The 288,358-nt window shown below is 41.1% G+C and overlaps 2 protein-coding genes across 4 annotated transcripts; one reads left to right on the top strand and one right to left on the bottom strand.

Moving 5' to 3' along the window:
• Positions 1–68,304: 68,304 nt before the first annotated feature.
• Positions 68,305–152,346, bottom strand: NPY1R (neuropeptide Y receptor Y1). Of its 2 annotated transcripts, none has more exons than XM_088450279.1 (3): positions 152,261–152,346; positions 69,513–70,345; positions 68,305–68,958 (listed from the first exon to the last, which is right to left on the bottom strand). In XM_088450279.1, exons 2-3 carry the CDS (start codon positions 70,191–70,193, stop codon positions 68,542–68,544), a joined length of 1,098 nt encoding a protein of 365 aa, XP_088306405.1. In that variant the 5' UTR covers positions 70,194–70,345; positions 152,261–152,346; the 3' UTR covers positions 68,305–68,541. The 2 variants fall into 2 exon arrangements, with proteins under 2 accessions (XP_088306405.1, XP_088306406.1); XM_088450280.1 differs by lacking the exon at positions 152,261–152,346 and adding an exon at positions 129,917–129,953.
• Positions 152,347–155,783: 3,437 nt separating this feature from the next.
• NPY5R (neuropeptide Y receptor Y5) lies at positions 155,784–229,181 on the top strand. Of its 2 annotated transcripts, none has more exons than XM_088450278.1 (2): positions 155,784–155,814; positions 226,790–229,181. In XM_088450278.1, exon 2 carries the CDS (start codon positions 226,799–226,801, stop codon positions 228,164–228,166), a length of 1,368 nt encoding a protein of 455 aa, XP_088306404.1. In that variant the 5' UTR covers positions 155,784–155,814; positions 226,790–226,798; the 3' UTR covers positions 228,167–229,181. The 2 variants fall into 2 exon arrangements, with proteins under 2 accessions (XP_088306404.1, XP_088306403.1); XM_088450277.1 differs by lacking the exon at positions 155,784–155,814 and adding an exon at positions 155,944–156,059.
• The last annotated feature ends 59,177 nt before the right edge of the window (positions 229,182–288,358 follow it).

Below are 288,358 nucleotides of genomic sequence, written 5' to 3'. Positions count from 1 at the left end.
ACCTAGTCTCCTCCAGAGGGCATCTGAGTTGAATAAAGCTAACCCTACCCTAGCCCTGGAACACAGTCTAAAGAAACTGCATCTGTGACAATGCAAGCAGGATGGAATTTGCAGTGCTGCTGGATTTGTCTATCAGGAAGTGGAGTGGTCTCACATGATAAAGCTTGAAGCAAGTAGTCCAGCTAGACAGTATTTGAAAATGAAGACCTCTGTCGAGAGTGAACTTCAACCTGTGCTGGTGGAACATGTTGAAACTGTTCATCAGATTTTCAAGGCTCAAAAATCGGGAGCACAAGGAAGTCCAAGAGATCTATGCCTTAATGAAGTGGCCATCAAAGCTGTGAGATAAATTCTGTGGATCAATGGAGTAAATACTCAATTATCTTATGTGGACATGAGAGTCTGGAATCTGAGGGTGGCAGTGCCAGTACATGGTCGGTTGACATAAAGCCAAGGTCCAGAAGTTTTGCTGCTGCTGACTCTTGGGATACTGCTGACCCCTTGAAAGAAGAGGAGGCATCGCTGAAATATGCCAGTAGCCAATACAGGGCTTTTAGGCTGAAGGTTAAAGATATGACGAGCAGAAGTTGGCCAAAAAGTGTGCCTTTTAAAGGTTTGAGCAACAGGAACCTTTGTTCTATGAAAAATAAACAAAGAATAAGCTGTTCTTTGTCTGAATCAGAAGATTCTGAGGAAAACAACTTGCTTGATTTTGATGTAGGTGGCAAAAGTAAAGATGAAGTATGTCCCTTTGGGAAAAGTAACTTTGAGTTCTTGATGCCTGATGTGGTACCCAGAGATGACACTCAAGTACTGCATAAAGAAAGCAAGAAGTACCATTGCTACCATAAAGTGAGGAAAAAAGTTTGGAGGAAAATAAATTCTGGAATCTGGAGGATGAGACCCCCAGAGAGTCTGTATAACCGTAGATACAGGACATAGTCATGAGAATACCTCGTCCCATGTCATTTATTCCAGGGGTTTCAAGCTGGGGAAGGGGATATGTGGCAGTATCACCAGAGATGGCACTGGTGAGCAGCAGATTCTGTGTGGGGCAGGGGAGATCTGCCCACACAGAGAAGAAAAGGATTCTGGGAAGATGCCTAAGGGCTGCCTTGTGGAGAGAGCTCATGGGTGGGCTGATAAGAAGGCAGACCAGTCAGGCTGCTGTGGGAGACAGTCTATGTGAGACTGTGACAGCCAGAGAGCCCAATGAAGCTGAACGAGCCGTTGGGGGCCAGGAGGCCTGGGTACATATCTGCAGGAGGCAGGGGGGCCACAAAACTCTCAGACTGTGTGACCATAAAGCAGTGAAGCTGCAGACCAGGAGGCCAGTGTCCAGTCCTGCATGTGGCAGGAAGGACCACCAATCACAGAGACTGTGTTGGGAGACTAGCTGCACTCTTATAGAGAGGGTTCAAGAAGTGAGTTAGATGCCCTAAATAGGGGCTAGTTTGTTTATTATTTTCTGTTTGTTTCCTGACTTTCCATGCTGGAAAGTAAAGCATCATTTATTTACTTGAAAGCTGTTTGTGGACCCTCATTAAGCACCTAAACACTGCACCAATCCACCCTCTGCTGAGCTAATTACCCCCAAGATATCACACACTCAATAGCAAAGGTTAATGTCTGGCGCAAAGTCATAAAATGGCTGCATGCCAAACAATGTGTAACTTTTTTAACACTTGTGTTTTGTTGGGTCTTTTTTCATTACAGTGATTTTTCTTCTCATATCTCTGAAGAAAAAGAAAAAAATAATATGGTCTCTGCTAAGTAATGCAAAACCTTCTATTTGCTGTTAGTAATACATTTATTTGAATAATTAACACATAACAGGTGGCAATCTATCAAGTAAGCATAATCTAATTGCATACATTTGCATAAAACAGTTTCATGTAGAAAATGTGCTCATCTATTTATAAATGTGATACACAAATGACAGGCCCTGCAACTGTTTAGGAAATGATGCACGGCTCTAGCTTGCAGACACTTGAAAAAAAAAATTGGTCTCAATATTTAATTTAATGTACATATAGCCTTAGTGGAACCATATGTTAGACCCTGTAAGTAATGAGACAGTGTACAGATTTTTAGTATTATTATTTTATTTATTTATTTATTAGTTACCAGCTTCATGCATGATGAAATTGCTTCTGCCATCATGTTTTTTTACTTTGAGGTGTTCTGGTTGTATTACTTTGCATAGGGGCCCAGTTGCGGGAGTGGCCCACGTAACCAGCAGCAATATACAAACTGGTGGCAGCAGTGCCTTCACCCACCACTCACACCAATGTCACTGTGTGCTCTGTGCACAGACTGCTATGTAGCCTATCCTATTCACCCACCACTCACACCAATGTCACTGTGTGCTCTGTGCACAGACTGCTATGTAGCCTATCCTATTCACCCACCACTCACACCAATGTCACTGTGTGCTCTGTGCACAGACTGCTATGTAGCCTATCCTATTCACCCACCACTCACACCAATGTCACTGTGTGCTCTGTGCACAGACTGCTATGTAGCGTATCCTTTTCAATCTATTCTCCCCCTCACTGGCCGTGCACATGGTGCCACACCTACAGTATTTCTTGCATTGATGTCAATAAACATTGTTTTTGTTACTGATCAGCTTTGATTTAATATATCAAGATGAAACAAAGTACAGTATATTTCTAGTAGTTTCCACTACAAAATTATGGAGTTTTCATGAAAATCGGTTCAGTCGTTTTTGCACCAATTTGAAACAAACAATCAGGCACAACGTTCTTATAATATTAGTATAGATTAGTAAGATGCAGCATATACATTATTTTGTTTTTCATCACATACTGTAGCATCAGTCCACCATATCCCTCTTCAGTGCCTATTTGTTCTATTTGTACAGTTGCATAATTTACCAGTATTAGCACTACTTTATATAGCAGAGATTATCTTATGGTGGTGTATGACCTCACTTGCCTCCAGATAATTAGTTTTCATCAGATGGAGGTTACAGGGAGAACTATTGCACTTCCATTGCAGAGCACATGCTTTCTGTCAGGTGGTAGAGAGAGACACTGGGGAGAACAAAGTAACAATAGGAGTCTAGCAGTGGTCACCTAGACTTCCATTATTTCGGCTACAGTCCCATATATTGTCAGAACCTAATATGGTAATAGATATCAGTGGTGTGCGATGGAGGTTAGTCCACATGATAGATAACATCCATTATAGAGACACTCAGGGGCACATCCTCTGCTATAAAGGATGGAGGACAGAAGATGCATGGAGAAAAAACACATGCGCAGTAGCACATTCAGTCAGAGGACGCATCTTTGGCGCACCTTCGTCTCTAGGATAAGGAGTACCCGGAGGAGGAGGGACACCGTAATCTCCATTGCAAAGCACCCTGTTCAACTCCTATTACTTTGTTTTCTTTAAGGAAAGTTGCAAATGGTAACCTAGAAGTTGCGTTGTTAGGCCCATTTCACCAACATCTACTTATTTACTGCAAGGTAATACCAGCATTTGACATAGTAAGGAAGACCATGGTTATCAGTGGTTTTCCTAGAGCTGCAGGACTACAACCCAACCCACCCAATGAAATCCACCACCCACTTGGACTGCTGAGAAGTGGCCGTGGCTTTCCATTGGAAGCATTTCCTGCTAATCGCATGCGGACAGGCAGTCCCAGGGGTGGTGTTTTCTTCTCCTGGGACTGCCAGTCCAGGCTGTGATAGCAGAGTGCACTTCCCATGGCTAGCCACTTCCCTGCTATTATGGCAGTCCTACTCAGCTTCTATGGGCTGCAGCCAATGCAGTCCCTCGAAGATTGGGCTGATTGTCAATTTGTGTGCATGTGCGGGATCTCGATCCTACACATGTGCACAAGCCAGGTGTACATTTCAGACTGACAGAGAGCAGAGCAGCAGATCCTTCCATTTGGCAGGCCATCAAGATGCCACTGTCCATTCTATTAATAGTATAGAAGGACTTCCACCATGAAGATTAGTAAGACTCGATCATAAAACATTCACTGCATGTAGAACAAGCATTAACCTATAGCTGATAAAGAGAGTGAATAGTAAGTGGCCGCGTCATAAAGTGCAAAACAGGCAAAATGGACACCAGCATCTATAGTACAAAAGGTGTCGCTTTTTTTCTGGAGTTTTGCTAGAAGACATCTATTGGGAATGTACAGGTTATGGAGAACAGAGTCTTGGAGAAGGCAGGATCATCACTAAGCAATGGAGAAGACAAATTAGAAATTTAGATGATGGGATTTGAAATAAGAAATGTCCAAATCGTTTCTTCATTCGTTCCTTCCATTGTGTTTTTCTTCAGGAGTTTTATTTCTATGGCCTAGTATTTGTCCAATATATGGTATGTAAATTAGTAATATTATTATTCTTCAAAATGTAAGATATTCAATAACACACAGATGACAAGAGCTCTGCTTTGTAATTTGTGATTTCTGATAGTTTGACAGAAATTATAGAGTTAGTCTCATCACACATCTGACACATTACACAAACACCTTTATTTTGTATTTATCATTGATTTGGTGACATAGCTGTGTACTGTAGGAAGCACATTCCTGTCTTCCTGGAATTCACAAGCATATTTGAATATGCAATGTCTAAATGGTAAATGCTGTGCAAAAAATTCTTCACTACTCTGACTTGTGTGTGCAAATGGTTCTACACTTTCAAAACTTCTTTTGGATTATTCTCTTGAGTATGGAGTTTTGCTGCTAATAGAGTAGACCATTTTGTTTTAGTTTTCTTTTAATTTGTGGTTTGCAATATCAAAAATAATTCTAATTAAGTGCATCAAATTCATCTCTGTGTATTTTTCTTTATTCATTACACAACAATTAACATGACACCACTCTTTTTGAATATGTGTTCCATTTACCTATTGTTGTTTATGAAAATGTACCGTATTTACAATGAATTTTAATGGTAGTTCAGTCATTTACCATTGAGATGATGGCCCTTACTTCATTTTTCTGAGGGTTTCAGTATGTTTTGTTGACAATCACAATATCAGCAGTCATTATATAGACACCTTAATGTCAATAGGTACAAAGAGGCAACTGATAAAAAGTTGACATGTTCAGCAAGTTGATAGCCACAATGTCGATACTGACAAAATGTTGACAAGTTAAAAATATTGACAGGTACTGTACATAATGTGGACTCCCAATTTAAAGCCTAACCCTAACCCCTAACTCTAACCCTAAAATTTCTATTGTCAACATTTTGACTATGTTGACATTTCATGGGCTGACATTTTAAAGATGTCAACATTTTAAACATGTCAACATTATGACATTCAACATTTTGGTGTCGACCTTTACATCACATGAGCAATCATGTAATTTTTTATTTTTTTTCTTCAGTAAAAAAAATGTATTGGTGAACTCATTTCGTCCAGAAAGTATAAAGGACCTCATTCAGACATGCTTGCTAGATGCGTTCGCTTTGACGATGCGTATGCAAATTTGGGAAGGCAGGCGATTGCATGGCAATGTGCACTATGTCTTTGCGTGCGATTGCTCTGTGTATACAGACGCCCACCAGCCTGTCTTAAGATGCCCACTTGTGCATGTCATCTCCAGGAAGTGTGTGCAACCATCGGTACCATCGGATGTGATCGCAGCACTTTTGGTTGACCATACCCTACTGCAAGCACTGCGAGCACTTCAGTGTAAAAACCAGCCAGGTGATGTGTACTATGACGCTGTCTCTAAATTATGCTCACCTCTGAAATGGCATTGAGACGCTCAGGCACGCCTGCGTTCGCACCTCCACTCCCCCGTTTTTAATGGCCAGCCCCTGTCACCACCCACAAATGGCTTCTCCTGTCACTCTCTCTGCTGGGCTGTCTATGCACAGCGAGCGAATGCTTCCCGATCTCTCGCACTGGTTCGCGCACGCACACTGCAATGTGTACGCAAGCGCACAATGCCAAAATTGGCTACGAGCGAACGCATCCTAGCGAGAGGGGTCTGAATCAGGTCCAAAGATCACTATTTCTGGTTTGTGGGAAGAAGTATTAAATACTTAGTGACCCCAATGTTGATATCTATGTAGCCTATACAGTATATAATAAAGAGTAGTGGGTGCTCTCACAGACAGCCAAAGAATACAACCAAATTTACAAAAAAGATTGTCTCATGGTGATGCAGAAAAGATAAAACTTAGATTTTATTACATAATATATTAAAAAATAAAGAAACAAACCAGCAAAATAATTGTTTAAAATATATTTATAGGATAAGTGTACAGAAAATTAAAGTCATATTAAAAATAGGAGTGCTGTGCACCTGCTCAGTGGCAATTTAAGGAGATGAAGTTGACATCCCGGCCATGAGGATGCTGGTGCTCAGAATGTCGGCACCGTAATCCCAACACTAGTAAGAATCAGTGATGTGCGGTGAGGTGAGGCACGTGAGGCAGAGCCTTTCCTGTCATACTTGGGTATATTCCCACAGCTTTTACGATAAAAATAAGAAAAATTTAAAGAAAATATTATAAATATATTTTATATTATTCTAATCATTTTTATAATCAAAATGCTGGAGTAAAAAGTGTATGGCAGGTGAGGCACTGCCTCCCTTGTCTACCTTTTTGCAACATCTCGGATAAAAACACACCAAAATTCTAGCACCATATACTGCAGCACCTTTATATAATGCCCACACGAACCCTCGGGTTCATAAACATATCTGGAAAATCTGATACTAGCCAGTGCCTCCCCGCCATTTATCTCACTGCAAGTCACTGGTCAGAATCCTGTCACCGGCATCCTGTTAGCTCACTGTCAGAGTTCAGCCGGGGATCGGCCATCCCTTACCGTCCCGCTGGCTTCCTCTGACTTCCCGGGCAGTTGGGAGGCTGGTGCGGCAATGTGGGAGGTACTGAGCATTCTTCCTGATGCTGGTGTGTCGGGCGGCCTGGTGCGTGGGGATCAGAGTCTCCGTCATGGGCGCCGCCATGACACTTCCTCTTCTGACTTGCCTTCCTTCCCTGACAGTCTGGCTGGTCAGCTGACACTGTGGACCAATCAGCGGGCTTCCAGGGGTATACATCTGGCTCCTGTGTATCAGGTAGTTGTCTGAACAACCATTGTTGCTGCTAGTGTTACTAGTGGTCTCTCGTTCCAGGTTCCCTTGCTTTCAGTGAATTATCCAAGCGTGTGCAGCTACATCTACCATCTCACCAGTGCTTTACCACCTCAGCCTGTGTGCAGCTATATCGTCCATCTCACCAGGGGCCCCCACACATAAGGGGCCCCCACACACTGTCCCCGACCACGTCAACTTTTTTTGCTTAACGTAGCCACCAAGACCCCGGGCCAGTCCCCGCTGGGCATGCGCCTTTGGTGGCCAGAGTCCACACAGCCTGCCTTTCATTTACTGACCCCCCCTCCCCGGGCTTCTGCTGCCGCGATCGGAGATTAAGCTCCGATCGGGCAGCTAGTTAAAAAAAAAACATGGCCGACGGGGGAGCTGCTGCGCATGCCCAGCCGCAGCAGCTCCTCCCATAAGCCTTTGCGGAGCACAGAGCAGTCAGTCACACTGATGGCTCCGTCTCCAGATCCTCGTCTGCCCACCTCCAGCCTGATGGCGCAGCCTTCACCCGGCCATAGAAAATTCACACACAGAAAGGGTTCTATCTCATTCCCTCACACTACAACAGGGATCCCTGCACCACCTGCCCAGCTGCTTCAATGCCAGCCCCAGAGCACCTGCACTTCCTGGGTCACAACGCAAGGTCTCTGGTTGCAGAACCATTATGAGGTCAGTACTCCAAAGCTGTAAACAAACAGGGTCTACACATCTCCTAGGCACCATGCTGGGGAACAACAACAAGTCTCAGAATGCCCAAGACTTATTTTGAGGTTGGCTATGACAATGAACAGGCTTCTGTTCTGTAAAAGCACAAAGGCATCTGCTGGCATCACACAGCGCCAGAGACTATGTTGGCATTGATGAAGGCACAAACAGGGGAGCGGGTACTGGAAGCAGCAGATGCCAGGGCTGCTCTGTACTTGCATTACCCGCAATATGCCACTCAGTGCAGCTTTAACCTGGGCACCGCAGCCTCCTCTGACGTAAGAGTCACACTGGGCAGCAGATGCAGCATAGATAGTGCAAGGCTGCCAGCGTCCACCGGTGAGATGAGATATATATATATATTAGATAGATATAATTTTTTTTATTTTTTCTATACACACACACTCTGATATACTCGGATATCTCATACATATTATATATTATATAGCATATATAATATGTATTACTTTTCATATATATATATATATATTTTTATATATATATATATATATACACACACGTATGTACATACATACACACACACACTATATATAATTATTTAAAAAAAACAACTTTTATTGATAGGGGCCCCCACACGTTTGTTGCCCAGGGGCCCCCACAGACCTTAATCCGGCCCTGGTACAGTATACCATCCATCTCACCAGTGCTTTACCACCGCAGCCTGTGTGCAGTATACTATCTATCTCACCAGTGCTTTACCATCACAGCCTGAGTGTAGTTAAACGTATCCACCTCTCCAGTATTTACCATCTCTGGCCGGGTCTAATACCACTACCCACCTCGTTACTAGACTCCGTGGTCCCTACCTACTTCTTACAGTATTACACCATGGTGCACTCCTTCTGACCGGCAACCCGGTAGAGTGTGTCCGCAGTGAACACTCTCATGTACCTCAAGTACAGTATCCTGAACTAGGGGTTCCACCCCAGTCCCTTCGAGCCTCTTACTGGCACCTACCCATTGGGCCACAAGTGTTCATTTCTCCTTTTCTCGCGGGCTTTGGTCACCTAGTCAAAGGACCGCGACCTGCTTACTGGGTGCAGCTCAAGCCCGCATCCCGCTTGGAGGGGTCACTGGTGAACACCACCTCGTGGGTTAGATTCCGCACCTTTTACTAGGTTTCGCCAATGACCAAGACCAGTGAATGCAGAGATCGTACATCCAGGCCCCTCGCCTTCATTTCCTCCCACAGCCTCAGGCCTCAGCTTTCAAAGACCCGCCTTCCAGCGTGACAGTTTGTTCAGGCCCAATGGAAGCTGCAGGTTCCCCAGGTACTGGGACTCTTCAGGAGCTAACGACTCACATGGATAATCAAGAGGTAGCACAGCAACATGTGGCCCAGTACCTACAAGAATTATCCGGTCAGCTCATGGCCATCCAGAACACCCTGGCAACTATGTCTCCTGCTCCGCCTTCTGTCGCTCCTGCGGTTTCCCCAGCATTACCTTCTGGGGTCGTTCCACAAAAGTCCTGTTTGCACTTGGCTACTCCCGAAAGGTTCGATGGTAGTCCTCAACGGAGTTGTGGTTTCATAAACCAGTGTGAGATCCAGTTCGAATGCCTTCCCCAGAACTTCCGTACCTCCTGGTCTAAAGTGGCATATGTAATCTCACTACTGACTTGAGCAGCTCTGGATTGGGTCTCCCCATTGTGGGAACTAGCGGATCCGGTGGTATCTAGATACGAAGATTTCGTAGCAGCTTTCAAAAGGAACTTCGATGAACCCGGAAGATCTGTCTATGCTTCTTCGGATTTGCTTCATGTCCATCAGGGTACCCGGTCAATCGGGCAATATGTAGTACAATTTCAAACCCTGGCATCCAAACTGAAGTGGAACGAGGAAGCACTTAAGGCAGCCTTCCTACATGGCTTATCTGAGAGGATGAAGGACGAATTGGCATCAAGGGACTTACCTCCCACTTTCTCGGATATTATATCCCTCTGTTTATAAATTGATCTTCGCCATAGAGAGTGGTGGGGAAATAGGGGGCGTGGAGATCGTTCTCGGGATCACCCATCCTTGGGAAGTCATTCCTTTCCTTCCCCCTCTAGCGGCGAAGAGCCGATGCAAATAAACAGGTCCTGGTTAAGTACAGCCGAACGTAACCGGCGTTTTCAGAATAGACTGTGCTTGTATTGGGCTGCTCCGGAGCACATATTAAGGAATTGACCTTTACTGGCAGGAAACGCGAAACCCTAATTTATGTTGCGAGCATTCAATTAGGGGTTGTTACTGACTCCTCCCAGACAACTGACAATTTATTGCCCGTGTCACTCTCCTACCATTCCAGGACAAGGACGATTAAAGCCCTTGCAGATTCCGGGGCTACCGGCAATTTCATTTCCAAACTACTGGTTCAGACCCTAGGTATTCTGTTGGTTCCGTTGCCGAACAGATTACTGCTCTCTGGTGTGGATGGCAAGACCGTGCTAGGGAAATCTATTTCCTCAAAAACGCTGCCTGTGTTCCTCCAGGTTGGATGTCTGCACCAGGAAACAATTGAATTTTTCATACTCCCTAACTCGGCTTATGAGTTAGTTTTACGCCTCCCCTGGCTAAGAAAGCACAATCCTATGTTTGAGCGGTCTAGTATGCAAATTATATCTTGGGGTCCAAGCTGTTTCCATGGATGTCTCATCCAAGTACTCCTTGTCCGCACTAACGCTGTTCTCTCCAGTGGAAATGTAAGCTCCTCCTCGTCTGACAAGCCAAAGAATTCCTCTGTTTCCGGTCTAACAGCAGCTTATCAAGACTTTGCCAATGTATTCTGCAAACAGGCTGTAGATAAACTCCCACCTCATCGTTCCTGGGACTGTGGTATTGAGCTCCTGCCAGGGAAGAACCCTCCTCGGGGTCGGACCTATCCCTTGTCAGTTCCTGAAACAGCTGCCATGGCGGCGTATATAAAAGAAGATTTAGCTAAGGAATTTATCCGGCCCTCTACCTCCCCAGCAGGGACAGGTTTATTCTTAGTTAGCAAGAAGGATGGCGGGCTCCGGCCCTGTATTGACTACCATGGTCTCAACCGGATTACGGTAAAAAATCGATACCCTCTGCCTTTGATTCCAGAGTTTTTTGACAAGGTTCGCGCGGCTCATTTGTTCACCAAACTAGATCTACGGGGGGCATATAACCTAATACATATTAAAGCTGGAGATGAGTGGAAGACCGTTTTTAATACCAGAGACGGCCACTTAGAATATCTTGTAATGCCCTTTGGACTCTGCAATGCCCCGGTGATATTCCAGGGTTATGTGAACTAAATCTTCCGGGATGTCCTCTACATTCTAATTTTTTCAAAGAATCTTCAAGTCCACCACCAGCATGTTCGTGAAGTCTTGTCATGTCTATGCAAAAATATCCAAGTGCCTCTTCGAACAAACCTTGGTACCTTTCCTAGGACATATAATTTCTGGGAAGACCCTCCGGATGGATCCGGAGAAGTTGAAAGCCATTTCAGACTGGTCGCTACCCAAATCCTTGAAAGCTACTCAACGTTTCTTATGATTTTCAAACTATTACAGATTATTTATACCAAATTTCTCCACACTGGTGTCACCTATTACTAGTCTCACAAGGAAGGGTGCCAACCCCACCCGTTGGCCAGATACTGCCATACAAGCCTTCCAAACATTAACAGAAGCTTTCTCCTCTGCACCTATTATGTGCAAACCTCAGTTGGACAAACCATTTATAGTTAAGGTAGATGCCTCTTCAGTAGGGGTAGGGGCAGTTCTGTCTCAAATCTCAAGTGACGGAAAGAACCACCCCTGTGGGTAATTCTCTCGTAAACTTTCCGCTGCTGAAAAAAACGATGGAATTGGTGATCAAGAGTTACTAGCAATGCGGTTGGCTTTAATGGAATGGTGGTCTTTGTTGGAAGGAGCCAACTTTCCAGTTACCATTGTTACGGATCATAAAATTTTAATCTATCTCCAAACAGCTCACTGTTTAAATGCTAGACAGGCCCGTTGGTCCTTGTTCTTTTCAAGATTCAATTTTAAAACTTCAATTTTGTCCGGGCAGTCTAAACAAAAGGCTGATGCCCTCTCACGGTTTTTTTGTTCAACACTCAAGAAGAGAATCATCATCAACATTCTCGACCAATTCTAGATCCTATGGTCTCAAATTTTGACTCCTCCTCCAGGGAAAATTTTTGTGACCCCAGAACTATGGAAGAAATTGCTAACTTGGTATCCTCAAAACTTACAAATTCCTTCAGCATTCCTATTGGTGGCCCACAATGAAAGGGGACATTCGAGAATTTATTCTATCATGTGTGAAATGCTCTCAGCATAAGGTTCCCCGTAAGAAGGCAGCAGGTCTCCTGTGACCCGTATCTATTCCTGATACTCCTTGGACCCATATATCCATGGACTTCATCTCTGAACTCCCATGCTCCAAAGGATACAATACCATATAAGTAGTGGTGGATCGCTTTCAAAGATGGCACACTTTATTCCATTGATGGGCCTCCCTTTTGCTCCTCAGTTGGCAAAAGTTTTTGTTAAGGAGATATTCAGGTTACATGGGCTTCCTAAACAGATCATTTCCTACCGAGTCAAATTCGTAGCTAAATTTTGGAGAGCCTTATGTAGCACTTGCGGAACTAAGTTAAAAGTTTCATCTGCCTATCATCCACAAACTAATGGGCAAACCGAAAGAGTTAACGAAGAGCTGGAGACCTTTATAAGACTCTTCGTTTCTTCCTCACAAGACAACTGGCTGGATCTACTACCTTGGGCAGTATCACACTTCCTCCAAAGCCACTCCTTTTTTCACGGTGTTCGGGAGACATCCTCAAGTCCCAGACTTTCAAAATTTACCCGCAGTAGAGGTTCCTGCAGTTTCTAACTTGGTGGAGTCTTTTGCAACCATTTGGAAGAGGGTTAATTCTTCTCTGAAGCAATCATCTAAGAACTACAAAAAATTTGGAGATAGACGACGTGTCGCTGTTCCACTGCTGAGAGTTGGAGATAAAGTCTGGGTGTCCTCCAGGAACATTCGATTAAAAGTACCCAGTATGAAGCTAGCCCCACGCTTCATTGGTCCTTACCGTGTTCATCAACCCAGTTGTGTATAAATTGGAACTCCCTCCTCAACTAAGAATATCTAATACCTTTCATATTTCTCTGCTGTGTCCTCTGGTGTTGAATTGTTTTCAGACTTCTGCTCCCAAGTTACCTCAAGTGCAAACCTCTCAAGGTACAGAGTTCGAGGTGGGGAAGATTCTAGACTCTCAGTTTACCAAGTCTAACAACCTCCAATATCTCAGTGACTGGAAGGGATATGGTCCTGAGGAAAGGGCATGGATCAGAGCCACAGACGTTCATGCACATCAAACGGTTCGAGCCTTCCATATTAAATTTCCCGGTAAGCTTGGTGGGTGTCCGTTGTCCACCCTGAAAGGGGGGTACTGTCAGAGTTCAGCCAGGGATCGGCCGTCCCTTACCATCCCGCCGGTTTCCTCTGACTTCTCGGGCAGTTGGGCGGCTGGTGCGGTGACATGGGAGGTACTGAGCATTCTCCCTGATGCTGGTGTGTCAGGCAGCCTGGTGCGCAGGGATCGGAGTCTCTGTCATGGGCTCCGCCATGACACTTCCTCTTCTGACTTGCCTTCCTTCCCTGACAGTCTGGCCGGTCAGCTGATGCTGTGGACCAATCAGCTGGCTTCCAGGGGTATACATCCGGCTCCTGTGTATCAGGTAGTTGCCTGACCAACCATTGTTGCTGCTAGTGTTACTAGTGGTCTCTTTTCCAGGTTCCCTTGCTTTCAGTGAGCTATCCCATGGTGTGCAGCTATATCTTCCATCTCACCAGTGCTTTACCACCTCGCCTGTGTGCAGCTATATCTTCCATTTCACCAGTGCGTTACCACCGTCTCCTGTGTACAGTATACCATCCATCTCACCAGTGCTTTACCACCGCAGCCTGTGTGCAGTATACCATCTATCTCACCAGTGCTTTACCATCACAGCCTGAGTGTAGTTAAACGTATCCACCTCTCCGGTATTTACCATCTCTGGCCGGGTCTAATACCAGTACCCACCTTGTTACTGGACTCCGTGGTCCCTACCTACTTCTTACAGTATTACACCGTGGTGCACTCCTTCTGACCGGCAACCCGGTAGAGTGTGTCCGCAGTGCACACTCTCTTGTACTTCAAGTACAGTATCCCGAACTAGGGGTTCCACCCCAGTCCCTACATGCCTCTTACTGGCACCTACCCATTGGGCCACGAGTGTTCGTTTCTCCTTTTCCCGTGGGCTTTGGTCACCTAGTCAAAGAACCGCGACCTGCTTACAGGGTGCAGCTCAAGCTCACATCCTGCTTGGAGGGGTCACTGGCGAACACCACCTCGTGGGTTAGATTCCGCACCTTTGACTAGGTCTCGCCAATGACCAAGACCCGTGGATGCGGAGATCGAACATCCAGGCCCCTCGCCTTCGTTTCCTCCCGCAGCATCAGGCCTCAGCTTTCAAAGACCCACCTCCCAGTGTGACACTCACATCCCAATGGTAAGTATTGGGGTTAGGGGAAGGGTTAGGGTTAGGCTGTGGGGTGGGAGTGTTAGGCTACGGGGAGAGTTTAGGTTTAGACTGCGTGGGAAGGGTTAGCTTTAGGTTGTGGGGCGAAGGGTTAGGTTAAGGCTGTGGGTAGGGAGGGTTAGGTTTAATGGTAAGGGTAGGGTTAGTTTACTTACCGGTGGTAGTGTCGGTATTCTAACCCAGTCAGGATGCCGGCATTAGGATTGTCACTGCCCAGATCCTGTGTGCTGGCATACTGTACCAAACCCAATTTAAGGTTGCTCTTTTAATTTAGCTGTGTAGCATAATATTATTTCAGTTTATGAGGTGGTTTCTAACCTACTAAAGGGTTGTTTGTAACAGTATATTTATTTGTCACTCTGTTACAACTGTTATAGAAAGGTATCTAATTATATCCCTTGTACATATATTATGGGCCAAATGTAATAGAGTGAGAGTTTAGAAAATGTAAGAATTTAGCAGTAAAACTCTCACACTATTACATTTTTCCAGTTGTATCTTCAAAATGGCAAAACATCTGGATGAGAGTTTAAATCGGGAGAGTTTTTATGTGAGTGTGCATGTTCTCAGACTCAATTACATTGGCCAAGTTTAAATAGTGTGAGAGTGTATTGCTAAACTCTCTCATTTTCTAAACTCTCACCCTATTACATTTGGCCCTATATATTTTGAAGTTGATTGCTCTGTGGTTTAGACAGATTTAGTCAATTTATCAAAGGGAGTTCCTAATAATACCTCAAAACATGATTTATTATGATGTGATATGAGTAGGTACCTACTGAGAAAAAATACCTTCTTATAATAGAATAACATTATTTGTCACCAATATACACTAGTAAGTATTACAAATGTCTGATATTCTCCCAATAAATAAATGGGTAGGTCTTTTGTAAATAGAGGAAATATTTTGTCCAGGATTTGTCCAAAATGTATCTAATTATATCCCCAAAAAGAAATGATTGTTTGTTAAAAAATGCAAAAAAAAAAACATTATTACATGTGGCATAGATTTATAGTCCCTCAGACATTATATATGTGAGAGGTGTGTAGTCACCATGTGTATTGGTACACACTAAAGTAAATCAGCAATAAAGATAATGTTATAAGCACACATCATATTTAGAATGTAAGTGAGGTACGCCATCGACACCTCTATATAAGATCTACATCCCCCAGATTATACAGTAATTGTCATTCCCGGGGATTATACCGGGCAAAAGATACCTTTTATAGGAGTTTTTCCATGCTCTGTTGAGTGAGTAGGGGTATGCTCTAAACACTGTTCGATATTAATTGTATTTGGCACCAATTCAACCATATCCCACTACAGTCTGGCTCATACATTGTTATTATCTTCCTTTATTTATTTATGTAAAACTACCTAAAAACAGAGGATCTGATTCAGAGCCGGACGCTCTTTCAGAGCGCTCGCTCTGAATCAGTGCCCGCCTACTGTATTTATAGAGCGGCCTCATGGCCGCTCGTATAGCTGTGGGTGACCACCCACAGCTAGTGCGAGCGGCCAGGATGATGGTCGCGATGGTCAAGACCATCGCGACCATCGGACTTGCAACGAGACCCTTGTGGTAGGGTCTCGTTGCCGCAAGTCCCAGTGGACTTCTTGCTCTTACAGTGCAAGAAGTCCACCCACTGACATCACTTGTGATGTCAGTGGGGCCGGCCCCAGATGGTAGGTGTTCCCATGGGAACGCCTCCATCTGGGCAGCCATGCCCCCGGCCCGCCCACCAAAGGGGGAGTGCTGTCACTCAACATCGACAGCACGCCCCCTTTGTAGCGAGACCCGGAGCGATGGCTTGCCTGTCGCTATCCGGGTCTCGCACATGCGCACGACGGAGCCGCCTCCGTCGTGTGCATGCGCACTGGGCCAACATCGACCTGTTTGCGAGCGCTCAGTGCTCGCAAGCGGGTCTGAATCAGGCCCAGAGTCAGTAAGGACATCAACTACACCATTAAATAAAGGAACCAAAGCCCCTTCTTTTTATTTAAGCTGAGTATTTATTTTTTTTAGACTCGCAACAAATAACTTCCACTCAAGGTGACATTGATAGTAGCGCCATTCTCAGCACCATATCTCTAAATTGTCTAAGTTAGAAGAGCAACCTTAAATTGGCACTGAGCAGGTGCACAGCACCCTTATTGTTAATATCACTCTTATTGTCTGTAGACTTTCTTTATACCTTTATTGTGTATAGATCTGCACATTCTGCACCTGCAATAGAAGTTTGGAACTCTGGGCCTGATTCAGACCCGCTCGCGAGCGCTGAGCACTCGCAACCGGGTCATTGGAAAGTGCGCATGTGCACGACGGAGCCGGCTCTGTAATAATTTAACCTCAGTATGTGTCTTGCTTTGTTCAAACAGGTGAACTTGATTAGCCAGCATAAACACTAGCTGGTGAACACACTAATCAGCATCTGAAGCACCTCAGAAGTCTTAGTTTGTAATAATTACAGCGTGTTTTCTTCCCTGCGGGGACGCACTACCTTGGTGGAACATGACATAAATATACCTGGAGGAGTGGACATAGAGCATCAGCCGTATTGCATTCCTGAGGTATGGTGACAAGCTATCCGGCAAGAAGAAAGTCCGGTCCTTGTACTTCTCGCTAGACCGCTTGGATGTCACGCTGGCTCTTTGAGGTATACTTTGTCTGCAGGGCAGCAGAAAAGAGAAGAACCCGGTGTCCGCAAGAAAAGAAGGTTGGTTGCTCCTCTGCCAGAATGCACCATGTTCAGAGGGTATGAAGAAGACACGTCTGAAAAAGTGGTTAGGAAGGCTGTTGCAAAAGGAAAAGTGTGCTTCCCCAAGCTTGGAAAAGGTAAAAGGGGGGATGTGTGTTGAGAGGGGTGGTCTTTCACCTAAATTGCCCACATTCTGGTGGGGTCAGCTCTCTCCAAGGGAGAGAAAAAGAAGACCTGCACATTCTGCACCTGCAATAGAAGTTTGGAACTCCGGGTATTATGGGCTGCACAGCTCAAACTGGAAATATAGAATTCTGGGTTTTCCAGGTCGCCCAGAGTCAGCAGGAAGTCAGCAGTTCAGGAAGGGTTTAAAACTCTCACACACCTGTTGCTCATTGCTCCTGATGCCAGACAAACTGGCCAGGCGATAGGCTGGGGGTGGTGGTTAGCATTAGGGTTCCAGAATTTGGAGGGTCCACAGATTTTGTAACTGCTGACTGCTAAGCAAGCACAAGTAGTGCTAAAACATTTACTTTTATGTTTGTTTGCTTATTTTCTGTTATGTGCCTGTGTGTATCCAGGCCTAACCTCATGTATGCTAAGATGCAGTGTCTGCTACCATTAAAAGACACTGCTTTACCAATTACCTGCCTGTCTGGAGTCTTCATTTCTATACCCTGTATTACAGTTGTTAAACAATTAGTTTTCTGGTTTCTTCCTTTATATTTTTAATATATTATGTAATAAAGGCTAAGGTTTATCTTTTGTGCTTCACCATGAGACCTTTTTTCTTTTTTGTAAATATGGCTAAACTAACAGAGAAAAGTAGTACTTACAGGGCATCTTAAAAGAATATAGCTTAATCCATTGGTTCCCAAACTGTGCGCCCTGGCACCCTGGGGTGCCTCAGGACACTTGCAGGGGAGCCTCAGGTTGGTGGTCCAGCACCAAATGAAATTAATTATGGTCAATATAATGTAAGTATGTGCTCAAACAGAAGCTCAAACCTGTCCAACACCACATAACTGAACCTAAGGATGACAGGTGAGCACAATTTACTACACTTTACTACTTTACTAAAAAAAACAAATAACAAATAACAATAACAAACATTTGGCTTAGGGTTACCATGAAAACAATGCTGTTACTCTAGGGCACCGTGATTCAAAAAGTTTGGGAACCTCTGGCTTAATCTATGAAAAACAGTGGCACAGCAATGGCAGACATGATGTCAGTTTAATAATGTATACAACTCTATAGAATGTTTACATTAATCAATAACTTAAAGCCTAAAACTAAAAGCCTAGTAGAAATATAATGTATTACCAACACACTTCTCCAACCAACAAATCACTGGCCAGTACATACTAATACATGAAAGAGCAGTAACAGGACCACAACTCATAAATAAAGACCATTCCTTGCCACTGTGTGTGGCATGTTGGAAAGTTTGTTTTTTGGCAGTTATTTTTCCCTTCATAGTTACAGGTGATGTTTTTTTTAATGATTACCAAACATAGTTTAGATTTGGAGTTCTTTCTTACATCTTCTTCTTATCCCTTGACCTTTTTTAGAAATTAGATGTTGAAGAAGTACTATGACTGCCAGCACTTCTACTGGGATGCTTCTGTTCTTCTATAGACTGATTTATGATTGATTTACACCAGAACAGCAGTAAAGTTACTGTACTTACAATTGTACCTGCCACCACACCAAGTGACAGTACAATGAGATAGGGCAATGAGGGACTGTTACCTTTACCATGTTTTATTAATTATTTTATATATAAAATTAATTGGTCCGTTTGTCTGACCAGTTATGCATTCAGACACCCCTGCACCGATTGGAATTAAACTAATGTGAGGTGGTCCAGTTGGATCCTGGCCAGGTTTTAGGGGGGTTAGCGTCCCATTCGGACCTCCCATTGGAGTACGCTGGGCAGAATTTTGACTCGGGGAGCCTGTTCTGAGCCTTCCACTGGTTGGATTTGGATGAAAACTTCACAGAGTGGTAACATTGGATCTCAGTAGACATACTGAGATCCTGGGTGGCTCTAATTATTTTGGGGTGCAGCTGAAGGAGTCACAACATTCAGAACAGTATTTGACCACTTGATGGCAGATATCCACTGCCCCTCAAACACACACAATCTTCCCTGGAAATATAAATTTAATTAAGACACTTGAGAAATGTATTTAGAACTTGAATTAAAAAACCTGAGATTTTTTTTTAAGTCAGAAAAAGATTACTTCTTTTAGCTCTTATTACAGATGTGCCCAGCTAGTTTGTTGCTCATAACACACCATTCAGGCCTCTGTGTCGCGCCATGGAATGTTACGTGACGGCTGGACTTTGGCGTACCGTGGTATTCTTCAACAATGGATATGTATGGCATGTAATACAGCACTTAACCGCTAGGTGGTGAGTGCTCCACTGTTGTAATTTGTACTGAATAACATACTGTTAAACTTAAATTGCATGGATATCACATTCACAGCATTTGCATGTTCGCGCAACCAATATTTTTAATATCACATAAGCTCTTGGAAAGGGCTGCAAATCAGTACACATACTGTACATAACTGTACAGTAGTGTAGTTGCCCAAGTTGTTATGATGGTATAACTGATACTATAGATTAATGAGATGCACACACAGCTTTCAATGAGATGGGATGAATTATTCTCTAATGGTGGGATACTGTGTATATACTGTGTGTACTAGTATAATGTTTTGAAAGGAATACACATATTTTTATTAATAAAAACAGCAGCAAGTGGGTGGAGTGCAAAGGGTTGAGCCCACTATGTGTGGTTCTTAATATAGCTGGCTTGTGGGTTAGAGGTTAGGTGATCGCTTCGCAACAGTGCTTGTCCTGGGTTTGAGCCCTGGAAAAGAATAATTTTTTTTTGGCACTGTCGGCTCTGGACACTAAGGTGAAACTAGTAGTGGGCTGTTTAATAGTGAGGCATTACAAACTTATTGTACGTTTAAAACTGCAAACTTGCGGCAATGTCGGTACATCGGCGCTGTGGTGGCTGTCAGATCAGGGGGTTGCAATGAGATCTCTGGCGCATGCCCAGTGGAGCCGCTCCATACGCTAGTGGCGTATGGAGGATCATAGTACTACGCATGCCCAGTGGGTCAGGAGTCACACACAATGGGATCTCTGGTGCATGCCCAGTGGAGGGTTTGCAATGGGATCTGTGGCACATGCCCAGTGGAGCCTCTCCATATGCCAGTTTACGCTATGCCATGGCATATGGAAGATCATAGCACTGCGCATACCCAGTGGGTCGAGAGTCACACACAGCGAAAGTGCGATGTGTCTATTACATACTGACTGTGCGGTTGAAGTTGGCACAATCACAGTACTGTCTCTGCCCCTAATGCACAAGATATATATACCCTTCAAATGTGTACACAGTAAAGGCGCATATACCCAATTAAACAGAGCGATTGAACGATAGCAACATCGTTATCGTTTCATTGCTTGTTAATCTGGCACAAATCAGGCAGTTTAATGTAAAAAACAACCAGTGATGCGTGCTCCCGCTGGTCGTTTTTGACATCTATCATCGCCCGAACATGCTGGTCAATCTGCCGAAAATGACAGATTGGCCATGTACGGGGATGAGGGAGGGTGCCCACACTGAACAACTGATCGTTCAGTGTAGGCACAGCACAGATTGTGAAACAACTTCATGATTACAATGTCGTAATCATGCAGTCGTTTCACACTCTGCTAGTGGATACTCACCTTAAGTGCTACTCAGACTCAAACACAAACAAGAGGAACCTGTGCAGATTGCTAGCTATAGTGTCTGTCCCTTTATCTCCCCTTCATATGTACAGTTTAAAACACTGTGCTTTTTTGCCCACAAATCACAACACTGAGATAACTAGATCTTTGTTCAGCTAAGCTTGAAATCACAGGGGGCCTGTTTTAGACCCGGTCGTAAGCGCTGAGCGCTCGCAACTGGGTCGATGGTGGCCCAGAGCGCATGCGCACGATGGAGCCGGCTCCGTTGTGAACATGCGCGAGACCCGGATAGCGACAGGCACTCCGTCGGTCCGGGTCTCGCACCAAAGGGGGCGAGCTGATGATGTTGAGTGACAGCTCGCCCCATTTGGTGGGCGGGCCGGGGGTGTGGCTGCCCAAACGGAGGTGTTCCCATGAGAACACCTGTCATTTGGGGGCGGCCTCACTGACATCACGAGTGATGTCAATGGAGAGATTCCTGCTCTGTAGCTGTGGGTGGTCACCCACAGCTATGCGAGCGTCCCGGAGGTCGTTCTAAAAAAAAAAGCGTCAGGCTCTGAATCAGGGCCAGTATTACCTCTGCCCTCATACACAATATACACTGTAGATCATACTTACCTACTTTGCTGGGCAGCTTTCCGGGAGCAGCAGGAGGGGACCTGCTGCTCTCCTCTTTGGGGGGCGGGGCCAGACGATAGACGACATTAGGCCCCGCCCCCTTTACAGAAAACCCCCATGATTCGCGGGTCCGTGAGGAGGGGGCGGGGCTAAATGACACGATTTGCCTAATTTAGCCCCGCCCCTTCCCGACGGACCCGATAATTTCAGGTAAAATCTCCCCATCCTGCCCACTTCACTAGGAAGTGGGCGGGATGCGGGAGATATGCCTACTCTTCCGGGATCGCGGGGGGTTACCCGAAAAATCGGGAGCCTCCCGTGATTCCCGGGAGAGTAGGCATGTATGCTGTAGATTGATACCTTTGTGAAAACAAATGTAAGTGAAGCTCACTTTCAAACATACTGTATATGGGAGGAGCCTGAATAGCAGATTGCTTGCTATAGTGTCTGAGCCTCACATAGAATAATAATGCCTTCTTTTCCACCCTCTCTATCCACCTACAACTCTCTCCACTGGCCACTATTACAGCACAGCTACAGTCAAAACCCCCCTCCATGCACCCTCATATAAAATTACACCTAAAGTCACAAGGAAGGGATTTATATGCAATTTAAAATCTGACATTTCTGGGGAAATTATGTTTTAGCCTCGTTTTGAGAGCCACATGGTCTGTGTACTAAACCTTGTACAGAGATAGAGTGGACGGAGAGAAAGTACCAACCAATCAAGTCCTGATACTTTACTGGCTGTGTTTAAAAAATTACAGTAAGGAGCTGATTGGTTGGTACTTTATCTCCATCCAATTTATCTCTCTCCAAAGGCTTAGATCCCAACATTTGGTGGGAGGAACCGAACAATGCCTAGGTTTAACTCGATACCCCAAAATTTTGTTCTGTCGGATAATGCAAACAACAACCTCTTGAGGAAAAGCACAAATAAATCAGACAACTGGGTGGCACTCATGGCACAGATACACGGATTCAAACTCCTTGATTAATAAGATGGCTACTTTCCCGCCAACTACTCACAAAGCTGACAAAGCTACATATCAAAAAGGGTAGGGAGGGAAATTCAGGGAATAAAAATATTAAGAGATAACCACCCATTCACCTACAATAAATCTAAAGAGAAACCAAATCTATGCCTTCGCACAACTATTGGCTGATCAATCTGATGCTACACCACAATTCCAAAATGGCGACAACAATGTAATTTTACATACAACCTGAGACTTGGGGTATATAGGATGTCGTGCTTACTTTAGCACTGCATTATCTTAAGCCACATCTCTATCCTATGCCCATACTTTCTCTACGCTATAATAAGGAGTAAGTATAAACACTTCAGTTTCTCCTGACATAACTTGGTGCATATTTAATTCCTTTGCAGATTATGGATAACATATAATTTTACCTAATTCATGAGAAATTACATTAATAAAATTAATTAATCATTAAGTGTTTGACAATGGTTACCTTGAGCAGCAAGAGCAATGCAGAGAGATGGGAAAGCTGTTATGAGATAATTATAGGGCTCTATTTATTAACATTATTTTTACTAAAATAAAGTGAAAAAGGGTGTTTTCACACCCTTTTCACATTATTTTAGTATCACCTACAGTTACTAAAGGGCAATTGGAGTAGAATTCGTAAAATTCTACTCCAACCCCTAATTATAACTTATTTTTAGTAAGCAGAATGCATTTGCCATAATTGTAATGGGAAATGTGATCTGGCCAAAGCTACTAAAAATATATTGTGAAAAAATACCGGGGAAAGCCCTGTGACAATAACGCCACCTGGAAGTGGTGTTATCCAGGGTCTTCCCCGATTACCGGACTCCTCCTCTGCTATTACGGGCAGAGCAGAGTCCAGAGCAGGCCCCAGTGATCAGCTGTGTGGTCTAAACAGACCACAAGCTGATTACAGCTAAAAAAAAAAATAATAATTAGTCAAAAAAAAAAATTACCTGAGTCCAGGGACCGGTGATCAGGGCTCCCGTTATATCCTCCCTCCAGTCAGCTGGTCTCCCATACTGCACTGGGGCTCGGTCATCACCTGACCGAGTCCCAGTGCAGGATGAGATGTCAGCTGACCGGAGCCACGGAGGACATCACCAGAGCACCGATGACTGCAGGTAAGTGTAATTAAGGGAGGGGGGTTATGAGGGGTCTGAAATAATGGGGCGGGGCTTAGCATAGCAGAGGCGGGGCTTAGCGACAGTCGGTTGGCACTTGTCATGGTATTACTTGCAAAAATACTGTGATAAGTGTGTGGAGGGGATTCGCAGGAACAGAGCTTTATCGCAAGCACTGTCCTTGCAAGGGATTTTTAGTAAATCCCTGTGATATTGCCTGAATTTGCAATGAGAATTAAGTCGGCAATATCACTCTACAATCTGCATTCAAAATGCAGATTGTAGTGAATAGAGCCCTATGAGATAAATTACAAAGGACACTACTTAGATATATAAAGCATCCTTAGTATAATAACCAAAGATAAACATTTATGTTAACATATACTGTAATAGCAGTGTCCATCCATACATTACAAAAAGAGGCAGAGAGAAAAACTTCTAGCATGTACAAGGGAAACAGAATTTAAAAAAATAAAATGTCCAACCATCCAAAAGTGTAAATTTGCATTGGCAATGCTCTGCTTGTATCATTTACTTACACATGTGTGCCTCATTTATCTGGATGGATATTTATTCCAATATGATGCTGTCTAACCCATCTGTGCCACGCCTGTTTGTCTGCCCCTCCCCAATTATAATGTAAGCTCTTATGAGCAGGATCCTCTACCTTCTTGTTCTTCTCTTTACTTATACTTTCATCTACTCCTTACTCCCCACTAGGGCACTTAACACTTTGTTGCTTATGCCCTGTTGCTTATTTGAGTGTTATGATCGCTAATGCAGAAATGTATATAAACCATGTGCTTGTCCTGTATTGTATTGTACTGTAAATCACTAACTTATTGTTCACTTGAAATATTCAAATGCTTGAATAAGATTGAGAAAATATGAGGCCCCTGTTTTTTATTTGGAGCAGTACTAGTTAGAGCTGTTTTTTTGTTGATAATTTAAAATTGGTAGTAGTCAGTTGTCAGTCATTAACTGTTGCCTATTAGCTGCCCCATTGAGGCAGGGTTTAGCAGTGGTATATTAGGGCTGGAGGAGGAGTCAACGTCCTGGCTGGCTCGGAGTGCGGTGGGTTTTGCCAGTTCTCACCACCAGCCCAGCGTGGCAGTGCACCAGATGAACCCGGCTGCTAGCCCTGCCCACAATACAACATCCTCCATTTTAGATGCAGAAGAAGTTTTAACCTCCTCAGATAACCCCCTCTCGGTCCTAGGGACCGGAGTGTCGGGTAATGCTTCAGCCCCCATTGTGCAATCCTCCCCCAGGAGCCAAGTTGATAGGTATAAGACTACAACACATTCCCCCCCCCCTCTTATGACTATTCCTAGGCCATTTTGGAAGCAGGTTGGAGCGTCCCCTAGTAGGAGGCCCTTGGCCTAGGATGCTTGCCTCTTTATTACTTCCCCTGCTGTGGCAAGCATGCTTGGGGGGGTGCAGGCTTGGAGTTTTGGGTCTAGCGCTGTGCCCGTACATGCTCACTGTGTCATTCCTTATTTTAATCAAGGTTTGTGCCCACAGCCATTCCCAAACTCATTCCCAGGTTTGAGCAATCAATTTTACCCCCCCCCCTTCCCACAGGCGACAGGGCATTTTACCCAGCAACATGCTCCTGTCTCTGCACTTTTTCACCCTTTTGCAGAGCAGGTGCAGTTTGTACCCAGTCAGCATCCAGGCTTACAGCAGGTAGGACCCCCTTCCACAGGCCCCGTCCCCACCTTTTCCACCTTCTACAGTGCAGTCATCACCAGAACAGCCCTTTTTATCCCCACGCTACAAGAGCCTGCTACCTGGGCCAGTTAATGTGAGTGTACCTGCAGTTTCTGTGCCTAATACAGTGGTTTCAAGTTTGCAGGCCCCTTTGTTTCAGCCGTTGGTGTCGGCATCAACTTCCACAACCATTGTCGCAGATGATCATATGTCGTTGTGTCAAAGCACAGTGGGCGCACCGCACATCGAGGAACAAGCTTCTACTGCAATGGATATGCCTGCGGTCCCGTCAACATCTGGATCAGGTGAGAAGAGTTTGATAGCACCTTTAATTGCTCCGCCATCACATTCTGATGACTCTTCTGATTCATCTAGTTCAGGGGAAAACCAGCGTAAGCTCATTAAGTATTTTGTACAAAAATTGAAGGTCCTAAAAGTCCTAAAATAGCGGGTAGTGTAGCTGCCAGTTCAGTTCCAGATGCTTCAGGGGATGCTGTCCACTGCTCCAACACGGCTATGTTGAGGGGGGTTAGATCTAAGATTAAGGAGCGAATAAGAAAAGGTCAGTATGTCGACATGTTAGCAATCACACATGATATTAAGAAGGCATTAGATTCTGCAAAGGCTGGGGGACCGGCAGCAGAGGAAGCTAGGAGGAGTTATCCAAATTGGCTTTGAGGAACGTCTGTGTTTGCAGCATGCTACATTAAGACATACCCATCTGAATGTTTTAAAGTACTTACACTTAGTGCAAGGCATGCAGGTTACTGCTAGGCATAATGTTTGAAGGCAGTACGACAAGCTTTTTAGAAAAAAGCAAGATGAACAGAAAGTTTTTAATTTTGGGTTTAAGGAAGTTGAGGTGTGGCTGGAAGTCACGCAGCAGGCTCGGCCAACTTCCGAGTCTGCCGTGTGGGGAATAAACAGCACTTTTTAACACACCTAGAATTTAATACAGCAGGAAAACGAAAGTGCTATGCATTTAATAACACACAGTGTAGCAGAGGGGCAAGCTTCCGCTACCGGCACGTCTGTATGCTTTGCAGGGGAGGTCACCCAGCAAATAACTGCAGTCGTCCTGGGGGTCACGCAGCTAGAATGGGAAGCAGCGATCTGGTTCTAAGTAAAGCCAGGTCTCCAATTAAGGTTGAGGTATTAGAGTGTTGGTTGAGGTGCTACCCTCTTCGGGAGGAAGTGCCATTTCTGTAACAGGGTTTCAAAGAAATTCAAAGTCAGCTAGGGATTTTCCAGAGGTTGTGGTGGAAAAAATAGATGCAGAACTGAAATTGTGCCATACGTGTGGCCCTTTTACCTCACCTCCAGTAAGATCCAGAGGATTGTAGTGTCACTTACCAGTCATTTGAGGATGCCCTTGGTATAGTGCAGTATTTTGGAAAAGGGGCCTTGTTAGCAAAAATACATATCAAGTCTGCTTTTAGGTTGCTTCCATTACATCCTGGGTCATTTAGATACATGGGTTTTAAGGTAGGTAGTTTATATTACGTAGACAACTGTCTACCTATGGGCTGTTCTATTTCTTGTTCCTTTTTTGAGTGTTCTAGCTCCTTTTTGCAGTGGTGTATTCAAGCAGGTACTAGCCAAGCAGGTGTCGCTCATTACCTAGACGTTTTTCTTTTAATAGGGCCGGACGATAGTGGGATTTGTAGTGAGCTACTGTTTTCGGTTCAAGCATTTTTCTCAGTAATGGGAGTTCCTATTGCGCAGAAAAAGACTGAGGGGCCAGTCACTAAATTGCCTTATCTGTACATTGAAATTGACACTGATTTGGGGCTGTGTAGATTCCCCTGTGAGAAGGTGCAGAAGCTTAGTTAGTGATTGTTAAGTTTATTGTTTCAACTAAAAAAATCTCTTTGAAACAGCTGCAGTCATTGCTAGGTTTGCTCAATTTCGCTTGTTGGAAACAGCCTCCACAGTTTGGTTGAGATTCTTGCAGGAATTTAATGGGGTTCGCATTTGGCTCCCTTTTTTAGTATCAAATTGTGAATTTCAGTTATATACGGATGCATCAGGGGTATTGGGTTTTTGCGCATGTTTTGATGGTGAGTGGTGTGCGGAGGATTGGCCTGAATCATGGCAACTTGCTTCTTTTGGAACTATTTCCAATTGTGGTAGCCGTTGAACTTTGTGCTTCGAGGTTTAGCAATCAGAAAATCGTATTTTGGTGTGACAACTTGGGGGTGGTTCAGGCTATTAATAATCAGAGGTCGGTCTGTCCCCAGGTGCTAAGGTTACTTAGGCATTTCTTTTTTGTCTGTCTACTCAGGAATATTGATTTCATGGCCAAGCATGTCCCGGGCATTGAGAACGAGATTGCAGATGCGTTATCTCGTTTTCAATAGGAAAAGTTTAAGTTATTGGCTCCATCAGCCAGGATTCATGGTTTGTCCTGTCCTGATTATGTCTGGCAGACCATAAGTCCAGCATTGAGGGACTCGTGTCGAGGGCACTTGCTCCAGTTACTGTACATTGAGGTCCTATTTAACTGCTTGGAATGAATGGCAGGTTTTTATGATGAAGACAGAGGCAGTTAAGGATCAACAGGATAGTATGTTGGAGTTTGTATGGCAAGGATATGGGACTGGGTGTTCAACGGCATCTATGTCATGTGCCTTTCCATTTATATGGTTTAGTTGATCCTACCAAATCATTTATAATTTGTAAAGCGCTAAAAGGTTGGGCGAGGGAGCAGGCAAATTCACATGACTCATGTAGGCCCTTAGATGCGGGTATGTTAAAGAATTTGTTAGTGGCAGTCTCAGGCATAGATAAAGGTGAATTTGAATCTGTCTTGTTCAGTCTGTCTCTTGAGCTGGCATTTCTTTTTGGCACTTTAAGGATTGTGGAATTAGCAGTGGTTAATAAGAAATCAGTCAACACAGGCTTGCTATTTGATAACGTTGTAGTTCAGGCTAATTTAACCTTGTTAAAAGTACAAAAATCTAAAACAGATCAGCTGGGTAGGGGGCATTAGATCTCTGTGCCTTCGCATCCGGAGCCAATTATCTGCCCAGTAACTCTAGCTAACTTGTATAACCAACAGCGTCCTAGGGGGGGGCACAATGGCTTATTCATGAAGATATTTCCCCTTTCTCTAAGTTACAGTTTACAGGTGTGTTCAATAGATGCCTGATAGCTCTGGACATGCCAATTTGACCAGTACAGCACCCACTAGTTTAGGATTGGGGCAGCAACATGCGCAGCGGCATCAGGTTTTTCCATGGAGACAATCAAGAACTGGGGTAGATGGAAGTCTTCAGCTTACAAGGGTTATATAAGGGGTGATAAATTGCAGAAATAGTGGTACTCCTTGTGAGTTTGTTCTTTGGGAAACCCAGTGCCTTATGCTACCTGCCACTAGGGGGATTGGAGTTCTTTTCACTTTTGCCCTCAAAAGTCATAGAGGTTTTGTGTCGTTCACCTCCATCTGAGTCACCCAAACCCCTTTCCTTAGCTTAGAGTTTTTATTATTATAATTTACTAATGCTTGTGTTATACAATTTTTACCCATTACAGGTTTTTTGAGGAAAGATTGTCAGGTGTGGATTGTTGGGCATTCTTTTGTTTATTGGGCTAGTAGGCATCAATGCACTAGATTAGACCCTTTTCAGGTCCGCTGGATTGGGTTGAGAGGGTATAGGTGGAGCGGCCCTTTGGAACTTCTTTGGCAATCAGAGAACAATTGGGGACCCCAAACTGTCTAGTCGTGCGCTTAGGTGGTAATGACCTTGACACGTGTAAAGTAGGGATGTGCAGGCTCGGTTCTACTCGGTTCCGTTCGTTTTTTTTTACCGAATCTTATTGGCTATCCAAAACTCGTGACAGCTGAAACCCAATAAGATTCGGGAAAAAAAACCGAACGGAACCAAGCAGAACCGAGCCTGCACATCCCTAGTGTAAAGGAGTCGAGCCAATTAAGTGGGTTTTGAAGTTAATAGCAGAGTGCTGGCCGCAGATTAAGCTTTGTTGGTCAGAGGTCATTCCGCTGAGGTTTTGGCAGGGTACGCAAGGTGAAGCAGCCCTGGATAGAGTTTGGAGAAAGCTGAACACTGCAGTGTCTAGGTTTGTGATTGGTTTGGATGGGCGTGTTATCAGGCACCCTCATCTTTGGTATAAAGAGGCGCACTTATATAGGCCGGATGGGGTGCACCTCAAGGAAGAAGGTTTGGAGATTTTTATCACGGCCATTTTAGAGTAGATCAGGGGGTGTTAGGTTTTGTTTGTGGCATTACGTGGCCAGTTGTCCACGTTGCTTGGTGAAAAGCAGTGCTCCTTGGCAGCTCAATATAGTGCAGTTGAGCTTGGCTAGCATTCCCCCTTTGAGAGAGGCGAGTCGGTTACTACTTTAGGGGAGGACCAGGTCTCCATCCTAGGGAGGGACCAGCACTGTGCTAGTTAAAGGGAGGTGGTACTACCCAGGACGGTTTGCATACAGGGTGGAAACTCCACCCCATTTTGGTAAATAACAATTATTATGAGCTGTTAACCAAGGTAGCACTGCTCTTTCGCCACCAGGATTAATTCAAATTCTTATTCAATCTTAATAAATTTGGCTGTGACCTCTTTTTTCTAGAGATGTGCGCTGACCCTCGTATTTTGGTTTTGGTTTTGGATCTGGATCTTTGCATCTGAATCTGGTTTTGGATTTTTTTCCTTGGTGTTTTGTTTTCGTGTTTTGGTTTGGGATGATGATTTTTTTCTTAAAAAACCATAAAAACAGCTAAAATAACATAAAATGGACCTATTTTTGTTCCTACAGTATAATTAACCTCAATAACATTTATTTCCAGTAATTTCCAATTTTGACCACCTCACAATATTATTTGCTTCATCTAGTTAAGGCCAAAAGGTTGCACCCAGGTAGCTGGCTGACTAAGCTAAGTGACACAGTGGGCGGCACTAACATGTGGCAGTTCAGCTTCAAATTTCCAACATGGATACAGTGTGTTATACAGTGTGGGGTGGATACACCAACAGTGAACTTACTGTGACACCATTGTCAGCAGAGTGGAGTTGCTGACGGTGTCCTCAGTACATGGAATGGCAGTGCTGCGGTGCTGGCAGTGTCCTCAGTGAAGGGTACCAGTGATTTCAGCAGTGCGGGGGTGCCAGCGGTGTCTTTAGTGCAGGTTTGCTGGCTGTGTTGGCAGTGCGGGGGTGCCAGGGGTGTCTTTAGTGCAGGTTTGCTGGCTGTGTCAGCAGTGCGGGGGTGCCAGCGGTGTCTTTAGTGCAGGTTTGCTGGCTGTGTTGGCAGTGCGTGGGTGCAGTGGGGTCTTAGTGCAGGTTTGCTGGCTGTGTCGGCAGTGCGGGGGTGCCAGCGGTGTCTTTAGTGCAGGTTTGCTGGCTGTGTTGGCAGTGCGGGGGTGCCAGTGGTGTCTTTAGTGCAGGTTTGCTGGCTGTGTCGGCAGTGCGGGGGTGCCAGCGGTGTCTTTAGTGCAGGTTTGCTGGCTGTGTTGGCAGTGCGTGGGTGCAGTGGGGTCTTAGTGCAGGTTTGCTGGCTGTGTCGGCAGTGCGGGGGTGCCAGTGGTGTCTTTAGTGCAGGTTTTCTGGCTGTGTCAGCAGTGCGGGGGTGCCAGTGGTGTCCTCATTGCAGGTTTGCTGACTGTGTCGGCAGTGCGGGGTTTGCTGGCGATGTCCTCAGTACATGGAATGGCAGTGCTGCAGTGCTGGCAGTGTTCTCAGTGAAGGGTACCAGTGACGTCGGCAGTGTGGGGGTGCCAGTGGTGTCTTTAGTGCAGGTTTGCTGGCTGTGTCGGCGGTGATGGGGTGCAGCGGTGTCTTTGTGCAGGTTTGCTGGCTGTGTCGGCTGTGCAGGGGTGATCTCAATGCCATGCCAGTGGTGTCGGCAGAGCGGGGGTGCCAGCGTTATCCTCAGAGCAGGTTTGCTGACTGTATCGGCAGTGCAGGGGTGCTGGTGGTGTCCTCAGTGTGGGAGTGTCGGCAGTGTGGGGGTCGCTGACGGTGTCCTCAGTACGTTGGGCAGGAGAGCAGGAGTGTTGGCAGCGGTGGTGTCGGCAGCGGGGAATGCTGCCAGTGGGGGTGCCGGCGGAGTCGGCAGCGGGGGGTGCCGGCGATGTAGGGCAGCGGGGGATGGCGGGCGCCGTCTTCTTTTTATCGTTTGTGCTGTTTTCAATGGGCTTAGCGCTGATTGGCTGAGAGCCGTGACAGACTGCTTTCTTAGCCAATCAGCGTTAAGCCCGCTCAAAACAAAACCTCGCGACTCAACAGAGGGGTTGCGAGGTTTTGCCTTGGGTCAGGGATCCGGGGCAGGCAGGGAGATCCAAGCTGCGCTCGGATTGCCCCAGATCCCCGAAATTCGGGTGGGTTCGGACCTCTGAGATCCGAACCCGATCATCTTTTTTCCAATCTATACAGTTGTCATTAAAGTTAAGCTTAAGAGTGGTGTGTAAAATAATAAAACTATGGGTGACTGATTTGTCTATGTACTTTGTAAGGCACTGTGGAACTTTTGATGCGCCATATAAATACATAATAATAATAATAGTAGTAAGGGTGCAAATGTTTGCATCTGCCAAAGAGGGTTGTTGGACCTATTAGAGTGTACATTGCTAGATTTTCACCGTGGCGGAAAAATTTAATTTAGGAGTTTTTATCTGGGATGGTATTTAAATTAGCTTATAATATTATAATTATAATTAGCTTGGGTCGATGTTGCCCAAGTGTGCATGTGCACAACGGAGGTGGCTCCGTCGTGCGCATGCGCGAGACCCGAATAACGACGGCTAAGCCGTCATTATGGGTCTCGCACCAAAGGGGGCGTGCTGTCGATGGTGATTGACAGCACTCCCCCTTTGGTGGGCGTGCCGGGGGCATGGCTGCCCAGATGGAGGCGTTCCCATGGGAACGCCTACAGTCTGGGACCGGCCCCACTGACATCACAAGTGATGTCAGTGGGTGGACTTCTTGCTCTGTAAGAGCAAGAAGTCCACTGGGACTTGCGGCAATGAGACCCTACCACAGGGGTCTCGTTGCAGGTCCGATGGTCGCGATGGTCTTGACCATCGCGACCATCATTTTGGCCGCTTGCTATAGCTGTGGGTGGTAACCCACAGCTATGCGAGCGGCCAGGAGGCCGCTCCAAAATGTAGGAGGGGCGGCCCTGATTCAGAGCAAGCACTCTGTCAGAGCGTCCGGCTCTGAATCAGGGAAAAAGTCTGATAGAGCCAAAAGCACTCCAGGGCTTGCGGCAGCGAGACCCTACTGCAAGGGTCTCATCGCAAGCCCGATGGTCTCGATGGTCTTGACCATCGCTACCATCATTTTGGCCGCTTGGTATAGCTGCGAGTGGTCAGGAGGCCGCTCCAAAAAGTAGGAGGGATGGTCCTGATTCAGAGCAAGCACTCTGTCAGAGCGTCCAGCTCTGAATCAGGGCCAAAGTCTCAACCTAATATACAGAGATGCGGTCAGAATCTTGATCGCTAGAATTCCTGCGGTCAGAATGTCGATGCCGGCAGGTTAGGTTTAGGCTGCGGGGAGTGTTAGGGATAGGGGTTAGGTTAGGAGTACTTACCATTAGGCATCGGCATTGTGACCTGGTCGGGATGCCAGGATAAAGATTATGACCGCCAGGATCCCGAGCTCCGGCATCCAGTACCCATCCCAATATATAATAATCTGAAATTATCTACGGCATTTCAATGTAGAGGGCAACTATGGCATCTTGGCACAATTCAATACAGTAATAACAAGTTTCAAACATAAACAATTACAAGACAGCCCTGGTGTGAAAACCATAAATGTTTAAATTAATGAATGGGTTCTCCTAAAGTAAAAGTAGCCTGGTCTTTGATTTAGCTTTTTGTTTTCTCCATGTGCATTTGTAACTATTTTAAAACTACATTCTTATCTTTTGCTTATATGGTGCCACAGGGGTGCTCCATATATAGGGTAGGGTTTAAAACATACAGCAACATTACAAAAATTGGAAGGTGTCCAAATAGGACAGTTAAAAATGTGTACATACTGTATATATATATATATATATATATATATATATATACGAGGGCTGATTGAAAAGTAAGTTAACACAAAATTCAATCACACATCTGTGACGTAATCTCACAGACGTGTTTCCCCAATCTGACATGACGAAACGTACGAAGATCTTCCACTCGCTGTGACCAAACAAAGTAGACTATGGAAGTCCAACTGCAGGTTCAGGCACATATGAATGTATGAGCTTCACAATAACCAGCATAGCATTGCCACATCTACCTATGGGACAGAAAAACAGAGGCAGTCTCATTACTTTTCAATCAGCCCTCATGTATATATATATATACATATATATATATATATATATATATATATATATATACTGTATGTATGTATGTATGTATACTATATATTGTGGTGAGAGGGGTGGTCTCTCACCTGAATTGCCCACATTCTTGTGGGATCAGCTCCCTCCGAGGAGGCTGTAGTAAAGCCTGTGCATTCGGCATCAGCAGTGGGTGTGGAATTCCAGGTTTTCACAATTGCAAAGACCTAGCTGGAATAATCATTGAAGCACAGGAGGGGTTTAAAACTCTCACACACCTGATGCTCTTTTCCCTGATGATGACTAGAGGCAAGGTAGTAGCTGTAGTGTTGTAGTGCCAGGCAATGTCAGACTGGGGCATGAAGGGACCACCGAGGAATGCAGTGGTAGGGGCCCATGCTTAAGGGGCGTGTTTATCCATCAGAGGAGGTGTGGCCAGTCACTCAAAATGCTTTGCTAATCAATAGGTGTAGATTCTATAGAAGGAAACCAATCACCCATATTGATCAGTGGTACTGCTCCACCAGATAACTGACCATCTAATAGAGTAACAAAGTATAATTTGAGGTCTGGAACCTGACATCTTGAAGAGACGGTGGGCCCTTAGGCAGTGGGGCCCACCGGGGATTTCCCCTGTACCCCTGTGGGCCAGTCCAACCCTGGTGCCAGGGTCCAAGGGCTATGCTGGGAGAGCATGGGCAATTGTGGTTGCAAGCCACTGCTGACTGCTAAGCACAAGGAGTGCCAGAACCTTTTATGTTTCTTTGCTTATTTTCTGCTATGTGCCTGTGTGTGTCCAGGCCTATGCTCACGTATGCTAAGGTGCAGTGTTTGCTTCCATTAAAAGCCACTGCTTTACCAAGTACCTGCCTGTCTGGAGTCCTCATTTCAACCCCCCTGTGTTGCAGTATATACTATATATATATATATATATATATATATACAGACTACATATTTGCAGCTCGCATATTTCATACTTACCTAGAGACTAAGAGATGGCCTTGCAAGCAAGAGCTTATGATTTAGAGGAACTATGAGTGGCTACATAAAGATAATGGAGAGAAAAGTTAGGTAGTGCAGATGCTGCGGATTTAGGAGGAGTGGTGCTGAGCTTAAATAAAGATATTTGTTTTAAGGGCATGTTTAAAGGCTGGGAAACTTGATAAAAGTGTGATTGAGCTTAAGATGGCATTTTGGAGGTGGGGACCAGTTCAGGGGTAGGTGGAAGCAGAGGTAGAGACAGATAATGAAATGTTGGAGACATCTGAGATATTCCATGAGAGTGTTGTGTCACAGAGGCTGATAAACTGATTTACAGGAGGAGCCAGCAGTTGAGAGTGTTGAATGCTCCCTGAGGAGCAAGGAGAATAAGTGAGATAAGATAAATGACCCTTTGATTTTCAATGAGGATATCGCTGGTAATCATGGTGATTGTAGTTTCAGTAGAATGGAGAGATAAAAAATATTTTGAGTTGAGTTTGGGAGGTAGTTGGAAGAGGAGAAGGATGTAAGGCAGCTGTAGACAACTCACTCAAGGAACAAAGTAGAGAGGGATAGGAGAGGTTGAAGGAGAAGAGGAGGGTGTTGAAGGTGGCAAAGAGGTGGTGAGGGTTGGGCAGTTGGATGGAAATGAGAGACTTGAAATAGGACTGTTTAGCAAGTAAAAGAGCAGAGATATAAATTGAGAGAATTAACTTTTATTGGCGGACGGCAGCTAGAGAGCACAATTTCCTCCAGAGGTGCTCAGCAGAGCAAGAGCATGTTTGGAGGAAGTGGGTCAGAGTATAGTGCCAAGGTTGAGGAGAAGACCACCTTCTACTATTTCTGTATTGTGGGTGCTGTTGTCTTTGATCAAATGATCACCAGCCAAACACCACTACATGGTCAAATCATTTGAAAGAGGGATCTCACCAATGTGGGTAACTCTGAGTTTATTGAAGCCAGGTTGGTGTAGATACTCCCCTATTCCTTTACTTTTTAATGTTTCTGTATAGTGCGGGTTATTGTCTGATGATTACTCTGATCACCAGACACTAACCATAACATTGGGGTATCTAGAGGTTTTCTAGAGGGCACCCTTGAGGTAAGTATAATTCCTTTTACTTTGAACTTCTGCAGTTCAGATGACGAGTAAGTCTTTTCAATAGTGTTTGGAAATATATGTTGAGGGCAATTTACACTCCTTAGCACGGAAGGAGTTAAAACACCTCTGTACCTTACATGTATCACAGTGGAATTTTCTGTCTGTCAATTTAACCTTTGATGAAACTGCACATTTTAAATGCCAGGCTATGAGCATAAAAGCAGCACAACTGGGTGTGAGTTTTGTAAACAACAGCTCTATGCTGTGGAACCTTCCTGTTCCTGCTATTTGAGGAAAGTGAGGGTGATCTCTGCAAATAAGTGTGAATGTCCATGGACATCTCACATTTTAGCAAAATAAACACACTATTTCTTTTTACATTTTCACAAATCAATAAATATGTATTTTACTCATGTATATTTAACCACAGTCCCACAAATTGTGCACACACATAATTATCATCCGAAGTTATTCGTTTTCAAGCATACATACACCTTAAATCTTGGCATAGGTTTACAATATTTTTCTCTGTTCTACCTCTTATACAACAGGATGGGTTCAAAAGGATTTTAGATTTTTTTAATTAATACTTCCACAACTGCTACAGTAATAACAAAATGTACAATAACAGTTTGGAAAATAACTTATCTATTCTGCCTGAAGACTAAACTATGAATCCCACAGTTCTTAAAATTAATCCTGATAGTGTTATATAGTGAATAAAATGTTTCTGAGTCAACGATTCAAGGTTGTTGCTTAGCAACCATGAAATTTTGCTGTTGTCAGTTGTTACAGCCAGAAATTTCTATGTGTGATTTTAATGTATTTAAATTAGAGGCTGCAAATTAAATATATATTTTATAGCAGGCTGAACATTTTAATGAAAATATATTTCAGAGGGACTCTAGGCATTAATTAGAAGTCACTGACTTGGGTACACACAGACCTACGTACAAACTAAAAGAGGCCTTGCGTTCTTTTATATTGTTCTAAAGGGCAAGATTAGAGGAAATGAAATATATAGTTATTCTGTAATATTTATGTATTACCAGATATTTATGTATTGTCTACACATACACATTTAGTAATTCACATCAGTCCTTGCCCAGTGGAACACACACACTTACTCACATACAGTAGTCCCACATACAATCACTAGGATTAATTCAGAAGCCAATTAACCTGTCAATATATCTTTGGCGTGTGGGAGGAACAGAGTCCCAAAACTGTCCCCAGGAGATAAAAGGTCACCGCTTCATGCCAAAACCCCAACACTGTGGGCGCCAGAGAGGTCATAAAAATATTTTGCTCTGGTGTTAGCAAGAGACTTCATTTGACAAAACTGGCTGGGTATTACAGTACCCGCTCCCTGTACATAACAGACAATTAAAGGCCCCTCTTCTCTTGTTCCTGAAAAAGCAGGACTTGATCACTGCTTTTCTGGCACAAGGAGTGTCATACTGTTGCAGATCAGCCTGTGTTGTACATTGAATAACCAGGATGGCATATTGAGTATTGCTTGATGCATTGTGTTTTCTATATTATCTTCTAAGTTTATAATGTGCAGAAAAATGTCAACTATTATTAAAAAAGTGCTATAGCTGATTTTGTGATTAATTTAAATTAAACACTAGGGGGTAAATTTACTTAGATTCATGTTTGGTCGAGTTTTGCCGTTTTTAATCTCGATTTGACTCGCTCAAATTTGGGTGAGATTAGGCTTCTGAAACACTCAAATTTACCAAGTAGCATGTTTTGCTGAGTGTTTTCCGATAGTGTATCTGATCGAGTTTTTCCCCCGAGTTGCAAGTTTAGATGAGATTACTCACCCGAGATTGCAGTGTCTTCTCTCTGCCAAACTCTCCCAGACAAGCAGCCTACACATGTCAGTGAGATATGTGTAGGCTGCTTGTGTGTTATATTGTATCTTTTAAAAAATTGTTTAATGTTTAAAAAAATTATGTAGGGCCACCCCCCCAAAAAACATAAACAGCCTTAGGCTGCTCACCTAGTCATGGTTCCTAAAAATATGGGGGGAAAATGTGTAGGTTTACCCCTTAATTTAAGAACCAGTACTGGGCTGCTGAGCCTGTCCTGGTTTTAAAAATAGGGGGTGGGGATTGTGTGGGGGGCCCCCCCTATCTTTAAAACCATCACCAGGCTCCAATTCGGCCGGGGTGTAATGCCACACCCTATCACCATGTCTCCACGGCCAAAGCATTATCACCCCAAGCCATTCAGCCCAAGCTGGGGATCTCAGGGGAGGTGGGGACCCCACCAATAAAGGGGACCCCCCTCTCCCGAGCACCCCAGGCTTGGTCTGAAGCCTAGGGCTCTTCCCCACACCCCTGGAGCAGTGGGTGTATGGGTAATAGTAGTGTAAATTGTAAGAAACTATTGTTTTTTACCGTGGAACTATTGGTGCCAGCGTGCCTGCCGTTTGTCACTTGTGAACCTAGTAAATTTACCCCTAGGGGAAGGGAATTCAATTAGTCACGATAATTTATCAGGGGTGAAAAAAGGTGGTAGCCTAGGGATTTAACACCGAGGGCTATTCAATTACGGCCCTTTTTTGTAGTCCAATAAATTATCCGTTATCGAGCGTTAACACATAGGGGTAAATTTACTAAGAATTGTGTTTGGTCGAGATTGCAATCTCGGGTGAGTTTAGCCATTTTTTACAACCTGCAAATTTACTAAAGACAAACTTGGGTGAGTTTGGGAGTGATTTCTCATTTTTCACTGAAACACTTAGTGAGATTGCAAGCGCTATTAAGTACACTATCGACCAAACTCGCAAGTGCTTTCACTGGAAAATATACAACTCTGAAATTTACCAAGCATCATGATTATAATCACGGGTGTAATTGTAGCAAACTCGCAGCTAAATAGAAGTTTCAAATAGACCACCTCCTGAGCTGCAAGTTTGGCAGAAACATACACAGCTCAGTGTGATTTGTGTATGTTTCTTCATGTGTAATACCCAAAGCATACATTTTTTTTTAAAAAAAGGTTGTAGGCCCCCCCACAAAAAGCATAACCAACTCTGGCTGCTCACCCAGTCCTAGCGCTTAAAAATACATGAAACAAAATATGTAGGGTTCCCCTGTATTTTAGGAACCAGCACTGGGCTGCTGAGCCTATTCTGGTTTTAAAAATAGGGGGGAATTGTGTAGGGGTCCCCCAATTTTTAAGACCAGCACCAGGCTCCAATCCGGCAGGGGTGTAATGCCACAGCCAGGGGACCCTATCACTGGGCCTCCCCAGCCAAGCCGGTCAGCCCAAGCTGGGGATCTCAGGGGAGGTGGGGACTCCATCAATTAAGGGGCCCCCCTCTCCCAAGCACCCCAGGCTTAGTCTGAAGCCCAGGGCTCTACCCTGCACCCCTGGAGCAGTGGGTGTGGGGGTAATAGTAGTGTTAATAGTAAGAAACTATTCTTTTTTACCATGGAACTACAGGTGCAAGCATGCCTGCCCTTTCGCACTTGTGGAACTACAAGTGCCAGCAGGTGGCCAGCACCCATCCCCGCTGTAAAAAAAAAAGGTTTTTAAAAACCCCAAAACACACCCACACCATAGATTGTACAACTCTATTACATATGGCCACCTCACTCACACACACTTACTTGCTGCCCGACGATCAGTCCACTTCTCCAAGTAGAAATCCAATGAGAGTACCTGAAAAAAATACAATACTCACCCCCATACTTGCGCTGATCTCTGTAGCATCCCTGGGTCTTGGCAAGAAAACCAACCTGGCACCCGGACTGTACACTTACAGCAGCAATTTATACACATGACTGCCCACGTGTGAACTGTCAGGAGCCGGCAGCCAATCAGTGGCCGCTAACTGTAGAGCGCCCGCTGATTGGCTCTGGCTCCTGACAGTTCTCTCGTGACTTGGTCAGTCAGTCAGGATCCGGTTAGCGGTGTATGTGGTCACACGCATACATCGCTAATGTAAGTGTATGGTCTGGGTGCCGGTTTGTTTTTTTGCCAAAACCTGGTGATGCTATAGGGACCAGCGCAAGGACAGAGTTGCTGCTAGCCAGTTAGGGACTACAGCCTTGAGAAAGCAACTGCGAAAAATGCGTTGGATTAATGTTGATGCACTGCTGTCCTTCATGTGAAATTAAATGGTTTTACATATAGTAGCTTTATGATATGATGTCCTATAGGGGCATTAGAAAATGATCTGAGACTTCCTATCTTCAACTATAATTCAAGAGTGGCTGAATGTATGCGCTCTTAAATCATATCGTATAATGAATGTAATAATATTTATTCATTGGATAATGTGGCTTAACTTATGTGCTTTCCCTAACAACTATGTTAACTTATGAGCATCTGTTTTAAATATACGAGGAGTGCTTTGATATAAATTAACTGAATGAACTTGCTCCATGTATGCTCTCTTTTAGCTAACTTTATCTAAATCCCTAGCATCTACTATATATGAGAAAGTGTATGTGCTTTCCCAATTAACTTTGGTCATTTATGAGCGTTTGTGTATACACGAGGAGTGCCATAATATAAATCAACTTAATGCACTTGCCTCCGGTATGCGCTCCTGAAGTTGACCTTACTATATCCACCAGCGTTTAATATACATGAGGAGTACTGTGCTATAATTCAGCTATGCACACTAGCCGTGTGTGTGCACTCCTGAAACTAACCCTGCTAAACTTACAAGTGTTTGCTATATATAATGAACACTGTGTTATAAATAAATTGAATGCACTTGCTTTGTTGTATGAGCGCTGGAATGTAGCAAGTAAAGGTGCCCATACATCTGCGACGGATCATCGCGATGTAGCGATGCGATCGGAAATGCCAATCCGCCGGTCAGAAATGCAGACCGGCAACCATCGTTCAGCGATCCATAGCAGGATCGCTGAAATTTTACATGTTAAATGACCCCGATTTGACGATCACGATAATTTTTTGATTGCGATCGTCATATCGGAGAAATCCAACATGTTGGATTTTTGCGATCCTGTGATGCCGGGTTGCAGCATCACAGAATCGCGGCAATCAATCGCTGACACAGATCTTAAGAGATGCAAAGAGCTCCTGGCAAGCAAGTTATCAGCCCAAGTGGCACATGAGATCTCCTGCTTCAGCATCTCCTGCAAATGCTACTGTCAGGAAAAAAACTGATCTTTTCCTAGAGATCCACTGATGATGAGTCAACTCAGCGGACCAGAATGAAACATCTGGTTAGGCTTAAAAGAATTGCAGACATATATTGACACCTCTGCTGTGACTCAATCTGATACAGTAAGCATCACTGGTGGAATGGTGAAGGATTACTTTAAGGACAATGTCCAAATTAACATCTCACAAAGTCCCTCACAAATATAAAGGTGAGTAGGAGAGCTCAAGGACAATTGCATTGTGTACCACTTTTCATTTATTATGGACTTTGAGAAAATTGTGTGTGTTTGACAAGCAGCATACATTATATTACTGTATTATACTGGGGGATTTGGCCCCAAATCAAAATTATATTAATACAAAGCAAAATTATTAACACATGAAAGCATGGTTACTTCAGTCTCCATGAGATTATTGCCACTGTGCCATACAATGACTATGAATAGTTATGGTGACAGTATGAATACTTGTAAACTATTATGAAAAACAAGGAAGTCAGCTGTTTATCTTCACCAAACCAAATTTATGGAAATACTAATAGGTGCCCTACGGTAATATGACTCTCTTTTATGTTCCCCCTAATTGATTAATTAATCCCCTCCACCTCCTATTTTGACCTGAGGCCTGTGATTTTCTGATTGGAGTAGTTATTTTTTATTAATTAATTAATTAACTTATTAATATATAATTTTGTTACAAGGCTGTTATTTTGGCCTGAATTACCTGTATTGGCCTGACGCCTGTTATATTCTTTTAAACTGCCATGTGTTTGTGAGTCTGTTCTGTCGGTTAGTTATACCAGCCAGCTTGCTGCAGCCTTTGGCCAGTATTGGTGAAAACAATATTGTGATCTGGTCACAATTCACTGTTAATTATGTTATTGATGTTAATAATACTGTAGGAACAAAAACAGTGTTTTTATAAATTTTTAAGGAAATCCAAACCCCAAACAATTGAGAATGTTTTTCCAAAACCAAAACTCAATGATGATTTAGAGCCAAAACCAAAACACAGTGGTCTGTGCACATCTCTAGTTGATATGGAATATTACAAGAGTGGGCGAGTGCCAAATGTTCTGTAATATTCTTCACTGTAAATATTTAAAATATATTTCTTGCTGTATATGTAATTACCAAATGTTATTAATCTGTAAATTTAGAAACATTTTTTGTAAATAACAAATGCTTGTAGGCATAATCTTTATACTATTAAATAGTCATAAATAGTTATATTTTCTTTAGTAAACTTTGGTATAATTCAGCATTTCATACATCAAGGGTTTATATGCATTATGAAACACAGGGCCTGATTCAGAGCCGCTCGTAAGCGGCCGCTCGTTCGCTCCGAGCGATGTTCGCACATCTGTGCATACGTCGTAATGCGCATGCGCCAACCAGTCAGTGCGATCGGAAATTGAGCACTCGCCAAATAGCGAGTGCCTGCTAATTTGAGCGACAGGATGAGGCGTTTCTGGGTAGTAACAGGGGAAGGTGCTTGAAAACGGGGAGTGGAGATCCGAACGCAGGCGTGCCAAATGGTCAAAACGGGCGTTTTAAGGGTGTGCATAATTAACAAAGCAGCGTCATCGACCACGTCACTTGGTTGTCTCTTAGCCTGAACTGTTCGCATGATTGCGTTAGGATAAACCTACCACAAGCACTGCGAGCAGTTCAGGCGCCTTTCGATGTACTCGATTAATCAAATAAATAGCGGAGATGACGTAGGATGCGAGCAGCCAGGGGGAGTCTTTACAAAATAGCGAGCGCATGTTTTGTTCACTCGCTCAGACATAGAGGCATCAACAGACCGCAAAGAGCGAGCGCTCAATTTAAATAGCCGGTCCCTTTTTCTGACTGAGCGAGCACAAATAGCGTCCGGCTCTGAATCAGGCCCACAGTTCCCCAGTTCACTTTATGTCTCACTGTAGTGCCTCCAGTTCAGATTATGCTACAGTTGCCACTATTTAATTTATGCCACTGTGCCCTCAGTTCATAATGTGCCACAGATTGTTCCCCCTGTTCACAGTATTCCAAAGTACCCCAATTCAGATTAAGCCATACAGTGTCCTAGTTCGCATTATGCCACATTCCCCCCCAGGTCACATTATTCCTGACAGTGTGCCCAGTTCTCATAATGCCACACAGTGCTGCAAGTTCACATTATGCATTTTTTACCTGCTGTATGTAAAGCATTATATTAAAAGGCTACCAAGTAAATTGTATTGTTTTAAGTGACAGCTCATGTATTGGACATTCATTTGCTAATGTTATACCCTAACTAACCAGACTTTTAAGGTTTCCCTATTCTTATTCTTCTCTTCAAAACTCAAAAACATTTTTTGTAAGGTCCACATAAGACAGAGGTTGCTCTTCAATGTATTTTGTTGTTATGTATCTGTATGAAATTGCTCTTTCATATAGTGGTGTGTGAAAATGCTAACACCAACACCTTATGAAAGAGCACTTACCCACCCCTCTTTATGAAAGAGTACTTAGCCACCCCTCTGTATGAAAGAGCACTTCCCCACCCCTCTGTATGATAGAGCACTTACCCACCCCTCTGTATTAAAGAGCACTTACCCACCCCTCTGTATGAAAGAGCGCTTACCCACCCTTCTGTATGAAAGAGCACTTACCCTCCCCTCTGTATAAAAGAACACTTACCCACTCCTCTGTATGATAGAGCACTTACCCACTCCTCTGTATGAAAGAGCACTTACCCTCCCCTCTGTATGAAAGAGCACTTACCATCCCCTCTGTATAAAAGAGCACTTACCCACCCCTCTGTATGATAGAGCACTTACCCACTCCTCTGTATGAAAGAGCACTTACCCTCCCCTCTGTATGAAAGAGCACTTACCATCCCCTCTATATGAAGGAGTACTCCTCCATCTCACACTACATTTACTAACCTCCCACCTGACACTACAGTACTCATGCAATTTCATTGATGCCAAGCTTCAGGGAGTGTAACTGCATGGCATGGGCCCTGCCTTATTATGATAGAGGATGGTCCCTCAGGCAGCATCAGAAAGGCACAGAAAGAGGAGCCAGATGTTCAGTCAGTGCCTCACACCCCCCCCCTGTACTGCCCATGTCCCATGGTTAGGATTATGATCCTGATCCATCCAGCAATCTTAAATTGGTGAGGGCTTCTCATGTTGTTAGTGTCTCATTTGGCTGCTAACTGCCTAAGCTGGCTAAGCAGTTCCCCCACCTCCGTTGGCACCTGGAGCTCCACCACCAGGTTTTATGTCCATGCTTTGCCACTGTGCGTTACCTTACAGCATAAAAAGAGTACAGTATGTCAGTATTTTGCCAATTTTCTTGTTGACCTAGTATATTCAGTCTAGGAAAGAAGTGTTTTACATTGAGCAGTTTCTAATAACCTTCTAATGTCACAGTATTTTCTACACGTTCAGTTAAATGGGTTTATCCAAAAAATATGATTTGCAAGCTAATTGAAAGGATTTGCTTGATTCAGCCAGCTGCTTGCTCATTTGTCTTAAGTAGCTTTTTAAGAAGGCAATAATAGTCCCTCTGCTATCACAGCACTGCATCCTATCAATATTGAGTATTATATCATTTCCTATTATTCCAAACCTGAGCATCTCTTAAATGGAATCAATTAGATTATGCCAGGGAGTCTGTTAATCTCTAAACTATTTTTCTGAAATGTAAGAAAATATTGATAACAGAAATGTGAACATGCTCAAAATGATTAGATAATGATTACTTGGAATATAAGAGGTGGATTATCTGGATGACAGTAAAAATAATGTCTAATTGACTGGGGCGCTGGACCTTACAAATGATTACATTTAAAAGTATATTATTTCTTTGTTTGTGATGCAAGGTTTGTATTTTCGAGCAGTTGGGCAAATTTTTACTGACACAAGTCTTTTAATAAATAATATTAATTGCGAGGTTCTTGTGATGGTCTGGGCAAGTTGATTTGCCCTCCACAAATCAGAAATTAGATAAGGCTGTCTTCCACCTATACAGTGTTTGAAGATAAAAAAAAGTAACATCCAGCAGAAGCCACACACCACTTCAGCCAGTGTTGTACACCCTGACTAGAGGCATACACATTACTCCTTTAGGTATTTACTACCCTTACTGTATATACTGTATTTATGTATATACTTACGATTATACTGTATATACAGTTGAAACATGGACTAAGGGCATGAGTCAGAGATGGATGTTATGCTGATGTTTTCACAAATAGCCAACGGTTTTTCTACTGTACATGCGCAGTCGCACTGCACATGTCTGCGATTGTCTTGCTACATTGCAGAGAGAGGATTTATTTGCACAGTGATTCATAGGCAGGGACCATTTGGGGGAGATAATGGGGTGCTGGTGACTAAATCAGGAGGATGTCACAGCTTGCAACTGCTATCCCGTACAAAGTCATTAAGGCTCCAGTGACTGTGGGCCTGATTCAGAGCCGCTCGCTAGATGCAATCGCTCACACAATGTGTATGCAAATTGCACAGGCAGTGCTATCGCACAACAATGCATTAGCACGCCCAGTATTTCTTAGAGAGCGATCACATAGTATATGCAGACACCCACCAGCCTGTTTTAAGATGCCCACTTGTGCACGTCATGTCCAGGAAGTGTATACAACCATCGGTACATCTGGTAACATTGGATGCTATCGCGAGCGCTTCAGTATAAAAACAAGTCAGGTGACGTGTACTATGATGCTGTCTTTTAATTATGCACACCTCTAAAACGCCATTGAGATGCTCAAGCACGCCTGCGTTTGCACCTCCACTCTCCCATTTTTAATGACCAGCCCCTGTTACCACCTACAAACAGCTTCCACTGCTGGGCTGTCTATGTGCAGCGAGTGAATGCATTGTGAACTTTCGCTAAGGTATGCACATGCGCACAATGCATACACACTGCATACCATCAACAGCAGCGAGAGCATGCAGCTTAGCAAGCGGGTCTGAATCAGGCCCTTAGTTCCACTGGCTATTCTGTATGACCATAGGGCTACTCAGAAGTCCAATAATTGACCGATGTGTATCCGATGGTTGCATCTTTGTATGCAAGCGTTGTATCTGTGATGCTGCTGGTGGGTGTCTCAATATACATCCTGGCAGCTGCGACATTTGCATAGATTCGTACAGTCGTTGTGTACAAAGATGCAGTAGTGAAGGGACTTGCATCCATCTCTGAATCAGGCATTAAGACCCACTTTGGTTAATGTGTGTATGAAGATATTTGGTAGATAAAATTCAAAGAGTAAAGGACATTTAAAAAATGCATTATTCATATTTCTGCAACGGTTCTAAACAAAAGATGGCTGCTGATTGGAGGAAATCATATTTCATTTTTTTCAGTGTTAAGGCATTTTTTACATATGTTGTGTATCTATTTTGGTACTATTTTGTAAACAGTTGAAACCTCACTGAATATCTGTAGATTGCCAATTACGAGTTGGGTACAGGATGCCTGTGCTCGAGATCACCGTACATATCGATAGGTTGGGTTGGGTACGGGATGCCGACACTCGGGATCATGGCGGTCAGAATCCCGACGCCGGCATTCCAACAGGGTTAGTATAGCAGCACTTGTTGGTCAGAATGCTGACCCTCCCACTCTCCCTACCCTAACTCTACTTCCATAGTGTCTGATCCTATCCCCCCCTAGTGCCTAAACCTAACCTCCCACTCACCGCACCCTAAACCTAACTCTCCCTCCTTAGTGCCTAACCCTAACCCCTGAACCTAACCCTCCCCCCAACCCTGCTACTTACCTTTGGTATCCAGGCGGTCAGGATGCTGGCGCCGGGAGTGCGATTGGCATTGGGATTCTGACGCCGGTAATGTAACGACTGCTGAGATGCCGAAAGTATCCCAATAAGTTGGCAATGAATTTCAGCTGCTGATGTACCCTTTAGATGCAGAAATCTGATCACACTACGCTTCTCAATGTTTAACCATGGCTCTGCCAGCCCCGCTATCTGACAGCTGATGTTGGCACAGTATGACTGATATGATTGATATGAGGCACAGTCTAATGACCGTGATGGGGAAGCAGTGGTCTACCTGCTCTAGCCTTGCAGAAAATTAGAATGAATTAGAGAACATTGCACACATGAGAGGTCTTGTTGCCTTACTTACTGAACCTCGTTCGTATATTCATACAGGTATTTTTCTGTCACTATTTCAAAAAGTAAGAAAACCCTTAGGGGTATATTAACTAAAGTGCGGGTTTTTAGAAGTGGAGATGTTGCCCATAGCAACCAATCAGATTCTAGGTATTATCTTCTATAAGGTTCTAGATAAATGTTAAGTAGAATCTGATTGGTTGCTATGGGCAACATCTCCACTTCTAAAAATCTGCACTTTAGTATATATACCCCTTACTATAGCTTACATTCTTCCTGTATTTATTTAATTTTCTTGTGTTTTCATGATTACAGTATATTGCATATAGGTCCTGATTCAGCAAGGAACGCATGGATGCAGACGTACGCACGGCAGCTGTGAGAACATGCTAATAAATGCATAAACACGGCAATCGCAGCACAAAGATGCAGACGCCCAGTACTACATAATGCCGCCCCCTTTACCGTCCGCTAATGTTCGTATTGATATGCAAGGCTGATAAAACATCGGGAACATCGATTAACATCGGAGTAGAATGCAGATTAAAGGTAGACCTGACCCTGCCGCAGGAGTTGAGAGAATTCCTGAACTCAGAGGGACACCAGGCTGCATCTATCATCTCAGTAGCTAATTTATGCATGCCCCTGTAACTGGGTGCGAACGCACTGGCACGTCTACGTTTGGCCAATCACTCCCCGTATCCACCCACAAACGGCACTTCCTGTCAATCACTTTTCCCTGGGTCTGCGTATTCAATGCGCTCGCTTTTGCGGATGCAGTGAGCAGTTCAGCGCATGTTCGGGTGGTAAACTCGGCGCTTTAACATGAAAGTATCTATCAAATACACCATCAGACAACAACATGGGAGCTTGGTAATTCCTGTTTTTTTGTGTGAAAAAAAAATCAGTTTTTAATCGATCCTATCCATGTTTAAAAATAGATCAAATCGGGACCAACACAAATCTTAGTAAATTTAACTCTGAGTGCAGTATAGTGTTTATTATTTTTACTTTTACACAAATCTTAAACATTTTCAGGTGAAATAAATAATTCAAGATACATTCAGATAAGAAAATACAGTAGCCACACCATGGGTCTTACTTAATAGAAAGGCTTTAAGTGAGCAATCATTAATTTTGTTTCCTATATTATTTTTCAGACAGAAAAACACACATTGGGGAGGATTCAATTAAGCATGAGTTATGTGTGATGTGTTTCTGGGCACATATCCAGATATTATTTTTGCTTGGACCTCTATAAAACCCTGAACCAGTATGATCCCACAGAGACACATCACAGATCTTAATAGAATCTCCCACTATAAATGTTCTATTTACTCTCACATTACACCAGTTACATCTATGTAAAACACATCCAGTGCGTGTGCACACACATGCAGACAGCAGAGTTATTGTAATGGTTAGCATTACTGCCTCACAGCACTGAAGTCTTAAGTTTCATTCCCTCCATGGCCCCAACTGTGTGGAGTTTGTATATTCTCCATTTTCTTGTACGAGTTTCCTCAGGGCACTCTGGTTTCTTCCCACAATCCAAAAATAAACTGGTAGGTTAATTGGCTTCCAACAAAAATGAACCCTAGTATGTATGTGTGTGTGGAATGTACTGTATATGTAATAGTGAATATAGATTATATATTATAATACCAGCATATTTCATTAATAGATTTTATCAGCCAAGATAAATGGTTAAAGATGCAATATGTTTTATTTGGGACATATGGCATGAAGTATGCATCTGATCAAGTCACATGCTGCACTACACATTTATTGTTAACATCAATTGATCCTTTGTTTAACAAAGCAATATGGGGTTAAATTTCAATGTCATGACAGACATGATAAGTGACAGGTGCTTAATTGTGCCATTTGACTAACAGAAATCTACACCATTTGTCAGGGGCGGATTGGGGACTAAAAGTAGCCCTGGAAAAATTCCTGAAAGTGGCCTCACATGGGCGGTACCAAATCAACTGTAGGAGGAGCCAACACCAAAGTAGGCAGATCTGTTATGCCGCTGCAGTTGGTGAAGTACCTAGTTAGTGATAAGACCCTGGGCCTAATTCATTAAGGATCGCAATTGCAACAGCGCACGCAGTTGGCTGATTGTTGCGTAGTCCGTATGGGTATGCATTGCATTGCACGTAGGCTACACTGCAATCGCATTGCAATTATGCACAGCACGGCAAGCCATTGCAGAGTGAGTGACAGGTAGTCAAAGTTTGGGGTTGGTGACGTGGCAGTGGTTGGAGAAACGCAGGCGTGTCTGTCCGTTTACTTTGAAGCAGTTACATGGTCATGCATAAATTAGCCATTGCGACGGCATACGCAGCTTGAGTGCTTACAGCGTGCCACGAGGTTAGCAATTTCTAAGTAAGGTCAGAGCTGCTGTAATTCTGCATGGGAGGCTGATGGTACTCGATGTTACCGATGTATACGCAGGACTGCAAGGTATTACGGATGTGAGATAGTGGTAGTGAGAGGCAGTGGGCATCTCTATGCTGGCAGTGTGATGGCGTTGCAATAGCATTAGCATATTTTCACAGCAGACCTGTGTGCGATAAACCGAGCTGCAAATGCAATAGCGATCCTTAATGAATCAGATCCCAAGTGCACAGTTCCTTGGCAGCTCCATACATTCACCCTAACTGCAGCCAAACCATAACCATACCTCCCAACATGACCTTCTCCAGGAGGGACACAATGCTCTGGTCCTGGACTTCCCTGGTAAGAGGTGGGGCTGCAGAACAGTTCAAAAGTCAAATAGGGGAGCCACACCAACTGTCATTTCAACCGCTGCCAAACATCACTGAATTTTGGACTGTACTGCAGCCCCACCCCTGGAGCTGCCACCAATCATAAATTACCAGGGAAGTCCAGAACCAGAGCATTGTGTCCCTCCTGGAGACGGTCATGTTGGGAGGTATGCCATAACCACAACCTAATCCTAACTTCACCCTAACTGCAGCCTAACATTAACCGCAGCCTACGGTAATCCTAACTCTACTCTAACTGCAGCCTAACACTAACTACAGCCTAATCCTAACTCTACCCTGACTGAAGTGGAGGTGCCATAGCAACAACTGCTGACAGTAAGCAGCAGAGGTTCAGGCCTGTCCTATGGGAGAATTAACCCTCCAATAGCCCTATCTGTCACCGAGCTCCTCATCTACCCACAAAAGGGCAGTCTAGCACCAGGCTCAGTGGGAGTTTTTCAGACGGTACTAATGCTGAAAGGATAGTAATGTAATTATGAGTACTGACAGTGTCAGGCACATCTAACATCATTTTGATTAAAGAAGGGGCAAATAATATATAAAAGCTGCCCAACCCTAACCGCAACAAGGCTAATTGTAACCACAGCCTAATCCTAACCTCACCCTAACTGCAGCCTAACCACAGCCTAATCCTAACTCTACCCTAACTACAGCCTAAACCTAACCGCAGCCTATTTCTTGACCTCACCCTAACTGCAAACTAACCTGGCTGCAGCCTAACCCTAACCGCAGCCTATGATAATCCTAACTCTACCCTAGCTGCAGCCTAATCCTAACTCTACTCTAACTGCAGCCTAACCCTAACCTCAGCCTAATCTTAACCCTAATTTATGTATCGACATTCTGGCTGTTGACATGCACAATGACAGAATGTCAATGTCGACATTACAAATGTCAACATGTTGAATGTCGACATTATTAACATGTTTAAATCGTGAATGGCAGCTTTATGGCACCTCCAGTGCTCATCATTTCTAATATATAGCTGCTACACATTACTAATAAATCATAAATGTAACATGTACAGTAAGTGACTTACCTTCAATGTAGAGGAACAGGATTCACTGGTACTGTAGCTCTCACCAAGGATGATGTCGGTGTCTAGAAGGTCATGATGGTGCTTGGCTCTTCCCTCTTTAAGAGTTCATTTACTGCTGGGTTTGAACTGTGAGGAGATAGAGATCAGGAGAGGGGCACCTGTGTGGGGGAGGGGGATCAGAGTACCATGGATGTCAGGGAGTTTAGAGCTATGGGAGGAGAAAGAGAGCAGGAGAGGGGAACCTCTGTGGGAGGGGGGTGCTGTGGATTGCTCCTAATATGGCATGTTTAATGTTATAATGTCCGCACGGTTAAAAGGCTGTAAGCAGTATTTTAAACATGTAAGGATCCCGGCACCAGCTTTCTTGTGTCTACGGAGTCTCAGTTGACATAGTGACTGTAGACAACCAGACTGCATCCCCTGTTATCACTGCAATTTTATTAAAGGAAATTTCTCTTAGACACCTGAGCTATAGTCTGCTGCACTGGTGATACTGTGGACTATAGAGATGGTTTTTGTTCATATGCACATAAACTAGTGGACATTCAATTCCACTAATTAAAACAAAAGTAAAAAATAAATAAAGATATAGAAGTTATCGTCTATTCAAAGAAAAAAGCAATTATGCATTGATTTTCTTTTCTCCTGTAACTGCCATCCTGACATACACCAAATCTTACAATTGTCTTCGGTGTATATGGCAACATGAGAAAAACTCCTATTTCGGTCAAAAATGGGCTTATCACCTTGTAATACATCTGCTCCATAAAGTGAAAAGGAAATACCATGGGCAGCATGGAGAAATGTATTTAAATTTAGAATATTTTAGACAAATTGCTCCAAATTATGAAAATGTCTAAATCAGAAACCATAAATACTAAACATTACTCTATACTATACATGGATCATCATTAAAATCTAAACCAAAACCAGGTATTACCAGGTAATGACAGTCCAAAAATTAAATTGTGTAACATTGGCTAAATATTTCAATTTATTTAATATAGTGTAAAGATTAAATGTATATATTTCTTCTTAACAAAACATACATTTTTAGTTATATACAGTAACTTAATATTTCTGGTCATACAACACTTTCCCAGCTGACAACAATTATATTTTACATTATTGCTTTGTAATGGATTGCTTGTGTTTCATGCTGTCAACTGTATACAATTTTAACAAAAATAACAACATAACAACAAATGACAATGAAAAGCATTAAAAATAGTGCATAATAAAAAAAATCAATATACATTCTGAGATTGTATTTACATACTGTATTTTTACAGAAAATGCTTTATTTTAGCAAAGTACTTTCACATTATGTACAGCATAAAAAAAAATCAGAGTACAGTATATAAAGTATCACTAAAAGACTGTATACTTTGGGGTTCAGGTGATCACAGATTTCTATTACTGTGTGAACTGACTTTTACTGGATTTATGGTGGTGATGTAGAGATCGATAAAAAACTTGTACCTTTAAAACTATTCTAGAAGTACAATAACAAACAGTAGTTCTAAATAGGTGACTTATTGTAGAGGCATAGGAACATTCATATATGTTCTGCATGAGAAAACTCACATAGAAGACTAGGAATAGATCTATTAATTTGCAATTGTGTCCAGAAGTTAAAATCACCAAAATATATTTTTTTGTCTTTGTATTATTTAAATATTTAATTATTTATTTGGAGCATTTTCCCATTCCTTTTTGCCATGCTTTGTGTGCACATTGAAAAATTGTCCATTGACATGATTGGGAAATATCTCTGTTTTTTCAGGCATCTGAAGTTCCAGAAATATGTGAGGTTACTTTTGGAAATTTTCTTGCAGATAACTATATCAGATTTCCCCTGTTTTCCACTTTGCAATAAATAAATAAATGATTGTGATTGTAATATTATTAGTTTTCCTCTAGGTTTGGAAAACTGTAATATTACATGGCAGTTCGCCCTTAGTAAATTAGGTTATTCACATATTGGCATGTAAATTACTATAAAAAAATAGGAGATTTGATCAAAATACATGTCCATAACCTACACAGCAGAACAAATCTATTAAATATGCTAACATTCTTTCTACATTTTTGTAGTTCAGTACTCATTTAGTATTTCATTATTAAACTTTTGAATGAACAACCTACCAATCTTGAAAAGCAGAAAAAAAAGCTTAAATATTGTTTTAACTCATTCATATAGCCCAATATTCAATCCTTGCAAATTACTTCTCTGATATGTAGATATTAACCATTCATATATGTTGTCATTTACAAAATACTGTCAACTGCACATTTTAGTGTTCTACGAGCAGATGCTTTTCATGCAGTATTGATGGCTGAGTGGCTCTGGACAACAAAAAGGTCACTAAAACACTCAAACATTTACAGTCAGGTTTAATAAGTAATGGGTTGTAAATGGCATGGTACCTAGTAGATCACAATTTGAGCCCTGGGCAGCATGCTGGTTATGTAGTATGAATACTGAATTAATGCTAATTAATGTGAGTAATAGGGAGTGAAGTTATGTACAGAAATATGCAGGCTACTTTGAGTTGGACCATTACTTACAAATGAGAAAATTACATCATCACAATACAATTCTATGTAACTAGTTGCTCATTTTAATTTTTAATATATTTAGAGTGTAAGGAATGCAATGCAAACAGCCAGCTCTTTCATATTGTTATAGTGAAGTTGTCTTAAAATAGTATATAGTTGTCAAATTTGTCAGAAAATGCTCATACATATGAATAAAAAACAAACATCTTCCGCCTACTTCCATGGGCACTATAAATAAAAAAAAAATATATATATATATCTTTCCATTGTTTTCTATTACACCCCTTTCACATATTATTATTTCATTTAGAGGGCGCCACAAGTGTTCTGTAGCACTGTAGAGAGAGCAAAATAATAAGACAATACAGGGTAAAATAGTACAGTACAAATAGCACAAAAAATCTCGACACAGCCACTGATGCAATGTGCGCAACTGAAAAGTACAGCATCAGCTAAAACCTGTAGCTGTCACCGTGGGCACAAATGACAGCTCTAGTTCTCCTGAAAAAAACAAAACAAATGATTGGGGTCCAGGGGCGAAAAGTGCACAAGGGGGATGTGTAGCAGGTAAGCAAGAAAAGTAGGTGATGAGAACATGAGGGAGGAAGGCCCTGCTCATGGAGCTTACATTCTAAGGGGAAGGGGGAGACAAATGGAAGACATAAGGAGTGTGCCAGTGTAAGGGGAGTTAAGAGGTAGACTATGTGGTGACATGGTTAAGTGGAGGATTGATATGCTTAGCACATAAACCCCGGCTTTAACCTAGCTGGGACCTTGGACACTCAACACGGGTTGAAGCTGGGGTTTCAGTACTTAACCCCTTTCCCAGCTGGGTGATGGACCTGGGTAATTTCTGGGTTGTCACCCTTTACACGGGACCCGGGTCTTCCAGCGAGCCGGGTCTTCCATCTAATAGTGAATGCTTGAAGATTATGTCATCTCCAAGCACTACTGTGCCCACCAATAAACTCCCGTTAGGCATGACCTGGGTCTTTGAGACCCTGTTCTCACCATTCACACTACAGGTGACCTGCATCAGCCCCGGGAATACCCCTGGTTGCGGGCATCTAACCTGGACACAAGCCCGGACAAAAAAACAAGTAAAAGTGTGTGAACAGGGCATTACTCAGCCAATAGATGCAGCATAACAGAAATAAAAAACTAATACAATTTGATTAGCTTTGGTAAATACTAATTTAGAGGGGAAAAAAACATCATTGTACAGTATATACACGTAGAATTTGATTAGCACAGACCACAAAATTATAGAGCTTTAAAATTATTCCAGTCAGAATATATTAAACAGTTAAAGTATGTAATGTTTATCATTTGGCTCTATGTATACATTCATTTATCTCTGCAAGTTCTTTACAATAGTAAAGTAGTAGCATAAAACTTAATTTCAATGAATATTTCTACCAATATGTATATATATTAAATAGCGACTCGCCCCGGCTTTACACGGCAGCAATTTCATCTTGCCACAACCCCCTGCATCTCATAACAACCTACGCCATGTCACCACAGTCCTCAATTTTCACCACAACCCCCTGCTTCTCACTTCGGCCTCCTGCATCTAACCAGTGTCACCACAACCACGCACTGTAGCTGGCTGGGGCCATGTTCTGGGAAGGGCAAGAGGATCATGAATGAGAGATTTTTGTGTTGCAGCTACCGTAAGCATTATCCTCAGCATTTTCCTGGGGCTGGGGCACCTGTGCATATTTCCGCAGCTCCATGCGCAACTCTCTCCAGCTGCTGAACATGGTGATGAGCAATGTCTTCTATGCACAATGTACCCTGTATTTCCAGGGCTTCCTTTTGAGTTTGCTTGCCGTGCTGCCCCTATCCAAAAACAGTGCTGACATCCATGGGAGGTGGCATGTGGCTGAGCGGGAACATCATGCCGGAGAGGGAGCACTTCACAGTGGAGGAGTGGTGACTGGAGTCCACCTGCAGGTTCAATGTAGGGATGGACATTGGAATCCGATGGTTAATAACCATCGATGTTTTTGTTCTGATGGTAGTATTTTTACAATTTGATGCGGTGGTCTGATATCTGCCACCTAATGGAAATCATTTGATGGTGTTCTGATGTTTTTTTGTAGTTTCAGGAAGATACACTTCCCCTGGCTCCTTTCTTGCTACTGTGTCTGCATCAAGGCAGCTTCATGAATTCATTGCAGGCTGTATCTCATTTTCTGTTTGCCTCAGACGTGACCCAGCTCAGTCCCTGACTCCCTGCCTTCTCTAGGCTGCTGCTAAACTAAATATTGATATTTATTGAGCTATTATACCCTCACACTTGCTAACCTAAACAGTCAGGTCTTTTTTTCAGGAAGACATTTTCAAATTATGAGAATTGTTAGTTAAAAACTAGTATTGTATAATTATGTAACAGATTAAAGAGCTGTCTACTTTAGTGTTAAGGGCCAGATAGTAAGTGATGGAATGATCCGGGATTCCGGTATCGGCATTCTGGGCACCAGAATCCCCACCTATCGGAATTATGACCGCCTCCCCAACTAAGAGTATGTAGTGCAATAATTGTTGTTAGCGGTAAATTAAATTTTGATCAGTTACAGTATACTGATTGGTTAAATTGATTTAAATTGTTTTGAATGAAAATGATACTTTACTAAGGTTGCCATTGTTTAAATAGGGACAATAAGAAACATCAGGCTGGATAGGTCAGTCATCATTTGATCTGAAAATTAAATATATATTGTGACAGGAATAACCAGTTACCTTAGTCTAAGTAAGTATCACACACCTAAAAGTATGATTTAGAAATAAACAGCAATATGGTGAACTAATAAGGTTAAGGATGTTTATAACAGGTGCCTTTTAAAGGAAATACTAATTGCCATCCTGATTGAGGATTTAAGTTTAGTCTGGAAGTTTGCACATATTGAATTATGTAAGTTATTCCAAGTTTTATAGTTGACTGACACTAATGATTTTCAACAATGTTATTACGTTGTTATTATGTGGTCCCATTTTGGTTTAATGATACCAGTAATATATGCGGATATACCTACTTAAATTGTGAAATGCATTATGATATTATTCTGGTCTATGACTATACCAGGGATATATGCATAATGTCAAATGCTTAATGACCCTATTTTGGTCTGTGACGATACTAGTGAAATATATTTATGCCTTTCAACACTCGTTAATTATATATATTTTGAAATTAATTTTATATTGTATATGGAGACACCCATTTTATTTTAAAGACACCCCTGAAGAAGTTGTTATTGACAAAACGCATTGGATGTTTTGTTTACATGACCAAAAAGTGGTCTCAATGAGCTGTCAATGACCACTCCCCATTAAGGGGTGACAGCGAGCTATTAACAACATCTAAACGAAAATGGCCACAATATATGTGTGATGTAAGATTTTTATTCATTTAATTTTGTTTTAAATAAACCAAATGATCAAGCAGACAGAAACTGATTGATTGTCATTGGGTGTACTCTGCTTTAGGGTCTCATGGTAGACACTGAAAGTGGATCCTTTCTTTGTCTTTATCCCCTTGAAAGGACATTAAAACAGAAAATCTAAGGGAAAGTTTGAACATATATTTGTATATTGATATTTATCAAGCTACTCTGGGATGATGAAATTTCACAAGTTCATATTATGAGTATTGTTAGTTAAAAACTAGTATTGTATAATTAAGTCACAGATTGACAGAACTATCAGGCTATTTATTTTAAGATAGAATAATATTTTTTAACAAAACTGACCACTTACTGAGACAAGGCTTGCAGGAATAAGGTATTTTTTGGTGAAAGTGATTAGGCAGCCAACCTGCATCTCACAAGCCATTTACAGCTACTTGTCATTTTAAATGTGGCTACTGGACAGGAGCTGGGTCATTGTGTTCGGGGCTCCAACACCGAGAGAGGGGAATTTGGGAGCTTGTCCTGGCAATGGCTGATTGGTCCACATGTGGCTACTCCTGATCTCACTCTCTTCTTTATAATAGAGTAGAAAATAAGACTGATAAAGAGCAGACACCTTCCACATCATATGACCTTCTCTGTACAATGTAGGGATGTCACACAGTGTACCAAAGGAAGCGAAAGGAAAGTAGTTTGCTTGTACCATTATCTCTGTGGCTCCAGCAGAGGCGTATCTACCGCTAGGCAATCCAGGCACACGCTTAGGGCTCGGTGGGTCGACGGGAATGTATAATGGCAGGGCAGCCACGTTTTGCTTGCTGCCTGGCTCCATCAGGCAGGCTGTAAATGTCTTAACGCACATTGGATTGCATGCACCACTCTGTCTGCTCCTCTCCTGCACTGTGTCACTGTGTGCACGTGACATGCACAGTGACAGGGAGTGAGGAGCCGAGAACACAGGAAGACAGTGAAGCACACTGCTGAATAAAAGGTGAGCTTACTGCCTGCCACACTCCTGCCTTACCTTTACTATCTTGTGCAATAAAACTCACCATCAACAACATCCACCTTCGCAAATGCATAGGGGGGGTCATCGCAGGGGTGGTGATGTGCAGGCTCTGGATTTGCATAGGGGAGGTGAGGTGTTTGCCAGCACCTCTACTGTTTACAGCAAGAGAGGGGGCTAGGGGACGTGAGGTGCCTGACAGTGCAATTACTGTTTGCAGAAGGGGGGGGTACTAGGGGAGGTGAGGTGCCTGACAGAGCCATTGCTGTTTGCAGCAAGGGGGGCGGGGTCTAGGGGAGGGGAGGTGCCTGACAGAGCCATTACTGTTTGCAGCAAGGGGGGGGAATCTAGGGGAGGGGAGGTGCCTGACAGAGCCATTACTGTTTGCAGCAAGAGGGGGGGCAGGCCTGGCACAGGGGCATCAGTGTCCAGTTGTAGAAGATGTCCACTCTCCACCCACCTGTTGCCGTTATTATTTTAGGCTCGGGGGGGGGCACAGTGAGGGAAGGGGCGTAGGGGGAGCACAGGAAGTAGCTGGGTGCCGAGACACCTAGCACTGGTGTTCAAAGTTTTAATAAAATATTTAGTATTTTTATTTGCACTGCAGTTTTACATTCCTTTTTAATGTTTTTGATGTCAGTAATGTTTAAAGTTATAAAAAGTTGAATATAAGGAGGAAAAAATACAAATAATGTAAGGGAATAAATCAGGAATGAAAATAGTGTTATGGATCATTTGAGGAAGGGGGACCCCAAATCGGAATCTTGCTAAGGGCCTCATGTCATCTAAATCCGCCTTTGGGCTCCAGCTGTAAAGGTAAGTAGGGAAAGTGTAAAAAGGCATATGGGGGGAGTAAACCTACGTATGTTAGAATATGTCTGATGGCATGTGGAAGGGCTGCTGGCGTGTAGGGAAGTCTGATGTGGATGTGGAAGAGGTCTGATGTGAATGTGTTTATCATGTATGGACAGTGATTTTTCCACTGTGTCATTATGTGAAAGGTCATGAAATTAGGAAGGGAAAGGAGATAGGTAAGATGTATATTGCAGAAATTGTTGCAGACAACACCTGTGACACTCTAGATAATGGACAGATTGTTATCACTGTGTTTTTGTGTATTAGAAAGACTGCTGCTCCACATGCTTTATTTCAGTTTTTGTGCAAATAGTTTTTGTAGCTATATTCCTATTATTCTCTCTCAGATCTTGCTGCTGTTTATGGTAACTGATTTACTGTAAGTCCTCAAATTCCACTTTTTGAATCATGCTGTAGTTTCTTAAGGCCCCCATACATCAGCAATAGATTGCAGCAATCGTGCAATTTGCAAACGATTGTGTATAAAAATCTTTCCCTTTTTCAATCGATTGTGGCAATTCTGCAATCTGCAATCGATTGAAAAAGGGAAAGCTTTTTATACACAATCGATTGCAAATTGCACAATTGCTGCAATCAATTGCTGATGTATGGGGGCCTATAGATAAAGAGTATAGGCTGAAACAAGAAGGAGGTGTTTTATTTACCAGGTGCCAGATGCAGACTTGGGACAACCACAGGTGAATAATACAACCTTGTGTGTTTAGCTAATTGTTCGTGTTAAACATCCCACTTTTGTTTTGTATTTCTGTTCATTCCTCCCTGCTGAAGAGAGGCTACAGTTATATTGTTGATTTGAAAGTTTTGCCATTTTATGTTCTGGCTGTAGACTGCAAGGAAATAAACTTCAATTTATTGCAGCAAGTATTCAGGATCTCAGAGCCTTTCTATTACAGAAACATTAAGGATTCTGTAGAAATTGTGAGAAATCACCATTATCAGAGTGTCTAGTAAACCTATTTCAAGATCTTTGTGAGAACAACCAGAGTAATACAATGGCCTCTTAGAACTATGGGCCTGATTCATCATGGATCGCAATTTTAACCGTGTACGCAGATCGGTCGAAGGTGCGTACTGCGCATGCGGAGGCACCGCAGTATGTGTGCTTGATATACATTGCGATCAACTACGCAGATACATAGCCATCGCAGAGTGAGTGACTACAGATCAGCGTTTGGGAGTGGTGACGGGGGAGTGGTCGGAGAAAAGCAGACGTGCCTGTCCGTTTGAACGCCAGTACTTGGGCGTGTATAAATTAGCCTCTGCGACGGCATACGTAGCTTGTGTACTCACTGTGTGCGATGAGGTTAGCAATTTCTGAGTAAGTTCAGACCTGTTGTAATTCTGCATGAGGGGCTGATGTTACTCGATGTTCCAGATGTATACGCAGGATTGCAAGGTTTTACAGATGTGCAAAAGCGATAGTGGGAGGTAGTGGGCGTCTCTATACTAACTTTGTGATTGAAGTCATTAGCATATTTTTGCAGCATACCTGCGCAATAGCGATCTGCAGTGAATCAGGCCCTCAATCATTCTTATGCTCTCATCCAGGCAAAACTCCCTTCCTTTCCCTGCAGGAATTAAACAACAGTCCTAAATAAATAGCATAGAATTCCAACCTATATGTTTCAAAGAGGAAGAACATTTTATTGATGTCTGGTGGACCCTTCATAGACTGCACTCTTTTTAGGACAGGGTGCACACAATTGCTGAAGAGCATGCTGGCCTCACGCCTCACGCTACAGCATAAACCTGAGACCTACGTGTTACACATTGACTATTTCATGATACAAGCAAAAAAAACAATTATTAAATTATGGGGGGAAAAGTCTAAAAATACCAATACCACAACTGATAACCTACTATTACAATTCCCAGGCTTAACTGCCTATAGGATTAACTATTTAATAATATAGTTCAGTTGCCTGATATAAGAAGTTACATTCATGCTTTACCCACACAAAAATCTTTCCAGTAACTTAGTATTGTCAGTTACTTTACATTTCTATTTTACAGTTCCTGTAAAGATCACCTATTTATAGTGTGTCTTAATTATTTATTCACTTGCACTTTATGTACTGAATGAAATCTAAGTATTTATCAGTTGATATTACACTGTGTGCTTACTTATTAGAAATTTGACAGTCGCTGAATGGTACACGCATCTATATACTAACTTGTAGCACGTATCCCTTACCTATTATACTGTTCAGCTGACACTCTGATATTTAAAGGGAGGGCAGTTTCTACATATAGACATTTACTCATTTACTAGTGTTTCTGTGCCACATCTATTCTATTTAATTATTCACTCAGCTTGTTTTGTATTGAGGGGGGTACAATCGGCTATTGGCGCCATTCTATCTTCACCTGCACCTACACACATATATAATTAATTACTTAAAGTACTTTATTGGGCCTTTTCCATGTTTGTTCTTCTAAATACATACAATACTGTGCAAAAGTTTAATCCTGCCCATTCACTACACGATGCAGGGACGATGTCACGATTACGACGCTGTCGTCTCCCGCAGGGTGAAGTTCATACAATGAATGTTCAGACATTCAGTGTATGCAGATCAATCATCCCCGAACATGGCAACCTGACGGCGGTCGTCAAGTTGACCGTCATGTTTGGGCGATGATTGATGTTAAAAATGACCAGCAGGCGCGCGCATTGCTGGTCGTTTTTAACATTTTACTGCCCGATTTGAGGGCGATTGCCAAGCGATGGAGCTTCATCGCTAGGTTTAATCACCTAGTGGATGGGCAGCATTAGGCAGGTGTGGAAGAAATGCTGCAAAGTAAGAATGTTTTCAAAAATAGAAGTGTTAATAGTTTATTTTTATTAATTAACAAAATGCAAAGTGAATATACAGAAGAGAAATCTAAATCAAATAAATATTTGGTGTGACCGTCCAGCATCAGTTCTTCTAAGTACACTTGCAAAACGGATTTTAGTCAGGTGTTTGATTAACCAATCATAACAAACAGGTGATAATGATCATCATTTTCATAACTAGGTTGAAAAACAGTCATTAACTGAAACTGAAAAAGCTGTGTAGGAGGCTTAAACAGGGTGAGGAACAGCCAAAGTTTGCTACAAAGGTGAGGTTGTGGAAGACAGTTTCATGTCACAGGTCATACACCATGGCAAGACAGAGCACAGCAACAAGACACAAGGTAGTTATACTGCATCAGCAAGGTCTCCCTCAGGCAAAGATTTCAAAGCAGACTGGGGACCATAGATGCAGTGGTCAGCCAAGGAAACTTAGTGCATCAGATGAAAGACACATCTTTCTTACGTCCCTTCAAAATATGAAGATGTCCAGCAGTGCCAGCAGCTGAGAACTGGCAGAAACCAGTATGACCCAGGTACACCCATCTACTCATCGGAGAAGTCTGGCCAGAAGTGGTCTTCGTGGAAGAATTGCCTTCGATGTGGAAAGTTTTAAAATTGTTTAAAAAGGTATAAGAAGTTTCTTGGAAGTTCATATAATGCTTATCTGTATCAGTTCATTCAGGCAAGAGGCAGTGTTTCGTCCACTTAGGGAAGTTCTTATAGCTTTTAAACAATTTTAAAACTTTTTAGAATTACTTTCTATAGTTTTAATTGTTTATACATGTTGATTCATCTGTTTTTAGATATATGTAAATTTTATGAATTCGATCCAAATTAATCCAAGGCTACTTTTTATTTTTCTATGTATTATTTCATATTTATTAGTACTTTTTGCACTTTGTGAAACTTCACTTATTGCACCCACTGTGCCTATTCGGTTATACTGCTAGAGCCTCCTGGTCACAGGACTAAGACTTGGCTGATTTAGAATATATGTATGTATGTATCATTTATTTATTTGTCATAATTATTAAATTGTTACAATTAATTTTTATCAACATGTGTTTCATGTAGCACATCTGTAACACATTCGCACACCTCACATTGACTTGCACTTCTATACATCAGTCACTTAAAACCTGGCACATTTACATAATAAATATATATATATATATATATATATATATACACACACACACACATACTAGGTATATACAGTATATATACAAAAAACTAAAGGAAGTGGTACTCCTCAATCCACATAATAAAGTGCAAATACATTACATGAGCTGGTGCCCTACATAAGCTAACTCCTTGAGCCAAACTGTATGCAAAATGTCCATAATGGCGGCACTCAGAATGAATACACAGGCAGGCAGGATTACCAATGTTTCAATGCTTTATGTAATGCATTTTTGTCATGGTGCTGCATCACATAAGGCATCCTGCCTGCCTGTGTATTCATTCTGAGTGCTGCCGCTATGGAGATATATATATATATATATATATATATATATACATACATACACACACACACACATACGTGTATATATATATATATATATATATATACGTATCTATATCCAAAGGGTGGCACTCCCGTCTGGATAACTGTAGATGCCAGGGTGCTCAGCAACTGTAACAACAGTGACACATATCCCCAAATCCGCGACACTCATCTGGACTGCAAAATACACAACTCCATGAAAGCTGGTTCCTCCATGAAAGGAGGAACCAGCTTTCATGGAGTTGTGTATTTTGTAGTCCAGACGAGTGTCGCGGATTTGGGGATATATATATCTCAGAAATCCACTGCACTTGCCACACCCAGATTTGGATTGCAAACCTGCACTCGCCATTCCCAGGACTGGGGTGCAAGTGGTCTGTGACCACATTGCTTAAAGAAATAAAAACAGAAAACTCAGCACTCACCAATGTTAAATATATAAAATAATGGTATGAGAGCTTTATATTTATGGGATTGTCAAGTAATATAACGCAGACAGTAAATGCCTTGTCTATGTAGAAGGATTTATTGAGGGTGTGTCATATGTACCTTGAGTGGATGGGACGTGATAGATAGATAGAGATAGATTTTTTTTTAAAATGCTATTTGAATATGTGCATGGCTAGATATATAAAAATAGAATAATAATATTTAACTTCATTTATTATCAATAAATAACGTACATACCCAGCATGGGCATACTAACTGTTGGTTCATAATCCGTTTGTCTTCATTTGAATCCATTTGTTTTTATTTATATCCGCCCCAATACAGCTCGTCAATCATTTTATTTCTTAACTATTTATTTTCCTGCTTATGCATTTTTAAGTAAGCTTTGTCATGAAGGCAATTGCCACCTTTCTTGCTCCTTATGTTGCTGGCTGTCCTTAAACACTAAAGGAAAAATGTGGTAAAAACCCTATTTTCTGGGTTTTTTACTGCATTTCCATATGTACTAAGCCCTGGCTGCCCTTTTATTGGTGCAAAGGGTAATGCCAGAAAATACTTTGGGCCTATGGGCTTCTTACCGCACCCCGCTCCCGACGCTTTGCCACCACCCGCCGCCCCACCATTGCCCAGCACTGGCCCCCACTCACCTGCTCTCCATGGGTGCCAGCCCGTGCTCCTCCTGGGTCCTCCGCCTCCTCAACCTCCTCATCTTCCAGGTGCAGGGAGGAGGAGGAGGAGCCTGGGCCTTCCTGAACAGGTGACCAGCAGGAAGCTCCCAGGGCTCGGAGGGGGTGGGGTCCCACTGAGATCCCGTCACCAAGCGTTGTATGCTTAGGGCTTAGAGCTGTGTTTTGCAATAATAATCGCATATGCGATTAGTAAGGTTGCAGTGACTGGCGGAATGGGCAACACAACCTTAGTACATCCCAGCCTAAGTAAAAATGCATGTACCATCACTTAATGGAAAATGTCCTACAGTGTAAATGCCTAACATTGAGTGAAGAAATGTAGATATCAAGATCTTGTATGAATAACTTGTTCCAATTAGACTCTCCAATTGGGTATGTAATAAAGAGATCAGAATTTGCCCTCACCTACAATGAAAGGTAAAGTGGGCCACCATACAGTGGTTTAATATGCCTCCATTTGTACTGTTTCCATGGTAATACTATCAAATTCCATTCATTAACATTTTTCATACTGCTACTTTTAAATTTCCACTTTAATCACTGCCTACAAATAAATCTAGCCTTAAATATATGTATAGTTTTCAAAATTTGTTAGAAATAAAATTATTTTACCAAGTCATGGTACAATTTTCAATAAAAATAATATAATATTTTTAATATGTATGACAAATGAAGGGTTGATAAAGAATATGTTTAATATAATTGGTTGTTCATAAGTGTGGTTATAAAAATACCTTGAGTACTTGGCTAACTAAAAGTCTGATATATATGATTACTGTTATATAATCAATAAATATTTAATACATAATTTTGTGTAATATGTTTTATGCCCATATACTGCAACATTAAAAATTCTTAATTGCCTCTAAGCTATCACCAGACAGTTAAACAATATGTATTTAAACTAAAAGTGTAATGTATGTCTATATCCATCTCTCCCCCTATTTTCCCCATTTTTCATGGAAGATTGCTGATGTCCACAACCGAAGGGAAATGGTCTTACAATTTCAGGCATGGCCTGTATAGATCACAGGCTGTGGATTAAAATAACCCCATTTCAAAAATTATGTGTGAGATATCTTCACACTATTGTATGCATTCAGTAGTGTACTTGAGGCATGTGCATAAGGGGTGCCAATTCCTGGAGGCCCCCCTGTATCAAAATCCCATTAGGATGCTGGCTTGATGGGGCCAGCCAAAGGCTTGATGATTCCTTTTTTCTTGTCATTCCGACTAATTTTTTTCAGCATGCATCTGGCAGGGGTCATGGGCAGTGAATTGTACTGTGAGTTTTGGGGAGGAGGGGGAGTTTGGGGCTGTCTTGGATGTCCAGAGGATACTGGACTCGCCCCCACACAAAGGCAGTGGGCCAGCAGTGATATGATGTAGGAAGTGGCGTTCAATAATTTTGTGCCTAGGGGTGGGCTGACCCATAAATTTGCCCCTGCATGTATTATAGTAAAGTTGTTACTCCTTAAAGTACATTTTATGTCATGATATTTTTAACTATATTAATACATTTTAGAATGTTTAAAGAGGACTTAGATTCACAGACAGAACACTGTGATATTTAAAGTTGCAGGGAAACTATATTGAATAAATGATGTCTACATGTCACGCCATTCCTGGACCCTTACCTTTTTTATTTAAATATGAAAGTATGGTGCAAATTTGAAATCTTACAAACAATTTTGGATTTAGCACTAAAAACTATTTAAATATAAAAAATAACTTCAATACTAAGAAAATATTTAGGTGCATATATCTGCCTAAAGAGAAAGCCTATATCACCTTTACTATAACAATATGCAGTCATTTCATAATGTAAGGGACCTTTTGATTTGCTGTAACTATTCAACAGTTACATCATCGTCTATTTCTTGCCGATTTACTCATATTGTCTTTATTCATTATGTCTTATTGCTAGGGATAACATTTCCCAGCAAACTCAGCAGATGAACTGAGTTTGGCTCCTGCACCAGTTTGAATGTTGATTGACAGTCCTAGCTTCTTAGGTGGTATAGCTGGATTAGTCAATCAGTCAAGGACATGATCATGTAGGGGAAAAACCATTCAAACTATGGAGAATGCAGTCTCGGGCTGTGTCTTACAACAAGTAAAAGTAGAGAATATTGTGGATATAGAGCCTGATTCTGAGTTGTATGCAAATCCAATGGTTTATGTACATCTCTATTGTTCAGTGATCTGTGCATGTCGTGCAATAACGATAGTCACAGTGCCCCCTAAGCTGCAGCATGTCAATGCGTTTGGGGGCTAAGAAGAAGCAGTCAACAATTGCGGATCCAGGGGGGGGCGATTGGTGCGATCTCCCCCCTAGCACAGTTTGTCAGACCTTTATCATCTCTCCCCGCTGCATCATTAAGTTCAGAGGAGAGAGATGATAATGGCTGCTGGGCTGTGCTGTGATCGGAGCTCCTGTCTCCCAGTTAGGGGGATGTGTCAGTGACAGGCTGTAACCTGACCCAGAAGCTGGGGAGGAAGCGATCACAGCCGGCTCCTCACTGCTAAAAAAAACAAAACAAAAAAAAAAAAAAACTTACCTCTGTCCAGGGACCGAAGATCGGGCTCCGGTGATCTCCTCCCTCCAGTCAGCTGGTCTACCAGCTCCTGCACTATGACCCTGGTCAGCTGCTGCATTAAACAGCTGACTGGGTCACAGTGCAGGATTGGAGAGCAGCTGACCGAAGCATGGAGGGAGAACATCACCGGAGCAGTGGAGGTAAGTGAAAGTAAAGGGGGGGATGTCGCAAGGCAGGGTCGCGGGAAGGAGGGTTGCCGTGAGGGGGGTCACGGGGGGAAGGGGGTTGCCACGAGGGGGGGTCACGGGGGTGGGGCGTCCAGTGTTACTAAAACAAGAGTGTGTAGTCCCCATTTTCTGGGTGTGGCAAGGTCAGTGGCTGCATCCTTGGACACAGCATCACTGGCCTAGGCAGCATGAAATACATGGCCATCCTGAATAACCTGAGGGTTACTCAAATGACTGATGTTCATGCAGATGATCTCATGCTGCATCTTCTACTACAGATGCCTCCAGCTGCTTTACCAAAGATGCAGTTGTTGTGTGAATTACGTACAACTCTGAACCAGGCCCATAGTTAGAGACAATCCTATATCTTTTCAGTGGTTAAAGCAATGTAAACAATAATATGAAATTATTACTATATTAGTTCATTACTATTTTTTAAAACTAAAAGGGCATGGATCCGAAAGATGTAACAACCCATATAATTATCACATCCCATGTTAAACCTTGCAATCATATACAGGTTGCGTCTCCCATATCCAAAATGCTTGGGACCAGGGGCATTTTGGATAACGGAATATTCCGTATTGTTGAATATTTGCATATCATAAAGAAATATATTGGGAATGGGACCCCAATATACACACAGAATGCATTTATGTGTTATATACACCTTATACACACAGCCTGCAGGTAATTTTATACAATATTTTCAATAATTTTGTGGCTCAAGCAAAGTTTGTGTACAGAAATGAAATTAATTTTTTTATATACACCTTATACACAGAGCCTGAAGGTAACTTTATAAAATATTTTTAATAATTTGTGCCTTAGACAAAGTTTGTGTACATTGAACCAACAAAAATCAAAGGTTTCATTATCTCAGTCATGCCAAAATTATTCCGTATTTCAGAATATTTGGATATGGGAGACTCAACCTGTAATACATTTGTGTCTCAAATCGAGAAAAAACTAAATACTTAATAATTATCTCATAATATAAATTTTAAGGCACGATTCCTTAAAATATTGTTTACCTCACTATTACAGTTGCAGCATTACACACTAAAAGCAAATAACTTGAATCACCAATATGAATAAGAGTGCCTTAATAATGCAATGCAGAATACACTTGTGTAGGTTACTGTTCATATCTATGAAATCTAATAAAACAAGTAAAAAAGTAATAAAAAGCACTGATACACTGTGATTATACTTAAGTGTTCAGGCTGAAGTGTAAAGTACAAAATATTGTAACATTCACAGTTTTGTGTGAGCAATGATTTTATGTTGTTCTAGGTGCCATAAGCCACACCAATTCATATGAACAAAATAAAATCACATTGTCGCAGAAGGCTGATATATAAACATATGGCAGTAAGTGTCATAATACAAAAACAGATACTGAAATGTGTGGGAATTATTAGCATAGAAATTCCCAAAACACCAAAGTCCAGATACAATGCAAGTGTTAAAAGGTTTTGAAAATACAAAATTCTGAAATAGTGATTGGTGACAATAAAGTCTTATGCAATAGAGTTGTGCTTATTGGAGGCATACACTTCCAATACACTTACTGCCATTATGCAGGCATTATCCATTTTATGCTATTGGGCTTGCTTGCTTTAGAGATGTTTTTGAAACATCAGTGTGCATGGTAGACATAGCTATAGTCTCATAATCATCTTCTCTAGATCTAAAATCACAAAAATTAAAGAAGAATTGGAGATCTCTCTGAAAGTTTTTGTTGAGGAAACCATAAAAAATTGGATTAACACAAGTGGAGATCATTGCTGTAAGATGGCAAATCAAAAACACTAAGTTATGGTTGCAAAATGCAATTGCCTCATGGTTCCAATCAAACACCAAGTTAAAGATGAAAAATGGCAGCCAACATAGAGCAAATACCACCACAATGGATAAAAGCATAATGTTGATTCTTTTTGTTTCACTGGATCTGTACTTATTGTCTCTCATTTTGTCCATCATATTGTTTCGTCTTCGTAATCTCAGGAATATCTGAAAGGTAAAAAATTTTTTTACAATTCTTAATGATACATATCTATCTATCTGTTATATTTGATTTTTACCTATTAAGCTTGTTAAGATTCATCACTGTAATATGTCTAATATTTAACATCTATACTATTGTACTCTTTACTATTGTTATTATCATTTTTGTTTTTGTTATTCTGTTTACTTAACATCTTTTGCTCTGTTATGAGATAAGCCACTCCTTGAAGGACTTTGTACAGAGGGAAAGCAGGATGGAACATATCATAAATTCAGAAGATTTAGGAATCCAGGAACTACCCATAAGTAATTACTATACAATATAAAAGCAGTAGTCTATAGGCAGTGAGAGTAGTTTAAAGAATTTAAAAGTGTTTACAGATGGATTTAAAGCTTTTTGTATTATGTATCACATTTCAGATCTTTTGATAGATTACAAAAAAGCCAGTGTTGGAATTTGCGCAAAAACGTGGTGTCATAAATTAGAGATAATGGACTATTGTGTCTACAATAACAATTATAACCAAGCTACAGTACAGTAGGGTATGTTAGAACTTTACCTTCGTATAGCACACAAAAATAAAGCAAAGTGGTCCAAGATACTGTACAACAAATAACAAAGTTGTATATGAAAGTCTGTATTCTTCCTTTGGGAATTCTGGCACACACACATATTTTCCAATGTAAGCATCAATGCTAATATTCCGGAAGGGTTCGTCAGTTAATGAACTGTACATCATAAAAGGCAAAGAACCAGCCATGGCTACAATCCATATTGCTGTGATTCCAGCACAAGCATGTCTATTGTTTGGTCTCCACCCTCGAGGGTTTATGATTAATTGATGGCGCTCAACAGCGATGAGGACCAATGAGAAAATGGATACTGTAACTGAGACACACTGAATATATTCATTCAGTTTACACATTGCCTTTCCAAAAATCCAATGATCCATCAGGGTGTAAACCAATGTAAAAGGGAGACACATTATTGTTGCCAGCAGATCAGAAAATGAGAGATTTACAATGAGAATATTAGTGACATTGCGCATTTCCTTCTGCTTCAAAATGATAATAATAAGAGCCAAATTTCCAGAGAGTCCAAGTATGATAACAACTCCATAAGCCAGTGATAAGGTAAAAATTATTGCCAGTGGCAAACCACAGTCTTCCGCCATTGGTGGTTTAGTGGAGATATTATCTGAATAATTGGACTGATTATTGAAATATGTTGAGAAATTCATTTTGCAAACTTTGTCCACAGAATCTTCAATAAAATAAAACTACAGATGAAGATGCTTTAATGCAGCAAATAAGATGAATTTGAAACTTCCATTGTGCAGGATAAATCCAACAGACCATCTATGTGTTCACATTGGGACCAATTGTGGAAAATCTGTGGAGACAAGAAAACAAGAGCACACATTCATTTTACATGTTCCCCATCCATATGATAATAATGCAACTTTAGGTACCCATATACACAAATCTTCATTTGGCTTCCAAATCTCTATCAGACCTGATTGGCTGCAAATTGCAAAATGAATAACTACAAAAATTATACCAATCCAAATTGTATCCGATGGAAACCCATCAGATGTTTGGGGATGGAAGACAATGACTATACATGACAGTGTACCACAATAAATTCAGACCTGTATGTTTTTTCCCTGACTAATACACTTACCTATGGATAACTGAGAAGCCATAAAGAGCCTAACTAATAATATCTAGTTATATATAAATAGTCACTGTGTTCCAAAATTGCTATAATTGTTGTGCTGAGATTATCCAACAATTTTAAGTTTTAGAAACATTTGTTTATATATTTTTCTATAATTACTACATTTTCAAAAATCACTGACATTTTCTAAATATAAAAAAAAGAATTATGACCATTTCTCAATAATGATGAACCTTTGCCACTATTAAACCATTAATAAATGACTGAACATATATTAACTTGAAAAGAAAGCTAATGCATTCATTATGGGATATGCTGAAGGAATATTTACAGTTACTACTACATCAATGCAACAATGATCCGGCACTCACTGTATGAAAATACACAGTACTTACTCTGGTGCCTTCCTTACAGGGAACAGCATCCCCACCATATATAAGCACAAAGAGGCGGCACTCAGAGACCTTTTAACGAAGTTGAAAAAATTGCAGTGATTTATTGCAAGATCATTGAAGGAATATTTACAGCTACTACTACATGTATAACACCTGGGTGCAAACAAGTGTGAGTCAGGGGCAGAAGTATGGGAGACAATGGAGGCACCTGCTGCCGGGCACCTCCTCCATCACCCACAATATATTCATCCCACCTAGGGCTGTAAATGATAACTTGCCTCCAGGCACCTGGGATGAACTTACGCCACTGGTGTGAGTCAGCATCTCCCTCTTGAAAGGAAATGTGGCTGCCTATTGCAAAGCCTGCATTTAGCCTGGTTCTATGGGTTCATTTCCGGAATTTTGAAATATGGCCTCACAGAGATGTGGTGAGTCCCTGATGAAAATGTTGATTATCTTGCGTAACTTGTGATTGCATGTAATAGACATTATCCTCATTGTAATTAACCCATTAAATAATTTAGTTGCACTGTTAATATTGTTCTAAACATTGCTTCAAATGGAGAGTTGATGTTTATCAGTTCACATTTGCACCAGGCAGGGGCGTATCTTCCTATTGGCCTGGATGGCTCTTGCCAGGGGCACAGGCCGAGGGGGGGTGCTGTTTCAGCCTGACATCAATAGCACATGATCTCCTGTCTCCTCTGCTCTTAGCAGTGTGCCCCAGTCAGCTGCAGCAAAGATCTCTGGTCGCATTCTGTCTCCTCTGCTCTTACCAGTGTCCTCCACTGAATGTTACAATGTAGCCTTCTTATATGTCCCTTTATATCAGAAACATTTAAAATTAGGGAGAGTACATTTTTTTTATTTTTATCCCTAATATATCTCTTCCCCCACAATACCCAACACATACCAATCACCACTCACTAATTCCAATATGTCAACTGTGCAGGAAAAGAGTGCAAGCACCACATCAATCACAAGGCTCTATTCGCAAGATAATTTGCATATATGCAAATTATCTTTCCCACAATGCATCTTGTTTGTTATTGATGCCCTCTTTTCCTGTGTTGTTGACATATAGAAATTAATAAACAGTGCTTTGCATGTAGTAAGTGTTATAACTGAAAAAAAAAAAATTATATATATATATATATATATATATATATATTCTGCAGTCTGCCGGCACTCTCAACAGCACCACACCTGCCTCCGGTGCACAATCAAAACGATCCACAGAAGTATACAAGGAAGATCGGCACTCAGAGTAATCACAAAAAGCAAGAAGTGTATTGTAAACGACCGTTTACAATACACTTCTTGCTTTTTGTGATTACTCTGAGTGCCGATCTTCCTTGTATACATATATATATATATATATATATATATATATATATAAATAGTCTCCAAGTTGGTCCACACTCACATCTACAATACACAATGTGCTGGGGTGTCTACCCAAATAGGGCAAAAAAATTTCCTTTTAAAATAGCAAATAAATCCAGGGGTGCACTCACCAGTCTTCATACAGAAAAATATTTATTGCTATGTGTTTTTGTGGATGCAATAAATATTTTTCTGTATGAAGACTGGTGAGTGCACCCCTGGATTTATTTGCTATATATATATATATATATATATATATATTGTCTCCCTATTTCTACAGGCATGTAAATTGAACTACCCCCAGTGTAAGTGTAATATACTTTTTTTTTCCTCAGTTTGGGGGACTGGCTATGATCTTTATGGGTTGTGGTTAACCTTGTGTTGGGAAGAAGACATGATCCATATGGACTGTCTTCATTTTTATGTTGGAAAATATAAAAGATCTATCATCCCAGTAAATTAAAGGTGGCGTGTAGGTATCAGTTGTTAAAAAGCGTAATGCAGTATAGATAGCCCAATTTGAATATATGTAAATTATGTTACCCATAATGCATTTTGTTTGTTTTTGATTCAATGTTTTTAAGCTTTTCCTGTGCTTTTTTGCATAAATAAATTTATATATAGTGGTTTGCAATATAGTAAATTCTATAAAAGATATATATATATATATATATATATATATATATATATATATTACAAAGAGAAATAAAAATTATACTCTCCCTATTTCTTCACATGTGTGAATTAAACTACTCCCAGTGTGTGTTATTTTTTGTTTATTTTTTATTTTTAGTAGAAGCAGTCATTGGAGGGGGGCGCCAATCCCTTAGTTTGCCAGGGGCGCTCGGACCCCTAGATACACCCCTGGCACCAGGGTTCTAGAACACACAACTGATCAACCTTATAACACATATGCATTCTTCTTTCTGCCAGCTTGGCTTGCATTATGTGCAAATATGTCCTTACTGTGTTTTGCCACTTACATTTCCCCTCCAGCCCACGTTCTGTCCCTTTATTCACAAGGAGCCAGAAGTGCAGAATACACCCTGAATGCCATAGGGATGGATGTGTGTGAATATTTGGTGCGTACACAGTGGAAAAAAATATACTTGTCACTTGGGTTCTAATGTTTTTATTTTTCCAATTATATTTAATGCTTTGTAATGTATTATACAGTACTAAAGAGATTGCTGTAGAGGAGGTGATATACGATCTGAGTTTTTACAGCTGTAAGCTATAGTTTATTAGGATGTGGGTTAACCCTAAGGTTAGTGTGAAAGAAAATAGAAAATGAATAAGACTGTACTGTAAATCCTATACTGACTAGGGTACCAGCTACATGGCAATATTTCCTTCTCTGTTTCGTCTCTAATTGTTGCCTGAGGCTATTGAAGCTGTTGTCCATGGAGCCTATTAAGGGCCAATTAGGTGTGGTTTATAATGTCAGAAATGTTTAACACTCAATCTCAGTAGAACTTCTAATAATGAGGAGCCTTGACAAGGTTTTTTAGCTTATGAGTTCCCATTTATTTATTTTTGGGTTTCAGTCCCAGTAATTAGAATTTTTGTTACCCTGGGTAAGGGTTAAAGTGAGGTATAAAGGAGAGAATATAACTATGAGAATGGGTTACTACTGCCATTAACATAAATATGGCATGGTATGGGGAAATGAGTGTTATACAGTAACCTACATTAATTGTTATAGCAGTAAAAAAAATATCAAATTCATATATGACATGTGTTGACTGTATATAAAAATATAGCTATATAATTCATAAATGTACACTTTCCTGTGGTATAATATATTTAGTTCTATATTAATAAAATATAGTGAGGTCATTTATGTATACAAATATATATAATTCATGTATTTACACCAAAATGTCATTTATGAGGTAAATGTTAAATATACTGTAGGGATATATGTGATGTCATGTAAATGTAAGTAAATGTATTGTTAATGTATGGAAATGTATGTACCCTGTGCATGTCACATATATTTTATGGTAGTGGAGTGTAGTGTTGCACATATACATGTCACAGACATTGGTTACAGTTGCAGAAGGGGGCAGAGTGATACAGCTGGGTGTGATTTGGTTAAGGAGGGCCAGGTTTAGAATGGTCTATAAGAGCTGTCTGCATTACTGACCATCAGACTGCTGTTTTCTCCCTCCAGAGCTCACACCCCCCTGTGTCCTGAGTAGCTGCCAAGCTGCAAACATCAAGCTATGAACAGGCTGCCAGGCACAGAGAGGGTGAAACCAGAGAGGGTGTGGCTGCACAGGTCAGGCTGCTGTTTCCCATACCCTCCAACATGACCCGTTCCACCAGGTACAAAATGCTCTGGTCCTGGACTTCCCACTTGATTTATAATTGCCTTCACCTGTGTTTAAACATAACTCTAATCAATGAACTAGTTTAACACAGATTACTGCAATCATAAATTGATGCTGCTTCCACTGTGAACAAGCCTCTGGCGAAACACGCATTGGCGGGAGGCGGGAGGGTGTCTGCGCTGGCGCCACGCAGGACACCCCATCCACCAATCAGTATACTTTGATGTTTATGTTTGCTGTTGCTCCCTCTAGGTGACCCGCTCCGTTTAGGTATGGGGGATGTTAGTGCACACCATAGGTGGAGTATTTATTGGTAATTACTTGGACTATAGATATACCAACTGGCATTATGTCTTTGTACAGTTTAAAGTGTGACATTACACGGGTAGTGGGTTAGGATTGGGACACTGCTCCACATAGGATTTCACCACCTTCTACAGGTTGTAGGTGTGTCACACTGTGTACACGCACATATTTATACTGGAATAATGATATTCTCTCGATTTTTCTGCTGTAATTGATGCAATATTGGTTTAGTACGTTGGCTACACTATTTAGTTGATTACTATGTGTCAGGGCACCCAATCACTGGGAAACTGCCCTATGTAAGGCATTTTCTTTTCACATTTTGCATTTCATGTGCATCATTATTTATTTTAATACTTGATTGTCCTCATGAAGGTCAAATGTTGTTACTAACCATGTCCTCAATTAGAAGGCAGTAAATGCTATTCCATTGTAGCATTGTATGTGTGAATATTATATGATTAACATCTACATATGATGAAATCTTTGTACCTTTTTTATGAGTCCAAGTGTACTAAAAACAGATAATTTTGTTTATCTGAATGTCAGCATTTTCTCGGTATCAACTACCCTTATGTATAGATTATCAGTCCGGGTGTATAATCAACAACAAGGCTTGTCATTTTTGTACCCATACCTCCAATATATTCTGCTTGTGTAAGGCCTTGTTATTAAAGGATGCAATATACCAATTCATTATCCTTTTAACTACTCAAGACCATACTATACTAGTTAATACAGGACGAGACCTTTTTATGTTATTTTGTTTAAACAACTGAGGTTATGTTCCAATAGTATTCAACTATGATAGGTTACTCACCTTTTTGACTATCTACTCTATTAACTGATGACAATCTCATTTAGAGTAACTCTCTCATTAAGGGTCCTATGCATCATGTAAGACCCTTAACAGCAGAAGCGAAATAGTGAGTAATGTTGCGGTTACGCTGTTGTTTCCAGGGGTAACATTGCCACCAGATGATCTCTCACCCCTCATTGATGGCCTCTGCTAAGTGAGGGGAAGTAGAATTATAGGTGGATTAATCTTGACCCTGACCGTCCTGATACTTCATCTTCTTTAGGTAGTATGTTATACATACTGGTGTGATTCCATAAATATCATTGTAGTATTGTGTTTATTATGTTGCTTTAAATGTTCGCCGCTTGTTCGATGAACAATATTTTTGAAGTTTATGACTACACTTTCTATTTTTCCACCCATTGTATTAAATGTCGATTAGAGGGGTCATTTATGAGACAGGATGCTTTACTAAATTAGCAAATACCTTCAGACCTCCCTACTGACCTAATTTTCTGGGTGCTTTCATGTTAAATGTTGTTTGTCTAATCTTTCGTCCTTGTCATAGATATATTAGTTTGTATTATTAAAGGTTATGTTTTAATTAATTCATATTTCATAAGAGTGCTCACAAAATAGAGTTTCTTTTCTTCTTTTTCTTTCAACCTAGTTTTTACTCCAGTGAGCACCTCCACTACCTGATATGTTACATTTTCAATTTGAATAGGGAATAGTGGTTATATGTCTGATTAGTCATACCTACACTACTACTGGTCAGTGTATCGATTCTCCCTTTCCCCTTTCCCTTTCACTTGACAAATCTGGGGGAGCGAGCTATAATTAATTAAGTGAAAGGAATGTTTCAGTGAGGACATTGAGCAGCAGACTATTAGCAAAGCTTAATACTTCAGCCTTTCACATATTCTAGTAATGGCTGTGGCAGCTGCAGATGTCATAATTTATCTGTCAGACATATACTCTCAGGGGGGTTTAGTTAGACTGGCGGACAGCAAGCCGCCAGTCTGAATCCTGACACTGGATGTCCAACACGGGACTTAAGATAGGCATTGAAATACTGATGCCTATCTTAATCCCGATGCCGGAACACAGACAGACGCCAGCCCGAACCAGGTAAGTCTAGCTCCGGGGGTGGGTGGGTTAGGTTTTGGTACCATAGCGGGGTTAGAGTTAGGTTTTGGGGGGGTTAGGGTTAGGCACCCCTAGGGGGGTTAGCGTTAGGCACCATTGAGGGGTTAGGGTTAGGCACTAAGGGGAGAGGGTTAGGTTTAGGCACGAAGGGGGGAGACAGGTTTAGGCACTAATGGGGAGGGTTAGGGTGCAGGGTGGTGAGGATTAAGGTTAGGCTACAAGAAGGTAGGGTTAGGGAGAGAAGGGGGAGGGTAAGTATACTTACCCAACCCCTATTGGGATGCCGCTGTCAGTATTTTTACAGGAGGCATCCCGATAGCCGGCATTACATACTGATTACACTCTCAGTTAAAGACTGGCCATTATTTTGGGTATTACTGACATTATAAAATGGCATTGCCCTTTATATAAATAAATTTGTAAACAGAGCATTAATCCTCTGCAATATAGAGATAAGTGCTAATTGGACTCATTGTGTGGCGATCTCTAAGTAAAAGTCAAGCATGTAAGGATACACATAATTACAGAAGTAGCCTATTTGAGTTGTTGAGATAAACTAAATGACATACAGTTACTGGAGTTCAATTAAAAGTCCCCAATATGGGCACCGCCGAAAGATAACTAGTCAGATAAAAGACTAAATATTTATACTACAGTATAATTTAGAATGTTTCAAAGTTACTTAAAGACATGAAACATAACCTCTAGTTATAGTATTAAATATAAGGCTATATAGGGGTTAAAATTAACTGTGTAGAAAATAGCCACATGCAAGAGGAATCTATAGATATTTTAGGAATAACATTTGTGAACTATATTCAGAACTTGATTGTATATACTTTTATTGCCTTAGTGTTATAGTTATTGATAATCCATGTGGTGTGATGGTAAATCTATGTTCAAGTGTAAGTGGGTGTATATGCAATATTAATGTCTTTTACTTACAACATAGTTACAAAAACTTACCCATGGGTTTTCCCAAGTAGACCGATTACCACATACCCATACCTGATATTATTATTATAATAATAATGTTATTTATATAGTACTTTTCTCCTAAGAGGACTCAGAGTGCTTTATATTTGGCTTTACAGCACAAACAAACTTTACAAGGGACATTAGTGAAATGCTTTGGTGAACAAGTCTTGAATCTATTTTTGAAGGATTCTAGAGTGGAGGCTTCTTGAACTGTGAGGGGAAGTGAGTTATAAAAAGGTACACCACATAACGGGAGGTTAAGGGTGGGTACATTTGAGGCACAAAGGAACTTAGTAACCTAAGGGCAGTGGAAGGATTGGTGGGTTACATTGTTATTGACACTATTTGCGGCATTAAAAAATGTTGTGCCGCTCAGAGATAATATAAAACACATGGAACAGGGGTTATGATAGGAGCCTGTCCCTGCAATGTGTAAAGTAAAATGATAGCAGGAGCACGGGCTGTCTATGAGGGATGTTATTGCGATCGAAAATGGGGGAACCACAGCAGATACTGTATCTCTGATATCTGCTGTGGAACCACTGACGTCACTAGTGGGTACAAGTTGCATGGTATGACACTGAGGGGGTGACACCAAAATATCAGAGCTACTCTGCTATTTTGATGTTAACAAGTAGAGCTACAGCTCTGATGGAGAATGTTCCCAAACCCCCATCGTGATGAGGATGTGGGGTATTACACATGGTCACACCCCCAAAATGGCACAAATCAGGGGCACACCGGGTGTCCTCACCCATTGTGATGTCTTTGTGTGGAACCCAAGTAATACATTCTAGGGACACACATTTTGCGTGTATCCCCCAGAATACTTTCATATTGCAAAATATTTGCAGTTTGCAGAAGTGCAGTAAGCACTAAAAACTGTATTTTGTTTGGAAACATATAGGGAATTTATTGCCTTGCAGTCAGTACCATTGACAGTATATGATTTACCGAGCATGGGATTATTTATTTTCTATTTTGTCTCTTGAATAATCAAAACGATTAATAAACCAATTAGTACAGTAGGAGACTTCTGTTTATGCTTACTGCATTATTTTTCCACCCTAATACAGATTCTTTGGCCTGACATCTAGGAACCAAAGGTGGTGTCTTATTCCAAGGGAAATTCAAAATAATTTTTTGTCTGATATCATAATCTTGCACATTTTATGAAACAGGGTTTATCATTTACTGTGTACTGGCCATAGTAGGAGATGATTTGTGCACCTTGGGTCTCATAGTATGTTTTTGGCACTACAGAACATCTCTTTGAACAGATGGTCATCAACATTTATTGTCACTGATTCCACTGTGCCATATAGAATAGCCAATACACAGAAAGGAATCATTTTGCATGGAAACTTACCATTTACATTATACAGATACATAATGGAACACTATAACAAATAATTGCATCTGCAAAAAACCAATGTAAGATGAGACATAAGAAAATAGCAACATATAATATAAAGCAAAGAGGAAGAGAAGAATTTTAAGGAATTATTTGAAATATCTGAGTTAGAGAGTTTTGTGAGACAGAGCAGAGAATTTCAAAGGGCAAAGTCCTGCTGATGACAATGTTAGGTGGTGATAGGAGGGGTAAAGATGAAGGGCATTTTCGGAATGAAGTGAGTAGGGGAGTATTTTTTTTACAAATATCAGAGATGTAGGGGGAGGCAATGTAGAGGGCTTCAAAGGTGATGGTAGGCAGTATGAATTATATTTTAGAGAATAGAGAGATAGATAAAACAGAAAAGGAATGGCTGGAATGAAGATTATTTGTAGTGCATTCAGAACAAACTAAATAAGATCAGATTGCAGTAATTAAGGCAAGAGTTGATGAGAACCTTCATGAAATTCAGGGAGAGAAAAGGGTGAACTGTGCCAATGTTCTGAAGCTGGAAGTGACAGGACTGTTGAAAGGACTTCATGAGGGCAGAGTCAATGATAACCACATCGCAGTGTGGATGAGGAACAAAGGAGAGAAAGTCTACTTATACTTTAACTATTATTATGATTTGTACTTTAAGTACATCTTACAGTTAATGTAAGAGGGATCACATTATCCAAGTGAAAATGTACTTTTGTAAATTTTTTGATCAACTGTGTGAGAAAGGGGATGTATTTCTTTATAGTATACAGCAAGAGAAATTAGATTGTATATTTTGAGAATTAATTTATTGAGCAGACTTCTCAGTGGTAGATATCTGCTGTGGACCCACAGCACAGCAAGCCCGATAGATGTGATGTGTCCATATGCATCAAGCTGCAGAAAGCATAACTTTCCGGAGCTTGAGCCCTCATAGGCAATGCAATCTATTGATGACATTTCCTGAGGAAGTCTATGAGCTTGTTTTCTAAAGGATCCCTCTCTGCCCCCCACGGCTTGTGAGTGCAGTGGCCTATGGTCGTGCATGTGCATTAGGACTCACAGGTTATAAACTGGGAAGACAGTACTTCATAAGGACAGCTATACTGTCCCAGCAGATATACAGTAATTATGCATTCTGGCATTAAAAAAATGCCAATATGCATGCAAATAGGGGCAGGATGTATTGCAATCTAATTGTGATACATGATACATCACGCCTTGTGGAAAAAGACAAATTTATAACTTAGAAAGTCATACTTATTTGTTGGTGGTCAGGGGCAAGTGCAAATAGCCAATGATGATGACATTGCTTGGGCTATGAAAATTTTTGTTTTTTGCTGTATTACAGAGATTTTGAAAGAAAATTTATTTTTTGCACATAAAATATGGGTTAAAACATGGGTGCAAGTGGGATGTAAGTGTTGGTGATGCACAACTGGTGAAAACCAAGCACATATGCTACTGTTGCCAACTGGCATGCATCTAAAAAACAGCTTATGCTTTGCAAATGGTTGCAATAATAGTTTTTTTTAGTAAGTACAATTTGCACCTGAGATTTGGGTAGCAATTACAGACAACTTTGTGACAGGCTATACGTCTGATTCCCTCTGTTTTTTAGTGCTGCTAACCCGGATTTCAAAGTATTCAAAAAATAAACTTCTGATACCACATCTTGTGCATGTCTTTAACTGAGAGAAAGTCTACTTATTCTTTAACTATTAGATGATTTGTACTTTTAGTACATCCCACAGTTAATGTAAGAGGGATCACATTATCCAAGTGAGAATGTACTTTTATACATTTTTTGATTCATTTTATCTGCACCATTTATACCCACAGATAACTCTCCAGCTTTATGCAAATTCGGTGGCAGCTAAAGATATGGTCTAGATGTAACTTTCACCACTATCCTTCATGAAAAGAGCAACAGTAAATGGCACAAGGAAATGGTTTATAAATGAAATCAATATTATAGTTTAAAATAAGCACATAAAAAACCTGATTAAATTGATAGTTGATGTGTAACAGGCTCATACTGCAATATCACAGAAACCCAAGAATTTGTCATTTATTCAATTAAAATTTTATTTGCAGTTAATCTTAATGACATTCTAAAATAATTCATTTTGTAAAATCAGTCAATATAATAAATTTTAAAATGCTGCAGAGCTAATTAATAAGTAAATAAGTAAGGTCCCTCTCCAGCTGTTATATGGCATGCTCTAAAGCATCTAAGAATTTGTCATTTATTCCATTAAAAAATAATTTGCAGTAAATCTTACTGACATTATAAAATGATTAATTTTTTAAAATCAGTCAATATAATATTTTAAAATGCTACAGAGCTAATCAATAAGTAAATAAGTAAGGCCCCTCTCCAGCTGTTATACGGTGTGCTTTAAAAGCACTTAAAGTGGAACTTTCATGATGCTTTAAATTAAATATGTTATGGGTATACTCCTTTCCAAAACATTTACAATTACCTATATTTTGTAATCCTTGTTTTGAGGATCCACTGCATTTGCAAATACAGATGACAGGTGGCAGCGTACTGCTAAACTAACAATTACAACCAGTGGGGATTCACCACAATACCAGCTACAGATGAAAGATGGCAGTACACCATCAACAGTGAAAACTGCACATTCCTTTTCACTTACTGCAGTTAGCACTTTGCTAAAGATTATGGGGCATATTCATTATGTTAATTATTAGAGGCTGGGCGGCCCCCAATTTTTAACATTCTGATTTGCCACGAGAGTCGGGGCAATTTATCATTGCTCTTGTGCGGAGACAGCTGATCCAAAAACCAGCTGTCTCCGTGAATCCTTTCACTGCTACTTCCGTAGCAGTGAAAATTATCACTGCCAAGTCTGACTCAGCAGTGCTAGTGCGCTTGCGTAAATTAGCATTCAGGCAGGCGCTCAAACCCCCGGCATCCAGTGGAAGTAGGCGGGCAGGGGCAGAGGGATCCAAATGGATACCTCTTTGCATCCAGAGACTCATTCCCATAGGGAAGGAGCATTATGCTGGAACAAACGCAGCTGAAGATTGCGAATGTTCCCGCAGTCAAACTCAGAAAATATAGTATTTTCGGAGCTTGATGACTTTAGGTCCTCATACCATTGCATGGGGGCAGCGGGACAGATCGGGAGAGCAAGGTAAGCAGGAGATATCAGTAATATCTCCTGCACTGCTTTTATGATAAATAGCCCCAATACTTAACTTATACAAAAGTAGGTAAAAATTTTAATTTTCACCTGCTTTTGTATAAATTAAGTAATGATGAATAGACCCCTAAGGACCATATTTATCACAGCCCATATTTTTAATGCAGATCGGATGAGATATTCTAATTTGTAATGTGAAAATGAAAATTTTTGCTCAACATTAGCAATATATTCTTTCAATAAGAGCCCATCCCGGGCTCGCATTCCAGAGCTTGGTTAAATCCGACCATTTAGCAGCCGCTATAGAAACCTATGGGCATGATGCTTTTGGCATCAGAAATGGAAGGACCACAGCAGATATTGAAGATATCTGCTGCTGTTCCTCATTGTTACATCCTAGGATGCTTTCACAAGCAAAGTTGGAAGTTTGTTTCTCTCCTGGTGTTTCAATAGTCCTTTTTTTTTCTTATATATCAACATCGATTTTGTCCCTCATGATTCTACCTTCTCCAACTATTGATCTGGCTGTCAACCCATTCTCTCAGGACTACACTGCCAAGTAGGTTTCTCCTGGGAGAAACCAGCTCAGTGACACACTCCTATTCATTTAGAAGCAAATACATCTTATAATGGTTGCTTATTTGAGCATGACTATTCCTTCAGTCATTAAATGATAGTTGGTCAAATGTACTGTATATATTTGATTGGTTTTCAGTTTCCTAACTACTGTTATGGAAATATTCTTCAATGATAAAATATTAAAGGAATAATTTGAAAGAGCACTGCAGATCTTAAAATGTGTAACTCAGCATGCTTCCTGTTAGATTTCTGAGCAAGTTCATTACTGCATTTGTCAGGATCAGGGGTCCTTGAAGTAGTCTAAAATATAGACCCCCCAGTTGATAAGATAATCCATGAGTTTGATAAGCCCCAGAAGGTCCCAACTTTTCAGTGGAATCCTGCCAAATTCGATGGAAAGGTTGAAAAGAATAAAGGTTTCAGGACTCCATGTCTATACATTAGCTGTATTTTTTGTAATTATTTTGTTTACAGTTTAAAATTACTTTACAGCAAATACTCTGTCACACTACTTTCTCTAGACAATCCACTTTATCTCTCTCCAAGGCTTCATATATATTCCCCGTGAGAACTATCTCCAACATATAAACAACATAATCTAAGCAACTGACTCCCATAAAATATTGGAGCATTTTTAATGACAAAAATGTGCAGATACATATATTTAAAAAGCCCATACTATAAAAGTATATTGTATTAGACAAAGTCAGTTTTGAAAGAGGCTAAATTTAATCGCTGTACTTTACAAGTTGTAATAAGTAAACAAATATATGATAAACATTTGGAAATTAACCCAGTGATCTTTTGTGTAGCTGGAGTCTTGGCAAGTGAAACATAAGTTGTAAAATTATGTGCAGAGCAATATATTTTTATCATGTTGCTTTCTTATCTATACCGTTTTGTCTCAACTTACAGTTCATTTTTTCTGTGAACATTTTCTCAGATTAATAGTATTGAAAAATGTTACAAAGTTATGTCAGAGGAAGAAAAAATATAATAAAAAAAGAAATATCTGGATGCTTAAATTATGGGTATGGGCCATGGGGGTCATAGACTAGAGTTACAAAAAGAGGAAAAAAAAGTATGTATTCTGGTTGCAAGTATAAAATGTACTATACTCTATACCAATGATGTGTACCAGGTGACCCTTCAAATCCTCACCTGCAGGCCCTATTTATTTTCCTTTTTTTCTGCAATCAAATTTTTATTGAGTACCAATACAGACAAAAAAGAAAAACACACCATAAAAGTGTTAGCATATACGATAGCTTAAAGAATAGGTACAAATGTAACAGTTACACAAGCATAGCCACTAAAACACCACAGGAAATAATCAGCAACTAACAAGAACAAAATAAAAGGTAACAAGGAAGTAAAAAGAAGGGAAAAGGAAGAGATACAAAAAAACAACAGAAGGGGGTATATTTACTAAAGTGAGAGTTTTTAGAATTAGAGATGTTGCCCATAGCAACCAATCAAATTCTAGGTATTATCTTCTAGAAGGTGCTAGATAAATGTTAAGTAGAATCTGATTGGTTGCTATGGGCAACATCTGCACTTCAAAAAACTCTCACTTTAGTAAATATAACCCTAGGTGTCTATTGTATTGTTTTAACTTGTTATTAAGATTAAGGGTGATTTAAAAGTTAGAGACTGCCCATGTGTACGCAGTAGAGTAACAGTTGTCCTATAACTTCTGAAGGGTTCGATACTGGATCCCGGCGGTTGGGATGCTGGCGGTCAGAATACAGACAGGGGCATCCCAACAGTCAGAATCCCAATGCCCCAAAGGTAAGTAGCCTAACCCTCCTTTCCCACAGCCTAACTCTCCTCCCACAGCCTAACCCTAATCTTCCCCCCCACGCTGACCATACCCTAAATCTCCCATCTTCAGCCTACCCTAACCCTCCCCCTAGTGCCCAACCCTAAACCTAACCCTTCCCCTAACCCTAATACTTAGTGTTGGGATGCTGGCAGTCAGGATTATAGCACCGGGATTCCGACTGCTGTCAGGATTCCGGTGCCGGTATTCTGAGCGCCAGCATCCTGACCGCTGGAATGTCAACTACATCCCCTTCTGAACAGTATGTGATAATATAAAAAAAAAGTACTTAAAGAAAGGAATTTGATGGATCTGAGATTCTAAGGGTTTAGTGTCTACATTCAATATAACAAAATACAATGTAGACATTAAGCGCCTGATTCAAAGGTGCATCTTTTTACGAAAGCTGCAGCGGCAATAATATGCAAATGCTTCAGTCACACCACCATCGAGCCATTAACACGTTCACCTGCTATATGGCAGATGAGGTGTCTGCATCTTAACAATGCTTCTGGCTGTAGCACTGCATCTGAGAATGCAGCCGTTTTCACTGACAAGCCTGCAACACTCCCATAACACACCCATGAGATGGATTTTTTGGCGTACATTTCAGGTCACATCCCAGTCACATCCCAGGAACACTCATGGTTTTCTCTTGCCAGTTCTGTTACCAGCAATCCCATATGCAACAATGCAGCTATACGTACACAGGGTAACGCATGAGCCGTAGGGGTTTCCAGAGTATTTTGCGCATGCGCATTATCAAGTAATCACTTAACTACGTGAACATTGGACTGCATGCCCTTAGCGTGGACCTCTGAACCAGGCCCTGAAACCTTAGGGGTAAATTTACTAAAGTGAGAGTTTTTAGAAGTGAAGATGTTGCCCATAGCAACCAATCATATTCAACCTATTATCTTCTAGAATGTGCTAGTAAAATAAGTAGAATCTGATTGCTTGCTATGGGCAATATCGATGTGACACCCATGAAACGGACACCCCTAGGACTGTGAGGGCTTAATACCACCTTGGGCAAGAAAGGAGTTAATACATATCTCCCCAGCACGTGTGAAGCAAGGGGACAGCAGGTGCTGATTGGATGAGCCTGTCCTGTCTCTCAAGTGGTGGGTGTGGACAGGTGCCCGCGAAGAAGAGGGTAAATTATAGAGGGCGTGCCAGGAGCTCAGGAGAAGTGTGGCGTGCAGTGCGAGGACAGCGGGCAGAGACCGCCAAGCTGCAAAGCTCTAGTGTAGTGTGGAGCAGCCGAGCCAGGAGCGTGGACGCCGGGGATCCGCGGAAGATAGACCAGGTCAGGTGAGCCACAGCAGTGGGAAGTTGGGACCAAGAGCAGCACACCATTAAGGCATCCAGCGCAGCAGCAAGAGACGCTCGTGGAGGTACACAGCCACAGTGGCAACACGCAGTACAGGGTAATCATCCTCCCTGCCCCATACCACAGCAGCAGCCATAATAGGGTAACTTCAAAGCACCCTCATTTCAGTTATACTACTTATAAGAGAAGGCGCTGTCCTGTTGCGATTTATAACTTTTTCTGCCAACCACAAGATGGCTGCAGGCCAACAGCAACACTTGCTTTGAGTTGCCATGCTTCCAACCACAAGATGGCCACCGATTAACTGCAGTATAGACATACAGCTCCAGCTGTGGAAAAGTTACATAGCCTTGCACCAGAGGTAACTACAGGAGTGGTGAGTGGAAGACTGATTGCACCACAGGCAGAGCTGCACTGACACTCAGTATTAGTGGACTTTCTCATACCTTGTTGCAAATAGAACCTCAGTGTTACTTTCACTTTCATTATATAGGAGTTATCTGCTTCACTGACCAAGCTTACCACTATTTACCCTGCATGTTTTCCGGATCACACCAAGACTGTCCTATTTCACAGCACAGTGATTCTCTGATACTTGAAAGCTGGAATACACTACTTAAAGGAGATAATATAGCCCATCAACCTGGGATAGAACTGCGGGACACTTTACAGTAACAGTTGTCTAGAAATATTGAATAACCTTCTGATTGGCTGAGAATTGAATGTGCCTATAGAGAGAAAAGTGGAATTAACATTCAGTGACTGAATTGCTGTACTGCGTACAGGACTTCCATATACACATTGGCGATTCTTCTCTCCCAGATTTAATACTAACAAACGTTACACTAAGTGGAACTAGTACCATGGTCAACTTAAACTGTTCTATAAGAGCTCCACCAGCTGCAGCAGCGAAGATGGGTAGGAATACAGTGTTTTGTGCTTAAGGTCATCTGGACATTGAAATTGTTAGTCAGTTTAGTACTGTCATCATTACTGAATTGTTTTCTTGTAGTGTGCAACCGTTTGAGATAAGAATGTATGCTCAATACTGAATTTAACTGTGAATAGTAATGTAAAAGTTGTCTTACATTGCATGGTCATACTGCCGAAGTATTATTACACCAATCCGTATGGTGCCGTGCAAATGCCATTGTTTTTATGTGTAATCTCATTATTGATGTCTTTCCCACTGATGCAATACAAAGGCTGCCTCATTGAATGTGGAGTGTTATTTATGCAAGTGCCCTGCCGACTCTGTAATAAACCTGTGTTCACAAAATAAAAACCACAAGCTGCCTCGTCACCCCTTCATGTGCTTCCATTACTCTCACCTCTCCGTAAGTCGAGTGAAGATTGAACCACAACACACAAGGTAAACTCTTTACTTACCACATAAAGTCAAGGTTACCACATCTCTACTTCTAAAAACGCACTGTAGTAAATTTACCCCTTAGAATTCACACATTTCCTGTCTCTGCATAGATTTTTTTTTTATAGTGTTAAAACTTTTAATAGATAAGGTTTCTATGAATATTAATTTTATGGAGAAACAAATTGCTTTTATAAACCAAAAGTGTTTGAAAATAAAATTGTATTTTAAGTTGTTCCCTTTGAACAACAAAATCTTTGAATCCAACAAAGGAACATAATAAACATATTCCAGTGAAATGTCCTTTAATGTTAATTAAATTTTTCCAATATTAGAAGCATTTTCAGAACAATTTGTTCTTGTTACACTCTGTTTACACCTTTTTATCTGTTTACTATAGCAAAATGGTTACATGTTTTGTTTCCATTATTCATTATTTTTGATGTTCTATAAACAAAAACAATAAAGCAGGTGATGGGTACAGAAGCAAAAGACAAGGATTATGTTTATTCAAGGGGACAAAAAATATAAACATTCTTTAAACAACCACAGTAATAAAAAAAGGCATAAGATGAAGCCAGCCATGTGAAAAAACATGGCTGAGATCAGTCAATATAATAAGTAAACACAGAGAACTAAGATAATTATGGTAAAGAGATTTCATTTAAATTAAAGGGCATATAATCTTAAAGTGGATTAGACTGAATAATTGAAGTTCTTTACCCATCAGTGGTGTAATCATGTCAGGTAAACCATTTCACCAAAGGGGATTCAGAGAAAAGAACTGTGTATAACCAGTGTCATGATTTTAAAAGATTTTAAAATGGAACCATGGCTACAACGTTAGCAATGGTGGGATATGACAATTTTTCCAGGTTCAGGCTTGGCAGCTTAGTAGCTATAAACATATGGCCCATAATATACCTTAAGAACTACAGGACCAATGAGGGATAATCAAGTAAAAGAGAAAGGCCTGGGTCTAGCTTTGCAGTCACATCTAGATCCAAAGAAAGGCATTTAAATACGTCCCATTATAAAGGGGAGAGACCAGGACAATCCCAAACAATGGTACACTGTACCCACTGTGCCATACCTGAGCCAACAAAGCTTGGAGCTTGTTGGCCAAATTATTTGGAGCTATGGTACATGATATAGAATATAACTATTTAGCAATTTCATTTGCATCTCTATATGATTGAGACATTTCAACAAACTGTAGGCAGTGAGATAAATATACTGTAGGCTGCCATTGTTACATCAAACTTGTACTACTGAGATTTGATTACCAGTGTAACCATTGCCGAGACTTCAGGACAAGGTCAGTAGGTGAGAGATACTGATACCAATGATAAATAGCACCTCTAGGCCCCCTTGGCTTAGTCTGGCCCTTAAGTGAAAGGGATGTGATTGAACGGAATGCAATATTTTATGAACATCTAGTACCCAATGTCTAATTTACAAAAATTTTAAGATGTTAGACTGTGGTAGATCAAACTGGTCTTTTAAAAATGAAAAGGGAAAATGGATGCTGGAAAAAGGAGTTGAGCTAGGGACATCACACCTCTCCAAGATCAGGCAACAGAGTGAATTGGGGATCAAATTATCTAAGATCTCAAGAGAATGGTTATTCTTGGGAGTGAGAGAATTGAGTCCAATGGAGCCATTCAATACAATGCAATACAATGCAATGCATCCATAATAGCCATGAATTGACTGGAGGAGAATGGCCTGGATTGCTTAGTAGTCCAAAGAAGATCGCCCAAAGGATTTACCAAAATAAAGGCTCTATCTAAGATCACAAAAGGATTTTTATGGGGTGGGATGGACCAGTCACGTAGTTGGGCTAAGAGACATGTCTCTTGGTATTTTGGCAAGGCTGTTAAAAAGAAACCACTACATTTATTAATGAGGATCAAGCAGATATAGACTAATCTTGGGGACAAACATTTTTAAATATAGCTACAGTAGTCATCAATTTGTGAAGAATGTCCATATACTTTTTATGCAGGATGTTGGGATTAGTTTGAAAGATATACATTCATTTAGGCAACAAAGTAATTTTGAAGACTGCCATACCACCCCAACCAAGGAGACCTCATGGTTCATCCACACCTGAGTGAAGAGCATACATTTGAGAGATCAATGATAAAATAACAACATCAAAGATGTCAGTGATAGAGACTGGGACCAGAATTCATACATACGACAATGCTATTTTTTCCATGAGTATGAACATCTAGTATTGAGGGATTCAAGTTTAAATGGAAAGATATTGACTGGAAGCTCCTCAGTTTTCATGGTATTTCATTTATAGAAGGAGGCTAAACTATAAGAAACAGTTATCTGATGCAAGGCCAACAAAGAGGTCTTCAGAATTCTCATAAACAAAAGCATATTGTCTGCAAATAAATGTAGTTTGTGTAAGGTATTATTAACCATAAGACCTGGAAGGCTTATGAGCTACAGATCGGTTGGGCCAGAGGCTCGATAGTCAATAGCGAAACAAGGAAAGGAAGCCATTTCTGAACACTAGCTGAAAGGACCTCTGTAAAGTGCCTTGACAAATTCTAAACTTGCTCTCCCAAATCCACAACTAAATAGGACTATGCACAATCATTGTTAATGTTGGTGGTCAAATACCTTTTGTAGTTTTTACAATCAGTGGGATCTTTGTAGGGTTTAGGCATTTTATTTAATATCTCTCTGGGAAAAGTGCCCCTAGTCGTAGCTCATTGTGCTCTGTTTAGACTGTGCTGAGCTTGTGGTACACTCTGTGAAAGCACTACTACCTCTCTAGGGTGTACAATTATTACAGGTCATTCTCACTTTTTGGTCACTGATCAGTGCATCATCAGGATAATAGAGTGAAGCCTTAAGAGAATATAGCAGCATTTCCATGTCTTTTCCAAAGTTACATTAAGACACTCATTGATGCCTGGTTGCACCCGTGTATTCTCATGTGACTGTTGAAAAGGGGGGGGACTGTACAATTCAGGGGCCATGTTATAATGTGAAGAAAGAAATTAGGTAAGTGAGATGCATCAAGGGTAGAGTTACCATAGATAGTGGTAAAAGTAGGATCGTCCACCAGCAGAAAATAATGATTTGTGATTTCTGTTGAACTGCTGTAAGAAGATTGTTATATCAAAAATACCATAATTAGAAACAAGTTGTATGCAGAATATTTTTTTATAAGTTTGCTTATTCACTTTGTACCTTTGTAAAGTAAGTATTGTCCTGAATTGTGTTTGAACTTGAACAATTTGTTTTCTCCTTTTACAATATGCATTACTGAAAAATGTTTTGAAAAAGTAAACAGAAATATAATAAAAGAAGGAAAATCCTTGGAAAAGTAGTATAATGTCAAACATTTCAGTGGGATGTCTAAAATGATACCTGAGTGTTCTTCTCTATCTGAAAGGACAATCAACTGTAGCAAAGTTGTGTAGTTCCAACTCAATGGCAACAACCTGTACTCAGTACAAACTATAATAAAAAGCTTCTAAATAAACCTAATAACTTGAAATAAAATGATCACTGCAAGACTAAATAATAACAATTGTGACAAAAACGCTGGAAATGTTGTCAAGAAGAGACATATATGTCCCAGGTTTATAGCTTCTGTCTGGTCTACAAAAGCAAATTAGCAGCCTTGATTGCCGCACCCCCTATGAGAGGTTGATAAAACATTTGTGAGTGTGTGAATCATCACCATCGCGACCATCGAGGCTTACGACCAGACCCTAAGTTAGGGTCTTGGCTCTCGTAAGCCCCAGGGAACGTCCTGCTCTGTTTGAGCAGGAAGTTCCCCACTGACATCATCAATGATGTCAGTGGGGCCACCCCCAAATGGCAAGCGTTCCAACTGGAATGCCTCCGTTTGGTCGGGCACGTCCCCGGCCCGCCCAGGAAACGAGGCGAGCTGTCACTCAACATCGACAGCTTGCCCAGTCTGCTACGAGATCCCTAGCGATGGAGCGCCCGTCGCTAGCCGGGTCTCGCGCATGCGCACAATGGAGCCGGCTCCGTCATGCGCATGCTCTGTGGGGACCATCGACCTGGTTGCGAGCGCATCGGTGCTTGCGACCGGGTCTGAATGCGACCCTGTATGTAGTAAGTTTCTCACTGCTTGAGGAACAGGTCAGAGACCTGTTGAGAGACACTGTGATTACTGAATTTAAGTGCTTTGCTAAGACTTCTGCTTTGTGAAAGGACATTAGGTCCTTCCATTCTGAGAGAGGTAATCATTTTGTTTAGTTAGAGCAAGACAGACCAGGACATACTTTTAGTTATATATTTATTATTTATTTTGTGGGGTGGCTGTGCTGCTAATAAAACAGCTGCAGTTACTTGTAACAAGGCCCTGGACTTCATGGCAAGTGCAAAAGTTTACCCTGATCTTGCCACAATAGATAGAGAGCAGTGGCGTCACAATGGGGGTGTAGCATTAAGTGCTGCACTCTGCTCCTAATACTGTGAGTCTGCACCTCCTGCCCCCCCCCCGGGACAACAGGGGTTTGGGCCATGCCCCCTGTCCACATGGCCACGCCCCTGTGCATGAGGCCAAGACCCCTTTCCGGTGGCGCACGGCCTCACCGTGCACACAGTCTCCCTCCACGCATCGGGTGACACCGCGGGGATGGCCGCCTCTGATAGAGAGACAGACAGACAGATATACATATATGTAGATACATAGATAAAAAAAGCAGACACTCAAATGGGGCTTGAAGAGAAGTTATCTTAAATAAAGTGAAGGCTCATCAATGATGTTTTGGAGCATCCTTCTCATTTCTCAGGCCACTGTCCTTGAGAATGGAGTTGGTTTCTCTAAATCATCTCTTCTGAGGCTTCACTTTAAGATAAATTCTCATGTCACATTTGAGTGCCTTCTTCTTTTTTTCTTTGTCTGTGTAAACACTTCCGGTTATGTGTTTTTGCTGTGCACATGTGCCATTTATGGCATTTAGGGCCGTCTTAACAGCATTCTAGGTCCTGGGCAAAATAATTGTACTGTGGCTCATAAGATCAGACATCCACTGCCCCGTCCCCATTAATAAAATAATACCCCAGAGCTGTCCCCTCTCCCAAATTAATAAAATAAGAACCCATATTGGATGCCCAAATGCCAATTAAAAAAAGCAGACCCCAGATCTGAGAATCCCCCTTGCACAAATAAAAAAATGAGACCCCAAATAAAATAATAATAATATTAACTTATTATAATAATAACTTACCTCTCCTGCAGTCCTGCGCCATCTCCCCACATAGTTCCATACAGTGAATGGCTTATAGATCCAGTCAGCATGCTGACAGCTATTCACTGTCTGGCTGCATGATGGTAGAGAATGCTGCTTGGCTGCCTGCATTGCTCTGCCTGGCTTTGTAATCCACAATCAGAACGGCCAGGTGCATCTTTCTCTGCCTGCCTCTAAGGCGTCTACCCTATGCACAGAGTGAGTTGTCGAACACTCCATGTAGTGTGTGGCCAAAGTCTTCTCCCTTCCAGCCTTGACAAAAGGGTGCTTAGCCATCCTGAAATGTCGGCCAGCAGGTGGTGAGATATGTGATCTTTGTATTGAGACTGCTGTCTGTGGAAAAATTGATACAATGTGAAGTCTGGTGTAACAGAATCCAATTAAGACTGGATACAATTTTGGAGACTTTGATCAGAACATCAAATCGTTCAAATCGTCAAGTATTAGCGCTCCCACAGCGTCGTCCGTCGCATCTGCCGTAGGCTGGGTACACAGGTCGTCTAATGTGTACCCAGTTTAAGAAGATATAATCCAACATTTATTATGTCCAAGCACTTAGCAGAATAGTTATGAGAAGCTCCTGTCAAACTGATGCAGACTGTAGTGTCCAATGCATATTCATAATAATACAAAATTCATACATCTAACTAGTTTAATATACAGTAATAAAAATTCAAATAAATGTATTCCACATGAAAGACTGACATGGAGACACAGGGCAGGAAACCATGGCAATAGGTCATTTGGAATTAAGTTATTTGAATTGCATCTGACATTTAAATGGAGCAGTTGTAAGGTGTTCTATACTAGGGTGTTAGTGTCTATTGCATTTGATATGTCTTTGTAATATCCAAGATGTTCTGATTTTTGAACTGCACATGCATTGGTTTCAGGATTGTGAGCAGGATTCCATTCATTTCAGTGGACTTAAAGAATATATGAAAACCTCATGAAAAAGGGAATCAAAGCCTGAAAGCTCTGGGGAAAAGCTCCAGGTTCCATGGCCGAAGCAGTTCAATTATTCTGGATTTTTCCAGCGCGGTAAAAACCTTGTGAAGCCACAGTAACCCACAGATTCTGTGTAAAATGCTAAATCTATGGGTTTCCCCGCCAGTTCAATACTTGAGGATGCATTTTCACATAGATGCATTTCCCTGTAGCTCCTGAAGCTGTGAGGAAAAGTACAACCTCAGAGCTTAATGCATGGAGAATACAGGACCTGATTGAATTGAATACAGTATGCTCCAATGTGATAGTCACATGTTTTGACTGTGCCAAGGTTTCCATACTTTGAATTGAAATGAGTTCTTCAAGTGCCCAACTCCAACTCCCTTCCTTTGAATTGTAATGAATATAGAGTCCTGTGCATAAGAAGTCTCTAACTACACCCAACTTGCTCTACAGTATATGGATTCGGAGATGGTTTCTGATTAGATGTATTGCTGTATTCTGTACACAGTTTCAGAGGCAACTGCTAACATGTTGGGTACAGGATGTCGGTGCTCGGGATCCCGGTGGTCAGAATCCCAATGGCATCATCCTGACAGGGTTAGGATACTGACACTTGTCGGTAAGCATCCTAAACCTACTCCTAACCCTCCCTGCTAACACCCTAACCCTAACCCCCTAATGCCTAAGCCTAAGCACTATTCCCTCCCCCTAACCCCACTACTTACCGTCAGGATGCCAGTGGTCAGGATGCTGGTACCAGGATTCTGACTGGTGTCACCAGCATTTTGAGCACCAGCATCCCTACAGCTGGGATTTTAACTACATCCCACTGCTAACAATCTTACCTTTTTTCAGTATCAATCATAATATCGCTTTAACTGAGTGTCTTCCCCAGATTATGCATTTGTTGACCATCTGATGTCATCTGCTAAGAACAAAATGAGACTACTGTAACAGTGTGACCTTCTGGTCATCCAATCACTCCCTGAGCCTATACTGTATTTGATGCCTCCATATAACCATGGATGTCAGCTCTAGGTGTCAAAGGAGAGTATAAAACTACTTAATTCACCCTCTGAAGGTGAAAACATGACCTTCTAGTATGATTCATCATTAGAAAGTATTGACACTCTGTTATAATTCATTTACATTATGGGAGGAAGGTCATACAATATAGATAATGTAGACATACAAGAACAGTAAAATTATGGTATAAATCATTTTGTAAAAATTGTATGATGATTAAAGCAAATAAAATAATATTGAAAACTCAAACATTGTTCTGATTCGAGTTGCATAGCACCATTCGGAATGGATCTCAAAATAAATGCTAATGCCACTTTTTCCATGCGTGAGAGCAACTGTCATCATTAGTCTCACCATGTCACACATTAGGGTCATAGCCCCCATTACTGGGTCCGGTGCTGTCATGTTGCCATCCAGCTTGGCAAATCCCATCTGGATCCCAATGGATTCATTCTTGTGACTACATCAGCCTACCAGATTTTGGGAGTTACGAAACGTGACCAATCTAACCAATAGGCAATGGGAGTACCCTATTTAAACCACTTCTGCTGGCATGTTTATTGTCAGAACAACTCTCTTTAGTTGAAGTTTGGGTTCCTGACTCCTGGCTGCAGTGGTTTGATAACCTCTTCCAGTTCTTGCATCTGATCCTGCTTCCTGCAATCTGCATTTGCGAAATTCATCTGCATCAGATTCTGCCATCAGTAACCTGCATTTCCAATATACATCTGTGTCAGATTCTGCCATCAGTAACCTGCATTTCCAATATGCATCTGCATCAGATTCTGCCATCAGTAACCTGCATCTCCAAAGTGCATCTATATCTGGTTTGCCTTCAGTGACTTGTATCTAGTGTATCTGCATTTGACTGCTATCAGTTATTTGCACTCATAGAGTGCATCTGCACAAGTTTCTAATACCTGCACACAAGGTCCATATCATGCCTAGGCCTGCATCTCAAGCTACCTGCATACAAGTGCATCCTGCATCATTCAGTCCACATTCATCATCTGGACTCTCCTGCACTGTACACTCAATTCAGCTGGTGTCCCATTATACTTGGGAGCTTAAAGTATGGCCTCCCTTCAGCATTGTGCAGCGCAGCAGGATTAATTCAGGATGATTAATTCTCCTGCAGGTTGTCACTGGTACTACAGGCACTCCGTTGTGGTTACTCATACTACCTGTCCTGATTGGCAGTTCTGTATTGATCAAGCTTCATACTTAGTCAGGCATGCCACTTCTGTTATTCTCCCACTCATTAAGCTAATTCCATGGACCCTGATCCAAACCCGCAAAACCCTAGGACCATGAAATGCCACTTACACCTACAATACCCCATGCTGGGTGTTAGAGAGTTATCTGAAGTAGGCATCCCCTCAACATACACATAACTCCCATGACAATTCCATGACATTCCCACAAGATCTGTGGTGTAAGTTCATCGCAGATGCCCGGAGACAAGTTATAATGTTGTGCCCCCCATCACAGCCGCTGACACTGTAATGTAGCATCCTGCATGCAGATACACCTGCAGTTGGGGGTGAATATATTGTGGGCAATGGAGGGAGGTGCCCCTTTAGTCCTGGAGCCCGGCTGTAGGCACCTCCACCTGCTATATATATTTTATTACTGTATGATAATATATGAAAATGGGTTTGGCCACATGAGGAGGGATTTAAAAACAGAAACTTGACATTGAAAGGGTAAACTGTAAGTGGGATTACTATAATGTGATACTTGATAAAAAAAAATACTGGATAATGTATAAGATCTTCTTTATGCTCTATGGCTATTCATGAAAACTTGGAGAGAGATAAAACTGTAAGAGATAAAGTACCAACTAATCAACTCCTAAATGCCATGTTACAGGGGATATGGTCAATATCCCGGCACATGGGATGCTGGTGCTTAGAATACCGGCACCAAAATCCTGACACCTGTCAGAATCCCAGTGCTGGCATCTCAGCCGCTGGCATCCCAAAGGTAAGTAGAGGGGTTAGGGGGAGGGTTATGGTTATGCACTAAGGGTGGAGGGTAAGGGTTAGACACTAAGGAGGGAGGCTTAGGGTTAGGAACTAGAGGGAGGGTTAGGGTTAGGCACTAAGGGAGGAGGGTTAGGGTTAGGCACTAAGGGGGTATTAGGGTTAGGCACTAGGGAGAGGGTTAGGTTGAGGGTGTGGGGAGGGGGAGGCTAGGTTTTGGCACTAGGGGGGAGGTTAGGTTTAGGCACTGTGGAGGGAGGGTTAGGGAGAGGGTAGGGATACCTACCGATAGGTGTTGGTATCTTAACCCTGTCGGGATGTTGGTGACGGGATTTTGACAACCGGGATCCCAAGTGCCGGCATCCCGTACCCAACCTGTTACAGGCTGTGTTTGAAAAATGATAGGAGATGATTGATGGTGCTTTATCTCTCACAATTTTCTCTCTCTCCAAGCTTTCATGAATACCCCATTTAGTGTCATTAAAATGAGTGTTGCTCCAGATGAATGTAAATTCCCTGATTAGTTCAGTGACATGGGCAGTACTCACTTGCTGAACTGCAGTCACTAAATTAAACAACTGTAACTCTGTAATGAAGCAAAGTAAAGGATAAATGAGCGCAGACTGCGATAGGGAAAAATTACTCCATATAATTATGGGGTGATTCCATTAAGTACAAGTTGCCTAGTACATCATTTTAGAGCTGCTATAGTGAAAGTGTTCTGAGCAATTCAATTATTAGTACTGCAATGAGGATCACACTTGTAATAGACTATAACATACCTAATTTTTGGCATTCCGGAGGTTAAAATAATGTGAAAGGAAACTCACATTTAAATGAATCGCCCATCCCCCACTCTAACGGTTTAATCCAATTAACTTGCCCCCGCACGTAAAGGAGACGAGTTGACATTGCAATGACGTGTAAATGCATGCTATTGTATTGGAGCTGCCAAACATGAGATATGATTTAATGGATAATAAATAATGTGGTTTGTGTTTGTAAACCACATCTTATTCACAGCAAATAAAAATAAAATTGCATAAAGTTTTAAGAGTTAATATAGAACTTGCAAATAAAAAGTACATTAGTAGCCTTATTTAAAGCAGTGGCAGATCCAAGGGGGGGCGATCGCTCCCCGTAACACACAGCCACTTTGTACACAGTATAGGCAGCCTCCTACCTGTAAAGATAGATTTAGTGATCTGCTCGGCATTCTGCATGCAGCTCGGTAGCTCAGAGCTCGAGGACATACAGCACAGCATAGTGCTGCAAAAAGGTTTTTTTCTCAAAGGGGACGTGACCACACCTCCCGCGGTTAGACCATGCCCCCTTGACCTGGCCGAATCTTTATAGCTGCGTACACACTGGGCGATCAGGATAGACAGTACGATTATGACATCATAATCGTACAGTCATTCCTGAGCCCCTGTAGTGCCTACACTGAATGATCAGTCATTCAGTGTAGGAACACTCCATCATTCCTGATCATGGACAATCTGTCGTTATCGACAGATTGTCCTACATGTTCAGGCGATGGACAGTGTCGGAAATGACCAGCGGGAGTGCGCATCGCCTGTCATTTTCGACATTATAGTGCATGATTTGTGAACGTACTGTGATAGCAGCTACCAGGTTTCCATAAGTATGACAGATAGTGTAGGACCTGCAGAGAAGTGGGGTCCTGTTATGTGGGCTGCAGGCTTAAATGCATTGATCAATCCATGAACCAAAACCCCATTATTTATGTATTATGGTGAGTGACTTAACAATGGTGAACGCTGAGTATTCTGTTTTATTTATTTAAGCAATGTGGTCACAAGCCACTTGCACCCCAAATCCAGTGGCGAGTGCAGTGAATTTCTGAATTTATATAACACATTATATATATATATATATATAGGAGTTCAAGTCCCAGTAGCACTCATTAAAAGAGTCAATGAGGGAGTGCACGGTACATATGATAATGGTAAGTAGCAGGTACAAAGAACCAGCACATCCAGTAAATTAATGCAAAAAAATCTGTATTCAAATAGCAGCAAAGAGCGGCAGCATGGATAATAACAGTCACTGATAGAGTCCAACAAAGGTGAAGTATAACTAGATAATATATGTAGTAGAAACCAGGGTGGTCACCAAACTGTCAGTATGCATCTCACCGGACCCTAGAGCAGCAAGCCTAATCTTGACAGCTGTTTCGGCGCTGCATGCGCCTTTATCAAGAGCAGAAAAGACTAAAGCACAATGAGCCATATATAGCCACACACATTAGTGAACTCACCCAAGGGGCGCGCGTCCACCCCCCTGTACACAACGGTTCCAGGAAGTGGCTAGGCGCACACGTGGGTAACAGCATGTAGCCGAACCACGTGACAAACTCGATCACATGATCGGGGATGACGTGACGGTAACCTAGACAACACAGAAGCGGTAACCACGGAGCCGCATAATAATAATAAAGCCAAAAAATAGGCAAGGCAATATAGCCAATGATGCGTGTTGGGGGAAATATAATTACCCCAAACAGGTCATATCAATCCGCTAAATACAGTGGCTACAATGGCTCAAGTGCATTACAATAATAACAGAATGCCAGTAATAAACACAATATGACACATAAACAATACATGACAATAGACAACACATATCAATATAACAATACCCCCAAAAAAACAAAAACATTTACAAGAAGACATATGGTGGGGAGCACAGGATATATAGATAGACAGGAGCTTAATTCAAAAAATCAAACAAAACAGCTCAAATATTGACCCTCATTAAGCCCATTGGGTACAACAGTGTTCAATCGGTCAATCCAAAAGCTTTCCCTCTGTAATAGGAACTTATTCCTGTCACCACCTCGTCTTAGAGGAAGAATGCAATCAATCGGCATACATTTAAAATCCTTAATGAGGTGTTTAGCTGTAGCAAAATGTCTCGCAACCGGTGGTGTATTAGTATCGACCATATGCAGAGCTTTCTTAATTGAGGAACGGTGGAGGGCAATTCTCTCCTTGAGTGTGCGGATAGTCTTACCCACATAGAGCAAGTTGCAGGGGCATTTAATTAGATAGACCACAAACCGACTGTTACAGTCCAAATGATGACGAATTTCATAACTGATGTTACTTTTAGGATCCAAGAAGTGAGTGCCTAGAATTAGAAACTGACAGTTGACACACCCATGGCATTTGTATGCTCCATTTTTGGAGCGTAACCAATTTTTATTGGAAATGGGTCCTATGTCAGATTTAGACAAAATCTGTTTGATGTTAGTACTTCTTTTATAACAGAAGAGCGGTTTGTCCTGACAGAATGACCCTATCTTGTCATCACATTGTAAAATGTGCCAATGTCGTAGCACCACTTCACGAATATGCTTAGAGGCAATCAAATACGTAGAGGAAAAGATCATCCTGGTGTTTCCCACCTTCGGAGTTTTGTTAACCAATGCATCCTCTCGCTTAATCTGCATACATTTATTGATAGCCTCTTCAATCTCGTTATTGTGGTAGCCCCTGTCCACAAATCTCTGGCCCATCTCCTCCAGGGCACTTGGTAAATCATCCAAATTAGAAGTAATCCGTACCACTCTAAGGAGTTGTGAAAATGGCAGCCCTCGTTTGGAAGGATATGGATGAAAGCTATCCACCAGTAGGAGAGTGTTCTTGTCAGTATCCTTGCGATAAATTCTGGTCGATAATCCATGAATGTCATTAGTTATGCAAACATCTAAATAGTTGATGGTCACCTCACTATAGGCTAGTGTAAACCTAATGTTGGTCTCCAAACTATTGAGAACATCAATGAATTGTGTCAGGAGTTCCGATCCTCCAGTCTACACTACAAAAAGGTCATCGATATATCGTACATAAAAAAATATATAAAAATATAAAAAACTATATAAAAAAATATATAAAAAAATATATATATATATTATCTAGTTATACTTCACCTTTGTTGGACTCTATCAGTGACTGTTATTATCCATGCTGCCGCTCTTTGCTGCTATTTGAATACAGATTTTTTTGCATTAATTTACTGGATGTGCTGGTTCTTTGTATCTGCTATTTACCATTATCATATGTACCGTGCACTCCCTCATTGACTCTTTTAATGAGTGCTACTGGGACTTGAACTCCTCTACATTTGATTATGCCAGTTTGCACCGTTTGTTCTAAGTAATTTTTCTTACTGTTTTTTTTCCTTCTTATTGTTTTTGTTTTTTTGAGTGTGGTAGTTTTTTTGTTTATTGGATGCCATTTTTGCACTTTATGACATGGATAAAACGATTCTGCATATGGATGATTTAACCAATGTTAAGAGATTTGACAGTAAGGACATCTCTAGGATTTTATTTCCTGACACCAACGCATTAGCCTTTGATGTTGATAGCCCCTCTGAGATTTACAGTGATTTATTGAAACTAAAGAAGCGTAGAGTTGATTTGAATTTACATGGTTTAACATTGTCTCAATATTTCAAAGACAAAGTAATCCCGAGGGGCTTCCGTATAAGGAATCAGCCTACTATTGGCAGATCTAATGTGAATTTCTGTAAACAGTGGTGTCAGATTTTAAATGAATGTTCGTTTCAGTTAATGATTTTAGTCATTGAACAGGTTAACATTGATTTGGAGATTCTTGACAAGGAGATTGTTGTTTGTGAGAGCACGGGGATTGATATTTTGAAAAATTATATAGCTAATGATTGGTTACCCAGGCTTGAGAGCAGTGTGAATTTATTCCACACCGAACTATTAGCTTTTAAAAAAAGTAAATATAAAAGAGTGAAGGAGGATTATAAAGAAGCACGTGTTTATGGTTGGCTGCAAGGAGGTGAATTGAGACCCAACTGGAGGGGGGGCAATAGATATAGGAGGAATCGTGTGGATAGAACTTTTTCTGATATTAATACATCGGCTAATGATTCTGATCAATCACAACAGAAGTCTTTTTTGGGGGGTTCTGTAACCCGGAGCAGGCGCAGAGACCCAAAAAGCCAACAAGAAGGGGGGGTGCAAGACGTTCCCACAGTTCTAAAAACGGGGAATCGAAACAAAAAGAAATAGTTGTTTTCAACTTGTCTAATCATTCCCTTACTCCACATGAGATGGCGGTTTTATCTAAGGGATTATCATTTGTGAAAACTCACAAACAAGATGCTTTTGACTTCGAAGTGGAACTATATAGATTTCACCGTTCTTTGAAATTGAAGGATTATTTTGCTAAATCTGGCACTACTCCATCTGAGGGCAGGGTTTTTAAACCAAGGAGTACTTTCGACACACCAGGGACGAATGCCTCTATAGAAACCTTCGTCAACCTGGTTAAACGGGATACCCTTACCTTTATCAAGAATCAGAAATTGTCTTATACTAATCTCACTAGTGAGGAGAATTGTGCACTCAATTCTTTAAAAGATAATATGGAGATAGTCATACGTCCTTTAGATAAGGGTGGTAGCATTGTGGTATTGGATAGAGTTGACTATATTAATGAAATTATGAGGCAATTTTCCGATACCACATGCTATATGGCCCTGACCTATGACCCCACTTATGTTTACAATCAAGAGATTGACAGTATCATTAATCTTGGATTGACTAATGGTTGGATTGATGAGTCCACGGCCTATTTTCTTACACAAACACACCCTAGGGTTCCATTAATCTATATCCTGCCCAAAATCCATAAAACACTCGTTAAACCACCAGGTAGACCCATAATTTCTTCATGTTGGTCATTATGCCAACCTCTGTCTCAATTCATCGACTTTTGGTTACAGCCGGTGGTGCAAAACACCAATTATTATCTTAAGGACACCACTGACTTTCTCAACAAGATTGAAAAGCTAGGTCCTTTACCAGCTGGTAGCCTATTGGTTACACTTGACATAACAAGCTTGTATACTAATATTGATCATAAGGATGGTGTGGAATCAGTCAGGAGTTTGCTTTCCGACAGTCCACACTACAAGGGTCCATGTATTGAATTTTTGTTGCTTCAAATGGATATTGTTTTACGTAAAAATTATTTTTTATTTGAAAATTCTTTTTATTTACAGCTCAGGGGGACGGCGATGGGGTCCAATATGGCCCCATCATATGCCAATCTGTATATGCATATGTATGAAAATCAACATATTATGGCACACCCCATTTTTTCAAAATGTATATTTTTTTATGTATGATATATCGATGACCTTTTTGTAGTGTGGACTGGAGGATCGGAACTCCTGACACAATTCATTGATGTTCTCAATAGTTTGGAGACCAACATTAGGTTTACACTAGCCTATAGTGAGGTGACCATCAACTATTTAGATGTTTGCGTAACTAATGACATTCATAGATTATCGACCAGAATTTATCGCAAGGATACTGACAAGAACACTCTCCTACTGGCGGATAGCTTTCATCCATATCCTTCCAAACGAGGGCTGCCATTTTCACAACTCCTTAGAGTGGTACGGATTACTTATAATTTGGATGATTTACCAAGTGCCCTGGAGGAGATGGGCCAGAGATTTGTGGACAGGGGCTACCACAATAACGAGATTGAAGAGGCTATCAATAAATGTATGCAGATTAAGCGAGAGGATGCATTGGTTAACAAAGCTCCGGAGGTGGGAAACACCAGGATGATCTTTTCCTCTACGTATTCGATTGCCTCTAAGCATATTCGTGAAGTGGTGCTACGACATTGGCACATTTTACAATGTGATGACAAGATAGGGTCATTCTGTCAGGACAAACCGCTCTTCTGTTATAAAAGAAGTACTAACATCAAACAGATTTTGTCTAAATCTGACATAGGACCCATTTCCAATAAAAATTGGTTACGCTCCAAAAATGGAGCATACAAATGCCATGGGTGTGTCAACTGTCAGTTTCTAATTCTAGGCACTCACTTCGTGGATCCTAAAAGTAACATCAGTTATGAAATTCGTCATCATTTGGACTGTAACAGTCGGTTTGTGGTCTATCTAATTAAATGCCCCTGCAACTTGCTCTATGTGGGTAAGACTATCCGCACACTCAAGGAGAGAATTGCCCTCCACCGTTCCTCAATTAAGAAAGCTCTGCATATGGTCGATACTAATACGCCACCGGTTGCGAGACATTTTGCTGCAGCTAAACACCTCATTAAGGATTTTAAATGTATGCCGATTGATTGCATTCTTCCTCTAAGATGAGGTGGTGACAGGAATAAGTTCCTATTACAGAGGGAAAGCTTTTGGATTGACCGATTGAACACTGTTGTACCCAATGGGCTTAATGAGGGTCAATATTTGAGCTGTTTTGTTTGATTTTTTGAATTAAGCTCCTGTCTATCTATATATCCTGTGCTCTCCACCATATGTCTTCTTGTAAATGTTTTTTGTTTTTTTGGGGGTATTGTTATATTGATATGTGTTGTCTATTGTCATGTATTGTTTTATGTGTCATATTGTGTTTATTACTGGCATTCTGTTATTATTGTAATGCACTTGAGCCATTGTAGCCACTGTATTTAGCGGATTGATATGACCTGTTTGGGGTAATTATATTTCCCCCAGCACGCATCATTGGCTATATTGCCTTGCCTATTTTTTGGCTTTATTATGATTATGCGGCTCTGTGGTTACCGCTTCTGTGTTGTATAGGTTACCGTCACGTCATCCCCGATCATGTGATCGAGTTTGTCACGTGGTTCGGCTACACGCTGTTACCCACGTGTGCGCCTAGCCACTTCCTGGAATCGTTGTGTACAGGGGGGTGGACGTGCGCACCTGTGGGTGAGTTCACTAATGTGTGTGGCTATATATGGTTCATTGTGCTTTAGTCTTTTCTGCTCTTGATAAAGGCGCAAGCAGAGCCGAAACAGCTGTCGAGATTAGGCTTGCTGCTCCAGGGTCCGGTGAGATGCATACTGACAGTTTGGTGACCACCCTGGTTTCTACTACATATATTATCTAGTTATACTTCACCTTTGTTGGACTCTATCAGTGACTGTTATTATCCATGCTGCCGCTCTTTGCTGCTATTTGAATACAGATTTTTTTGCATTAATTTACTGGATGTGCTGGTTCTTTGTATCTGCTATATATATATATATATATATATATATATATATATATATATATATTATACACACATACATACACACTCATACACAGACACACACCGCCGCCCCACCGCCGCCGCTAAGGTAAAAGTCTAGATCCACCCCTGATTTGAAGTAAAGTATACTGTACACATAATAGAAGCTGATAGGCTGAATATTGGTTCAGATCACAAGCTATCAATTCACAAGAAACTAGTGACAAAGATATGGCATCAGTTCTCACTGAATTGATATACTGTATTCTCTCATATATCTTTTTATCCCCAAAAATGTATTCCTCAACTACAAGTAGGATATGTGTACAATTAGTGTTATATACAATTTGCTGTGTACGGTACATACTAATGTGCTGTAAAACATATCAGCCAATCAAATGCTTGCTTTAGTTGCTGAACTGCACTATAAAAATAACAGCCACAATTTAATTCATTGCCAATGGTTACTTTTCTATTTATCCCGCCATATCTCCAAGAGAAGAAAAGCTGTGATTAATCACATATTCACTTACAGTGGAGGTAAGAGAGGCCCAAAGTGGAGCCTGGAATATATGTGCGGGATGCCACATATGAGACGTATTACTCACCCATCTACTTTATCTCCCACATATCTCTCACTGACAGCTGCATAGCAGACCTCCAAGGGAACGTATAATACATGCCAAGAGTATAAATCATACGGAAGGTGTTCCCTAAAGGTGAATCTGATGCCCCGCAGTGAGCTAGAAATTAGAGAACACTTTTAATACGGGATGTAGTTATATAACCTTGCAGCCGCCGGTTACAATCCCGACAGCAGAATGCCAGCTAGGGATTTATGATAGGTGTTGAACTACCGATACCTATCATAATCCCGATGCCGAAATCCGAGATGCCTGCCTGAACGAGGTAAGTCCGGGGGTCCGTACTGATAGCCGCGGGGGGGGTTAGGTTTAGGCCAGTTAGTGTGGTTAGCATTAGGTCTTAGGGGGGTGGTTAGGGTTAGGCACCCCTAGGGTGGATGGTTAGGGTTAGGCACCCCCTGGGAGAGGTTAGGGTTAGGCACCCCCCCAGGAGGGTTAGGTTTAGGGAGCGGTAAGGAGGGGGTTAGGGTTAGGCACCCCTGGGGGGGAGGTTAGGGTTAGGCACTAGGGGAGGGAGTTAGAGTTAAACAGCCGCCGGTATTTTAATCCCATTCCACCAATGCTACTATTCTCCATCAGTGACACGGTATAGGGTTAATTCTCTACATTAGATTTCATACTTGACTAATAAATACGAAAAATTATTTTATACTTTAGTCTAAGGTGCATTACTTGGATACACATTTAGACTGTTCAATTAGCTGAGCACACTTCTCCCTTAACTATATATTTGTATTGAGAGGTGGACCCCTCATATTCGAAGTGCTGCTGCAGATTTAATAACATATAAATTTCCAAAGAGCGCAGTATCTCAAACTTTGATTTTATAAAACAATAGTGACCATTTTATCTGTTAATTAAATAATATGAAAACAAATTGAAAAATATCTATTTATAGCAGATTGTACAAAGAATATTGGGTATGGCACTCATGTAACTTCAACATAGAATTGCAACAAATCAGAGTATCTACTTGAGTGCTGTAACATACAAATTTACTAGTTATGGTTTCATGGAATTTATACATTAAAATTGTTCATATAGAAAATGGACCTCAGACTGCACACCTTGAACACACACACATATATATATGGTCAGAGTGCCGTGGATTGAGCCTGTCGTTTATTTAAATTTTGTGGTCACACTTGCTAGGGCACCCTGTTTTTCAAATGTAAGACAAACTTTTTTCTTTTTCCAGGTGCTTAATAACTGATAGCCCTGGGTGCGGTCCTGTCTCTTTAAGGCAGGACCCAGTTTCATGTTTAAAATGTATGCAAGCTTGAGGCCAAGATGGCAGATCAAGTTCATTTGTCTGAGAATCAGTGTAGGGACTGGCTAGATGGGAATGACCGTGAAGCGGTGGCCAACTTAACAAATTATTGCAATATTTTGGAACCAACATTCCCTATGTTCAAAGGAGTTGCAGTTTGAAAAGCATGTGAGTGCCGAGTTTGTATGACATTTTTTATATTGATGGTGTGGTCACATACCAAGGGCACCCCAGATGGTCGAGTGCCGTGGATTGAGCCTGTCATATATATATATATACACACACACACACACACACACACATATATACACACACACACATATATATATATATATATATATATATATATATAATTGGAGGTGCTACCTGTGGTGACAATTGATATATGCACAAAAAGAAGAAATACAGGTGCTCAACTCCAAATTAACTGATTGCATATAAATAAATAAATTTTTGCAGTGAATAGAGGTTTTTGGCATAATCTTTGCCACGGTTATGGGCCTACCCACCACATCCGAGTAACCTCAGTTTGGTGGGTCCCTGGGGCGGCTTAGCTGGGCCAGTTTGGGGGGTGTCCTGCCCTCTGGATTTAAACCCTAGTATGTTAGGGACCCACCAAACAGAGGTTACCCGGATGTGGTGGGTAGGCCCATAACCGTGGCAAAGATTATGCCAAAAACCTCTATTCACTGCAAAAATTTATTTATTTATATGCAATCAGTTAATTTGGAGTTGAGCGCCTATATTTCTTCTTTTTGTACATTAAAAATGTTAACATATGCTGTTCCATCAGCATTATTTATACACCTTGAGAGTAACATACAAAATAGTACTAAAAAAAATAATATAGTTAATATATCATCACACTCAAGATGGGTTTTACATTTACCTCTATTACTTGTGGTGACCTCTAATTTTTCTCTTTATTTCTGTCAAATCACATGACAATAATAGCAGCTATTACATATATGTGAGAAAACCACCTTCCTTTAGGAAAAAAAACAGTTTTATTTAGTATGCATATAAATGCTTTTTGAACCCATTTATATTGGTAGTGAAATATTAGAAAATAGCATAGGTGCAATAAGAAAAAAAGTTTGTGAACTAAAATGAAAAGTTTGAACCCATACTTTCAGTGTTATTGATTCTTTACTTGTACTTATCTAATCCACTTTAGTATGGTTTTTGTTTGTGTAATATTCACATCACCGTTAGGTGGAGTGGTGTCTGTTTTATACAGTATTATTTAGTAGTACATCATATGATACCACATCATCTGGATAGAATCTTGGGTCTGGTATATTTACATTTAATTGAGACATGTTACAATGTGATTTATTTGTGTAAGAAAACTGTTATATAGTTGCACATATTAATATTTGCATCTCTTTATTTGCGCTGGGTATTCTCTGTATCTTAATTCTACCTCTATGCCTAAAATATTTGGTGTAAAAGTTTGCTGGTGGTATATTTAATTTAATCAAACAGATTGTCCCCAGAAGGAAAATATGGTAATGACCATATAATCATTGAACCAACTAATTTATTTTAAATATAGTAAGTAGTTGTTTGCTGGTTATTGATCCATTCTACAGTTAATATGTGTTTGTGTGTGGGTGTATGTGTATATAAATATATATATTTGCTGGGTCAATCACCTGCAGACAACTACTTTCCCGCCAGGTGTCCTGATCCACCCATGGGGCAAAGGGCCTGATTCAGAGCCGCTCATAAGCAGCCGCTCGTTCGTTCCGAGCGATGTTTGCACAACTGCGCATGCGTATGGATCGTAATATGCATGCGCGAACCAGTCAGTGCGGCCGAAAATCGATTGTTCGCTAAATAGCGAATGCCTGCTATTTTGAGTGACAGGAGGAGGCGTATGTGGGTGGTAACAGGGAAAGGTGCTTGAAAACGGGGAGTGGAGAACAGAACGCAAGCGTGCTTAAAGGTCAAAACGGGCGTTTTATGGGTGTGCATAATTAATACAGCAGCGTAATTGACCACGTCACTGGGTTATTTTATAGTCAGAACTGCTCGCATGATTGCGGTAGGAAAAACCAACCACAAGAATAGCGAGCAGTTCATACGCTGGTCGATGTACTCGATTAATCTAATAAATAGCGGACATGACGTAGGATGCGAGCGGCCAGGGGGCATAGTTTTCCAAAAAATGACCGCAAGTTTTGTTCACTCTTTCAGACCTAGAGGCGTGAACAGACCGCAAAGAGCGAACGGTTCATTTGAATAGCCACCCCTTTTTTCTGAACGAGCGAGCGCAAATAGCGCCCGGCTCTAAATCAGGCCCAATATCCTCTGTAGGTAATACAAATGATGATGATGATTAGTGGCGTCCCTACCTCATCTGACACTCGGTGTGGTGTCGCAGTTCGCGCGGTGAAGCCACGTGCTGGTGAGACGGGGCGTGGCCCCATGGGAGGGGCATGGCCTCATGGGAGGGGCATGGCCTCATGGTCTGAGACCCATTTTTGACACACCGGGGGTTCTGGAGGTGCGGGCTGCCCCTGGGGACCAGCCTGTCTGAAGTGCCAGCTCCCTCACTGTGTCAGGAGTCGAGTGCTGCACGTAGTTCTACAGTGAAGCACCAGTCTCCTGTCATCGGCGGGTGACACCTGGGTGCGGCCTGCATCCCCCTTGTGACGCCACTGATGATGACTTCCTTATTAAATTAAGGATCTTGGAATAAGACTGAGAACTTTGGTTCAACAACAGAAAATTTAACAATCTGATTATAAAGAGTACATAAGGCAGAAATAACCCCAAACAAATGGGACATCTCCCTCAAAACTGTTCTGTTTTCATTCTTAACAAGACTCCTTCCAAGCTATTTGTCACTGTGTGAGCCCCACCTCCCGCACATCACTCATCACAGTGATCATGATAGTGACTAGAACAGAGGGAGAGGGACAGGGTTACTCACATTCTTTTCCAAATTTCTGCCTTATGTCTGCTCATTCCCACAGTAAGTGTAGGTGGCTCAAAAGTCCCAACTTACTGAGAGAGGCTGCTCCATACACAACAGCTTTAGGTGATGTAAGCAGTCAGACTCGGAAATGTCTCCTCACTCAGAGTCTCATTTGCTGCCGGCCCGCCCCTTTTCCCTACAGCCAGGATAAGCAGTTTTAGACTCTAAGGGGTCTATTTATCAAGCAGTGAAAAGTGTGGAGAAGAAGACCAGTAGAGAAGTTGCCTGTAGCAACCAATCAGCTTTGAAGTAGCATTTATCAAGTACAGTCTATAAATAATAGGTAGGAGCTGACTGGTTGCTACAGGCAACTTCTCCACTGGTCCACTTCTCCACGCTTTTCACAGCTTGATAAATAGATCCCTTAAAGTCTGCTTTCATGCAGCCCAGCCTTGGCACATTGTGGGTGGTAGCAAGCCAAGTCACGCATCACTTTGGTGTTCTGAGGCAGCATGCGGTCCCTGCCCAAACCCGCCCTAGCGTCATTATGCAGTACAGCCCAATCCACCTCATCCCCAGGTCCCCCCAAATTTTTTTCATAAAAGATAATGCCAGTGGCGGGTGGCAGATGGGCATCTAGGATCTGTCAGGCCCTAGGTGCCTGCCTAAACACCTTGTGGATAAGCAAGCACTACTTACAGGGGCAACACTTTTGTGGGAAATTTTGCAACACTTTTGGGAAGAATTTATCAAACAGTATTTGATTTTGATTGTAGAAAGAACGTCACAAAGGTGTTCGGCAATTATATCTGCAATAGATGGCTACTATGATGAAACAAAGTCTAGATTACTTTTTTGTTTTTTTTAAGAAAAATGATTCCATGATTCGTTTTTAATCTCCAATTCATTATTTGTTCTATGCCTTTAATTTCAGAGTACATTGACACATTTAACTGTGTAACTTTCAATAAAAACTAGAAAAATGGGAGTGTTCTAAAAATTTTGACCAGTAGTGTATTTACTGTATATATAAAATATATATATATATATTATATAACATGATAGATATAGATAGAAATATGTACTATGTGATAGGATTCTGTCATGTTTAATACATGTACTGTACCTGCCACTGATAAAACTATTTTATTTAGAGAATTATGTTAAACCAATGTTAAAACTTACATTTAGTTATGTGTTCTACTTTAATGCAAACATTTTTTCAAAACTCAAGCTATAAAAATATAGAAATACAGTCTAGTAAAGTCAATATTTGTCTTGTATTGCAGTAATATTATTTCTAGGATCATCTGGCTGGTGTCCAACATTAAAGCTACTGTACAAATTAATTTAGAAATTTGCCATCACAATATATCAATACAACTCACATAACTTCTGTGCTTCCGTTTTCCAATATCCAATATTCCAAAGCAGCTTTATCTGTCAGTGGAGCCCAGCAGTAAATTGTGTTTACAATAAATATAATAAATAGAGTAGATTTAAAACAGTCCTTTTATTAAGGCTAATTGCACTTGTATTGTTTATAGGCTAGAATCAATAATGAGCTGCTGGCTATCTTTATTTTCCCTATCAGCTGATATTGATGTGCAATATCGAGTGGAAGCCTACTGTAAACACACAATGTCATGAAGGGAAACATGATTTCATTGTGTATAGAAAATTATAACTTTGCTGCTATAATAAGCCACAATATATTGAAGTATTGTAAACATGTCAAATTACAGTGTGTGTGTGTATGGTGTGTGTGTGTATGGTGTGTATGTGTGTGTGTGTGTGTGTGTGTGTGCGTGTGTGTGTGTGTGTGTGTGTCTTTAAATATATAGCCTCCGGGGGGTATATTTACTATGGTTCGATTTTTTGTTTTCTGTTCGATTTTGCATTCAACTTTGGTTCGATTTTTTATGAAGGGATTTCATAAAGGGCAAAATCGAATGTCAAATCGAACAGAAAAAGGAATTTCAAATGAAATTGATTCCTAAACCCTGGTTAGCAATGCATTGTGCTGGTGGGGGGAAATTCAGGTGGACCCCACACTCTATGTTCACCAAACTTTTTTCCAATCCTTGCCTAGGAAGAAGTTCTACTGTGTGTTGCACTTTTGAGGGGGATCCTGCATGTTTATTTTTATTTGTTTATCACTTTTCAAAAAACACTTGGAAATGCTGGCAATGTGTGGCTTTATAACTGGTTCCATGTCACTAGCAGGTCAAAGTTGCTGCAATCACAATGTGATTTTTGGCAACTTAAAGGTTGCAAAAAAATTTGCACTGTATTACGTCCTGTGATTGACATTCAGTTCAAAAGATAGGTGTGTTGTATAAAATGTTTTATATTTTCTTTAAATATACATTTGTTTAACTTGTCAGTTAATTTACATATCTCACAGTTTGCTGAAACACACTATAAAGACTATTTCCTACAGTCATAAAGATTTGTTAATTAAAAATGTATAAGTGCTAGAGGCGAAATTAGGGGAAAAGCACTTTCTTGCATCAATATTATTGTAAACTGTTCCTACTGTATATATGTAATAATTTTAGTATCCACTGGATTTTCCTTGGATATTCATTAATTGTACACATAATAAATGATTGTTTTTTAAAAGTTACTAGAATGTACTTAATGCTGTACAAAGGAAATCACAAAGCAGTTTCCTTGGAGAGTTTACTATTTACTAATTTGATAAGATAAAGCACAGGGAAGTACAGTAGGTTGACAAAGGTCAATCCCATTCCCTTTCCACTCTGCTGGTACAGCTGAACACTTTCATCATCTAGAGTAAATTGTATTCATTTACAGTGCTTTGGCCTAAAGTAGGGGCAATGTTTAAGGACTCATTCATCTACTTCCCATGTTAAGGTTCTATGTCTTGGGTTTTCATTGCTAGTCCTCAAATGGCCCAACAGGTCCTATTTTCAGGATTTCTTTAATCATACATACAGTAGGTAGACTTGTCATCTTATCACTTTACTTTGGGACACATGTGAATTACACAGATTCTGTGGCTGATTAAAACCAGGTGAAATGGAGATTTGAAGTCAGCCAGACAAAGATACTGTGTAATTCATAAGTGTCCCAAATTAAAGAAATGATATGGCAAGCCTATGCGTAGGTGATTTAATTTATTTTGTTGTATCAGTGATTATCCCACCTGTTTCCACAAAACACATGACCTCCTGTATGGGTTGGAATTCAGATCTATTCTGTTAAGTAATGTTGAAAGCTCCATTAGATAAATGGTGAATGTTTTCTTATGCATTAGATTCCACAATTCTACATTTTAAGATTTCCAGAATACAAGAGGATTTTTCATGCTTTAAAGCATGCTACCAATATTACAGTTTGTAAAAGCACAACACAAGTAACTTGCAAGCAAAATGCATAAAAAATTACATTCTGACGTTGCTAAAGTTCATGTTAGTTTTTATATGCTTTGCCCAGTGTCCCTGCAAATATGTGTGTAAACAAGTTCGAAATTGTTATGTGGAGTCCTGATGCCTTAACATGCTTTGTGAAATATGCCAAAGATCAGGGACAGGCTGTGCCCCACGGCAGCGTGGCATCTGCCCCCTTGGCTGGCCAAACTCTTCCTTTTTGGGGCTGCATGCATGACGACCAGAAAGAAGACACAGTATGCTCTCAGCTACACTGATTGTGATTATAACATAATCAGAATGGCCAAGCTGCATCCTCTTTCTGCCTCCCAGTCACTTCTCATTTACACCATCCATGCATGGAGCGAGTGGCTGCACTACTAGGTTGACTGTCTTCTAGTATGCTATTTGGTGAATGGCGCTATCCATTCACCAACCACATTGATGGGAGGGCTGCACACACTGACCGGTGGATGGTTGGTGCTATCCACTGATCAGAGTGCAATAAGCTGAAGAGCAGTAGGCTGGAGATGGTGAGGCAACACGGCAAGGTTGAGTTATGTAATTGGCTTGCCCCCAGAGATATGAGGTCTGATTAACTTTGTGCACAATAATAAAATTCTATATTTGAAAAGACATTGGGGTTTTTATTTTACTGTATAGTAGAATATTTACTTTAATTAGTTTTACTGGGACAGGTGAGCTCAAATATGGGGGAATGTGGTTTGAATTTAATAATTTAATAATTGCATTTTAACATATTTGGTGAAGATCTACAAATATTGGGGGAATTCAGATCTTCAGACAAAATTTCAGTTATCTGATGGGATCCGAGTCCCGACTCGGTTATCTCCGTCAGACTCTGATCCCAGAACGAGGCAAAACATCATCTTCTTGGATTTGGATTTCACATGTTTTGGATTCTATACAAGTTTCTTCAGCTGTGATTTGGGCACCATTTCATGCTGGAGATCTGATGGGAAGGTAGTGTAGGCAGACAGGGCTCTTACTAGTGAAAGTGGTAAGTTTAGCAACTAGCAAATTAGTTAGAAGCCAAGGCATGGGCACTGTGTCTGTCTGGAGTGGACTAAGGAAGGGAGCATTGTGTGTTCAACTTCAAGCAAGGCAGTGGGCACTTTGTCTGTGTCTGACTGTCTGTACAAAAATTGTGTAGTTTCTGTGTACTCTTTATTTAAAAAAACAATTATTTAAAAGTTGTGGCCACTTGTTAAACTTTCAGTGAGTTGCAGATATTGGTCATTTGTTTTAAAGAAACAAAACAATTTTTTGTATGTGTGTTCAGAGTTTCATATAATTTCATGCAGGCCATGAGACGGTGTTTAACAACAGTAACAGTCAGTAGGTCCAAGGCCTCCCAGTGTAATATTTGCACAGTGAGTCAAAGTTTGTGGTCACCTGTAAAAAAAAAATATATAAACTTGTGTGTGTTCAAATAACTTCAGTCAGGCCAGGATACTGTGTTTAATAACACCAATGGTCAGTAGGTCCAGAGTCACTGCCTTAATATCTGTGCAGTGAATCACAGTTGGTGGGAAGTTGTTTTAAAAAATAAACACTCTTTTTTGTGTGTTCAAATAACTTCAGAGAGGCCAGGCAGGCCACTATAGTGTTTAACAACACCAATGGTCAGAAGGTCAAGGGCCACTACCTTAATATCTGCACAGTGAGTCATAGTTTGTGTGCAGTTTGTGTTTGTTTAGCAAACTTCAGGCAGGAAGTGAAACAGTTCTTAACACTAATGGTCAGTAAGTCCAAGGCCACTGTGTTAATAATATCAGTGCTGTGAGTCAATGTGGATCATGAAGATCAATTGCTAGAACAGCAGGAGAAGCAACCAAGTAGTAGCGCTGCAGATGCTGCCACCAGTTATGATGATACTAGTCCTTCAATATCTACTAAAGACCATAGATGGTTTAGGTCAGGGCATCAGAAATCAAACCAATATTTTACATTGCTAAAGAAAAAAACACCACCTCTAATAAAGGGAAAGTTTACTACAAAAAAATATAAAATTGTCAACATGCCATACACTACATGCAAGGAACGGAAAGGCTCAGGCTTTGGTCTTTATTTCTTTATTTGTTAGAGGTGGTTCTGTAACTATTGTTAGTCAGTCTTCTTCTGCCTCACATGATGCAAGACCACTCAGAGTCTAGAAGAGGTGTCAAAAAATTAAAAGAGGAAAATCGGTGCGGAAAAAAAAGCACTGACGCAGAATGACAAACTGTATGTTCAGAAATGTCACAAATCCCCGAGGAGAACATAAGGGTGTTCATGAGTGCTATGTGTGAACCTGACCTTTGACACTGTACTTGTAGAGAAGCCTCCAGCTGCACCCTTTGCAAATGTGTGGATAATCAGCACAAATATAGATGCTGACATAGAAATTGAGAATGCTACTGAGGAAGTGCAACAGGATGAGGGGGGTATTTGTGTAGATGACATTGTTAATGAAGATGTTAATGATGAGGATGTTATTTGTGTAAGTCAGGCACAAGGGGAAGCAGTTCTTGCCTGTATAAGAAGACCATTGTCATGCTAAGGATAACATATCCCCCCCTATACAGGATTCCTCAGAAGAATACTTGAGCACTTAGCCTGCTACTACTGCTGCTGGGGGTGGATCTTCATCCCAGAAGATCCTTTGCAAGAGGAAGCAAATATGACAGCTGTCACGCAGTTGCGCAGCAGACCACTGAAACCATGATGGCTATGCTAATATTAGGTCTGCATCCAATATCTGCCATTAATTCATCTGGTTTTAGACAGTTAATTGAGATCATGTGTCCCCACTACCAAATTTTACCAGAAAAGCAATTTCTTGCTTTTACCAGGATGTTAAAAAACTCGTTCTTGTCCTAGAAAATATAATTGTACCCACTGTCCACTTAATCACAGATATGTGGCCAGAAGTACTGCACAAATGAAAGATTACATGACTGTGGCAGCCCACTGGGTGGGTGTTTCGCCTTCTAGAACAGGAAAAGAAGGTAACACAAAACACAATCTTATTCCCACACAGGCTACTATCTGTATCACCGGCTTCACTAAGACATACCAGTGGCAACCTGTTAGAAACAATTGGAATCTGCGCAATGCTATCTTGTAAAGGGCATCAAGACTCCATCTTAGAAATAAAATCTCACAGCACTATTTTGTAAAAAAAAGGTACATAGTCAGCCTTCCTCAAACACAGGCAGACAGTGTTTAACACAAACACTAACTTATTAGCATTTGGAACCCTATACAAAGCCCATCTTCAACCCAAAACAGGCAGAATAAACAGGGAGGCTCCGACAGCACAGCTGGAAGCCTCCTTCCTGTATGAGGATTAAATTCACTGTATAAACACATTTTGCAATTGCAGTTTAAAAACATCAGAAAAATACATGTGTGCTTATGTGTGTGTATATATATCAAATCAAGTTCCGGCACTCATGAGGAAAATGTCTACTGGTCCGGGTGCCTTCCACAGTGTAAGTTACAACTGCAACAGCACTGACAAACATGATATCCAATGGCGGCACTCCGTAAGAAAAAACTTCACTCCAAACTCACACGCTTGTCAGCAACGTTTCAGAGCGTTTAATAGTGCTTTTATCAAGCCACATATAAATACAAATGTACACTTACCCAACTTAAATACTTCACCCCTCTAGTGTGACATCCGCTACTCCACGTGCACGCTGCAACTAAGCAGTCGCGCCGGAAGTTGCATCATGCTGCCAAATGTTACCATACTAACATCACAACAATACATTACAACGTGCAAATTACAATGAAGAAAAACCTGCAATTACTCACAACGGCTTACCTCAAACATAATAACAGTATATCGTCATACAATTATGTGCATAGCTATAAAGTACAGTGTATAATATACCCTCCTGAAGTATTATTTCTATAAGTATAACAATGTGCACAGTATTAACTTATACATTATAGCTAAAATATGTGCATAACGTTAAAAACACCACATTAAAATGTATTGTTTTATGTATGTGATTGTATGTTTAAATACCATTGCTACAGCATTATCTCTCTACAGTTTTTAATATCAATAGATTTCACAATATTCTTTATAGCTACATATTGCCATTACCTAAATACTTATACTAATGTGACAACTCCCACTAGCGGATACCTCAAAAACATCCAGATGCTTATAGGGAATCATAAATTGAAACCAGAAGCTAGCTAATGTTCTAATATCTTTCAAAAATAGTACATGGAATCACAAATCCTTACTCAAATAAAACACTGCAGCCCTAATACCTCATTTAAACCTTTAGGTGCTAAAGTGTCTAATCGAATAATCCATTTGGTTTCACATTGGAGAAGCAATTTGGATCGATCACCACCCCTTCGAAGTGGGGGTATGTGATCGATAATCCTATACCTCAAAGAGGCAATGTTATGCTTAGCTGCAGCAAAATGCCTCGCAACGGGCTGTTCACTAGTACCCGTAACTAGTGCTGCCCTAATGGCTGAACGATGGTTAGCCATACGGACTCTCAGTGTACATTCAGTTTTACCGATGTACATCTTTGAGCAAGGGCAGGTGATAGCATACACAATAAAACTCGATGTGCATGTAAGACGATGTCGAATACTAAATTTGACCCCCATAAATAGATGAAAAAATATGTCACCTACTAGTAAAGACCTGCAAGTGATACAATTGGGACATCGAAAACAACCCTTTTTGGATTTACCCAACATTGACGTCTTCTTAGCTTGGCCTAACAAGTAGATATCATTACGGACCAAATAGTCCTTAAGATTCTTACCCCTTCGATAACATGACATAAGAGTGGTATTATGCAAAGGCCCCAGATCCTTATCAGATGTAATAATAGGCCAAAGGACCTTGGCTTCACGATTAATTTGGGAACTCATATGGTTGAATTTATTAACCCAGATGTGTTTTTTATTATCAATTTCTTTAGACTTGCTAGATGGGGCAGGTAATAATTTATCTACAGGAATAGACAAAGCCCTATTTTTAGCACGTTGTATAACAGCAGGGCTGTATCCTCTGTCACTAAATTTGACACACATAGCTTCAAGTTGTTTAACCCCCTCCTGACGATCTTTAGCAATTCTGAGAGCCCTCAGAAACTGGGAGAAGGGAAGTGCATCTTTAAGGGGTGCCGGGTGTGCACTACTAGCCAACAGAATGTTATTCCTATCCGTAGCTTTAGTATATAAAGACGGAACCAAATTACCATCTACCTTCCTGATGGTTACATCCAGAAAATTGACTTGATTAAAATCGATGGTACAGGTAAATTTAACCGGTTTATCCAATCGATTATAATTGTCAATCAAATCTGTAAAGGCTCGCGCACTGGCTCCCCACACTATGAAAAGATCATCGATAAATCGGTAGTATGCTAGTACATTACTAGCCACTTCTGGGTCAGCAAAAAATACTTCCTGTTCAATGGTAAACATAAATGCATTCGCGTAGGATGGGGCCACATTGGACCCCATCGCACAGACAGACTGTTGTACAAAATGAGAACCATCGAACAGAAAGTAATTACGAGTCAAAGTTAGTTCCAATAACTTCATAAATAATTGTACATCAGGCCCTGCATACAAAGGGTTACCCGTAATCAAATTACTGGTTGCTAACAGACCTTCACCATGGGGGATACAGGTATACAAACTGCAGACATCAACAGAGCATAACCAACAATCAGGTGGCAAATCCTGCAAGTTAGCCAATGAATGTAACAAGGTATTGGTATCTTTAAGGAGAGTAGGTCTAGTTTGAACACAAGGTTGTAATAGGGAATCCAAATATGTGGATATAGGTTGGTACAATGAGCCACGGGCCGCTATAATCGGTCGCCCAGGTGGTTTCACAAGATCTTTATGCAATTTAGGGATAAGGTACAACAAGGGTGTAATAGGGAATTTAACCTCAAGGGCTTTTTTAATTTCACCCGAGATAATTCCCTGATTACACGCTTCTTCTAATATTAGATCTAATTCCCTCTTGTATACAGAGGTAGGATCACCTGTCAACTTCAAATATGTTGTCACATCTCCCAATTGCCTATATGCTTCATCCCTATAATCTTGTAGGATCAACACAGCAATCCCACCCCCCTTATCCACCTGGCGGATCACAATATCATCATACGCTGATAAATTTTTAAGTGCTAAGCGTTCTTGCTTGTTCAAATTCCAAAATTTCGTTTTTTTACAGTCCACATTCTCACTGACTGCTTTGTCCAAAATTCGAGAAAAAGTTCTAATAGAGGCATTATTGCTCAATGGATCAAACGCTGATTTAGCTTGTAGTTTCAACAACTGTGGGGGTATTAAATTCGGAACAGACACCTTGTCGGCAAAATATTCCTTGATCTTTAAACTTTTATTTAACATGAAGGACTCGATCTTCCATTGTGTACGATCAAAAGGTACTGTAGGCACAAAAGATAACCCCTTACTTAATACAGCTATTTCAGCATCAGATAACGACCTATTTGATAGATTGAAGACTAAGTCCTGCGACCTTTGGGTGGCCTTCCTCTGCCTTTTATTCTGCTGGCCTCTCCGGGTGTGTTTAGGCCAGATTCTAAAAAACGTGCCAGAGTACGATTGCCAACTGGAGAAAGAACCCGTCCTTTTTGTTTAGGCCTCACTGTGGAATCAGTTTCACTCTTCGTAGTTACTGTATCATCGGAGGTATCACCCCGAGATTTAAAGGTGGTTCTCCTAAATAAAGGTCTTCTATCAGATTTGGGATAAGCACCTGTAAGCCAATGATAAACCCTGTGTTGTTCATAGTCCATGTCTACCTTCTTTCTTTTTTCAGCTTTAAATTTAATTAACTCATTTTTATATAAGTCAATTTGTGTATTCAATTTAACCTCCCAATCCGATTGTTTGTCCGCTCTCAAAATAGCAGCATGCGTATTCTCAAATTCCCTTATTTTATCTTTTGCTGACATCATCTCTCTTTTCGATTCCTCTATGACTAATAACAAGAGGTCAAACGAGCACTTGTTTAGGACTGATGTCCATTTTTTACAAAACTCCACATTGTAGCGGCCAATTGTGGGCACATTTTTAACTCGAAAGCCCCTCGGAAATTTTTTTATCTTTATAGTACTTAGACAATGTGAGCCCATGATAAAAAAAGTCTGTTTCCCTTTTTCTAAGTCGTAACAGATCATTGTACACATCGGCTGGGGCTAATATGGTTCCATGATCAGCAATATCCTCTGTAAAGAGGATAGCTTCAGCTTCAGATTCCGAAAAACTTAATACAGCTCCTTGTTCAAGGGTAATAAGATGGTGTAAACCTTCCATATTTTCAGCTGCCATTATCTCATAAGCAGAAGCATATATTATTAAAGTCTATAAACGGACAGCAAGGAGAACACAGTCAAAAAATATTGTATATGATGGTTCTTATCCTTCACAGATAAACAGCATATGGCAATTATTGAGTCACTGTAGCATGATAGGTTAGGTCACAACAAAGAGGCTTGTGAAAATAAATATACTCCGGTGCCATGAAATATAACTGAGGGCTTGCACAACAGCAATCAATACTCCAGTATCTCACCCTTAGTCAGACATATCAAACCAAGTTCCGGCACTCATGAGGAAAATGTTTACTGGTCCGGGTGCCTTCCACAGTGTAAGTTACAACTGCAACAGCACTGACAAACATGATATCCAATGGCGGCACTCCGTAAGAAAAAACTTCACTCCAAACTCACACGCTTGTCAGCAACGTTTCAGCGCATTTAACAGCGCTTTTATCAAGCCACATATAAATACAAATGTACACTTACCCAACTTAAATACTTCACCCCTCTAGTGTGACATCCGCTACTCCACGTGCACGCTGCAACTAAGCAGTCGCGCCGGAAGTTGCATCATGCTGCCAAATGTTACCATAGTAACATCACAACAATACATTACAACGTGCAAATTACAATGAAGAAAAACCTGCAATTACTCACAACGGCTTACCTCAAACATAATAACAGTATATCGTCATACAATTATGTGCATAGCTATAAAGTACAGTGTATAATATACCCTCCTGAAGTATTATTTCTATAAGTATAACAATGTGCACAGTATTAACTTATACATTATAGCTAAAATATGTGCATAACGAAGTACTGCACAAATGAAAGATTACATGACTGTGGCAGCCCACTGGGTGGGTGTTTCGCCTTCTAGAACTGCAAAAGTAGGTAACACAAAACACAATCTTATTCCCACACAGGCTACTATCTGTATCACTGGCTTCACTAAGACATACCAGTGGCAACCTGTTAGAAAAATTAAGGGATGTCATGGCAAAATGGCTTACCCCACTTGGACTCTCCTCAGAATTTGTCATTTCTGATAACACTACAAATATTGTGAGAGCATTAAAGCTGGGTGATTTCCAACACGTCAACTTGGTGGTGCTGATTTTTTTTTTTTTAAATGACAGGGGCATGCAGGAGATGCTGTCTGTTCTCAAAAAGTTTTGGGACATTTATTCCATTTAGCAACTGCATGTAGAGATTGTAGCACCTGCAAGAACAGTTCAATCTGCCATGCCACCAACTAAAGCAAGAGGTAGTAACAAGGGAGAATTCCACCCTTTATATGCTTCAGCGAATGGAGGAAGAGCAACATGCCATCCAACCCTACACAACAAGCCATGACATAGGCAGAAGGGGAATGTACATTAGTCCAGCACAATGGAGAATACTTTCTGTGTTGTGCAAGGTGCTGAAACCATGCAAAGTAGTCACCTACGAAGTGAGTTCGGGCACTGCCAGTGATTCCGCTGAGTATGTTGGACTTGTAAATCAAATCCTTTACTCGCTTTGCCAGATTCCAAGGGTTGTCAACATTTTGAAGCTGGATACTGTCAAAACCGGATAATTGGCGAAGACAGAATCTGTTTGCAATTGGAATCTGCGCAATGCTATCTTGTAAAGGGTGTCAAGACTCCATCTTAGAAGTAAAATCTCACAGCACTATTTTGTAAAAAAAAGGTACATAGTCAGCCTTCCTCAAACACAGGCAGACAGTGTTTAACACAAACACTAACTTATTAGCATTTGGAACCCTATACAAAGCCCATCTTCAACCCAAAACAGGCAGAATAAACAGGGAGGCTCCAACAGCACAGCTGGAAGCCTCCTTCCTGTATGAGGATTAAATTCACTGTATAAACACATTTTACAATTGCAGTTTAAAAACATCAGAAAAATACATGTGTGCTTATGTGTGTGTATATATATATATATATATATATGTGTGTGCATACATGTGGCCCATCATGCATGGACTTATGTGTATAATATCACACACAGACTTATATTTGAAAAGTAGCAAAATTCCCTGCAACTCATACACACAATGTTAAACAGAACACAGTCAGTTTTTTAGTGATCCTTCCCAAAATCATACTGGCATGGCCACACACACACATAGATGCCCTTCGAGCTTAGTGCTGCTCGCTGAGTGCCCCACCGACCCTCAGACGCACAACGCAATTCAGTGCTGTTTTCCCCGCATACATACATTTAAAAGCAATGGTCCCGTAATGCAAAAAGGATAATTATTACTTGGTTTAAACGCAATGTCAGTATATAAAGAAATGAATGTTTTCTGTAACTATGGCTTAGTAAATGACAATTGGACTGTGTGTGGAGCCGTACTGATCTACTCTGTTTCCACAGCGTTCCGGTGACATCAATATGAAGATCAGAACATGCGTCTATGAAATATGAATGTTAGAGAGAATAACTATTTGAAATGTTGTTTGCCATAGCAGCTTAGATTTGCATGTGGGGGATACAAAAGGAGGTTTGAGACCTTTTGTATCCATTTGGAATTGTCCAATAAATGCCCTGTAACAGATTTCTAACCTTTACCAAAAGGCAATAACATGGTGTAGGCTTGTTTACATTTTTGTCCAAAGGACTGGTTATTCCAGTCTAATCAATAGAGCTAGCTAACTGGGAACAGTAGTTCAGGTAACCAAAAGGATACTCCCTTTCTGATGACCTCACAGGTAAAAGGGGGCGGGAACATAGCATGCACATCCTGAGAACACACAGCCAGCAGACACACTTGCAGGAAGGAAGAGAGAGGTTCACTCTCTCACAAGACAACGAAAAATGGGTCTCAGTTCCTCTGGGTTATAGCTAAGTATAAATTGTGCAATATTTAGCCTATTTGGGTGTCTGTAGCTATGTTTGGTGTTAATCTGTTATTAGCTTAGCATGGTGTGTGGTTTGTAGTTTTCTAAGGATATTCATGAGTCTGTGTTAGCATACAGTGGATGATATGTTATCTAATCTGTACTCTTCATCTACACTGTAGGGTACAATAGTCTGTTATCAGCATGCAGGAAAGGGATTGATTATGGAGTTTTTATAATATTTGTAAATGATTGATGCTGGTTGATTGAGATCCCATGTGTTCTGTGTTAGGGCCTTCCCATGTGTTCTGTGTTAGGGCCTTCCCATGTGTTCTGAGTTAGGGCCTTCCCATGTGTTCTGAGTTAGGGCCTTCCCATGTGCTTGAACAATATCTCTGCTTGGGAGAGATAGGCTTGGTATGTGTTGTATACTCATGAATGTAATCATAGGGTGGTATCAGTTATATATTATGGAAGTTGAATTAATAACAGCTTTGAATGGTCATAAGTAATTGCCGTGTGGGTCAGCTAGGTATATTGTCTGCAGTTTATTAGAGATGGCTACTTCCATGTGGGGTGAACAAAGGAAATTATAATTCTACGCAGTTATGGTGTTGTATGGGTCAGATAGGTATATTGTCTTTATTATAATTGTGATCATTGATGGATGGATGATTTACAGAGTTACAACTTAATGTGAGTTTTCAAATTGGAGTTTGCCTAGGGCTCATGAGGCTTGCAAACAAAGGAAGAGTATGTGTTTCAGCCCTTCCCCCTCCCCATGGTCTAGTGGGTACTGGATGAGGTCTGTTGTAGGATGGTATTGTTGTATATTGGAATCAGCTTGTGTTGTACATGTTGGAATATTAAATGGTGCAGTGTTTGCCTGATGTGTTGGCATATGATATCCAGCTTGCATATTTAATTAACTATGGCATTATGGGAGATTTCAATGAGGTAGCTTCATAATGGAGTTTGTTTGTAGACCATGCGGTTTGGACAATAGGGCAGGAAGCATTCCTAAACCCCCCCCTCACACACAAACACACACACACACACACCATCACCAGCCATCTTGAACATGTGCTCCCAGCAGACATTGATATCTCTCTCATTGTATTTTGATGTGTCTCTTTTTCTCTCTCTTTCTCTCTCTCTCTCTCTGTCTCATTGTATTTTGATCTTTAATAACCGTTTCATGTATTTTAACTGTACCTTATGACCTAATGTTTGTACAATTTATTTGCGCTCATTATTAGATCATAGCATTGTAACATCTGTACTTTTACCTGAATAATAATCTTTAGCGCTTTGGACCGCTATTCAACTGTCTCAGTATTCCATTAATGGTATAATCAAACACAGCGCTAATTAGCGACATCTTGTGGTTTCAGAAGGTATAGGCAGGTTTTGTCTTAGAGGTTCTAGGCAGGTGAATCTTAGAGGTTTATAGGCAGGAATGTATTAAAAGGTTTATTAACAAATTCAACAATCACTACATTTTGGCAACCGTGCTTAATCCTAAGTGTAAGTCATATTTTTCTTTCCAACTGACACAGATCTTAAGAGATGCAAAGAATTCCTGGCAAGCAAGTCGTCAGCTCAGGTGGCATGATGACATCTCCTACCTCAGTTTCCCTGGCAACTGCTGCTACCATGAAAAAACTGAGCTGACCCACTGATGATGCTGATGAGTCAACACAACATTTTGACATCTGGTCAGATCTAAAAGTATTGCCCAAAATTAGTAACTCTACCGTAACTCAATCTAATATGGTCACCATCCATAGAATGTTGGAGACTTATTTTAATGACAGTGAACAAATAGGCATGTCAGACAGTCCCTTTGACTAATGGGAGGAATAAAGGCAATTTGGAGGCCCTTGCACAAACTGGCTTTGCTTTACTTAAGCTGCCCACTCTCCAGTGTGTACGTGGAAAAAGTTTTCACCATGCTGTTATGCTTTGTATACAGACTCAGGGCCTGATTCACTAGGGAAAACAACTGCAAATGAAAGTGTGATTACGCTCACAGTTCAACTGTGATAGTGTGCTAATCCATTGCGATCGCAATGCCGCCGCTGCACTACACAAGGAAGCCCACTTTGCCCTACACACATACATAATAATATTTAGCAAGACTGCAAAACCATCAGTAGAATCGAGGATAATCACAGCCTCATGCACACTTGAACAAGCCCTGATCTTAATCAGAAATTGCTAACATCCACGTATCCTATCAGGCCTCAGGCTGCGTAGGGCATCGCAGTGGCTAATTTATGCATGCCCATGCAACATCATTGAAATGCACTGGCACACCTGCGTTCGGCCGACAACCCCCCATTGCCACCCTCAATTGGCACTTCCTGTCAATCACTCTGCGATGGGTCTGCATAGTAAATGCGATCGCAGTCTCGATCGCAATGGCTAGTTCATGCACTGCAATGCATATGCATGCACAGTATGCAACAATCGTCTGATTGCATGCATAATAGCAACTGCATCCCTTGCTCAATCAGGCCCTGAGTCCAATAAACATATACAAGTTTGCATAATTAAATAATCAGTGCAATGGGCGCCACCCCATAGAGGGCGAACCCCTCCCAACCATTCCCGATTTCAGCGGGACAGTCTAATTTTTTGGGCACTGTTCCACCTGCGGGCCTAAGTGTCCTACAGGCGGTCAGGAGGTTGGGCACCTCCACCACCATAGCAGTGTGGCAGTGCCAGACCTCTGGGAAAAGAATGGATGTGGCATCCATCCAGTACAGGAAGATGGCTGGGGGATGCCCAGCTACAGACAGAGTCCTAGGCTCACCTCCAGCCTGAAGTTAAATGTGTCGTGCCATACGGGCACGTCCCCCAAAAAAATTTTAATTTAGGAAGTGTGGTCTATGATAATTAGGCCACACCCATTTTTGATCATGCGTGGCTTTACCATGCACAGTTAACGGGTGCCATAGTCTCGTTCTGCACAGGGCGCGGCTCCTTCTGGAGCAGGCCCTGACTCCAGGCATCTTGTAATGCACCCACATACAGTAAGACAAACCAAACGCAGGGTTTATCTTACTTCCATTTTTCCATCACAGCTTGAGGCAGGAGCGATTTGCTTGTGTTTGCCTCCTTGGTTGAAAGTTGCCAGCTATACCTTGCCAAAGCTAGTACATGACTTAGAGCCTGTTTTAGCAAGGATCGCTATTCTGCTAATATGCATGCAATGCAGTTGCTCATATCAGCGGTGCTATTTATATGTTTGCATTCACATTGCGATCGTAGCCTCATATAAGGACACCCATTTCCCCTTACTCACATCTGTATACTGGGGCAACATAGCAAAACAATCGGCAACATCGAGTAACATTGGACCCATATGCACACTTGCACAAGCACTGACCTCCCTGTTTTCTGGGAGTGGCCAGCCCAGAGACTGCGTGGATGTACTCAGTCTTCTGGGCTTGCAAGCCAGCCAGCCTGAGTAATCTGAGGCTTACTCAGCTGTCCAGCCGCCCGATGCCATTGACCATCGCGACCGGTGGTCACGATGGTCGCGATGGTGACCCTAGCCTGCAAACTCTGCCACAGTTCTGGGATAGCAAAAGTAGCAGGGGTTGCCAGCGTGCAGCTTTGCAATTATGATCCTTGCTGAATCAGGCCCATTGTTTGTTGATAGGTATGAAGAATGTCTGCACTTGGTATGTCTAGATTGTGGAGTGTGCTGCTTCTTATCAGTGGTTAAAGACTTTCTAGAACACATTGTCATGGTCCTGTGAGCAGCATCCAGATACGCCAATCTGAGAATCGCCACCCGTGACTCTTACAGGTTACATCAGCACGTGTGGTTAACTAAACCCGGTTACTGCCACCAGCAGAACAAGAATATAATGCTAAAGCATAAGGTAAGCTTCTGCTCTTGCCTGAACACACAATTATCAATAGAAAAATAGGTAACATGAGCCATATGAGGCCTTGGGTCATAAAAACACAGATCCAGAACTAGAATTAATATTTAATTCAAGAATGTCTTCAAAGCTTATGTACAAAAGGTTACAAGGCTTATAATAATGTTCACACAGTTACTCACACTTTCCAGAAAATAAAATAAAATAATAAAAGGAGGAAACAAACCATTCGGGTCAAGGCGGCTTAAATGGTTCTGGGATGAGGCTTTCCCCAGAGATGAACTCAGGATCATCTGTATCCTTCGATAGAGTCATGCAAGATAAACAATGGGTCAGGGTTGACTCACATATTTATGCCTGCTTTTTCCAGGCACCCCCCTCCCTGGGCATGATTTTAACCCTTTTCAGCTCAGAGTGGATTGTTTAGCTGGCTGAAGCTCTGGGTTTCATGGCCACATGAGCAGGGGTTCTTTAATTAAACACTCAGCTCTATTTGAAGTTTGGGAAACAGGCTGGGACAATAAACGTGCCCAGTGACTAGGTGAGATTCACACCTCCGGAGACCGAGTGTCTCCCTGGTCCATCCATTCTTTTGATCACTGTCCCCAAACAGAACACATGGCTCTTAATGACTGTTTTAGAAAGGGCGGGGCCAGCTGTCATAATTTCACAGACATATTTCTTCTATGTCATATACAGTGGGACATGTTTATGGCTGATTCAGGAAGACAGACCTTCTTACAACCTTTCTTGCCTAGCTTCAATGGGGACTAGTCAAGAGGGGTTTTGTCACCTTTCCACACACCAGACCTCATGAGTACACAGACCCTAGAATAATTCTTTACAAAGGAATTTTGCATACAACTGTACAAGAGGGAAAAATACATGTTATTACCAATACAATATATTTTGTATTATGCCCATTCTGATGTGAAATTAGCTATTCTGCTACACCTTCCCATTTAAGATCAGCATGGGAGCAGTGACACTTCTAGCTGCGGTCTCCCAAACTGTATTCTGACAGCTGTCATTACCCTGTCTGGATGGGCTGCTGTCGTCTGACTGTCAAGGCAGCCCATCGCAGTTGTCATGTTGGGACCCCCTTTGGTGCTGGATGGTGAAGTTGTACTGCTGCAATAACAAAGTCCACCTGAGCAACTTTCCATTGTCACCAGAGATGTAGTGTAACCATCTTAATGGATTATGGTCTGATGTTACAGTGAAATTGCGTCCGTACAGATAGGACTGCAGTTTCTGGAGGGTCCAGACTATTTTTCGACACTCCTTTTCAATGGTTGCATATGTTACCTCATGAGAAAGCAGCTTCCAGCTTAAAAACATAATGGGGTGTTCCCCACCTTGGTCATCAACCTGACTAAGCACGGCCCCCAGCCCAAAGTTAGATGCATCTGTTTGCACTATGAACCTGCATCAGAAGTCAGGTGCCTGCAGCACCGGTGCATCAGACAGTGCTGTTATTAACAACAGAAAACCTGTTCACAAGCCTCAGTCCAGTGTATCAATTGGGGAAGCTTCTTTTTTGTGAGATCTGTCAGATGCCTCGCAATTATGCTGTACTGGGGTACAAACTTGTGATAGTACCCTGCAGTCACCAAAAAGACATGACCTGTTTCTTGGTTTTATGGGTAGGCCATGTAGCAATAGCTTCTACCTTCCCTGGCTCTGGAGGTGGTTACTGCCCCCTGCCCCAGGTACTGTACCACTCACATGAACAGCTGGCACTTCTCTGGATTGATGGTCAAGGCAGCCCTAGTGATCTATTTTAATACATCATCCAAATGGATCAAATGTTCCTCCCAGGTTTGACAGAATACCGCAATGTCATCCAGGTATGCAACCATGTGCCCCTCCCAGCCCTCCAGTAGGTCATTAACCCAGTTCTGGAATGAGGCTGGGGCATTTTTTAACCCAAAGGTCATGACTAAGAATTCATACAGCCCAAATGGGGTTATAGAGGCAGACCACTCACGGGCCTCGGGTGACAAAGGAGTCTGCCAGTACCCTTGGCTTAGATCCATGATGTTGACATATCATGCTTAGGCCAGCTAACTTAACAGGTCATCCATCCTGGCATGGGATATGCATCAAATACCATGGCCTCATTTAACCTCCAGTAGTCCACGCAGAACCGAGTGCCCCCAAACTTCTTTGGGACCAGCACTATGGGCGCAGCCCATGAACTACAGGACTTCTTTGTTACCCCTAAGCTCAGCATCTCATTCACCTCCCACCTCATTGCCTGTAACACTTCCAAGGTTCTTCTGTTTGCTGGCTTTCTAAGGGGGGGTTTGGTTCCCTGTGTCTATGTGATGTGTGACTAGGTGCATTCTCCCTAGCCTTCCTGCCTTATTGGAATCAGTACCAGGACCTTTTGCCCTACATCAAATATGCACTCCATGGCATTACGGTCATACCAGAGCTTCTGTCTGGTTTGTGCAGCCTTAAGGTTGATCTGGGCCAACCCCATCAAGGTCTGCATCTTTTCCCTAAACTGCATGACAGATGTTTCGGGGGTGGCTAGTTTCTCTTCCAAGTCCTCTCGGATCAAATCCAAGGGACCGCGCACATTGCGTTCATACAAGAGTTGCAAAGAGGAGGTGCGGCAGGAATCGCTACCAGTCTCTTACCTGGGACTCTACAAATGTACGGAGCATTTGCTTCAGGATGTTGTTAAATCTTTCCACGAGTCCATTCCCAGCCGGGTGATAACCTCTCCTTATCAGGTGATCCACCTGCATCCTTTGCACCTGGGGCAGAAGACCTTTCTAGGCCGGGTTCTAGGGGGCTTACTCAGAGTAGTCTTTGGGATTTGTAACAAGGAAGAAATGATCTGCCCACTGATCACTTACATAGACAGCCTCTTTTGCAACTGTTGCATGTAGGGTTCTGCTGGGGTAGAGATGTCGCTATTAATGAAAATAAAATTTGGCAATTAAAGGAATGATGAAATCTTCTACATACAAAAATCAGACTCAGCATTCTACACTTATGTCAAGGTTGTTAAATTATGTGCAACACAGGGAACTATTCACCTTGCTTAAAAACACTTAGCGGGCTCAGCTGCACACACATTTCATCACGTACTGCTTTCTGTCAGTATACAGCAAATCCATTTTTACCATGGTTATAAAACAGCACAAAACAGAGATAGTTAAAGCATTTGGGAAATTGAGCAGTGACATTTTCATTTTCCATTTTAATATAAGCACATATTATTTTGATCAGTGGTTAAATTCCCACTTATTTTTCTAACTGCACTGTGAATAGGCTTATTCTCTATTTTACTGAAAGTTCTTGACTGTGGTGTCAAGAAATTATTTTATTTTGCTGAGTTCTTACTCCTAAATTAGAGACAGACAGATTGGACATTTATACTAGATGTCCATGTATTGAGCATCATCAAAAAGTGTAAATGTCACAGCTGATTATGTACAGTATATCTTACAGCCCCAATGACCGATGCCATAAGCATTGACCAGCACATTCTCATAAGCACCACTATCATGTTTTATCCAGCAGTGTCATCATGTTAATGTTAAGCTCAACACACACAGTTTTGGCCATCAATTACAGCTAGAAGTTCTAATGCCTTTATACCTAGCATTGCCGTAACATTAAGCCCAGCAATCACCATTACACTTACCAACATCTGTAGGATTTCTGATGCTCTATGCAGGTATAATTAATATAAATCCTCTGATAATTACAAATACTGAACTTTGCAGGAGAGAGCATGATTCATATTTAAATACTGTAGAATATGCCAGAACCTGCTTTGTAGTTGCCCAAATGAAAAGCTCTACATCCATCATTGTTACGCTATCAATATATACTGTATGTACCATGTACAATATTTGTTATATTAAGGCATATATGTACTAAGATATGATACTGAATACAGATAACTTAGGAAAGTGTATAAATACATAGTAAACTGACAATTACTATGACTATTTCCTGCAAAATTTCCTTTCTTCTGATGGGAGGGATATTTTCATTAGTACACAGTCTGCATCATTCAGGAACGTATAAAGAAATCTGTATATTGAACCACATATTGACTAGGGTTGACCATAAAAAGAGACCTATGAAATAATGGCTGCACTTCTGCAATCACAACATGCCTTCCAATAGAGTGTAGCCATTGAATATTAACCACTGATGGTTTGCTACTGCACATGCACACAAGAGCTCTGCTACACATACTACATCCTTGTATCTGCAGCAGAATGTACCTTATCAGCCATCAGAAACAAGTATGCAATCCCGACATCAATTGGAAAAAGCATTTGCCAACCACCGATTTCCAATGGCCATCCATAATATTGACCAGTTGAATTAATACATTTAAAAATTTGATAACACATAATAAATACAGTCCACATATCCCCACAATCACATGATCCTTTAGAAACAAATAGGCTGCAAATAGCAGTATTTTAGGAAATGAATAGAAAAGTTGTGGTCCTAAAGTGGTCTTTGAAGTGATGTTTTTGCGGTTTTAATTTTATTTCCACATGTTCCCAAACTAGAGCAGGAATAGAGTGCTTTTGTTGGGGCAGTAACTGGAATATGCAGGCAGATAAATAATTGTGTGCAATCAGCACCATAACTAGGTGATTTCCTTCCCTATGCCAGCCCAACCCTTTCAAACATGTGATGCCTAAGAGCACATTGGGGGGCTCTATTGGCTACTGTGTGTCATCCCAGGCACCTTGCAAGCCAAATGTAGGTGAAATGATTGTTCCACCTTCAGGGCCCTGCATCCTGGGTGGTGGCACCACTAGCACACCCCTAGTTATGGTCCTGTGTGTATTACACATTGATTGTGTTTTTCCTTTTTCCCAGTTTGCATGTGATTTCTGATGTATTTAAATTCTTATATTGTTATTTCTCAAACATTACCCTGCTATTACTATATAAAGTGATCATTTATCAGTTTATTATATCAGAAATGGAAATTTATAAACCAATAAAAATCTGCCTCTTCAGTACATCTCTTTTAGAACAAATGCACTTCCTAGCCTTGCATACTTAGGTGCATGGCCAGCTTTGTGAGTGTGCCTTGGAGCATGTGATGTAAAGCCCCAAATAACTCTTTAGATATAATGAGGGGGTCTAAAGGATTCAAACTACTGAAATGTTTCCAGTCCAGTGGTCCAATCTTGTTATTTTTCCTGGTACGAAAAGCATAGGGAGGTCAGAAAAAGCCCCGATGATTTCAGTATGGACATGGTAACCACTTGAATAGGGGGAATGCAGTAATTTGTTCCACCCCCTTCCCATAGAGGCAATAGCCAAGTGTTGACCAGCCTGGGCTGCTTTATATTATATTTTTATAGTGGAAACCATCCCTGGCTGTCTAGGAATTGGGCTGGTTGAATACTTGGGTAAGTACATTGGTTGTTTTTCATTATTTTTGTTATTACATAGTGCAGCATCTGTGGCGTGAGTGGAGGTAATGTTCAATGACTTGCAGCTCTCCACTATCCAACCACGTTTTCTGACTGCAAGTGACTGACAGCTAATTACCTTCTCTCAGCCCACAGGAGCTGCCAATTCATTAATGTCATTTTTATTTATTATCAGCAGCATCTGTTCTCACTGTGATCTCTAATGTGTGCAATGATTGAACAACAAACTATGGGGTTAGCTATGGTATTAAATGACAGACGTCTCAATGGTTTATTGTTCAATGTTAAACTGACACATGTAGAATCATACTGCATGTGCTATGTGATTTATCCAGCATTAAAAGACAATTACCACTAAAATATAACTTTTAATAATTCCCTAAAAATAGGTAAGCGAAGTATAAAGTGAAAAATGTGATTAAAGTGTAAATGGTTGAAATACTGTGTCCATCAATTTTATTCTCATTTTGTTAATCATATCTTACAGTTACAAATCACACTGCTGATAATATATAGCGCTAATATATACTGTACTTGTTTCTACGATAGTCTTTGTAGAAAATCTCATATTCATAGGGATTCAAACCAAGTATATATAAGGACAATCCTAACGGTCAAGGTGTGTTTCCCTATAGATTTGTAAAAAAACACCACCTTCCATAAACATTTTTTCAAGCTCAAAGTAGACCACTAGATCTCAATAGTATTAATGTCCTAGTATCACATTTAGTGGCTGTTATATAATATCATAAGTGACAGACTCCTATCACTTCATAGTATGCATCATAATATTGCCTGTATAGCCAATCTAATTGGAAAGGAGAATATTGTTCCTTTATATACCATATATTATATGGAAAAGGCAACCTTATATGCTGTTTACATCATCCAATATTTTGACACATGGGAACAAAAGAACAGAATATTAGTTAGGAAATTAATTTCACAGTGAGTAAATGATCCTTACTTTTGAGTGAGTCTAAACATGTCTGCTCATTCCTGATGTATGGATCCTACTTAGAGTGAATATTTCCTCAGTGTAACTGTGAGCAATCCATGGATCAGGTATTAAATGGCCTATAAATTAATTAACTGCACACTTCATATATATTGTTGGTAAATAATAATTGCCTACTAGGTAGTTACTTCATTGTGCAACAATCAACCCTGTTACAATCCATACATACAAAATAATGTATCAGATTGACTTTGGCTGAGTTATATAGTATCCATGATTCTCAGTAAATACTAAACCTTCTCCCTGAAATTAATCTGTAGGCAATACACTCCTTCTTATGAACACTCTTTTGAGTGTGCTCATTATGTGAGTTAAATGTCATAAGGGTCAAACATTAATGCATAGAAATAATTGTTTAATAGTGCACTTGGTATCTATTTTCTTAGTAGGTTGTTAAGTTATACAGTCTGATTATACTGAGTGCAGCAGTCCGCCACACGCTGATCCAAAGCAATCAGTGCGTCAGATATCCCATGATTATAATACTTCTGTGTCTAAATTGGAATGACATGTAAGAACCGTTCATATATTGTTCATTTACTAAAGATATGGGCACTTAGATACACATATTTTTTATAAAACAGCGTATGAGGCAGTGTGATTCACGATGGAACACAGTAATTAAAATACACAGAGCACACTAGCCAGTGTGTGCTGTGCAGATTCTCGACACGCATTTCGCTGTCAGCTTATTCACAGGAGCAACCTGGCCGCCGGGTTGCAACTATGTCCTGATTAATCTCAGCACCATTCATGCTGATTGACATCTGCCTCGGCCAATGACTATCGCCTATCAGCTCCCTACTAGGTCCAGCCACATCAGCCAGAGAGAGCAGGGAAGTAGAGCCGGGGATTCCTTTTGATCAAGCAGAGTGCATAACCAATCACTGCCGCTAGTCAGCATTTTGATTGGCTGAATTCTAACAATAGAGGAATGCAGAGGAATGGAACAAAATAGTGAGTGGATTACATAAGAGGATAAAACAGGGGATTACCTTGAATTTCTATCATTGCATTGATCTAAACCTTCTAACTATTAATAGAATATGTTTAAAATATAAAAAATTTTTGATATGAGATAATTGTGGTTACTATATATTTCATTAAATAAACATTCTTCATAAATGATCATATCAAGGGAATTGTGATAGATAGCGAGATATAATGTGTGTGTGTATATATATATATATATATATATATATACACACACATACATACATACACATACACACACACACACACGTGCCAGGAAGCAAAAGTGACATGAATATGAAAATATAATGTAATCACAGTTTTACCATGTGGGTTAAAACATATATAAAAAATCATTTATAATTAAAGAGTATATTGATAAATTCATATATAAATAAAAGTGTATAAAATATTCACACCTTAGTGTAGCGAAAAGTGAAAAACTAAAACTGCCAAACGTGTATGAGAATCACTACAAAATAACACTCAGTGCTAATAACATATATCCAATAAATTGTTGGAGTGAATAAAGTGTAATATAATAGTAGCTATTGCACAGATCTCAATTATAAATTATATAAATTAAAATAGATCAATATTTATTAAATAAACACTATAATTAATGCTTTCATTCAACCCATTGGGTTGTAATCACCATAAATGTCCAGTAGCTATAAGGTTGCCTTTTCCATATAATATACGGTATATAAAGGAACAATATTCTCCTTCCCAATTAGATTGGCTATACAGGCAATATTATGATGCATACTACGAAGTGATAGGAGTCTGTCACTTATGATATGATATAACAGACACTAAATGTGATACTAGGACATTAATACTATTGAGATGTAGTGGTCTACTTTAAGCTTGAATCAATGTTTATGGAAGGTGGTGTTTTTTTACAAATCTATAGGGAAACACACCTTGACCATTAATATTTGTCCTTATATATACTTGGTTTGAATCAGTATTAGATATTTTCTACAAAGACTTAGCATAGAAACAAGTATATATTATCAGCAGTGTGAGTTATAACTGTAAAATATATGATTAACGAAATGAGAATAAAAATTGATGGACACAGTGGGCCTGATTCAGAGCCGTACGCTATTTGCGCTTGCTCGGTCAGAAAAAGGGGCCGGCTATTTAAATTGAGCACTCGCTCTTTGCGGTCTGTTGACGCCTCTATGTCTGAGCGAGCGAACGAAACATGCGTTCGCTATTTTGTAAAGACGCCCCCTGGCCGCTCGCTTCCTACGTCATCTCCGCTATTTATTTGATTAATCGAGTACATCGAAAGGCGTCTGAAGTAGGTTTATCCTACCGCAATCATGTGAACAGTTCAGGCTAAGAAACAACCAAGTGACGTGGTCGATGACGCTGCTTTGTTAATTATGCATACCCTTAAAATGCCCGTTTTGACCGTTTGGAACGCCTGCATTCGGATTTCCACTCCCCGTTTTCAAGCACCTTCCCCTGTTACCACCCACAAACGCCTCATCCTGTCACTCAAATTAGTAGGCACTCGCTATTTTACGAGCACTCGATTTCCGATCGCACTGACTGGTTGGCGCATGCGCATTACGACCCATAGGCATGTGCAGTTGAGCGAACATCGCTCGGAGCGAACGAGCGGCCGCTTACGAGCGGCTCTGAATCAGGCCCGGTATTTTAACCATTTACACTTTAATCACATTTTTCACTTTATACTTCACTGACCTATTTTAAGGGAATTATTAAAAGTTATATTTTAGTTTATATTTTGGATCACTAAAATATTCTATTTAAGGCAATATGCTCACTACCAGTCCGTGAGTGCCCCATACAGGAACACCTGTTCTCTTTTCCTGTTAGGATTCTGTCAGTGTTGAGGATCAGGCTTTTTAATACAATATTTTTTGAAGGTGGCACAGAGTTGGAGATGGTACAAAACATTTGGTATGTCTACATGTTCAAAATATGAACAGATGACATGTTGACCTTATGTCGGTGTCAACATTGTGGATATCAATAATTCAATGTTTTCTGTTGACATTCTAAACATTAATATCCTAAATGCTGACTTTATGCTGTCGACATAATGATTGTTGATCTTCCGACTGTTGACATTATGGTGTCGACATAATGTAGGTCGACATTCTGAATGGAACCTGTTTACGCTGTATTTGCATAATATTGTGCTTTAGTATGGGCAGGGCCGGACACTGCCATTAGGCAGATTTAGGCAGCTGCCTTGGACACTGGCTCCTAGGGGGCGCCGTTGAGATTGCAAACACAAAAATTAAGGATTTCTCTGAAAGGAACATTCTTATGCTACTTACTACTGACAACATAAGCAGATTATATAGATAGCTCCTGCACCCATACTTTTCCCTGCTATTACTTCTATCTGTGTACAGTAGAACATGCCTGGCTGTTTCAGCTCTGTAGGCAAGCAGCAGTGTCCGTCCTCTTTCCCTGTCAATCTCCCTCTCCCTCTCCTCTCCTTCACTCCTTCCCAGCCAGAGATTCACAGAAGCTCCACTCTGTTTTTACTCTGATCTAATGGATGGAATATGCTACATTTCTAAGGACAAAACAGATTTCAACTGCATTAATAAGCATAATTTTACAGTAGTGTAAGTTATAGAGTATGTAATACCATTTAATGCAATATAATATGTTGATGTATACACTGCCTACAATAACTATACAGTATGCCAGCAGATATATTTTAGCAGAGACCAAGGTATTTTAGCAGAGACCACAACATAATTATGACCATTAGGATTACATTATAAGAGGATTTTTTGCTTTTTATTTTCAAAATACATGCTAGTATTTGTTTGTGTTGATATTAATATGTTATTTTTCCCAAGCTAATTGTTGCAGGGAGTTTTTACAAAGAAGGTGCCTAAGACCCCTATTTACTACAATCTGCATTTAAAATGCGGTTGTAGTGTGATATTTTCAACTATATTCGCATTGCGTCCCCCCTCCCCCTGGCTCAGCTTACACTTACCTCAATGATTGGTGCTCCTCTCTCTGGGGCTTCGGTAAGTTGACGGGAGCCCCACAGGACCTCATCGGAGCACCAATCACCAGTCCCTGGATGCAGATAAGTGGTTTTTTTTACACCTTTTTTTTTAGTAAAAATAATGTTAATAAATATGCCCCTGAGAGGGGTATTCAATATGAAAGGTTAACTTCCCTGGCGAAGTTAACGTTTCATATCGGAGTTTTTTTCTGCGTAAAAGGTATGGTGCGCGCTCCCGCTTATCCCTGTATTCAAAATAAAATTAACGAAAACGGGAAACTCCGAAGTTGGATTTGCGTAAAGTTACAAAGTTTTCCTTAAAATAATTGTAAGACCCCCCTAAAGTTGTAAAAACATGGGGGAACTCTATGGGTACCCCCGTTTTAGCCTTTAATTGAAAGTCGGGGATTTAAATAGCCGCGGGAGGTGTTTTTTTCCGACATTGAAGAAGTGATGCAGAAGAGCACTTAGGTTATTTTTTTCATTTTTTTAAGTGGTCCCATCAAATTTGGGGTACATGAAAATGGGTACTAGCATATTTTTAAGTCCCTATAGTCAGTTTTTAAAAATTCTGCATTTGTGCACCTGCCGCTATAATTCTATTCTAGAAAACATCTGCCGCATACTTGCAGAATAGCCCTGAACCTATTTCCCTATTGTTTAACAATTTTTTTCCATTTTTTTTTTGCACCCCAATTTTTAAATTAATTTTTTGTCCCTATTTTTTTAAAAAACTTTTTTTGACACAGTTCTTTTTTAAATGTCAATCTCAGGGGTGCAGGCTATTTTTTTTAAGCCTTCACCCCTAAACCCCAATTCTGCACTTTTTTTCGACACCTATTCAATGGTGAAAACTTATCCCTGTTTTTTAGCAAAGACTTTTCAAAACTGCGATAAGTCTTTGAAATTGAATACGGTGTAAAACTAAAACCAGCAATATTAACGCAAAAAACGATGTTATCGCACCCATATTGAATACCCCTATAAGTGTTATTTTCATATTTTCACATAGGACTTAAGATAATGAGGTAAGTTTAATAGTCTGCAATTTTGAGACATTGGCAAGTCCACTGCGAGACTGCCCAATGTTTTAAAGTAGCAGTCTTTTAATGGGAATAATCAACCTGGTATTGCCTACTACAAGACTGCTACATTAAAAAAACTTATGGGAGTCTCCCATGGGACTCACCGATGTCTAAAAGTCGCTGCCTATTACATTTACCTCACTGCAAGTCAGACTAATACAATTGGGTTAACATTTAAATACATAATAAATTAAATTATTTACTATTAGGAGGCGATCTCTGTTTTTCCTAAAAGAAAATATTCAGTTTGCTGAAGCATTATATATGATTGACAAAACCTGTCTAATACCATCAGAGAATCCATGGACATGTGTAAAGAAACTACAGAGGTCTATTAACATATAACACGTTTCTATTGTTATGCAAATTGTAACAAATATATATGGACATTAACAAATAATAACAAACAAAGATGACTCTACTAAATTGTGTTAGGACTCTACCCTTATTTGGTATCTGGTCTGCAGTTCCTCTGTGTCACCAGAGGTGCTGCTGTTGTATTTAGACAATTTTCCACTCATGCAAGAGTCTATCTCACTCCCCTGTTTAATCACCTGCAACTGTCTCACTTACTTACCATTTATTCCTGCCCCTCACCATGCACAATTGCTGGTCATTGTTTATTTTGCTACCATGTTCCAGCCACTTTGGTTTCATGTTGTTGTGCCTTGGATTTCCTGATAACCAGTGCTGTTTCCTTGGGCCTAACAGATTACCTTTGTTTCCAGCTCACAGTTTGCATTTCCCAAAAGTAGTGACCTGTGTCTGTTTTTTTTTGTTTCTGGGATTGTCTTCTCTGTTCACCGACTATCCAACCATACACACAATTTCCAGCTACAATGAAGTTGGTTTGTTTATATCCTGCATTGTCTCGACTATGGTTGTTTTTTTATTTTTTTTACAATAAAATAGTTATATTTCACTATGCTTCTGATTCCCATAGCTGTAATTTCTAGTATTCAGTTTGCATAACATACTGAAAGTATTCAAGATCTTATCCACTTGCCTCATATCTGAAGAAGCTTACATTTTATGGTGCTCATGATCAGGGCCATAGCTAGGGTAGTAAGACCAGTGCCATGGCACAGGGCACTGCAGGACAAGGGGCGCTGTTTGGGTCTGTCAATTTGCTGCTTATTATCATTCTCACTTGTAGCTTCCTCTTATATTATCCCCAGCATCTCCTGGCCTCTCCTGTCTCTTCCCTGGCCCTTCCCCATGAGGCCATGCCCCTTTTTTGGGTGCTTTATGTCCGATTTGAAAAATAGGGGGGGGTCACCAATGCTCTTTCTGGCACAGGGCACCAAAAAGTCTAGTTATGGCTCTGCTCTTGATCAGATAAGCAAATAAGAATTATAAGTGCTGTTATATGATCACCATATATATAATTTTGAGTTCATGTGATGTGCCTTCTAGGGTGAAAATAATTGACTTTGTTCTACATAATATTGGCTATAGTGACATGTGATTTTACACTTTAACTTGTTACATTTATAGAAACCCTTAGCCAACTTTCTTTGTTGAGGTCTGATTTGACACTGGTCTTATGAGACTTGGTGCCAAAATAGTTTTGAGAGCTTTATTTGATTTATTTTTCTTATAAATCACTATAGGCTTTTCAGGTAAGCAATTCTTAAGGAAACTGTCATGTTTCAAGATTTCATCATTTTGACCTACTTCTTTAAATGTTTAATTTAGTAGTACCCTCTCTGTTTAAAGGATTGTACAAGTTCTGCAGCTTCAATCTCAAAGGTATCTAATAAGGTATGGTTGTGACTCTCAGTGACTCACAGTAACTGTCATTTAGGAATATTTATTTTCCAAGGTAGGTGGTGTTCACTGAAATAATGAAGGTAGGCATTGGTGCCCACCTCTTTATGCTATTTGAAACAGAGGATGAGATCTCTTTTTGCTTTAGCCAGGAAGGACAAATCAAATGACCCAAGTATGTGTATTTTCAGTAGAAGGATCAGTATCTACCTTCTTCCTCCCACAGTTCCTCATGACAATTGAGGCTCATAGAATCCTCAGAATCTAATAACATCGGCCTAGAGTCGTTATTTGTCCTCTCCAATGTTTTAGAGGAAAAGTAAAGTTTCCAACACAAATTACCTTATATATCTATTCAACAAGCTTTAACCCCTATCCAGCAGTGAAATTTGATTATGCGTAAGTTTTTTTGATGACAGGTTCAACATACTCCTAGATTTATTTGACTGGGATTTAGTTAAATCCTTCTTACATATTTTTCTTCTTAAAATATTTCCCTTCCTCTGAACTTGAACCACTTGTTCTTTTTGGGATACCTGTTGGTATCTGTGTGCATAACATGGGTCTTTTTGAGCTTGATCTCTCCATTACCCTAAATAAAACAAGGAAGAGGTCCCTAGGTGACTACTTTTAGAGTGGTCTTGTTTGCCATACACCTTTGGTCTATCACCCAAATCCTTGGTTTGGGTGATTCAAAGTTGCATTGTCTATCAGATAGCTCCCTCTAAGAGTTTTTTATGGGGAGATTATTTTTATTTGGATATTGATGCGTTGGTCTTCTTGGTCCATATTGGTCAAATAAATAGTGGTCTAAATTTGACCTAGGAGGGCCCTGGGTTCTGTGATCAGTTTTCTTAGTCAGAAGATTTTTTTTTTTTGGGGGGGGGGGGGATTTTCTATAGCTCCTAATGTCCCCTTTTTCAAAATTCATCTAAATCATGCCAAAATGTATTTTGTTTTAATTATACAAGATGTCTAACAATCTTGTTAACTCATGCAATAATTGTCTTATCTCTATGCATATATTTTGGATTTATAAACCTCCAATGATTTTCTGGTTTCTTCTATTTCTTTTTCTGATAAAACAATTTTATCATTAAAAAATCTAATATCTACATAAGGTTAAAGGAACAATTGTCCAAAATTGCATTCCACTCCCTTTGTAATTCATCACTATTATTAAATATAGATGTTTATTAAGTCTCAAACCCATAGGGATCATATTTCTATCTAAGTATTTTTGGAAGTTAACACTATCCAAACAAATCTTAATTTCAGACTTAAGAAAGTCCTCCAATTTATAGAATTCTATAATAATATAGGTCAAGATGGTGTGGAATTTGTTGGATCAACTTCAAAATTAAAAAGAAAGGAATGCTGCCTGGAGTACCTATTATCATATTCATTGAAATAACTCATAACAGCCACCTGATGGTAAGACACAAATATAACAAGAAAACAAGGAAGATGCTAATACACTAATTACTCAGCAGTTGTGAGGAAGGGTGTCAACCCCCCCCAGTAGGTCTCCTTGTGTCGGGCACCTGTTAATGATTGGTGGATTACAAATTTGTTTTAAATATTATACAATTAGATGGTCCCTTCTTTCTTATCGTATTGTACATGCTGCATTGTGTTTAATACATGAATCACTACAGATATTTTTGGAGAAAGTGAAACATTTAAAATTAGTGAAATAGATAGGACTTAAATTACAGTATTACTTATAATATATGGTCATGTAGAAAGGTTAAATAGGTACATTAGTTTGAGAGTGAATGGGCATGCACACAGCTTTGCACAAAATTAAATGTACTGCACATTTTGCAAATCCCTCAATTACCTATTCATTCTCATCAATCACCATCAATTGTTGACATTTTGGCCTCTGCAATACAAAAGTTGAGAATGCCACAAGTATTGGATTTCAAAAATTTCTGCTGCTTCAGTTTTTATGATGTAAATTTGCATATACTTCAGAATGTCATAAAGAGTGATCAGATGAATTGCAATTAATTGCAAATTCCCTCTTTGCCATGACAATGAACTTAATCCCAAAAACAACATTTCCACTGCATTTCAGCCCATGCCACGAAAGGACCAGCTGACATCATGTTAGTGTTCTCTTGTTAATACAGGTGAGAGTGTTGATGAGGACAAGGCTGGAGATCACTCTGTCATGTTGATTGAGTTAGAATAATAGACTGGAAGCTTTAAAAGGAGGGTGGTGCTTGAAATCATTGTTCTTCACAGTGATGGATATTGCTGCTAGCAAGATTGCACCTAAATCAACCATTTATCAGATCCTCAAGAACTTCAAGGAGAGAGGTTCAATAGTTGTGAAGAAGGACCATCTCCTAAAGTTGATTCAGCTGCGGTCTCAGAGCACCACCAGTGCAAAGCTTGCTCAGGAATGGCAGCAGGCAGGCGTGAGTGCATCTTCATGCACAGTGAGGCAAAGAATTTTGGAGGATGGCCTGGTACCAAGAAGGGCAGCAAAGAAGCCACTTATATCCAGGAAAAACATCAGGGACAGACTGATATTCTGCAAAAGGTACAGGGATTGTGCTGTTGAGGACTGGGATAAAGTTATTTTCTCTGATGAATCCCCTTTCAGATTGTTTGGGGCATCTGGAAAAATGCTTGTCTGGTGAAGGAAAGGTGAGCGCTACTATCAGTCCTGTGTCATGCCAACAGTAAGGCATCCTGAGACCATTCATGTGTGGGGCTGCATCTCAGCCAAGGGAGTTGGCTCACTCACAATTTTACCTAAGAGCACAGCCATGAATAAAGAATGGTACCAAAACATTCTCCAAGAGTAACTTCTCCCAACCATCCAAGAACAGTTTGGTGACAAACAAGGCTTTATCCAGCATGATGGAGCACCTTGCCATAAGGCAAAAGTGATAACTAAGTGGCTCTGGGAGCAAAACAGTGACATTTTGGGTCCATGGCCAGGAAACTCCCCAGACCTTAATTCCATTGAGAACTTGTGGTCAATCCTCAAGAGGCGGGTGGACAAACAAAAACCCACAAATTTCAATAAACTCCAAGCATTGATTAGGCAAGAATGGGTGGCCATCAGTCAGTATGTGGCCCAGAAGTTGATTGACAGCATGTCAGGGTGCATTGCAGAGGTCTTGAAAAAGAAGGGTCACCACTGCAAATATTGACTCTTTGCATAAACTTAATGCACTTGTCAATAAAAGCCTTTGACACTTATGAAATGCTTGTAAGTTTACTTCAGTATACCATAATAACATCTAACAAAAAGGTCTAAAAACACTGAAGCAGAAAACTTTGTGAAAACCAATACTTGTGTAATTCTCCAAAATTTTGGCCATGGCTGTACATTATGCTACTTAACCTGATCCATTCTACAGCACAAAGTTGTCAGAAATTACCTTACCTCTTTTATCCCCTTTGCTGTGAATGATGAGTGACACTCATCACCCGCATATACTGTATACTAAAACTGCAGAAGAGCGGAGCTAGTCATCCATTTTGTATTTATTTTTTTGGGGGGGAACCAAAACTAACCTTAACTACCGGTCCAGATGAGCGGTTGGGACACTACAACAGGAACCACTTCCTGCATGTGCTGTTGGTGTAGATGTGAAATAGGATTTCGTTATTAAATTTTAGAATAAAAATGGTGCAGTTTCCATGAATTTTTAATTATGTTACATCATTAAATTAAAAAGATTTATAAAAGGTGGACAAAAAGGTCATACTGTATAAACAGATGTTTTTGTTGGCCAGAAGGCTTAATCCTATATAATTACATTCATCGGGTATTTTTATTAATTGAATTAAATGCACAAGTCTTAAAGCCAAAGAAAAGCCCTCTGAAAACTGTTGTGCAGTACATTCTTGGGCACTTACAGTATGTGATTGCTACTTTAATAGAGTAAGCTGTTTAGTTTCTTTAATGGTGTGCATTGTTGTCCTATGCATAAAATGCCTATATTTTTTATGCATAATTTGCAATGTAATGCAAAATCCTAAAATAAACATTTATCTTATGATTTTGAAGTGCTGATTTTAGTAGGAAAAGATCCGTGTATAATCCTTTGCTGTTTTGGAAAGTTATTGTAGAATTATTTCACATCTATAATCACAATATGTTTCTAGGTAGAGTTTATATAAAGAAACACACATTCAATTCACTTTCTTTTATTGTTTTATAATTATTATTATTATTAGCTTTTATTTATTTGGCACCACAAGGGTTCCACAGCAAAAAAAGGGGACAAAACAATAACAAAATTGACATAAGTACACTAGACTGTTACAGACAAGTTTACAAATCTACATGTATACATAATTACATAAATACAACCTGAGAGATGCATAATAATGTAACAAACACAATAGGAGAAAGGGCTTTGCTCACAGGAGCTTACATTCTAGAGAGGATGTGGGAGGACATAAGGAGGGGGAGTGGAATGGAGTTGAGGAATGCAGAGGCTAAAAACTTAGGAGGAGGAATGGTAGGCTTAACTAAAGAAATGGGTCATAAGCGCACATTTAAAGGCTGAGAGACTAGGTGAAAGTTTAATTGGCCAAGGGAGGTCCTTCCATAGGTTGTGTGCAGCACAGGAGAAATCCAGAAGGTGGGATGATCAGGGGGGTGAGGGGGAGTCCCTGGCTTAGCCAAGTGGAAAGGTGGTAGTGAGTTTGTTGAAATGAGGTGAGATGGTTGGAGACTTTGTAGGTGAGTGAGAGTAGTTTGAACTTTATTCTGGATAGGATAGGGAGCAAATGGAGGAATTAGGTAGGCAGCAGCGTTGTGGTTGACTAAAGAGGGGTGAGGTGAAGAAATCGAAGGCCACTGATAAGGTTGAAGTAACTGAGACAAGAGATAAGTAGTATGTGAAAGTGAGTTTTTTTATCTACCAATGAGAGAAAGTACCTGATCCTGGAGATGTTATGGAGGTGAAAGTAACAAGAGCCTAGAATACAGTCTAGGATAACACCCAGGCAACAGACTTGTGGGACAGAGGAGACGGTGGTATTAACACAAAAACACTTTATTGGCCACACCTAATGTTTTTGCTATTTCTCTGATGGGTTTGTTTTGATTTCTCAGCCTAATGTTGGCTTGCTTCACTGATAGTGACAGCTCTTTGGATCTCATATTGAGAGTCGACAGCAACTGATTCCAAATGCAAATGTCACACCTAGAATCAACTCCAGACCTTTTACCTGCTTAACTGATAATGAAATAACGAGGGAATAGCCCACACCTGTCCATGAAATAGCTTTTGAGTTGATAGTCCCATTACTTTTGGCCCCTTAAAAAGTGGGAGGCACATATAGAAACCATTGTAATTCCTACACCGTTCACCTGATTTGGATGTAATTACCCTCAAATTAAATCTGAAAGTCTGCAGTTAAAGCACATCTTGTTTGTTTCATTTCAAAGCCATTGTGGTGGTGAATAGAGGCCAAAATATGAAAATTCTGTCAATGTCCCAATATTTATGCACCTGACTGTATATATACACAGAGTAGCCAATAAAGTGTTTTTTCCTGTGTAAGGATCTCTATAGAAACCAATGTGGGTTTAGAAAATAGATCTTCTAAAACATGTTTGCTTTGTGGGAGCACCACACAGAAAAATTGCTAATATTGCTGTTGGAATGTGATTAACCCAAAAAGTCCAAAATAGGTTTATCGCATGTGTGATAAAGAGTCTCAGCTGTCAATATGTTACAGTGGGGCACTGTTGATTTAATAGGTGCTCACACATTGTTTTTCCATTGCAAAGCTTAAGTTTATAATTTACATACTACACTAGCTGAAGCTGAAGTACCCAGCATTGCCTGGGTTTAAATCTTCAAGTTATTGTTAGGCATCCCAGACCAATTGCCAGGCATCCCAGACTAATTGCCACCCCTCTGTGAAGTTTTCATCCAAATCCATCCAGTAGAAAGCCCAGAACAGGCTCCCTGGGTCAAAGTTCTGCCCAGCGTACAGCAATAGGAGGTTCGTCCGGGACCCTAACCCCCCTAAAACCTGGCCAGGATACAACTGGATCACCTCGCATTGGCTTTATCCCAATCGGTGCAGGGGTGTCCAAATGCATAACCGGACAGACGAACAAACAAACAGACCAATTAATTTTATATACAAGACTAGCTGAAGTACCCGACGTTGCCAGGCTTTAAATCTTCAAGTTATTAAGTTAGGCATCCCAGACCAATTACCACCCGTCTGTGAAGTTTTTATTCAAATCCATCCAGTGGAAGGCCAAGAACAGGCTCCCCATGTCAAAGTTCTGCCTAGTGTACACCAATGGGAGATCCGACTGGGACCCTAACCCCCCTTAAACCTGGCCAGGATCCAATTGCACCACCTCGCATTGGTTTCATCCCAATCGGTGCAGGGGTGTCCGAATGCAAAACCAGACAGACAAACAGATCAATGAATTTTATATATAAGATTGTCAGATGTCGTGGGGATTTGGCTTTGGGAAAACATTTCAGAGGTGATCTATGCAAGGTACACTTTGTAGGTAATGTACACTTATGTGTGGGTGCACAAAAACAACAACAAATTAGCAAAGAAGTAAAATGTGTAAATGTGACACATGACATGAAGGAAGATTAATATTCCTTAACTCTAGTGATTTAAGACATAAACTAGGTTTCAATAAAATGTTATTTTCTGCTGTTTTTTTTCAACAATATGCACCATGATTATAGGAATCAGTGATAAACAAGCATGTGGTTTATCTGTGGAAGTGAACAGTTGGTTCATGAAACATGTTATAATTGGCATTTAAAGTTGTCAATACACTACATGAACATCACTAGATTGGGAATTAGAATTTTATTTCTGAAGCTGCAGTTAAGAAACTTTGTTTTAAAATTCCTAATAATTCCTTTGTTCTAAGATAAAATTCTGAGTGTACTGGTATTTTGGGACATTTTATTTGTGACCGGACTTAGGGCCTGATTCAGAGTTGGGAATAGAGTAAGAAATAGCAAGTAACTGTGCATCTTCATCAAAACTATGCTGCCCTGCAGGTGGGGCAGAATTAAAATGTACAGAGAGACTTAGATTTGGGAGGGGTGTGTCCAAACTGATATCTAAACTGCAGTGTAAACATAAAGCTGTGCAGCATTTGTGGGCTACATGTAAAAGCAGCCAGTAATTACCCCACATGCAAAAAAAATTTTATTTGGACCCCTAACATTACAACATGGCTTGTCCAAGTACTCAGTTATTTGCTTTAACTTACTCTATTCACAACCCTTATACCACTGTAACATCACACCATCTGTGAACATATTAAGGAATTTATGGGCTTTTTTTCTGCTTTAATTTGCCATCTGGTTTGCATCCACAAATTTTGAGAAAAGGGATTCAGGGAGCCCAATGTTCCCTCTTAGCTGCACATAGACTGGATAATTTGATGATTGTAGACTTTATAAATACTAATTTAGAGACAAAAACTGGTGTTTGACCTGGACAACTTCCTTTGCTCCACAAGACAAACTTAATTATTAAGGTTCATACACACACACAACGATGTAAGTAATGAATGATTTTTGTTCAGTTTTTCCCTTGAAAAAGTAAACGAAAATCGTTTTACAAAGTAGATGGTTTTACTTTACTTAATAAATGATTTTCTGTGTGATTAGGGCAAAATGTTGCAACTTCTATTGAAAATCGTTCAGTTGGCCAGTCTGACGGAACTACAAACTACAATCGACAAACGTGAACGCGCATGAACGATAACTGTTTATCGTTTTACACTGAACGTTTTTTTTAACGATTGAACAATAACGACGTCGTTATAGTTAAATCGTTCAAAAAATCATTGTGTGTGTGCGCAACTTTTTATTATTATTATTATCATTGTTTATTTATATGGCACCACAAGCATTCCGCAGCGCCTTACAAAGTACACAAACAATTACGTGACCAGTGACTTACAATACAATACAGGACAAGGACATGGATAATATACATTGCTATATCAGCAAACATAACACCCAAATAGCAACAGCATAAGCATCCAAGTGTTACGTGCCCTAGTGGGGAGTAAGGAGTAGATGAAAATACAGTAAAGAGAAGCACAAGAGGGTAGAGGGTCCTGCTCGTAAGAGCTTACATTCTAAAGGTGTGGGGCAGACAAACAGGCGTGACACAGATGGGGTAGACTGGGAGGAAGGAGCATGTAGCAGCAGGTTAGGATGAGAAATGGAAGACTTTGAGGAATTGTGGGCCTGATTCAGACCAGCTCGCAAGCGGGTCAATTGTTAGGCAGTGTGCATGCGCGAGCCCCAGTGCGAGCGCAAAGAGCACTCGCTCCGGCGCTCGCATCCAAAAGGGCCGGCTGTCGATGTTGAGCGTCACCTCGCCCCGTATGGAAGGTGGGGCGGGGGGGTGGCTGGGCAATTGGAGGCGTTCCTGCAGGAACACCTGCCGTTTGTGGGCGGCCCTACTGACATCACTCGTGATGTCAGTAGGTGGACTTCCTGCTCTATTAGAGCAGGAAGTCCACTGGGGCTTGCGGCATTGAGACCCTACCGCAAGGGTCTCGTTGCAAGCCCGATGGGCGTGATGGTCTTGACCATCGCAACCATCACCTGGCCGCTTGCATAAGCTGTCGATGGTAACCCACAGCTATGCGAGCGGCCAAGAGTCCGCAACTTAAAAATAAAGCGCCCGTCCTGATTCAGAGTGAGTGCTCGTTTTTTGCGAGCACCTCTGAATCAGGGCCTATGCACATGCAAGTCTTAATGTGTAAGCAATTTAGCCCCAAGGATGACCCACACAAATAGTTACATTGTATTATGGCTAAAGCAGGGGTGGGGAACCTTTTTTCTGCCAAGGGCCATTTTGATATATAAACATTATTTGCGGGCCTGGTGCAGACACGCCCCCTCCGTGTGACTGAAGTTGTGGGTTTGATTCCCACTATGACCTTAACTGTGTGGAGTTTTTATATTATCCCTGTGCTTGCGTGGGTTTCCACCAGGTACTCTGGTTTCCTCCCACACTGCAAAAATTTACTTGTAGGTTAATTGTAAAGTGCTGCAGAATTTGATGTGCTATATAAATAACTGGTAATACATAATAAATAAATAAGAAATGCTTGCAAGTAAATTTCCAGACCCATGATAATTATTATCACTATCTTGTCCACTGAAAGGGCACACCTGGCTGAAAGGAGGATCCGGAAGTGGAGAAATCTGAGAAATACTGAATGAAGCTTCATAAGTGAAAAGTTTACTAGTTCAAATATGTTCTCCCTTTAAAAAGATTGTATCCCACAACATTGGTGACAAGCTACAGTTGTCAACATCTTTCTTTTAATTAATATGCTACAACTGATAATAAGTTAATTGGCAAATATTGTTTCTGCTGTTTTATGGTGATAAAACAATATTTCACTCATCAGTACAGTAACTCCATGACACTGTGGGTTAATGATTTTGCACAGAGTGATAACATTATTACAAAAAGTATACATATGAATATATTTCCAGCTACCTGACAAGTTCAATGGTAGTGAGTAGAGATGTGAGGTCCTACTCTCAACACTTTACAGAAAGAATAAAGTATCCAAGCTAACTATGTGTTAAGAAGAGACCACTGTCATTTGCATTCAAAGTGATGAAAGTAATAGGTCAATCTAAAAAAATATAAATGATGAAAAATAGTTTTCAAATACAAAAATGGAGTGACACACTATTAAAAAGGAATATAGAAACAATAATCAATCTTGAAGTACTTTAAATATAAAGTGCTTATATAATAAATAGAATGCAATTTCCTTCAACCACTTAGTACTGTAGCTTTGGACAGATTATTCAATGTCAATGTACACAAAACATTGGACCTGGTTTGTGGAGAGCCAGCTTGCATAAACATTTAGATTTGATATATAAAACACTCCAACATTCCAAGATTATTTTAACTTCTAAATGTTCTAAACATCTTGCAAAAAGATAAAATAAAATAAACGTATTAAATTAAAAAGCTCAATGATGTCACCATTATGTGCACATAAAAGATTTGTAATGTCAGGTGACTGCAATCCACTATCACCCAATATCATTCTGCCTGAAACCAGGACAAGTAGAAATTTGGAGTTGGTTGCTACATTTAGCCATGTTTGAGATTGTACAACTGTGTATTAGGGACCCCCTGCCACACTGCTGCTCACCTTCCTATTGCGTGTACTTGTGCTGAATTATTGGAGGTTTTAAATGACCTCCACCAGTCATTACTTAACTCAGCCCAGGTAACTGCAATAGAAAAAGAACTCTGAAATCTGGGGACAGAAGATTGTGTACTGTTTAGAATGGGTCATGTAGAAGGCTAGAAAAATCACAAAGAAAAACATGGCAATAAGTACAGTATTACACATTATATATGATCTACTGTAGGGAAAAGACTCCTTCAAAAATGAACACTGGAAAAATTATCTAAATATACCTAGCAAAAGTGCATTTATCTGGAAAATGTCAACATATACATACATTGCTGAGTTTATACATCCATGTTTGCTCTCATGTTAATACTGTATACACATTTATAAACACCTCTGCTCTGTGCCATATGCACCCTTCTCTATGATGTTGTAAAACCAGGCAGAGATGAAAGCTTGTCATAAAATAAAAAACAATGCAAAGTGACATTTATAAATACATCATTCTCTGTGCTGCTGGGTGCCAGCTCATTCGTATCACACAATGTGATTAACATGTTCTAAGCTAAACAATATGACAGCTTGAGCCTGAGCTCAATTCTTAGTGGAGCCTACAGGGTTATTCTAGCTTAACTGGGAAGTTTGCAACTTCATCTGTGTAAATGGCTAATAGAACCAAGAGATACATTTAATTGCACTTGTCACTGGATGTGTGTCCACTCAGTACTTACATACATACTGTCACACACACACTCACTGTCTCTCAATACATACATATTGCACACACACAATGACAATTATTTTATATGTTTAACATACAATATACATGTGACACAGTAGCAAACATATGTATGTATATTAAGATCAATCATGGTATAAAACATAATTACTTTACATTGGCATAACATAAAGTGGTCGTTTCCATGACTTTGGTAATTAATTTACAATATATATAGTATTTTTTCAGATCATATTAATAATATTCATTTCCTCAAGCTATGCCGAAGTAACAAAGCGACTGATATTTGAGAAGATGTCATGTGCATGAGAATCTTACCTTAGTGCATCCAGCCTGTACGACAGAAGTGTGCAGGTGAGAATGTCTCCGTGTGAGGCAGATAAGCTATTATATAAGGTGCAGTATGCACAGCAAGCTACTGGCAGCCAGCTGAGCTGAATCTCACAAGCAGGGCTGAGACTCATTTTGATAGAACTATAAATTGGCTACCGCTATTCTACTGAGACAAAATGACCAATACAATGGAAAACTCTCAAATTGTAGACATTAATAGTTCTGCAAACACAACATTCAGCAGAAAGATGCCTCCTGGAGGTTTGTGCATATAACTATGTGCATTACTATGGCAATTTCTACCTGAGTGCAGAATACTGTATGGAAACATGGCTCACTTACAGAGATATTTACTTTACCTGTACAGAAAAAGTCAGCAAGCTGCAGAGTGACAGATGCCAAGGTGAGAGAATGTTCCCTAGTAACAGAATAGAGGTAAAAGCACTGTACCTTGCTAAGATTCCTGCTCCTTCTTCCTGCACATATTAATGAGGGATCTAAGGAATAAGAGATGGGTAATGCATGTAGGGAAAGGGAAAAGAGAATGGGGCATAGCTCCAGTTATTTCACTGCCTGAGACTGTAAGATTGTGGAAGATGAAGCCAAGCCCCTTTACAGCTCAGCTCCACCTCCTCCTAACATCATCACATGCTGATCTGCAAATGCAGACTACAAAGCCATCACCTTCACATTACCCATCTGGGGGTGTGTTGCTTAGTAATCCTGAGAGAATTGCAATTAGATATAAAACCACAGGAAAAAATTCTGCTTGAGCTGACAACAGCTCTGAAGTGTGTGGAAGTTTGATTGCCAAGCAGCTTACATGTCCCTGTAGTTGTGATACATCTGCGGGTCACTGCCCCCTGGTGGCTGGATACACTTATCGCTTTCATATCGGAATACAGTGAAGCTGTATAGCTAAGATGTAAATCTGCTTGCTATATTCATCAACAACAGTGCAACACTTGCCAATCCGAGGCCGGCACAAACTGTTAGCACTATACAATAGTACATTATTCTATAGGGTACTATGTTAGTATGCATAACAACTTCCATTTTGTACACAGTATACAGGCAGTGAAATTATCAACTTTAGTGTATATGAAGCACTGACATGCCAGCACAACTGGGGGAGGGAGGGGGAGAGAGAGAACAGCTCATCACAATTCGGGATTTCTATCTCCAAGACTACTGTGTATCATCCATCTTCTTTTAAAATGATCATGTAATAGGATATGTTTCTTATTTAGCATTACGATGTAATTCAGATCTGTAAGAGAATGCCTAGCCTCAGGCTAATTCACCCTAAAGTACCATTGCCCATTCTACTCACTCAGCTCAATAATTGCACTTCAATTATTCGTGGAAATCACAGCCAACATTTTCGTTAACAATTAAACCACAGACGATTTTACAAAAAGGTACAATATTAAAGAAAGGAAATTAATTTGACCCTCAACTGATTTCCTATTCATATGACAAAAAGACAAACACATGAACATAGATACCGATGAGCACTCGTACCAAGCAAAGACAGGTGTCTGAAATACTCCAGTCCTCAAGTCCTCACTTGCTGAAAATCCACATAAAGATTCTATTTTCACCATGTTATATACAGTATAACATTTACTTTATACTCAATTGTTTATCTGTTTAAAACGTATGCACAGTGATCATATGGCAGAAAGGTACAATTCTGAGAGTTCCTCCCCCCTAGGATCCCACTGCTCACCTATCCATCACAAGGTTACAGCTGTCAGGATCATTACAGAAGAATGACATACCTCTATAGGACTCATTAACTGCATCACCAATGCTCTCTGACTGTACACCATGCCATGGCACTGTAATATGATTGTGGCAACGTGTCACTGTATAGTTACTGTGCCTCACCAATGCTCACTGACTGTACACCATGCCAGGGTAATGTAACACATGACTGTGACAATGTGCCTCACCAATGCTCACTGACTGTACACCATGCCAGGGTAATGTAATATATGACTGTGACAATGTGTCACTGTATAGTTACTGTGCCTCACCAATGCTCTCTGACTGTACACCATGACATGGCACTGTAATATGATTGTGGCAACGTGTCACTGTATAGTTACTGTGCCTCACCAATGCTCACTGACTGTACACCATGCTACGGTAATGTAACATATAACTGTGACAATGTGTCACTGTATAGTTATTGTGCCTCACCAATGCTCACTGACTGTACACCATGCCAGGGTAATGTAATATATGACTGTGACAATGTGTCACTGTATAGTTACTGTGCCTCACCAATGCTCTCTGACTGTACAGCATGCCAGGGTAATGTATTATATGACTGTGACAATGTGTCACTGTATAGTTACTGTGTCTCACCAATACTCACTGACTGTACACCATGCCAGGGTATTGCGAGCAGGGCCCTCTTACCCTTATGCATGTCTTTTATGTATGTATGTTGTTTACAACCCAGTATAATGTTAATGTTGATTCAAATTGTAAAGCGCGATGGAATTTGCTGCGCTATATAAGAAACTGTAAATAAATAATAAATAATAATATATAACTGTGACAATGTGTCAGTGTATAGTTACTGTGCCTCACCAATGCTCGCTGACTGTACACCATGCCAGGGTAATGTAATATATGACTGTGACAATGTGTCACTGTATAGTTACTGTGCCTCACCAATGCTCACTGACTGTACACCATGCTACGTTAATGGAATATATGATTGTGGCAACGTGTACTGCTACTCTGCCTCACTAATTCTCTCTGATTGTACACACTGCCATGGCACTATAATACAGTATATGGTTCTGGCAATGTGTCACTGTACAGCTACTGTACTCTTCCACACCAATGCTCTCTGACTGTACACCATGCCATGGCACTGTAATATATGACTGTGACAACGTGTCAATGTACAGCTACTGTGCCTGACCAATGCTCTCTCACTGTACACAATGCCATTGCACTGTAATATATGATTGTGGCATCATGTCAATATACAGCTACTGTGCCTCACCAATGCTCTCTGACTGTACACCATGCCATGGCACTGTAATATATGACTGTGACAACTTGTCAATGTACAGCTACTGTGCCTGACCAATGCTTTTTAACTGTACACAATGCCATGGCAGTGTAATATATGATTTTGGCAATGTGGCGCTGAACAGATACTGTATTTCACTAATGTTTTCTGACTGTACATCATGCCAGGGCAGTGTAATATATGACTGGCAACCTGTCACTGTACAGCTACTGTACCTCACTAATGATTTCTGACTGTACATCATGCCAGGGCAGTGCAATATATGATTGTGGCAATGTGTCACTGTAAAGCAACTGTACCTGATGTAGGGATATTGGTTGCTGCTTTCAGCTGAATCAAAAACACATATTAATACACATAATAACCTTGTCCTACTTTGAGCAATGTCCCCTTGGGATTGTGTTGCCAGGAAGATATGTGTCATTCACAAATTTTTACAGTCTTTTTTCAGTGCGGGGCTGCAGGGAACATAGTGAGTTGATCATATACTACAGGCTCTATACTATTGAGTAATAGCATTCCAATCCAGAAATAATACATCACATTGTACTGTGCATCTATTTATTAGCAGTACTGAAGAGCTATTAAGTGGTCATCCTGTGTAAACATATGGTATGCTTTAGATAAGATGTATCGTGGTATACAAGAGGTGAAGTATTCCTAATGACAATGATCTTATTGATATCACTAGCATAGTATACACACACAAGTTAGGCAGAAAAATCTTTTATGTCATGTATACACGTTTGCAGTCTATATTAAAGCAACACTGGGATCAGCCACCAGGGGGCAGTGACCCGCTGATACACAACAGGGACATATACAGTACATTGCTGGCTATACAAACTTCCCCAAACTGCTGCTGTCAGCTTCAGCACCATTTTATCTGAGCTTTTCTATAGACCTGAATGTGTCTCAGGATTACTCAGCAGCACAGCACAGACAGGTAATGTGCAGGTGATGTGGCTGCAGCCAGCAGTGCTTTGCAGATCAGCATGTGATGTGTGTGTAAGGTGGATGCCAGCTATAAGGGGCGTCTCTTAGTGAGCCACAGTCTTTGCAATCTCAGGCAGAGTGATAACTGGAGCTATGACCCATCCTCTGTCTCTTTCTTCACATGCTTTGTCCATCTCTTACTCCAAACATCCATTATTTATCAATACAGCAAGCTGAGACTGACATCCAGACAAGGTACAGTATCTTTATTCTTCATCATTACTAGATAAATACTTACTAATTGTTGCATTTTCACTGTAACTGTACGAAATAATATTGATTTGCATCTTGCAACTTTTTGTGAACAGCTAAGTAAAACAATTTCAGGACTCATCTGAATCTACCCTGTGACAGCTATGGACAATCTCGTCCATACACCCTCAGTATAAGGTGCTAGGGGAAGATCTGTCATTGAAACCTATGGCTCTTTGTCTAAGTGGAAATTTGACTTGGTCCAGGGCATTAGCAGTAATTACAGTGGTCATTTAAAGTATTTGTGGTTTCTCTCCAGCCTTTCTCTGCTTACTACCCCTGTAATATTGTACCGAATGTTTGCTTGTGTAAGGGATGGGTTACAGCAGAATATAGCTATCACACCTCAAACCCACTAAATTCAATGTAACGGTACGACTAGAATTGTTCATAGTTCTCTACTTTTTCTTCCATTTCATATGACGCAAACACATTGGTAGAATGTTAAAAGTTTTTCTTAGTCTAGCCCATAAAATATTAATATATGCGTAGTTCACCTGCTTAGAGCCTTTAAACTGATTACTAGTCACAAGACATACAATATAAATATATATATATATATATGTGTGTGTGTGTGTGTGTATATATATATATTTATATATATGTGTGCGTGTATATATATATATTATATATAAATATATATATATATATATATACTGTATACAATATGTCTTTAGTTTTACCTAACAATTTCACCTATTGTATTCTATACATGCCTGCTATTTAAGTTCCAGACTTTAAATTTCTAATAAGTTGGTAATAAATGAGCACCCAATTAAATGCAGTATATTAAATTTAAAAGAAAATTCTTTTCAAAAGCAGTTCTAGCACGTTTCTCCTTATACACTTTTACATTTGTCTTTAAATTTATGCTCATCATTGATCTCATGCACAGAAGTTTTTGAACTATTACATCCGTATACATGTTATCATCAAAACTTTACATAGAGGGGTGAATATCAATGGGTTTAAACTTTACAGTATTGTATTTTGCTGTGATGAGAATCGGCTGCTTACCAGTAGCACAGAGTACGGTACGGTAAAAGAAAGGTTAAATAAAGTATTAATGCTGCTTTGCTTACTATGTTGTAACATATTTTGTTATCACACAAGTTTATGTGATACAAAGCTGTACAAATAAGGTCAGCTGTTGTGTGACATTGTGCATCTATTTTTCTTTGGGAAATGAGTGTTATAGCTCATCTAGATATTGGCAGCCTGAGGGGTATCGGGGGAAGTGACAAATGCTTGGTGAGAAAAGAGGAGACAAGGCCAAGATTTTAATATTGAATCTCCAAGTTTTCTATTCATTAAAATATTCCTATTCCATCTTTATACAGAGTTTGCAATTGAACGTATAATATAAATATGACATTTTGTGGATATGCATTTGGGCTATGTGCACTAATCCATTATGCATGTTGCAGTATTTTAGAAGGAAATGTCCGGGCTGTAATGAATGAGGGGGAAATAATAAAGTGTTGTAGAAAAGACTTAGAAGTGGCAATGTTCCTGCTACTCCCATGTACACTTTCATCTGGACAGACAGTCCCACAGAAGGTTAAATACAGTATTTTTGCACACGGTTGAATATTCTGTAAATGTCCTTTCTGAAAGTCAGATGGAGATGGTGCATGTCATACCTGACACCTATCCTGATTGCAGCAGAACAGTGTAGAGTTTCACCCAAAGATGAGTATTCAGGTGAGAATTTGGGTAAGGTTTGGGAGGATCAAGGATAGGGTTATTTTGTCCTAAATCTAAATGTCACAATGGGCAGTATGCACATATTTATCTGTACAGTTACAGTTTAGCACTGATTTATTTTGGCCAAGCAATAGGCCCCACAAAGTGCTCTCTTTTTTAGCATCACAAATATATAATTACTACCGAGTCATGTTTACATGTAGAATACACTACTACTCATACATTTCTATAGAAATGGTATGAATATACAGTTAACACTATACAGTAGTGATGCACATAAAAAAACATCTCTACACTAAAATATATAATATTTGCTGGCAAGATCTTTGCGTGGAAAAAAAATCTAGGTAATGTAATTAAATGCAGAAAATACTGGGGCAAGAAGTACTTCTATACCTGCCCACTGAGTGGAAACATTACGGACTTCCTTGTACATGTGGATAACTCATTTATATTTAGATTTTCACTGGAGGCAGAAAACTACACAGCCAGGCATTCCTGATACAACAGTGTGGGGCACCAAGTTTTCACCTTAACCACTTAATTGCCAATTTATTTTACCAAATCACCTTCAAAGATTGATGATTTGTTTTATATAATTAAGTTCAAATTCTATTTTTAAAAATTACTTAAAATATTTTATTGAAAAAAAAACTGTGCCTAGTGGGTGTCCCGCACCACCCCATGTCCATAGGCCCCTATAGTAAAATTATCACCCACTACCATAGGCAATAGATTCCCCCCCAATATCAATTGTTCCCCATTAACATTATACCCCTATGCCCTAGAGGCAATATACCCCAGTTGTGTGACCTCCCCAAGCCCCAGTGTTCTAGGTCCCCATTTTTGCAGCCCCCCCTCCTCCCCCAGTGACCAGTGTCATTTTTTAACTAATTTAAAATTCTTCTATCCCCCATATTTCTTTAAGTGAGGCATTACACCAGTGTAAATAGGGAACCCCTGTGAATTTGTCCCTCCACCCCCTGGGGTACTTGCGCCTCCCCTGCAGAACGCAGCAGAGTGTGCGTCAGGAGGGACTAATGATCAGTTCCTCCTGTTTCAGGTGATCTCTAAGTTCCCTACTCGTACTTTGGCCCCTGGTGCATGCACTACAGAATGCCGTTCACACAGCATTTTGGGGCACGATTCCAGCACTGATGCCAGGAGTCACAGAAAGCATCATCACTGCCAGGGCTGCCGGGGAGTCAGAGAAATCTGTTCTGTACATGTGCAGAACAGATCTCTTTAAAAGCTGTGGGACTTAGCGGGACAGCACGCTCGTTTCGGATGAGACCATGTCAGCTAAAGCCCAGCTGGCTGCGGTCACATCACATGCAACCATGCCAGTTAAGTGGTTAAGTAAATATAGTTCAAATGAGTGGTCTGTTAGTGTAAATATGTATTAGACACTGATATGATCAAAATATATCACAAGCAATATATATATTTAGACATTTAAAATATAAAAAAAAAATTAATAGATGGACTGAAATAAGTCCCACTGAGTTGGTATTTATAGATATCTTTTGTACTGGTGTTGAGGACCGTATGCACAGTGCTCCAATATGTTCTCCGTGAGCAATGGTGCCAATATTGGAGAGCCCCAATGGATTTCTAACTGACCCTGAACTGGCACTACCTTAGTCTCCTGTTGTGCAGCGTCAGATGGGATTAGCAGCGGGCAAGCTGCCAGGCAGCCAGTGATGATGTCACTAAAGATGGCTTCTGTTTTTAAAGTTCTCTTGCAAGCATCTAATGTGTTTCTACCAGTGGCATAACTAGGTTATTTGGAGAGCAGGGCAAATGTAAAAATGGAGTTCCTACACCCACCTCTATGTGCGCGCGCCGCAAAAAAATGGGCGTGGTCACTTAAAAATGGGGCGTGTCTACATGACACACACCCCTTTATCGCCACTGTGAACATTCCTTTTCATATGCACCTTAACCCCAGTAGTGCTTCTTATACAGTACCCCCAGTAGTGCAGGGCCATAGTAGTGCCCCTTATACAGTAGCCCCAGTAGTGGTCCCCTTATGCAGCCCCCCATTAGTTCCCCTTATTCAGTGCCCCCAGTAGTGGTCCCCCTTATGCAGTGCCCCATGTAATGGTCCCCCCTATGAAGTGCCCCCAGTAGTGGTCCCCCTCATATAGTGCCCCCAGTATCAGTCCCCCCAATGCAGTGCCCCCAGTAGTGGTATCCCCTTATGCAGTGCCCTTTATATAGTGTCCCCATTAGTAGTCCCCACTATGCAGTGCCCCCAGTAGTGGTACCTCCTATGCAATGCCCTTTATATAGTGCCCTCAGCAGTAGTCCCCCCCATGCAGTGACCCCAGTAGTGCTCCCCCTTATGCAGGCCCCCAGTAGTGATCCCCCATATCCAGTGCCCCTTATATAGTGCCCCCTGTAGTGGTCTTCCCTATTTAGTGCCCCCAGTAGTGGTCCCCCCAGTGCAGTGCCCCTAGTCCCTTAGATATAGTGCCCCCAGCATTAGTCTCCACCCCATGCAGTGCCCCAGTAGTAGTCCCCCTTATGCAGGCCCCCAGTAGTGATCCCCCTATCCAGTGCCCTTATACAGTGCCCCCTGTAGTGATCCTCCCTATTTAGTGCCCCCAGTAATGGGTCCCCTAGTAGAAAGCCCCTTATATAGTGCCCCCAGTAGTAGTTTCCCCCCAGTAGAGGTTCCCCCTCCCGATGCAGTGCCACCAGTAGTAGCCCCCCCAGTTGTAGTCCCCAGTAGTCCCCCAACCCCAGTAGAGATCCCCCCAGTAATGGTGCCCCCAGTAGTAGTAGTAGCTCCCCCCAATAATGGTGCCCCCAGTATTAGTAGTAGTAGTAGTACTAGTATCCCCCCCAGTAATGGTGCCCCCAGTAGTAGTAGTAGCCCTCACCCCAATAATGGTGCCTGTAGTAGTAGTATTAGTATCTTCCCCCCCATTAATGGTGCCCCCAGTAGTAGTAGTATCTCTCCCCCCAATAATGGTGCCCCCAGTAGTAGTAGTATCCCCACCAATAATGGTGCCCCCAGTAGTAGTAGTATCTCCCCCCACAATAATGGTGCCCCCAGTAGTAGTATTATCTCCCTCCATTCCCCATAGTGCAGACACACAAGTTACACAAAAAAAAAATACACTTACCTGAATCCACGCTCCAGCTCCGGCCACTGCTCCCGCCGTATGTCAGTCCTCCAGGACTGGCGCGCTTTGCATTCTGGGAGAGACGTCATGACGTCAAGACTTCTCTCCCATTACCCACTGCAGGAGCCGGAAGGGAGCCGGCTCTTGCAGTGGGCCTGCAGCAGTCAATGAGAGTCTGTCTGACTCTCATTAGCTGCTGTTTAACACACACATCTCCACCAGCGCTGGCGGAGATGTGTGTGCAGCAGCAGCCAATGAGAGTCTGTCTGACTCTCATTGGCTGCTGATTCACACACACATTGCTGCCGCTCGGCAGTGATGTGTGTGCAGTAGCAGCAGCAGCCAATGAGAGTCGTATGACTCTCATTGGCTGCTGGTTAACACACACATCGCCGCCAGCGCTGGCTGTGATGTGTGTGTTATGCACAGCATGAGCCCACCTGCCACCCTCCTCCTGGCGTTATTGGGCAAGCGCTCAGGGGGAGGGAAGGGGCTCGGCTGTGCAGCACAGGACCGCAGTGGGTGCTACACTGGCTAACTAGGGTGGGCTGGTATCGTGGCCGGCGGCACCCCCCTCCCCCACGACCGGTCCCACAGGGACCAGGGCACATGCCCCGCTCGCCCTGCCCTAGTCACGCCACTGGTTTCATACATCTGCAGATACTTTGTCGAGAATGTTAATTGTTACATTTAAATTATATTTATACTAAAAAAAATGTATTGTTAGTCTATAAAAACCTAGAATCCATTAACCGGAAATGAACATAAAAAGAGTGGTAAGCATGTGCAAGAGAGAATCCATTGGTTTCAGTGAATCCATTTAAAAATTAATTAAATAAATAGAAATGAGTGAAATAATTATTCCATACTGTATAGTGTCTATTCTAATATATGCAGTTATGTTGATACTGCACGTTATGTTTATAGAATAGCATTTAATGCAATATCAATAGTAAGTCCTTGTTGTTTAGAGTCTTTAAAGTGTATATCCATTTTGTTTCACATTTTATTCACAGTGGTCACTAAATCTCCACCTCTCCAATGTGCAGAGACTTCTAGGAAACAGTATCGAGGGCCGTAGCTAGGGTAGTGCGGCAGGTGCCATCGCACAGGGCACCACAGGTCAGGGGGCGCTGTTTGGGCCTGTCAAATTTCTGTTTATTATCATTCTTGCTTGTAGCTTCCTCTTATTTCATCTCCAGCATCTCCTGGTCTCTCCTATCTCTTCCCTGGCCCTTCCACATGAAGCCATGGCCCTTTTTTGGCACAGGGCACCAAAAAGTCTAGTTACGGCTCTGACAGTACCCACAAATTTCATCCATTGTGGACTTTATTATGACATTTGAAAAAGTGTTGGGAAATACTACTGTTAGTGTTTTCAAACTTTTTTTGATGTTATATACAGTATACAGGTTGAGTCTCCCATATCCAAAATGCTTGGGACCAGGGGTATTTTGGATAACAGAATATTCCATATTTTGGAATAATTGCATACCATAATGAAATATCTTCGGAATAGGACCCAAATATACACACAGAATGCATTTATGTGTTATATACACCTTATACACACAGCCTGCAGGTAAATCTATACAATATATTCAATAATTTTGTGGCTCAAACAAAGTTTGTGTACAGAAATGAAATTCATTTATGTTTCATATACACCTTATACACACAGCCTGAAGGTAATTTTATACAATATTTTTAATATTTTGTGCCTTAGACAAAGTTTGTGTACATTGAACCATCAAAAATCAAAGGTTTCATTATTTCAGTCTTGCCAAAAAAATTCTGTATTTCGGAATATTCCGTATTTCGGAATATTTGGATATGGGAGACTCAACCTGTGTATATATATATATATATGAAAAACCATCACCATAGTTACCATTAGCATCCCTGCTAGCGTCCAATCTCAACACATTTGATATAAAACCATACAATTATCAGATGAATCATTAAGCTGTCTTAATCTACATAGTTTATAAATGCATGATGCTGGTAAATTTATGAGCAATATCTAAACAAAGGTTAAGGTTCCGTTTTATTTATTTATAACTTACTAAGCCACCCTCAGTAGTAAAAAATCCATGTAAGTTCTTTATATAAAACATCCATACGGAGTAGTTTCATTAAGGCCGTTAGGGTGAATAACTCCCAACCTAGCTATCCATTTCGCTTCACACTGAAGCAGTTTACGTGAACGGTCTCCACCTCTTAGAGATGGTACAATGTGGTCGATCATCCTATATCGGAGACTGCTTAAAGGGTGGCGTATTTCATAGAAATGACTAGCAACTGGTTGCTCACTCTTACCTGTTACTAAGGCATTCCTAATAGGTGAACGATGTGCTGCCTTCCACTCCTTAAATTTGCGCTCAGTCTTTCCGATATAGGATAATCCACACGGACATAGAATCTGGTATACAACAAAACTTGAATTACAATCAAGCAAATTACGAATTTGAATATTCTTTCCAGTCTGAGGGTGATTAAAAGAGTCGCCACAAATAAGGAATTGGCAGGTGACACATGTACACCTGATACAACCCAACTTCCTTTGTTCCAAGCCAAATTTCTTATTTGTACCTGCTATGTCAGCTTTGACTAGATAATTGCATAAGTTTCGGCCCCGTGAGTAACAAGGCATTAAATGGATTTAATTTTCCATCTGAAACAATCAAGGGCCAGTGTTTTTTTACTGATGCCATTGATCAAAGGGGACCTGACATTAAACCTATTAACCCAAGGGAACTTAGTGCTAATATTGGAATCAGAGGGTTTCTTACTTAATAACTTTTCCCTATCTAGATCCAGTGCCCTGGATTTAGCTTCTAATAGGGTTGTTAATGAATAACCCCAATTGATGAATTTGTCAATAAGTTCATCTATTTGTTCCGCTGCTTTCCCTCTATTGCTGTTAATTCGGTAGATACGGACCATTTGGGAGTATGGTAACCCTCTTATTAGACTTTTAGTGTGACAGCTATGTGCTTGCAACAAATTATTGCGATCCATTGGCTTGGAATAAACCATGGTAACAATGTTGCCTTCCTCAATGCTTACTTTAAGTTCTAAAAAATTTCTTTCACGTTGATCAATAGAAAATGTGAATTTAATTGAACCTTCTTTTTGGTTATATGCTTCAATCACAGCTATGACAGTTTTCTCATCTCCGCCCCAAATTACAAAAAGATCATCTATAAAGCGTGTAAACATTAATATTTGATCACTGATCCCTGTATCATTGAAAAATAAATCTTCCTGTATTGCAAACATGAAAATATTAGCATAAGCAGGGGCTGCGCTAGAACACATAGTGCAGCCTTTAACCTGCATAAAAAATTGTTTATCATAGAGGAAGAAATTATTAGTGAGTATTATTTCAAACAACATCAAAATAATCTCTATTTTAGCCTCAGAAAATATACCACTTTTCATCAAAATTTTTTTAACAGCTATTAAACCTAAATCATGAGGTATGGAAGTATAGAGACTAAAGACATCTATACTTGCTAACCAGCAACCTTCCGGTATTTTAGCAATAGAATTAAATTTGTTTAAAAAAGTTGTAGTGTCCAAAAGGAAACTTTTCTCTTTCTGAATTAAAGGCTATAGTAAAGAGTCCAAAAATACTGATGTTGGTTGCAGTAACGACACCCGGGCAGAGATTATTGGTCGACCGGGGGGTGGGTCCAGATTTTTATGGACCTTCGGGATGGTATAAAATAGCGGAGCCAACGAGTATGCCGGATTAAGAATGTCCATCATTTGGACTGTAATAAAACCCATATCCACAGCTCTTAATAGGACTTCCTTGAGACGTTTTTTACATAACCTAGTAGGGTCTCTATCTAATTTATTATAAACTTGTTGATCCAACAAATGGTGATTTACCTCTTTTTTGTAGTCCTTGATCGCCCCTCCCTTATGCGCCGGACGGATAACTAAATCATCATTTTTTGATAATGATTCCAATGCCTGGCATTCTAGTATCGTCAAATTTGGGTGATGATTCTTTTGATTCTTCAATCCTTCTTGTACCTCATATTCCATTATGTGTATGAATGTTTTAATACTTAAATTGTTTGACAATGGATCAAAACTAGAATTTTGGACAGAAATGTTTCAACTGCCTGGGAATTTGATCCTGATTTTGACCCGGCTGCAAACCTGACCCAATATATTCTCTTAATTTAAGTTTACTTTGTAATGAATGCTTTTCAATGTTCCATTGAAATTCGTCAAAGGGAACTGATGGTATAAATGAAAAACCCTTATTCAATAAATTGAGTTCACTTTTAGAAAGTTCATAAGAGGACAAATTAATGATCAGATTTTTCTTGCCAGAGGCGGTCTCCCTGCCTTGCCGCAACCTCTTTTTTGTTGGCCCCTTCTTGTGTACCTCCTCTATGATCTATTTTTGAGGCTCTTGTAATTACTCCTTGTCACGATTGGTGTCTGTGAATTACCTGTCTCAGGTGATGAGCTGGATTCAACGGAGACCGGCATGACTGGAACCATAGTTGATGTAAATAGCTCTATTGCAAGACTTATGTAGCAGTGAGAACTGCCTTTGATGATAAATGACAGGATTTTGGAACCAGTAGGAAACTTGGAGGAACCGGACTGGGACCGGCAGGAAGACTTGCTGAGTTGAACTGGAGAACTTGGAACTTAACTCCAGACTGGAGTAACGTGGATTAAACTGATGAACTTGGAACTTGACTCTGGACTGGAATAACTTGGATTGAACTGATGAACTTGGAACTTGACTCTGGACTGGAATAACGTGACAATGGCTGAAGGGAAATCAGGTAATGCTGAGATGAGGGCCAAACAGGGTAATCTGGAAATGCTGTGACAAAGGCTGGGACCAACCAGGAGTAGGGCAAGCAGCAGAGCACAAGGTCAGGAGTGCAGGAACTCACTTATAGCTGATGCTGAAACACACAAGTTGCACTGGCCTGGGAACTAGCAGGATTTCTGGATGCTCCAGGTATTGCAGTAAGCAGGACTTCTGGATTTGCCAGGTATTGCTGTAAGCAGGATTTCTGGATTGCCAGGTATTGCTGTAAGCAGGATTTCTGGATTGCCAGGTATTGCTGTTAGCAGGATTTCAGATTGAACTGGTCTAGGAACTAGCAGGTTTTCCAGATGCAGCAGGGGTTACTGCCAGCAGGAGTCTGGGATACACTTGCACACAGAGAGACAGAAATAGTACACTCTGTACACCATGGGAAGTAACCAGATGTTCAGGCCCAGAATGCTATCAGAGAAGGATGTTTATACCCTGGGTCTGGCAGCAATTGGTGGAAATGGACAGGTGGTCTGGTAGTAGCACTCTGAGTGGTGGAGAGCACAACATGCAGAGGGAGAGATCTTCTCTGCAGTACTGAGAGTTAGAACCACACCTGCGACTCCAATCAAGGCCAGCAGTGCTCACAGACAGAGGAGGCCCAGGTGAATAATTACTGTGGAGAAGAATGTATTCCCAGCATGATCTCCCAGGCAAATTACAAACACAGGCCCTGATTCAGAGCCGGACGCTCTGACCAGAGCGCTCGCTCTGAATCAGGGCCCACCACCATTAAAATGGAGCGTCCTCCTGGACGCTCGTATAGTTGTGGGTCACTACCCACAGCATATACGAGCGTCCAACAAGATGGTCGCGATGGTCTTGACCATCGCGACCATCGGACTTGCGAGTGAAACCCTGTGGTCGGGTTTCTCAATCGCAAGGCCAGGAGTGATTTTGGCTCTATGAGAGCCAAAATCACTCCCACTGACATCACTAGTGATGTCAGTGGAGCCGGCTTCAGACGGTAGGCGTTCCCATAGGAATGCCTCCGTCTGGCAGGCACGCCCTCGGAATGCCCACCAAAGGGGGCATGCTGTCAATCAACATCGACAGCACGCCCCCTTTGGTGCGAGACCCGGAGCGATGGAAAGTCCTTCGCTCACCGGGTCTCGCGCATGCGCACGACGGAGCTCCCTCCGTCGTGTGCATGCGCAGTGGGGACCATCGACCCACTTGCGAGCGTACTGCTGCTCGCGAGTGGGTCTGAATGACCCCCACAGATCCATGAGACAGCTGGCAGGGGTAAGTCTACAGGCAAAAGGGTGAAAACTAGACAGGGTTGTGACACTAATAAAGGGCCCACTGCTTGTTCAGTTTTATCCAATTCATTAGTAGAGCTCCCTGTTTCTTGTTTCTTAATCAACAGCCAATGACAGTCAGACAGACTCTCATTGGCTGCTGCTGCACACACATTGCCGCCAGCACTGGCGGTGATGTGTGTGTGTTAAACAACAGCCAATGAGAGTCAGATAGACTCTCATTAATTGCTGCAGTGCCCACTGCAAGAGCTGGCTCCCTTCCGGCTCCTGCAGTGGGTAATGGGAGAGACGTCATGATGTCTCTCCCATAATGCAGAGCACATCAGCCCGGGAGGACTGACGTGCGGATGGCGGTGGGAGCAGGAGTGTGGATTCAGGTAAGTATTTTTCTTTTATTTATTGTTTTATTTTCAGTGTGTATTTGTCGGGGGGGTTTCTATACTGGGGGCACTTATACTTGGGGGCACTGATGGGGGCACTAATGGAGGGGACTTATACTGGGGGCACTAATGGAGGGGACCTATGCTGGGGGCACTTATACTGGGGGCACTAATGGAGGGTATCTATACTTGGGGCACATATACTGGGGCACTTATACTGGGGACACTAATGGAGGGGACCTATACTGGGGCACTTATACAGGGGGCACTAATGGAGGGGACCTATACTGCTGGCACTAATGGAGGGGACCTATACTGGGGGCACTAATGGAGGGGACCTATACTGGGGGCACTAATGGAGGGGACCTATACTGGGGGCACTTATACTGGGGGCACTAATGGAGGGGACCTATATTGGAGGCACTAATGGAGGGTACCTATACTTGGGGCACTTATACTGGGGACACTAATGGAGGGGACCTATACTGGGGCACTTATACAGGGGGCACTAATGGAGGGGACCTATACTGGGGGCACTAATGGAGGGGACCTATACTGGGGGCACTTATACTGGGGGCACTATTGGAGGGTACCTATACTTGGGGCACTTATACTGGGGGAACTTATATTGGGTTCACTAATGGAGGAGACCTAAACTGGGGCACTTACATAGGGGGCACTAATGGAGGGGACCTATACCGCTGGCACTAATGGAGGGGACCTATACTGGGGGCACTAATGGAGGGGACCTCTACTTGGGGGAGCCTTTACTGCGGGCACTAATGGGGGGACATCTACAGGGGGCACTAACAGGGGGGACTACTACTGGGGGCACTCCATCAGGGACCACTACTGGGGGCACTGCATAGGGGAGCTACTAGGGGGGCACTGCATGGGGGGACTGCTACTGGGAGCACTTTATAAGGGGCACTGCATAGGGGGACCACTACTGGGGCACTGCATAGGGGGGTCTACTACTGGGGGCACTATATAAGGGGCTTACTACTGGAGGCACAAGGGACACTGCACTGGGGGGACTGAATAAGGAGGACCACTACAGTGAGCACTGGATAGGGGGGACCACTACTGGGGGCCTGCATAAGGGGGACCACTACTGGGGACACTGTATAAGTGGCTCTACTAGGGGCACTGCATAGGGTGGACCACTACATGGGGCACTGCATAAGGGGAATTACTACTGGGGGCACTGTATAAGGGGCACTACTGGGGGCCTGCATAAGGGGGACCACTACTGTAGGTATTGTACAAGGGGCACTACTGGGGTCCTGCATAAGAGGGACCACTACTGGGGACATTGCATACTGGGGGTACTGTACAAGCGGCACTACTGGGGGCCTGCATAACAGGGACCACTACTGGGGACATTGTATACTGGGGATACTGTATAAGGGGCACTACTAGGGGCCTGCATAAGAGGGACCACTACTGGGGGCACTGCATAGGGGGGACTGTATAAGGGGCACTACTGGGGTTAAGGTGCATATGGAATGGAAAGGAATATTCAGAGTGACGAGAAAGGGGTATGTGTGTCATGTTGACATGCCCCCATTTTTAAGTGACCGAGCCCCTTTTGACCATGCCCATTTCTCGCCGAGCGTGCACATAGGGGGTAGGGGGGGCTCCATTTTTACATTTTCCCTGGGCTCCAAATATCCTAGTTACGCCACTGCAGTTCAGTGTCAGTTAGAGATCCATTAGGGCTCTCCAATATTGGCACCATTGGTCCCAGAGAGCATATTGCAAACTGTACATCCGGTCCTCTGCACCTTTACAAAAAAGCGCTATAAACACCAACTCAGTGGGCTCTTATATTAAAATATATATTTTTTTACATATATATTTTAAATGTCTATATATATATTTCTCATGCATAGCATGTGCTCGGCACTCATGATCCAAAGCTTAAGTGGGAGTACCCTCCGCAAAATTTAGAAAAATAAACACAATGGGCAGTGGCACTTGCCAAATAAACACAATTAATGCAGGGTTAAATAAACCTCTATATTAACTCCAACGTTTCAATTGCAAGGATTTTCAGCAGGAAGTATATAATGCACATAAAGCACTTACCTATATACATAAAGAGACAGCAGAAGCGCAGCTGATTGTGTTCATCGGTATCGTCGTCTGACGTCATCGCGGCGCACCATACAGCGGGCGCGACATCTGATGCGGCCCTCACTATAGCAACAAGAGTAAACAAAGTGAATAAAACACACCTCCACAAACAGGTAAAAAATACAAGTAATAAACGGACCAGTTTAAACAGTGCAGGATCAAGTATAAACAATGAAACTAACGTGGGACATGCATGATCCGAACATAAAAGCAACAACAGTTAAGGGAAAATATGGAAGAAGAATAGCAGAATAATGCAAATCAAGATACATATGCAGATCAAAACCGGAAATGAAGGATTATAATGAGACCTAATAGGGGTCTAAGGTAGAAAGAGCAGCAGAGCAAATTAGAACTGTAGGTCCATGTTAATTAAAGCATGCTAAGGATAGGGCTAAGGATAGGGTTTCATTCAACCCATTAGGTTGCAAGGTATTCAGACGGTGTTTCCACCGCGCCTCTGAGGAGACTTGCAAACTTTTAGGAGGTCACCTCCAGCTTTCCTCCCACTTCCTCGTAAAACTTGGGGGACAGAGCATAATGATGCGATTTTCAATAAATTGCTTAATCATAGCCCTTGCCCCCTTCGCTTGATGCCATGATTTGCAAATTGTGGCATTGCATTATGGAGGGTACATTTTGTGACTTGCTTTCCTCTCCACTGTGGCCACCTTCATCTGCATTCTGAGAGATACCCTGAGGGGATACCATAAATGTTGGCAAATATATGGTTATGACATGTCTGTCCTGTATGTCTGTGTGGCAGTGTGAGCCACACAAACATGCAGTACAGCTAGCAGAACCTTGCTGTAGAGGACAGTATTAATGACTAAGGGAGGTAAGTTTCTGTTTTCTAGCTGTGCGAAAGGGTTTCCATATGGGCCCCAGCACATCATTACTCTAACATAACTCTCAGGGCCTGATTAAGAGGCGCTTGCTATTTGCGAGCGCTCGCTCTGAATCAGGGCGGCTTTTTTTAAAAAAAAATCTGCCTCCAGGCCGTTTGCATAGCTGTGGGTGACCACCCACAGCTTTTGCGAGCAGCCTGGCAATGGTCACAATTATCGCGACCATCGCGCTTGCAACGAGACCCTTGTGGTAGGGTCTCGGTTCCCGCAGGACCGAGTGAATTTCCTGCTCTAATAGAGCAGGAAGTTCACTACTGACATCATGAATGGTGTCAGTAGGACCACCCACAAATGGCAGGCATTCCTTCGGAAATGCCTCTGTTTCTCCAGCCACCCCCCCTCCCCTACTACAAAACGGGGCAAGCTGTTGATCAACATCGACAGCCGCCCCTTTTTGTAGCGAGCCCCGGAGTGAGTGAAGTTCTCACTCGCTCTGGGGCTCGCGCGTGCGCACTGGCCGACCATCGACACACTTGCGAGTGCTATGCACTCGCGAACGGGTCTGAATCAGGCCCTCAATCTGAACTGTTTTCACAGCAATTTATTTTTAGCAAAGCTTTGTATTTTAGTAATGTTTGTTAAATTTTGCAGCATGTTGGTAGTTGGAAGGAATCTGTACATTGAAAACTAAAGTTATTAGATATTTTTACTTTATAGCTTCTGTTGTGAATGAAAGTGGCATTACTAAGTAATCTGTTCATTAAAATCTATAATAACATCTACAGTAGGGCCATCTGAAACACCTGGCCAAGTATCTAACAAGCTGTAGAACATCATGTTGCAATGAGCAGACCTGTGTCTTCTCATTGTCACTTATACGGCTTACTGCCTTTGTAAATTGAATTGCCCAGGAAACAGAAATCATGTCTGAGTTAAGATGAAATGGTTTTATAGAGGTTATAGTTATAATCTGTAAAAATCTAATTTCTCTGAAATGTGTCTAAAAGGTTATAAACATCTTGTAAACACTTAAAGGATAGACGTGCAGTGTAACAGTATATGTGATTTAGGTGATGAATTAATGTCATTTGAATCCCATTTATACGTTACATGCAGACTCGTATAAACGTTTTATGGACATAATACGGTTGATTTACTAACATTACAATTAGGTGTAATATTTGCTAGAATATAATTTCATGCTGGGTTTTAATATACTTCAGTATACCTAATAGTTAATAAAACTGGTATACTTTTACAATACATATTTATTATACTAAGTACTGTAAATGGTAAAATAAAACATAAATACATGATAGCAAGTATGTATGTTCCACTTTTCTGTTAGCTTGACATACAATAGACATACAGTATGATGCATTTTATTAAAGCACAGGCAGGCAATGTGTGACTGCACAACATGAAATTGGCACCAACAAGAAAAATCCACTAGATGGCACTAGCTTTCAAACAAGCTACCATGGAATTGATAAGGTGATGGGCAATAATAAACTTATACTTCAGTGTATACAGTAAGTGCTGTATTAGAACAGCAGTAATCCACATGACAGAAAATGCATAACACATTTTCCTCTATGAGTATTAGCTTCAGGTGGAGTTTACATTTATGGGGGTATTCACTACTGATTCCAATGCACTTTACTAGCCTTAGAAGAAAACGAAGAAGTTGTTTGTTGTTTTCTGCAGATATACTTTCTGGTTTGCATTTATCTATCTTATACACATTTCATTGAGTTTTGCAGTCTCCTAATTCTACACAAATATCCAGGAATTGGTGTTATATGACCTAAGGTACTGTATGTCAGTTTCATATTTTTAGTTTAGTTTATTGTAGTAGAGCATAAGTAGTTTAGTTTTTGCTTTAAGAATAATTCTCACATAGATTTACACAAGAGAATAAAATAAAATTATTGTGTAGACTTCACTGATACTTGGGTGGTATTAATGTATCTTTTGTAATGTATTAAACAAAGCTTGAGGCAAATCATTATCATTTGATTGGTTTGTACACTGTAATGGTAACAAATATGACTGATACTAAAATATGTTCTAGAGACATAGAACACTGTCCAGGGTGCTGAAGGTAAATCTCCTGTTTGTATAAAGAAAATTATAGTACAGTACAAAACATTACTAATAGTCATTAATACATTTGTAAAGTAAATAATTTAATTTAACATAATGGTCACTAAGCTCCTGGTCAGTTGAAGGCATTTTGCGGACAGTAACATTCTAAGTATTCCTCGCACCCTATAATGATGCACTCGAAAATTACTGAACTTTGGCTACCAAAATACAATAACTGGGGATGTACACAGCCCAGTAATCACAGTGATTTCTTCTGTGACATTGCACAGAATTTGATTTATCGCTAAATGTTCAATAGTAAAATAGCTATTACTTTTTTTGTAACAGACCTATGTTTTGGAATGTTTGCAAACCATAGTACTGTAAAAAACACCTTATGTGAGGTCATCTTATGTGTATTTGCAGCACGTCTTGCCTTACTATAACTATAAGTGCATGATGTGCACTGCACTGGGGTGGCTTAGCTGTTAGGCTTGTATCCTATAACACAATTGTGAAAGGGAAAGATAGGTCTGCTCACTTGTTAAAAGCAGACAATAAAAAATGACTTTCTTAACATTGTCAAATGCAATTGAATTGAGCTAATAATCTGTCTCTTCCAATAACATTTTCTGAAGTAAGTTATTTAGCCTGTTGGAAAGTCTACACTTTATATCATATAGCAAATGTCCATATGGATATTCCATCTCCTCTTCAAGTGTAGAGATAAACACCATGGTTTTAAATGGTTTTATTACCAGCAGTATAAAACATGTAGCTTAAAGCAAATAGGCAGAATAAGTTTGATATTTGAACTTTGCAAATATAAAGCTATATGGATAGATACTGTAGGTCAATAGACAAATATCCTAGCCTTTTAATGCTCAACCGACTTGTTAGCCTGCCTGGGCTGATTAATGTGACATATTCACACATTTTATAGTATTGCATCTCAGTTATTAATACATTTTACATTATACTTTTATGTGCCATATACTGACTACTTTGCATGTCTCTCCTTAGTGCTGCATCATGGACTTCCTACTCTACCGTCTTTCCCCTGTCCCTCTTCTTCCCAGTCCCACTTCCCCAGTATCTCCGCCAAACTTGAAACTACTGTGCTTTGTCTTTTCTCTGTGATTTCCCTCTGCATGTTACATGTTACACTGCTATGAATTGCTCATCCTTCCCACTGTAATGTATGTGGTGCGCCCTAGGTGGCTGCCTCACCTGGTACTTTCAAGGGCAAGATGAACAACCCATGGAGCTATTTGTGTATTGGGGATCTTGCTACTCACTGTTCATTTAATTCTCATTTGTCTTATTTACATGTGTTACTTATTGCACATTGTAACCGGTGTAGTGCACCCAACATGGCAGCACCGTCTGGAACTCCATTGAGTAGAATGGACAATTCATGGTTGTGATGATTTTGCAAAGATCTCACCTATTATTTTTTATCTCCCCATTATGTGTCATCTCTTCCGGACATTGCCTATTCTGCCAATTGTACTCCTATGTAGTGTGCCTAAAATGGCTGCCTCACTTGGATCCTTCGTGGGTAGGATGAATAATGCTTTGAACTGATGATCCAAAATGGCTGCTGAGCCTTTGTAGTATATGCATTGTTTCTGTATTTTATGAAAATCTAAACCTCTGTATCACAAATGTTACCTCAAATATCTAACCTACTTCCGCGTTAAACAGCCCTTCTAGGCACACCATGCTGTTGCGTGCTTCGATTTAGATTATCTTCTGTTCATTTACTTTGCATTTTGTTAATTGATAAAAATAAACTATTAACACTTTTATATTTGAAAGCATTCTTACTTTGCAGCATTGTTTCCACACCTGCCTAAAACTTTTACACAGTATTCTGTATCAGTCTCAGGGGGTTATGGCCGGAACAGGGTGCAGAAAAGCCCTGAGTATTAGCATTTGTTTTCATGGCACCCCTAAGTTTAAGTTTGTTGTTGAGAAATTCTGAAAAAAATGTAGTAAAGTAGTAAATGGTGCTTAACAGTTATGTGGTGGTGGACAGGTTTGAGCTTCTGTTTGTCCATATATTTACACCACATTGACCATAAATAATTTGATTTGGTGCTGGACCACCAACCTGAGCACCCCTGCAAGTGTCCCAAGGCACCCCAGGGTGCTACGGCGCACAGTTTGGGAACCACTGCACTAACCTAATTTAAACATATACAGATCTCCATATAAATTTGAGTTAACTAAAAATGCAACAAAAAATAATAAGTACAATCATAGAAAAACTATCGATGCTCTCCTTGATACTATATAATCACAACAATGATTGTGGTGGGAGAAAAAAATGATAAAGTGGGATAAAACATTAAACATTGATTGTGTTCATGAGACTCCTTAGGCTTTTCTCTAATTGTTATTTTGGAGTACCTTCAGTATTTCCCTCCCCATTAGATTGTAAGCTCTCACGAACAGGGCCCTCTACCTCTTGTGCTTCACCTTACCTATACCTAAATCATACTTGCCGACAATGTGCGGAGGAGGCAGTCTCCCCTTCGGCACTATGGCAGAAACGTCATAACGTTTCTTATTTGCCCCAGTGAGGGAGCTGGAAGGCTGAGCTCATGAGTGAGCTCCAGCCTGGATCCGGCCCCTCCAATGGCACCCAAGGCATTCACCCCGCCCAACCCTCTTAATTATGCCACTATACTTACCATCAGGATGCAGATGGTTGGAGTCCTGGCCTGCCCCTGCAGCCTAACGCTAACCTCCCCACGTCGGCCATACCCTAACCCTCCCCCACTGCAGTCTAACCCTAACCCTCCCCCTATTGCCTAACCCCTAAACCTAACCCTCACCCTAACCCTAAAACTTACTGTCAGGATGCCGGCAGTTGGGATTTTAACGCCAGGATACGGACTGCTGTCAGGATTCCGGTGCCGGTATTCTGAGCGACAGCATCCTGACAGCCAGGATTTAAACTACATCCCGTTTAGAATAGTGGGGTCAGTAAACTATCAGATGTTTAGTGATGAACACTTCCCCACCTTGTTTTCATGTGCATTTATTATTATATTGTATATAAGACATATGTAATGTAAGCATGTGTTTAGCAGGGCCAGTATAATAATGGGGCAGATGGAGCTACAGCTCCAGGCCTCCATATAAAAATGAGCCCATCATCATGACAACAGAATGATGACCGGCCACCAGCAGGCCACGCAGTTGTCCATATATCATGAGAGCTATTTAACACACAACAGTTTTGACCAGCCGGCAAAAAAGCGTCAAAAGCCGGCCAGTTTTTTGTCGACAATCAGTACCATTTTTAATGTTGTGGTTTCTTTTCTTAATGTAATAGGCATGCGCAGAAGCAACTCTATTCAAAGATAATACTAGTTTAGAAAACAATAAATGAAAACAGTACTACAAATAAAAGTACTAACCATATATATATATATCTTTATCCTTGTCTCCCAAATCATTGAAATCTTCTTTCAATTCAAAGCAAACATCTAGCCATGCCCTTCAAGTGGCATTTCCGTCTTTATAAATATCTTGTGTTTTGTCCATTAAATCTGGTCTGGCTTCTACTAATGAAATCAGCCTCTCAGTATCTATGTCATAGTTGTCACTCATGTTGACACTCAGGTAGCACAATACTTGGAAAATATGGAGTGGTGGGTGGGTACAGTACAAGCTCAGAAAACCCGGTGTGTGTGAAAACAAGCATAGCAACATGTACTTATCTGACTTGTAGTGATGGCACGGTCATGGAGCGCCAGCCGTCCTTGTCAGGGGATAATCCCAGCTGTAACATGGTGACCATGGTGTGTCCATGCCGTCTGAAGGGACCCATCTATTTACATAGTTCACTAATCTTAGTTTAAAATATGCCCATTCTTTTGCTGGCCGGTCAAAACCAGTGTGTGTGAAATAGCCCTAAGTATTATAGTTTTCCTTCATTTCAAATTACAAATGATTACTCTGTACATTTTTGGCAGAATTAATTAATATAATAATTTGTTTATCAGGCCTTATGAATTACGTGTAGTGATTGATCTATGATCAGGACTGTCACGGCCAGGGTATTTCAGCATGGCGCTAGGCGAGTGTTACCTGTGAGGTCATTGTGGCGCGGGCTGTCTGGTGGTGGAGCTGGTGTCTGGCGGGGGGCTTTGGCTGCGCGCGTTGTTGTGCGGGCCTGTTGTCACTCTGCGCTGGTAAGGCCTGGCGGCGTCTCCATTCCGTTTGGCATGGGCGCCGCCATCTTGCCTTCTGGTCATGTGATGCGGCTGGCCAATCCTGGTGAGTCACATGTTCCCTCCGGCCAGTAACAGCACGGCATGGGGTATTTAGGAAGGGTCAGTGCCTTCCTTCTTTGCCAGTGCAACGTGTATCTCAGCCTAGCTGAGAGGGAGTTCTCTGTGCTTTCCTGTTCCTGTGAATCCGCTGTCTGCCAGTCTGCCTGTCAGCTCCTAGCTCCCACTGGACTACCCCGCTACCTCCATCACCCTTGCCCATACCTGAGTGCCTGAGCCTGCTGACATCCTGCACTTCAGTTCACTATCTGCCAACCTGGCTTGTTTGTTTTCAGTTTCACTACCTGCACACCTGGACTGCTCTAATTGTTTCTACCTGGACATTAACCCTTTTTCTCCCACCACAGAAATATTGTGCACATTTATATTTTCCTGGACTTTTATTTACTGCCACATTATATGTCTACTCAAGCACTTATTAAAAATTCTAGTTTTATTTACAAATCTGCTTCTGTGATCGCTCCTGCTACCACCCCGGGTCCACAAATAACCCAGAACGTAACAGTTTGCACTGGCCCCATGGAGCCGGCCACGGATCAGGAGTCAGGAGTGGATTTGTTCAGGTGCATTTCTGGTCGATTAGAAAATCTGGAAAACGTGCAGCATCAGATGGCTAAATTTCTGCAAGAGATGTCCAAGCAACAGGATAGTTTGCAAACTTCCTTTTCTACCCCTGAAGTACCAGCAACTACATCAGCATCAGCGTCTGGGAATACAGGAGGCAGATCATCTCCCCGCTTACGTCTTCCTTTACCAAATAAATTTGACGGCAATCCTAAACTCTGCCGAGGATTCCTAAATCAGTGTGACATACATTTTACCCTGCAGCCTGACAACTTTCCAACTGCAAGAACTAAAGTGGCTTATATAGTCTCTCTGTTATCCGGCCAGGCCTTGGAATGGGCTTCCCCACTCTGGGAGCGCTCAGATCCACTGCTGGATAATTACGCAGGCTTTGTGTCATCCTTCAGGAGGATTTTCAATGAACCTGGGCGTACTGTATCAGCATCATCAAACATCATGACACTGAGACAAGGGGTCCATCCTGTCAGTCAATATGCCGTGCAATTTCAAATTTTAGCATCAGAGCTCAAATGGAATGAGGAAGCCCTCACCTCGGCCTTCTGGCATGGGTTGTCAGACCGACTAAAGGATGATCTAGTCACTCGAGAGCTTCCTACTAATCTGAACGACATGATTTCATTGTGTATCAAAGTTGACCTACGCTTCAGGGAACGTCAGGCTGAAAAAAACAGAACTGACCGGCAAACGTCATTTACCCCCTCCATTTCTACCCATCCCATTCCTTCTCCCACTGAAGAGGAGCCTATGCAAGTGAATCATACACACCTCTCCAAAGAAGAATGTCAGAGAAGAATGCAAAAGAACCTCTGTCTGTACTGCGGAGAATCTGGTCACCTGCTGATCTCCTGCCCCCGTAAACCGGGAAATGCCAAATCCTAACTGATCCTGGAGACATCAAGTTAGGAGTTATGAACCCGTCTCCAAAAATTAAAGATTTCACGATTACCCTAGCCTTGGATCTTAAACCCAAACCTGTCTTTGCTTCTGCTCTAATCGACTCAGGAGCAGCCGGAAATTTCATAATGTCTAGTTTCATTGATAAATTTCAGATACCTTGTTTGTCTCTCAACCATGCTTTCTCTCTGACCTCGATAGACGGACGCCCTCTGACTAATGGGATAGTCACCAAAGAGACTCAACCTGTATTGGTCCGAATTGGGGCACTTCATTCTGAGTCCTTAAAATTCCTGGTGATATCAGAGGCCTCTCAAGAAATTGTTCTCGGTCTACCCTGGTTACGTAAACATAATCCCAGGATTGATTGGAGTTCTATGCAGATTCTGTCATGGGGTATGGACTGTCAGAAATCCTGTCTTCCAAAAATTCGACCTGTGAGAAAGACAGTTTCATTAGTTTCTTCTGCCATTCCCAAGGAATATCAGATGTTTGCCGACGTTTTCTCTGAACAACAAGCAAATATCTTACCCCCTCATAGGGAATGGGACTGTCCAATTGAATTGATACCTGATAAGATGCCACCTCATGGTCGTACCTATCCGCTGTCCTTGCCTGAGACTCAAGCCATGACCGAGTACATCCGGGACAACCTGGAAAAGGTGTTCATCCGCCCCTCTACTTCTCCTGCCGGAGCTGGGTTTTTCTTCATTGGCAAGAAGGACGGTGGTCTAAGACCATGTATCGATTATCGAGGCCTTAATGACATTACTGTAAAAAATCGATACCCTCTTCCCCTGATTACTGAGTTGTTTGATAGGGTCAAGGGCTCTGTCATTTTTTCTAAATTAGATCTAAGAGGGGCTTACAACCTCATTCGTATCCGAGCTGGCGATGAATGGAAGACCGCTTTTAATACCAGAGATGGACATTTCGAGTATTTAGTAATGCCTTTTGGATTATGTAATGCCCCTGCTGTCTTTCAAAGTTTCGTTAATGAGATTTTCCGGGATCTGTTATATGTTTCGGTTGTTGTCTATCTGGATGACATACTGATTTTTTCGCCCTCTGTGGCTAAACATCAAGAACATGTTAAGGAAGTCCTGACCCGTTTGAGAGAAAACCACCTTTACTGCAAACTGGAGAAGTGCGTCTTTGGAGTGCCCAGTGTACCTTTTCTCGGCTGTGTAATATCTGGCTCCAGTTTAGAAATGGACCCCAAGAAGGTACAAGCAATTCTGGATTGGACCCGACCTCAGACACTGAAGGCCATCCAGAGATTGTTGGGCTTAGCCAATTATTATAGACGCTTCATTAAGGGATTTTCTACACTGCTGGCTCCCATTACAGCCTTGACTCGCAAAGGTGCTAATCCTGCCCAATGGTCACCAGAGGCAGAGTCTGCCTTTCATCTTCTAAAACAGGCCTTTATCTCAGCACCAGTTCTTCGACAACCCGATCTGGACCGGCCTTTTTTGTTGGAAGTAGACGCATCATCTGAAGCTGTGGGAGCAGTCTTGTCTCAATGTTATGAGGACAACCGAGTCCATCCGTGTGGGTTCTTTTCTAAAAAATTCTCTCCTGTCGAAAGGAACTATGCCATAGGTGAGCAAGAACTACTAGCTGTAAAGTTGGCGTTGAAGGAATGGAGATATTTGCTAGAAGGCGCCAAGTTTCCATTTACTGTATATACGGACCATAGAAATCTCCTATTTCTCAAAAACCTCCAATGTGTGAGTCCTCGTTTGGCCCGCTGGGCAATATTCTTTGCCAGGTTTCAGTTCACCCTGACCTTCCGGTCTGGAGCCCTTAATCAGAAGGCTGATGCCCTATCGAGATCTCTCCTCTGTGATGATCAATCTGAAAATCAAAGCAATACACCTGTCTTGGAATCAAGAGTTTTTGCCGCATTACAACTTCAGCCTCCTACGGGAAAATCATTTGTGGTCCCGGAATTAAGGAAGCAGCTTCTCACTTGGGCACATTCCTCTCGCTTCGCAGGGCACTCAGGCACTCGGAAGACCTTGGAGTTCCTGAAAAGACACTATTGGTGGCCTTCTATGAAGGCAGATATAATGGAGTTTATCTCTTCCTGCTCCTCCTGTGCCCAGCATAAATCATCACGACAAGCTCCAGCTGGGGAATTGCTTCCATTACCTACTCCATCACGTCCATGGACGCATCTCTCCATGGATTTCGTCACAGACCTGCCAGTCTCTCAAGGTTTCAACACTATCTGGGTTGTAATAGACCGATTTTCTAAGATGGTCCACTATATACCATTGAAGAAGTTACCTTCTGCCCCTGACCTGGCACAGTTGTTTGTCCAACACATATTTCGTCTACATGACCTTCCTGCTGAAATTTTCTCTGACCGTGGTGTGCAGTTTACTGCAAAATTCTGGAGGGCTTTGTGTTCTGTTCTTCAAGTGAAGTTAAACTTTTCCACGCCTACCATCCGCAAAGCAACGGCTCCACCGAGAGAGTTAATCAAGATCTAGAGACTTTCTTAAGAATTTTTATGTCATCTTCCCAGGACAATTGGGCTGCCTTGCTGCCATGGGCTGAGTTTGCACATAATGCTTCCTACCACTCGTCAACTAACCAAACGCCATTTCAGGTTGTATATGGCCTTCATCCTTGTGTTCCCGAATTCCGAAGCCTGCCTGTTTTCGATGTTCTGGCCGTGGAGGACACGGTGCGGAATTTTGCTGCCATCTGGACTCAAGTACGGTCTGATTTGTTGAAGGCATCCTCTCGCTATAAGACCCAGGCCGATAAGAAGTGTAGAATAGTTCCACGCATGCAAGTTGGAAGCCAGGTCTGGTTATCCACCCGGAATCTTCATCTGAGGGTTCCTTCTATGAAATTTGCACCACGCTTCATCGGTCCCTTCTCCATAACAGAAGTCATTAATCCAGTGGCCTATCGTCTACAGTTACCCCCATACCTAAAAATCCCTAATTCCTTCCATATTTCCTTATTGAAGCCCCTGGTCCTGAATAAATTCCATAGTGCTCTACCTGCTTCTCCTCGAGTCCAGACGGAGAGAGGAGTTGAGTTTGAGGTCGCCCAGATCTTGGACTCTCGTCTACGCAGAGGTCATCTACAGTATTTGCTGGACTGGAAAGGTTACGGTCCAGAGGAACGTTGCTGGACCGAAGCTCGTGATGTCCATGCTCCCACGCTCATCAGGAGATTCCATTCTGCCCATCCGGTGAAGCCTGGTGAGTGTCCTGAGGCCACCCCAAAAGGGGGGGGGTACTGTCACGGCCAGGGTATTTCAGCATGGCGCTAGGCGAGTGTTACCTGTGAGGTCATTGTGGTGCGGGCTGTCTGGTGGCAGAGCTGGTGTCTGGCGGGGGGCTTTGGCTGCGCGCGTTGTTGTGCGGGCCTGTTGTCACTCTGCGCTGGTAAGGCCTGGCGGCGTCTCCATTCCGTTTGGCATGGGCGCCGCCATCTTGCCTTCTGGCCATGGGATGCGGCTGGCCAATTCTGGTGAGTCACATGTTCCCTCCGGCCAGTAACAGCACGGCATGGGGTATTTAGGAAGGGTCAGTGCCTTCCTTCTTTGCCAGTGCAACGTGTATCTCAGCCTAGCTGAGAGGGAGTTCTCTGTGCTTTCCTGTTCCTGTGAATCCGCTGTCTGCCAGTCTGCCTGTCAGCTCCTAGCTCCCACTGGACTACCCCGCTACCTCCATCACCCTTGCCCATACCTGAGTGCCTGAGCCTGCTGACATCCTGCACTTCAGTTCACTATCTGCAAACCTGGCTTGTTTGTTTTCAGTTTCACTACCTGCACACCTGGACTGCTCTAATTGTTTCTACCTGGACATTAACCCTTTTGCTCCCACCACAGAACTCTTGTGCACATTTATATTTTCCTGGACTTTTATTTACTGCCACATTATATGTCTACTCAAGCACTTATTAAAAATTCTAGTTTTATTTACAAATCTGCTTCTGTGATCGCTCCTGCTACCACCCCGGGTCCACAAATAACCCAGAACGTAACAAGGACCAGTTTTATATAAGGTGGAACCCAGGTCCACAAATAACCCAGAACGTAACAAGGACCAGTTTTATATAAGGTGGAACCCAGGACATAGAGCAAGGAGGAAGGGGGCCCTCACTATTAGATGTATACACAATCGTGTCCCTATATACTAGGGGCATATCTATAATGGGTCCAGGGTGTGCGGTGGCTACGGGCCCACACCGCATACCCTGCACCCATATTTTCTAATACTTAGCGCTCCGAAATCCTGCATCGCGTGTCACAGCCCTGCACAAAATGCTGGAAAATGTCTGCTGTGGACAATTTCCCGGCATTTTGCACATGCACAGTGAGAAAATCACAGGGAAAATGGTGGCCGCGCCATTTTCCTGGTGACCTGTGCATGCACAGTAGACTGACTAGTGCCCAGAGTCTTCTGCAGCGGTCAGTCTGTTGCCGGCCGCCGGGGAGAGAGGAGGGAGCCCGTGTGTATTCCCCATCCGGGACCCCTTCCTCTCTCCCCTGCTATATACCAAGCACTGCATGCTGCTCTGTTACACAGGCTATCTTAATAAACACAACTACATATACTATGTATACAACTAGTGCCAGACGGAAGACTTTGAGCAACTAGAATTGGGTTAAACTTCAAAAAGGTTTCTCATTAATAATTTTATTTCACAACTGAAAACTTACATCTCTATTTATACCTGCATGCATACATGCTGTTCCAAAGTTTATTCCTGCAAAAGACTGCAGACACTCTGTAGAGCATTGCTTAGCAGCATCAAACATTATGCCCAATGGTGTCCACACAACACATCATTAATAGCAAAGCTAAGCCTTTCTAATGGTTAGTATGTAATCTTGGTTGCTATTATACATAAATACAATACAACTGAAGACTAATGTTTATTTGTAAATCTATAAAAATACTGTAACTATATGAAAATGTGCCATATATTTAATTTGTGGATAACCCAGTGTAGTAGAATGTTCTCTTTACCATTAACCTGAGAGATAATCATTTGGGTGAAAACTTTCCATTGTGAAGCAATTCAGAGGACCCCAAAAAGAAAATAGTATATAATCATCCAAAATATTTTGGATTAAGTATGTGTAAAATCAAAACTCATCCAAAATAAGTGTTTAAAGGTATTGTTAAATTGTCCTTTCCTTCCAAAGTACAATATGATAATCAATTTCATCAATAGACATAAAAAAGTCAAATACAACAAAAAATAACAGTGTGCTCTGGGCCTGATTCAGATCCAGTCGCAAGCGCTGAGCGCTCGCAACCGGGTCGATGGTGGCCCAGAGCGCATGCGCACGACGGAGCCAGCTCCGTCGTGCGCATGCACAAGACCCGGATACCGACGGGCAATCCGTCGCTCTGGGTCTCGCACCAAAGGGGGCGTGCTGTTGATGTTGAGAGACAGCACGCCCCTTTGGTGGGCGGGTCAGGGGGGTGGCTGCCCAGATGGAGGCGTTCCCATGGGAACGCTTACCGTTTGGGGGCAGCCCCACTGACATCACAAGTGATGTCAGTGGGAGAGCTTTCAGCTCTGTTTGAGCCGAAAGCTCTCTGGGGCATGCGGCCACGAGACCCTATCACAAGGGTCTCGTCGCAAGCCTGATGGTCGCGATGGTCTTGACCATCGTGACCATCATGCTGGCCACTCGCATTAGCTGTGGGTGGCAACCCACAGCAATGCGAGCGGCCAGGAGGCTGCTCCATAAAAAAAAAAGACGCCCTGATTCAGAGCGAGCGATCTGTCAGAGCGTCCGGCTCTGAATCAGGGCCTCTGTGTATAAAGTGTTGGAAATTACTGGTTACTCACCTAAGACATTGGGCTCGATTCAATTCAACGCAAATGAATAGCACCAGGCGGGAGCTCCCGGAGCTACTCAATACAGCACGCTGTTAATCCTGACTATGGATTTCTTTCTCGCATCCCTCCTGGGGTGCGAGCAGAATCCGACAAAACTCCTGGCGCGATGCTGTTTTCTGCCCTTAGTGCAGTGGAAACAGCATAGTGCCGGGCAGTTTAGTCAGAGAATGCTGGTTCTCACAAATAAACCCCATGTTTAAGGCGTGAGGGGCGGGAACTCCTTCCCGGCGCTATGCAATTTGCGTTTAATTGGATCGAGCCCATTGAGATGATGGCCTTATTAATTAATTCATGATAATGACTATGAAACAAACTAACTTCTGATCTTCTATTCTTACACAGTATTTTCAAAAATACCAAAATACTTAGAGATGAATATTTACAAATAAAGTTACTAGAAACATAACACAGTATAAACAAGAAAGAGGAACATATTGTGGAGGCAGTAGACTACCACAAAACAAAATGATGGCGGTGAAAAGTTGTGATAGTCCACTTTCACTCAGTTGCTGAAGGTGTTAGATACAGAGCCACAGATATGGCTAGCCAAGTAAGACAGTAGATAGTTTAGAAAGTCAGCTAAGCCAGTTGATATTTTTCTATTGAACTAGAAAATGTAAACATATTGGATGGTCATAAAAAGCAATAATTCAGAGCCAGGATGAACATGTGTAAGGCTAATAATTGGCTAGTGGTTAGTACACATAGCTACTCACAGTAAACCTGTAATGGACAATACACAGGTGACAGAGTAGGAATTATATAAGCATAGGGCCATATGTATCAGATGTATGCATGTTGTGGCTATATACCAGACTTGAATTATATAATTTTCCTACATAGCTTGACTGCCATGATTCTGTTGCAGTGGTTCCCAAACTGTGTGCTATGGCACCCTGGGGTGCCTCAGGACACTTGCAGGGGTGTCTCAGGTTGGTGGTCCAGCACCAAATCAAACTATTTATGCTCAATGTAATGTAAATATGTGAACAAACAGAAGTGCAAACCTGTCCACCACCACATAACTGACCCTAAGGATGACAAGTGAGCACAATTTACTTCACTTTAATATATTACTACATTTTTTTCTGAATTTCTCAGTAACAAACTTAAAGTTAGGTGTGCTGTGAAAACAATGCTGAAACTCTAGGGCACCATGATTCAAAAAAGTTTGGGTACCACTGTTCTATTGTGATTAAGGATAATACAGAGGTGTGCCATTATTTGCCAACTCTCCCAGAATATCTGGGAGACTTCTATATCCTGGGAGAGTAGGCCAGCCTCTTGAATACCAAGCAATTCCATTGTGAAGTGGGCAGTCAGGGGGTCGGTGATATGATTCACTGTGAAAAATCATAATGCCACACCCATACAATGGCACAAATCAGGGTATTCCAGAGTGGGGGGTTCTGCACCACAACTTCTGCTACCTCCAACCCCTACATCCTCCTCAGCTCCTCATGGACAGCATAATTTAAAAAGTAGGTACTTTTAAATTATCTGTGCTTCGAGGGCATACAATTTCTAATTAAAACCTTAACATTGTTTCCAAGCAAGTGTTGAGACTCAGACAGTTTGTATTCTACAATATGTATAGTTCCTAAAATACTATATTGTATCTTGACAAATTTAAGAAAGTCTTTAATGCAGTATTTATTAATGGAGCTCACATATTCCCTGCAATACTTGGAAATTGGCTGAAAAAGGAACACTGCCAAACTTAGAGCAAATAAATGAAACAGGGTGATTTCTATTGAGCTCCTGACATTGCAAACCATTACCAAACAGACCATGGGAGCTGTGTCCAATTTTTCGTAAGAGCTTTTCAAGATCATATATCCATGAACAATCAAACTATTTCAAGGACAAATTCAAAATCAACACAGTACTTACTTTAGGTAATATAACATTTTAGAAACATTATACAGGGGCTAAGTTAATTGGGTGGCAGTTATTTAAAAAGAAAAAAAATACAGTTTTGTTTGTCTTTTGAAAACTCATAAGTAACCAATATTAAGCAGATTATTTATAAATGAAAATCCTTTAGCTTGTCTTCTAAGTAATGCTCTTAACATTTGTGGATTTTGTATGCATAGGAAACATGGAAACCTGCACCTAGTAAGAATAAAACCAAGTGATGTTTAGCCACTCGTGGATTAATTTGATGTCCTGAATATAGATGTTCAAACTAGAATATCAAACTTTGGGAGGGATACACAAGGGAAGTAACATAGTGAATGTTCTAGTTAGAAAGTGTAATGATGTGTGATGTAGATAGATGTATGAGACAAGCAGAAGATTATGGCTGAAGAGAAGATGAATTACATAAATAAGGGATATGACAGTGGGTACCGTGGAAGCTGTAAGGTCGGACTTAGGGCCTGATTTTGCAAGGATTGCAGTTGCTAATACACGTGCAATTTAGTCGTTTGTTACGTTCTGCACATGCGTATGCATTGCAGTACGCTTACTGGCCAAATGGCATGAATTATCCACTGTGATGCCTTACGCAGCCTGAGCACCCATAAAGAACCAATCAATCAGCTCCTAACTGTCAGTTTACAGGCTGTGTTTGAAAAATGTCAGGAGCTGATTGGTTGGTGCCTTATCACTCTCAACTTTATCACTTTCCAAGGCTTAGTACATCTCCCCACCGGTAATTAAAACCATTTTGTATATTTATTAAGCATTTAGTTAAGAAATGTAAGTCATAAAATCACCATGGCATCCACATATTTTCCAATCAGTTCATTGTGCAGGGTTTGATTGTTAAAATAGCATGGAACTTTATTACCAATAATTAGCAACTACATTGTGTAAAATTTCTAGCCATGAACATCATGGAGGTTTAAATAAGGGGAAAAACTATCAGTGAATATGTCTGACGTTTAGATGAAATATTCCAGTTAGGCAGAGTTTTGATTGCTTGGTTAAGTTGTTCATAAAGGACATTGTTAGCCCTTGGAATGTCATTTAAATAAATCAAAATGCCAACTATAAACCAGAATTCTCAAACACACTAGAAATATTGTTAATAAAGTTAAGAATCATAGTGTCTCTACCAGTGGCAGCTCTAGAGGTGGGGCTGCAGCGCGGTACAAAATTCAAATAGGGGAGCCGCACCAACTGTCACCCCAAGTGCTGCCAAACATCACTGGCAATTGGTGTGGCTCCCCTATTTGAAATTTGGACTTCAGTGCAGCCACCACTACTGGTCTCTACACATTTCTTGGAGTGTCAATGTTCCAATTTAGAGGGTTTCTTGTTTAAGGCAATTGTGGATGTGAAACTAGATGAGAGACATGGAGATCTTTTAAAACATCTGGCAAGATATGGAACTTACTGGATATATATGCTAAATAGTACCTTCTATCCAATTTGTTTGAATGAAAGGTATGATATTACTTAATTTGTACATGACTGACACTATACTGTATGAGGTTTCTGCCTCTGTTTGAATTATAATATTATCCCCTTGTTATGTATGCAGCTCATGCCTTATTGTAACTGTTGCAGAATGTTTCATTTCAGTTGCAACAATTATTATGCAGAAATGAACTGTCTCCTATGTGCAAATGGCTATAGTTTGTAAAGGGAGACTGTGTTTTAAAGATTCTTCTTACACTTTACATATTAAACATGGACATTGAGTTTTTTTAAGACAAGAATTAAAATGAAATAAATTAGAAAGATTTATATTGTTCTTATAAGTATGTATTGTATAATATGGTTGATATTTTATATGTAAAATTATGTTCTTTATACATGTTATGTAAATGTCATCTATATACTGATAATTAACAGGATTAGCTGAACCTGAAAATTAATGTTATGAATACAGAATATAGTACTGATAATGAATTGCTATAATATGGGAGATAAGTATCAAACACTGCTGCCCGCAAATCGTGGGCTATTATATTTGGGCTATATACTGCAGGACACCTGAATTATTGGTGGCTTTACTCCTCAAAATATCTGGTAAAAATGCAGATATACCACATTTCAGGTAGTGACACAATGCTGGCCCCAAAACTCCAGGTGGCTTGACTTCACCAAATATCTGGTATATTAAAATTACAGTTCTTCAAAATCTCTTGTCATTATAATTTCAAAATATCTGATGGTGAATGCAGATTCCACATTTATGATATTTCTTCGTGCACTCAAGAGGAAGCTGATCTAAGCTGGCAAGAGAACGTAACCACTAGAAAGCTAGTGTATTATGTTTGGTAGAAAGTGTTGGACAGAGTCTACATCTGCATTGCCTTCCTCCAGCATCCTGTTAGTTACACTCAGACAGTGGCCACTAGGATCCACCGGAGCTCAGTCAGAAGGGGTCTGAATTCTGATGTCACTGTGCATGCACAGCATCTCTACATGTCTGTACTCCATTATGTCCATGAGGACAGGATGGACTCTGAGATTCTAACCACAGCCATTTCAGCACCCAAACATAACCTTAAGTACCCTACACCACTACCAATATATATAATAGGATAGCAGGGTTACCATCAATTAGTGCATTTGCCTAGCTCACAGATTTGTAGACAGATTCAGACTCAGTCACACACAGATATACAAGTGTCACATATTGTGGCATCTGTTTGCGACTAAGATGTATTTTTGGGTAAAAAAGACACAAAAAAGATGCTTTCCACACCGTCAGATGGGACCTGGTGCACCGAGGAGGACTGTTTGGCATAACTGCAGCAATAGTGTATATATTTGTACCAATAATCCCCAGATTAAACATCTCTCCCATCACCAGGCTAATGCAGAGCAGGATCTGTTCCAAGGCCATCAGCATGCATGAACCTGGCTCCCTAAAGTCCAAATAACCCTGGTGTATATGCTGATACAAAGATCAACAAGGTCACCGATGACACATAATTAGAGGATCTGAGTGAGACGCTTATTCAATCTGCATGTACAGTGCAGGGTGCAGCATGTTATTTAAGAAGCTGACAGGTGCTAAAAACTACTCTACATGGATGTTTTCCCTGAAGATGCAGTTGAAGTGGGATAAATTGTGCCCCTGGTGACAATGCATATCCTGAAGATGTAGTCAGAGTTATGGGAACAATTGGCCTTGCAATAGAATCACATGTTTATTCAATAATCCACAGAAAAGATACATCTTTTGATATGTGGATAGCACTGCAATTGGTATATGATGATATGTGTGAGTCACCTGGTGTCCAAAAGCATTGGAAGCAAGGTCATATATACTGCTCATTTTGAGACAATAACACTACGCCCAAGAGTGAGAGGCAAGGCATTTTCTACTGGCAGACATACTTTTTTTCTTAACTAAAGGGGCCTATCCACTAGGCGACCTGAAAGACTGAACGTCTAGCATTCAAACCTTCAGGTTGCCGAGGTGCAGTGCCCGCACTGAATGGCGTTCACTGCAGGAGCCTGACTTCCTATCTCTGAACATGCCAAACCTGACAAGCGTTGCCAGGTTGTTGGGCATGTTCAGTAGATAGTTGGGGTCGGCAAGGACCCAGAATGCACACACATCGCTATCCTTGCTGGCTATCTATTACTTGACTTTGTGAACAATGCGACCAAAACATCCATTATAAAATTGTGTAATGGATAGGCCCCTTTAGAAACCAATCTTATGGCTGTGAATGTTTTAAAGTGAAGAGGATACTGAGTCCAAATTGTGAAGGGTCAGTGCATTGTATACAACCAAAGATGGATTGTTATTGCTGCAGCTATGTGGTACCAACAACTATACACCATTGACACTGTGGAGTCCTGTGTCTCTAAGGAATCCACCCAATCAAGGGAACTGTGGCACAGGCGGTTGAGGTATTTAGCTATGAGGGTCTATAGAAGCTTCAGAGTGGTATAGTGACTGGGATGTCAGAGGACAATCCTGACAGACCAGCATGTGAGAGCTATGTGAAAAATAAGCAGACAAGTTGCACCTTTCCTAATTTTACATGAAGAGCACCATTGGACCTAGCACATACTGACATGTGTGGTCCAATGGAGGTTGAATCCATAAGTGGCAGGTGTTACTTCATGACATTTGATGATGCTACAAGGATGACACGTTTATTTCTTAAAGAACAAAAGTGAAGTAACAAGTAAAGTGCACAAGAATCTTGTTGAGAAACAAACAGGTCAGAAGCTGAAAGTTTGATAATGGTGCAGAATATTAAAATATGGAACTAACCAAGTACTAAAAGGAAAATTGCTAACTATCAGCTAAGTATTGCTTATGCACCAGAACAAAATGGCATCATTGAGAGAGCTAACAGAATAATAGGTGAGAGAACCAGAGCTATGCTGCATGATTAAAATTTTGTTAATAATTTTTGTGTTGAAGCAGTAAGAACAGCTGTTTACCTTAAAAACTAATCACCTACAGTTGCAGTCAAGGAGATGACACCATTGGAAGTGTAGATATGCAAAAATTCATATATCAGCCTTCGTGTATTTGAAATTAGAACCTACCCTCATGTACCCAAGAAGAGAAGACACAAGCTTAATTTCAAATTCATTGAATGTATCATTCTTGGATACTGTGATCAAAGTGTCTATATCACTTTAACAAGAGACTTATACTGTTTCATGAAACTAATTGAGTTAGTTCTAACAGGGATGTCCTACAGCCACAGGACATGTGTTGCTGGATAACCTGCAGCTGATAGCGTGTCTGACAAGAGTGAAATTACAAAAGTAAACAACCATTCAGGGTACAGGAGTTCTATGAGGAGCAAAAAGGGGTACCACCTAAAAGATCTAGTGAGGAATTTGCTGGACTTGTTCCCTGTACACCTCAGAGACTGCATGATCCAGGGCTCTCCTGTTATTGGCAGGAATGGAAGTCTACTATTAATACCAATTTCTGAGACAAAGCCCTAAGAAGTCTTGTGTATTCAGCTGTGAAGGGAAAAATTCCTGCAGGTGTAAATGTGATTTTGACATGTTTAGTTCAGATAGGGTCAACAACGTTATTACTGAAGATCACTTTGTCAGGGCTCTGATGAATAACACTTCAGTCAGTGCAGTTTATGTTTCCATTGAAATGTTGAGTGAATGAGTTTTTATGCTCATATTTTGTGGACTGGAACATATTCAAAATTTTGATGCTTTGTTTTGCAAAATTTCTTTGCCTTACTCTCAATATCTTCCATTGAAGAAAAGATACGTCATATATGATGTGATGCTCGGAATATGTCCTGTGATGGGTGGGGAGGGGGATTGTTGGAAGTAGTGTGCTCCTGCACTGTTCCTCCAGCATTCTGTTAGTTACACTGAGCAGGTGGTCACTAGGACCCATCAGAGCTGTCAGAAGGGGTCCGACCTCTGACATTCGCTACTGTGCATGTGTGGTGCCTCCGCACATCTGTACTCCACGAGGACAGGACAGATTCTGAGAGTCTCACCATAGTCAGAGGCATTTCAGACTCTTACCACAGCCAGAGCCATGTTTGGGCATAACTGCCATTGGGTGGTTGTGCCCAAACATTACTGCAAGTTCCCTATATCACCACCGATATATAGTATTACACCAGGGCTACAATCCTCTGTTCAATCAACCAGCTCATGTTCGGTGCACCCGAATGCCCAGAATTATGCTTAGCTCCTAGCTGCTATATTCCTGACATATTGCCTACTGCTGTTATACCTGTGATTTCATTTGTTACTAGCTATTCTACCAGATTACATCAATGTAAGCACACAGTACCATCAGTAATTTGGCTAATACATGTGTACCTGGGTTTAGCTTTGTATCTGGAGACTACTGTACTAAGCATATTCTGCTATGCATATCTGTGATACCTTTATTCTGCTACTACTATCTGCTATCACTACACTATTCTACAAATAGATATCATTGGCCAGTCACTTATTGATGAATGGTCAATGCTTTCAAACAATCAGAGTGCAGGGAGACATTTGCTGGGTATGACAGAAAATTTTGTATCCAACAGAAAGCTCCAGAGTCCCAGCACTATGAATGGTCAGTGACAGTGTATGTTTGTTTAGGCACCACTGGCTTACTTAATTTTTATCAAAGGTCTATTTTCAACTAAAAGTCTGACACTAGTTTAATATTATGATGCCCATTATCCCTAGAGTCATAACACTTTTATGTACAGTACATTGCATTCCAAATACTCTCATTTCAGTTCATCAGGGGAAAAAACATGAAAAGGTCAGTCGACAAAAATGTGCAAGTGTAGATGCTACAAAGCATCAGTATCTATAATTCTCCAACAGTTTAAAAAATACCTTTCCATATTATGGGATCTAAAAACCAGGGCCAGGGCAATACGGTAAGCAGGCTCTGCAATGCAGGGAGGAACTGGACTGGAGAGGAGCCGCTGCCTTCTCCATTAATGGGACACCCCTGCAGCTGGAGGCTGAGCTCACTCCTGAGCTCTGCCTTCTGGCTCCCGCAGTGTGTTTAGGGAGAGATCTCATGATGTTTTCTCATAGTGACAAGTGCGAGAAGCTGTTGGATGGCGGCAGACACATGAGCAGAGCTACAGGTAAGTAGAGTGTGGTGTGTGTGTGGCATAATGTGTAAGAGGCACTACTACTGTGGGCATTATGTGTAAGGGGCACTACTACTGTAAGAATTATGTGTATAAGGGGCACTACTGTGGGCATTATATGCATAAGAGGCACTACTGTGGGCATTATGTGTATAAGGGGCACTACTGTGGGCATTATGTGTAAGTGGCACTAATACTGTGGACATTATGTGTATAGTGTGCACTAATATGGGCATTATGTGTATAAGAGGCACTACTATTGTGGGCATTATGTGTAGGGAGCACTACTGTGGACATTATGTGTATAAGGGGCACTACTAATGTTGGCATTATGTGTATAAGGGGCACTACTACTGTTGGCATTATGTGTATAAGGTGCACTACTATTGTGGGCATCATGTGTAAGAGGCACTACTACTGTGGGCATTATGTGTATAAGTGGCACTAATGTGGGCATTATGTGTATTATGGGCTCTACTGTGGGCATCATGTGTATAAGGGGCACAACTATAGTGGGCATTATGTGTATAAGGAGCACTACTACTGTGGGCATTATGCGCAAGGGGCACTACTACTGTGGGCATTATGTGTAAGGGGCACTACTACTGTGGGCATTATGTGTATAAGGCACACTAATGTGGCCATTATGTGTAAGGGGCACTCCTACTGTGGACATTATGTGTATAAGGTGCACCACTGTGGATATTATGTGTTTAATGAGCTCTACTGTGGGCAGCATCACGTGTATAAGGGGCACAACTACTGTGGGAATTATGTGTATAAGGAGCACTACTACTTATGGCATTATGTGCAAGGGGCACTACTACTGTGGGCATTATGTGTAAGGGGCACTACTACTGTGGGCATTATGTGTAAGGGGCACTATTACTATGGGCATTATGTGTTAGGGACTCAAATTTATAGTTTGTAGGGGTTGCCAAACACCATAGCACGAAGCCCTGCTGATAGCTATAGAAACAGCATGCAAATAGTTTGCATTTAATGGTTTCTGCAGTAACATTTCTTTTTAGCAATGTTACACAACATATCCAACTTAAAACCTTAAACTAATCAGATTTTTGTTGTACACAAACCAATTATATCTGCATCTATCAAGATACTTCGGGGTACATTTACTAAAGGTAGATTTTAATCAATTTTGAACAATTTAAAATTGATCAAAATCGATCAACATCGATGTTGTGTATCTGGGGCTAAAGCACACACTAAATAGTAAAAAAAAATTTATTTGTTTTTCTTTTTAAGTATTAGTAAATGTGTAATTTAGACCCTGAAACACATCATCAATGTTGATCAATTTTCATTAATTTTAAACCATTCAAAATTGATTAAAAATCGACCTTATAGAAATATATCCCTTCATGTCTGGTTAAGCCCTTTAAGTCTGATAGTCATTTAGACTAGCAATGTTTTCTATTTTTTGTGGATTTGATGAAGGAAGATGCTCTCCTGGTTTTATTGAAAAATAATTTTATTATTATCACTATTATGTTACATTATGGATATTATTAAAGTACAAGACCAGAAGACAATCATAGATGAAGTACTCTTGGGCTATGTTTAAGAAGGTAACTTATAATCACTTACTATTATTTCATGAGGAGTTATGAGATAATAACTATTTACATACATTTCAGTACTTATATACTATGTAATTACAATACAGTTAGTAATTATATAATGTGGTAAAATTAAAAAGTGTAAAAATGTGATTCCATATTGTCATAAGAATACATACGTAGCATATAGTATTATTTTATCCCTGAATTATACTCTTTTTAACAAACATGCATACAGTAGCTTACCTAAGTAAAATTAAGTTTCTAATATTATAGCACTGATATGTATACTTTAATGACCATTTAAAGACATTTGATGGATTATCCTAAATAAACGTTTTGAAGCTCAGTACTTTAAAATAGTACAGTCTCCCATATCCAAAATGCTTGGGACCAGAAGTATTTGGATATTGGATTTTTCCATATTTTGGAATATATATTGTAACACAGGGTTTAGAAATAAGGACGTATGTCAGTCAGGTACAGTATTCGGTAAAACAGTGTCTTTAATGGCAGCAGACACTGCACTTTATCACACAAAAGCTTAGGCCTCTACACACCGGCACATAAAATAAATAAACAGGAGAAAGCAAATGTCCCAGCACTCCCAGTGCTTAATGGTCAGTCTGTTGCAAAAGCCTGAAGCGACAGTCTGCCTTGCTCTTCCAGCATAGCCAAAATCATCAGTCCCTAGCACTACAGAACCTTGGCCTACTAACTGGCCACTTGCCGGCATCAGTGCACAGAGCACTGGGATTATGAGAATTTTAAACTCTTCCTGTTCTCCAGTGATGATTCCAGTTGGGTTTGTGCAAGCCAGAAAACCTGGAGTTCCACACCTCCACTGCTACTGAAGAATGCACAGGCTTCACTCTAACCTCCTTTTGGAATGGGACCCAAGTCTAAACACAGACTTCATTGATGTTTTATATACACCCTATATACATAGCCTGATGGTAATTCTATACAATACGTTTAATCATTTTGTGCATTAAACAAAGTTTGTGTACTTTAAAACATCAGAGAGCAAAGGAGTCACTATCTCAGTCACGCTAAAAAAATTCCATATTTCAGAAAATTCAGTATTTCAAGATATTTGGATATGGGAGAATCAACCTGTATTATTGTTACGTCAATGAACACCTCTCACTGAGCTAAAATTACTATGTGGCAAGTTTGGTTTTCTGACAAGTTTGCGGATGTTTTGCAACCCAATGTTTTACTAAGGCCAATACAACCACAAACCGCAGAGCATCTACACTTTAGATTAGAATATAATAAAATCAGTGGATTTAAAAACTGCCATAAATGTGCCTGCAAACCAGCTCAAAAAATGACTAGGCTCAGTCAGGTGTAATTGCTGAAACAGAAAGTAAATAAATTGATTTTGACAGGAAAGACTGATTCAAATGAATATCATTCTATTGGACTCTGAAGGATTATGATGAATCTCACCAGACATAACTGAACTTTAACAGAAATACACAAACAAAAATATGAAACATTAAAAAATAAAACAAAAGTGGGAGATGTTTCAAGCCTTAGATAGAGATAAAGTGGAGAAGATGCCCAATGCAACCAATCAGCTTCTAACTGTCATTTACCTAGCACAGTCTTTGAAATGACAGAAGCTGATTTCTCTCTCTCTCTGAGGGGCCTATTAATGTTCTTTAATGGGCCTGTTACACATGCCATATGCTAGTTTCTGCATTATTTTTGTAATGGACCCATTCATTATTAGGGCTTTGATGGGGCCGCCTAGTATTCAGCAAACTCCAAAAACTTGTTTTCGGAGTTTGCTTATTGCTTCAGATGGCGTTGATTCCCGGAGCCCTGGTCCATACTATGGGAAGAAGGTCTGGGTTGTGAAGAGTGATCCAAGTGAATCTATCCACCATATCTGCATTGAATGACCTGCAGCTGTGTTCATGCATGAACTCAGGTCACGCATGCGCAGTCAGCCGGCACATCACCGGTAGGTAACACTGAAAATTCTGTAGCACTGTTAGGTATCGCCGGGAGCAGCTGTCCCAGCACTGGAATAAAATTGAATTGCTCTGGTAATTAAGTATCCACCTGGCCCCCAATGATGAATAGAGCCCCAAGGCTTGATGCACATCTCCTCTAAACTCATAATCACATCACACTTACATACACAAAAAAGGGACACTCAGGGCTTTAAGCAAAATTGCAGATTTAGAAAAATAAAATGAAAACTGCTTGCATAAGTATTCAACCACTTTGCTGTGAAAGCTCAAAGTTTACACAGATGAAAGATATTGCTCAAATAATTGACTTTTAATTAGCCTTTGTGAATCATTAACCACTAAACTGACATTCTTTTTTTAACTAAAAGGCCCTCAAAATGTTGATTTCTTTACATTATGTAAAAACATGTGTATAGAAATGTTAAACATATAATATCTCCCACTTTCCCCCACCACAGTGTCAAAGTCTTCCCCCCAGGAGCAATTCCTATGCCCCAGTGGCACTTATTTCTGTTGTCAGAGGGAACTTATGATATTACTATGCCCCATTTTGTATGGGTGTAGAGGAGATGAAACCATGCCCTCCGTGCAATGCCGCAATCATGTCTCCACTTTGCAGTGCAGCACATCATAGTTATGCACTATGCATTGCCACACCCCAACACCAATGTCTCGGCGGCCCTGTGTGCGGATATATTAAACAAAGTGAGTGGGCCGAGTTTGTACATTGCATTTTCTCATAAACATCATTGAATAATTTTTTACTTATGTTTTTTTATCAAATGTAAATGTCAGCCAGTCCTGTTACTATAAGTGTTACATAACTGTAAAATGGAATATTACAATGGAACTAATGATAGCTTGGATAGACGTAAAGTTTAAGAGTAGTGAGATAAGGCAATTAGTAATCAAGTTTCCCTATAAGAATTCTACTGATATAGCCTATTGGGTTGGTGGTCACAATAGTTGTCAGGTAGAACGTGAAAGTGACTGTTAGGCTCAACATAGAATCCTTAACCAGGATGCTGTATTTATTGATATCAGCAGTGTAACAGCGGTAACACAGCGGTATCAGTGGTAATAAGCAGAATACAGTATTGCAGGGGTTAACAACAATATTAAGGTGTCTCACCTCAGGAGGTAAATACTGTGCACCCGCACAGGACTGAGACACTCTACACAGAAAAGATGGAGCCAGCTGCACATGAGCAGCACCGCACACCATAAAACCAAAGTATACTTACCTTTCTCCAGAAAGTGGGACCCAGCTCCTCTGCGGAGCCATCTTCCCAGTGATCTCCTTGAGAAAATGGCGGAAAAGTGTGGTAAAGGCAAAAACTCGGTGCCAAAGCCTTTACTCTCTTATGTGCATGCACCATCTTCCCGAATATTACTGGAAAGATGGCACTGTGGAGTATGAGGACCTGCTTGCCAGAACTAGGTAAGATGCAGGGCTTGGGGGGGGGAACTGCTCAGAGGTGGGGGCTAACTGCACGCAGACCCATTTGGGTGTTAATACGCCCCTGGCAGTAGCCAGTGGTGATATCTTCAGGTCAGAGGTCGCACCTTCCTCTGACTCTGGGCCCTAGTACCCAGCATTTAAAGGCTTTAAACTAGGGATGTGCAGGCTCGGATAGGTTAGAATTTGCACGCGAGTTCGGATTTTTCCCTCCAAAAATCAGGTATCAGAAAGAGGCAAAATGTCATCTTTCATGGACAAACATCATCATTCCTGGACAAAAGTCCAGGGAAGATGATGTTTGTCCATGAAAGATAACATTTTGCCTCTGAGACCCAATTTTTGGTGGGAAAAATCCGAACTCGGTGTGCAAATTCTAACCTATCCGAGTCTGTACGTCCCTACTTTAAACGAGTTTCATTAAGCATATTGTAAGTGGCATCATAATTAAATTAGCTTTCTGTAGTTGAGAAGGAAACTAGGGGGTCTATTTACTAAGCAGTGTTAGGAGGCAGAGTGAAAAGTGATAAGAAAGTGATATGGTGCCAGCCAATCAACTCCCAACTGTCATCTCACAGGCTGTGTTTGAAAAATGACAGTTGGAAGCTGATTGGCTGGCACCTTATCACTTTCTTATCACGTTTCACTCTGTCTCCTAACACTGCTTAGTAAATAGACCCCTAAATGACTTGCAGCAGTAAAGTCTGTCAACAAATCCTTATTTGAAATCATGTTACAGGCAAACTGACAACACATTGCATGAAAGGACTGTACAGTAAATCATTGGCTATATTACACAGCATGTTGGCAAGAGAGGTTCTGTCAATACAAACAAGCCTGAAACAATGACTTAATCATAGACATAAAGTATTTTGCTAAAATAGCCAATACATTAAATCTACTGAACAGCGATTTAAACTCAGGTGATTGGTCCTAATCTCAATTTCTCCCTTGGAGACATTCCATTATTATTAAGGGATTAGCAGGCAGCAGAAAGGCACAGGTGTACATGGAAGGACAACTTGCACTTGATTAAATTGACACTATCCTTACAGTTTATAAATTATATACATCCGTGTGATGTTGAACATTATTTATTCCTGTAAAACAATAGAAAATGAATAGCTATATATGTTATTAAGAAATACTTGTACTTACATATAAGCACTCAATATACTTTTAAATCATCTTAAAATAAATTATTTTTCTATGTACATATTTGTAGCTAGAGGTGAAGCTAGACTGTCTGTGTCTAGGGGCAAAGACTCTGGTCGGTGCCTCCAACCTATGTAAATAGTAGTCACCATAAGATTGCTTGGAGACAACCGTCAACATTGTAAAGACTGAAATGTATGTAGGGTGATAGCAGAATCCATATTAGACCTGTTACATTAAGATGCTAGTGCCTGCTGCATTTATTCTATGGTTATGGAGTATCTTCACTTTTTAATGGAGCATGGAGGCTCCACCGTCTCAGTACTCCTTGGCTAAGTATCACTGCCTGTACTACACTACCTCACGCACCACAGAGCATTACAGTGAACACCACACAATACAGAGAGCATCACAGTTACTGTCAATTAATGCAGAGATAATCAGTGATTATGAGTGATTATAATACAGAGAATATTTGGTGACAGTCAGATAATGCAGAGATTATCAGTGACTGCCATATAATACAGAGAGCATCAGTGACCACCAAATAATCTAGAGAGCATCAGTGACCGTCATATAATGGCACAGAAACAGACAAATCTCAGGTACACAACTCCAAATTATTAATAATATATATAAATGCAATAAAATTTTGCAATCAATAGAGGTTTTTAGCATAATCATGGCCAAGGTTATGGGCCTACCCACCATATCCAGGTAACCTCTTTCGTGTAGGTCCCTAACATACTAGGGTTCAAATTCAGAGCGCAGGACACCCCAAAACTGGCCCAGCCAAGCCGCCCCAGGGCACCACCATAGTAAGAAAAGTACAGTGTAAAGAGATAGTTAGGAGCAGCTGCAGCTGCATATAAAGAATGAAAATAAAAAAATGAAGTACATATATATTAAACACACACAGTGAAGGGTTAAAATGTGTTATAAAGGAAAATGTGTTATAATGCGGTGCCCTGAGACAGATTAACCAACGCAATCCAGGGGGACCCACACCCCAAAAAAGAACCAAAGTTGCACTACAGTATATAACTTGTAGGACTTATCTAAAATTGTGCCTAATACAGTGTGCATATACATTACCATACTCCATGCTTTTAGACCAATAAGGAAGGGTGCTAGTCCAGAATGAGGGTGTCTCTTTTCCCTCAGAAATGCAATAAAGCACATTAAATGGAGCATATGGGAAGGATTTCTGGACTGCACAACCTGACTATATATATATATGTATATATATATATATAATGGGAGGTGCTACCTGATGAGACTAATTGCAGGCACAGAAACAGACAAATCTCAGGTGCACAAGTCCAAATTATTAATAATATATATAAATGCAATAAAATTTTGCAATCAATAGAGGTTTTTAGCATAATCATGGCCAAGGTTATGGGCCTACCCACCATATCCAGGTAACCTCTTTTGGGTAGGTCCCTAACATACTAGGGTTCAAATCCAGAGCGCAGGACCCCCCAAAACTGGCCCAGCCAAGCCGCCCCAGGGCACCACCATAGTAAGAAAAGTCAAGGGCACCGCATTATAACACATTTTCCTTTATAACACATTTTAACCCTTCACTGTGTGTGTTTAATATATATGTACTTCATTTTTTTATTTTCATTCTTTATATGCAGCTGCTCCTAACTATCTCTTTACACTGCACTTTCTTACTATGGTGGTGCCCTGGGCTTCGTAGTTTAGATACAAATTATATAATTTAACAGTAGATGGAAATTTGTAATTATATAGGCTATTTATAATAGAATGGATTTTTTATGCTATACTGTAAGCAGAACTACTAGTGCATTATACTATTATAAACAAAATGTGACATCACTCTATACTATTTACATTTGTAAGAATCTCTAGCCCTCTGCTAGATCATGGAATCTACATGAATTAACATGGAGTATAAGGGGTCTATGTACTAAACTGTGTTAGGAGATAAAGTGAACGGTGATAAGGTACCAGCCAATCAGCTCTTAACTTCCATGTCACCGGCTGTGTTTGAAAAATGACAGTTAGGAGCCAATTGGCTGGTACCTTGTCACCGTTCACTTTATCTCCTAACACAGCTTAGTAAATAGACCCCTTAGTGAGGTTCTTAGTAAATTTTTGGCCAAACATGTACTAAGAACCTATACTCCATGTTAATTGTAGAGTTTATCAGGATTTTTTTTGTCTATCATTGTTCTTAGTACCTAGAGTGTGCGCCTGTATTCTATGTCCCCTGCCTCTATCAAGATGAGTTACACTCTTGGCAGAAAGCATGTCATTTCTCTTAGAAATATGTTACACTAAATAATTCCACAATTACTGTTCTGCTACATAAGTCAATAACAAGTTAAACTATATTACCAGTGGGAAATAATGGACTAATGTATAAGATTACTGTGTTATGCTACTTTCATTGATTACTTAAGGTTATATGTTAGGTCACTTTCGTTTGCTGAAGCAATATAAGTGGTGAACATCTACGGTTGCTTTTATTATTTATTTAAAAGAAGGTTTTAAGGAAAATAAGTACAGGGAGAGCCTGGTGTTTTTGCATTTATATTGGATTAGCCAGTTCCTTATTCACTCTTTTTGCTAATTACAGATTAAGTTAGAGGTTTATTTATTATTCTTTTTAAACTTTGTATTTTCTAAATGTACTCCAGTTTATTTTAAGCTTAGTGCTGGGTTAACAACAGGGCAACTGGGGCAATCACCCAAGGGCCCCACACATAGCTACATTACCAACGTAGGGGCTCTATGTCATATGTGAACTGTTGTTTCTTTGTGGCATAATGTGAACTGGGGGCACTACAGTGTGTTTAATACATTTGTGGTGCTTGGAGTATATACATTTTTTACATTTTAATAAAATTTCCAGCATATCTTATTGACAATACTACTGGAAGGGGCCCCTACAAACATTAATCCAACCGTGGTGTCAGAGCTTTTTAGTTCGATAAAAGATTCCACTGAAAATAGTTAAAGTTTTCAGTTCTTGACTGTTAACCTAAACTGAAAGGTTAAAGGTCAATACTTAATTAAACATCATGTATAACACCAACAGAATAATTAACATAAATTTTTATCTAAGAATATTTATTGATAGTGATTACTATACTCAGTACAAAAGAGTTGTTTCTATAAGAGCTTCAGGAAAGCATGTTACTACATAGAACAGGGGTCAGCAACCCTGGCACTCATACCAGATGCATCATATGTTACAGTGTTATGTTGCACACTGACAGTCTGGAAGACTTTCCAGCTAGAACCAATACGTAAATTCCACACTTAAATGAAGACTTTAATAGATTAAGTAAATAAGCAATTTGTTTGTTTATTCAGTTATAGATAGCAAACAATGCCAAAATGCCTAAATCCTCTTTATAGTTGCATGGCTCGAAATGTATTACATATTTTCTATAATTAATATATATATATATATATATATATATATATTGCATTGTAAGTAAAAATCCAAAAATAGTCTAGCAAAAATCAAATTTAGCAACTCGCTCACGTAATATATATGCCAGAAGTACTAAAATATTTATTGCCACATAGGGATAATATGCTAAGAAATACAGCACATATAGAACACACTTAAGCAGCTTTTGCACCAGCATACTCATCTATGTCATTGTGTCTGCATATGTGTGACCTGACAACTATTTCAGTGCAAAGCTCCTTTCTCTTACTTTGTGTACAGTATAAGGGTCACCAAGTAATTGTATTGTCTATGACACTCTCTGGTGTCATTAGTTACCAAACCTAAAGATATACTGTATGGTAAATGTTGCCTTAATCAGTATTAAATCATATTGAGGTTATTTAATTCAATGATGCCAGTAGACCAATTATAGCAATTATATATCCTTTGTTAGATTAAACTGGTCAACAAAAAAAATCTTACTTGATGCTATGTATTACAGTACATGGGTGCACTACATAACATATGATTAAATGGGTGTTATGCACCTGAAATTATTAGCTAGAATTTCCAGACACCATGCAACAAAATCTACTAGTTGCCAAAGCAAACAAATAAATTAGCTATTGAATAAAACATTTAATATGATTCTATGGGCCATATTCAATTAGAGACGAAAAGCCATAATCGGCGGAAAAGTTTTGCCTATTGACGCTTTTTGCCTGTTCGGAACTTATCTCCAAATTAAATTCCTGGCAGATTTCGCCTAAGCGGAAACTCAATGCAATGTAATAGGCAAAAAAGTTTCTCCTAAGAATAGCAGGTGAAAGAAGTGCAAAATCTTTATTTTGGGGTGCAAACGTGGGGAAACAACCCAGAACGCAGTCCCCCAAAGGACAAATCTGAAAAAAAAAACTAAGAACACCCAAAAAAGTACTTTCATTTTTGGGGAAGAAAAGTAAAAAGTGGGGGGACAAGCCTAAAAACTAGCAAAATAGACTTTTTGGGGTTCTGCAAGGATGGATCAGGTGTTTTTAGGATTGCAGGTGCATGCCGCAGGTGCGTTTGACATTTTTAAAAAGTTCACTTTAGAGACATAAAAATCTGCTAGCACCCATTTTCAAGGACCCCAAATTTGACTGAAGTACTTGTATTCAGTGGCGTAACTAGGGCAGGGCGGGCGGGGTTCGTGCCCTGGGCGCCATTGGACCGGCGGCGCGGGGGGGCGCCGCCGGCCACGTTACCGGCCCGCCCGCCCTAGTTAGCCAGTGTAGTGCCGACCGCAATGAGTGCGGTCAGCGCTACACATTTACACAGGACCGGCGCTAGGCTTCCAGCACCGGTCCTGTGCTGCACGCCTGAGCCCGTTTCCTCCCCCAGGAGGTGGGCTCAGGCTGTGCATAACACACGCATCGCCGCCAGCACTGGCGGCGATGCGTGTGTTAAACAGCAGCCAATGAGAGTCAGATAGACTCTCATTGACTGCTGCAACACCCACTGCAAGAGCCGGACTTCCGTCCGGCTCCTGCAGTGGGTAATGGGACTGACGTCATGATGTCATGACGTCAGTCCCATAATGCTGAGCGCGCCCACCTGGGCGGGAGCAGCGTCGCGATCAGTACCAGGAGCAGGAGCAGAAGCAGAGATTCAGGTATGTATATTTTTATAGATATATATATATTTATTTATTTTTTGTAACCTATCTGCACAACGGGGGAGGGGGGTGGCTACTACCGGGGGGACCTCTACTGGGGGAGGGGTGACTACTACTGGGGGGACCTCTACTGGGGGAGGGGTGGCTACTACTGGGGGGACCTCTACTGGGGGAGGAGGGGTGGCTACTACTGGGGGGACCTCTACTGGGGGAGGGGTGGCTACTACTGGGGGCACCATTGGGAGCACCTACTCTACTGGGGACTACTACTTGGGGGGGAACTACCACTGGGGGCATTATGAAAGGGGCCTACTAGAGGCACTGCACTCGGGGGACCACTACTGGGGGCAATAATAGGAAGGGCCACTACAGGGGGCACTGGATAGGGGGAATCACTACAGGGTGCCTGCATAAGGGGACCACTACTGGGAAAACTGCATTGGGGGGACTACTGCTGGGGGCACTATATAAAGGGCACTGCATAGGGGGGTAACTACTACTGGGGGCACCATATAAAGGGCACTGCATAAGGGGATACTGCTACTGGGCGCACTGCATTGTGGGGACTGCTACTGGGGGCACTGCATAAGGGGAACACTATGTGGGGCACTGCATTTTGGGGGCCACTACTGGGGGTACTGTATAAGGGGCACTACTATGGGCCTGCATAAGAGGGACCACAACTGCATACTGGGGGTACTGTATAAGGGGTACTACTGGGGTTAAGATGCATATGGATAGGAATGTTCAGCGTGAACATAAAGGGGCATGTCATGTTGACACGCCCCATTTTTAAGTGACCACGCCCAATTTTTGCCGCGCGCGCCTTTTACGTCATTCTTCACCACTTATGCAAATCAGCTAATAAGAAGAAATGTAAACAACTTAAGTACCCCAAACACTTTTATTAAGGATATTAGTACACATCTACATTGATTCCCTATGTTAGTGCATCTTTTTTTGGGGCACAGACTGATTTCCCCACTTCTGACAGTACTTTCCGCCTGTTTCACATTCGCCGCTTTCCATTTTTGCCTGTTTAGGAATTGAATAGGGCGAAAAGCGGGGACGCGCACGGAAAGTTTTCACCTCTGAAACAGGCGAAGGAGGCGGAAAGTCCAACAGGCGAAATTTGTTCGACTTTTCGCCTTCATTTGAATACAGCCCTATGTTTGAAAGAAAATGGTGAAGAAACAATGCAATTTGCAAATAGTAGCCCCCAGGTGCTACAGGACAGCACCGAGTTAACCAGTAATTAAATGTTAACTTGGGTGATTAAGACAATAGTGTTCCAGGTTTATTTTTACATTAATACACTCATGCTCTTCCTCTCTTTGTTATGGAATGCCTACAATTTTTGGATCATATTCATCTGAGTCATGAAGTAGAGAATGTAAATGATGTGATTAATGTTTTGAAAGTAATTTTAGAGTTGGAGCTTGCCAACAGATATAGGCTTTGCTCAGGAAGTTTCATTGGAGGGAAAGTAGGTGGCGCTGCTTTGCGAATTGTAACGGTGTACTCTAGTGTAGATACTTGCTGGTTAATTCTCCATGTTATGTCATGTTATTATGATGTTTCAAATGTAATGGTCTCAGTAACATTTATTCTGCAACATTCCTTGTGTGTTGATGCTTGACCAGAGAAGCACAGTAGACAACATTTAAAACATTGTAATCACAAAACTATTAGTCACTTTTGTGAATGATATCTGAGTAGAATACTACTGACAACTAAATAATTAATGATATTAATAACTATATGATTTGTCAGCATCACCTCTATTTGCTATTACAAATTGATTGACGCTAATATGTGACTCAAGAAATTATCATTAATACTTGTCAGAGGCAACTTAAACCTTTTGTAAATGATACCTGAAATGGTACATGATTCATCTTCATTGTTTCCAGAATAAGCAATAAAACTATCATATTATATTGTATTCAGGAGACAGAACAAATACTATTGTCACTAATTATATCCAAATGGTACGTAACAAGTACAAAAAGTGTTACATTTGGTCTTATTATGAGATGTAACACCTATCACAGGTAAAATCAGGATCAGATGTCTGAGTCATACAGTATGTCATATGGATTTTTCACATTTCAAATGACATCTTATACTAGCAATGACATCTCATTCAATCACCATTGTTATCTGTCAGCATGACCTCAGTATATCACAGTATAAGTTCAAACATCAAGTCTCCTTTGAAATAGGAAATTGGGATAAAGATAACAAGTGACAAAGATGAAAAATGGATTCAAGTGTAAGCGTCAGCAACCATATTCTGTTAACAGTGTTATAACTGATGTGGCATGTTTCATAATGAATAGGTTGATGTCTTAAAGTGTATATTGTACATTTACCTACATTATGCTGCAATTGTATTTGTTATAATTTGGTCACCCTGAGACTCTTATTAGGTTATTTAGTTTGTCATCCTTCATTTTTTAAATTCAGATCCAGCTTATAATATGTATTTAACTTGTATAGAAACCTGGTAACATTATGTGTGATTCTGAGTTGCATGCTGCTTTACTTGCTTTAGCGTCTTTTTCCGTAGTCTAAGCTGTGACTATATGCTAATGCTAGTAAAAGTCCTTCCCCTGGTGTACAAGCATGTGTCTAATGGGCAAGGACTGAGATGCCGACTTTAAGTGTCTTAAGACGCTGTAATACTGATTGGTGTGTCTTTAGATGCCACCGTTGGTTGAACCATTGATTCTTGCACCAGCCCCATGGTAAGTGCAGATTTTCCATCTGAGTAAGGGCTCTAATGTGAACGACTAAGCGTCTGTGTACTCAACCAGTTCAGTGACACACCCACGAAACTCCCATAACATGCCCACAATATGGTATTATTGTGCTTTTGAATAGGCACCTCCCAGTCACCACCCAGGAATACCCAGCACAGTTCCAATACATTTTTGATACTGTGCCTCTCAATCACAACTGCTCCTCTGTCCGTATAGACCATGGGACACATGCAACTTAGACACATGCACTGTAGCAAAAAATAGCTGAACTCTGTGAACATCATCATTGTATGCGACTCAGAATCAGGCCCTTTATGTACTAAGGGATAATCAGGTTCATTGATGAACATGCATTTTATACAAATGATAATGAAATACCTATTTTAATCATTGTTCGCTGATGCTTTAGCATACTTTCTTCTCCCAAGTGTTATTTTTGGAAGAAATATTGTTGCCTTTCATAATACAGCTTCTGATTGGTTACGCATGTATAAAATAGGCAGGCTTGCCAAACCTAACTCTACAGAGTGAAACGTATGAGTGAACCGCGCTCAAATCCACAATTGGGATATTTATATCTGGTCAACAATGGGACTATTGTGCAATAGAACATATCACATCAGACAATCAATGGATGGAAAATATCGTAATCAATAACAAGAATGTGACAGATGTAAAATACACATGAATATGCAATAGAATAGGTGTTATAACCAATAATGGATTACGACTTGCTTGAGGTAATGAAAAATTAAAACTTTTAATAACATCAGTAAAAACACTTTACTTCAATAAAAGAATCATCTGGAAATGGATCTCATAAATGATCACTGCTGATGATAAATGTCCAATATTGTATAGTCATAAAGGAGATAATATTCCAATAGTCATATAGGTCAAATTGAGCAAATGTGACCTGTTCTTGTCAAACATAGGTCGATTGAACATTGACCTAGGTTTGACAACTACTGGTCACATTTGCTCAATTTGACCTATATGACTGTTGGAGTATTATCTCCTTTATGACTATACAATATTGGACATTTATCATCGGCAGTGATCATATATGAGATCCATTTCCAGTTGATTCTTTTATTGAAGTAAAGTGTTTTTACTGATGTTATAAAAAGTTTTAATTTTTATTACCTCAACCAAGCCGAAATCCATTATTGGTTATAACACCTATTCTATTACATATTCATGTGTATTTTACATCTGTCACATTCTTGTTATTGATTATGATATTTTCCATCTATTGATTGTCTGATGTGATATGTTCTATTGCACAATAGTCCCATTGTTGACCATATATAAATATCCCAATTGTGGATTTTAGCACGGTTCACTCATACGTTCCCTTCTTGACATTACCCAGGGGGCTGACTACCCCCACTGAACCTGCAGCTTTGGACAGCGCCAGTCTTATAATCCATTACCCTAACTCTACAGAGTAGTTCATTTGCTGGTTTAGTTTTTATTTTAATTAACTCCTTGACTATTCTGCATCAAGAAAGTTATGTATAGGTCTCAATACAATATGAAACTTGGGGGGAGGGGGATTTATATTATTATTACAACAAAATATAATTTTTATAAATTAAAGGGCAATATCTCATAAGGAGGAGCCAATACTAATATGTATTAATAAAGGAGGCAATATTATCAATTTGAATAATACATTGAGGGTAACATGTTATACTTAAAATTTAAGGGGCAACATATATCATGTAAAAGCATTAAGGGACAAGTATATGATTATATATATGTTTGTTTTTAGTTCTTTTAAAGGAAGGGGGTACATATAACACTTTGAATTACTTAGCAGAACACAATTTTTTTTTTTCGAATCACAAAATGCTATTGATAGTTTTGCAAGTAAAATTACAGACAGTTCCACATGGACATCACCAACTGAAACAAAAGCAATAAAGGTAAATTAAACTGTATGGAAGTGAAGCAAATCAGTCAAACATAGAGTGTAGGAAACATTAGAGGAGGGTAGAAAGTGGTAGAGACAACGGCAAGAAGCAAAAACACATAGAAGAGGGATGAAAGACATGAGAGGTACATGGAGGCACCCAACATTAGTACTTAAAGAAGTGACTGATACAGGAAGTGGGGTGTATTTGAGAAAGGATAAATGGGGACAGCAAAAAAATAGAAATGTCAGTCTGATAATAAAATGGGGAAGGGTAGTATATGCAAACCAGAGAAAAAGTGAGAGAGAGAGGATGGGGCAAGTAAGTGGACAAGGAGACATAAGGGTGAACACCATAGTATGTATAAGAGAAGGACAGTTACAGGACAAGTAGCTATGCTATGCCAGGATGAGGTACGGTTTGACTGTGATACAAAGATGTCTACACTGTATGAATCTTGTCCACCGTGTTATTTTGGAGGCTGATAATATACAGTATTTATCCTGTTTATTAGTTCCTGTCAAGAGGGTTGGGAAGACAGCTTCCAGGCCCTAGTTATCTGGTATTTAGCTGCACAAGAGAAATGCAGGATCAGTTTGTTGACCCCTTTAGATAACAGGCAGACTGCGGCACAAAAGAGTAGCTAGGCTGGGGAGAAAGGGGGGGGTGCATAGGCACAATTGAGGTTATGCAGCACAACCATGGGCATTGGGAGATATTTTGTATAAGCATTCAGGGATAAGGTACCAGCAGGTGTACACCTTATATGAGTTCTCTTTAATGGAAATGTTAATGAAGCATTTTGATATGAATTGCCTCCTAGATATCTTCTCCCAAGGGGGATCCAAGGTCCACCCCCAAGACAGTTCATGGGCAGCAAGCGGTGGCTGGTCCAGGGTTAAAATTGAGTTGTACAATTGGAATATAGTGCCCCTATCTGAGGGGAGATAGATACATAGGTGTTTCATTATGGTGGGGGTACTGGGGAAGCAGAAGAAAAGGATGAGTCTACAAAGCTTTGTATTCGAAGGTATTGTAAAATGCAAGAATAGGGTAAGGAGTGCCTTTCCTGTATTTCTGCAAAGGATTGCGGTGCTAAACTGCCTGAGATGTTCTGAAAGCAAGTAATACCAGCTGCTGTCCAGATAGAGGCCATAAGAGGGGATTGGCCTGGAGGAAATGAGGGATGGTGCTATAATGGTGTTTGGTGGGAGGAATATTTACAGAGGTCAAACTTTGTGGCAAGGGAGTCCCTAACAGACAAGGTAGCTGAGGGGACTGATAGGGCTGAAGAGGATCTATGTTTGCGGGGAAGCCAGTGTTGATATGACATAGAGTCCATTCCTCTTAGCTCTTCCTCCAGGTCCACCCAGTGCTTGGTGCATTTGGAGGAGTTCCAAGCAACCAAATGGCTAAGATGGGCAGCCTGATAATAATTGGAGATAGATGGCAGGCCCACATCGAGAGATCTCTTGAAAATAATTTCCTTACATAAGAGCGGTTAATTGCATTTGTGTGACCTAAGATAATATAGAAGAGAAAGAAATGCCCGAAGTGGTGCACGAGAATAATTAAAATATAGCTTTTATTAATTCTATTAATATTGTCAAACAAGACAAGTAAACAGCGAAAAATTAAAACATTGAAAGAGTGAAAAGTAAGGAATTCAGTGAAATAAAATATATGCAGCGCCCCTGTATTTTCGCATAAGCTAATATTAGATCAAAAAATGTTATATATGGCACCTATCTTACATACGTTGTGCCGTATACGCTGATCTTAAATTTCTGTTGTTGATTTTAATCCAATTCTGTATATATTAATGTGTATAGTTTATATACAATAATTAGTTGTAAATACCAATCCTTAAATAGGTACTGTAATTATAATTGAACCATTGAAATCTGTTTTTAAACAGATGGACACAATTGAAGATTATTGAGTATTGTTGAATGATTGCTTGTATAATTATGGTGGTCAAAGTTGATATTCATTAAATTAATTAATGTGTCTCTCCTGTGTCACGTTTATTTGTCCCTGGTTGCGAATACACATATATTAAGCTTGTCACATAAAGCATAAGACTGATTTTGTATGGACTAATTCTTCAGTCTCATAAAGGTGCTCCTGGGAAATATATGTAAATTCTGTGCACAGTATTGGTTCTGATCTCCTTGCTCCTTACACATTCATTAACCAACCCTCCCGGGTGTTTATTAAGAAGCAATGGAGAAATGGCTTTCAGTGTATAGTTACTGAGCCATTACATCCCATACGTTCTATTTTCCGTACTTATTTAGGTGGTTCAATAACAACAGACCCTCTCGGGTTTACACATGAGGACCAACAGAAATATTGTATATCATAATAAGCAGCAACAGGGTGTGTCGCTGACCAACGCGGCGTTTCGCTTTAAAGGCTTTATCAAGGTAAGCCGAGCCGCTTACCGGAACTCCCTTATATACCCACGATCGTGTCATTGGTAAGCGGGATGTCAATCACGCTAAAGGAGCCTATAACATCACATTACGTCACTAAGTTCCACCCTCCAGCTCGCACTGATACTAGGGCCGGTGACGTGATTGTCTAAGGATCATCAATCGCTTTCCGATCAGCCTGATAATTAACAGGCTGAAGTAATCGCTCTCAGAGATCGGTATCTCTGTTATCTTTTTTATAAAGAAAGGACAGTATTTCTCACCAGTCTTTTCAATCATAATCCCTCTAAGGATTTATGTTAATGGATTTAGGATGTTCTATTAGAGATATTTAAATAGAGAATCATTAGAGATCGTCTAGAGCGATCACGTGATCGTTCTATAGTATCAAGTTGGAGTCTATTCAGGTTTATCTAATGGATAGACAATCAAGGATTTGCTCCTAACAAGACATCAATAATCTATCACCCATATTATGGATAAAGTTCTCTGAATACTGAAATTTGTGTTTATAGGATAAGTATTTAGTGATACCCAAAAAAAGATTTTTTATGTATTGAATTACCCATAATAAATATTGTGAAAACCTAAATATAGTGTTGATAATAATCCTTGTTGAGAAATGTGATGTGAAGTTTATATTATAAACATTAGAAATATAATAATAAATACATAAATAATTAAGTGTCATTAGAATTATCAGTGTTATTGTGCACAATTACATCCTAAATTGATTGTGTCAAAATAAAGAAAAAATTAAAACTCATCATGTGAAAAAAGAAAAAATATGTGATGATAAGTGTAAATTGTGTGTAGATTGTTTTAGAGATAAAATATTTACCCTAATAGTTGCAATAATTATAGATATAACCATAATCATTACATTAGATATATCAATTCGATATTACATATCATTGAATGGAATAATATAGCAATACTTTCAAGATGTTATTGTTATTATTTGATTATTAATCAGTCAACAAGTAAATAATATTAAATGTTCCAAAAAATGTCACAATATATCTGGATAATCAACCATTAATATATGACATGATATGTAATAATCACTATTCATCAAAGGTCCATAATATAGATGATATTATCTCAGGAAAGCTGAGTAACTGTTTTCTTCATTTAGACCCTTAGGTGTTAATGAATCTAATAGGAAAATTAATTTGGTTTCCTGTTTTAGGAGTTCAATATCCACATCTCCCCCCCTGATATTCATGTTAATTCTTTTTAATCCAAAAGCTTGCAAACCTCTGGGGTTTCCATCATGATACTTCAGAAAATGTCTGGCTATAGGGGTCAGAGATCTGAACTTCTTTTTTTTTTTTTGGGGGGTGCTACCACGGGCAATGGATAATGATCAAAGATAATATAGAAGAGAAAGAAATGCCCGAAGTGGTGCACGAGAATAATTAAAATATAGCTTTTATTAATTCTATTAATATTGTCAAACAAGTATCAGGTTTGTGGGAACATTCTGTTATGAATGGAAGAATATCCAAGAAATACTACACAAACACCTGGATATTTTATGTACGGATCAGGATCTAGCTGAGATGGTCGGAGACAAAATCCAAATGAGTTGGAGGAGATCGAAGAATCTGAGGGATATTTTGGTGAATAGTCACTTGGACTCACCGAAAAAACAGCTATACTTTAAAAATGGTTCTAGGAAATGTGGAACATGTAAAGCATGTCCAACCATGATCACAACCACTACCTTTAGTGACAGATTTAATAAGATCTGGCACATTAAAGTACATATCAATTGTGACACTGCAGGGATTATTTATAATCTTCAATGTCCCTGTAAGAAAATCTATATTGGAAAGACTAAAAGACCATTTAAAGTAAGAGTTCTGGAGCATATAGGAAGCATAAAGAATGCGGAACAAGATCGTCAGAAGTTCAGATCTCTGACCCCTATAGCCAGACATTTTCTGAAGTATCATGATGGAAACCCCAGAGGTTTGCAAGCTTTTGGATTAAAAAGAATTAACATGAATATCAGGGGGGGAGATGTGGATATTGAACTCCTAAAACAGGAAACCAAATTCATTTTCCTATTAGATTCATTAACACCTAAGGGTCTAAATGAAGAAAACAGTTACTCAGCTTTCCTGAGATAATATCATCTATATTATGGACCTTTGATGAATAGTGATTATTACATATCATGTCATATATTAATGGTTGATTATCCAGATATATTGTGACATTTTTTGGAACATTTAATATTATTTACTTGTTGACTGATTAATAATCAAATAATAACAATAACATCTTGAAAGTATTGCTATATAATTCCATTCAATGATATGTAATATCGAATTGATATATCTAATGTAATGATTATGGTTATATATATAATTATTGCAACTATTAGGGTAAATATTTTATCTCTAAAAACAATCTACACACAATTTACACTTATCATCACATATTTTTTCTTTTTTCACATGATGAGTTTTAATTTTTTCTTTATTTTGACACAATCAATTTAGGATGTAATTGTGCACAATAACACTGATAATTCTAATGACACTTAATTATTTATGTATTTATTATTATATTTCTAATGTTTATAATATAAACTTCACATCACATTTCTCAACAAGGATTATTATCAACACTATATTTAGGTTTTCACAATATTTATTATGGGTAATTCAATACATAAAAAATCTTTTTTTGGGTATCACTAAATACTTATCCTATAAACACAAATTTCAGTATTCAGAGAACTTTATCCATAATATGGGTGATAGATTATTGATGTCTTGTTAGGAACAAATCCTTGATTGTCTATCCATTAGATAAACCTGAATAGACTCCAACTTGATACTATAGAACGATCACGTGATCGCTCTAGACGATCTCTAATGATTCTCTATTTAAATATCTCTAATAGAACATCCTAAATCCATTAACATAAATCCTTAGAGGGATTATGATTGAAAAGACTGGTGAGAAATACTGTCCTTTCTTTATAAAAAAGATAACAGAGATACCGATCTCTGAGAGCGATTACTTCAGCCTGTTAATTATCAGGCTGATCGGAAAGCGATTGATGATCCTTAGACAATCACGTCACCGGCCCTAGTATCAGTGCGAGCTGGAGGGCGGAACTTAGTGACGTTATGTGATGTTATATGCTCCTTTAGCGTGATTGACATCCCGCTTACCAATGACACGATCGTGGGTATATAAGGGAGTTCCGGTAAGCGGCTCGGCTTACCTTGATAAAGCCTTTAAAGCGAAACGCTGCGTTGGTCAGCGACACACCCTGTTGCTGCTTATTATGATATACAATATTTCTGTTGGTCCTCATGTGTAAACCCGAGAGGGTCTGTTGTTATTGAACCACCTAAATAAGTACGGAAAATAGAACGTATGGGATGTAATGGCTCAGTAACTATACACTGAAAGCCATTTCTCCATTGCTTCTTAATAAACACCCGGGAGGGTTGGTTAATGAATGTGTAAGGAGCAAGGAGATCAGAACCAATACTGTGCACAGAATTTACATATATTTCCCAGGAGCACCTTTATGAGACTGAAGAATTAGTCCATACAAAATCAGTCTTATGCTTTATGTGACAAGCTTAATATATGTGTATTCGCAACCAGGGACAAATAAACGTGACACAGGAGAGACACATTAATTAATTTAATGAATATCAACTTTGACCACCATAATTATACAAGCAATCATTCAACAATACTCATTAATCTTCAATTGTGTCCATCTGTTTAAAAACAGATTTCAATGGTTCAATTATAATTACAGTACCTATTTAAGGATTGGTATTTACAACTAATTATTGTATATAAACTATACACATTAATATATACAGAATTGGATTAAAATCAACAACAGAAATTTAAGATCAGCGTATACGGCACAACGTATGTAAGATAGGTGCCATATATAACATTTTTTGATCTAATATTAGCTTATGCGAAAATACAGGGGCGCTGCATATATTTTATTTCACTGAATTCCTTACTTTTCACTCTTTCAATGTTTTAATTTTTCGCTGTTTACTTGTCTTGTTTGACAATATTAATAGAATTAATAAAAGCTATATTTTAATTATTCTCGTGCACCACTTCGGGCATTTCTTTCTCTTCTATATTATCTTTGATCATTATCCATTGCCCGTGGTAGCAACCCCCCCAAAAAAAGATTATAAACAATATCGGGGGTTATCATTGTCCTTTATTGAGAGGTACAATGTTTTTATGGTGCGACTAGTAAACCCTCATCCATGTACTAATTTGTGTGACCTATCCTGGAGATGAAGTATATGTGCCATGTAGAGATGTACTGCTAAAAAGACCTGAAGAGGGGGGGACGATTGGCTTTATACAAGCGTTCACATTACTTGGTCAGGTGGATGCCAAGGTACAGTATTACAATGAGTCCTTCCATCAGGTGAAAAGTGAAATTGAGTTGCAAGAGATCTATAGTGGACTTCTTAATGTGCAAAAGTAATGCTTCAGATTTGTCGTGGTTGACTTTATTGCCAGTAAGGTGCCCACAAATGGACAGTTCCTGAAAAAGGTTTGGGAGGGAGTGGAGTGAGTGGGCTCCCTTGCCTGGTTTAGTTCGAGGCCCCCTGCCAGTACAACAGACATAGAGAGATTATGGTAAAGGGCCTGTATAGATTGTAAAAATTTGCAAGATATTATGCATAAAAGACCAGGAGACCCTGTCAAAGGCCTTTTTGCTGCATCCAGGGTCAGGAGCAGGGAGGGGAGTTTAATTACATTTGTGTGGTGGATTAAGTCCACCATTCATTTGGTAATGTCTAGAGTTTGGCAAGAGGGCACAAAGCCCACTTGGTCCAAGTGGATAAGTGAGGGGAGGATGGGGTTCAGTCTGTTCATGAGAATTTTAGAGGAAAGCTTGAGGTCAGTGTTTATTAGAGAGATTGGGTGATAGTTGGTGACCACTTGGGGATCTTTACCCAGTTTTGGCAGGACCGTGATCTTTGCCCTTGCGGTATCGGGGTTAAAAAAAATTGCCATCTATAATTTGGTTGAAAGGTGGTTGAGAGGAGGGAAATACGTAAGAGAAATCTGGAAAGTATTGAAGTAGGAAAAGGGTAGGCCATCAGGACCTGGTGCTTTGGAATATTTCTGAGTCTTGAGGGCATTTGAGACGTCCTCCTCAGTGATGGGGATACTGAGTACAGCAAGGGTCGAGAGGTCAATTCTGGGAGGGCACAAAAAGTTAAATATTCTGATGCAGAAGGAGAGCAATCAGCTGGTCAGGGGAAGCTCTCTGGAGCATTATAACATTGGTTATAGTGTCCTTTAAAAATAGAGTTCATTTTGGACAGTTTATAGTGAACGGAGCCCGTGTGGTCCTTAATTGCCAATATGGCTGAGGAAGCCTTTAAAGCCCTTTGGGAGTCAGACTTATTGCTTTTTTCACAAAAGCGCTGGTTCAACCACTGGAGGGGCTTTTCGATCTCCTCGGATAGGACCACATTAAGGGTCAATTTGCAGTTGTTAGCTGTCTAAATAGTGTCCATGGGAGAATGTTTATGAAGGGATATGGACATGATATGGACATGATCCATAAGAGCTTGCAGGAGTTGTTTGTACTCTCTATTTCTGTGTGAGACATAGCTAATAATATGGCCCCATAGAACAGATTTATGGGCTTCCCACACTAGGGGGGAGCAGCCAGAGGACAGGACATTTAAAGGAATAATCTTTCAGAATCATGTTTATCTCAGTTTGGAATTGGGGTATTTTTAATAGAGTTTTGTTGAGGGGCCATGAAGGCCGGGAGACCGGAATGCCCAAGAAGTTGAAGGAGCAGGTAATGACAATGATCCGACCAGGAGTCAGTGAGGTGTTTAGAGACTGGAGGACCACAGAAGAGTAAGTCGATCCTAGAGTATGAGCGGTGAGGGCTGAGTAGAATGTATAGTCCCTCGAGTTGCGGTTAAGGGCCCTCCAGGTGTTTATAAGAGCAGCCTCTTTTACATGTTTAGCCAGAGCGTGAGCAGGCAGGCTCTAGGACAAGGCTGGGAGGCAGTTTGGTCAATAAATGGAGCAAAAGCACAATTAAAGTTCCCCATAGGAGTAGATATCCCTCCCGCCATTTACGAAGTTCTTTAAAAAAGGATTTGAAAAAAAAAAACATTGCTGATCAACCTTGGGGGCATAAACTGCAGCAATGGTGACATCGAGGTGAACCAGCCGGCCAATTAGAATGAAATAATGGCCATCTGAATCAGTGTATACAGATCGCTGGACAAAGGGTGAACACATAAATTTTTTTAAACACAGGCCATCGGCTCAGGCATTCCTAGGTGCAGATGCATGAACATATGTAATTGCCCCCCTACTGTACCTATTATGGTGGCAGTTTTCATTAAAGCACTAGCAGCTTGGGCATAACTGCTGGTTATGTAGGAGTTTCAAAAATTCTGCACATCATAGCATATTACTGGTGACCTGCAAGCCAAAAAGTATCCAGCAATATTGTTGGTGATGTGCAGTGGTTAATTTGCCGGTAGAAACCGCTCATAATAAATTTACCCCACTGGATCGATAAAACCTATGTAGGCTCTCTACACTCTGCCCCTAATTACCTAACTAGTATGTGTTAGCTTGCTTTAACATTAGCTTAGGTGCCCTGGATAATGTTTTTTCACATAAACAAATGCTTTTTATATTAGAAGTAAAAAAACTTTTAAAAAAACCTAGTCTTAGAAATAACTACAAAAAAACAGATACGCACCATTTAGTATGATCTGACAGCCAGTGCAACTATAATAAACACTTATTAGCTATCCATTAAAGGCTACAAGTTGTAGAATAAACATAAGTGTTTTTATGTGGTTACACTAACTGTATAAAAATTCAAGTAGCAAAATCCATCGCCTACTACTGCATATATTCCCTACTCATTATTTTTTTAATATAAAACATAAATATTTATGTCAATATGTTACCAAAAAGAAGCCCAATTTTTCCTGAAAAGACCTCTAAACTTAAAATACATGCAAGAGACATAAAAGAAATGTGAATATTGGTATGTCCATTTGCACAGAAATATATGTTGTTTCAAAGGTGTTAACTGAGAAGAATTCATGTCTGTGTGTTAAGATATCTAAACAGAACTTGCTGCAAAATATAAACTCAATAAACATTTCTTTTGCACATGATCGCATTTCTAACCTTTAGTATGTTGCTTAGTTACTGTGGGAATGGAGGAGATTGTAAAGGTTATGTAAATATCTATCAGAAATACTTCACAGTGACGTAAGGTAGTTGTACTCTTGTGAACATGAATAGCAATATACGGTAATGATTGTCATGCAAGGACAACACATAATATTAAACTGTTACTGCAGATAACTTTTAGCTTGATAGGCAAATAGCTAATTCTGTTTTCATTTATTCTGTATTATACGATATGGCAACAACACACAGATTAGATTCATATGTTTACATTGTGCAGAAGTATTATACTCTTAGCTAAATATATTTTCATATATATATATATATATATATATATATATATACAGTGCCATGCAAAAGTATTCACCCCTTTGCATTTTTTTGTTGCCTCACAACCTGGAATTAAAATGGATTATTTGAAGGTGTGCATCATTTCATTCACAGAACATGCCCTCAACTGTGAAGTTGTGTTTTTTTTATATTGTGTATCAAACAACAGTTAGGACAACATAACAGAAAACTTCAGCGTGCGTAACTATTCACCCCTCTAAAGTCAGTACTTTGTCGAGCCACCTTTTGTGGCAATTACAGCTGCAAGTCACTTTGGATAAGTCTCTATGAGCTTGCCACATCTTGCCCCTGGGATTTTTGCCCATTCCTTAAGGCAAAACTGCTCCAGTTCCTTCATGTTGGATGGTTTCCGCTTGTGAACAGCAATCTTCAAGTCTGACCACATATTCTCAATTGGATTGAGATCTGGGCTTTGACTAGGCCATTCCAACACATTTAAATGTTTCCCCTTAAACCACTCGAGTGTTACTTTAGCAGTATGCTTTGGGTCATTGTCCTGCTTGGAAGGTGAACCTCCGTTCCAGTCTCAAATCACAGGCAGACTGAAACAGGTTTTGCTCAAGAATATCCCTGTATTTAGCACCATCCATCTTTCCCTCAACTCAAATCAGTTTCCCAGTCTCTGCTGCTGAAAACATCCCCACAGCATGATGATGCCACCACCATGTTTCACTGTGGGGATGGTGTTCTTGGGGTGATGGGATGCTTTGGGTTTGCTCCAGACATAGCGTTTTCCTCGGTGGCCGAAAAGTTAAATTTTAGTCTCATCTGACCAGACCACCTTCCTCCATACATTTGGGTAATTGCTTAATACTTTTTGGCAAACTCAAATCATGTCTTCTTATTTTTATCACTAAGTAATGGCTTTTTTTCTGGCCACTCTTCCATAAAGCCCAGCTCTATGGAGTGTATGGCTTATTGTGGTCACATGCACAGATACACCAGTCTCTGCTGTGGAACTCTGAAGCTCCTTCAGGGTTACCTTTTGTGTCTGTGCAGCCTCTCTGATTAATGCCTTCCTTGCCCGGTCTGTGAGTTTTGGTGGGCGGCCCTCTCTTGGCAGGCTTGTTGTGGTACCATGTTCTTTCCATTAGATGATGATGAGTTTGATGGTGCTCCGGGGGATCAAAGATTTGGATATTTTTTTTTATAACCCAACCCAGAATTGTGCTTCTCAACAACTTTGTCCCTGACTTGTTTGGAGAGCTCCTTGGTCTTCATGGTGTGATGCCTCTTGCTTAGTGTTGTTGCAGCCTCTGGGGCATTTCAGAAAAGGTGTGTTTATAGATCATGTGACACTGAGATTTCACACAGATGGACTTCATTTCACTAATTATGTGACTGCTGAAGGTAATTGGTTGCACCAGAACTTGTGAGGGGCTTCATAGCGAAGGGGGTGATTACATATGCACATGCCAATTTTCAGAATTTTATTTATAAAGATTCTTTTTTATATATATTTTTCTCATTTCACTTCACCAAATTAGACTATTTTGTGCAGATCCATCACATAAAATTCCGATTTAAAAAAATAAATAAATTACAGGTTGTAATGTAACAAAAAAGATAAAATGCCAAGGGGGTGAATACTTTTGCAAGGCACTGTAATTATATATATATATATATAGAGAGAGAAAGAGAGAGAGAGAGAGAGAGAAAAGCCCACCTCTAAAACTAGTTAAGCCAGAGTGGGGACTGCCCAGATCCCCAGTATTCTCTAGGCCTCTGAGTCTGGAGTTGTTCAGAGCACACTAAATGGGTGGGCACCGTAGTTGAGTATCAGACAGTTGACAGTGAATCGAGACGAGGGCCTCCAGTGGCTCTATTAGATGGGAGCAGGAATGGTTTGGATAAAATTTTATTTTTAGCTGCAAGTCTTCTTTAATATAACAAATGTGGCATAAATGATGTAGTCATATTCACAATGTAAGTAGGTCTGAATAAATACATGACACATTTCCTTGAGCTGCATTGCATACCTCCTCTACAGTACATGAATTAAAGTGACTTGCAGAATTTAAGATCTTCGGACTGCCCTTACAACATATATACTGATTTGCAACATGTTGCAGAGTATCTCATACAGAAACAACAATGGCCCCAAACATTGGTTTTAAAACCCCAAACATCGGCCACTTCTCATGAGCCTTACTTCATTTAAACTAATTCCTACAGAACTTCAATTCATTCCCCATTGTATCACTACTAAAAAGTAACATAGGAAGCACATTGTTTGGACACCAGAAATCAGTGGCTGTTACCAGGCCCAGCAACAGGGGGGGGAGGGGGTACAGCCATACTGGACCCCAAGGGCCCACAGATGTACCTACATAACCACTGCCTGCATTGCTGAAGTTATCAGTAAAATGCAGGCAACGGGATCTGTCCTGGGAGCCAATGCGGCTGTAGTGCTGCTTTATTGCTCCAGTGCTAGCCAATGCACCACTGAATAAAAAAGAAGCCATGGCAGGCAGTCAGAACTTCATAAAGGCATAAAAAATGTAAGTGTGTGGATTGGAGAGTAACTGGGGGCTGGAGGGACACTGTGGGAGAAACAACAAAAAGTATTCCCCCAGCACTCAGAATTAAATCAGCAATAAGATTTGAAAAACTACATGGTGGTAGATAATTCAGAGATCTCAGTTGCATATATTTGCAAAGATATGGCTAAGCCTCCGGGCCGCGTCACGGCGTCTCTGATACCGGAGGTCCCTATCACTTGGTCAGAATCTGGGGTGCAGAACCCCAAAAAAGCCGGCGATAGCCAGCCACCCCAGCGAAGCACAACAGTGAGAGACTAAAGTGTTAGTATAGGATTAAAGGAAAAACTATGTGTTAATAAGTGAAGGTGTAATTAAAAAGCTAAGAAAATATATATATACACAAAATATATTGGAAAGTGTAAAAGTGCTAAATAAAGTGTTAATGTGTGCCTCACCAGAGCAGCCCAGCCACACCAACCCCAAGGGGCACCGCACCCCAGACTCATCCCCAAAACTGATAACTGTATCCAATTTGGGTAATAATTGCACTGTGGGGCAGTGGTGTAACTAGAGAAAACTCAAGAAAGGGGCAGACAGTGCTCACAGAAGAGGGATATATGTTACTACTAGCTGCTCACTCCGGAAGCGTCCGAGACTTCCCCAATAGTGAAAATACAAGTATAGGGAGAAAAGCGCTCTGTGGTATAGAGATATATAAATGTATGAACAAAAGAAATTAATTAATTAGATGTATATATAGTCAATTCCTAAGGTTTCAATGTTGTATGTAAATAAATTAAAGAAATGTTTGTACTAGATGACAACTCCTATAGGAGTAAAGTGATTGGCAACAGGTGGGCAATAACTTGAGGCTGGGTATTGGTAAAACAGCGTCAATATAAAATTAGTCCAAATATGGGTGCGGGGAGTGTTCCTGTATTAAGAAAGTCGTAAAGGCCAAATACTGCTGATGTATTTGGTTAATATCCGGCTAAGACACGTATGCAATAACTGTAGGCTGGATGTTGTGCAATCCAGATGCAGGGGTAAACGTCTTGTATCGTGCTTAAAGTCATATGTTATAGGTGCCACCTTCGTTAAAACCACACTCCACCTCAGAAATAAGGAAACGCAGTATCAGGATGTCTTATGACACTAGAATGCAGTGGTAAGTAAGTGAGAACCTACTTACCTAGTAGGGATGTCTGCTGGTCTGACTCCTCCTTGCGTCCAGATGTATCAGGTGCGTGTAAGTAAGGGGCCCAATTGGTGCAGCATGCAATGATGCCAATGAGAATAATTCAAATTGGACTTTTATTGAAGAGATAAAAAGTTTATAACAAATAACCACACTAATAGGTGGTAATCAGCATGTAACAAAGGTATGCATGAATCATGTCCCAACGCGTTTCATCCCAATTGTGGGACTTTTTCAAGGGTAAATGGTTAGTATTGTGTTCTTACCATCTATTTATACAGTGTCCAAATGCGGTAATGAGCCGCACTTCCGGGTTCTGTATCTGACGCATGCGCACTAGGCGCAATGTTATTCTGGAGGTTAATCATGATGTAGCTACAGTATACAGTGTTGTCCCCTCCGATGTTAGTAAGCGGAGCCTCCTATAGTTGTAGGTTATCAATTTGCCCATCATTGTCTATGGTGTGTCCGCGGTAATGGCGGTGGCCATTTTTGATATGTCCATTTAAATGGATTTACTCATGTATTATCCCTGTCTGCAATACTAGCGGCAGCCATCTTTGGTATGTTTGTTCACACTAAAAAACCTGTACTGTAGTTCGTGTTTGTCCCGCAATTATTAACAGGTACTTAAATTAATCTGGGATACATCCAGTTATCGGGACATACAGGAATTAATAAGGAATATACATTAAGATCTATATGTAAGAAAGGAAAAGGAGATAAAGAATAGAGGATATCTGAAAAATGTGAGCAAAGTGTAAATAAATACTTAAGCAGATATTGATCCATTGATGTCTGAGAATATATGCACCCCATGGAATCCAATTAATGGTGCATATTTTGTTGAAGGAGCTTGTTCTTAACAACCAAAAACATCTGCACTCCAAACATATAAGTGTAGCTCATACTCAGATATGTGGTCATCAGCAGCAGTGGGAATCTTGTATAAATTGGATGTTTTACCACCCTGCTTCACCCTGCAACATTGACTCAAAGGGAAATGTGACAATGACTAATAAAGAGTGAGTGGCAATCGACCGGTCGTTTTTTAAGTTGTAATCTGAATCAGGAGGTGTTAATTGAATCTTGATTCGATAAGCGGGATTGGGCTCACAGTGTGATATATAGGGAATTCCATACTTTATTTGATGTCTGAAATGCTTAACAGTTGCATAGAGGTTAGAGTATAGAATTACCGACATGACCTATGGATCTATGTTCAGACCCTCAGGCTGCAGTGTTTGCAGATTATAAATCCATCGGCTTTCTAATTTATCTATTTGCTCCGTTTTATTGCCTCCTCTCCAGTTGTAGTGCATTTTATCTATCCCTACAAAGCGGAGACCTTTAGGATCACAATGATGAAAGTTTCTGAAATGTTCGGAGACACTGTGATTCTCAAAACCCCTTGATATATTTCTCACATGTTCATAAATCCGGACTTTTAAAGTACTGGTTGTACGCCCTATATACTGCAATCCGCATGGGCATTCCAGGAGATAGATCAGATTTTCGCTATCACATGAAAGGGTCCCTCTGATTTTAAATTCCTTGTTATTCTGATTGGATGTTATCTTACAGGTGGGTTTCGTGCTCTTATAACCTAATTTGGTACAATTGCTGCATCTGCCACAGTGGTAGAAACCCTCTCTAATGCTGTTACCTAAGAGGGTAACCTGTCTATTCCCCTTATCGACCTTAAGATGATTGTGGACCAATTTCTTTTTTATATCGGGAGCTTTACGAAATACCACATCTGGTCTAACTGGCAAGATGGTCTCAAGGCTACTGTCCATACCTAAGATATGCCAATGTCTATTTAGTATCTGTTTCACTTTCTGTGATGCCCCCGTGTATTGTGTTACAAAGTACAGCTTCTCTTGTTCACTATTACGGACTGACAGTGGTGTAACTAGGGCAGGGCAAACGGGGTACGTGCTCTGGGCGCCGTACGACAGGCGGCGCGGGGGGTGCCGCTGGCCACAATCCGGCCAGCCCTAGTTAGGCAGTGTTGCGCCGACTGCAGTGTGTGCGGTCAGCTCTACACATTTACACAGGACTGGCGCTAGGCTTCCCAGTGCCGGTCCTGTGCTGCACAGCCGAGCCCCTTCCCTCCCCCTGAGTGCTTACCCAATAGCGCCAGGAGGAGGGTGGGAGACGGGCTTAGGCTGTGCTAACACACACATTGCCGCCAGCAGTGTGTGTATTTACCAACAGCCAATGAGAATCAGACTCTCATTGGCTGCTGCTGCACACACATTGCTGCTGAGCAGCGGCGATGTGTGTGTGAATCAGCAGCCAATGAGAGTCAGACAGACTGGGCCAGGACTACTGCTGGGGGCACCACTATATAAGGGGCTTACTGCTAGGGGCACTGCACTTGGGGGACCACTACTGGGGGCACTAAATAGGGAGGACCACTACAGGGGGCACTGGACAGGGGGGATCACTACTGGGGCTCTGCATAAGGGGGACCACTACTGGGGGCACTGCATAGGGGGGACTACTGCTGGGGGCACTATACAAAGGGCACTGCATAAGGGGGTACCACTACTGGGGGCACTGCATTATGGGGACTGCTACTGGGGGCACTATATAAGGGGCACTGCATAAAGGGGAGCACTACTGGGGGCACTTCATAGGGGGGAAAACTACATGGGGCACTTCATTGGGGGGACCACTATTGAGGGCACTAAATAGTGAGGACTACTACAGGGGGCACTGGATAGGGGGGACTACTGCTGGAGGCATTGCATGGGGGAGCTACTGCTGGGGGCACCACTATATAAGGGGCTTACTGCTAGGGGTACTGCACTGGGGGGACCGCTACTGGGTGCACTAAATAGAGAGGACCACCACAGGGGGCACTGGATAGGGGGGATCACTACTGGGGGCCTGCATAAGGAGGACCACTACTGGGGGCACTGCATAGGGGGGAACTACTACTGGGGGTACTATTTAAGGGCACTGCATAAGGGGGAACACTACTGGGGGCACTTCATAGGGGGGACCACTACATGGGGCACTGCATTGGGGGAGACCACTACTGGGGGCACTGAATAAGGGGAACTAATGGGGGGCTGTATAAGGGGGACCACTACTGGGGGTACTGTATAAGGGGTACTACTGGGGTGAAGGTGCATATGGATAGGAATTTTCTGAGTGATGATAAAGGGGGTGTCATGTTGACACGCCCCATTTTTAAGTGACCACACCCATTTTTCACCATGCACGCCGAAGGCGCGCACAAGGGGGGGAGGAGGGGTGGGGGGGCTCCATTTTCAGATTTTCCCTGGGCTCCAAATACTCTAGTTATTCCACTGTTGTGGGGACTGGAGAGACAGAAGGGGTCTGTGGATAGAGAAGCAGAAGGGAAATGGAAGAAGGGCTCTGGGGATGGAGACACTAAAGGGGTCTGTGGATGGAGAGACAGTAGGGGCTAGGGCTGGAGAGAAAGAAGGGAAGGCTGAAGGGAAGAAAACTGATGGGATGTGACTGGAGATTACTCACAACTGGCAGGATTAGAAGAAAAAGGCTTCATGCTAAACAAACATTACTGATAAAAATGGTTCCAGTTTAGCAAATACAGTTTAATATAATATTGTTTGATCAGGGATGTTTACATTTTGCCCTGTACAAAAACCACTGTTACTATTAAATATCAAGTCAAACCTCTGCTACTGTACAGTATATGACACTCTGCTACTGTACAGTATATGATTGGTTATAATCCTATGCAAACAGGCATCATCTAGACCATGTGATATCCTATGTGAACAGTGAATAAGGGGTCTATTTACTAAGCCTTGGATGGAGATAAATTGGACGGAGATAAACTACCAACCAACTAGCTCCTAACTGTCATTTTTCAAATACAGCCTGTTGCATGGCAGTTAAGAGCTGATTAGCTGGTACTTTTACTCTGTTCACTATATCTCAATCCAAGGCTTAGTAAATAGACTGTCATCATCTTCCCAGGGAGGAACAGAGGTTCCCCATTGCAGAGAATGCACATACAGGTAAAGCAAACTCTCAAGCAATAGGCCTGTATCTGCCAGGGACCCAGGAATGGGGGGCCTCTAAAAAAATTGGGCCCCCTTAAAAAAATCGGTGTACTGGTCCCCATGATTTCCGTTGCCAGCCCAGGCTGTTACTAATGTTTGTATTTCCATAAACTCATCAACTATATCAGTAATTGCCCTGCTGGATAGTAGGTTTAACTGATTTGTCAACTTTGGCAGTTTTCTGTAAAAGCTTTATTTATACATGTACAGTATATTATGAGTGTCAGATTAAAAATAACTTTTTTTTCATCTTACAATAAGCAATTACTCAATTCAGATGCGACTCTTTTCAGCATGTGACTTCTACATAGGTTTACTAATTGCTTTCTTTTGTATCTCAAATCAGGACTGTGAAATGGATTTGGACATAAAAGACTTTAATAACAGAACAGTAATGAAACAGGACAATAGCACATTGACAACAACAGCTACCAATTTTCCAGCATGGGAAGATTACAACAGCAGTGTGGATGACATACGATACTTTCTAATTGGGCTTTATACATTTGTAAGCCTACTGGGATTTATGGGAAATCTCCTAATTCTGCTAGCTATTTTCAGAAAGCGTAAACAGAAAACTATAATAAATTATCTCATTGGAAACTTGGCCTTCTCTGATATTTTAGTTGTGCTCTTCTGTTCACCATTTACATTGACATGTGTTTTGCTTGATCAATGGATCTTTGGCGAAGTTATGTGTCATGTTGTGCCTTTTCTCCAGTGTGTTTCTGTTCTGATCTCAACCTTAATGCTCATGTCTATTGCCTTGGTGAGATACCACATGATAAAACATCCACTTTCGACTAACTTAACTGCAAACCATGGATACTTCTTGATTGCTACTGTCTGGACTCTTGGCTTCACCATATGTTCACCGTTGCCTGTTTTTCATAAGATTATAAATTTGAGTGAGGCATTCAACTTAGAACCGTTGATGAACAGTTATCTTTGCATTGAGTCATGGCCATCTGATTCCTACAGAATCGCCTTTACCATTTCTTTATTGCTTGTGCAATACATATTGCCATTGTCTTGCCTAACCATAAGTCATACAAGTGTTTGTAGAAGCATAAGTTCACGGTTACCAAACAGAGAAATTAAAGTTGAAGAAAATGAGATGATCAATCTGACACTTCAACAACCTAAAACAAACCAATCTGAAGTTGAAATCTCAAGAAGTCGTAGGTGGAGTTACTCTTGTGTCCGGAAACACAGGAAGCGATACAGCAAAAAATCAGCTAGTGTTGTACCGGCAATTTTGAGAAGACACCAAGAGAGCAACACTGGGGACATTCCAGAAACGTCTACCACAGAGAGGAGCCATACACTACCTTCTAGTGTCCAAACATTACCTTTGAGTGTCTATCTACCGGGAGTGCCCATATGCTTTGAAATGAAACCAGAAGAGAATTCTGAACTACACAATATGAACTCTGTAGCTAAATCTATAACAAGGATAAAAAAGAGATCCAGGCGTGTTTTCTGTAGACTAACTGTATTGATCTTGGCTTTTGCTGTCAGTTGGATGCCACTTCACCTCTTTCACCTTGTAACTGATTTTAATGCCAATCTAATTTCCAATCGACATTTCAAATTAGTTTATTGCATCTGTCACTTGCTTGGCATGGTCTCCTGTTGTCTAAATCCCATACTATATGGATTTTTAAATGATGGTATAAAAGCAGATTTGATGTCTCTCATCCAGTGTTTCCAGATATCCTAGGTTGATATAGCTATTGCTTTGTTTTTTTGCTGCTATAAACTTAGACAACTGCAAACAATTCTACAGAGACTGGATACGTGACTGAGTTGACTGCTTAATCTTAAACATGCTTGTTGATATAAACGATCCACTAAAAATTAGTTTTCAACTAATATTAGTATTACAAAAAAGACAATATTTCTATACATGTTTACATATGATCTCTATGAGGTCTGTATTATTCTCTTTTTTGTATAAAAAGGACATTTCTGCCTATTTTTATTTCAATTTTGTTTAATTTGTTTGATTTATTTAGTAGCAATGTGTGCCAAATATACTGTATGTCATTCTTCTTTGTTTTGATTTGTTATTAACAATATATGTGGCCAGGTCAATTCCTACCTTGTCTATAAGTAACTGGAATTGAGGAGTCTGATAAGAGGTTCCTCAGGGAAAGGAGCACTCCTACAGCTTAACTATATTTAATATAACTCTATTTAAAATATTTTGGGTGGAGATAAATAAGAGAAGAAAACAGCTAGAAGCATTTCTACCATTTTCTGTATCTGCCATAGTCTCCAATTACTGAGCAGCCCAATAGCACACTAATATGTCACCATTCAGTCAGAGCACTCTGTCAATTTCTCCACCTGAAATTTGCACATCAGTGAGTCTGATTTTGGATTTTACTTACCTTCTTCATCTCCACCCAATACTATATATTTATAGTTTTTAGTATAGTTCTTCTATAATTTTCTATCCACAGGAGCACTGCTACATTTTGTATTGCTGTGTATAGAGGCTAGTAAGTCTGACTAAACATTCGCTGTAATTTATTAATTTATATTTTTTAATTATGTAATACTGTACATGCAGAGCCATTTAATATACAGTATGTTTTAGGTTATGTGACTTTGATGTGAAAATTGCATTATAAATGACCATAAGTGTATTCAAAAATTACTGTACGGTATACTTAGCATTGTGTTTCTGTACAATTCAATTGTATTTTTTACAAAGTAGAATTATGAACAAAAAAAAGGCATTTTAGTATTGCAGTTTGTTTAGGTCTTGCAATTACATAACAGTTTTAAAAATTAAAAAAATATATATATTATTTATTAAGTATCTCCAGTTACTATTTTCAAATAAAAGTTTACCTTGACATTAAATAATTTAATTACTACTCCAATTTGAATAAAACATTGTGTACTTATTCACTTTAAATATTTAAAGAAAAGTTATGCTCAACACACCCAGTAGCTTGTTCAATTATTATTGTTTGGTCTAAGCCATATCTGTAAAATTAATCCTTAATTACCAATATTTCAACCAGTTAGATTCTCCTATTGTTACAGAAATTATAGTAAGCACATATCAGACTTAAACAATTGGTAACTGTTTCTTTTTCAAACGTTTTAAAATAATTTTTAATAACTACCTGCTTAATTTTATAGGTGCTATACAGTATATAATTTATAGTACAACACCACTTTCTAGTTAGTGCCCCTATCCTTACCTGGAACACCAATTGTGTGAACAATTGCTAATGCAGGAGTTTAGAGACACTCTGCTACTAGCTGCACAAACATTGAATATTCAAACTCTAGAACTCAGCTTTATGACATATCTGCAATAGGGGTGAATGCAGGGCCAGTGCCACCATTAGGCAGCTGCCTAGGGGCGCCGATCACTGGAGCGCGACATCCGGCCAATAAATGTGCTTGCTTGTGCTATGGCTCATGATGATGTTCTAGCAGTGGCCGTGGAGCTAAGCTAGCCAGCCACAGCCACCTCTGTCAGTCACTGAGACAGTGTGCAACAGTAGTGCTGCACCCTGGTCTCCTCATTCCCTGCAGCCACAGCGTCTGCTCGCCATGTCTTGGCTGCCTGTCAGTGTCAGAGCTGCCGCTGATGTGCGCTTGCGTTCACTTGTTGTTTACAGGTGAATCAATAACAATGTGGCACCCGCCCCTTAGCCTTCATTCACTTTACTCCTCCTCTTAATCTCAGAGAGGAGGAACAGGGATGCCACCCAGGCTGAGATCCTGATGACTTAGAGACTCAGGGCCTGATTCAGAGCCATACGCTATTTGCGGACGGTCGTTCTGAAAAAGGGGCTGGCTATTTAAATGAAGTGCTCGCTCTTTGCGGTCTGTTGACGCCTCTAAGTCTGAACGAGCGCTATTTTGAGAAAAACGCCCCCTGGCCGCTCACATCATATGTCATCTCCGGTATTTATTAGATTAATCGAATACATCGAAGGGCGTATGAACTACTCGCTATTCTTGTGGTAGCATTTTCCTACCGCAATCATGCGAGCAGTTCTGGCTAAAAGACAACCAAGTGATGTGGTCAATGACACTGCTTTGTTAATTATGCACTCCCATTAACCGCCCGTTTTGACCGTTTGGCACGCCTGCATTCGGATTTCCACTCCCCCGTTTTCAAGCACCTTCCCCTGTTACCACCCACAAACGCCTCATCCTGTCACTCAAATCAGCAGGCATTCACTATTTTGCGAGCACATGAATTTCGACCGCACTGACTGGTTCGCGCATGCGTATTACCACCCGTACGCATGGGCAGTTGTGCGAACATCGCTCGGAACGAACGAGCGGCCGCTTACGAGCGGCTCTGAATCAGGCCCTCAGTCAGTCTTCATAGCAAGTGTAATAGTGCTGCAGTAGACAGTATATAATATTATATATTAACAACAAATATATGTTGTGTGGGTGTATCAGTAAGCGTAACAGCACTGTACACAGTATGTTATATACTGTCTACAGCGCCATTATACTTAACGACACACAGAACACATTGGGGGGGGACAATAGGCTGAAGTTCTGCCTTGGGCACTGAGAAACCTTGCTCCGGCCCTGGATGAATGAATTGTAAGAAGATGTTGGATACTATTTCCTGAAGAAAAAAAAATATAAAGTCTAGTCTATTCTTAGCTGAATAAACACACTGAATAAAAGACCTATTTTCTTTAACTTTAAGAATAAATTGATTACTGATTTTGTATTAGATTTGCTCCATGAACAGCATATTTACAGACAGTCAATAATTTGTAATACACTATGTGCAGAAGGCCGGATTAAGGCTTCTGGGGTCCCGGGACAACTAAGGTGTGGTGACCCCCTCCAATAATTTGGACCCTTCCCTTGTCCACCTCCAATATGGTCACAGTGCCCCCTCTGGTGACCCCCTCACAGACCCCTCCTGTCTCTCTTGCCCAGTGTTTCTCCAACCCCACAGTGCTTCCCCAGCGCTCAGCCCACATACTTACCTTCTATGTTTTCTGGCTGCCAACCACAGCTCCTCTGCTGCATGCTCTATTTCAGTGGGTGCAGCACTGAGTGACATCATGATGTCCCATGCGCTGCACCGATTAAACAAAATAAACTTTATTGCACCAGCCACCGCTGGTGCAATAAAGTTACTGAGTGGCTCCGTAGACTTTCCCCATATTAGTACCTGCCTGCACCCTGATGATCATGCAGCAGCGCAGGCAGTGGAACACCTGTGCCCATAGTCCCTCCAGTGCCGGGCCAGTGTGATGGGGCCCTTCTGTGTGTGGGGGCCATGAGCTGACCACCCCTGTCGCCCTCCTCTTACTTCAGCCTTGTATGTGCAGACAAGGGAAAGAGGGAAACTACAAAGGTCCTAAATTTGCAAATTTATTTTAGTAGTGTTTTGTTTAAGCATAAATAGTCTCTAAATTGGAAAAGTACGCTGTTAGACTGGCGGGGAAATCCATGGTAAGCACTGCTGCTTGAGGGCCCCAGCCCCTTCTCTAAAGGTCAGGTTCCATAAATTGCACTTAACTTAAACATTTTTACTCTATCAGAGTTATCTGGTGTAGCAGAACCATGACTGAACATGGCTGTTTGATTATTTTGTATGGATTCACCCTCCTGCCAATCATTAACGGGTGATCCCAACAGACCGCTGTTCCCTCCACTTGCTGGCTGCCAGCTTTGTCATAATGAATACAGGTCTGGGAATGGCATTGTAGCTTCAGTCATTTACTAGCAGGAAAGAAGTTATTAATGCATGTCCCCAGCTGCTGATAGGATAGATCAAGGCTTAGCATCAGCTATGAATAAGATTGGGTTGAGGCTAGCTGCTGTATCTGCAAGGGGAATGGTCTGTGGTGCTCTGAAGTGAGCATCAGGAGGGCAGGAAGATGTGTGAGGGCTGAGTGTGCCCCAGCAGTGTTAGCAGGACTGATCAATACACCTTTCTGGGCTGCGTAACCTGTCCATTTGGCTAGAATTTTACATTGCATAGCGAGCCTCTACTCTCAGTCAAGGGGCTGCAGTCAAATGTTGTGCTGGAGGTAAGGTATTGTTTACAATGTAAGCTTGGTTATGAACATTAGAGCAAATGGCTGAATTGAACAGCTGTTACCTAACTTAGGCCTCATTTATCAATTTGTTTTATCATTCACATTGAGTGATAAAACTCATTTTGTATGATAAAGTATGCTCCACCAATCAGCTCCCAACTGTCATTTTTCAAACAATTGACAGTTGGGAGCTGATTGGCTGGAGCACCATTATCATATGCAACAAGTTTTATCACTTGTTGTGAATGATAAAACTCAGGGGAGATATACTAAGCTCTGGAAAGTGATAAATTGGAGAGTGATAAACTACCAACCAATCAGCTCCTAACTGTCATTTTTAAACACAGCCTGTAAGATGACAGTTAGGAGCTGAGTGGCTGGTGGTTTATCATTTTCTAATTGATCACTTTCCGACTTCTCCCCTCATTGATAAATGAGGCCCTTATTCTTCAATTGGCACTGTGAGGACACAGTATGAAATGGATGGATATAAAGCAGAGGACAATCTGAGAGCAATGAATATTAACAGACAACACAGCACATTAACCCAGGCAGGTCAAATTGTATTTTTTACAATGGCATGTATTTGGCCTTTACTAGACATAATGTGGATCTCATTGAGTTTCAGGTACAGAGTTCCCCTTACCACATGTACAGTGCATTAATGTGGTTTATGTAGACAGGTTCAGTTTCCCTTGGCAGATGGCATTAAATTACATGATCAATCAATATTAGTTCAACTTCATTAACAAGAGACAATGGAACAGATTCTGGAAATGATTCGGGGCAAGTCTATTACACAATCCATGGTCAGAGACAGGCAGAGGAATAAAAGTTCAGCACACTAGCAGCACAGACACATAAAGGTAAAGGAGCTTTACACATCTTAAAGAACCAATAGAAGAGAGTATAGTGGTTCAAACATCTAAATCACATGATCAAAGAACTCAGCAGCAGCACTTGTGCTGTTCCCTGAAGAAGAAGAAAAGTCGCTGCACTGCTGCCTAGCAACAAGCACAGAAGCCAAAAAGGCAGCCTTGGCGCTGGATGATTGACATGACATCTGCACTCGCTTGCTAGTACCCATTGCGAATCGCAAAGTCAAAATTGCCACCTCATTTCTTGTTGCTGTTAACTGTACAGAATTAACAGATCTTTGAAAAACTCTCATCAATAATTTATTCTGCCCAAGTAACAGCAATGGAAGAATAAAGGGGCATTTTGGATGCTAATTATGTTGTACTGGGTGGCTTCCTACATTTTTAGTCATTTTGAAATGTTGAAAAAAAACAAGATATTTAAATGCTTTTAAAACAATATAAAATGCAAGACCATTATTTATGTCCTTAGGTTTAGGTAATGGCTATTTTTGATAATTCTGCATTTGTATTTTTTAACTTGGGATAAATAGATACATAAATACAATAGCAAAACATGATCACACTGTTGTTTTATGCTCTGCATACAGTACATTCGCGGTATCACCTTTAATACCAGCATTTTGTGCTAGAAAACAGTGACACTAATGCTATGTTCAGTTGTATATGTTTCCTATAGTGGTGAATATCAAGCACTTGTTTATAAGACTTTTTTATATTCTGTAGTTCAAATCACCTATTTCTGATGATTTTCTCTAATGGTAATTAAATTAATGAATTGCTTAACAGAAAGAAAGAAATAAGGACAGTCTGTAACTAGGGTTGCCATGGAGAAAAATGTTATAATTCAGATAAATAATTGGGTAAGGAAACATTAGTAGAGGCATGCAGAAAATACTTACAAAAATTACAATTAGTGGATAAAATATTGTATTGTATGTATATGTGTATTTTGGAGGTAAACAATTTTGTTTAATTGGTCTTATGTTGATCAATAAAAATGTTAATTAGATACCACCTGAACATTACAATGTGTAATAAAAATGCATGCTAATAGGACAAAATAGGGCAAAATCTGCATATGAACTAAGGTAAGGATATACAGGAGGATTTGTGTAGGTACAGTATCAGACTAAAAAGTACTGTACATGGAGTTATGAGAGTAAAGAAGCAACATGTTCCCTAAAACTGGCCAAATATGTTCACATTTAGGGCCACATGTAAGGTGTGTGGTTATATAATTCTTATTTAGGTACACATGAGCACAGACAAACATGTAAGTGTCAGGAGTGCTAGCTAGACACTTTTGAATGGATGAGTGCGTTTGACCTCTTCAGACTTTAGTGTAGCTTCTATATGATATGAAATTGTGCACATGTATTTGCATTATTTAATTGATATTTCCACTAGGACTGCAGCAGGAAATATTTTTTAACAACTTGTCTGGTGCGGTCGCATCAGATGCAACCACACCAGTCTGGGCTTTAACTGGCACGATAACATCTTCCAGCAGCTGCTGGGCTCAGCCCACCCGGCTGGCCACTCTGTTGCTGTGACAACCTCTCCTCAGCTCCCACCTGCCAGCCCGGCTTCAGAAGGGGCTGGCAGGTGGAGGCTGAGGAGTTAGTGCCCCTATCCTTACCATCCTGGAGTAACAATTCTTATGCAAAGCACAAAATCACTAGCATTGGTGGCACTAGCAGCATTGGTGGCATTCAGGGGTTAAAATGTTCAGAAAAGACAATACTCCAACTGATCAACGTTTCAATGTATTTTACATTCTCTTGAGGGTTACAGATAAATCAGACACTTACCATATTTACAGGTGTCATTCCTCTCCAGCTGGGAATGCTCAGCACCCATGTGATATGGTTGCTAGACTACCTGTATACAAATATTAAAAGCTAAAAACAAAATGCTGCTAAATAGATAACATGGAAACAATATAAGGAAGTTATAAATTCTGTCCTGGAGCCAGAATGACAGATAGATCAGTATATACTATATGTAATGAATATCACTACACAGCATGAAAAAACAGATATAATCTACAGTACAAGTGTCTGAAAATAATTGAACCCAATGCGTTATGCTGTAAGATATCAAAGAAGGTATATATATTAACCATAAGGCCCAGTAAAAAGGCTAGACTGTAGATTAAATATAGCATTGTAAGCCTATGGTTTCATTTAACTCTTTTGGCATCAGGGAATCTAACAAAATATCCACTTTTACTCCTTTTAAAGAACCAATTTGGATAAGTTATTATCCCTAGTAAGAGGGGGCATCTGATCAATGATTTTATATCTCATCTAAGTTAATGAGTGTCCACAAGTGACAAAATGGCAAGCTACTGGTTGTTTACTATCATTAGAGAGGATAGCGGCTTCATTGATTTACCGCCATTCTCTCTTTAAACTGGTGTTCCATCTCTCCAATACAATATTTGTCACATGGACAAATATGATAAACCTACTTCAACAGAAAAGGTAGTAGTGTATTTTAAAAATACATCATGAATAGGGTTGTTTGATGGCATCTCCTTGAATAGGGGTGTTTGATGGCATCTCCTGTTAATAAATTGCTGCAGGTCACACACATGGTGCATCTAAAACAACCATTTTTTTGGTGGTCCCAAAAATTTAGTTTTAGCAGGATTCCAAAGTTGGTAATATTTGGATGAACTACGAAATCAGATATTGTTACCCTGGAAGTAGCAGGTCATTATGTTTTTGTCCTTTAACTCCAGAAGGTCGTAATCAGATGTTATAATGTCCTAATATTTCTTGACAGCTTTTTTGATATTTTAACTCTCTGTATTGTATTTAGTTGGCCATATGAGTTTTTTGGACAGAGATTTTAATCTATTAATATTAAATATATACTCCTTGGGGATAAATAAGACCTTTTTTAAGTATAATTTAGTGATTTTGGGTCATAGCCACGTTGTTTAAATTCATTGACCATTCTATCCAGCTTAGTATGCAAATCACTTTCATTGCTACAGATTCTACGCACCTGTAACATCTGTGAAAAAGCTTATCACTTTTGCAGGGTTTTAGAATGGAAACTAGAGTAACATTTTGTGATCACTGGGCTTCGCATACAAGGTGGTACTTAATTTAGAGCCTTTGTATTTTAATAGTGACATCCAAAAAAATGATTACATCTGCATATATTATATATTGTGTAAGAAAGTTTAATAAAACTAGAGGTGCTATTATGGTTCTCCAATAAACTGTACAACTCAGTTTTGTCATCTGTCCATAATAAAGATAAAGATGTCATCTATATAATGAGATTAATATAAAATGGGGTTCGGTACCTCAGGACTAGAAAAGAAAATGCCGTTTTCACCACAAACATAAATGCATTGGCATATGATGGAACCACATTGGACTCCTTTACACAGCCTAATGTTTGTAGGAAGAACTGTTAGTAGAATTAATTTCTACTAAGGACCAATTACAAAAGGTCACAGAAAAATTTAATGTCTGGCCCACTGTAGAGGGTATGGTTGGTAATTAACTTTTTTGTACCAAAAATTCCCTCCCTGTGTGGAATACACATATACAATTAATTGATGTCTAATCTGCAAATTAGACAATTATTTGGGTGTTCTGTATATAGTCGTGCTTGCATGCATAGCTGAATGAATACATCCAAATAGTATGAAATGGGCTGTATCAGGAACCCCCAGGCAGAGATTATTGGTCTGCGTGGAGTGTGTCCTGCAGAGTTTTATGCAATACAAGACCATGTACAGCAGTGTTCTAATTGGGAAATCATCTGAAATTTTGTTTTTATAAAACTATTTCCCCCCCGAAAAATTTTACTTGAACAAATTATGTAATTAATTGCTATTTAACCCTTATTCAGTACAATTAATTAAAAATCTGCATTTTCTTAATAAAATTATACTGGATTGAGTTTACATAGCTATTATTTAAACAATCTGATAAAAAAAAATTACAATTTTGGGGACATTTTTGCAAAAAAATATTACCAGTTAAAGGTTAAATAAGTGATATCTGCATTTAATTTAATTTGAGCTACTTTATTATTATTAATAAATTAATTGTTTGCATTTTGTATTTCAGTTTAATTATATTTTACATAGTTAATGCAGCTTTCATGACACTAGTCACTCTTGTGTATATTGCACTTCATTACAGTATTATATTGCATATAAATATTGTAATGTAACTTACTTACATACTACTTACAATGTTACACTCACAAACTATTAATACATCCAAAAAGTTGTTCCCTGTCAGGGGACTCAGGGAAAAATAGGGTCATAATAAAAATTATATTTTATTATTACTGCTAACAATATTTCTATACTACACTTATACTAATGTTGTATGACTGGACACAATAGGCCTGATTCAGCATTGGGAATAGAGTAAGAAATAGCAAGTAACTGTGGGCCTGATTCAGAGCTGGACGCTCTTGAAGAGCGCTCACTCTGAATCAGGGCGTTTTTTGTTGATGTTGTTGCGAACTCCTGGCCGCTCGCTAAGCTGTGGGTGACCACCCACAGCTTTTGCGAGCAGCCAGGTGATGGTCGCGACCATCGTGGCTTGCGACGAGACCCTTGTGGTAGGGTCTCATCCGTCGCAAGCCCCAGAGAGCTTCCTGCTCTAACAGTTCTTCGGGAACGCCTCCGTTTGTGTTGCCACCCCCCTCCCTGCCTACAAAATGGGGCGAGCTGTCGATCAATATTAACAGCCATCCCTTTTGTAGTGAAATTCTCTCTCGCTCCGGGGCTTGCGCATTCACGCAGCGTGCGCAGTACCCCACCATCGACCCGCTTGCGAGCGCTATGCTGAATCCTGTGCATTACACTATTTCCACCAATAAGATACAGTCTAACATATTATAGCATGTTAATTACTCCTATAGGACTACAACAAAAGCCATAACATTAGTTTCTCAATCCTGATAATGTAAATAGTCATAACCTGTGAGCACTTATACTCAGTGGCGGTTCTAGGCACGGGCTAGCAGGGCTGTCACCTGGAGAACAGCCCTGCCTGAACACACCATCACAGGAAAACCCCATCCTCTACCCTCTCACTTGTGTATTTAAACTAGGGGTAAGCGGATTCGGTTCTACTCGGTTCCGTTCGGATTTAAAAAACGAATCTTATTGGGTATCAGCTGTCACGAGTTTTGGATAGTCAATAAGATTCGGTTTTTAAAACCGAACGGAACCGAGTAGAACCGAATCCGCTCACCCCTAATTTAAATGCAACCATCAGTCGCACTATTGAAACATGCACCAGCCCCATGCTTGGTGCAGATTCTCCATCACAGTATGGCCTCCAATGTCAGCGATTATGCATCTGAGTTCAGCGACACAACCAAGACACTCCCACAACATAAGAAAGACCATTCCGTGCTTCCGCATATCCACCTCCTACTTACCGCTAGTCACAGCCCAGGAATGACCAACTTCCAAGACATTTCGAGGACCGTGCGTCTCAATCGGTCCTGCGGCTCTGGACACATGTGCAGTGTGACTTAGACGCAGATAAAAAAAAAAATACTCAACTGCATCCAGCATCGATATTCCATCCAACCCAGGATCAGTCCCACAATCCAACTTTTTCCACTGCGTAAATGGTTTGTGAACTATTGTAAAGTTACAGCTTCCACTGTATGATACATTTTTGCTTTAAAAAATGTGTTGGTATGGAGGAGATGTACTATGCTCAGGAAAGTGATAAAATGAAGAGTGATAAACTACCAGCCACTTAGCTCCTAACTGTTATGTTACAGGCTGTGTATAGAAATGACAGTTAGGAGCTGATTAGTTCGTACTTTATCACTGTCTAATTTATAACTTTTGCAGAGCTTAGTACATCTGCCCCAAAATCATGGTATCAGTAATTTGTTTTATTAAGATCTCAGTAGAAATATTGAGAGAAATACCCAAACCCAGCTTTTGTATCCAAACTGCAAACCCAAGTGTTCTATTGGCCAGACAGGGACTGGAACCATTCTGCACAGGCAGCTAACTTCTTTTCAGAGGCATTAATACATTAATGTCTCACTATTTGCTTTCCTCTAACATTTATTGGGTAATGGATTTGGGAAGGGCTTTGTTAAGGAAATGTAGTTTTATTATAGAGGGAAGTAATATGTGTTTATTTATTATCGTACCTTTTGCTATAACACATCAATGCAGATGTGAAGAGGCACTAGTGGCCCTATCAACCGTTTGATATGTGGTTCAATCATTTCTAGATAAGGTTCTGCTCAGTGGAATGGCGGTGCTACTTCTCTATAAGAGCAGATTGAAAAAAAATCCCTATGAACACAAACATCATATTTGAATTACATGCTTCTGCAGCCTTACTTACTTTATCAGATGATGTATCTACAACAGAGCAAAACAGCAAATGACTAAACTTATACAAGAACAATTTCAAAAACAATTTAAAATATTTGCATTTAATAAATTGAACAGGAACATAAGTATTAGGCAAATACAGTGTTTCTCAGATTAAATGTAAAACTCAATGCGTGCAGATGGCCTATTCTGATTAAAAATGAACCATATTTACCTTTTGGTCTACAGGGCTTTTCAGCGCAACCAACTTACATATTAAATTTGTGAACAGCTTGGTCACATGTGGATTTGTTCTGCAAAGTTGATCTTCATCATTTCTACTGTTGAAAACAACAAGAACATGTTTTTCTAATGTGCAATCATTTTAGTTTAGCAATATTATTACTATTATGTTGTAAACTTCTCTTGTTATAAAATAAATCTAGGTTACACATCCTTTTTAAAATCCAATATAGAATAAAACAAAGATTATGGCTTGCTATACCTTTCAAATGCAATAGAAGTTGACACAAATGACATGATACATGAGATGGTTCTCAACAATGAAGATGATTTCAATCATTGCAGAACTTTGGTCTGCCGAGTGGCCTTTTACTTACAGCAATAATGATCCATATTTTAGTCAAAACTGACACATAATTATTGCACTGCATTAGTAGCAGAGGAATTATTAATCTACAATAAGCTATTTATATATCCTTTGGTCCTGTATAAAATGTTTAATGTGAGAGGATTTATATTTCTGCATAACAAAAGTATATCATTATATCAGAGAACTCAGATGATATAATGATACAGTATATCATGATGTATAAAAAAAATTGTATTGGGATTAATTCAGTAATATAAAAGGCAGAGAATCACTCGCTAGTTATGCAGCACTAATTGAGGCTACTAGGATAATCAATGCCTTCATCAGTCAAATACTGATTTGTTCTATACTGCCCACACATCTCCCTCACCTCTGATAAAACGTTATAGGTCGAGAAACGCGTCGTCAGACTATGACTCACCAGGAAGTGCTAGGATGCTGAGAATCTGGAGACACACAAACACTGAGCAAGCTCATTGCAGCCACAACATGCAGCCCTGTCTTTTTCCCCTTAATTGTGGGACTGCATACTGATGAAAGTTACAGGCGGCGTGTGGAGGGTGAGAACGCCGCTCACCTCCATTATTTTAATAGCAGCGCTTGAAAGACCGGGACTTAACCCCACCTACCAACACCTCTCCATTATTGCGGCTGGCCAGCACCGATTGCAGCATGATTAGGAATATATCCATTTAACAACTTACAGCACTGACTTTTTGACTGCAAATACTGTGGCTTAATGTCATATCTACTAACATTTTCTTGAATAGAGACTGATCAAATGACTACTATCTACTGCTATCTATTAACCAAAAGTCTACTGGTTGCTGCTACAATTTTTTTATTTGACTGCAGATATTGTAGTTTGATATTGAATGCTTTACTTAACAGTTCCTTGAATAGAGATCAACCAAAGGACTATTACTTGCTGCTATTCATTAACCAAAAGTCTGCTGGTTGCTGCTAATAATACCCATCGACTGCATATATTGTGATTTGATATTGAATGCTTTATCTACCAACAGTTCCTGGAATAGTGATTAACCAAAGGACTAATGGTGGGTACACACTATACAGATATATCTGCAGATGATGGTCGGCCATCATCTGTGTCTGACCATGGGTAAAAGTGCTCGGGGGGCATGTCCGGCCTCCCTCCCTGTGGCTGCCGCTGTGTGTGTATAGGCGGTCTGCAGACCGACCGTACACACTTGCCAATGGACAGATATGTCTGCAGACATATCTGTCCATCAGCTGTGCAGCACAGCCAATGAGATATGTCGGTGAACAATGACGTTCACCGACATATCGCGGGTACACACTGGCCAACAGGCAGCAGATATATTGGCCAAACAATTGATTGGACAATATATCTGTCAATGTGTACCCAGCTTTACTTGCTGCTACCACTAACCAAGTCTGCTGGCTATTGCTACTAATCAGTTAATTTGGACTGTTTCTATGTGACTGCTTGCTCTGAATGACTTTTTAATACGAAGTTTATAGTGACACTCTAACATTATTGAATATTAAAGCTATCTCCACAGCTCTCACACACATGAATTTGTACATAGATATCAAATGTTATTTATTGATATGTATTACCTATGTTTTATACATCTTTTGTTAGTTTTTATTGATTAAATTATACTTACTTGAACCCAGGGTTCTATTTCGTTCCTATTGCAGCTCTCCTATAAATGTTACATTTGAACACTACTGGAAAGTTCACATGGAAAGAGAAAGCCCATAGAGATGGACCTTCTAGCAGAGGTGGCCAAATGCTTGACCCAGAAAGCTAAATGAAAAGGCAACCCTGAACAAAGCCACCTAAAAGATTCAGAGGCAACCTAGTCCAGCATCGTCAAAAAAAGAGTGTAGATCAACAGGACGACAACTGACAGCTCCCACTAGGTGCTCCTTCACCCAGGCCATTAAGGTCCATGACATACTGAAATACTGGGGGCATGACGGACATGGAGCTAAGAGAAAAGTCATGGCCGCCAAAGCGGAAAGCAATGCTTCCTTGGATCTCCCCACTTGAAAAAATGCCACAGAAAAGAACCAAGGCACTTTAAAGTAGACTTACCTGTGCAACAACTCCCAATCCCACCACATGGTAGAATAGAACTGCAGGGTCAATGGGGCCAACACCCTACATGCCAATCCCTTGATTCAGTTGGAAAACCTGCTAAACAGAAGGACACACTGAGCCAACAGAGGCAGCAAAAAGTGCAACTGCACAAAAAACGGGCGCACTCAGGGAGTGCATTAGCAACTGTATTGTAGACCCCAGGAACATGGCAGCATGAAAGCCAAAGGATGCCCGCAAGCAGCGCAGAACCAAGTGAACAAGCAACCACAGCGCTAACAATGAAGCACAGCATTAGATGTTAATAGCCAGCACCATTTAATCAGTGCATCAAAAATAATATTCCAGTAAAGAAGAACAGAGGATCACAGCCCTGTTGTAAAAAAAAAACAGGAGGAACAGGAGGAGATTAGAAGCAAGTCCCTCCTCAAGCCAGGACTTGGCACACCATACCAACTTCAAATAAACCACAAAACCAAGAGACCTCTAAGCATCCATGAACAGCTGCCTCTGGGGACAGGTGATGGGAGGGCAAGGCCATATGCAAACCCCATTGAAGTAACATATGCAAGTCAGCCATACAACCAAGTCATGCTGCAACTTTCTGGACTTCACAATCCAATAATTAAGGAAACAACCATTGTGGCACATTCTAGATTAAGAAAATCTGATCCATCAGAATGATCCATGCAACCTACCCAAAATTGACTGAACCCACCACAATGTCAGCTCATGGGTCTTGAGGCAAGCTGTAAAGTCAACTGCACAAGCTTGTCAACGGGCAATGGCAGCAGCTCACCACCTCATTGATCTCAATCCTCAAAAAAAACAAGCAAGTCATGGGGCCCTCAGTTAAATCAACAGCAATTGGCATGTCCAAATCCTTAAACAATCCCTTAAAGGAAAGAATATTCCCACAATACCACACTCAGGACATGGCTTGTAAGGATGGGTGGGCCTTCATTAAAATGTTTAAGGCAGTGTTTCCCAAACTCATTCCACAGGGATCACTAACAGTACATGTTTTCTAGGTTTCCTCCCAGAATCATAAGTGAAATAATTAGCTCCACCTGTGGATCTTTTAAAATGTGTCAGTAGTCAATGAATACACCTGTGCACCAACTAGGATAAATGTAAACCATGCACTGTTAGCGCTCCCTGAGTAATGAGTTTGGGAAACACTGGTTCACAAAATGAGTGAACTTCCCTCTGCAGTATGGTACTAAAGATCTCAAAGAAGGAGCACGAGACAGCAAAGCCCATGGGCAGATAATGGTCAATAAAGAAACACCCACCAAGGAAGAAACCCATGTTGTAAAGAGATGTGGGGTAAAGTAGCATCAAATGTCCTTAGCAGATCAGACTGTATCACAGTTTGCACAGTAGTGATAAAAATGGCACAATGCCCCCTGTGTGCACTGGGTTCTACTGTATGAAAAGCACAGTCCTTCCCTATTGTAAAGTGCAACACCAAGGGGAAAACCGAGGCAGGGGCTGACCGGTGACTGGAACAGACAACCTTAACTGGCCTACACTGCTGAATAACATCCATCCAACCTCCAAATCCTGAAAACCAAAGGACGTGGAAGCGTGTAATTCTTTATTGCAAGCCCTCCACACAGTACTCCTATATTTTAAGTACAGGGAATGAATCAGACACAAATTCTTGAGCACCTCCAGAAACTCAGATGGCCGAGACTCGAGTATGAATGTGGCAAAATAAACATGTTGCACATCTATGAGGGTTAAAAATGAAAAGCCTCCTCACCCACCCCTCCAGCTAACTATGCTGTTTTCAATACCAGCTTAGTAGTTCCAGGAACCATGAAGACATCCACAACTTTTCTGGGTTACTCCTTTTTGATATTGAGAGATAAATTTTCCAGTGTGGATTACAAAGTGAATAAAAGTGAAACAGCTCCACTGAGTTAAAAAGAAACCTTGATGTGCAGAGTCTGATCTCTTTTAGAGTGAGTTGGGGTACGCCATCTTTACATCAAAGATACCCTTATAAGTGGTTACCTTCAGTTGATAAGTGAGTCATGGATTGCAGAATGCACAACCAACTTGTTTAGTAACAAACTGGGTGAATTTGGAACCTAAAGATACTATTTAAGGAACTACTATTCACTTCTGCTTGTTAGTGGGGTATGCACTTTCAATATACAGGGGTGTTTTATGTCGACACACTCTGTCTCCCTCTTGCATATGACAAAAGTATAGGTGACTGTGATATTGGCAATTTACTTTTCTTGACATGCTACATCTTGTACAACGATGAGAGGAAATACATCCGAACTCACAGAATACACCATAAGAGACAAAAACTCCACAGGAGGAACTACGATTCAAGGGAACGTATATTGATTGCTCATGTGTTTTTTTATTATTTATCATTTATGCATTTGAAGCGCCCAATTTTTGTACCCTTTTTCCCATGCTTTTATTACATAGTGTTTGTTATTGTGGAGTGGGTGATATCCACACGGGTTTGGGGGAACATTTGAGGCTGCTTTGCGCAGCAAGGTTTGACACTTCTAGCTCTTATTGACATCCACAAGATGGCCTGCTGAATGTTCTAACATATCGATGAGGGATCCCCCGAATGAGGCAGTATTGGAACAAGGCATCATATTCCCACTAAAAGGAACTGCAGCAACAGCACCTTAAATGTTTCTACTAGAACCCTAACCAGTGTACATGGGCAAGCCTATGACCCACAAGAATTGCCATCCCCACTAGACAAGGACCTACCCTTCCTGGGATGAGAATGTATGCCATGCTCACCTACAAATTGTCACAATTCCCAAGGTTTGTGTGTGCGTGTGCATGAAGTACTCAAAATACTTGAATAAGGTTAATTACTGATGTCAGGTGAAATTAAATAATGATTTTATTAGCAAACAAAGGTTACTCATGAATGCAGGAATTGTCAGATTTAAACAGAACAATACATGAGTAATGCAGATGGAAGATCACTGAACTTAGACAAAGTTCTGTTTGTTAATGTAGATGAGCAATCACTGAGTTCAGAATGGGAATATTAACAGGAAATGAGAATACAGGTATACTGGCTGGACCTGGACTGGATACACACACTAAAGTCCAAGGTAGCAAATGCAGTGCAAAACAGGTACAGATGGAGTGAGGTATATGTAGTAATTGCTGATAACAAGTCCAGAGGAATTGGAATACAAATAAACAAAGTTCTGGTCAGTTGGTGCAAGGTAAGAAATAATAATGTCCTTGATTACTCACACATGGAAGCAGGAGAAAACCTTGGTTGCAGTGAGCCAGTGAGGCAGAGATAATATGGAAATGGTAAACCTGGAGCTCAGTCACAGAGGTAGACTACATGACCTGGCACTGATTGCTCAGTTCTGAGAAATATAAATCTAGTTCCCATGTGCAACCCACAGCTGCTTGATTTAGGCAATCAGGTCTGCAATCAAAGACAAACCAGGATGGAATGGGCTAGACAGGTCTCAGGCAAAGAGTAACACCAGAGGCAAGGAGGAGGAACTGCACAGACCGTGACACAAATGAAGAGCCAAAAATGAGAATCTTAGAAGGCAGGGAAAGCCCAACAGGGAAATCCCAAAGCAACAAAGACACAAAGACCAGTCAAAGGAGAACAGGACAAAGGCCTATCAACCAATTGGAAAAGCTAGCCAAAGGGGGACTGCATTCAGGTCAAGGGCAAGAATAGCAACAACAGCAGAAGGAAAAAAAGAGAGGTGCAAGAGCCTGGAGTGGAGAATAAAACTCCCTGCACAAGCATGGGGTACTCCGGAACAGTCCACTTCAGGTGTGAGGGGAACCACTGTCCAAGTGCAACTTTACCCTAAGCCAACTCGTCCCATGCATGTACAGTGTGGGGGGAAGTGTGAGGCTGAACACAGGACAGTGGCAGGTGGGTCCACTCTAGGAAGTCTGACTGGGGTTCAGCAAACAAAAAAAGAAGGGGATGAAGCTTTCGTTGCACAACCCCATCCAGGCCAGATCCCCAGGGAATGAGGGCACAGGACTGAGTGCAGGTTAATAGCAGCATGGAAGATAGGGGGGAAGGGCAGTCTGTAGGAGGAAGACCCATATGCCACCACAGCTGTGCTTTCGACCTGGCCCACTGACCTAGTGCATAAATGGAAGAACATAGGGTCAGATGCAGGGCTGCAGGTGGGGGGAGAGCAGGGGACAATGTGTACATTGACTGGATCCAGGTGGAAAGGCCATGACAAATTGAGGCAGACTCCAAAGCAGCCATGGCTCCAGGGTTGGGAGACCCTCTGCACAAACGCTGGGGCAGGAAGTGCAGAGCAGAGTCCAGGATGGAAGCATTAGAGAAGTGCCAGGTGAGACTAGGGAGGATGCACAGGAAAGTGGACCCTGTAGGAGAGAGGAGAGAGGGGGTAATAAATTGATGAGCAAGACTGAAAGGTAGGAGCACTCAAAAGGAGTGGGTCCTCAGCACCTTGGGAAAGCAGAGAATGATGAATGGGACAAAGGGCCAGGACCAATAGTGAGGGTCCAGGGATGCTGGATTGACTGGCAACAGTAGAGTTTGTGAGGTAGTGTTGGTACTGGAGATATGAAAATCTGCAAAGCAGAATAAGAAGGGGGGCAAGAAGGCAGATGAGTGAGTATGCAGTTCGGCATGCACATCTGTGGCACCTTCAAGTCACCCAATGCTGGGTGGGAAAGTGTAAATGACACATAGAAAAGAAAGCAAGTTAGTTTGCCAACAGAATTCCCACAGGAGCAGAGGAGACGAGGAGGGGACAGAGCTGGCATTGAAGTCTAATGCTCGCACCAAGACACAGGCCTCAATGAGTCAGGCAGTGCCTAAGAGATAAGATACGTGGATAGCTGGAAGGGGAGTAGACAATTAGTGGGCAGGACCAGAGCCAGCCCTAGGCATTGGCAAACTAAGCAAATGCCTAGGGCATTTGGAATGCCTAGGGGCATCCAAGGTTTGGGGCAGACATGGCCAGGGCACCAGCTGCCAACTGGGCAGAGACTCTGGAAGCTGCTACTGCCGCTGAAGAGCAACCACACTCAGGCTCAGAAGCAGCAAACAAAGAGCAGACAGAGGCGGAACAGCTGGTGGTGGTTTGCGGGGGTGGGGCACCTGGATGCCGGCTAGTGGATAGCACTGGGGCAGCATGCACTGGACATGGCCTGCCAGCCTGATCCAGGAAAAGCAGGTCCGATACCCGCAACTTGCTGTACCTCCAGTCGGGTTGGCGACTAGGCAGGCTGCGCTCAAGTAAGGTAAATCTGGACCTGGGAGAGTACAGGCAAGGATGCTGTGGTGGTGTTCTGCTGGGATAGGGGTGCTGGGTGAGTGTGGGTGCTGACACCGTGCTGTGCTGTCAGAGGGGAGTTCTGTGATGGGTAAGAGGTGATGGGATCTGTAATCTGTACTGTGCTTGGAAAGGGCTTTTGGGCTGGGTGAGGGGGGCATTGTTCTGGAATAGGGGTGCTGAGTCAGGTGAGGGGTGCCATGATGCTGTGCTGGGTGAGAGCCGGGTTCCTGAGTGAAGGGTGCTGGGCTGGGAGAGGGCCTGGGTGATGCGTGCTGTGATCTGTGCTGGGAGAGAGGTAGTGTGCTGTGATGGGTGATGAGTGCTGCGCTGGTAGAGAGACGAGGATGCTGTGATCTGTGCTGGGTGAGGAGTGAAGGGTGCTGTGCTTGGTTAAGAGAGCTGTGCTGGGGAGGAGTGATGGGTGCGGTGATCTGTGCTGTGCTGGAAGAGGAGTTCTGGGTGAGGGGTGCTGGGTACTGTGATCAGTGCTGGAAGAAGGGTGCTAGGAGCACAGCACAATGGGGAAGGGGCCTAAACATAGCGATACAATGTACCCTTTTGTGAGGCCACACCTCTTTTCAGGATCCCACGGGGGTTGGGGGCACCACCCAAAATATTGCCTAGTGCACTAATTTGGCTAGGGCTGGCTCTGGGCAGAACAGGATAAGAGGAGCAAGGTGAAATAGGGAAAGGCAGAAAACAAAAAGGAAGAGAAAAAATGGAAAGGGGGGGAGCAAAACGGAAAGAAACCAAGGAAGAGGGGAAGGGATAAAGGAATAGAAAGTGAGGCAGAGGTATAAAACCAGAGCAATAAAACAATGGCAGACACTTATCTGAAAGGAGAGCCACATCAGTCGAAACCCAGGAGAAAAGAGAAAGTTCCCACCACTAAACTCACAAGCTCATGGATGTATTTATCCTCAAGCTTATTTAACGCATTCAGTTGCCTTTATTCAAAAAGATAAAATAAATCATGTAAAAAGAATGGTGCGACTGAATCAAATTTCATTCTACTGAACAACAATACCATTGTGATTTGAGATTAAGATATCCACATTTATAGCTATGAAGAGTCTTCTTAGCTAAAGGCAAGATAATATACAGAATTATGAAGGGTTCTTTGTTATTCCCTTTTTTATTCTCGCCAAGCAAAAACATAAGATATCAATGTCTGAGAGCATGTCTGCTGTCACAGAGCTTCTGGCTCCTTATTTCTCAGATTTCTCTGTGTATAGATGTTTTAGTCTTTTTTTATGTAAAACTTATTTTTTGCAAAAGTACAAAGCTTTTTCTGCCAATTACTGCAGATACATTCCCAAAATATATGATCCGCTTGTTCGTGTTTAAGCACAATTGTCAGTACTAAGACTACGAATTAAGAATTATCCATCTCCAGTGTAAGCTTCTTTATAACATATTTCATCTCTCTCTCTCTCCCTCTCTCTCTCTCTTTCTTTTTTTTAAGTCTGAGATGAATTTTTAACTGAATTCTTAGGATTTCTCACCATATTTTTGTGGGTCTGTTGCTTATCAAAAAATGGCAACTTATGACCCAGAATATGTTATTTGTTCACCTGAAATATAATATCCCTTTCAGACATAAACCCAAGCTTTAACACTGCTTTGATACTGGACACAGAAGACGGGTTGAAGCCAGGGTTTCAGTACATACTCCCTTTCACACCTGGGTGATGGACCCGGGCTATTCCCAGGTCATTACCCTCCACACCAGGCTCGGCTCTTTCGTCTAAAAGTGGATGCTTTGAGATGATATACAGTATCTCCAAGCTCTACTGTGCCCACCAAGCACGTTCTTTTAGGCATGACCCAGACATCAAGACACGGGTTATGCATTTCAGACATAAGCCGGAGCACGGACACAGGTTGCAAGTCCTGGGAATAACCCTGGTGGATTGCAGGATCAGGGACCCGGGACTGTCAACCATAAGCAGGATCCGGGTTGACTCACCATGCCCCGCCAAATTCACTGTTTTCTGCTTATGTCTGATAGGAATATTGAAGCAGGGCCACATCTGCTTATGGATGTCCATACAGTACACAATTATGGGGCTTGTGGTCTGTGCCTAAACTGCAAGTGCAAATTTGTCACCTCAAAGTACTGACTACAAACATGTTTGGATCTCCCACTTAGTTAATTACAACTTTTACTTTATTTACCTAAAATTTTGCTCATTGAAGCCTCATATGTTTTAAGTAAATCATGGATGTAGGGGATATCTATGCTATTTTTATTCAAAGTGTCGTAACTTTACACATATACTATTAAATGCAAATAGAGTATATATACAACATAATATCTATTATGGTAGTACATGTTTTCTTGACATTTTGATAACAATAAAATTGTGCAGACAAAATGAAAAAGAAATAAAGGAAAGATGTATCAAGTCTTCTAAACTGTGAATAAAGGACAAGTGGAGAAGTTACTCATAACAACTAATCAGCTCCTACCTATAATTTTTAGAATGTATTTTATAAATGCTAGTTTAATGGCCCTGGTGCAATTGCTATGGCTACTCACAGTGTTCTTCTGTTGTGAGTGATGGGGGTTGGACAAACTTTGGGTCTGATTCAGAAATGTACGTAATGCAATAGCAGCTGCATTCTCTCATGGATCGCATTTGCTAAAATATGCTAATACCATCCAAAACACAGCCGAGCATAGGGACGCCCACTGCTGCCTTCCAGTGGCGTAAATATGGCTGGGCGAGCGGGGCATGTGCCCTGGGCACTGTGGCATGCCCAGAAGAGGGGGGTGCCAGCGGCCAGGACATTGTACCCACACCGCCCACCCACCACCATTGTACCCGGTCACGGACGACTGTGTGACTGTGAAGACGAGCAGGCAAGTGTGCCACTGCTTGCTGTTGCTGATGGGGACTGTAGGGGGAGCTGCAGCAGAAGTGCGCAGCCCCTCCCAGCAGTGTTGCCATTCAGAGCTGCCATCAGAGGCCAGGATGATTCTCCTTCCCCATCGCTGTCTCTGCTCCGGACCAGCCACTGCAGCCAAGTAAGCATTATTTTTTTTGCTGGTAGCCATGTTTTTATTTGGCTGGCTGCAATTGTATGAAAGGTGTGTGTGTGTGTCTGTGTCAGTGTGTGTCAGCGTGTGTGTGTGTCACTGTGTTAGTGTGTATGTGTGTAACTGTGTGTGTGTATCTGCGTCACTGTGTGTGTGTATCTGTGTCAGTGTGTGTGTGTGTCAGTGTATCTGTATCAGTGTATGTGTGTGTCAGTGTGTGTATGTGTGTCACTGTGTGTGTGTATCTGTGTCAGTGTGTGTGTCACTGTGTCAGTGTGTGTGTGTGTGACAGTGTGTGTGTGTATGTGTGTCACTGTGTGTGTGTATGTGTGTCACTGCGTGTGTATCTGTTTCAGTGTGTGTATATGTGTGTCAGTGTGTGTGTGTGTATGTGTGTCACTGTGTGTGTATCTGATTCCCCGCACCTGCGTATTCTATGATATGCTATTGGTCGTGCACTGCAACAGCACCATGCAGTCCTACGGAGGCGCGTACGCAGTGCGCGTATCCGTACACCCACGCTATGTCTGGTGCGATTTTTTGTTGCACCAGTGACAAGGATATAGCTGGGGATATCTGTATGTCACAGAGCCCCTCATGACCAGCACAGCTGCCCATTACCCATAATATCCCAGAGCCCCTCATGCTCAACACAGCAGCCCATTGCCCCTTCATATCCCAGCACCCCATTATTCCCAGCACTGCAGCCCATTGTCCCTTTATTTACCAGAGCCACCTCATGCCCAGCACAGCTGCTCATTGCCCCTCTATATCCCAGAACCCCCTCTTCTCCAGCACAGCTGCCCATTTCCCCTTTATATCCCAGAACCTTCTCACGCCCAACATCAGCCCTTTGCCCCTTTATATCCCAAAGTCCTGTCATGCTCAGCACAGCAGACCATTACCGCCATATATTCCAGAGCCCCCCATTGCCAGCATTGCTGCCCATTACCCTCTTATAGCCCAGAGCCACTGCATGCCCAGCAATCCCTTACCCCTTTAAATCCCAGAGCCCCTTATGCCCAGCAAAGCAGTCTATTGCCCCTTTATGTTTCAAAGCTCCTTTATGCTCAACACAGTTGTCCATTGCCCCATTGTATACCAGAGCCCCCTCATGCCCTGCACAGCAGTCCAATACCCCTTTATAGCCCAGAACCCTCATGTGTTAGCACAGCTTACAATTGCTCTTTATTCCCCAGAGTCCCCTCATGCCCAGCACAGCAGCCCATTGCCCCTTTATATCCCAGAACCCCTTTAAGTCCAGCAGACCATTACACCTTTATTTACCAGAGTCCCCTCATGCCCAGCACAGTTGCTTATGACTCAAATGTTGTTTTCCCTAGACGATGTATCCCACAAGAGTCTTTATCTGATTCATTATCACAGTCATTCCACAGTGACTGTGAATCAGAGGATGTGTGCAAGGCCAGAGGAGTGCTGCAGGCTGGCAGAGTGGACCAAGATGGGAGGAGGTGGAACTGCAAAGAGGCATGTGAATTCCAGCTACCACACATCTGGGATGGGCAAGCTTCTGGGCTGATATTGCACTTTCCGGACTGTCTGGAGGAATCTTGGACTTGTGGTTACCATTACTATCTCATTTTCATTTCACAAATTGAAATCTTATTTTTTTTATTCTAGGTGCTATCTGTTCCATCTATAGTAACTGCTTGTCAGGATCTGCAGTTAAGCAGATCATATTGGTTACAGTTTCCAGCCTGAGGCACTGCATTAATTACTGCCTGTCTGTGTGCAGTGTCAGGTGCACATTAATTGATTCTCCTGTCTGTGCACAGCTCAGGTGCACACTGGTCTATCATTAAGGGAGGCCTGCTCTGGTTGGGCCCTGTTTCTGTTAAATTCCAGCCAGCCCTTCACTCCATGCCAGTGATAGAGTTTCTTGTACTTCCGGTTTCCAGTCTCCTGCTTGTCAGTCAAGTTCCTGAGCCAGTCTTGCTGTGTTTTGTTATTGCCGTTTGTTCCACCTAGCTGGCTCCACCTGCATCTCGTCCACTCATTCTGTTTGCGCCATCTGGGCATCACGGTGTGCTTCCCACTTCAGAAGCATCTGTTGCCATCTGGCGGCTTGTGTCAACCCGGCGGCACTAGTCGCAATTTAGCATCACCGGTGCTCAATCCAGCACACCATTGCCAGTGTCATCCCAGCAGCACTAGTCACAACTCTGCATTCCAGTGTCATCCTGGTGGTGCTGGTAGCAAATGGGAAAGATTTCTGGACTGCACAACCTGACTATATATATAATGGGAGGTGCTACCTGATGAGACTAATTGCAGGCACAGAAACAGACAAATCTCAGGTGCACAACTCCAAATTATTAATAATATATATAAATGCAATACAATTTTGCAATCAATAGAGGTTTTTAGCATAATCATGGCCAAGCTTATGGGCCTACCCACCATATCCAGGTAACCTCTTTCGGGTAGGTCCCTAAAAGAAAAGTGCAGTGTAAAGAGATAGTTAGGGTCCTGCACTCTGGATTTGTACCCTAGTATGTTAGGGAAGTACCCGAAAGAGGTTACCTGGATATTTGTCAAACTGTATGTTCAGAACTTCAGATAAGCCAGACACTAGCACTGTTTAATAACAATAATGGTCAGTAGGTACCGTGCCACCGCGTTAATATCAGCACCGTGAGTCGCAGCTTTGTGTTCATTTGTTAAACAACTAGAATTTTTTTTTTTTTGTAAAACACTAAATGTTATAAAATAACATATAGAAGGTGCAAGCCACTGTTAATATCAGCTGTGTGTAGTTGACATTTTTTTTAAAGTTTGAAAAAGCCATAAAACTATGGGCCTCATTCAGACCCACTCGCAAGCAGCTGTCCGCTCGCAAGTGGGTCGATGGTGTGCACTGCGCATGCGCACGATGGAGGGAGCTCCGTCGTGCGCATGCGCCAGATGCGACGAGCGAAGGACTTTCCTGCGCTCGTTGTGTCTGATCAAAGGGGGCGTGCTGTCGATGTTGATTGACAGCACGCCCCCTTTGGTGGGTGTGCCGGGGGCGTGCCTGCCAGACGGAGGCGTTCCCAAGGGAACGCCTACCGTCAGAAGCCGGCCCCACTGACATCACTAGTGATGTCAGTGGGAGTGATTTTGGCTCTGATAGAGCCAAAATCACTCCAGGGCTTGTGGTCGAAAACCCCGACCACAGGCTTCTGGTCACACTGGCGATGGTCGCGATGGTCAAGACCATCGCGACCATCATCCTGCACACTCGTATGTGCTGTGGGTGGTGACCCACAGCTATACGAGCGTCCAGGAGGACGCTCCATTTTTATGGAGGACGGCCCTCATTCAGAGCGAGCGCTCTGCTCAGAGCGTCCGGCTCTGAATGAGGGCCTATATTTTTTGTAAAACTTGTGTTATCTGGGCAGTACCCTGTAAACATTAAAAAAAAATTATAGTAGGTGCAGTCCACTGTTAATATCAGTGCTTTGTGTAGTTGTCATTTCTTCCAAAAATAATAAATACATTTTTGTGTGTAAAACTTGTGTGTAGTCACTGGACAGTGCACTGTAAATGTAAAAAAATAACATAGTATGTGCAGTGCACCGTTATCAGCACTGTGTACAGTTGTCATTTCTTCCAAAAGTAAAAAAAAAAAACATAAAACATATTTTTTTGTAAAGCTTGTGTGTGTTCACTGGGTAGTGCACTGTAAATGTTAAAAAAGAACATATAGTAGGTGCATGCAGTTCACTGTTAATATCAGTTGTGTGCGACTCACAGCGTGAAGTGTTCGTCATTTGTTAAGAAACAAAAAACTGGGGTGTGTGGCCTGTCAAGCAATAGGAGCAGTCGTGTTGCTTGAGAGCTCCTGGCTGGCTATAAAATAAATGCCAAATCAGCTCTCTCTAGGGACTGTTTTGGACCCCTGACTTACTCCGCTACCGCTATTTACAAGTTCCACTTCTGGGGAGAACGCTCCATGGTCCAGGGGTTGTCTCCTGTGTCCCTGCGGGTTGCAGCCTACTTATCCCTCTGAAGCCAGGGCCTTGATTTGGAATGGTGGCTGTAGCTAACATCCATAGTTTCTGCGACCTAAACCTCCAACCCTCCCGTGATTTCTGGACTTAACACTGCCTTCCTACAGCCAGGTGACCTGAATGCCTGACTTCTGCAGGGACAACTGAGCTCCATGACTGCTCCTGGTGTCCTGCTGACACTGCTCATATCTGGGAATGGTGGAGATCTCTTAACCCTCCTATTTGTTTGTTTTGGTGGTGAGATCCTGGGGCATTACTGTCCTCCCTCCTACCCCTAGCCTCTGATAGCCTTGCCTCTCTGTCTCCCACTTCCATTCTCCCTGAGTGGGCGCAGTTGTTTGTTCCAGTTAACCCCCCTCCTATCAGGCCTGATATTCCATGTCCCTCTGCCACAGGCAGGATGGGCACTTTCTATAAATGTGTCACCCATCTTAGGTGTTTTAGACCCTCTACTAGAGGACATTAAGTTTTCATCCCTGTGGGTCTGGTTTCCTCTAGTGGCAAGCTGCTGTAACCTCATTTTCTAGTGTTTTGTTTCAGAATTTGCTGCCACTTATTAGATAGCTATAGCGACATAGCCTTCTGTCCACGGCCCTGCCACTCTACTGAGCCGTTCTGCAATTGTAATTAACTAATTTGGTGGAGGAAACAGTTTTGTGTAACTTCTTTCTCTGATATAGAGGTGCCCCTTCTCTAATACATTGTAGAGTGCCATCACACTTAAGAGATATTGTGGACTGCCTTGCTATGTTATTTTCTTTGGACTCTGACTGCATTATAATAGCTATAGGGTCTGCTCTTTGTTTCCCTTCTGCCCCAGCATATCATGTAATACTGATGGCATTCACCCCTGGGAGCTCCATGTAGATGCTCTATGCTCACCTTGCAGTCTCACTAATGGGGGAATGTGACCTTCACCATGCATTTCAGCTACAGTGCTACCTTCCTATATGACTCCCATGTATGCATTTTCCTAATGGTCAGAGACAAGAAGGCTTGCAAAAGAAGGATTCTCGTAAATCACGTGAAAATACTTCCCAGCCGAATCTACATTCCTATCTGTTTAATTCACAAAGCAGTACAGTAATTTCACCTAGTTTTCTATTTTCTATTTTCCTCTACTATTTTCCTGTTGTGGATATTTAGTTCTTTATTCTTGTATGCCTCATTTAGGATTCATACATAGTTTTAGATACTTGCTCAAAAGTACTGTTACTATTTCTGTTCTTATTGTTATCACTATTTAGCATTCTTTTTTTGTCCCCATATCTTTCTATTCTTTAGGTTGGTGAAGTCATTGCCCTCCTGTGTGACCCTATTGCTGTATTTTTCCTGTGACATTAGAACACTGGTGATAACCTTAATATCCAGTTGCGGTTCTTGACTATTCATATTGTATTGTTATACCATTGCAATTTTTCTTTTTTCTCTCCCCCCTCCTCTCTCCCACCCTCTTCCCCCCCTCTTGCCTCTTTCTCCACTTTTCTTAGAAACATAGAATTTGATGGCAGATAAGAACCACTTGGCCCTATTTTAAACATATTGTTACCTTCTTGTCTTTACTAATCAAACTGCTCCTCCAGTATCGATTTGAATTGCTGTATAGGTTTTTCTTCCCCCCATCCATGGCTACCTTTCTCCATGTAGTGTCTGTCAATGCTAGGTGGTTAAATGTCCCTGAAAAAAGGGCTAAAGCTCTCTGCTCCTTCGATGCTGATGGGGCAGATGTTGTTCTGGTTCAAGAAACGTACTTTCGCCATTCCTCTTCTGCCCCATGGCTTAGTAACCATTTCTATCCCACAGCATATTATTGTAACTACTCCCAATCGAAATACAAGGGGTTGCTATTTTATTCGCTAAACATCTGCCTGTTTTTAATGCTGAATTGCATAGCTTGGAGGAGGGGAGATGTCTGCTGGTAAAATGCTCTATTTTCAGTACATTTTTTACAATTGTCAATATTAATGCCCCAATTCAGGATCATCTGGCCTTTCTCGAGAAGGTCCTGGATAAAATTGACTTGCTCTAGTAGGGGATCTTGGTAGTCAGTGGGGATTTCAATTGGGCCCTGTATCACCATCAGGATACTTCCTCAGGGTCCTCAACTGTTCCAAGCCATACATCAAGACAGGTAAGGCATTTGCTTCACACTGTTAGGATCTGCAAGTAGCAGATCATCTTAGTGACAGGTTAAAGCCATAGTTGCAACTGGGACACTGCATCATGTCCTGTCCTTGTTCAAGCTGTTGCAGGCAACTGTAAATCCTATCTTGTCTGTGTACAGCTCATAGCCTGTCATTCCTGCCTGTCTGTGTGCAGATCTCAGGTGCTCACTAATTAATCATCTGTCTCTGTGCAGAGCTCAGGTGCACATTCTGTACTACAAGTCCTGTCAAGCTGTGTCTCTCAGTATTCAGCTAATCTACCTGCCATGCCTGAGTACACCGGTCTGCTGTCTGGTTACTGTTTCATGGCCTGCAAGGCCATATTCTACTCTGTCTATAACATCATGGTGCAGTAGCCGCATCCCGGTTGTCTAAGCCGCATCATGGCACGTAGGCCGTATCGAACTTTGTCTATACCATCACAGCACAGTAGCCGCACCCTGGCCGTCTAAACCGCATGATGGCCCATAGGCCGCATCGAACTCTGTCCGTACCATAACAGCTCAGTAGCCGCACCCCAGCTGTCACAATCTCGCTGTGGCTATCAGGCCGTATCCTTGCCAAATCCATCTGGGCTGTCTCAGCTACATCTCAGCCATCAGGCTGCATCCTTGTCAAGTTCATCTCAGCTGCCTCTGCTGCACCCCGACCACTAGGCCGCATCTTACCATGAATTACCTCAGCTCTCAAAGCTGCACCTCGGCCACTAGGCCGAATCTTGCCAAGATCACCTCAGCTCTCAAAGTTGCACCACGGCCACTAGGCTGCATCTTAGCCAAGATCTTCCCAGCTCTCCATGCTGCACATCAGCCACAAGGCCGCATCCTTGCCAAGTTCGTCTCAGCTCTCAAAGCTGCAACGTAGCCACTGTTCTGCCTCATCATTGTTTTTTGTCTGTTTCTTGTTTATCTTGCCTGTCTTGTCCATGTTATTTTTCCTGTCTTGTCTAGTCTGTTAACCTGCTATATCCTCAGTCCTGGTCAGCTGTGCAGCTAGTTTAGGTTGTCAATTCTCTGCCTGCCTGACAACCCAGCTCGCACTATAAGTCTCTAGGCTATCCTTAGACCCAATATCTGTCACTGCTAGTGCACCCTGTTATTTCACTTTAGTGTCACTCCTCTGCAGCCTCACTCCAGTTAGCCAGTTGTGGAAAGACCGCCACATCACCATCCTGTCTTGTCCTAGTCAGCAGTCATGCAGTCTCATCTCATCATTTGAGATCGTAACACACACTCACCAGCTGTCTGATGTCTGGTGGATTTTCCACCCCTCAGAAAGAGATTATACATACTACTCTAGCCCTCATCAGTCACATTCCAGGATAGATTACCTACTATTTGGTCATAGACATCTCTATTTGGTTAATTCAGCCTCTATTGATGTAACTACCAGGTCTGACCATGCCCCAGTGAGTGTTGACTTGTCCATTGGGTCTATTTCCCATCAGTGTAGATACTGGCACTTCAATGACTTCATATTAAACGACGCTTAATTGTAGATCCAAAATAGAGGAGGCTATTGATTGTAATGTAACTCTGGATATCTCAAGCCTCACTATTTGGGAAGCTCATAAATACTTCATAAGGGGTAAATGCATTCAATTGGGTTCCTGCCTAAAAAAACAATGGGTGGGACAGATAGTGGGGCTATTGCAAAAAATACAGGTCTTGGAGACTACCCACAAAGCTTCCCTTTCCTCTGATGTCTATGTTGAACTAGGTGAGGCACAAACAGTGTTAAACATACTTCTACTGGACAAAGTTTAACATTCTTTCAGAAAATGCCATAGTCGGAATTACTGCTGAGACAACAAACCAGGAAAATACTGGCTAGGGATTTGCAAACTCAAAGAGCTTTTTCCTTTATCCCCTCTATTTAGGGCAAGAAGGGTTGGGTCTTTCCTGACACCCGTAAGATCGCAGAAGCTTTTTGTTCCTACTATTCCTCACTGTACCTCCTCCCTTGGCCTACCCTAATGTTGCTAAGAAGCAACAAGCCATTAAGGCTAGAATTGGATTCCCTAGACTTGTTGACCTTGCTAGTGAAGACTTAGAAAAGCCTTTTACTTTCCTGAACGTGAGAAGGCTATTAAATCTACTTCCTCTGGGAAAAGTCCTGGCCCGGACTGTTTTACTATCAAGTAATATAGGGCTTTTAGGGACGTTAACTTTTTTACTTTTGGAGGCCTACAATACTGTTTCAGACCAGACCCCTTTCTCTCGCCAATCCCTGGAGGCCCATATTATGTTTATGCCCAAAGAAGGCAAGGACCCCTCTTTATGTCCCAGCTACCATCCAATCTCTCTTCTCAATGTTGGTATCAAACTGTTTGCAAAACTGTTTGCAGATACTGTAGATTGAAACATGTTCTGCCTGCTCTTATCCATAATGATCAGGTAGGGTTTGTTCTGAGCCGTGAAGCTAGGGACAATACCTCCAGAATTATAGCTCTTATTTACCATATTTCATATACGGATGCTTCAGCAATTTTATTGTCTACAGATGCTGAGAAGGTGTTTGACAGGATAGATTGGAGTTTTGTCTGGGGTGCTGGGACACTTGGGACTGTGTCCTGTCTGCTTTCAATGTATTCCTGGCCTTTATCGTTCCCCCTCTGTTTGAATTAGAATCATTGGCTCCCTCTCTAACTCCTTTGACATTAACAATTGAACTAGACAGGGATGTCCTTTGTGCCTCCTGATGTTTGTCCTTTGCATGGAGGATCTGCCAAGGTCAATAAGATTGAATCCAGATATATCTGGTTTTGCATTGCAAAGTAATGAATATAAATTGGCCATACATTTTGCTGATGATTTATTGGCCACGATAAAAAATCACATAAATCTCCCTTGCAAACCTATTAGATGAATTTAAGGTCTTTGGTGACATCTCTAAGTTAATTATTCTGAGTCGGTTGCCTTGAAAATTGTGGCACCTCCTCAAATAGTAGTGGGCCTTAAAACAGCATTCTCCTTTACCTGGCATGCTGCACAACTAACATATTTAGGTTTCGCTATTACAGAGATCTGTCCCGCTTATTTGAGGCTAATTTCACTCCCCTCTTGGACAAAATATGCTCGCACTTACAGTCTTGGAGGTCCAGACCCTTCTTTTGGTTTGGGCGGCCGGGTATTCTTAAAATTAACTCTCTTCCCAAGATGTTGTACCTATTGCAGACCCCGCCCATTAAGCTACCTCCTAGATGGTTTCAAGATGTTCAGGATCTAATTATGGACTTTGTCTGGGGCGGTGGTAGTCCTCGCTTGAGGTTAGACCTGATGTTTAGGCAAAAATATAGGGGGGGTTTGCATCTCCCTAATATTCAAGGTTATTATCAGGCCTGTCTACTTCACAGGATTTTGGAATGGTCTAAAGCAAATACAACCAAACAGCGGGTGAAAATTAAGAACCAAGCATTAGCAGTCCCCATCTCTATTGCTCCATGGCTCACCACCCTCCCTAATGTCTCCCATCCTACTATAGGACTCACCTAAGTTGGAAAACCCTGAGAAGGTCCCCCTCACTATCATCACTTAATTGCTCTTTTATGACATTTCTATCTAATGAATGATTCCCTACTAGTATTGACATCAGGGCTTTCCATTCCTGATATGATGCAGGACATTTTTGAGTCAGACAGCTGGTGAGTGAAGGCAGATTTGTGCCTGTCAATGAGGTACATAAGAAGTGGAACTTGCAGCTGAGAAGCATTGGCACTATCTACAGGTTCATTATTTTCTACAATCTCTTGGTCCTTCTGGGGCCCTCTGCTAGGTTCCTACTTGTCACAGTGCACTGGACACTGGCATGCACTTAGCGTGTCTGATGGCACTGGTCTGTGGCAGGGCAGTGGGTGGGCATCCCCGGTGCCTGCTACTGTATGATCCTCTTCCCCCCTGGCAGTATAATATGGGCAGCCATGGCTCCCTGAGGGTGAATTGATTTAAAGGGCCAGACACTTCTCTAGTGACATCGCAGGAGGTGCCTAAATACAAGCCCTGCCTGGGAGCATTCCTGTGCCAGAGTATAGGCTCCCATACCTTGCTCCAGCGTTCCTGTGTATTACTTGCTTGCTTGTTCCTGACCTTGGCTTTGTCTGTGACCCGATTTTGTCTGATCCCTGGTACTGTGCTTAATATTCTGGTTTTGACCTTGGCTATCCTCCGTGACCTGCATATGTCTGCTCCTTGGTCCCATCTTGTCCGTTTCATTCTGACCCGGCCTGTCGACTATGCTTAAAGTCTTCTTCCTTCTTAGATCCATACAGAGCTCACCAGCACCTATATAGGGGAACCTAGTCTGAGGGCAGTGACCAGCGTGTCAGACGCAAACAGGTTCATGGTGAACACCGCTGGCACGTTAGACTCGGAACTTCAGTAATAGGTCTCGCCAATCCAAAATACAGGTTGCATTCATTATCCACACGAGAGTTGTGACACTACTCCTTTTGAACATCTATGTGCCAGTTTTGATTTATCTTTACACATCTATACTTTAGACTTCACTATCACCTTTTTTCCCTTTTTCGTGTGATGCCCTGGGGATGGTCCTTGGCTAGATTCTTTTGGGGTTCCCTGCACCTCGGATGTGAACCCCATAATGTTAGGGACGCCGGTATAGAGGAGCCTTGACGTTGGCCCGGCACTTATTCATATATTTGCAAATGTATGTAACCAATACCTCTGAATTTCTATTATTATGTAGGATTCAAGTATTTTTGTTGATATTGCTGCAGTGTGCTTGAGGGAAAATCCCCTTTTTTTCTGTAGTTCAGTGTAAACCCTCCCCTTTACAAGCACCTATGCAATGTCATTAAGCTGATGTGAGCAACCACCATACTTTTTTTGTAGTTATGTGAGGCACAAAGGGAGCAATGGGAGGATGTGCTGGTCCGTATAGTGCCATTTGAAGGTTTCTGGGGTACCTCCTAGGTGAGTCAGCTCTTGGCTTATACATGTGCTGTTATCATGCAGTACATTCATTTGTAATTATATGACCCAGAGTGGGTGCTACTATTAGGTAGCAACAATTTTTTGGGGGTGAGCTTTTGGGCATGGGGCCCCCGGAGTTGATCTGGCTGGGCCTTTTTCAGGGCATCACCACTTAATTCACATATATATTTTTTCATCACCTTTATATTTGTTTGTCTATTATTTATGTAATTTTAACTCTTTCTCATTATATTAACACATTGATTTATCTTTACACATCTATACTTTACACTTCACTATCACCTTTTTCCCTTTTTCGTGTGATGACCTGGGGATGGTCCTTGGCTAGATTCTTTTTCCTTTACAAGCACCTATGCAATGTCATTAAGCTGATGTGAACAACCACCATACTTTTTGTATGTGCCAGTTTTGCAATCCCGACCCATACCATTTCTCTGATTTATAATCTTCTGTCAGTAGATACTAGCCTATCCCTCCCTCATTTTACTACAATTTGCGACCGTGAGATTGGTGAGAAATTGGGTGATGACAAATGGGAAAAAATATTCAGATTAGCCCATGCTTGCTCCTCCAGTGTTTGTGTTGCGGAGATCCAATACAAGTTGCTCTCCTGGTAGTACAGATGTCCTGATATCCTTCGTAACCCACTTCACATCTGGTTGCAATGCCCTATACTCCAACCCTTTGGAAAGAGGTGCTTGACCTTTCTGCTAAAATTTTGGGGGTATCAGTCCCTACTGACCCTATGTTTTGGTTGTTCCACCTATCATTCATACCCAACTCAAAATATAAAAAATCCCTGTTGTGCCATTTAAATAATGCTGCTAAATCAGTTTTTCTGGTATGGTACGACACTCATCTTCTCCTCCAAAATGAATGGACTGGATCACCAAAATAGAATTTTACATGGAGATGGATGATATATTGACTTCCGCAGATGGGTGTTATTAGTCCTTTAGAGATACCTGGTTTCACTGGATGCACTTTAAACACTCTGTGACCTTCAAAAACATCCTTTCCTTTAATCACCCCTGATTCTGAGTCTGGCCAGAACTTTAGGAGATTGTGGCCCCTGGTTGTTGAGTATTAGGTTTATATTACAGCTCTGATTTCATCCTATTAATTTTCTTATTGGCACTTGTCATCATTAATATAAATCATCTGATATGAGCTTTTTTTTTCTTTTTTTCTCTTTTTTCTGTTCTACGTCATTTTCACTCTATTCCTTTTTCTTCCCCTCTCTCTCTCCCCCCCTCCTTTCCCCATTGCCTTGATGCCCTTGTTTTATTTTAAAAATGTTCACAGTCTGTTTATTATATTTGGGGGTCTTTTTGTTGTTCAGTGGATTCACTGTTGATATGGTATACAGAGTTCTCTATTTTTTCTAGTGTATCTGTATTTTATTATGTTTTTCTTTATGATGGACCTGTTTCTGTTTTTGAACATATGTTTTGTTCTTATTTCCCTTTGACAAATGCAATAAAATAAATTTTGCACTAAGAAACAAAAAAAATTTTTTTTTAGAAAGTTTTGTGTATTCAGAGCCAGGCAGCATACTACTGTAAAATGTACTACTACAAACTACTGTAGCTTTGCTTTACTTAAGCTGCCCACCTTCCAATGTGCACTCAGGAAGAGTGTTTGACACAGCCGGGAACCTTATGAGCAATCGGCTTAGCTAGTTACTTTCTCAAAATGTGAAAAAGAGATGTTCATAGAAATGAACAACAAATTCCATTAGAAAGACCTTGCCTGACAGACTTCTGTAATGGCGGATTCCAGCAGGGATGAGTTAATATTGTGTGATGGTGATGCTAACATTGATAAGTGTTAGAATAAGGATGATAATGACACCATCTTGTCACTGTAGAGATCATTACCAACACTGTTTGCTGCATTAAACCCATTGGTAGCTTGTTTTGTGGGGAACTAAACAAAAAAAGCACTTCAGCCACAAAATGGCAGTCCCTGTCACTGAAGTGCTTGTTTTTTTAAACTGCGCATGCCCTTTTTAATATATAACATAAGGGTGGATGGGAAGACCCAAGGACAATGCCATATTGCAGCATTGCACTTATATGCCATATTGCACTTTTCTTTTCATTATGGGCTGTATTTTTGGGGGGCATTGGAGATGGTCTATTTTTCATAAACAAACATTTTTTTTATTAATATGCACAACATTTTTAACCAAAAAAGAATACAATCTTACACTAACAAATTTTAGGAGGCTGATCCGCTGGCCATACTACCCCCTCTCCACCCTCCCTCCTGCCTAATTGGATAACATACCCCTGTTGGACATTTATGAGGTGCACCAGAGAGTCTGAATATGAGGGATAATAATACCATAATCCACCATAATCTTTAAAAATCTAGTCCACAAGCAGAAATATTTTCTACTTATCCATGGTTAACAAGCATTTCTATTGACGTGGTAAATAATTTCTCTAGTGCATATTACTGAATAATACCAAATAAGTTCCATAATTTTGTCATTTTTGTTTCTATTTTATCTTAAATTTTCTTCAGCAATTAAACAATTAAATAAAATGTATTGATCGAATCAATCCTTCATTCTGTTACCTGCCTTCCACTACACACATACTCCACCTACATTTCCCTGTACTGCATTCAGGCCTCTGATATAGTTCTTGATTAATTATAACATTATTGGTTTCTATGAGGTTGTATAGTTTATTAAACTGCCATCTTGTCTGCCACTGCTGTGGGCAATGTTTCATAGATGTGCTATAGTCTTTTAAACTACTGTGTGTTTGTTCAACTGCTCTGTTGCTTTTTTTAGCCAGCCAGTCTTGAGGCAATATTGTTGAACAATATTGTGAGCAGAGAGGTGGACAAAATTTACTGAAAATGACTGGAAAGTAATGTTATTGAGGTATCTAATACTATAAGAATAAAAACAGTCCTGAATTACATGATTTTAGCTGTTTTTATAAATTTTCAAAACAGATCCAAAACCAAAACATGTGAGGGTGGTTTTGCCAAAACCAAAACACGATGATGAATTAGAACCAAAACCAATACACAGGGGTCGGCGCACAGTTAATGGATTTTTTATTTTTTAAGGGTGAGGATTTGATGTCCATTGGCTGAATTTCATTATTACATTAATTACCACTGACATGATCTCTCTTAATTACTGTATGATTTTGCCATATGACAGATTTGGGTTACTATTTATGTGGACACAAAAATCCATAGTCATCCACACCAGAGCCGTAACTAGACTTTTTGGTGCCCTGTGCCAGAAAGAGTATTGGCGCCCCCCCTTCTACATTTTTTAAATTGGGACATAACGCACCCGAAAAAGGACCATGGCCTCATGGGGAAGGGCCAGAGAACAGATAGGAGGCTAGGAGATGCTGGGGATAAAATAAGAGGAAGCTACAAGCACAAATGATAATAAACAGGAAAAGTGACAGGCCCAAACAGTGCCTCCTGCCCTGCGGTGCCCTGTGGCATGGCTCAGGTCACACCACCCTAGTTACGGCCCTGATCCACACTACCTTTATGTCTAGGAGACACCCGATTATTGTTGAGTCCTTACAAATTCCCAGAAGTACATGTCAGGCTCTTGCATCCCACACACTTCTTAGTGAAACGGTTGGGATGCAGGTTGATGCAATTCTTGGTGAATAGTGTCAAAGTAGCCCCACCCCCTGTGCATTTTCACGTTTTATGGCATTGTTTAGAATGGGAACTAAGGAGAAAGAGCACTAGCAAGAATGTGTTAGTGTCATCGTGATCAGGTGTTTTGTATTATAAACTTTCTTTTATTTTCTTTCGAAAATAATTCCAAGAAAAAATAATATCTTTTGACTTTGAATACTATAGCAATCCAGATTCAAACCAATAAATGTAATACAGTAGCTTGGTTTAGCCTTTAAACTAATTGCCACTTTAAAAATACGGGGAGACTCGCATAAATCCCGCAGTGTCGGAAGTTCGCAAGCTATTACATTTAGCCCCATGTTTTTTTCATTCTTCAGCTTGTATATCTTATATACGGAACATTAAAAAAAATCTTGAATTTGCTGTAGATGAGAAACAACTTTTTGGAAGTCTTTTTCTGGTATCTGACAGACCTCAGTGGGAATGCTTTATCACCATTTTTATTTCCATAGCAACAAGAATCCTTCCACTGCAAAATATTTATACAACACTAATTGAAGGAAGAATTATTTTTTCAAAATACAAATACACTGTACAGTATATTTTGGAATAAACCTACAGGTTTTTATATGAGATCATCATGTTACCAGATGATGCACCAGGTTTATTAATACTAATGTTAATAAATACAGACACAACCATCTAGCACGTTTCTTTGACAAGCTACATTTTCATTTTCTACAATTATTATAGCGTTATATAGAATGCTGCAACAGTAGGTTCGATAGCACAGAATGAGATCTTATGATATTTTATTATGTACCTCTTACTCATTTGTAATCTTTATGCTTATATAATTATATTTATTATTATAATTATATTAAGGTGAACTGATTATTTTGCATTTTTAGTGTGATACACCTTATATAATATAAAAAGTAAATTATCATGAAAAAGTGTAACATTAAGAAAATGGCTTTTCTTGCATTAACCTTGCTGACCTCATTAAGAAGCAGCAGTTATAGGCTGAATATGAGCAGAAGTAAGTAAATAGGTCAAACTGTGTCTTGAAAGAAATATCTGTTCAATTTAGTGTATCTTCGAAAAACAGATCTGACAGACATGAAATTGTGGAATTGATTTTAAATTTATCCAGATTTTTTATTTTAATAGAATAAAAAAAGGTGTTTACACAACTAAAGTCAGAAATCATTCAATAATGGATATAATAGAAATGTTATTATACACTGTAAAAGCAGACAGCTTTATTTAACACCAAGCACAATGGAGTTTACATTTAATCTCCCTACAGCTGGCACACAGTAGCACAAAACCAATTTAGTCTGTAGTCAAATAACTTACCAGTCAGAGGCTAAAAACATGCAGGGGGAGCAACCTCTCCCCCTGCTGAAAAAGTCTTCAAAATGGCTTCTGGGCCTGATTCAGACCCAGACGCTAAGAAGTGTTTGCTCGTAATTGCCGATGGTTCGCATTGTGCACATGCATCGCAGTGCGCGTGCGCAAACCACTGCCAACAATTGGGAAGTGTTCGCTCGCCCAGCATAGACTGCCCAGCTGAATGAGTGACATGTCAAGCCGTTTATGGGTGGTAACAGGGAAAGGCCACTAGAAACGGGGGAGTGGAGGTGCGAACGCAGGCTTGTCTGAGCATCTAACGCCATTACAGAGGTGTGCATAATTAGCAAGCAGCATCATACTACACGTCACCTGGCTGGTTTTTACACTGAAGTGCTCGCAGTGCTTGCGGTAGGGTAAAGTCAACCTCAAGTGTTGCGAATGCTCCTGATGGTACCCGATGTACCAATGGTTGTATACACTTCCTGGAGATGACGTGCGCAAGTGGGCGTCTTAAGACAGGCTGTTTGGCATCTACATACACAAAGTGAATGCACGCCAAGACATAGTGCTTATGCCTTGCCGTGCAATCGCCTGCCTTGCTGGGTGTGTTCCGAATTTGCATACACTGGGTGCAAGCGTACGCATCTAGCAAGCAGGTCTGAATCAGGCCTTCTGTCCCTAATGGCTGCAGTCTACTATTTGGAACTCTACTATAGTGTGTCATCAATTATGTAAAAAAAAGATAGGTTTCCGCATGATCTGCCTCAGCCAATTAGCAGCTCCATTGTTTGTAGCCACAAATCTCATGCTCCAAACTAGGGCTGGCATTGCTGGCCACGGAATTAGCAGAAGAAGAGGAGACTTTGGAAAACTGTGCACTTATCTTTCTACTTCACAGCACAGTATCCAGTGCAGATGCTGCGGGCTCCTACAGTTGTATGGCCAATTAGTGTGGGGGGCAGGGGGGAGCTCTCACTGGGCCTGGTATCAGGATGCTTGCAACTTTGTGATATAGAAATGAAATGCTGTGGTTATGAGGAACTGGGACTAGTAGCACCTATTTTTCCAACTTCGCTCACTCTCTTGTTAAAAGCCGGCTATGGCACTGCTGGTAGGATTATCTGCACATGTGCCACCCATGATCAGCAGGGAAGAGAAAGGACACCTTACCTCCTGGCCCCAGAGCAACCTCTTCCCTTGCAACCAAAGCTGTTTTGCCTTTGCTACATATCAGTATGTGTTTGTACCATTGGAGAACACTACATTTCTCAAAATGTTTTTACTTTATTTTTTTACACACTTTATTTAACTTTATGTTTAAACTTAGAGGACTAAGTTTAAACATAAAAAGCTCAAGTGAATTTCAGACACCAAAGAAAACAAAATGTGGTGCTGCACTTATATAAAGATTCACTATTTGACATGGCAGATATTTAATCAAGACAAATAGGAATCTTATTAGTCTATGGTATTTAATAACATTTAGATATATAAAATCAAAATTGTATATTTTTCATAAAGTAAAACAATTATAATATAATGAACAGCAATATAATAATTATACTTTAAATTACTGCCACCAAGCGGAGCTTTCTGTTGATAAATAAGATAATTGTTCATAAGGTATTAAAAAACTTCTACCATAAATAAATCACAGAGTCCATATAGTATAAAATACTGAATAAATAAGGAATTTATTACCAGCCCAGGCCGGCATATGAAGATCACAGAAACAAGTATTGGTAAAGATGATGCACTGGCTCTAATAAAGATAAAAAATATTACTTCCCTTGATGATTGATATTTTCTCTGTCTCTTCCAACAACATGCCAATGGTGATGTATATATGGAAAGGAAGCACAAAACACGGGGAAAATATCCTTGTGTATTATTTGAGAGGTATAAATAAGAGAGTTTTTCTGTTTAGTACAGAATCAATTTCCGGGGGTGTCCCCTTAACCAGACACTCACACTTTATGTGAATAATATAGGCTCATCGACAAATATATCAATTCCACCAGATGAAAAATATTTTCGGGGAATAATTCCCCCTAAATGTGTACTCACACGCAATATACATAAAACATGCACATCAAATAGTTATTTTGGCAATCCGTCTCCCTTTCTCAATAGATGTGTCAATTCCACCCGGTGTAAAGAATAATCTCGGGGGGTATCTCCCCCTAAATGTGTACTCACACACAATATAAATATAACAGGCACATCAAATGGTACTTTTTGGCAGTCCATCTCTCTCCCTCCTCTTTCCAAGTGGGATCCTCTACTCTTAGTTTCCCCACCGGAAATATATATCAGTCGGAGGAGAGATTCAAAATTAGTTTTTTATTGTATTGCACAGTTTCTCACAAAGAAATTATAAAAATAATTTGGAGGGACACCTACCCAGGTGTTTTTAAGGAGATTTCAAGATGTCAATAGGATAGTGAGAAAAAATGGGGCCCCGTTATTCAAACGTACTCCTAACTCCTCAGGTAAAGTTCCTCTAAAGTTGTCATACACTTGACCGCCCTCACCAACGCGTTTCAATCTTAACGATCTTTTTCAAGGTGTGGTGCTATGTCAAGCGTCTCTCCCTTAAATACTCTCTTAATCATACTGATACACTCCAGATGTGTCCATAATAAGATCCCATGGCCTCCAAGAGGCATAATACATACATTCCTCCCTGAACTTCATACTGCGGTATACACAATCCATGGTCCCCGTAACCGCGTCATTTCCTGTCCGTCCGTGACCGGGAGTGATATCATAAGTCCGTTCTCAGTGTTTATTCCCCCTTCTCCAAAATCCTTCTCTTCATGTTCCGCTTATCTATTTCTCCGCATTTCAAACTTACTCCTTCTTCCGGATCATCCAAGGCTTTCGGAATCTTCTCTTCACCGGAAGTGACACATCGTTCTTCCACGGATGACGTATTTCATCACTCCTCTATTTCTGGCATCCACATCTCCATGGTTACCATGTACACAAATAGTTTAACCTATTGCTTCTCCATTTCCGATATCCATATCACAAAGGCAACCAAATAAAAATTTTATTTCTAAAAAGAGGAAAAATCAATTAGCAGTTTATGTATAATAACATAAAATATAGAGGATAAAAAATAGGGATAAAACTGGAAGAATATAATACCACTAAAAGATAAAATAAAACTCATATATAAAATGATATATAAAATCCAATGAAAATTTTTTTTGTGAATAAGAGGGGGAAACATAAAATGTTCATCAGAAGATATTTTAAAAAATAAAATGAAGAAAGTTTTAACCAATCATAAAGACCATTCATAAAAACCATTTTAACTCGAAGTCTTCATTTAAACCTATCGGACTCAAAGTTTTAAAATTATATATAAACTTCATTTCTGCTTTTGCTAGTAATGTAGTTATGTTTTTTACTCTTTCAGTTGTTTTAACTAATTTTAATCCAAAAAAAATCTTTAATATCTCCGGTTGAGCATTTGTGCTCTTTCATAAAATGAGATGACAGGGAGTGAGACTCCAATCCCTTTCTTATATTTCGGAGATGCTCTCTAATTCTTCCTTTAAGGGGTCTAGTTGTTCAACCAATATATACCTTCTCACAACTGCATTTTATTCCATAGATATGCTGATGTGAGTTCATTATATACAATTATTGAACATGAGAAAGGAATAGAGTCAGCTTTAACAAATTTGAAAAAATCAGGCTTAGACCCCATTTTACAAGAATTTATAATCTAGGGAATTTCATTCATTTTAAAACACAACTATTTTTTATTGAAATGGGATTTTTATATTCAGTTAACAGGAACAGCCATGGGGACCAGGTTTGCCCTGAGTTATACTAATTTGTTTATGGGTACATGGGAGGAAGAAACCATATGGAATACCAATAACTCATACGGGGCAAAGGGTGATCGGAGTACTTTAGATGAATTTTGTGCGTATCTGTCTTCCCTGCCACCCTTTGCTGCTCCTTGCCACCCACTGCCACCTCCTGTCATCCACTGCCATCCTCTGCTTCTCCCTATTACTCACTGCCTCCTATGTCACCTATTGCCTCCCCAATTACTCTCTGCCTTTCCATGATCTGCCTCCCCCCTATCACCCTGTCTCTCCCTGTCATCCAGTCACCCCCTGCCACCCTCTGTCTCTCCCTGTCACCCTCTGCCTCCCCATGTGAGCCACTCGCTCCCTGTTACCCACTGCCTCCTATGTCACCCTTTGCCTCCCCAGTCACCCACTGTCTTTCCTGACACAACATGCTGCTCCTTGCCACCCACTGCTTCTCTCTTTCACCCACTTCCCCCCCTGTCACCCACTGCTTCTTGCTGCCACCCACAACCTCTGCCTACCCCCTGTCACCCACTGCTTTTCCCTATTACCCACTGCCTCCTATGTCACCTATTGCCTCCCCAGTCACTCTCTGCCTTTCCATGCCATGATCTGCCTCCCCCCTATCACCCTGTCTCTCCCTGTCATCCAGTCACCCCCTGCCACCCACTCTCTCTCTCCCTGTCACCCTTTGCCTCCCCATGTGAGCCACTCATTCTCCTTGTTACCCACTGCCTCCTATGTCACCCTTTGCCTCCCCAGTCACCCACTGTCTCCCCAGTCACTCTCTTCCTCACCTTGCAGGGACAGGGGCTTTGAAAGGAGCTCATCCCTGCAATGTCTAAATGAAATGATTGCATTAGCGCAGTGGCGTAAGTTCATACCAGATGCCAGCAGGCAAGTTATTATTTTTGTGCCCCCCTAAATCAAAAGGGAAAATAAATGTGGTGCATATCTATCTATCTATCTATCTATCTATCACTTATGCACAAAAACACTAATATAGAATAGCCTTAAGCAGTGGCTGGCTGAGCCGGGGGGCAGGGTGCCATGTGCCCCCCGGGCTGCAGCGTCATGCAGGCTGTGGGCAGTCTGTGTCACTGTGACACAGACTGCACCGCATGTGTAGCACTGACCAGACGGAGTTCAGTCAGCGCTACACAGCACAAACACACAGCCGCCGGAGCCGGCAGCTGTGTGATTGCTTTAGCAGCTGATGAGAGTCAGACAGACTCTCATCGGCTGCTGCTCCCACTGCCAGAGCCAGACATCTTCCAGCTCCTGCAGTGGGTAATGGGAGTGACGCATCACTCCCATGATGCATCACTCCCATAATGCAAAGCGGCGGATGGAGGAGCTGATCTCGGCGGCGGGACCAGGAGCAGGAGCGGGTGTCAGGTAAGTGGGTTTTTTTTCATTTTATGTGTGTCTACAGCGGGGGGTCTGGCACTATAAGGAGGAGACCACTACTGGGGGCACAAAGGGGGGGACTACTACTAATGGGGGTGCAACAAGGGGGGGACTACTGCTACTGGAGGCACTACAAGGGGGGAGACTACTACTACTGGGGGCACTACAAGGGGGGGACTACTACTACTGGGGGCACTACAAGGGGGGACTACTACTACTGGGGGCACTACAAGGGGGGACTATTGGGGGCACTACAAGGGGGGGACTACTACTGGGGGGGACTACTACTAGGGGCACTACAAGGGGAGTACTACTAGGGGCATTGCATAGGGGGGAGGGGACTACTACTAGGGGCACTACATCGAGTGACCACTGCTGGGGGCTCTATATAAAGGGCAATAGTGGGGGTACTTCATAGGGGGAAGACTACAACTGGGGCCACTATTTAAGGGGTACTGCATAAGGGTTACCACTACTGGGGGCAATACATAAGGGGCTTACTACTGGGGGCAGAAGGGGCTGAAGGGGCACTACTGGGGGCACTACTCGAGGCCTGCATAAGGGTGTCCTCTCCTGAGGGGGGGGCGCTGTAGCACGCATGTTCTTTTGGGCACCCTGGCTACACACTACTCCTCTGCCTGGGCCGCCTGCATGCATTTGCCCCCCAGGCTAAAAGTTGCCAGCCAGCCCCTGGCCTTAAGTTGGGTGACTATATTGTGGGCAATAGAGGACGCATCTCCATTGTCTCCCATAGTTCTGCCCCTGCATTAGCAGATACCTCACTTCAGTTTCCATAGTGCTACTGTGCATGAGCAGTCTGCTGACCAAGCATGTGTGGCAGTCATTCTGCAGTAACTTGCTGGGGTCCTGTAATCATTTTTATTGTTAGACGGGGTCCCAGAGCAAAAAAGTTTGAGAACCCCTGGTCTAGAGAATATAAAGAAATGGAGGAAAAAATAAAAGAGAAATTAAAAAAAGCGGAAGAGACATTAAAAGAAAGGAAAATAAAAAAATTTAAGAGAGATAAAAATTAGAGGAATATAGATCAAAAAGATTTTAAGAAAGGAACCCCAGATATGAGAAAGGGGTTGAGGAATCAAGAAAGATGGAATACCTCTAAAAAAATCCCATAGGAGAGAACCAAGGTGGGAAAAGAGGGAAAGTTACAGGGGGGACATCCCCCACTATAGAAATGAAAGTCAGAGGACTCCTGAATGGAGAAAGAATGAGAGAGAATACACAAATCGGAATAGATACCCAATCAGAGAATATGAGAATTATAGAAGGATTCCAACACACAAAAGATATGAACTCTTGAATGATATGGTTCCCCCATTGTCTCCTTTTTTAGAGAAGGGTGAAGGACACATCATTTAAGATAATACAGTATAGACATAAAAGAGGGAAATGAGGGAGGAGAAAAAGAAAGAACAAAGGAAAAACAAGGAGGAGAATTCAGAAGTCAGAATACAATAGGAAGGACAAACAATCAGAGGGGGATAAAAATACCAATGTTGGAGAAAACACCCAAAAAGTGGAAACAGAAAAGGGAAAAATAAAAATCTTTAATCTAAACTCCCATTTATTGGAACATAATGAAATAAAGGTTTTAGAAAGGGGCCTTAAATATGCACCTGCCAAAAAAATGAATGATTTTGAATTTTTTATAGATGTCCAGAAATTTATTAAAAAACTTACGGTTAAAACTTACGGTTAAAAAGAAGAGGAAGATTCTAATCCTAGGATGGAGGAGGGGTCCACCTCTGCATTTTGGCCAAAATCAACCTTCTTTCCAACATATATAAAGGGAAGCTACCTAGAGACCTTTGCCGCACAAATTGTGGAGGACAGTAAATTAATAAGATCTAAAAATATCAACTTCAACCTAACTTACAAGGAAAGACAGGCTTTAGAAGGATTAAAAAAAATTAAAAATGTTATTGTGAAACCCACCGATAAGGGAGGAGGAGTAGTAATAATGGATGTTATAAAATATGAACAGGAGGTATTCAGGCAATTGGGAGATGGGGAGACTTATAAGAAATTGAGAACAGACCTCACTGAGAAATTTTTGCAGGAGTTAAAAACTCTAGTAGAAATATATATAAACAATGGCACTTTGGGTCAAAAAGAATCAAAATTCCTAATAAATGAAACCCCACAGATGCCCGCACTGTATATATTGCCGAAAGTTCATAAAGACCTGACTAATCCACCGGGACGGCCGATAGTGACAGGGATCGACTCCTTAAGTGCCAACTTATCGCAATTTATTTACTTTTTTCTACAGCCCCTGGTTACAAAAAATAAATCACATTTAAAAGACACTCGGGATATTTTAAGTAAACTGGAGAACATTGCATGGGAGGAGGATTTTATTTTTGTTAGTGCTGATGTGAGTTCATTATATACAATTATTGAACATGAGAAAGGAATAGAGTCAGATTTAACACATTTAAAAAAATCAGGCTTAGACCCCATTTTACAAGAATTTATTATCAAGGGAATTTCATTCATTTTAAAACACAACTATTTTTTATTCAAAGGAAATTTGTATATTCAGTTAACAGGAACAGCCATGGGGACCAGGTTTGCCCCGAGTTATGCTAATTTGTTTATGGGTACATGGGAGGAAGAAACCATATGGAATACCAATAACTCATACGGGGCAAACCTGGTCTCATGGTCAAGATATATAGACGATATATTGTTCATTTGGAAGGGTGATCAGAGTACTTTAGATGAATTTTGTGTGTATCTTAACTTAAACACGTTTAATATCAATTTAACTTTCGACATCAGCACTGTTTCGATTAATTTTCTCGATATTACTATTTATATTACAAATGAGAAAATCTGCACAAAAACTTATAAGAAACCGACGGATTCCTCTGCTTACATTTATGCTGATAGCTGCCACCATATTAATTGGTTACAATCTATTCCAAATAGCCAATTTAAAAGACTGAAAAGAAATTGTACAGAGGATTCAGTTTTTGAGGAACAGGCAAAAGAGATGAGGAAAGCATTTAAATCATGTGGCTATGAAGATAGAAAGGTGGAGGATGGTTTCAATATTTCAAGGGCCATTGATAGGAGAGATTTATTATCTTTAAAGGATATGAAAAAAAAAGATGATAAATTTCAATGGGCCTTCATAACAAATTACAACTCACAACATAAGGAGATCGAGAAAATAATAAAGAAACATTGGAGTATTTTAAAAAGGGATCCGATCATAGGTAAACATATACCAGTAAAAACAATGTATATATAGAAAGGCAGCTAATCTAAAGACCAGTCTGGTGAAAAGCCTATATCCTGGCCAACCGGAAAGATTTAGTTATAATAGGTCAAGAGGTTTTTATAGATGTGGCCTATGCCTAGGATGTAAAAATGGCAGAGTAATAACAACAACGAAATATGAATCAGTACAGATCAATAATCAGGAACATAAAATAGAAGAGTTTATAACCTGTAACACTGCGAATGTGATCTATGGAATACAATGCAGTTGTGAGATGGTATATATTGGTCAAACAACTAGGCCCCTTAAAGTAAGAATTGGAGAGCATCTACGAAATATAAGAAAAGGGTTGGAGTCTCACTCTCTGTCATCTCATTTTAAGAAAGAGCACAAATGCTCAACCGGAGATATTAAAGATTTTTTTGGACTAAAATTAGTTAAAACAACTGAAAGAGTAAAAAACATAACTACATTACTAGCAAAAGCAGAAATGAAGTTTATATATAATTTTAAAACTTTGAGTCCGATAGGTTTAAATGAAGACTTCGAGTTAAAATGGTTTTTATGAATGGTCTTTATGATTGGTTAAAACTTTATTCATTTTATTTTTTTAAAATATCTGCTGATGAACATTTTATGTTTCCCCCTCTTATTCACAAAAAAAATTTTCATTGGATTTTATATATCATTTTATATATGAGTTTTATTGTATAAGTGGTATTATATTCTACCAGTTTTATCCCTATTTTTTATCTCTATATTTTATGTTATTATACATAAACTGCTAATTGATTTTTCCTCTTTTTAGAAATAAAATTTTTATTTGGTTGCCTTTGTGATATGGATATCGGAAATGGAGAAGCAATAGGTTAAACTATTTGTGTACATGGTAACCATGGAGATGTGGATGCCAGAAATAGAGAAGTGATTAAATACGTCGTCCGTGGAAGAACGATGTGTCACTTCCGGTGAAGAGAAGATTCCGAAAGCCTTGGATGATCCGGAAGAAGGAGTAAGTTTGAAACGTGGAGAAATAGATAAGCGGAACATGAAGAGAAGGATTTTGGAGAAGGGGGAATAAACACTGAGAACGGACTTATGATATCACTTCCGGTCACGGACGGACAGGAAGTGACGCGGTTATATGGAACATGGATTGTGTATACCGCTGTATGAAGTTCAGGGAGTAATGTATGTATTATGCCTCTTGGAGGCCATGGGATCTTATTATGGACACATCTGGAGTGTATTAGTATGATTAAGAGAGTATTTAAGGGAGAGACGCTTGACATAGCCTCACACCTTGAAAAAGATCGTTAAGATCGAAACGCGTTGGTGAGGGCGGTCAAGTGTATGACAACTGGAGAGGAACTTTACCTGAGGAGCTAGGAGTACGTTTGAATAACGGGGCCCCATTTTTTCTCACTATCCAATTGACATCTTGGAATCTCCTTAAAAACACCTGGGTAGGTGTCCCTCCAAATTATTTTTATAATTTCTTTGTGAGAATCTGTGCAATACAAAAAAATACAAATTTTGAATCTCTCCACCGACTGATATATATTTCCGGTGGGGAAACCAAGAGAAGGGGATCCCACTTGGAAAGAGGAGGGAGAGAGACGGACTGCCAAAAAGTAACATTCGATGTGCCTGTTATATTTATATTGTGTGTGAGTACACGTTTAGGGGGAGATACCCCCCGAGATTATTCTTTACACCGGGTGGAATTGACACATCTATTGAGAAAGTTGAAAGTTCCACTGCTGCACAAAGCCGAGGGTGGCGGAAAATAAAAAAAACAGGTGTTTTGCTTCTTATATGGGAGTTTAGCAGGAAGCTAAGAAGCAAAATGCATAAATGGAAGAAGAAAGCTAAGAAGTGAAACACATTAGAGACCTACCTTCCACACCTGTCCAAAACAGTAAAATCTGCAAATGTGTACTCTGCATGTCCACAAAATAAGACTCACATACAGTATGCACAAATGCAGATTTACTTGTATCTGACACTTGCACTGGTGCAAACACACACCGAAGATAATGGTTGCCAACACTAGCTAGCTGTTTCTTATTTTGTGATTGAGAATTCCCCTCTGAAGCTCATATATGCCTTTTCCAAGCAAAAAATTCATAATTTTGTATCTATATTTTGAAAATATTTTTTGCTACTTTCATTCATATCCAAGAAATAATTTTATATCTTCTGTATAATAGAGGCTTAAAAAAAATGAAAATATTATAGCAGTTGTTTTTTTTATTGCTATTAAGATAAATGTAATTTTATTTTTCTAGTGCTTATGACCTGTTTATGGGTAAGCATATCTGGATGGATGGATGGATGGATGGATGGATGCCTGACATAAACCTTTTGCATATGTTATTGATTCAAAAGGACAAAGGATCACTGCACCAGTCATATATGTTATTGGTATATGAGATGAACCCCAAATATTACTATAATTAACAATTGTTGTTAGGTACTGGGGGTGCTGCCTAATGACAACCAAACAGATAATTTAACAAGAAGAAAAAGAAAGGGGGTTGTCTTGGGTGGCGCACAAGTATGAAATAAAAATTTATGTTTATTAATTGTATAAAATACTGTTGTATCAAAGCAAAATATTAAAACTTATCATACGCACACATACACATACAATGGTGATTACATATAAAAATAAAAAATGTGTGAAATAATTTAAAAATCCCACTTTATACCTATTATGTTATAATACGTATAATAAGTATGTTTCGATGTATAAGATGTGGCGGCAGTGTAAAATAACAGTTGGTTGATTACACCCACAATCCGGGAGGATTCTATATCAGTATACAGTACCCTTATATATTAGATCACTTATCCAATCATATGTGAACATATGTCATTGGTAGTAAACCTATAAGGGATGCATGATCTTGTTGGTTATTATATAATTGTGAATGAATCTGCACAGTGTATAAGATTCAGTATCAATCCTTCCATCTATATATAGGGCATATGAGGTATCTATTGATTCATAATCTGTTAATGATGACATGCGCTATTATAAGCTCCTCAATATTTACAGTTCACAGGTGCTAAACCATATTATTAGTGGCTTTGTAGTATTTCAATTATAAAAATCATATTATCCCTTTATCAGGCAGTTCAAGTTAATTGTATACTTCTACAATACACATAGGCCCTCATTCAGAGCCGCACGTTAACAACAGTACGCTCGTTGCGTTCCGATGTTGACTAACCGCGCATGCGTCGGTGTTACACTGCGCATGTGCGTACGGCAGATTGCGTTTTTTTTTTCTCTCGTTCCTAAAATAGCGTACAGGAAGTGACATGTCAAATGTGATTGACAGAACAGGGCGTTTTTGGGTGTTGACGGGGGTGGAGATGAAAAAACGCAGGCGTGGCGAGGCGTTTTTGGGGCGTACATACATTAGCAGATGCGAACGTCAAATGTGTTCGGACCGTCTCATACGTCACTGGAACATCCGCTTTACCTTCAAAATGCTCGCACAGCTTAGGGTCAGGATTACTCGACCACATTGGCGATGGCCTTCTCCTCCGTCCCGGGCCTCAACGATGGTGCTGCGATTAATCGCGGCTGGTCAGTAAAGTAATTAGTGTTGGATTGAAAACCGGCTTGGTATGTGTTTGGAAAGCAGTTTATTGGGATAGCACAAAAGCGTACGCAGGTGGAAATCAGAGCTGCTAATGTCATGATTACACAATCAATTAGCGTACATTTTGGGTGTTTTATTTTGGCCACAATTTGTTGGTTATGGGCTATTGTAACAATAATGTCATCATGTTTTAATTAGCTCCCCTTTTTTTTGGTTTACTGTGGAATTTGCATCGCTATGTGATTTTTTAAACGTTCCTTAAAGAGGCCTTTTTTTTTTTTTAAGAGGGTCAGTTTTTGCCTTTAGGGCCAGGATTAAATGTAACCCATTTGTACAATAATGTCACAATACAATGTCAGTTTTTTGTTTTAAATTTATTGTTTAAACACAAACAAATTGGCCTAATATTTTTTGGCCTTTTTTTTGTGGCAAAGATATTTGTTAAAATAAAAATAAAAGCCATAACTGGTAACATAAACGTAAATAACAAATTTTAAAAAAATTCACAAGAAAGGAGAGGGAAGTTTTGACCAGAAAGGAATATGAGCCAAGCACAGAAGGAGTGTGGGCAAAGTCGCCATTGCTGTCACCGTTTTCTCGCCCGTTTGGCTGGGTGAGGGTGGGCGCCAGACCGGGTCCGGGATGCCATCGGGCTGGCCTGTCCAGAGGCAGATGTTGTGGCCTCTGGACTAGGCACAGGGCTAGGCACATTTGGAGAATTGGCTGATGTTGTGCCAGAGGTGGAGGATCCGGATGTTCCGGCAGGAAGGGAGGTCGGCTCCACCATGTGCTGGCGAACGAGCTGCTCCAGGGCATCGGCGATGCGGATGTTGGCCCTGGTATTTTCCGCCAGGGCCTGAGCAATGGTCACGTTGGCCGCAGCATTTTGCTCCAGGGCCTCAGCCACCCGTATCAGACTGGCGTCCATCCTCTGCAGAATCTCCGTATGGAAATCCGATTTAAAATTGAGTTCTGTGAGGAGGCCCACTGCCTGCGAGGGGGCACGCCCTGGACTGGCTTCTGCAGGGTCCTCAGCCGGATGTACTGGTTCCTCCCCTGCAGAGCCAGCAGAAATTCTGCGGCCAAGGCTCCCCTCTGGAGCAGACTCATCCGCCTCTGTCTCTGTTAGGAAAATTGCGAAAAGACTCACATTAGATTCTACATATTGGCACAATAGCATTTCAGAGTTGGTGACATCACAAGACTTATCTTGGCCAACATGAGGAGCCGCAAAGTCTGGCATGTCCGTATCCATGTTGGACACGCCAAACACCTCCACAGCCTGCACACACCCCTGTGCCAGCTCTTCTAAGTCTGTCAACTCCAATGACACAGGGGTGGGACCCCCACCTGTCCCCCTTGCATGCCTAGCCCTGTCGGCAAGTTTTTGCTTGAGACGATATTTGAAGTCTGCCCATCTGTGGAATGAAATTGGAACCATTATCCTTTGTTTTACAATGGGGTTTGTTTATAGGATGGGAAAGTGTTTACTTACCGCCGTTTGACATCCCGGGCTAGACGGACATAATCACCCACCCTATTGACAGCAACGGCGACCTCCTCCCACATTCTCCACTTCTGGCTTTGGCTCATATTCCTGGCTGCCTGGGGCAGGATGTCAACGCACTTCTGGATCAAAACCTCCATCTCCTTGCTTGTGAAATGTGGCTGCCTTTTTTTTTTGGCAGCTTTGGCGGGTTGACTGGGGCCAGCAGTCTCTTCCATGTCATCCTCCTCACCTATTTGGGTAAATATGCAGATTTAGCCACTTCACAACTTGCACAATATTATGTTTTAAAAGAATCATTGAGACAAAATGCATGAAGGCCTTACCGCCGGATTTTTGGCCATTGTTTCCCTGGTCTGAAGCCATGTCTCTGCTTCCAGAATGAAATCAACCAGAAATTAAATGTGATTTCGTGACGTATTTATACATGCGTCCTTAGTTTGCGGCCGCATCATTGATTGTGCGTCCCTATGATTCATCCTTAATTTGTGCGGGAAAATAAACACTATTTATGGCTTGGTGTGTGTGGAGTCGAGGTTGCGTTGTTGGATTGTTGGCGGTTAAGTTGGTTGGATTTGGTTGTTTGCGGTTGGAGGATTTGGCGGAGTTTGTTTTTTTTTTGTTTTGCTCCAGTTGTTTTGGTTTTCCGTTCGCATTTTTTTGGTTTTTTTTTTTCCATCGTTTCCTGATTTGGTAAGTTTTGTGCAGTCTAATTTGTGGCCAATTGGTGTCTACTTCTGGTTTTTGGTTTTATATATTTTTTTTTACACTAATTTCATCTATTTTAGTTTGTTTTGGCTTTCGGACCCAAAGACCTTTTTGTTGGAAATCTTATATATTCGAGTTGGGTAAGTCCATTTTTTTTCTTGCATTTGCGAACTAATTAACGCATTTTTGACTGTTGGTGTAGTGACTTGCATTTGCGAACTAATTAACGCATTTTTGACTGTTGGTGTAGTGACTTGCATTTGCGAACTAATTAACGCATTTTTGACTGTTGGTGTAGTGACTTGCATTTGCGAACTAATTAACGCATTTTTGACTGTTGGTCTAGTGACTTGCATTTGCGAACTAATTAACGCATTTTTGACTGTTGGTGTAGTGACTTGCATTTGCGAACTAATTAACGCATTTTTGACTGTTGGTGTAGTGACTTGCATTTGCAAACTAATTAACACATTTTTGACTGTTGGTGTAGTGACTTGCATTTGCAAACTAATTAACGCATTTTTGACTGTTGGTGTAGTGACTTGCATTTGCGAACTAATGAACGCATTTTTGACTGTTGGTGTAGTGACTTGCATTTGCGAACTAATTAACGCATTTTTGACTGTTGGTGTAGTGACTTGCATTTGCGAACGAATTAACGCATTTTTCGAGGCTTATTCATTATGTAAACCAGTTTTGCTTTTCCCTTTTCCATTTTTGGGGTCCATTTGACCCCTATTTGACGTACGGTGTGCAATGTCGTTTTCATCGATGGCCAAATGTGTGTTTCGCCTATTTTATGTGTTGGCTTGCACCAATTTGACAAACAAAATATCACCCTCTAAATTTTTGATGTCTCATTTTTGGCTTTTTTACAGTTTATACGTATCATGACAATACCCCGGCATGTAAGCAGCTATGGATGGTATCATAAAGCTAAGTTGTTTTATGTTACTTTTGGGGTGGCTCAAAAGCCTTACATTGTAAACTTTGAATTTCAGGTAGATCTGGGGCAAATTGTTCTGGCCCTGCTCCCGGAAGACGACCAACCTCAAACTCGTCCCAGGCGTAGGCATCGTAGGCATGCAAGGCCCCAGATATTTCGAACACGTGTCACCCTTTTTGGAATGCCCGATGATGAGGTTTTAAGACGCTACCGTCTACCTCCCAAAATCATCATAGACACTCTCTCATTAATAGAAAGTGATCTTGAGCGGCAAATTGACAGTCCAACAGCAATACCACCACTGACGCAATTTATGGCGGTGTTACATTTTTGTGCCTCAGGATCGTTTCAAACAACGGTGGGAATAGTGGCAGGCATCTCCCAATCCTCCTTTTCCCGGATCCTGAGGGCAGTGATGGAGGCACTTTTCAAGCACCTCCATCATTTTATTAAAATGCCTTTGGATATGGGTGCCCTTAGTGTGGCCAAGGCCAATTTTTACCAAATAGCTGGCTTCCCACACATCATAGGGGTTGTGGATGGTACTCACATACCACTTCAGCCTCCAGCACGGCTGGAGGCAATATTTAGAAACCGTAAACACTATCACTCCCTGAATGTAATGGTGGTATGTGATGCCTCCCTCCAGATCCTGTCCCTGAATGCTAAATTACCAGGAAGTGCTCATGACTCCTTCGTCATCCGGCAATCAGGGATATGGCAGAAATTAACCAACCTACAAGCTGGTGATGCGTGGCTTCTGGGTAAGTGGAGACCTTTAGTACATAACAATGTTAAGCTTGATACACAGTGTTCCTGATGTTGTCTATTTTTTTTCACAGGAGACAGTGGATACCCTTGCATGTCCTGGCTGCTCACTCCTTATTTGGCTCCCACACCAGGGCCACAAAGTGCGTATAATTCCGCACTTACAGCCACCAGGCAAGTGGTGGAGCGCTGTATCGGCCTTTTAAAAGGCCGATTCAGATGCCTCCACCGCTCTGGTGGCGAGCTCATGTATGTGCCGGATATGGTGTCTAAAATTGTGGTCCTGTGTGGGATATTTCACAACATTGCCATAAGGAGTGGTGTCCCAATGCAGCCAGAGGATGCCTTACCTGAGGATGGCCCCCCCGAGGTTGGTCGTAGGTCAGTATGTGGGGGGGCCATACGCGATGATGTGGTGGCCAGATTTTTTAGGTAAGTTGTAACAAAACTACAGTGTTTATACCTAATGTGTTTGTGTTTGTTTGCGAACATCTAATTTTGTGTTTTTTTTCTCACCATCTTCTGTTTGTTCACATAATCTTTGGCACTCCAACGCTCACTACTTCCTGCTACCCTTACCAAACCTGGATCTGGTCCCTTTGGGCATATATTCTGGAACCCATATTGCAACGCCATGTTTGTGGAATCATGTTGGCATGGTCCTTCGTCAACCAGTTCTTGATTTTTTGTTTTTATTTAATTATTTCTTGGTATGTGTTGTATTTGAATTTATCACTGTGTTCTTTTTTTGGGAGTGACCACTTTGTTTTCTCTGTTATGTTGTGAATAAATGTTTGGAGAGTGAAATGGTCTTCCTTTTTTGGGACGTTAACAGCAAGTGTAACCAGGTTAACACAAGTTACATTTGACTAAGGGGTAATCCAGTACTGACGCCAGTTGAGCTAAACTGAAATATGTTTTCAGCTTCCCAACCCACACCAAAAGGAAGCCTGGCCCAACCTTGGGATTTGTAAGATTGGCCTAAGCAGCTTGCGCACCAACTAGGAACCTGTAAAATGTAGAAATATGTAATTGACACTACACCCAAAAAGGGAAATGACATTGTTACTGTTATGTGTTTCTTGTGTCTGTTTGACATACAAAGACAAAACACAATCTAACTTTTAAAAAAGGGAAATCCTTGCAGGAACAGTCTACTTATGTCATGCTAAACTATCTTGCTTTTGGATTAAAAAAATGAGCCAGAACGTATATTTGTCTGAATAAATTTATTTAGAAACGTTAACAAAAATAAAAAAACTACTGGCGAAGGAGGCCAGACAGCCGGTCGAGGGCCACCAGAATGCCGATTACATGTTGCCGCATCTGGCCCACACAATCCGCCACCTCTTGCCGACGCCTCTGTTCCTCTGTGGGTGAGAAAAGTGTGTGGGTTAATACAACATAAAAAAAAAAAAAAAGGGGGTGCTGGCAAAAATACAAGGCCTAGGTACAAATTCCCACAGGTGTGATATGTGTATGTTGAAATCACCAGGAAGAGGTAAAGGCAAACTGCAAAATCACCAAAAGTCAAGCCACAAAAACACGAAGAAAGGCACGACACATGATTACATACAAACAGTTTGTGCTTTAAAAAAAAACAAAATAAAAACATACCGGGAGCCAAATCGGGAGCTCCGGAAATGCCTCCATGATCCTCCTCGGAGGATCCGTCATTCCCCAAAGAATGGGGAGGAGTTATGATGGACTCCGGGGAGGGGGTAATTGGAAGAGGGGTGGGTGGAGGAGAGGGGGAAGTGGGACGGAGGGGAAGGAGGCCCGACATTTCCGGGAGAGGGTCTGGGAAGGATGGGGAGGAGTGGGGAATAGGGGAAAGATTTGGGGTGGAGTGTTGGCTGGGGGTTGGGGATAGTGGCCGGGAACGCCGTCTGGACGGACGGTGACGGCGGAGTCTTGGCTGTCCCCCTAAAATATGTCAAAGAAATTGCGGTTAGTTTATGGACAAATCCGGGCACCAAAACTAAAAAAAAACAAAAAACCAAAAAATAAGCCAAATAGGAGTAGAATGAATAAATCAGAAATAGAGGGAAAACATGCACACGCAGATATGAGTACAAATAATAAATAGGACAGACAGGAAAACATGCACACGCAGATATGAGTACAAATAATAAATAGGACAGACAGGAAAACATGCACACGCAGATATGAGTACAAATAATAAATAGGACAGACAGGAAAACATGCACACGCAGATATGAGTACAAATAATAAATAGGACAGACAGGAAAACATGCACACGCAGTTTGCTCCACAAACACAAACATTACAACCACAATACATAACACTTACTTGCCAGGATCTGCATGCGAAAGCATGCCAGCAAGCGGGGCGTTCGCCGTTGCAGGTCGGACCACCTGCGCTCCAGCTGCCCGATGTTGCGGCGTGAGCCGAAGGACCGCAGGCGGGACCGTGCCTCCGCATACGCGGAGCGCTTCTGCCGGTTGGTCATGGGTTGAGGTTGGCTGGTGATCCGGCGATCCATGACCTCCGTAAGCACCAGCAGCTCACGCCTGGTGAATGCGGAGGCTCTCATGATGGCAATGGTGTTTTTCTTAAAAATCATTTTTGATAAAGTGTGTAAAAATTTTCTGATTGGCTAATGTATTTTGGAAATTAACAGGAGCAATTTTATTGGTTAGTGTATGAGTCATGTGTTCGACAGGGCCAGAAATCTCTGGAGAGTTATGATAGGCTTGATGCAGTGACATGCGTAAGCAAATTTAAATAAAGAAATGAACCCAGGGAAATATGCGGGGATCCACAGCAATAGAACAATTGTTTAATTGTGGTTCACATGTTTTTTGAACAATAAAAGCGAATGTTTCATCCGTACGTATTCTGCGGGTAAACACAAACACGGACAAGAGTAAAGTTTCTTGCATTGTGTTGAAAAAAAACAAACAATTAAGCTAATTGATACATTGATTGGCATGATACGATTGAGGGAGGTAGGCAGAATAAAGGAGCAGGTAATCGACATCTGACAAGGCCACTTCCTGTTTATACTTGTGCGTGCGTTCCTTTCAAGCCATTTCGGGGATGTACGCTCGCTATTTCGTACGCTCGTTAGTTAGAGGAGGGGTCGTCAGAGTTTAGGGAGGAATTTTAGATGCGAACGAAAATACGAGCGAGCCCTTGAATTTAAATATTTTTGTACGTACGCCTAACGTACGTGCGCCCGCTTGCGAGTGGGTCTGAATGAGGGCCATAGACTCTTTTGTTAGGTAGTTTGGATTATAGGTATCCCGCTACAATATGCACATATCGTCTGTACACTCGGGCAGGACAGCTCGTACTGATCTTCAAAAATCTGTCATATAATTATGTTAATTTATAATATATAAGAGTTAAAAAAATCATGTAACAGGTTATGCAATGATATTTGATTCTCTACTGCCACGTAATATCATGTAGTATTCTCCGGTGTATTGATTATCCCGTCACACACACCTCTTTATTAGGTAGCATTAAGTTGTCTGTATAACACTACACTGGTTAGTCACCACCTGCACTTACAAGTGGAATAATTCACATTCAGCGTTGGAGCTTATTCACAAAAATCTTATCTAAGTGATATTTATTCACAGTTGGTCAATTTAGAAATAATACTATAATGCATTCTGTGATATTTCTGGTCTCCAGCGGCCACGTTGTATCTACTGCAGCTTCACAATGTATCTATTGCCACCATCACACATTCCCTTGCTAGACAGTTTGGAATAATCAGTGTACCGCTGTATTGAACCATCAATGCCTACAATTTCGGGCATTCGGGTTCTCGTCCACTGCCCAAAGGCCCCAAAGAGACTGACACTAACAGCCGGATGCAGTCGCCAAGTCCCGGCCACACTGTATCCGCAGTGACATGCTATGCGACCATAGAGCACTCCAGCAGTAGCAGGTCATGAAGGAGGAACGCCGATCAGCAGTGGTTACTTTGTTCCTCAGAAGCAGGTGGACATGGAACGTCCAGGTGACAATGGAGCCAGGTGCCCCCTTCAGGGCTGGTGCTCAGCGGCAAATAGCTCCATTGTCTCCGGGAGTTCTGCCACTGGCCAGGCAACATCCCATGCCCTGTGGTATCAGAGCCCTGCATGTACATACAGTAGCATATGCACTTACTGTGCATACATGCCCGGGCATGTAACACAGCTACTGTTTATACATGACTGGCATGTTACATGAGTACTGGTTATACACCTGATACAAGGTGGGGGCTCCCCAACAATGGGTAATTATTTATTTTTTTCAAAACCCTTGGACTCTCCCTCAATTTATCCAAGTACCATCACCAGTTGGAGGGAGGAGGCGGAGCCTTCAGTGTTGGGAGGGTGGATAGCTTTGCACTGCCTGTGCATTTGTGACTAACCTTGGCTGCTCAGACAGGATGTAACAAGGAGATCAGGGTGGGCTCTGACTGTGAGTGACCAGCGTGGGAGATTTCTAAAATGACAGCAGCACACAGCATCAGCACTGCATGAAGGCAGCAGCAGCCTGGAAGTGCCTGCTATCAGCTGGGGGAGAGGAAATCTTTGAGCCGGCTCCGTGACGGGTAAGTGCTGGGGTGTCTCCGAGTGACGAGTCCCGGCTCCTCAGTCGGGTAGGCTCAGGTGGGTCGTGGTGCTCACATGTTATGTGATATCTGCGACCATAGAACACTCTGGCAGCAGCAGGTCATGAAGGAGGAGCACCGCTGCTGATCAGCGCTCAGTGGCTCCTCTGTTCCTCAGCAGCAGGTGGACACAGAACGGCCAGGTGACAATGGAGCTTCAGGGCTGGCGCCTAGTGGCAGATTACTCCATTGGCTCTGGAAGTTCTGCCACTGTATCTATAAATATATGATATAAGAGAAGTGGTGCTACCAATCCCACTATATATATATATATATATATATATATAATATATATATATATATATAAATTGTGATAAAAACACAGGAGAAGTGTGGAATGGCTTCTATGTGTGTCCCTGGTTCCTGTCGTATGTGTTTTAGCCCCCAGGAGAAGTCTGTTTTACAAACAGGTTTGAGTGTCAGCTTTTGGTAAAAGCTGGAGAATGGGGCCTGCGGGTGTGGATGTGAGAGAGAAGGGAGGGCTCCATCCACAGGGCCATTTCAGGTGTTAGGCCTTTCATCCTGAGAGCAGGCTAATGAGTGATTACACCTGGAAGTTGCTCATAAGAGCTGTGTAATGTCTTGGTGCAGTGTCTCATACCTGGGAGAGCAAGCCCGCAGGTTAGCTTGCTCTGAGACACTGTTTGATACAAACCAGAAGGTACTGTGGACATGAACTTGTTTTGTGTTCTGATAGTGAGGGCACCTACTGTCTAGTTAGAGCCCAGAAGGGCTAGGATTTATTTTATGTTTTGTTTACTTGATTATCGGTGTTGCACAATAAAAA

The sequence above is a fragment of the Taudactylus pleione genome, unplaced genomic scaffold (genome assembly GCF_031769625.1).
Source record: "Taudactylus pleione unplaced genomic scaffold, aTauple2 ptg000513l, whole genome shotgun sequence".
Lineage (NCBI taxonomy): Eukaryota > Metazoa > Chordata > Amphibia > Anura > Myobatrachidae > Taudactylus > Taudactylus pleione.
This window is presented reverse-complemented; position numbering and strand designations above follow the sequence as displayed.

What these genes read in the sequence shown, in the direction of transcription:
- NPY1R (XM_088450279.1), bottom strand. Translation starts at nt 70,193, where the DNA reads ATGAATTTCTCAACATATTTCAATAATCAGTCCAATTATTCAGATAAT. An exon ending in TTTTTGTGTGCTATACGAAG is followed by an intron (nt 68,959 to 69,512) that starts GTAAAGTTCTAA and finishes TTTACCTTTCAG; the next exon opens with ATATTCCTGAGATTACGAAG.
- NPY5R (XM_088450278.1), top strand. Translation starts at nt 226,799, where the DNA reads ATGGATTTGGACATAAAAGACTTTAATAACAGAACAGTAATGAAACAG.